This window comes from Oryctolagus cuniculus, chromosome 12 (assembly GCF_964237555.1).
Source record: "Oryctolagus cuniculus chromosome 12, mOryCun1.1, whole genome shotgun sequence".
Classification (NCBI taxonomy): domain Eukaryota; kingdom Metazoa; phylum Chordata; class Mammalia; order Lagomorpha; family Leporidae; genus Oryctolagus; species Oryctolagus cuniculus.
In genome coordinates, this window is record NC_091443.1 from 108025121 (window position 1) to 108292000 (window position 266880).

Genomic DNA, 266880 nt, shown 5'->3' on the forward strand with positions numbered 1-266880 from the left:
ATGTCCATGCTTCCTTTTCCCTGCTCTGTAGCTACCTGTCCCTATTGGTCACAGAAGAGACCTTGTGCCGTGCCCTGAAGCACAGGTCTCGCCTCCTCTGGTCCACCCCTCCCTCTCTCATCCCTTTGGGTTTTGCTGGCCAAGCTCGATGCGGCACTCCTGTCCTCAGTAGAGTTGATTATAGTCATAAAAGATAGAGTAGATTCAGTACCTAACACCTAGTGCTGCTGCGGATGATGATTTTATAGATGAACCTTTTTATTAGAATACACTAGTATGATACGAATTTCTGTAATTTCTATGATTTATGAAAAGGAATGGGTCTCTGTGCTTTTCCTGTTTGGGGATTAGACACATGTCAAACCAGACAAGAACAGAAGGTGTGGGTGGGTGGAGAGCCAGTGACAGCTTCTCAGACGTGGGTTCTCCAAGCACTTGCAGGACGGCGCTCTCCCGGCGAGGCTGCTGATCGTTGAATGTCCCTCACTGCATCAGCTTTTGTTTGTCGTTGTGTAACAGATTCTCCAAACGGGAGCGTTTCAGAACAACTGCTGTATGAAAGAACTGGTTTGAAGGTTCTTGCGCTGCTTTCGAGCGCTGTTAAAGCTGTTTGTGAAGCTGCTGCACCCGCAGTGTCTTACGTAAGACGCGCTGCTGGTGTGACAGGCGTTCAGGAAGGCAGCAGTCCCTGACAGTGGAAAGCTGCCCGTGGGCCAAGGGAAAGGAGGCGTGGGTCAGCTGCAGACAGCCGAGGGGTTGAGCAGGTTCCTGAGTGCATAAGGACGAGAGCAGCAACTGCAAAGTCCCCAGACACCATGGGTTCCAGATGCACGCTGTTGTGCTTGTCTGCGGGGGCAGAAGGGGAGACGTGGTAGTCTCCGAGCTCGCCATGGAATCCTCTCAGCGGAGGGCCTCACTTTGCCAGTGGGGGGAGTGACTTGGCTAAGACAGGAAAGAACTGACCCAGAAGCGCTCACTGAATATCATGGGAGGCAGGAGTGTGACTGAGCCCCAGGCCTCCTGGGTCTGAGTCCAGCATTCTCGACAGCACAATGCCACGCTTCCAGAATAAGCTAACCAGTGTTGAGCGCTCACATGGGCAAGACTGCTCTGAGATGTCAGCAGAATGTGCTGCCAGTTAGACAGGAATTTTTTGGTTTGTGTACAGTAAAGAAACTGGCTGTATTCCTAAATGGGTTTGGGTCCCAGAGACATTGTTAGCTTGCCAGATGCTGGAGAGAGCATCCTGGAGCCGAGCGAGTGCTGACCTGAGAGCCACTCTGCATAGCAGTGGGCACTGGGGCCTGGCACACAGCACGGCGCACTCCCCCGAGGAGAGGGCACATCACACTCTGAGAGTCTGGCCCTGAGCCTAGATCACAGCAGAGTAGGTTCGGTCCAAAAGGACCTCTGTTCTTGGACTCTGCTCAATATATAGAATGGAAAACCACAGGGAGGAGTGCTTTTGCTCCTCTCAAATCAAACCAGCCAGCCAGACCCAGGAGTTGGCTGGGTACCCTCAAAAACAGGTCTGCATCTCAGGTGAGAACTAAGAACAAGAAACAATAATTTTGTTTCTCCTTTAATTTATGAGAAATGACAAAATGACACGCAGCCTGAGCAAATTAGGCCCTTCCAGTGAGGGAGTAATCAGATCCTTCGGATTTTAGTCCCTTGAGCAGTGCTTGGAGCGACATAAGCATAGCCACGCCCCCAGGAGGACCCTCTCCATGCGAGTGATGTGCTCAGAAGTGGAGAGGGCTGATGGCTTTTCTTACCACTCCTTCTAGGAAGAATTTCTCCGCTGCCTTTCAGCAACTGGATGGTTTCATTTAATTGCTTTAATGCTTCTTACTTTGCACTCTAAGAATCTGTACCAAGGGGCAGCACGTCAGTGCGGCTGTGCACTGCTGGCCTCTGTCCTCACGTAATTAGCTCAGTTTGGACTGCTCTGGCTGGGGAGAGAACAGAATGACCAGGCGGAGCATTGGAGACCTGGAGAAAGCCCTCTGTACCTTAGCAGCAGTCCCTGCACATCCCCGCTGCCTGCTGTCAGGTGCTGAGACCCATGGCGCGGTAACTGATCTCATGTAGGTCCGTGTGGTGGATAGGAGACTGAGCAGGAAGGATGAGAAAGCCGGAGGACTGGGTCCTAAATCTCATGTGCAGTTACATTTAGATGCGTTATGTCTTGCATGTGTAGGGAGTGCATGCCCTAAATTTCCTGTTTTCCGGCAGCAACCTGGTTAAAGAATCAAAGCATATGGTTAGCTGGCAGGGTGGAAAGAAAGCCAGCGTGACGTGTGTCTGACATCCCTCCTGGAACCAGCCTTTCTTGCCCACGTAGTAGTGCTCATTGACTATACTGGGAACTGGCTTCGCACATTGAAACTTGGCGGGGAGGGGGCTTTGGTTAATATTTTGTTGTGTACATTTTTCTGGGAAACCTTGCTTTCAGAGGAAAACGAGAGGGTACAAGTTAGAGATTGTCCTTGGGCTAATACTTAGTGTTTCCGACAGTGTTTGTCATCGGCGTCTTCCTTGATCAGATTTGACAGGCAGTCCTCACAGGCCAGCCCCCGCGCCAGGCACACTCCAGTGTGCAGGCAAGAGCTCAGCTGTCAGAATCTTCTCTTAGGCTGTGAACCCCTTCACTTTGCTACTGGGCACCAAATCATTTTTTTTTTCTTCAAAGATGAAAATCAGTGGTGCTAAGAGTAGAAAAACTACATTCTAGGGCCAGTACTGTGGCATTAGGCCTCCACCTGAGGCCCCAGCATTCCATATGGGCACTGGTTCGAGTCCCGGCCACTCCTCTTCTGATCCAGCTCTCTGCTGTGGCCTGGGAAAACAGTGGAGGATGGCCCAATTACCTGGGATCCTGCACCCTCGTGGGAGACCTGGAAGAAGCTCCTGGCTCCTGGCTTCCAATTGGCCCAGCTCCGGCCATTGCAGCCATTTGGGGAGTGAACCAGTGGATAGAAGACCTCTCTCTCTCTCTCTCTCTCTGTGTGTCTCTCTCTCCATAACTCTGCTTGTGAAGTAAATAAATAATTTTTTTTTTAAGATTTATTTACTTATTTGAAAGGACAAGTTAGAGAGAGAGAGAGAGGCTTCCACCCATTGGTTCCCTCCCCAAATGGAGCAATGGCCGGGGCTGTGCCAATCCGAAGCCAGGAGCTTCCTCCGGGTCTCCCACGTAGGTGCAGGAGCCCAAGGACATGGGCCATCTTCTACTGCTTTCCCAGGCCACAGCAGAGAGCTGGATCAGAAGTGGAGCAGCCGGGACTCAAACCCATACCCCTATAGGAGGCTGGCACTCTGAAGGTAGTGGATTTATCCACTACACCACAGTGCCAACCCCATAAATAAATCTTTAGAAAAATTACATTCTATCTCTAGTTTTAAACATGTTTTTGTAGTATGATTTCTAAACGATTTGTTTACTGCACTGTTTGTGTCATAAAGGTTTGAGAATCTTCACATTTTATTATCGATTTCTTCAATATTCATTTCATACTGTTTTCTTTACCATCTTGTATAGTACAAGATTTTGAATACCATACTAAGACACTTAAATTTATATTCATAATGCTTTCAGCTTCAGATTCACCACAGAATTGACATGCAAACCATCTTGAAATATTGAGCTTTTTCTTTGTTTCTTTTTTTTTTTTTTTTTTTTTTTAAGGTTTATTTAGTTATTTGAAAGCCAGAGTTAGAGAAAGAGATGTCTTCCATCTGCTGGTTCACTCCTCAGATGGCCACAAGGACCAGGGCTGGGCCAGACCCAGGCCAGGAGCCAGAAGCTGCTGGCAGGGGCCCTAATACTTGGGCCATTTCCACTGCTTTTCCAGGGCCATTAACAGGGAGCTGGATTGGAAGTGGAGCAGCCAGGACATATGGGATGGCGGCAGCTGTACACACTACAACACGGCACTGGCCCATGACCTTATTCTAAGGATCATTGTGGAATGATATGTTTTGCATTGGTTTTATGAGACTTTTTCATTATTAATGACTTACTGATGAATTCTAGGCTTTGTTATCCTGTTCTGTCTCACACAATCTGTAGCTTTCTCGTTTCTGACTTCTTGGTTTTATATTTTTGTTTTTCCTGTGTCTGAGGAAAGTCTAAAAGAGCCCCAAAGATAGTTTGCCCCTCATACAGCAGGTGCAGCAGTGGAGTACCATTGCTGGTGTTACAGCCAGCAGGTCTCTGCTTGAAGCCCTTGTGTCTGCCCTGCGGACAAGCTGCGTAGGCCTGCCTGCCAGGGCGTCTGCGTGCGTGCCTGGGTCCCTGCCTCAGCCGCTTGGACAGCCGCGTGCTGGTGACTGACGAAAGCGCAGAGCAGACAGACAGCTTCCGGGTTCTCCGTGAGGAAAGCGCGCACAGGTTTGAGGCTTTGTAGTGGACCGCAGCTGTGCACCCGAAAGAAGGGAGGACGCGCCCTGCTTTGCTCTGTGAAAGCGGATTCCAGTGACGAGGGGAGAGCCTTGGCCAGTCTCTGGACGCCCCGGCTCACCCTGCTGAGGGGAGTTGAGCTGAGAATTCACTGTTGTCACTCTCGATTCACAGAAGGAAGCGGAGGTGAAGGAACGCTCTGTTTTTGACATCCCTATCTTCACAGAAGAGTTCCTGAACCACAGCAAAGGTGAAGGCTGACGGGTCTGTCTGCGGTCCTCAGACCTTTGACAGGGCGAATGCCCTGCTCGGGGTAGGGGTGGTAGGGAGAGCCCTCCTGAGGGCCCACCCGACCCAGCGCAGGGACCGGGGCCGTGTTGGCAGGGCTGCTCTGGGCTCTGGTCAGAGGGAATAAACGTAAAGCACGGGTTCGTGGCTCAAGGCTGGGCCTGGGACCCTCTGTCCAGGCGGGCGCCTCCGCGCGAGTCTGAAATGCAGAACAAGTGAGAGAAGGCAGATGCCACTGCACGAAGGCGGGGCATCCCCCAGCCCCCTGCGCGACTTTCACACTGGAACCGCGCCCGTGCGCAGCTGCAGGATGAGAAGGGCTCCAGGGCGCCAGGCATTTCCCTGTGCATCGCTGCCTGGAGTGCAGGCGCGAGGGGAGGGGGGGCGCCGAGCCGACCCCCGAGACGCCGCCTCACGCGGCCGCGCGCTCGGTGTGCTGTGTCCACAGCTCGGGAGGCGGAGCTGCGCCAGCTGCGCAAGTCCAACATGGAGTTCGAGGAGCGGAACGCGGCCCTGCAGAAGCACGTGGAGAGCATGCGCACGGCGGTGGAGAAGCTGGAGGTGGACGTGATCCAGGAGCGCAGCCGCAACACGGTCCTGCAGCAGCACCTGGAGACGCTGCGGCAGGTGCTGGCCAGCAGCTTTGCCAGCATGCCGCTGCCCGGTGAGGGCGCAGGCAGCCTCGGTGGCCGGAGGGGCTGGTGCCGCTGGGGCCCGCCATCTCCCCGGGGGACTCGGGGGTTGCTGGCAGGGTGTTCTGTGGGTCCCGTAATCGAACGTCGGGGTTGGCTAAAGTCTCCCAGAATGCCAGCCTTGCCGGTCATTCACGTTTTGGGCCACTTCCATTTTAATGTAGTTTGTTTTCCTCTCTAGTAAGCTTGATTTGACCGTCAGAAGCCTGGGAACTGAGTGCTGAATCCCAAGAGAAGCACTGCCCCGTTGTGTGTTTGCTTGCTTTGTGTTCGTTTTTGTTTTCATGGGGAGGAGGAGAACACGAACGCTCGTATTCTGTAGACGCTTTTACGTGGGGGTGGTCTGGCAGTCTTGCCGTCCGTCCCGTGCAGCCTCTCAGGTGCTGCACAGCACTGTACCCCCATTTGTCTCTAGGAGCGTGTGGATCAGTGTCATCTCTTCTGAGAGCAAACGTCTGTCTTCTGAAATCACGTTGTGTCTGTGGACCAGGGCATGTTGGAGGCACCGCCCCCTTGCTGTGGGTTCACTTACATGTTCTGTGGTTGAACAGAGTGGGAAGAATTTTCTTACTGTCTCTCCTGTCTTTCTACAGGAAGTGGAGAGACTCCGACAGTGGACACCATTGACTCCTATATGAACAGACTGCACAGTATTATTCTAGCCAATCCCCAAGACAACGAAAACTTCATAGCTACAGTCCGAGAAGTTGTGAACAGGCTTGATCGTTAGGGAGTGGTGAGTGCCCACTGATGGGATGCCTGTGTGCTGCGTTCATCAAAAATAAGACACCGTCAGACTTGATCAGCATTCTGGAAAAAATCCTGGAATTCCATTGAGTTCACAAATTGGAGACTTGAGATTCCTGTTGCATTGTTGCTAAGTGTGGTAAATAATGTCAGGTGACGAAATCAAGGCAGCTTTTTTCCAGTGCTTGAGTTTACTGGAGGAACCCTGACTTTTGTGGTTGGAGCTCAGTTCGAGCTTTGATGCAAATTGTCCTTGAGCATTCGTTTCTTCAGGCATTTGAAGAGTCAGTGAGAAACTTAGCAGAAATCACCCCAAAACAACACTCAGATGGGAAAAATGCTACTCATTGTTAAAATTCCTTTTCCCTGGAAACTGTTCATAATTTCTAAGTGGTCAGTAGCACATTGAAACAAACAGAAGAGAGAGAAAATAAGCTTTTTTTTTTTTTTTTTTTTTTTTTTTTTTTTTTTTTGACAGGCAGAGTGGACAGTGAGAGAGACAGAGAGAAAGGTCTTCCTTTACCCTTTGTTCACCCTCCAATGGCTGCTGCGGCCGGCGCACCGCGCTGATCCGAAGCCAGGAGCCAAGTGCTTCTCCTGGTCTCCCATGGGGTGCAGGGCCCAAGCACTTGGGCCATCCTCCACTGCACTCCCTGGCCACAGCAGAGAGCTGGCCTGGAAGAGGGGCAACCGGGACAGAACCCAGTGTGCCGGTGCCGCAGGTGGAAGATTAGCTCATTGAGCCACAGCGCCGCCCAAAAATAAGCTTTTTTAAAGTATATTCAGCAGGGGCCAGCGCCATGGCTCACTTGGTTGATCTTTCCCCTGCAGCGCCGGCATCCCATATGGGCATCAGGTTCTAGTCCCGGCTGCTCCTATTCCAGGCCAGATCTCTGCTGTGGCCCGGGAGGGCAGTGGAGGATGGCCCATGTGGGGAGCAACTCGGACTAGACTGTTACTGGAATTAAGACTTATTCTATGCATCTGCTCTCCCACAATATGGCGCTGAGAAGGGAGAAACAGCTTCTACACAGCTGCCTCCAGTTCAACCAATAAACTGTAGGACCTACTCCTGATTGGAGGAGAGCAGCGTACTCGGCGTGTGGGTAGCAGAGTTGGGATTGGTGGAAGAGGACTATAAAGGAGGAGAGAGACAACATGCACCAGGAACATCTAAGGGGAATATCTAAGAGGAACACCTGTGCAGCCCCCGAGAGAGCCGGCCGGCGGTGTGCCGCTCCCCCGCGGAAGTGGGGAAAGTGGCCAGGGGGAACCGCCCTTCCACGGAGGTGGAAGGGACGGTAGCCAACCCGGGAAGAACCAGCAGCAAACCTGGGGAGGGCCGAGCAGACGAAAGAACAGCGCAGGGTTTAGTGTCGCTCCTCCATGAAGAGGGGGAGCGACATAATGGTGCCGTGACTCGGATATGAAGCCTAGGCAGGGTTTAGTGTCGTTCCTCCACGAAGACGGGGAGTGACATAATGGTGCCGTGACTCGGATATGAAGCCTAGGCAGGGTTCAGTGTCGTTCCTCCACGAAGACGGGGAGCGACAGCCCAAGTGCTTGGGCGCCTGCACCCGCATGGGAGACCAGGAAGAAGCACCTGACTCCTGGCTTTGGATTGGCGTAGCCCTGGCCGTAGTGGCCGTTTCGGTGGTGAACCAATGGAAGGAAGACCTTTCTCTCTGTCTCTCTCTCTCACTGCCTAAATCTATCAGTCAAATTAAAAAAAAAAAAAAAAAGTATATTCAGCAAATGACTGGTAGTGTGTGTTAGAATCTCTCTGTGGAGTCTCCCAGTGCAGTCTGCGCGGCACTAACAGACGGTCGGCACATGCCCTTCCCAGAGGGAATTGGTTATCCGTTCACTTCGGATAGGGAGTTCCCACAAAATCGTTAGCTTTGGTCTTTCAATTAAGTCAGTTGTTCCATCCCTTCAGGCACATAAACTGTCTGGAAACCTCAGGGTTGGTCTGCACAGTGAGGTGGCCACGCGCAATACTAGAACAAGAGTCAGCAGCAGGTGGGCTTCTTAGGCTGTCCGGCCGTGGCCTTGGATCTTTGATTTGTCCTGCAGGTAGGCGAACAACTGTCATTCATGTTCCAGCTTAGCTTGGACTTGAGCAACGTGTGGAGCAATGAATAGAACCTGCGATTCTTTATCTGATGAGGCAGCTTCCGCAGGCAGAGGCAACGGCACGAGTGCCTGTCCTTCTCAGTCAGGCCTTCCAGTGGCAGCCATAGGAGTAGTCCTTGACCCTGTAGCCTCAGCCGTGCGCTGAGGGGAGGGAGCGCTGTCCTAGCGAGCAGCCAGATGGATGGACTGCACCTCGAAGAGATGGCTGGACTCCCCGCAGGATAAGGCAGCGACGCAGCTGCTGCTGCTTGCGTGGGAACAGCTTGTAAGCGCAGGCCTGGGGTTTCCAGGAGCTCGTCTTCCTTCTCATTTTCACATAGGGTTTTCAATTAGCACTCCTGTAGGCTTGGAAAGACAGCGCTGGGAGGAACGGCGTGGAGATTGTGCAAGCACAGTGCCTCGTCCTGTAGGTGCAGGGCCGTGAGCAAGGACGGGACCGCAGTGGTTTTCGCTTCTGAGCATTTTGTAGGAAGACTCCGCACGCTTTGTCCATCTTAAGGGTCTGCTTCCTGGGGTGTCTGACACCCTGGAATGTCACCATTATCCTTGACTTTAACCTACAAGTATTTTGCCCTTGGAAAAAAATGTCAGAAAATGTAAACTGCTGTATTATACAGATTTTTGCACTCTAGCCATGCAAATATAACTAAGAATGGTTTCCTGCACTCCCCAAAAACTGTCAGATGAAACAGTTAAAAGACTGTGATTAATACTAGCTTGGCCTCATTATACAAATACGTACAGACAGCCAGGCTGATGTCCCCAGCGCTCATGGTGCCATTAATTACTCTACCATGAGCTCGGCAGCGGTTCCATCCGCTGTCAGGAGCCAGTGAGTGCAGGAAAGCTGATGGCTCCGAGTTTCGGGGGGGCATACCCATATTAGAGCCGCGGGACCCATTGGCAGTCCAGAATTGACACGGGAAGAGACGGACTCGCAAAGAGGAGAGCTCTCTGCCTGAGCCCACCTGAGTGAGTGAGTGAGTGAGGAGTCCAGCAGGTCTGCTGTCACTCGGGGTTCCTAAAACGCTGCTGTGAGGCGACCTGGGAGGGCTGGGGGGACACACTGAGTGGTCCCAGGAGGCGGCAGTGAGACAGAGAGGAAGTCGACTTTTACTTTTTAATTTCCATCTAGGAATTAAGAAGTTATGAAATTCTGGTCAGCCCACTTAAAGATTGTGTTTCTGAATACACAGCGGAAGGGTTTCGTGAGCTCTGACTTCCTTGCAGCTAACCAGGGCCTGGAAACGAGTGCTGCCGGAGGAAGCCGTGGGGGACTCTTAACTTGAGCAGTGACCGCTTGATGCGAGCTGTCGGAATCCATGTGTTGCCTAATTTCAGTTGAACCTAATAAGTGTCTGGCTGCTTGAGGATTGAAATAAAATCTCTCTCGTGTGATTGCGTGTTTGTCTGTGTGAGCAAGGCGCCCTTGGACTCACACGTGGAGAAACTTGGCTTTGATCTGCACACATTCTGTGGGCTGGGGCAGGGTGCTCACCTCCTGTCGCCAGGAGTGTCCCTGACAGTGGCGGGACTAGAGCAGGGGTGTGCGCTGGTTGAGACGTCACACAGACACCTCCGGGAGGCTGCCCGCCGCAGCTCCCCGCTCAGCCCTCAGGAACAACTCCGCGTTGTGGGCCGCTGCCACCCAGTCCTTATCTTTTTGATGTCATCCTCTCTCGTGTTGTTCTTCAGGTCTCCACAGTCCCAGACGTTCTGTAAGTGTTCTACCTGCGAAGAGTGAGAAGCCACCCATGGAAATGTGAACTGAGTGGAGGCCGAGCAGACCTTTACCTAGGAAAGAACTGTCCGTGGACCGTCTCCTCCCCAGCAGCATCTGGGCGGGCAGCTGGAGAGCCCTGTGCATGAACCTCCTGTGGACCCCTCACATGGGGGCCACACCCCGCCTCAGAGTGTGGCCAGCTCCTCCCGTCTCCAGGCTCCTGTCGTTTGTGTTCTGTTAGTGGGTCTCCCGCAGGGGGGACCCTGAGACCCACATCTACAGCAGGAAGACAGACCTCCCACGTTGCAGTTCCCGTTGGACCCTCTGGTTGGCCAGCGCGGGTTTTCCTACCTAGCTGTCCCTTTTGTTAATGCCATGGAGGGGAGGGGTGCGCCTTCCTTTCCCCCACCCCCCAGGTTATCCAGCTCCATGCGCTGACCTCTGGGCTCTGCCGCTCCGCAGGGTTCTGGAGGAGGGTTCTCTTCTTGGCTGGGCGGGGTCATCTCCCATCGGGGCCCTGCTGTGACTCCAAAGAAAGGAACTCCTGCTGACTGTGTCGTGTGGGGCGCAGCTGAGTTCCCACCCACAGCCCGGAGGGGACGCGCCCTCTCCTCCCCATGCTGCCTACTGTTCTCAAGCACTGCTCCCACACAGGCCCCAGGCCCCGCCCCAGCAAGGCTCTTGTCCACACCTGCGGCCTGTGTCTTGTGGGGCGCTTTGCTGAGGAAAAGGCCATCAGCCAGCGGGAGAAGGGAGAGGAGTTCCTCCCTTGGTATTGCAGAAGAGCCCAGCGTCTCTCCCGGTGGACGGAGTCCCCGTCGTCTTTGGCGTGGATTTGGACGGGAGGACAGTCGGCCGCAGCAGTCTCGGGGCCTGACCCAAGGGGCACGGAGGAGCTCGGGCCCTCGTCCTCCTGCAGCCCTTCATCCACGTCGGAGTGAGAGGACAGGCCTCCTCCTTCCCCCTCCTGCCCAAGGGGGTGGAGGTCCTGCTTCCCCCAGGGCTTTGTCCTTCTCTGATGCTTGGGAGCACAAGGCCGCGGTGGCAGCTGAGATCTGGGAGTGAGGCTGAGCCGCCGGGCCAGCCGGACGCTCCCCACCGTGGGGCCGCCTTCCCTTAGGCTCCTCCCCTGGTGTGGTTATCCGTGCAGAGGAGCGCAGCAGCCCCAGCCTCGTGTGTGAGCACAGACCAGGTGTCCACGCTGACGCCCCCGTGGCATCCCTTGGCAGTTGATCCGAGTCAAGGCCCCACTGTGATCTGCCATTGACCTGGGCGGCTCTCCCAGCTCGCTGTGTTTGGTCTCATCTGTTTCTGCCACTTCTCGTAGACGCCTGGCCTGCGACGTCCGTGCTGGAATGCACTGTAACAGGACGTCCAAGCTGGTTCTGCAAGTCTGTGACTGCCTTCTGCCAGTGATTCTCCTGCTTCCTCCCTTCCTCTCGTTTCTCCCAAGTGTGCAGTTCTGCGCAGCTTTGTCAGCACTGGTTTTGTGACCAGTAGAGGCTGTAGCTCGGCCCAGAGCTCGCCATCTCCGGCTAGACAGCACACCGCAGCGACCGGGCACGTGCGCATTCAGGAACGTGTGAGACCCCACAGTGTGGAATGGCTTTCTCGAGATGGGCCGCTTGCTGTGAAAACGCTGGCTCTCGCAGCAGCTGTGCCCTCGGCACTGGTGGCCGGGCCCCTCGGGCTCTGCAGAGCGGATCTGCCGCGCCTCCATCTGCACGCTCAGGAGGTGGGCGGGAGGGCCCGGGACTCGCTGCCCCCACCCCGCGTCACAGATCTCCTTTTTCTCTATTTAAAACACAAGGAGCAGCTGAGGAAGGGAGACAGTTTTTATTTCTGACACATTTTAGGACATACAGTGGTGTCCGTGAGTTTGGGACTGCCAGGCTTTCCTGTAAAAGTGTTTTGTAACTGAACTTTTAAGTTTTCTTTGTTTTTTAAGAAGTTGATATGCTTGTCTGACATTTGTCTCATTAAAACTTTTCTATGTGAGCTCACCTGGTCCAGCGGTTGCTCGTTTTGTAATGAAAAAGCCGCACCTCTGCTCCTTCCTCTTGAAGACTTTGTCAGCTGTGCATCAGTCATCAGGTCTGTTCGGTTTTCCAGGCAGCGGCACGTTCAATTTACCAATCGCTTATTCCGAATGTGCCGTCCCCTGTTTGAGAGAAGTCAGTTATTTTCACATACGTTGAAACAGCACCTTGAGTCGTAGTTCATTATAAGGCGGCTGTGGGCTCTGCGGCCACTTGAAGGGTGTCTGTTTTTAATGTCAGTGACTCTGGGGTCCCTCTTGATGGGAGCTGTTTTGACAGAGAAGAGAAGTTGTATGCCTTAAATGCTTTTTTTTAAAAAAACAACCACCACTCGTCTTAACCAGTCTTTGTGAAGGAGGTTTGTCACCTGTTCCCACCATGTTTGAAAACACCAGAGGTGAAGCACCCTAGCGGCCAGAGCCTGCTGCTCCCCGGGCAGGCAGCCCGGGCCCCGGCCCAGCACAGCAACACACTTTGGGCGGTGGGAAGTGTTTGTCACATGAATGCCAAGAGTTACCAGGGCGTCTCACTTAGGATGGGTTTGACTATATGGACAGAAACCCAGATCAGCAGGAGCTTACGTGAGAGGGGTGTCGCGGTCACAGAACACTCCACCAAGGGTAGGCAGGCCAGACTCATGGCCACCACACAGGCGCCCTTTCTCAGGTCACCTCTGGTCCGAAACCTGACGCCCCTGACCAGCAGCAGCACTGACATTGCCGACAGCACGCCGGAAAGAGGGCAGGGGCCGAACGAGCTGGTGTGGGTTTCCCAGAGCGGTCACCCTTGGGCTTCCTCTGGCCCAAACCTCAGCATATGGCTACAGCTAGCTGTAAGGAACGGCCAGAAACGTCCTTGTGCGGACGTGGCTGCCTCCAGGAATGCACTGGTTTTAGTAAGAGGGATATGGGGTAGAAAGCTAACTTCACCCTCGAACCCGTGACTCCGTGTGGGCTCCAGACCCACGCTCCCCCAGCTTGGTGACCGGGATGTGTTAACTTGTCTCTGAGAATAAACTCCCTACACAGCCAAAAAATCTGAAAACTAGCTTCAGTCTGAGCTGTCTCCTGTTCCCGCCTTAGCTCCTCCCCTGTCCCGCAACAGCTGGTGGCCAGCCCTGTTTGGCGAAAGCCCCCAGAAACAGGTGGTAGCACTTCCCCCAGTTTGTCTCCTTTCCCTAACTGCCCTGCACCTGCTGGTTCACAACACCAGGATAATCTGTGCCTCGGGTGGGGAAGTGGAGGTATTTGGCAGAGAAGCTCATAGCTACTTCCTGCCCTCGGAGAGAATTTCCTTGTTCTATTGATTGACCTTTGACACGTAGCCTGCCCTCAGATTCAGACTCTGTCCGCGCTCATTCACCAGCTCAGGTAAGAAATCAGCACTGAAAGTCAGGCCGGGTGGAAACAACGGCGGCCATCCACTCCCCCGGAAACCCCTCGCCTGGTGTCTATGGGAGAAGCCAGAGCTGCCAGCAGGAAGGGCGTCCTGGGCGAGGGACCGCAGTAAGAGGAGGAGCAGGGCCAGGGCACATTCGGCAGACTTAGGGGCCCTGGACGTTCCTGCGGGAACACGGAGGGCCCTCGTTCCCAGCCTCTAGCACCCTGCCCGCCGCTGGACCCCAGAGTTCTGCTGACTCAGCCCCTCCCTGCTGCCCTGCAGCTCACTCTGCCTCGGGCCTACGAAGGTGTTGATCAGCCCGCTCTGCTGTGGCCAGGGAGTGCAGTGGAGGATGGCCCAAGTGCTTGGGCCCTGCACCCCATGGGAGACCAGGAGAAGCACCTGGCTCCTGGCTTAGGATCAGCGTGGTGCGCCGACCATAGCACGCCAGCCGCGGTGGCCATTAGGGGGTGAACCAACAGCAAAGGAAGACCTTTCTCTCTGACTCTTTCTCTCTCTCACTGTACACTCTGCCTGTCAAAAAAAACAAACAGAAGGCAGCTGTACTGGGAGTGGGAACATGAAAGAACTCCTTGAATCTCCTCTGGTAGGAGAGGGTCTTCCCTCCAGTGCGAGAGCGCTTGCAGAGGGAGCAGAGCTCAGCTGGGACAAGTGGGTCAGCTAATAAGGACGGGATGGAAGTGAACTACAGAAGTCCGCGTTTTCCTGGTGGTGGCCGAGGTACCTGGAACGTGATAGTTGCATTAAGTGTCATTTTTTAAAGAGCTATTATTTTTATTGAAAGCGGTGACAGGGAGAGGTCTTCCATCCACTGGTTACTCCTCAGATGACTGCAAGATAGCCAATGCTGGGCCAGGCTGAAACCAGGAGCCAGGAACTCCACTAGGTCTCCCAAGGGTGGCAAGCGCCAGAGCCATCATCTGCTGCCTCCCGGGCACGTTAGCAGTGAGCTGGATCAGAAGCAGAGTAGCTGGGGTGCAAACAGGCGCTCCCATAGGGTACCAGGCATCCCCAGCAACATCCTAACCTGCTCCAGGCCCCGAAGTATAATTTAGATGAATTCTCAAGTACATTTCTGACTTACTAATAGGTCATTAAGGCCAGCGCCGCAGCTCACTAGGCTAATCCTCCACCTTGCGGCGCCGGCACACTGGGTTCTAGTCCCGGTTGCCCCTCTTCCAGGCCAGCTCTCTGCTATGGCCCGGGAGTGCAGTGGAGGATGGCCCAAGTGCTTGGGCCCTGCACCTCATGGGAGACCAGGAGAAGTACCCAGCTCCTGCCATCGGATCAGCGCGGTGCGCCGGCCGCAGCGCGCTGGCCGCAGTGGCCATTGGAGGGTGAACCAACGTCAAAGGAAGACCTTTCTCTCCGTCTCTCTCACTGTCCACTCTGCCTGTCAAAAAAAAAATTAAAAATTTAAAAAAAGGTCATTAAATCAATAAGTTGTTTTAAAATTTTTTAATTAAAATGAAAAGCTATGAGAATTCACTACATGTAGTAAAAAGAAATTTTTTATTTATGTAGATTTATTTATTTGAAAGAGTTACAGAGAGGCAGAGGCAGAGAGAAAGATCTTCCATCCACAGGTTCACTCCTCAAATGGCCTCAATGGCCAGAGCTGGACCGATCCAGAGCCAGGAGCCAAAAGCCTCCTCCGGATCTCCCACTGGGTGTAGGGCTCAAGGACTTGGGCCATCCTCCACTGCTTTTCCAGGCCGTAGCAGAGCTGGATCAGAAGTGGAGCAGCTGGGACTTGAACCGGTGCCCATATGGGATGCCAACGCTGCAAACTAGGGCTGTAACCCACTGTGCCACACCGCCAGCCCCAAAAGAACTATTTTGTGAAATTATTTACACTTAACATACATTCATACTGAGGGACTTCAAAAGTTCATGGAAAAGAGTTAAAAGATAAGTTTATTTTGGCCGGCACCGCGGCTCACTAGGCTAATCCTCTGCCTAGCGGCGCCGGCACACCGGGTTCTAGTCCCGGTCAGGGTGCCGGATTCTGTCCCGGTTGCCCCTCTTCCAGGCCAGCTCTCTGCTGTGGCCAGGGAGTGCAGTGGAGGATGGCCCAAGTGCTTGGGCCCTGCACCCCATGGGAGACCAGGAAAAGCACCTGGCTCCTGCCATCAGATCAGCGCGGTGCGCTGGCCGCAGTGCGCCGGCCCCGGCGGCCATTGGAGGGTGAACCAACGGCAAAGGAAGACCTTTCTCTCTGTCTCTCTCTCTCACTGTCCACTCTGCCTGTCAAAAAATTTAAAAAAAAAAAATTAAAAAAAAAAAGATAAGTTTATTTTGGTGCAGAGAATTCTGAGGGGCCAGCACTGCGGCACCACTTGTGACCGTGGCATCCTGTATCACCGCCAGTTTGTGTCCCAGATGCTCTGCTTCCAATCCAGCTTCCTGCCAATGCACCTGGGACGGCCTGGCCCGAGCCTGCCTGTTGGCCTCTCCCTCTCTAACTTTGCCTTTTAAATAAATAAATAAATCTTAAAGGAAAAAAAAAGTCTTTTCCTCCCATTTTTCCACAAACGTTTTGAAGTCCTGTCATACACGGGTTCTGGGTTAGAGTGAGAAGTGTGTTCCTTCCAGAAAGTTCCAAGGAAGAGAGTCAGTGACAGCTGCACGGCCTCTGACCCTGGGAGGGACTGCTGGGCTCATTGTTAACTCAGGGATATTTCTGGTTTCTACCCTGTTGGGTTTTTGTGTAGTTAATCCATGTAAAACCCTGAGAATAGTACTGTCGCCAGAGTAGAAGTTACCCAAATATAAACATAGTCTATGACTCAAAGATACGTAAGTTAGACGCATGCTCTAGGCCAAATCCTCTGTCCTGCTTTTTATATAAGTCATGGCATTGAATTCCGCATGACTGTCCAGAGTAGGGCTGCTGTGCCCATTTTACAGGTCAGTGAGTTTAGGCTCAGAGATCAGCAGCTTGCGCTTACATGGCTGGGAACAGGCAGTGCTGACCCCACACTGCCCTGTGGCTGTACTTTCAGAGTCTCTGATGAGACTGACGAGAGCCCACAGCAGCAGCATAGAAGGGCCGTGCCGAGGCCTGCGGTGAGGCCGTTCCTTCAGCACTTGGCTGAGTGCTCTTGTATCGAGCTGATCCAGGGACTGGCGCTGTGGCATAGCAGGTTAGGCGGCTGCCTGTGACACCCGCATCCCATGTGGATGCTGGTTCGTGTCCCAGCTGCTCCATTTCCTATCCAGCACCCTGTTAATGGCCTGAGGAAAACAGAAGAAGATGGCTCAAGTGCTTGGACCCCTGCCGCCTCCGTGGAAAACCCGGATGGTTTTTGGGCCATCATCCTCTGCCTCCCAGGTGCATTAGCGGGTAGCTGGATTAGAAGCAGAGCAGCTGGGACTTGATCCCAGGCACCCTGATGTGGGCAGTGGGCATCCCAGCTTAACCTGCTGTGCTGCAGTGCCCACCCCTGCTCTGGCTGCTGTGTAGAGACTTGGGGGTGGACAGGAGAACTCAAACCAGCCAGCAGCTCAGCCCCGAGCGTGGGCAGTGGGGTGGAACAGAGCAGATGAATTCAGGATCCGTGTTGGATGATGACGGCCAGGAGTTGCTGAGGATGTGAAAGAAAAAGGATCAAGAATGGCTCCTAAGGGGGGGGGCTTTTTTTGGCCACAGCTGCTGGGTAGCAGATAGAGGTGCCGTGGCCTGGAATGGCATGAAGTTAAGGATAAAACTTAATTGGGGGTGGGGGGGAGGTTGGGAATCAAGAATTCTGTTTTGGGCAGGAACTAAATTTGAGATTCCACCTGGGCAAGTGGCTGACATGTCTGTGCTGCGAGTGCGTGGCTCGGTGAGATGCTAACCTCGTGTGGGCGTCTGCGGCCACGCCCTCGCTCATCCTGGGTGCCTGCGCCCACACACGCGTCCGCTTCCTCCAGCCGCTCTCCCAACTATGAAATCAAGGAGAGGCTGCTCTTTAATCCGCCCAGCAGCTGACTGCTCTCGGCTATAAAAATCATACCATAACCTGGTGCCTAGAAAATTCTGGGCCGGGGCAGACCATGGCTGCTTAGAGACTGGCCGGAGACAGACGTGGCTTTGAGGGCCGAAGGGAAGCGTGAGAGGCTTAGAGTCCCAGCCCATGGTTCCCACCGGGAGCACCCTATCCTCCAGGGTGAAATCCACTCCAGCCAGCTGGGGCAGGCTGCCAGACCGTAACCTTCTCTGTTTCTTGGGGCTGGTGGGTTTTTAAAGTGGGCTTATGTTATATTTATCACAAGAAGCGCTCTACCCATGGCCCAGGAGAATGAATATTTCATATCCATCCATTCATTCCAACATTCCTGGGACTTCCTATGATGTGCTCTGCGTGTAAAAGCGGAGGCTCCCAGTATAACAAAGGCCAGCTACAAACCTCACTACAATAGGGTCTGATAAGGGATCAAACGGCGGGGAGCAGAGTGTTCTGGAAATTACAAAGCGGCTGTGCTTGGGGGAGGTCAAAAGAGGGCCTTCCCGGGCCAGCATTTAGAACTGGGCCGTAGCCAAAGAGTGGCTCTCACACAGACCTGGAGGTGGGAGTGCACTGGGGGGCTCTTTAAGCAATTCAGTGTGATCAGAACACCAGCTGTATCCAGGGCATTGACGAAAAATGGAAGTGAGGGGGCCAGCGTGTGGTGCAGCAGGTTCAGGTGCTGCCTGCGTCACCAGCGTCCCCTATGAGCACCGGCTGCTCCACTTCCAATCCAGCTCCCTGCTAATGCACCTGGGAAAGCAGTGGAAGATGGCCCAGGTGCTTGGGCCTCTGCACCCATGTGGGAGACCTGGATGGAGCTCCTGGCTTGGGCCTGGCCCAGCCTGGACAACCATGACCAGTTAGAGGGTGAATCGGCAGATAGAAGATCTCTATCTGTCATGTGTCTCTCCCTCCCTCTGTAGAACTCTGCCTGTCAAATAAATAAAAAAGAAATCTTGAAAAAAAAAAAAAGGGCCTTGAATGCAATGCTTAGAGGTTGAGTTTTATTTTGCAGGCAGAGGGAAGGCACCAAGACGGTTCTTCCAAGGTCATGACACAAGTTCCCAGAAGCAGCTAGACCACAAGTTCTTAACCTCTCGGCCTTGAACTTCTTTGCCAAGCTGGTGAGGCCTGTGAACTCTAAAACAAGTCATGCTTTTAAGTGCATAAAATACAAACAAAATTATAAAGCTTATATCCACTGTACTGAATTTAGCTACCGAAATATTTAAGATGTATTATATAGGAACATTTGTGCTTCTTAATAAAACATTAGCATGATCCAGTCACAGCTCTCATAATGACCACCACCCTACAGTAGTGATGCCCATAAATGGTGTTCAATTATCCGCAGCACCTGTGAAAATAGCCTACTCTACCCGCGGTAGCGTCACAGGGCCTGCCAGTGCTGCTGGGGTTTGGACAATCACAGGAAGTGCCCATTTTCAGTTAGAGGTTTGCAAAACCAAGACTTGGTCTTCCCTTATCCGTGACTGTGGTCCTTAGGGCAATTGCTACTGAATTTCAAGCAGTGTGGAGAGAGACACGGAGGCCTTAGGGACAGGAAAAAGACAAGCTCGCTCTTCTCCACACTCTCGCTCAGCCGTCGGCACAGCCGTAGACACTGAGGGGCAGACGCTTGGCCTTGCTGTCAAGATGCTGCCTACTGGTTACCCCACATCAGGAGCACTGGGTTCAATCCCAGGCTCCCGGCTCCAGCTTTCCTCCGTGCAGGTCCTGGGAGGCAATGGTGATGACTCAAGTGTCTGCCACCCACCTGGGAGACCTGGACAGTGTTCCTGGCTCCAGCCCCAGCCTGGCCCCAGCCTGGCCCCAACCATTGTGGGCATCTGGGGAGTGAACCAGCAGATGAAAATGGTGCAGACATTGAGGTAGCCAGCGAGAAGGGACTGAGGGTTGCCGCAGCTGCACCACCCAGACTCCACCCTCTCCCATGGGACCCCAGCTGCAAGGTTTCAGTGTTTAAAAGCTGGCAGCACAGTGGGCTAAGCCACCACCTGTGACACCAGTGTCCCATACTGGAGAGCTGGTTTGAATCCTGGCTGCACTGCTTCCGATCCAGCGACCTAACTTCCTGCTAATGTGCCTGGGAAAGCAGCAGCAGATGGCCCAAGTACCTGGGCCCCTGCACCCATGTGGGTGACCTGGAGGAAGTTCCTGGCATCTAACTTTAGCCTGGCCCAGTCCCAGCTACTGCAGCTGTTTGGGGAGCGTTTCAAATGAACAAGCATTAAAAAAAAAAAATCCCTGGACCAAGGCTAGCCAGGGGCCTTTCCCACAATAGGAGTTCTCTGTCTCAAAAAAAATTTTAAAACGACAGAACCACATCACCCCCCCAGGAGCCTCTGGGCGTCCAGCTCTCCAGAAGAGCTCTGAGCCCTGTCATTCTGGGCCGTTGGAGGCTTGACCACCCATGTGGGCCTGGAGAATGACTCCCCCAGGCATGGGGCCAGCAGGCTAAGCCTTCCCTTGGGCAGTGCCACCGTGAGTCTCAGCTCTGCTTCTGATCCAGCTTCCTGCTAACGCACCTGGGAAGGCAGTGGGTAATGGCCCAAGTGCATGGGTCCCTGCCACCCACCTGGGAGACCCAGCTGGAGTTCCTGGCTCCTGGCCTCAGCCTGGCCCAGTCTCAGCTGTTGCAGGCATTTGGGGAGTGAATCAGCAGATGAAAGATTCCCTTTCTACCTCTCTCCCTCCCTCCCTTGCAAATAAATAAATCTTCAAAAACCAAATCATTGGTGACTTTGCCCTCAGCCCCTTCCTCCTTCCCTGAGGGTGCAGGGCAGGGCTGCAGGTCTAACCCTGCCTTGGTCTTTGTGCTTATGTTGGCTGCCAGCCCCAGCAACTCATTAGCATAGAAAAAGTCACCACTTGGAAGAGTGGTGTGCCGGGACACGGGGACGGAGGCCAAATCTGTGTTCCACAGTGTCACAGTCGGCTTAGCTTCTCCGGAGACAAGGTGAAGGAGGCTGGGCAGGAGGAGAGGCACAGGCCCAGAAACATTTGGGGGTGGGGCTTGGCATCTCCCAGCCTTGCTGAGGAATTCCCCAAGGGCAATTCTGGGTCACGGGGGTTCTGACCAGGCAGGTCCACTGTGGGTCCTGACCAGGCAGGTCCACTGGGGGTTCTGACCAGGCAGGTCCACCGACAAAGCAGCAGAAGCGCGTTAGGCAGGCTCCCGTATGGAGGCTACTATGACCCATTATATGACTATGTGTCATAGTGTGGCGGGTGCTGGGAATACAGCAAAGCAGGCATGGGCATTGCCGGCACGGGGCTCGCCAGGCAGTGGGGGAGACACGACCAAACAGGGCAGGAGCGGTGGTGTGGGGGGCCCTTCGGCAGGGAGGAGGGCAACAGCGTTTTAGTTTGTAGGGTCAAGGAAGACCCTCCAAGGAAGTGACACTTGAATACCGGGTAGACTTAGGCAGGGAGCCCAGACAAGGAGATGACGGCCCCCTGACCCTGACGGCCCCAAGGGACTGACGGGAGGTCAGGGGAGCCAAGAAAGGCCGCCGGGGCGGCAGGAAGCAGAGGGGCAGGGCCACGTGTCACCAGCGGTTTCTGGCAGCTCCACAGCCTTGCTCCACCCACTTCCCGTTCAAAGCCCTAACCCGTCCCACGCACCGGATGCCTTTGGACTTTTGGCAGGCAGCTGGATTGGAAGCAGGGGCAGGATTCAGCTCAGCACTGCGGCACGGGCGAGATGCTCTAAAACCGCCAGCCTGGGTCCCGAGAGCCCATGGCTGACACGGGGGTGGGGGGAGACAGGGGGTGTTTACTGCAGAGCGAGGAGCGGGCAGCTGTAGCCTCGTTCCCTGGCTCCCCAAGGGGTCGGGGCGAGGGTCAGGGGGAGAGGTGCCTGTTCAGCTGGTGCCTGTGGCCTGCCTCTGATTGTTTGGTGATACCGTATTTTTCAGGGAACTTTCATGATGGCCGAGTGGGCTTCCACTTCGTCTGGGGGCTGCATGCAGGTGGGGGTTTCTGCCTGCCCCCCAGACCGGGAAATCTGGAAGTTCTAGAAACAACCGCCCTGGAGACAGTACCACCCCTCAAGGTGTTATCTACGGGAGAAGCAGACGACCGGTGAGGCGGTTGATTTCTGGACAGGCAGGGCAAGGGAGGGAGAGGAGGAGCCGGGGCCCGATGGGAGCCGGGTCTGCACCGGGTCTCAGGATGCCGGCATCCCACACCAAGGCGACGCCTGCACAAGGAGGCTTTGGGGTTTTTTTTCCTCTCTCAGCCCTTTCCTCCCAGGCCCTGGTGCTGTTCTGTCCACCCCTACCCCACCCCTCCCCCGATCAGATTTCCCTGCTGGCTTGACTCCTCTTCCACCTTCCCCGGGCACCAGACCCACATGGGGCCCAGGCGCCACGTTTCCGGTGGCCTGGCTTGGGGCGTTCCGAGCATTCGCCGCCTGCGTGAGTTCCGGCAGGGGAGGCAGGTGCTTTGCGCCTGGGAAGAGGATGCGGGGTGCCCCGGTGGCACTCAGAGAACCAGCATCTGTTCATCTCGGCCGCTTCTACAGCAAAAGGGCTTGGGATAGTCACTGGTGCTGTCTCGGGTCTGGATGAAAAGAGCGGGACTGCACAGCTCAGCATGCTAATCACACAGCCAAGGGGCGGAGGTGCCGGAGAGTGATGAATCACGATCACTCAAACAGGGGCTTCGTGGCGGCCGGAAGACTTGACCCACAGCTGAACGGGGCCACGCTGAGCCGTGTCTTGATCTTATCCCTCAGCCAGAGGATCTCTCTGAAGCTGATGCCGATGAAGGCCGTGAAGGCTCTTCTGCAGGGTGTACCGTGATGCGCTGCGCGCACTTAATGAGAGACGAGAGCCGCTGTCGCAGGCAGCAGCCCTCAGCTCCTGAGCCGCGCGTCCAGGAGCCCTGCTCGCTCTGCAGAGGGAGGCCCAGCTCCATGCAACGGGGGTGGGGGGGCGGGGGGGCAGAATCTCACAGTGGCACGCGCTCTGTTGCAGGCAAACCCTGAATCTTCTGGGAAAAGAGGGGAAGGCTTGTGTTTGTTTTCGGTTTTGCAATTAGGCAAGGATTTCACATGCAAGGAGCAAGCAGCTGACTCCAGGCTGCAGGCCCAGTGGCTTTCAAAGCCAGGAAAGGAAAAAAGCAAGCAGCGTCCAGGAGCAACGCAGCCCAGGTGCTTGACGGTTTCCCGAAAGCCCTGGAAGAATGTATCACGGGGGCCGCCTCCGAGGACAGAGACTGCCTGGCCAAAACAAAATCACCAGCATGAAGGAACACGTGTCCTCCCACTCTGTCCCCTGCTTCGGCCCCAGAAGCCCTTCATGTGAGGTGTGCCGGCACCTATTGTGATCTGCAGCAGGAAACGCAGGCAGGCAGCCCCCGACCCTCCCCTCCTCCTTTGGCTGGCCGCCCCCGCCCCCGGGGCTGCCTGGACACACACCCAGGCCCCACCTGCCGCTGCTGGCTTCCCCCTGCCGCTGCTGGCTTCCCCCTGCAGTCCCAAGGCACAGAGCAAGGCAGGCGCAGGAAGCGAACAGGGTGGTCTCCCCGGCAGCGCCCCCTGGGATGCAGGGGCGCTGGGCTTGCTTGCCTTCCTGGGTGAGAGGAGGGGGACCCTCCCAGCTTCCCGCTGCCCGCTGCCCGCCGGTGTCCCTGTGTTAAGCCCACGCAGCACAGAACAAGCCAGGTCGTTGTGCTCTTGGATATAAATATTGATTCTAGGTGATGTTAACATTCTGTCCATAAAAGAATGCAACATACTTCTCCCACACCGCATTAGAGAGATGTGTAGTTTAGCCAAGAGCGGACAGATTGCTGGCGTCTGGGGGCGAAATGTGGACATTTAAATGCATGCAGCTCTAGAATGGGCTGGGAGCGGCAGCCAGGCCCTTGGGCTGGCCCCAGCCCTGCCCTGCTCCTCGGTCCAGCGCTGCTGCTCCTCTCCCGGCTCCATTGTTTGCACAAGGCACTGACAAAGAGGCCTTCTTGGAATTAGAGCTTGTTTCTCAAGGACCCAGGCGCGTGGGGCAGCTGTGGTCTCCCGGGGGACACAGGTCAGGGCTGCATATTTCTGGTTTCCTCCCCCCACCCTGGGAGGTCCTCGCTTGCTTGCATGCTTTTCCCCCTCCACGTGGGAGGGAAGGGCAAGGGTTCCAGCCCAGGGGTGCTGGGTGCGGGCCTTACCCCCGCGGCTGAGAGGCGCCGGCGGCGGCCTCGGCGAGGCGGATTCCCCGCATTCCACAAGCGCCCTGGAGGGGGAGCGAGAGCCAAGCAGGCAGCGGCGCTCCGGCCCGGCCTGCGCGCACGCCCCGGTGCCAAGACGGCGGCTCGCAGCCACAGCGCGGCCGGGGTTTCGTAAGCGCCGGTAGAGCCCCTTTCCAGATGTGTGGGAGGGCGCCCGGGTCCGTGCGGGCGGGAGAGCCGGCGCCCTCTGCCACGCAGGCCGGGAGCGCGCTGCACCGCGGAGGGAAAGGCGCCGGGGGTCTGGGAGGTGGGCCGGGGCCGCTCCAGCGCAACCCCGGGGCTGCCGGTGTGCGCGCGGGGGCGGCGACCGCTCCTTGCTCTCCGCGGTGAGCCGGCTGGCGTCCCTGCCACCAGCTGGCCCTCTTCGTGTTTTGTGGCCGTGAACCAGCCAGAAATGACGAGGCGGCAGAATAAAAACCCAGCCTCCCGCAGCCAGAGCTGGGCCCGTTCCCGGGAAGATGAGGGCAAGCCTGTGCCGCGTCGCGCCCGGAAACCTGGCGCACAGGCCCAGCGCCCGCCCGGAGACAATGCGGGCAGCTCGCCCAGGAGGCGGCTGGCTGCCGGGCAGCCCTCGGGCCGCACCCTGGCCTGGATGGAAGGCTTCCGAGGGCCGGCCGGTGGACGCTGCAGTGCTCTGACTCAGGCCCTGGCCTCGCCCGGGGCCGCCGGAGCTGGCACACCCGAGGCTGGCTCAGCCCGCAGGCCTAGCCAGAGCTGCTGCCAAGACGGAAGCTCAGGCTCACTGCTGCAGGAGCGCGTGTGAGAGGGCACGTGTGTGCGTGCACGCAGGTGCGCCTGCGTGTGTGTGCATGAGAGTGCGCAGTGTGTGTGTGCACGCAGGTGCGCTTGTGTGTGTATACGTGCGCGTGTGAGTGTGCGCGAGTGCGCAGTGTGCGCCTGTGTGTGTGTGTGCGTGAGAGTGTGCAGTGTGTGCGTGCACGCAGGTGCGCTTGTGTGTGTGTGCGTGAGAGTGCGCAGTGTGTGTGTGCACGCAGGTGCGCTTGTGTGTGTATACATGCGCGTGTGTGAGTGTGCGCGAGTGCGCAGTGTGTGCGCCTGTGTGTGTGCGTGTCTGCATGTGTGTGTGCACGCAGGTGCACATGTGTGAGTGTGCGTGTGAGTGCACAGTGTGTGTGCGTGCATGCAGGTGCGCCTGTGTGTGTGAGGGCACGTGTGTGCGTGCACGCAGGTGCGCCTGTGTGTGCGTGAGAGTGCGCAGTGTGTGTGTGCACGCAGGTGCGCCTGTGTGTGTGTGTGTGCGAGTGTGCAGTGTGTGTGTGCGAGTGTGCAGTGTGTGTGCGAGTGCGCAGTGTGTGTGTGCACGCAGGTGCGCTTGTGTGTGTATACATGCGCGTGTGTGAGTGTGCGCGAGTGCGCAGTGTGTGCGCCTGTGTGTGCACGTGTGTGTGCGTGTCTGCATGTGTGTGTGTGCGGGTGTGCAGTGTGTGTGCACGTGTGTGTGTCTGCATGTGTGTGTGCACGCAGGTGCACATGTGTGAGTGCACACTGTGTGTGCGTGCACGCAGGTGCGCCTGTGTGTGTGAGGGCACGTGTGTGCGTGCACGCAGGTGCGCCTGTGTGTGCGTGAGAATGCGCAGTGTGTGTGTGCACGCAGGTGCGCTTGTGTGTGTATACGTGCGCGTGTGTGAGTGTGCGCGAGTGCGCAGTGTGTATGCGCCTGTGTGTGTGCACGTGTGTGTGTGTGCACGCAGGTGCGCATGTGTGAGTGTGCGTGTGAGTTCACAGTGTGTGTGTGTGCACGCAGGTGCGCCTGTGTGTATACGTGCGCGTGTGTGAATGTACACGTGAGTGCGCATGTGTGTATGTGCGCGCGTTCACGTGTGTGTGCACGCAGGTGTGCGTGTGCATACGTGAGTGTGCGTCTGTGTGAACTGTGTGCGCACGTGTGTGCGCATGTGTGCGCGAGCATGCGTGTGTGCGTGAGTGTGCATGTGAGCGAGCATGGGCGTGCACTCCCACGCTGGCGAAGGCAGGGTGGCGGCACTGGAAGGGAGAGCGGGGGAGGCAGGTGAGCGAACTTACTTCCAGGACAACCTTTCAGTTTTGGGGAAAAAAAAAAAAAAGACACAGAGCGATCCGGTTCTGATTTGGAGATTTGGAGAAAAGGCATTTATGTATTTATTTATTTAGGTAAAACAGCCTCCTCCCTGCGGGGGGAACCCGAGGGGCCCACGAGCCCCGAGCAGCAGCGCCCCCTGCTCTCGCTGGGCCCATCCGCAGCGGCTGACAAGGTGACAGGCGGCAGAGCGCCGCCTCCGTGGGCAGCAGGGTGGTAAAAGGAAATACAATAAATAGCAGCTCCATTCCTGGCTGCGCCCCCCAGGCCCCTCCTCTGCGGGAGAGAGTGTGTGGGGCAGGAATCCATGTGCTGCTGCAGCAGGTTTAAAAATAGCAGCCGGCGTCGGCCCTTTCTTACCTTCCAGAGCGGCCTCGCTACCGGCTGCTCAGCCCCGGGCCGCAGAGCCGCTGCCGGCGCCTTCTCCCCCCTGCGCTGGAAGCAGCAGAGGCGGCGCGAGCGCGCGCGCGCGCGCTCACGAGCGAGATCCATCTTCCCCGGGGCGGGCTCCTGAGCCCAGCTAGTTTCAAGCTAGGCACGTCCGGAGCTAGCTTGCATTGAAAGTCCATTGTATTTAATGGGGTGTTAACTCTGTTTATTCTCCGAGACTCGGGCAGTAATTTTACACTCCGCAAAACCAGCAGCTTGAGCCTCGAGTGGAGCTGCTCTCTCCCCAGCCCCCACCTCTGGCCCTGCTTACTCTTGGGGTTCAGGTAGCCACAGGGGGTGTGGACCCGGGCAGGGGAGCTGCGGGGGGGGGGGCTTGAAAACCTGGCCTTCGAGTGATGCAAGGCAGGGCTCTGAAACTCGTGGGCATGCACTTTGCTCATCTGTTAAATAGGGTTTTAATCTGCCCTCTAGACCTCCAAAGATTGTGGGCCATACACAGTCTTGTAGTGTCGCGGGGATCAGGACCCCCGGCTGGGTGGGAGAGACCCCCCGGCCCAGTCCCTGCTGCCGTCTTCCTGCGTGTGGGAATACAACCGGGAGACGCAGTCGGGGGAGGGGGTGAGCAGAAACCAAAGGGCTAGCCTACAGGTAGCAACCTCGCCCAGGCTGAGCCTTTGCTTGGGGTTCGCGGTGGTGGTGCTCGGAGCAGGCCTGATTGGTTGTTCAAGGGAGGCGGGGTGGGGCGGGGCTGCAGCACCTGCAGCTTCCAGGAAGTTAGCTGCCAGGTGAGGGTGGGTGTGCCGGGTCTGTGGCCGCTGTCGACGGGCTCCAAGGTCATGGGCTTTGGGTGCTGGGTGCTGGTAGTGGGTTGCTGGGTCATGGGCTTTGGAGTGCAGGGGCTTGGGTGCTGGTAGTGGGTTGCTGGGTTCCACACAGATCCCAGGCACCACCAGGCCTGGGGAGTCCACTCCTGTCCGCGTCTTCCCGGTGCTGTGTGAGCCCCAGCTCCACCCCCCCATCCGCGGCGCGTCTCCCCACTCAGCCCAAAAACCCCGACGACCAGATGATCCCTCCCGCCGGGGACCTCCAAGCCTCAGCCCCGAGACTCACAGACATCGCTCTCTGCCTGCACCGTGACCCCCAGGTTTCCTACTTGGCCCAGGGACCCTCCAGGGCCCCTACCACTCAAGCGTCCCCTGCCCTGGGCTTCCCTCCTGCGTGCGTCCAGCTCGGGCCTCGAGCTCCGGGCCCTCCCTCTCGGCGCTGCCTGATCTCCAGCCAGCTCCCTCCTGCCTCCTCCATCTGGCTCCTGCAGAATCCTCAACTCAATTTGTGCACAATTAAATACATGTTGTCCCCGCCCCGCGTGCGCTGAGGCAGGCCCGGGCTCGGTGGAGAGTCCCGCTGCCCACTGCAGCGAGCGTTCAACACAGTCTCGCCGCGAGTGCGCTGCTCCAATGGAGCCCATAGCCGTGGTCGTGGCTTTTATTTTTTTTAAAGAAGTGTTTATTTATTTTCATCTACTTGAAAGGCAAGCGAAAGAGAGAGAGAGATCTCCCATCTGCTGTTTTACTCCTCAAATGCTCAAAACAGCTGGAGCTGGGTCAGGCCGAAGCCGAGAGAGAGAGAGAGAGAGAGAGAGAGAGAGAGAGAGGTCTTCCATCTGCTGGTTCACTCCCCAAATGGCTGCAATGGCCAGAGCTGGGCTGATCCGAAGCCAGGAGCCTCTTCTGGATCTCCCACATGGGTACAGGGGCCCAAGGACTTGGGCCATCTTCTACTGCTTTCCCAGGCCACAGCAGAGAGCTGGATTGGAAGTGGAGCAGCCAGGACTTGAACCGGCACCCCTATGGGCTTCTGGAGCTACAGACAGCTTTACCTGCTGTGCCACAGTGCCAGCCCCCCTCATCAGACCTGGGCTCGGGAAGAGGTTGGAGTCTTTCTTTTTAATTAAAAACATTTTTAATTCATTTGAGACGGAGACAGAGCTCCCACCCATGGCGTCACTCCCCGAGCGCCCACATGGCTGGGGCTGGGCGAGCAGCCAGGAGCCCAGTCCAGGTCTCCCACCACTGCCGCCCGCTGGGTCTGTGTGAGCAGGACGCTGGAGGCAGGACTGGAGCCCACGCACTCCGCTGTGGGAGGCAGGTGTCCTAACCACTGGGCTAAACACCCACCCCCACCAGATTCCTTCCGCTGGGGCTCCACACCCAGCGGGGCGTGACTGGGGCTGCCCCCCACCCCCCCAGTCCCAGCTTTCCTTCATCCTGCCCCTCCATCCGGAACAGGCTGAGCCTGGGCTGTGCGCCAACCCCGCCAACTCTGCACTCTGCACCTATGGTCTCGATGGCTGAAAACAATCTAGAGGAGGAGAGCGCTGGTGCCGCGTGCGTGCCGCGTCAGGGTCTGCACGTCAGCCATCGAGCGGGGCCGTGCGCCCCGGTCTCCGCCCGCTCTGTCTCTGCCATCTCCAGGCGCAGCCAAGAACTGGGGACCCGCGCGGCCGGGAGCGCTCACTAGCCAGCCTCCCACGGGACACGCCTGCCACGCCCTGCTCCACGCCAGCGCCGTCCCCGGCTCTGCACGCGCCCATCTCTCTTCCTCGCTAACTAGATCCTCCTGCCTTCAAGCCTTACCGGTCCAGGGCCTTCTAGAGTCTTCCAGGCCTGCGCAGCCGGCGGTCTCTCATCCTCCTCCAGCCTCTGGGGACACGCGTAGAGGCTCACGCCCCAGGTACCCGGTCACTTCTCTGGGGGGCTTTCCGACTGGGAGCGCTGTGGGCACAGGGGTGGGTTCCTGTGCACCTCCCATTTTTTTTTAAAGATTTATTTATTTATTGGAAAGGCAGAGTGATAGAGCGTAAGAGACAGAAACAGAGGTTTTCTGTCTGCTGGTTCACTCCCACATGGCTGCACCAGGAGAAAGAACTGGGCCAGGCTGGGCCAGGAGAAAGAACTTCAGCCTGCTCTCCCACGAGTGTGGCAGGGGCCCCAGGACCTGGGCCATCCTCTGCTGCCTCCCACGCAGGATCAGAGGCGGGACTCAATCCCAGGGCACCCCCACTCCTGAGCAGCTGCCTAACCTGCCACGCCACAGGCCCCCTGGGAACAGGCCGATTTTACCCACCTCCGCTGGTTTCTGTCTGTGCGGCGCTGGAGCCAGGCACCTACAGCTTCCCCAGACCGCGGGGAGCGGCACCCCCAGCCCGCTGGCCTCCTGCCCTTGCGCTGTCTCACCTGCCCCTCCCCCCTCCCGCTGCCCTGAACCCTGAGTGAGAGCTGGATCCGAGCAGGGGATCCCCTAAAATCCCTTCCAGCTGTCAAATCTACTGGCTGCGTTTTTCCCATAAGCCCTCGGGGAGGTGAAAAGTCCCAAGCTGACCTCCCAGGAGGAGCAGCCGGTCAGCCAGTCTCCCGGCTCTGCAGAGGCTGGGAGAGGCCTCTGCACCCCGCCCTCCTCATTAAGCAGCTCAGCGGCCCAAGGGGAGGTTCCATTACTGCAGGTCGGCAGACCAGGAAAATGAGATCCAAGGAGGAACAGGATCCGCCCCAGCAGAGACGCGGCTCCAGGGAAGCCATTCACACCCTAGTCTGTGTGAGCAGGGCTCCCGAGGACCACAGAGCACCCATGATTCTCAAGCTTTGTGTCTGAATCCCCTGGAGATCTTGTTAAAAGCGGTTCTGACCCATTCCCTGGCGCAGGGCCCCCGACTCTGTGTTTCTAACAGGCTCCGCCTGCACTAAGAGATGCTCCTTCCTTTTTGAATAGGAAGGCAGTGTACAACCTGTGCGACTGTACGTGACCGCCCTGCCAAGCACACAGCTCACAAAACAGCAGAGCCAAGACTTCCACTGAGGTCGAAAGTCCAGGGCCCTCCAGGCTGACCCAAGACTTGGCCAAAAAAGCACCTCTGCCCTGGGAATGTGGGCCCCTGGGGAGCTGGAAGGAGTCTGATAAGGGAAAATCTGTACTAAAGAGGAGGGAAGCTGTTCCCTGCTGGCCAGGCCTGGGGGATGCCCGCCCAGGACAGGAGTCCTGTGGAACAGAGGGACAAGGCGAGGCAGCTGCGCTGGCGGCCCTGGGTGGAGGATGAGCCGGGAGCAGGGTGTTCTAAGGCGCTGAGAAGTGGGGTGGTGCTCCTGCGGCGGGGAGGCCGGGCTGGGGCTGCAGCCTGGGAGGCCTCCAGCCCCGGATCCTCCCGCCGCAGCTGCGCTGGCTCGGCGCCGGCGTCTGTGTGCCTGGAACAGCCTGGCAGTTTGCAAGGAACTCGCTGCACCCGGCCGCGCCTCTGGCCTCCCCAGGGTGATTACCCAAGAGGCGCAGGTGCTCCCTGCCGTGGCGCTGAACCTGACATGATCTGTCTGGGGGAGCTTGTGCCCATGAGAGAGCTGCGCACACACCAGCGCCGGGGTGCGGCGTGGACCTGCAGGAGGTGCGGGGGTGGGGCAGTGGGCGCTCCAGGCGGGAACAGCGGTGCACTTGGGGGCAGAAACTGAGCCGACACTGGCTGAACCCTCACACGTGCAGGGCGCCGTGGAGGCTGGGGGTGGATTGTGGCCCGGGGGTGCCTGACACCATAGATGGGGTTTGACCCTCTGTGGCTTAGAGGTCCCACCTGGTCAATCGCTGAGCCCTGGGTGGTGACTCAAGCCCACGCCCAGCCTCTGTAGGGGCCTTGGTGTCCCCCTGTGAGTGGGGCTGGAGCTGAGCAGATGCCCACAAGGGCGGCCCTGGTCCCCACTCCAGGCCTGTGCCACAGACAGGGCAGGTTGGGGCCAGCAGGCCCAGGGTGGGCCATCCCCCAGGGACCTTTGCCCTGCTGAGCACAACCAAGGCAGGCAGAGCCCTCCAGGGCCAAAGTTAGGGGCCCTGGAGCTGCTGGCCTGGTCCCTGAGGCCAGGGGTGGCCCAGAAGCGTCTTCCCTGGGGCAGGTCCCCCAGGGCAGGGCCTCAGGGTGGCCCAGAACTGGAGCAGCAGGATGAGGTTGGTGGGCTCTGCACGGGGCTCGGCGTGTCCCAGGTAGGACAGCTAAGGGCACAGTGGCTCCACCGCCTCCCCGGCCAGCACCCCCTCCTCTGCACGTTCTGGAAACTCGGGAGCGAGAGACCTGTGATGGGCGTAGGGGCGTAAACCCGGCCAGCAAGGGCTGCAGGGTGTGGCCGTGGAGAACCCTGGCCACCCAGGAGGGCAGGGGGAGGCTCAGAGGCAGAGCGCACGCAGGGGCTCACAGGAGCAGGGGGCAGAGCCGGATCTGCAGCCCGGTGCCACGTCTTCCTTCTGCCGTGCGGCCCCCGGAGTGCTATTTCCAAACACAGCCATTCCGTCTGGCTCCTTTTAAAAATGATTTATTTGAAAGGAATGACAGAGAGAAGGGGGGGAGGGAGAGAGAGAGAGAGAGAGACTAACTTCACTGCCAATGCCCACAGTATCTGGGCCTCCCATGAGGGTGGCAGGAACCCAAGCACTTAAGTGCTTGCTGCCTCTCAGGCACATCAGCAGGAAGCTGGATGGGAAGTGGAGCAGCCGGGACTCGAACCCGCACACTCAGATGCGGGACGCCAGTGCCCCAGGCAGCAGCTGTAAACCTGCTGGGCCACAGCGCCCACCCCTTCCGGAAGGGAAGCAGCACCTTGTCCCCGCTGCCCTGCCAGGATGAGCTCTCTTTGTGTCTTTCACCATTTCTCCCACAGGGGCACTGGCCCCTCCCCTAGGGCGGGCATAATTAGCAAGACACCGCAATGACTTCCTTGGCCCGGGAGACCCAGCTGAACTTGAATCTGGCAAACAGTGACTGGCTTTTTAGCATCAGGACGTCCTTGCAACGTACGGTAGCTGCTTCTACGAAAGATGTCCTGCTTCTGTCTACAAAATGTCACTTCCCTGGGGGTCCTGTTATTTGATTCTGCGACGCTTCCCATCCCCCACCCCCATCCTAGCTAACCACTCCCCTGGGAAGAGCTAGAGAAGGTTCCGGAAGGACACAGGCTCTGCATTAGGATCCTGGGGGCTTTGTTGGGCAGCCCCTGAGGGCCCGGCCCTCTGCCTCCACCCTGGCCGGCCGCAGGCCCCTGGTGAGGCAGGCGGGTGTCAGTGACTCCCTCTGGGCCCCCCAAGTCCCGGGGAGCTGTTACGGTCCCTGTCTGTCCTGCCTTCTCGTTTTCTGTTCTCACCGCCCGTTACTGGCACTCTGCCACACGGCCTTGTGGATGAGCTCCCAGGATGCCACCAACGGTTCTCTTCTCTCCAAAGCAGGGCTTTAGGAAGGCAGGGCAGCCGTGCCTGCCACACCGCACCTGCCCGGCTCTCACACCCAGAGCCTGGGGGTGACCAGCCCCGCGCCGCTGGCGGAGGCGCCCAGACTCTGGGACAGGAGGACAATTAAAGAAGGAAATGTCCTAGGGTTTCGCCTCTGGCCGCTGTGGGTGTTGATCAGTGCCTGTTTGGTGCTGATGGGGTGCAGAGGAAGAGTACCCACCCCTGCAACAGCTCTCCACAGCCAAAGCTGGGTCAGGCTGAAGCCGTCAGGAGCCAGGAGCGCCATCTGGGTCTCCCACGTAGGTGCCCATCACCTGCCGCCCCCCAGGAAGCTGGAATCAGCAGTGGAGCCCAGGCACTCACCTGGGGTGTCCCAAGTGGCAGCGTGACCCACTGCGCCCCTGCGCCCACCCTGCCAATTCCTTGTAATAAGTATCTGCATATATGGAGGGTCTTCAAAAAGTTTGTGGACAATGCATGTCCTGGACAAACGGTGCACACGGCACACTTCTGCCGCGGGTTCCCGGTCCCTGCAGAGCCCCGGCCGACACCACCCTCTTCCTTCCTCTCCTGCCCCGCCTGGCTGTAAGAGGAGGGCTGGCCGCAGAGTACATCCCCTCCCAGCCTCCCGGGAGCCAGGCAGGTGACAGCCATCGCCTGCCCTCTGCCTGGCCTCTGGTGGCCACCGGCTTAGGCTGGGGCGGGCTGATCAATCCTTAGAGAGCTCTTGAACAGGGAGACGGAAGAGGGCTAGGACGTGGGACAAACAGCACCAGGAGGAGCACACACATGGGCGTGGAGTCGGGCACATCCCACAGCAGCTCTGGGAACCCCCGAGTCGTCCTAGAGTCAAGAGGGCTGGGGCAGGTGGACCCCCTTTCTCCCAGCCACAGGGGGCGGAGCATAAATGTGCAGGCACCTCCTACTGTCTGGTGGCCTGGCTGTTGGAAGCGGAGGCACAGGTGGGCAAAGGCAGGGGACTGCAAGGGGCCGCGTGGCGCAGGTCAGGGGAGTGGGGAGGGCAGCTGGGGGTCTGGCCTTCCGGGGGGCTGCCCCATGTTCCCTGGAGGAGGTGGTTACACTGCACCCCTAGCTCTGCAGTCTCTGGGACTAAGCCTTTGCCCTGAGAGTAAGAGGCGGGTTGTGCATGTACCCTGACCAATCCACTCGCTCGGAGGGGCAGTCCCAGGGCCTAGGGTGAAGGCTGAGTCCAGGCTGGGAGAGACCCGGGGTCCCAGGCTCAGCCGCCGCCCCTCCTTGGACTCAGTGGCTGCTGGGCTCTGCCCTGCTGGGCCAGCTGTCTGCCTGCACTGACCTCTGTGGGCAGCAGGCGCCTTCTGAGCGTGAGCCCATGATCATGCCCACGAGTGTCCAGCCCCACGACCCAGTCGCCTCCAGCCCGTTTTCCAAGAAGGCAGAGACTCAGAGAGAGCAGTGGCTGATCCCCATGTCCATGGCGGTGTGGGGCGGGGGGTGCTTTCCTGCTGGGATGGCAGCCTGCCGGGGACCTCTGTGCCCCTCTGCCACCTGGCAGCTCCCTGGGCAGGCCTTATGTGCCATCGGGGGAAGTGAGCCACCCTTAACCACCCTCGCCGAGTCGGGACCTCCTCCACAGGTGGCACCAGCTTTTTTTTTTTTTTAAATAATGAATGAACTTTTTAAAATCAAGATTTATATATTTATTTGAAAGACACAGAGAGAGAGGGAGAGACACAGAGAGAGGACTTTTCTGTCTTGTAGTTCACTCCCCAAGTGGCTGCAACAGCCAGGGCTGGGCCAGGCCAAAGCCAGGAGCCAGGAGCTTCTTCTGAGTCTCCCACGCGGGTGCAGGGGCCCAGGCACTTGGGCCATCCTCCACTGCTTTCCCAGGCCACAGCAGAGAGCTGGATGGGAAGTTGAGACGCACACCAGCACCCACATGGTGGCTTTACCTGCTGTGCGCCGGCGCCCGCCCCTGTGTGTGCTTATTAAGCTGGGTGTCTACTGCTAGAGACAGGCCGAGCCCTAGGCTGGGGAGAGGAGTCAACGGCGTGCTCTGTGGATGGACAGGGGCACCCGAGGCGGCTCCAGAGCCTTCCCGAGGGGGCGGGGCCTGCAGCGCCACGTGGGGACCAGGTGGTGGACAGGGAGAGGAGTCCAGCTCAGGCCTCAAACATCTCCCAATACCTGGCACCTAACATCGCGTTGTAATTTGGTTTTTATTTTTCTTCTAGAACCTTCCTGGCTGCAGGCCCCTCACACCTCAATGCAGCCGGCTGGGCGGCCAGCCTGCCTTTCCCAGTGACTTCTGCCAGGGTTCCCCATCACCTGCAGGGGGACAGGCTCTGTCTCTCTGGGCTCTGTTCCTCTGGGTGTCCAGGCCTTGTGCTCTCTGCTGGGTGGGGCCCTGTGTCCCCCAGGAGGGCCCTGCACACAGCAGCTGTTCTCCTGGGCTGGGCGCAGCCTGGGCACAGGGCACGGCCGAGACCGGGGCCTGGGCCTGTTTTGGACTCGAGGGTGGGTGTCCCTGGGGGTGCACAGCGGACCGGAAGCAGCAGTGGCAGGCAAGCCCTTTCCTGATGGAAGGAGAGCTACTGGGCGCGCCTGCGCTTCGCTGAGAGCCTCGGGATGGGCCTGGCCTCATTCCCTGGCCAGCTGGGGCAGGCCCCAGGCCCCAGCATCCGGCCTCAGCCTGCCAAGCCCGAAGACTGTGGGCAGAGTTCAAGAGCTGGGTGGGCTCCGGGCAGCATCGCTGCCTGCAGCAGCTGCGGCGGCTCTGGCGGGAGCCCGTGGTTGTCAGCACAGAGGCCGTGGACCGCAGTGGCTGTGGTGTGCGGGGCACCCCTGGGCCAGGGGTGGGGGCAGAGGTGCACACGGGGGTGGTGGTGGGGGACGGGCAGGCCCCTTCCCTCTTCATTTCCCAGGCCGGGTGGGCTGAAGCAGGAGATAGCCAAGAGAGAGGGCAGGGTCGGGACGTGGGCAGCACACGGCGCCGAGCAGGACTGAGGAGCCCCCCCAGGGAGAGTGGGAGAGAGCTGCACACAGGGACCGGAACAGTTAGGCTGAACCCTGGCTGACGCACGGGAAATAGGGGTGTTGACGGGAGCTTCATCCTGGAACTCCACCCCGGTCCCCGACGTGGGTGCAGGGGCCCAAGCATTGGGCCATCTCCGCTGCTTTTCCCAGGCCATTAGCAGATCAGCCACGAGCCGGATTGAAGTGGAGCAGCCGGGACTCGAACCAGGGCTCTGAAATGGGATGCCGGTGTCACAGGTGGCAGCTTAACCTGCTGTGCCTCGACACTGGTCCCCCAAATTAAAATACTTTTACAAGATTCAAAAGGACACCCGGCGTGTGATTTGCTTGTTGCATTACCCAAAAGTAGGAAAATTCAGAGATTCAGACAGTGGGAGGTCATGGGACGGGGGAGGGGAGCAGGATTTCAATTTCAGCGAAGAAGCAGTTCTGGACTGGGTGTGGGGGTGAAGGTTACACCATGGTGTGAGTATCCTCACTAACCACTAAACGGTGAAGATGGTAAAGTTTACCCTATGTACAACTTAGCACGATTAAACAGAAAAACGTTAGGGGGCCTGGTTTCAACGTTAGGGGGCCCTGGTTTCGACGTTAGCAGCCCATGTGGGAGTGCCTGGTCAAATCCTGGCTGCTCCACTTCTGATCCAGCTTCCTGCTAACGAAGGTAGTGGATGATGGTGACCCAAGTACTTGGACCCCTGCCTCCCACGTAGGCGTTCCCAGCTCCTGACTTCTGCCTGGCCAGCCCTGGCTGTTGCGGCCATTTGGGGAGTGAACCAATGGCTGGAAGCTCTCTCTGTCTCTACTTCTGTCTCTCTCCTCTCTCTCTCTCTGTAACTCTACCTTGCAAATAAATAGATACTTTTAAAATAAGTAGATAAAAATAAAAATTTGAAGTCCAGGACAAGAGGGCACGAGAGCCACCTTGAAGGCGCTCGCCCGGCCAAGTCTGGGACCCTGAGGCGGGGTCACGTCCTGTATTGCTCGTGCTAGGGTGTGGGTGTGTGCCTGCTTGCTCCTGGAAAAAGGCCACTCTTCCCAGCATTCTGAAACTCGGCACCATGGCTGGCCTCCCCGGGAGTGACTGCCAGGCTGGCCTTCCACACCCAAGCCTTGCCCGGTTCATCAGGACCCCGAGAGCGACACAAACATAGCTCGCTCCTCCCACGAGCTCCCTGTGGGGATCTGCGCGAGCCAGTGGGAAGCCAGAGCCCTCTCCCCTGGCCTGCAGCACGCGGCACCTGCTGCCATGTCCATCTGGCCATGCCACGGTCACAAGGGGAGGTTGGTCTGCCAGGACCCCCAGGTCCTCCCTCGGCACTGTGCTTGGAACTTCCGCCTCCTGGAGACCAGTGCCACCTGCCTTCCTACGGCGATGGAGCCGGCCAAGGACGAATCGGGGCCTTCCTAGGTGACACAGAAGACGAGGGTGGGCTGGCCCACTGCAGAGGCTAGGGGGAACCTGGTGTGAGCCTGGCAGCCCCTGTCGTAGTCTGGAGCTGGGCCGGCCAGCAGGGAGACAGGCCTGGGGCTCCACGACCGTCACCCACAGCGTGTGGCTGGTGCCATGGGCAGACAGGGCCACAGCTCCCACGGCACAGATGCGGAATCAGACCTGCTCCATCCGAGCGCCCACGGGGCAGCCCCAGGGGCAGTGGTGAAGGCGGGAGAGCTCTGCCCCCGTGATGGGAGCAGCCAGCTCGGGGAAGGCTGGGGAAGGCAGGCATCGTGGCCCAGGGCGTGGGGCCGCCGCTCGGGACTCCCGACCCCGTAATGGAGCGCTGCTCCGAGTCCACTTCCAGCTCCCTGCTACTGCGCCTGGGAAAGCCCGCAGAGGGCCGTTACCCACGCCTGGGGCTCCGCCCAGCCTCGATCTCTGCGGCTGGGGGCCGAGGGGTCCCGCCCAGCTGCACACTGCCACGCCCACCCTCACACCAGGGAGCCGCCCGGATGAACCTCTTCTCTTTTCATAGAGGAAGGCTGCAGAGACGCCGCCATTGCAGGGAGGAAGCCTGACTGGGTTTCGAGCACTTTCCAAAGAAGTCACAGAAATTGCTTACTATGAAAACATATTTCAACATCCATGCAGGCGCTTCGCCACGGCTCATTTATCTCCTCGGGCCGTTTCTTCCACGGACGCTGTGGAGCCCCTTCCCACGGGCAGAAGGGGCGGCAGACCCTGCCAGGCCCCCAGTGCCGGCCTCTCGGCTCAGCGGAACAAGCCCGTTCCCCGCCCCCGACCCCCGCCTCCTCCGGCCCGGGGGAGGATCCTGTGGGCTCCACGTAAAGGGATTAAGGCTTAGCCGGCTGTGACTGCGTGGCCATGGGGCTACTGGGCCCTGGCGTGGGGCACAGAGGTCTGGTCAGGAGCTGCTGGGAGGTGGGCATGGGGGCCTTGCAGCCTGTGCCCTCCGAGGGTCCCCAGCCAGCCCAGGCGGGAGTGGCAGCTGGGTCTGGGGACGCCCTGAAAGCCAAGGAGTGCCAGTTCCTGGGTCATTGCCCGCACAGGTGCCTGGGCTCAGAGACAGCACACGTCCTGAAAATGCCACACGGCAGGTCAGCAGCAGGGCAGACACGGGAACAGCCTCCGGCCTGGGCCCCCGCTGGCACGGACGGCTCCAGCCAAGGCTCGGCTAGGGACAGGGCCCCGCCCGGCCACTTCCCGGCAGTCCCCTTTCTCCTGCCTCCCAAAGCCAGCAGGTGGGGGCCTGCAGTGGGGAGCCATCTCATTTGAACCCTGGGAGTGTGGGTGTGGGGTAGGACCCACACTCAAAGTGGGTTCAGTGGTGCTGGACACGCGGCAGGGGCCATCGGGGGGTCTCTGGGCCCAGATGGAGGTCAGGCAAGCACCTTCAAGGGGCTGGGGTCTGGGTCCGTCTGGGTGTGAGACGCCCTGAGCGGTGTTGGGCCAAGCATCCAAGCCTGGTGCAGAGAAAGAGTGGGGACAGAAGAGCCAGGGTCTGGGCGTCATGGTGCAGGGGGTTGAGCCACCGCCTGCAACACCGGCAAATCTGAAAAGCACTGGGTCCAGTCCTGGCTACTCACTGCTGACTCAGCTCCCTGCTAATGCACCTGGGTATGGTAAAAGCGCTTGGGCCCTGACCCCACATGGGAGACCCAGATGAAGCTCCTGACTCCCGGCTTTGGATCCACCCAGCTCCGGCCGTTTGCAGCCCTTTGGGGAGTGAACCAGCGGATGGAAGATCTCTCTCTCTCTCTCTCTCTCTCTCTCTGCCTCTCACTCTCTGTAACTCCACCTCTCAAATAAATAAATAAAAGCTTAAAAAATAGAACCCAGTGTGGCCTTCCCCACTCTGATTTTGGGGGGGCAGTGGGAAACAAGGCGCCCCCAAGAGGAAAAGCCCGTGTGCTGCACTGCCATTCCCCTCACTGCCCGAAGACAGAGCCAAGGAGAGCTGGGGGGCAGGGAGAAGCTGGGGGGGGGGGCAAAGGATTGGCCCCTTCCCGGGCCAGCCGGCCTGCTGCAGCCTCCTCAGACCATGGAGCCACACACTCCACCCTGTCCTGTCTGCCGCCGCCCAGGGAAGGCCCGGGCTGCATTCCCAGCACGGACCCTAGAGAGCCGCTGACCGCCTGTGTCCATTGTGCAGACAGGGACAGTGAGGCCTGGGGAGGCACGGCTTGCTCCACCTGGGGAGCTAGCGGCAGGGCTAAGACCACAGCCCCGTCCTGTGCACAGCCTGCCTTCCTCCCCTTGTCTGATCTGAGCAGGGGGCAGGGAGGCAGCTGGCTTGCCCCCTCCCTGCCCCCCCAAGGGGCCCAGGCCCGTCTGAACAGGCCCAGCAGGATTGCTCTGGCCAGAGCTGCCTTCTCTGCTTCCCCAGGGCTGCCCCAGCCCGGGCCCAGGGCCCCGAGGTCCAGGGAACCGCACTCTGTTTATTTTCCACTGCCTCCTGCATGCACCCTGTGGTTTCTGCTGCAGTGGGAACGGCGGGGCTGTGCTGGGGGCGCAGCTGTGCCGTGGGAAAGCGTGGGCTCTGCATGGGGGCTGGAGCTCAGCAGACCCCGGGGTCCTGATTTCCCAGGCTGTGGCGCTGGGCCCTGATGGTGGCCAGATGTCCGGCTGCCCTCCAGAGGGGTTCTTCTAGTGCACACGTCTCAAGTTTCTATTCCATAGGTGGGGAAACTGAGGCAGAGCCCACTGCAGAGCTGGGGCTGGAAGGAGGCCCCTGGCTCCCAGCTCAGGGAGCCGCCCAACGGCCTGAAGCCCCCGCATTCCTCTGGGCTTCTCTGGGTCACCCAAAGCCCCGAGGTTCCCATGCTTTCTCTGTGGGTGGGGGCAGGGTGCATGTGCTGCAAGCACTTGGCCTTCCCCCACGGTGCCCTGGCCGCAGCCCAGGCTCTGGGCAGGAGGGAACTTGGGAAGGGGCCGCCCCCTGCTCTTGCTCTCCCTGGGGTCTCCTTGTGTCCTGGCTGCTGGGGGAGCCAGCCAGCCCGAGAGGCCCCTGAGGAAGCCACGAGGCTCCGCCCCACGCTGGCTCGGCCAGGCCCAAGGCATGGGAAGCAGCACTTGGATTGAAATTCCAACTCCTCTGCCTGCCGGCTGGGCATCCCAGCTCTCTGGGCCTCAGTTTCCTGGACTGTAAAATGGGCTCAGAACAATCCCCGCTTCGCAGAGGCGGAAGGGAGTGGGAGCGCCGTAGGAGCCGTGAGGTGCTCAGCCGTGTTGCCTGGACCAAGCTAAGCGTCTGTAGCCGTGTGGGGCACTGAGCGCTCCCTGGGGAATCCTGACCCTCTCTAGCCAGAGGTGGTGGCCTGGTGGGTGGCCCCACTTTGCAAGGGCCTCGATATTCCTGTCTCCAGCCTCCACCATCTGTCAGGCAGGTGACCTTGATCTTGATTCATCTGTGGGACAAGGGCAGGGAGTTCAGATGAGGGTGGGGGATCCCGCCTGTCTAGGAGGGAGCCCTGGGAAGCTGCTGCGGCTGGGGCGGGGGGGGGGGGGGCGGGGGCGGGGTCTCCGCAGCTCAGGTGCCAGGCTCTAATCCACTTAGCGCCTCTCCTGGCTGTTTTTCTAGAGCAGGCGCAGGGCCTCCCTGATGAGACTGAGAGAGGCGCTTCCTGGCCCTGGTCCCTGCAGCCCCTGGGTTGCCCCCCCCCCCCAGGGGGCCAGGCTGCAAGGTCAGGCTGAAGCCGGCTGACCTTGAAGGCCTCCCTGCGTGCTCCCAGCTCCGTGAGCTCCAGCACGTTAAAAAGCTGTTAAAAGCGCCCGTCTGGTTGGCTGCCCCTGCAGCTCTGCGATCGATGGGTGGGAGGGGGTGTCGGGGCGGGGGCCAGCGCCAGGAGGCAGACAGGGCTCTGTCCCGGGGCCCCGGGCCGGGGAGGCCGCCTGGCAGCCGCCACCCTTCTCTTCCCACTCAGGGCCTGACAGTGGAAGGAGGACAAAGAAGGCAGGGGAGGTTGTGCCCTGCACACTCTGTCTCTGTGAAGGGCGCCCCCCACAGTTGTGCTGTGACCCACACCCAGGCTCACCCTGAGAGCTTTAGGCAGGGAAAGCATTAAGCCTGCACAGGAACCTTACCGTAAAATATGGCTACTGTTGGTTTTCAGAAGAGAGAGGCATTTTATTTTATTTTGTTTTGTTTTTTAAGATTTATTTTATTTATTTGAAAAGTGGAGTTACAGAGAGTCAGAGCCAGAGAGAGAGAGAGGTCTTCCAACTGCTGGTTCAGTCCCCAAATGACCACAATGGCCAGAGCTGAGCCGATCTGAAGCCAGGAGCCAGGAGCTTCCTCCAGGTCTCCCACGCAGGCGCAGGGGCCCAAGCACTTGGGCCATCTTCTACTGCTTTCCCAGGTCATAGCAGAGAGCTGGATGGGAAGAGGAGCAGCCGGGATTAGAACCGGTGCCCATAAGGGATGCCGGCACTGCAGGCCGGGGCTTTAACCTGCTGCGCCACAGCACCAGCCCCTGGGAGGCATCTTAAGCATTTTTTATTCTATTTGTTTGAGAGGCAGAGAGACCAACTATTGCTGTTCCACACCCTCAAATGCCTGCAGTGGACCAAGTGGTGCCAGGCTGAAGCCAGGAGCCTGGAGCTCCATCAATGACTCCCATGTGGGTGGCAGAGACCCGACCACCGCAGCCGTCACCTGCTGCTTCTTGGGTGTGCACAATCAGGAAGCTGGAGCCGGGAGCAGGGAGCAGAACTGGGACTCGAACCCAGGCACTAGGGTGTGGCGTGTGTGCACCTGCTGTGCAAATGCCGGCCCCCAACAGGGCTATGATCAGCTCCATGTTCTGCTGACGGATGGGGCGCAGAGGTCATGGGACCTGTCCAAGGCCACCCAGCTGGTGGGACAGCATCTGGGGAATCCCGGAGCTCTGGCCTCGAGCTGCTTATGGCCTTGGACAAGCCCTTTCCCTCCCTGGGCCCACATTTCCTTAGGCCAGAGGTCTGGGGACAGGGGTGGTGGACAGCGGGGGAGCAGGGGTGGTGGTGGACGTGGGCCCTTTATACACCGCCGGGAGAACCGAGCTGCAGGATCCCACGGCGGCTTCCTGGGCTGCCCCCACCTTGTATGCACCTGCAAGCCCACAGAGACTGATAGCTGCCAGCCCCCAGGCCAGGGGACCCTGACCATCCTCCCTCCACAGCCTGGCCTCCCTGGGGGAGGGGAGATGAGAGACCCAGGTACGCCCCTCCCAGTCCGCCCTGGGAGACCACAATGACCAGCGAAGGCCACCTTCCCGGGCACTTTTCAGGCCGGGGCCACCCGCCCTGCCCCAGTTGCTGCCTCCCAGCTGTGTCCCCAGGGCTCAGCGCCCGCCATGGGGGCCTCCTGCCATCCTCACGCACACCAGGCCCGCCGCACACAGGTGTGCTCCTGCTGCCCCGTCCCCGCGGCCGGCTCCTTCGTGCTCTGCTCGGCTGCCAGGGTCTCACCCAGGCCCGGCCCCCGGCCCCTGGCCCTGCCCTGTTGCGTTCCACAGCCTCACCGCCTCCTGGCGTACTGCGATGCACCTGTTTGTGCTGGTTTTCTCTTTCTCCTCGGTACCTGGTGCTTGGTAAACACGCGTGGCATAATGGTTGCACGGGATTTCCGTGAGCAGCCATTTCTCAGAGCATCCGCTCATCTGTTTAGGGCCTGGAAAGGCAGCACTGGCAGCCACAGATGGAGTCACACGTGTGCCCCGTCCTTGCTGGGCGGCCTCAGCTTCCTAAGTGCATCCTGCCCCCCTGCCTCGCAGGCTGCAGCACGGGGACCGGGGATTTCCAGGAAGGGGGCCTGGTGGCGTGACCTCAGCCCTGGCTGGGACTCGCTCCACCTCCCCAGGGCTCACTTCCTCCATCCCTGACACGGCAGACGAAGCATGGGAACCTTCTAGAAAGTTCACCGGATCCAGCTGTTGCCTAATCTACAGCAAGGACCGGCCTTCACTCCCCGGCTGCAAACCAGGGGCCCACCCCAAAGCAGAAGCCAGCAGAGCCAGCAGGGACCTTGGCGGGCAGGGGGGCCTGTCCAAGGATGCGCCCCTCCCCCCGCGGCAGCCCTTCACGGAGCACCTGCTGTGAGGCCAGCACTGTGCAGAGCTCCCCAGGGAGCACAGTGCCCTGCTGCTGTGAATGCAGGCGCTGTCGGGGTGCGTGCACCTTGTCCTCGTCTGCTCCCACCCTGGTGAGGGGAGGTGGGCCCGGATGCAGAGCTGAGCTCCGGTCCGGAACGGTTTGAGTCCAGGAACCCCGTAAGCATCCCATGAGCGCCATGGGCCTTGAGACACAGAGAAATGACACAGCTGCCCACAGTCCCCTCCGGGGAGGGGCTTGCCACCCGGCGCTGCTGCTGCCCTGAGGTCTGGGGGGCGTCTGTCCCGCTGGCTGCATGGGCAGATCCGCTCGCTGCCATGGTCATGTTTGTTTGTTTGTTTGTTTTTTGACAGGCAGAGTGGGCAGTGAGAGAGAGAGACAGTCCACCCTCCAATGGCTGTTGCGGCCGGCGCACCGCGCTGATCCAAAGCCAGGAGCCAGGTGCTTTTCCTGGTCTCCCATGCGGGTGCAGGGCCCAAGCACCTGGGCCATCCTCCACTGCACTCCCTGGCCACAGCAGAGAGCTGGCCTGGAAGAGGACAAAATCCGGCACCCCAACCAGGACTAGAACCCGGGGTGCTGGCGCCGCAGGTGGAGGATTAGCCTATTGAGCCACGGTGCCAGCCAGTCATGGTGTTGTCTACGGGATGGTCAGCCTGATTCCAGCCTCTGGTCCTTCACAAGCAAGCGGGGCCCCCTGGGAAAGAGGCCAGCGGGCAGGGCGGGCAACTGAGAGTGGAGTCTAAGGACGTTTTCTCCAGCGCTGGCTCATGGCACAGTCCCACAGGAAAGCAGGGGGAGGAAGAGGCGCCCATTTCCCAGGTGAGGAAACTGAGGCACAGCAGAGCCCGGAGCCCACAGAGCAAGGAGGGCAGCGCAGGAGGGAGGCTGCTCTGAGCACAGCGTCCGCGTCTCCTCCCCGTGGAGGGAGAAGTCTCAGCGATGCAACTTGACTCGGAGCAGCCGCTGTCCGCAGAGCCCGCGCCAGACACGCTGGGAGCACAGATCCACGGGGCGTCCGCAGCGCACCTTCAGAAAACCTGTGTGGTGAAAATCCCTGCGTGGACTTCATTTTTTTATATTTTTTTGCATCAGGATGAACTTTTTTTTTTTTTTTAATTTTCATCGACTTGAAAGGCAGAGTGACAGACACAGAGAGATCTTCCATCCAGCAGCCCACTCCCAAATGCCTAAACAGCAGGGACTGGGCCAGGCTGAAGCCAGGAGCCAGGAGCTCCATCCGGGTCTCCCACCTGGGTGGCAGGGCCCCAGGACCCGAGCCATCTCTGCTGCCTCCCAGGGTGTGCGTTAGCAGGGAGCTGGATGGGAAGCACAATAACTCAGATCGAAACCAGGCGCCCGACAGGGGATGCGGTGGCCCAAGCAGCGGCTTGACCCGCTGTGCCGCAGCGCTGGCCGCTGAACTTATCCTCAATTTCATTTTTGCATGAACATTTTGAAGTCCCGTGGAAGCTCCTACTGCCGGCGATGTTGTCAAAGGGATCACACTGGTGATGCCGAACAGTTTTCATGGAGTATCTCATTTAAGCGTCAACCATCCCAGGGGTGTGAGCAGCAGCACCCCACGATTCCCTCTGTGGCCTGCAGCGCATCTACCCATTTCTGAGAACGGAAGCCTGAGGAAGCCAGGAGCCTCACCCTCCACACGGGCTCTGCCCTCCCCACCTGTGCCGCGTGGCCCCGGCTGAAGCTGGACAGGGGGAGGTGAATAGGTTGTCCTTGAGCAGCTTCCCAGATTGTTCTAGAACTGCACTCCCTGCATCCTGCACTCCCTGCATCCGGGCCTTGGCATCCCCACCGTCTTCTCTCTTCTGTAACACCTTGGAGCTCCTGATCTCCCGTTGCACACACTGGAGGCCCAGTGGAAGGCTGGGGTCTCCGTGGGAGCCGGGAGGGACCAGAAAGAGGAGGGGAGAGTGGCCAGGGGAGGAGGAGGCCTGGCCTGGCAGAAGGTGGGGGACCATCAGGCAGCCATGAGGCACAGGTGGGGTCTTCCTCCCGGGTGGGAGGGCTGGCTGGCTGGGCGAGGCCTGGGTGGTCCCTGCCTTGGGGGCGCTCCCTCCCCTCCCCTCCCCTCCCGCCTCCTTGGGGGGGGGCCCCCAGCGTGCGGCGCGGTTATGCGTTTAGCTTCACTGAGAATCGGCTTAGCAGCCCGCACCCTTGGCACCTGCAGGCTTACGACACGCGATGTCTGGCGAATGGAAATTCAATTGCTTTAATATAGAGACTGCTCGGCCGCCGCGGACCCCGAGCCTCTTATTAAGAATCTGATGGAATTTCTAAACAGGGAGAGAGCCCCGTGGAGGGGGCGCGCCCGTCGCTCGCCAACGTTGCTCCCGACATATTTATGGCTCCAATAAAATCTCCCATCTGGTATATTTTAAAATAAAATTGAAAATTTATCACTTTGCCGGACTGGGTTTGTCGTTTTCCCTGGAAGGAGATAGCGGGCCCCAGATTCCGGGCGGGAGAGGTTAGGCCGGGCTCTGATGTAAATTTCAAGCCCAGCCTCATTACAGCTGTCTGGGCCTGCTGCCTCTCTGTGGATGGCCGCTGGCTCCCTCCGACAGCCCGGAGCCTCCGTGCCTCTCCTCGCTCCACCAGGTCTGGATGAACCTGGACAACGGGGGGAGCCCAGGCTGCTGGGTGCTGGCAGGGGGCCTCCTGTGGACCAGAGTGCAGCCAGGAGCCAGGAACTCCATCCAGGGCTCCCGCATGGGTGACGTCTTCTGTTGCCTCCCAGGGAGCTGGATCAGAAGCGCAGAACCCTAGTAGCAACTTACACCCTGCACCCCTGCCTAGTCCCTCTTTTTCAGGGGTCTCCTATTTCTGCTTTCTCTCCCTTGGGCTGGAGGTGGAGGGAGCTCAGTAGCCAGGTCTCCCACGCGGGTGCAGGGGCCCAAGGACCTGGGCCAGCCTCCGCTGCTTTCCCAGGTGCATCAGCAGGGAGCTGGGTGGGAAGTGGAGCCGCCAGGACTCGCATGGGCGCCCCTCTCCTACCCCAAGCCCTGCCCCCCACTCACACCCAGGCCCCTCCTTTCTCTGCAGCACCTGTGGGCGGGGCTTTTGAAAACAGTGATGTCCTCCATCCCCAGGGCAGGCCCAGAGCTCAGCTTGGGTGGACACACAGGTGCAGCAGCTGTCCTCCATGGCCTGTCCACACTTCCCTCCCTGGACCCAGCGTGGCCAGGCCAGACTGCTGCCTCCTCCACCCAGCCCCAGCCTCGAGGGACGCTCCCGATCGTGAACAGCCTTCTCTGCCTTTCTCTTCAAGGCCACCTCCTCCAGGGTGCACAGGGCACACTCAGGCTCAGCAGGGCGCCCCCTGAGCCTACAGCTTTTACTGCATCGCCTGCTGCGTGTGCTGGGGGGTCCTGGGGTGGGGATTCTGTGTCCCACATTTGTTAACAGTCCCTGAACAAGCTGGTCAGTGCAAGGGGTCCCCCCCAAACTTCCCGGAAAATGCATGCTATGGACAAGTCACATGTAGATTTCAAAACTGTTTTGCACCAAAATAAATGTATCTTTTAGTGGCATTTCCCAACGGCTCTCTCCAGAGAGCAGCACCCCTGCCTCTCCTGGGCCTCGGTTTCCCCTCCTGTAGCACAAGGGGACAGGGCCACAGGCCTTCAGGATCTTCCAAGCATCAAGGGCGACCAGGTCTCAGCTGCTGGAACAAGAGGGGACAGCCTGCGTCTCGGTTCCTCCTGCAGTGGCCTCCACTCCAGGTCTCAGGAGCGAGCCCCAGGAAGGACCTGGAGTGAGGGCCCAGCATGGGCTGTGTGGCCGGGTGGGGCTGAGCCTCCCTGAGGTCTCAGTTCTCATCTGTTAAATGGGGGCAGTCAGCACTGCTGTGCCTCTCAGGTGGCGGCCAGGCCGGCTGGAGCCCCGGCTCCGACTCGGCCACCGCCCCCTTCTGGACGGCCCGGCCCTTGGGCTCAGGGGTCCCTGGGGCTCTGCTGCCCTCCAGTGGCCAGAGGCCCCTGGGCACCTAAACCCAGTGAGCTGCTGGCTAATTCCAGGGCACCTGCCCCATCCAGGGACAGACAAGAAGGTGGCAGCGCCCGCAGCAGTGGCTCAGGTCCCCAGCACTTCCAAGCCCAAGCCGGGGCCTGTCACCTTGCAGGAGACACACCTGGGAGGGAGCTGTACCTGCAACCTGCCTCACTTGGGTGCAACCCCTGGCCTCGGCCCCGCCCCGCCAGCCGCCAGCCGCCCTCCGCCCTCCGCCCCAGTGAAGTGGCGTTCCCTGTGCCTTCTCCCGGGGTCATCCCTGCTTTGTGGGTCAGTGTTGGGGGCGGGGTGGGGGAACCTTAGCCCCCTCTTCCTCCTTGATTAATCAAATATTTATAATACCGGTCTCCGTCATGATTGATGGACAGAACAGAGCTAATTACCCTGGAGATGAAAATGACTGTTTCTGTTTAAAAAGGCTGCAAATGAGTTAATTATTTCCTTCGCTCACCTCTCTAACCTCGTTACACTTCTAAATGAATAGCGATATTGATCTTGGAGCCGATTCTGGCGCTACACCGCCCGAGCGGGTTTAATTAGGGCCGGGAAACGCTGCACTGCCTCCTCCTCCTGACCGAGGAGATTAGTCTTGGGTTTTACTTACACTTCCTTGCACGGACCCACGCGGGGAAGGCCACGGGGCAGCTGCCGTGGCCGCCTCCGGTCACAGCTCGGGGCTCAGGTTCGCCAGGGGGGAGCCCAGCATCACCTGGGCCTCCACCGCGCCTTGCCTGAACGGACAGGACTCCCGCGGCCTCCTGGGCCTGACCCCGCGAAGGCTGCCTGAGCGAATCTCAGCTCCACAGGGAGCAGGGGCAGGAGACCCGCATCCCCGCATCCCCGCATCCCCGCATCCCCGCATCCCTGCCTGGGCTGCTCCTGACGTCAAGGTGACCTTGAGCGAATCTGGCCTAACTGGGACTCAGCAGTTTGTCTTATGTCAGTGCCTCCCACCTGCTCAACACCAGCCACAGAGGTGAGGAGAGCACGGGCCGGGCGGGGGATGGGGAAGGGGTCCCAGGGCTGGGGACCTCTCCTCCTTCTTATTCAAAATGAAACTTTCTCTTGACCTTGGTGCCCTGAAAGAGGGGGCTACATTCAGGGCTCCTCCCCCAGCTCCCGCCCCCTCCTCTGTGTCCAATGTCCCCTGTGGAACGCCATCACCCGGGCCCCCTCTCTTTGCCAAACACAGCCAGTGCGGCTGTCCCAAGGCTTTGCCCATGGGCGACCCCGCCCCCTTCTCTGCTCTCCTTAGCAGGTGCCTCCCCTCCCAACCCTCGGGACTCTCAGGATTGGGCCTTAAGCTCTCTCCTCTCTTCTTTTTCATTCTACAAATATTTATTGATTGTTGTTATTTAATTAATTTATTAAAACATTTTTAAAAACCATTCATTTTCATTTTATGTGGAAGTCAGGGTGACAGAGAAAAAAGGAGAGACAGAGAGAGAGAGATTTCGTCTGCTGATTCCATCTGCAAACGCCCACAACAGCCAGGGCTGGGCCAGGCTGAAGCCAGGAGCCAGGAACTCCGCCCAGGTCTCCTACACAAGCGGAGGGGCCCCAGGACTCGAGCCCTCCCCTCTGCCTCCCGGGTTGCTCATTAGCAGGAAGATGGATCAGAAGCAGAAGCGGGACTCGGGTCAGGCACTCTGATATGGGATCTGGGTGTCCCAAGCCATGGTTTAACTCCTAAGCCAATAGCCCACTGCTACTTTTGAAAGATGTGACTTGAGGGTCCTGGTGGCACCGTGGGTTACGCTGCTGCCTGCAAAGTCAGCACCCCATGTCGGAACGCTGGTTCAGTCCCAGCTGCACCCTTCCCAGCCAGCTCCCTGCTGGTGCTTGTGGGGAACAACTCGGACTAGACTAAGTTACTGGAATTAAGACTTATTCTATGCATCTGCTCTCCCACAATATGGCGCTGGGAGAGGAGGAAAAACAACTTTTACACAGCTGCCTCCAGTTCGACCAATAACCTGCAGGAGCTGATCCTGCTCCTGATTGGAGGAGAGCAGCGTACTTGGCGTGTGGGTAGCAGAGTTGGGATTGGTGGAAGAGGACTATAAAGGAGGAGAGAGACAACATGCACCAGGAACATCTAAGGGGAACACCTGAGGGAACACCTGTGCAGCCCCCGAGAGAGTCGGCCGGTGGTGTGCCGCTCCCCGGTGGAAGTGGGGAAAGTGGCAGGGGGAACCGCCCTTCCACGGAGGTGGGAGGGACGGTAGCCAACCCGGGAAGAACCAGCAGCAAACCCGGGAAGGGCCGAGCAGACGAAAGAACAGCGCAGGGTCCTGTGTCATTCCTCCACGAAGAGGGGGAGCGACAGGTGCTCCTTGGGAGGAAGATGGTGTGGGTGATTGGGCCCCTGCACCCACTTGGGAGACCCAGAGGAGGCTCCTGGCTTTGGCTGGGCCCAGTCCTGTCATCGCAGCCATTTGGGGAGTGAACCAGCAGATGGAAGACCTTTCTCTCTCTCTCTCTCTTTCTCTGTGTGTGTGTGTGTGTCTTTCCCTCTCTCTCCCAGCTCCAAACACCAGGACAACTGTGGGTGTTATGCAATACACAAAGCTGTCATGAGCGTGGGTCCAGGTGTGCACACGCCCAGGTGAGCAGTTTGTGGCAGGTGGGCATGGATCAGGTTGTGCACATGCCCAGGTGGGGCCTGTTGTCTCCCATGGGGTTCTCCCACCCCACTGGCCCCTGGTGCGCAGGGCTCTGGACAGAGCGGACTGCCCGCCGTGAGCAGGGCGGAGGCTCCAGCGCCAGGGGTGAGCAGAGCCACGGGGGCATAGGGGGTGGAGCAGCCTCTGTGGCGGCAGCAGGTGGGAATAGAAACAGCAGGGGGCACCTGCGGGGGTGGGGTGGGGTGGGGGCAGGGCTCCCACTCGGCTCTCTGCCTCCGCCTGACAACCTCGGCTGGGAGTGAGTCTGCCTGGAGCCTGCCAGGCAGGCACTGGGGGCCCAGGGCGCCGGCACCTCCTGCACCCCCCCGCCCCCCCCCTCCCGGCTCACAATTAGCGGCTCTTGTCTCTAATTGACTCCTCTGGTGCTCACAGGACAATTAGAATTTAAATTGCCTTTTAGAAAGGTCACAAAAAACGTGATCAAAGAGGAATCTATTAGGGGCTGGAGCGGCCCCTCCCACGGGCCGGAGTCCCGGTGGGGGCGGGGCCACACCCGCCCAGGACCCTCTGTCTCCAGGGCTTCTGGTCCCTGCTGTGGGGAGAGGGGGGTCAGTAAGTCCACCCCCACCCCGTCCTGGGGCCTCATGTCTGCTCCCCCACAGTGCCTCTCACACAGGGCCTCCGTCAGCCCAGACCCTGCTGGCCCCAGTACCGTGCCCCACCGCGCTCCGACAGCCAGTTCCATCCCTCTCCCAGCCCTGTGAACTTCGGTGAGCCGCTTGCTCCCCCCACAAACCTCAGTGGTTGGAGGGGACTCCGTGAACCCTGGACACAAAACCAGCGTTGGGGGCCCCCGGCAGGTGTGAGACGTGGCCAGGCTCCAGGGGCGGGGGTGGGGGGGGCAGAGGGAAGTCTGTGACGGCAGCCGGGAGGGGAGGTGGCGGCAGCCCTGAGGTCAGGAGACAGTGTCACTGCTCCTTAGACGCAGGCAGCGTGGGGCTGCGGGCACAGGAGCGCCGGTGATCCCCGCCGACCACCAGGGCCGCGCCTCTTCATCCGGATGCCCCGCAGCACCCCGGCCCCTGACCTGGTGCTGGCCTGGTCCCTGCCCCCACGGCCCGGCTCAGGCCTGCAGCCCCCAACCCCCCCAGCCCTGTGCTCCTGCCCCACCCACCATGCTCCCGTACCTTCTCCCCAGCACCAGCAATGGGGGGGCTTCCTCCTCTCCTGGCTCCTGGCCAGTGGGCAGAGCCGGGGACAGGGGCCGCACTCCTGGCCACAGTGTCCCGCACACCTGCAAATGAGGCGAGCACAGGTGTGGGCCTTTCAGGTCGTCTCAGGTGCCGCCCCCCCCCCCCCCATGCCGGGAGGGCTTCATGGGCAGAATCTGCTGGCCTGGATGCCGACACTTGTTTACCTGGAGCAAACAGGGCATCAACAACAACAATAACGAATCCGTAAGCAGGCCGGCGCCGCGGCTCACTAGGCTAATCCTCCGCCTTGCGGCGCCAGCACACCGGGTTCTAGTCCCAGTCGGGGCGCCGGATTCTGTCCCGGTTGCCCCTCTTCCAGGCCAGCTCTCTGCTGTGGCCAGGGAGTGCAGTGGAGGATGGCCCAGGTGCTTGGGCCCTGCACCCCATGGGAGACCAGGAAAAGCACCTGGCTCCTGGCTCCTGCCATCGGATCAGTGCGGTGCGCCGGCCGCGGCGGCCATTGGAGGGTGAACCAACGGCAACGGAAGACCTTTCTCTCTGTCTCTCTCTCTCACTGTCCACTCTGCCTGTCAAAAAATAAATAAATAAATAAATAAATAAATAAATAAATAAATAAATAAATAAATAAAAAAGAATCCGTAAGCAAAACACAAGACGCGTGGGGGCTGGGAGCCCCCCGCTCAAAGCATGCGTGGTCCAGCCTCTTCCTCGGAACGGTCTGGCCTGGATCCCCAGGCCCTCAGCCCTTCCACCACAGGGACCACCTAAGTCCCATTCACCAATAGGAAAAGTGAGCGGAGGGTGGCCTGGGACCACTACTCAGATCCTATAGTCAGGCCCGGCTTAGCTCAGCGGGTGCCACCTGTCAGGTGGGCTGCCTGCTGGGCCTGGCCTGCAGGGGGCTCCTGGGCCCCGGCCACTCTGCACGGGCCTTACCCAGCCCGGCCGTCTCAGGCTCCAGGCCGAGAGCTCTTGGTCGGTCCCCAGGAGCTGGCACCTGCAGCCACCAAGCCTCCGGGAGGCACTGCCACCCCCACTGCCTGAGCCGCTCCAGGCACTGAGGCCCCAGAGGCGGGCACACCTGTCCTTCCTCCCTCCCTGCAGGGCTCCGGCAGGCTGTGGGGGCCCCGGCCCTCCCCTGTGTTGATGGCTAAAGAGAAACGGCCGTGTGCCCTGCAAAATGGGGAGACAGCCCGTCCCGCGTCCTTGCTGCTGTCGGCCAGTCCTGGGCCAAAGCCGGAGGAGTCAGCGTGGGAGGCCGGGCCGAGGGGCAGCAGCACAGGCTGCGCAGGTGCCGTTCAGAGGGCCGGGGAGAGGCCCGGTCAGGGCAGCCCGGGGCCCTGGGGGGGCCTGGTGAGGGCGCGTGCTTTTGTGAGGGCGCACTGGTGTGTCTGTGTGTTTGTGGGTGCTGTGTGTGTGTCTGGGCGAGTGCAAACAGAGCAGCACCACACACTGATCAAATGTGCCCGTCCTTTATTGCCCTAAAGAACTCTCGACCGGAAGCCCAAGGCAACAGGGTTTATAAAGGCAAAAACCACAAGGAGGGAGGGGGATACACTAGGGTCACGCTGACCTGAGGCCTAACCTAATGTCAATTACAGTCTTGACAGAGAGGCTGCCTCTCTGTTTTAAGCTTGAGCAATCGTGCTAGGGAGTTTCTACTGCCAAGTGGGGTGCAGTGGGCTGCTATTGTCCGAGTTTTAGATCATAGTTTCAGACCAGAGTCTTACGGTGTGCTGTGATGGAGTCCCCATTGTCAAGGTGTTACTTCAGCATAGACATGAGGTGTGCACACCTTGCGTGGTAGCGTGCCAGGCGTGTGAAGGGGGTGCGCATGCGCCTGTGTGCGTGTCCTAGTGCTTACGAGCCAGGCGTCCTCACCCAACACCCTGACCCTGGCCCTGGTCCCTGGGCTCCCACAGGCCCTGATTCCAGGGGTCTCAGTGTCCTGCAGGCTGGAAAGCTGACACATGTGCACAGTGGGGTGACACGGCGGGGTCCTTGGGCCGGGACAGATGTGGCCTTTAGTGAGTGGGGGGGCACAAAGATGGAGCCTCCTGTCCAGGGGCTGGGTGGATGCAGCAGAGCCCGGAGCCATGCCCTGGGCAGCGTGGCGTGGCGGGAGGAGGCCAGCGGCCTGGCCAGGGCTGCTGAGCCGCACATCAAAGCCAGGAGGTATTCCCAGGACAGTGGTCTCCCTCCTGCCGAGAGACAGATGTCCCTTTGATGGTGAGAAGAAAGGAAGTCCTGTAGCTGAGACGGGGAGAAGGAGGGGGACTGAGTGTCTTCCCTGTAGCCACCAGGGACCCAGAGAGCCCATCAGAGAGGCCACTGGGGGCTGCTGCGCTGGGTCAGAGTTCCAGGTGGGGGCTGAACACTGGCCACTTCCTGGCACCGGTGCAAGCCGTGGGAGCTGCAGAAGCGTGGGCTCCCTGGCCACGAGCCCCTCATGCCCTCCTGCGGCTGCCCGGGCCAGGTGTCTCCCCGCCCACCTCTTTCCCAGGTGCCCTCTGCAAACACGCTCACCTGGGGCAACCTTCGGCTGAGCTGGGAGGTGAGGGCCTTGACCCTCCCCTACCACCCCCAGGGCCCAAATCCACTTCTGGAAGCCGGCTCTGATCACTCCCACCCTGGCCTTCCCTACACCTGCACCCAGCTGGCAGTATGAACAGCGGTGCCGTGGGCGTCCCACCCAGGACCACCGTTGTGGGGGTGGGAGTGCCTCTGGGCGAGGGGGGGGCTATGCTTCCTGTGATGGGGAGGCCAGGCTGGCCTCCTGCACTCCACTGTCACATCTCAGAGAGGCGCTCAGGGGGACCCGCCATGGCTCCACTAGTCCCCTGGGGTGCAGGCAGCTGCTGGGTCACGAGCAGGTCCAGAGGGGGAGGAGCCTCCTCTGGGCAGCCTTCCCCTGGGGCAGCGGCTAGGTTCATGGCTCCGGCTCTGGGACCGGGAGGAGTTGTCACAGAAAGCTGCCTGGTGTCGCCATGCCCCGTCTCAAACCACAACATCTCCCTGGCCTTCTCCCCTCACCGCACCCCTCTTCCCACACTCCCATGGGAAGGCGGACCCCATGCCAGGGCCTGGCCTGCTGCTGCCCCCACGCCCTCTTACTCCCCACCTACCCCGGGGGTCAAGGTGCTACCAGGCAGGTCCAGAGGACTTGCCGGCCCTCACCCCAACTCTGCCTCTGCCCTCTGCCCTCTGCCCTCTGCCTCCAGCCTCTGTGCTGTCAGCCCCCCCCCCCCCCGCCCAGGCTTCACACACCCCTCTCTCCCCGTTGCCACAGGGCCCAGCTCTTCCAAAGTCCCCTCGCTGGGGCCGGTGCTGTGGCGCAGCAGGTTAAGCTGCACCTGCGATGTCAGCATCCCATGGGGTGCCAGTTCGAGTCCCGGCTGCTCTACTTCCGATCCAGGTCCCTGCTGATGTGTATGGGAAAGCAATGGAAGTGGACCCAAGTCTTTGGGCTCCCGCCCCCACGTGGGAGACCTGGATGAGCTCCTGCCTCCTGGCTTGGGTCCGGCCCAGCCCTGGCTTTGCAGCCGTCTGGGGAGTGAACCAGCAGATGGACTTTCTCTCTCTCTCTAACTTACTTTCTTTCTTTCTTTCTTTCAAGATTTATTTATTTTATTTGAAAGGCAGAGTTACAGAGACAGAGGCAGAGAGAGAGAGAGAGATCGTCCATCCGCTGGTTCACTCCCAGATGGCCGCAACAGCCAGAGCCAGGAGCCAGGAGCCAGGAGCTTCCTCCAGGTCTCCCACGCGGGTGCAGGGGCCCAAGGACTTGGGCCATCTATGCTTTCCCAGGCCATAGCAGAGAGCTGATCGGAAGAGGAGCAGCCAGGATTAGAGCTGGTGCCCATATGGGATGTCGGTGCTTCAGGCCAGGGCTTTTTTTTTTTGACAGGCAGAGTTAGAAAGAGAGAGACAGAGAGAAAGGTCTTCCTTCCGTTGGTTCACCCCCCAAATGGCCGCCTCGGCCGGCGCACTACGCTGATCCGAAGCCAGGAGCCAGGTACTTCGTCCCGGTCTCCCATGCGGGTGTAGGACCCAAGCACTTGGGCCACAGCAGAGAGCTGGACTGGAAGAGGAGCAACCAGGACAGAATCTGGCACCCCAACGGGGACTAGAACCTGGGGTGCCGGCACCACAGGAGGAGGATTAGCCAAATAAGCCGTGGCGCTGGCCTGGCCAGGGCTTTAACCCACTAAGCCACAACACCAGCTCCTCTGCCTTTCAAATAAACAAATAAGTCTTAAGAGAGAGAGAGAGAGAGAGAGAGACCTCTCATGGCCCTTACATATACACCTGCTCACCGGCATGCCGGGCCCTTCCTTCTGTCCAGAGAGCGTCCACTCCCAGCTGAGCCAGCCTCCACGTGCATCCCCCGCCCTGCCAGCCTGCAGTGAACTTGGCTCTGACCTCTAGGGAAGGAAAGGGAAATAAAACAGGGTTGGGGGTGCAAGAGGCATTGGGGGAAAAGTGGCTTTCCCGAGCCTGGACCTGAGGCCCACACCCCAACAGCCCCTGCTGACCGGGGCTTGTCACTCTCTCTACATTCTCTGCTGATGGCGCAACAATACAAACCTTCACGTGGGCCGAGCGAGAGGCCAGGCCGGGAGCCCAGGAGAGGCGGGGGAGAGGAAGAAAGGTTATTATAGAGGCGTCAGCCTTGTTTATGGCCCGTTATCAGCCAGGGAGCAACCCGGCAGCTCAGGCTTTCAGCTGTGCTGGGAGTGTAAATAATTTTTTATTTTCAGCTGCATTTAGCTATTTTAAAATATACACCCGCCAGCCGCCGTGGGGAGCCAGTGGGGCCTGCTGGGGCGACGCCCGGGTCGGGGCAGCCCCTTTGAAGGGAGCAGGCTGACAGTTAACAGTTCCAAAGCCGAGGTGGGGGATTAAGGCTTCCCTCCTGGAGGAGCGCAGGGGGAGACCAAGCCTGGCTTGGGGGCAGGACGGCGGGAGGCGGCCCTGGCGTTCCTGGAAAGGCCACCGTGCAGCCTTCTTCCTGCTGTCACTCACTGCTCCACACTTGCTCTGCACCTGCTGTGTGCAGGGGCCACAAGGGCGCAGGGGCAGGGGAGCTTAGAGAGACGCTCAGGGACTGGTGCCCAGATCCCTCCTCTCCGAGTGCATAGAGTTCCAGGCTGGTAGTGGGGTCGCGAGGAGGACGCGCCGTGGGACTGGGCCACGCCTGCAACCCCAGGCGACGACTCCCAGGGGGACAGTGAGGGTCCTCACCTTGCCCAGGTGTGGTGACCAAGAGACGACGCCCCCTCGATCCTCGTGCACAGCGGCGCCCTCCGGGGTCCCTAAGTGCCCCAGAGGCCAGCACAGGAAGCAGCAGGAAGCCGAGCTCTGTCTCCTGGGACCTCTTGGAAGGGTTCAGCCCCCTGGGCGGCTCCAGAGAAAGATCCCCAAGGGAGTGGGGGATGGCGAGGGGCGGGGCGGGGGAGGCCCCGGGCCTGGCCGGAGGGGAGGGCGAGGCCAGTGTCCAGACGGCCTGTGATCCCTCGAGGCTGCCCCCCCGGAGGAGCAGCTCAGAGAAGGGCCGCGGTGCGCTCACCCCCTGAGAGTTGTGTGCTGGGTATGTGGCCGGCGTGCAACCCGCCCCTACCTCTGGGGGCTTCTGTGCCTGGCGCCCCCTGGATGCCCCCTCTGTCTGACCCATGCAGGGGGCAGCTTCCCATATCCCATGTGCCCTTGCAGCTTCCCAGGGCAGGGCCAGAGGGACACTGGCATAGGCAGGCTCAGAGAACAGAGAAGGAGAGAATCCAATTCTCAGGCCCACCATTTTGCTGGACAGCAGGCCCCCAGGGCCCTCCCCAGGGCCCGGTTCTTCTGGCTGGGACTGAGGTTTAGGAGAGGAGGCATCCGGTTGGGCACTCAGCCCTGAGGGTGGATTAGGACAAAAGCAGGGAGCTGCACGGGGCCGGACTCAAGACTGTACTTAGACCTCATAGAGGGCCTGTGGACCGTGAGCAAGCCAGGGAAGCAAGGAGGCAGGAGAGGGGAGAGGCAGAGGGTCCCGAGGAGAGGGAGCAGCAGGGGCTCTGCACCTGCCGCCCGCCCCTTGTCATTGCTCCAGTCAGCTGTAAACACTCTGATGTTCACAACACAGCTCCAAGAGCGAGGCCGATGTGAAGCAGACGGGGACCGAGCAGCACTGGGGTTGATGGTCTATGGAGGCCCGGGCGGGGGGCAGGGGAGGTGGGCATCCGGGAACAAGGGGCAGAGCAGGCGCGACTTCAGAGTGGACACAGGAGACTGCCAAGCACACTGGGTGGGGAGGACATTCCTTGTAGAGGGGACCCCATGACCAAAGATCCCAATGCCCGTGGACACATGGGTCCCATGGGGACATGCGAGGCCGTTGGTGGGGCCGGATGAGCGTCCCGAGGCACAGAGCTCTGGAGGATGCTAACTGTGAGTAAACCGCAGCTCCTGCAGTCAGAAATATTCAGGAAACCCTGGACTATGGGATCAACGCACACAAATCCCTGTTTTCTCCTCCCGAGCAGTGGCTAATCAAGCTCAGAAAACAATTCCAGTTCCATTAACTTCAAAAAGCATAAAATAGCTAGGAATAAGTTTAACCCAGGAGGCACAGAACTTGTACCCTGGAAACTACAGAGCTCTATGAAAGAAGAGTGAAATAAACGGGAAGGCATCCCATGTTCATGGAGTGTGGAGCGGGCATCAGTCTTCCCATCACTGTGCGGTTGGTTCGATGCAGCTCCCGTCGGAATCTCAGAGGGCCTTTCGCAGAAGCAGAGAAGATGATCCCCACATTTATACAAAAACGCAAAGGACTGCTGGTGGGAATGCAAAAACGGTACAGCCACTTCGGAAGGCAGTTTGGCAGGTCCTCACAAAACTAAACATACACTTCCCATGCGATGCAGCCGTCACGCTTCTTGGTATTCACCCAAATGAGTTGGAAACATATGTCCACACGGAAACCTGCACATGGCTGTTTATAGCAGCTTCCCTCCTGGGTGCCAGAACTTGGAAGCAACCAAGATGTCCTTCGAGAGGTGAATAATGAATAAGCTGCACAGGAGGAACGGAGTGCTTCTCAGAGCTAAAAGGGAGCGTGGACAGACAGGGAAGGAAATGCATTCCAGTAAGGGAACAAAAGCCAGTCCCACAGGCCACGTGTTGTACGTGACACTGCGGAGGGGCGGGACTACAGAGGTGGCAAAGGGAGCAGTGGTTGCCGGGGGTCGGGGAGGGCGGGTGGCATGCGAGGGGCCTTTGGGGACAGGGACGCCTCTGCAAGGTGCTGCAGTGGGGGACACACGTCTTTCTCAATCTGCATTTGTCAAGCACATAGGATGCGACAGGGGGCCCTTCCTGGGGAGTGACGTCCTGGCGTAGGACAGCCAGGGTGTGTCCGTGTGCAGGGGACGCATGGGGACTCCTGCCCTGTGTCCACTTTGCTGTGAACTCCAAACTTGTCTGAAATACAGCCTACTTGAAGACACGCGAGGGACCCAGAATAGCCACAGCTGGATGCTGACAACGGAGGGACAGTTGTGCGCCCTCCGCCTGCTTTTCCCAACACACACGTGGATGCAGGGGCCCACAGACTCGGGCCATCTTCCACCGCCTTCCCAGGTGCAATGGCAGGAAGCTGGATCAGAAGCAGAGTAGCCAGGACTCGAACCGGCGCCCATATGGCATGCCCGTGTCACAGGTGGCAGCTCCATCCGCTACCCCAAAACATCAGCCCTGAACAAACATTTGGGGGACAATCCTGTAGTTAATAACACCCTCCCTCGAGACCGTAGAGCCTTGGCACTCATAATCCCTCGCTTGGCACCTGTAGAAACCTAGGCTGGCAACAGAGGGAGGCAGGAGGCTGGGGCACCCATCACAGTGCCCGGGCCACAGCTGAACCACAACGCCACCTCCACTCTGCAGCTGCCTGCGTCTGCCTCCTCCCGGAGCCACTCAGCAGCCCTGTCTGTCAGGAGGCGGGGTCGGCTTCCCCACTCCCTGGGTCTGCACTGGACTCCTGACCGACCAGCTCGGGCCAAGGGGATGTGGTGGGAGTGACCAGGGACTGCCCTAAGGAGCTCGCATCAGTACCCCCTGCTCCCTGGACACCTGCTGCAGGCCCAGGGCCACAGGCAAAGCACCCAGTTGTCCCTGCAGAGGCCACCCTGGACCAGCAGCTCCCAGCAGGTCCCACACCCATGAGTGAGCTCACCTGGGCGGCAGCGCCCCCACCCACACGCAGACACCCAGCAGACTCGCAAGGGTAATAAACGCTTGTTTAGGGCACTCAGCTTTGGGATTGCCAAGGAACCATCGTCGGTGGAGCCCAAAACCAGAGCCCCCACCCGTACCTCCACTGCCTTGAGACCACCGAGGTACCAGTCGATGCAGGCTGGAAGCTAATGGGTGGTCCAGGGCGCAGGGCACACCATGCGGCGGCTACAAACTGAGGTCAATCCACGTGCAGTGACGGGGACACGGCCCCGACCTATCTGGTGAGGGAGAAAGGCAGTGGCTGGTTGGGGGGTGGGCCAGGACCCCAAGTTGTTCCACTGGCACAGACCCCTCCCTCGCTCTGTCTTCAATATCAGAGCAGGAAGTACTTCCAGGGAAACTGAGGCACAGTGGGGATGGGGACATCCCAGAGCCTCTGTGTGAAGTTGTGGTTGTCCCAAGGACCTGTTCACCTTGGGAGCCCAGGGCATCCCCCAGCCCCGCAGGGACCAGCAGACAAAGCCAGGGCCCAGGAGGAAGAGGAACAGAGCCAAGGGGAAGAGGGGGTGGGGCGGGCTTCGGTGCCAGACGCTGTCCAGAGCCTGCAGCAGCGGCCAGTTAATAAGCAAGAATAACAGAGAGAAGGGAGCGAAATGTCACATGCACGCTGATGCCATTAGCCACCCGAGAAGGGAAATAGCACATAATTAGGCCGGGCCTCTGTTTGCTTTTCTGCAGGGGGAGGGGCCTGGGCCTCCAGGGAGGGGGAGAGGGAGGATTCCAGGGCTGGGGCATCCGACCATGGGCCTCCCACTCCCCACTTCCGGGGCCTGACGGACAGGCGGAGGAGGACAGGTGGTGCCGGGCTGCGTCCCGTCTCCCGCGCAGGCCGCCTTGTTCAGCTGCCTGTTTGTTTATATTTCCCTCCTTATTACCCAAGTCACAGAAACACCCGAGTAATCGCTGTAAAATTACACACTCGCAGCTAATTCGGGCCCAACTCTTGGCACCGCAGCCGCGATTTAAGGAGAAATAAACCAGGCTTGAAACACAAGTCGGCAGGAATACAAATCTGCGACAAGGAGGCCACCAGCCCCTTGCCCGTGCCCGGCCAGGCGCACAGGGCGAGCCATGCACGGCGCCAGCCTGGCCCTGCAGCCTGTGGGCTGCCGCTCCCACCGCCCTGGCTGCCTCCGACCTGGAGCCACGCTGGGGGCTGTGCTAGGGTCCTCGCCTTCGCAGACCCTGGCCGCCCTCCCCGTCCCTACCCCCTTCCTCCGAGGGTGCCCAGGTTCCTCTCCCAGAGGAGGCACCTGTAGCCACCAGTCTACCACTCATTCACTCATTCATGTGTTTCTTCTTTTCTTTAAAGATTTATTTATTTATTTGGAAGTCAGAGTTACAAAGAGAAGGAGAGGCAGAGAGAGAGAGAGAAAGAGAGGTCTTCCATCCGCTGGTCCACTCCCCAGATGGCCAAAACAGCCCGAGCTGCGCCGATTTGAAGCCAGAAGCCAGGAGCTTCTTCTGGGTCTCCTACACAGGTGCAGGGGCCCAAGCACTTGGGCCATCTTCCACTGCTTTCTCAGGCCACAGCAGAGAGCTGGACTGGAAGTGGAGCAGCTGGGACTTGAACCAGTGCCCATATGGGATGCCAGCACTGCGGGCGGTGGTAGGGAGCTGGACGGGGAGCTGAGCAGCTGGGCCTCCCCCGGCACTCGGACAAGGGGTGCGGCTGTAGCTGCGCTGGGCCAAAACGCAGTCTCAGGAAAGGCTGTGAGCGTGGCCTGAAGCGGGAAGCTGCTGGGTGCAGAGCGCATCCGGAAACAGCAGGGCCACGGCCTGCGGCAGGGAGACCCGCAGGGCGGTGAGCGGCAGCTGGGCGGTGGCGGCGGGCGGCGGGCGGCGGGGGACTGACCTGGTGCTGAGGCCACCACAGGGAGCCGGACAGCAGGGAAGGGGGCCGAGTGAGGTCTGAGCTGCGGCCCCCAGAGGGGCAGGGGGAGCCACGGGCCCAGGGAGAAAGGGGGTGGAGAGGGAGCCCAGAGGCCTGGGGACTTGGATCTGGGGAGGAGCTGGGGGCAGGGCTGTGGACAGAGACATTTCCAGAGGCTGGGAGACAGCAGGAGGGCAGCTCAGGGGCGTGGGGCTGGGGGCTGAGGGGCGCAGGGAGAGGTGGCGAGGGCGCAGGCATCTGCCCAGCGGGTCTCCCAGCTCCAGCTCTGGGTCACTGAGCGCCCTTCCCCGCGGTCGCTAATAAAAGTCAAACCCGCCTGGAGCCACCATGGGGGTCTGTTTGAAGCCAGGAGGGGTCTGTGGCCTGGGGAGTGTATGTGTTGGGGAGGTGCTCCACGTGGCAGGTGGGGACCCACAGGGGCCATGGAGCTCACCACGGGGGTTCCATACCTGGAAGCAGGAGGGGCAGAGAGACGACAGTGGCTCGGGAAGCAAGCAGCGCGCACCTGTGCAGAGGCCACAGACCAGGCTCCGTGGGCTGCGTCACGGGAGGTGTGGCTGGCAAGGCCCCTCCCTTCCCCCTCCTGCCTTGGGAGAGCCGAGAGGACCCTGAGCTGAGACGCAGGAGGCCGGAGAGGACCCGAGGACGCTGTCGGGGGCTGAGCCCCTCTCCCGCCTTGTCTGCGTGAGTGTGGGGGAGCACGGGTCTGCTCAGGCGGCTGGGTTTCCCCCAAGCACATGTTAGAGCCTACGCATACATGCATGCACACGCACGCACACGCACGCGCACACGCTGTGCTCCTGCATGCCTGTGTTGCACAGACTTGCACATGCGTGTACACTTGTACATGGGGAGGGGCTGGACACGAGGCTGAAGCACCCAGAATCAGCCTCCTAAGGGTCCAGCCGGCCCCACCCCGCGGCCCCCACTGCTCAGCTCCCTCTGTCTGCTGTGAGCTCCTGCGGCTGAAACAGCAGCCTCCACCCTGGGGTGAGCCCCGGAGTGACCACCAGCGGCCCTGGGGGAGGTGGACACTCTCTCGTCCGCCCGGGGGACGCTGAGAGCAGAGGCCCCAGGAGCCTGCAGAGTCCGGCTCCAGCCTCGTTACTCCACGCGCCCAAGGATGTCTGTCTAAGGGAAGGCTTGCTGTCGCCGAGTGAGGCTCGATTTAGACCCCTCAGCTGGGTCTGGGGTCCGGCTGGCTGCCGCCTGTCTCTCAGGGGATAGCGCCCTCCAGGCTCTGCAGACCAGGCCCTGAGTGCAGGCCGAGGCCCCCAGCCTCCTTCCCCCAGGCCCCCAGGCCCCCGGCGGAGCAAGACTTCAGGCTCTCTCTGCCGCAGGCAGTGGCACTGGCCCCATGGCTCCCTGCGCGCCTGAGCCCTGGGCTCCTCCCCGCGTATCTCTGGCTCCTGGGATGAGTGCTGGGCCCCAGGGAGCCGGCCGCAGAGCTGGGCTGATGGAACACTGTGAAACCAAGCAGACGCGTCCCCAGCCCTGAGCTCAGGGTCAGGGCCGTGGTGAGGAGGAGGAGGCTGCCAGGAGCCAGGCGGGGCACCTGGCCCCAGGGTGGCCATGGTGGGGCCTCTGTGCTCCTGCTCAGCCTGTGAAATGTGTATGTGCGTTCATTCTTGTGCACATGTGCACGTGTGCACGCATGTGTGTGTGTGCGCGTGTGTGTGCTCAATTTACGGCCTGAAAAGTTGGGCCACGTATGCAAGTCAGCCAAGAATGTGTTTCCACCCAGCCACTCACTGGGAGCTCTGCCCAGCGCCCTCCAGGTCTTCACGTCGGTGCCTTTAAGGCAGCCTGGACCCGCCCACGAGGGTGCTGCGAAAAGTTCATGGAAAATGCAATTAAAAGAGAAGCTTATTCTGGGTGCAAAAACATTTGGCGATCGCAGTCGAAGAATCCTGCAGCTCTGGGAAGCGAACACGATGAATAGAAACCGTGTGGGTTTCAAAGCGTTTTCGCACAGCACTTGAGCCAGACTGCTGCCTGCCAGCTTGCTGATCAGCAGGAAGCGGGACTGGAAGCGCAGCAGCCGGGACTCGAACCTGCACTCTGATAGAGGTGCCGGCGTCGCAGGCGGCACAGTAAGCCTGGGCCACAGCGGGCTCCTAGACACATCTTTTAACCGCATTTTCCATGAGCATTTTGAAGTAGCCTTGTGTTAACACAAAACGCACAGACACGGAGCCTTCCGACCACACAGGGAAGGCCCCACCTGGTAGATCCGCTTCTGGAACCTCCCTCTCCCCTATCAGCTTGGGGCTAGTTCCATGACGAAGGTGCACGGTGTACACGGAGCTGCCTCACTTCTAACTCATCAAGTTTTTTAGGACGCTGAACAACTCCCCAGCGGATGGGCTGTTTCCACACTCTGCCCCCAGCACATCCCGGGCAATCCGGCTTGCTCGCCCAGCTCCAGCCTCTGGTCAGCCAGCAGGTGCACAGGGCCCCCCCGGACCAGGGAAAGCGGCTGAGCCACAGAGGGGCTGAGGCCCAGGGCAGCACCCGTGGGGCACTAGAGGCTGCGAGACAGCAGTGGGGAAGTGGGGAGCACCCCCTACTCCCACCATGTCCCGTTATTCACTTCTCTGGTTCTTGCCTGATGTAGCCTCAGCTAGGGCTGAAGACCCTGAAGGGTCTGTGGGTGGAGACATCGCAGCTGGCTGCCAATCAAAACAGGGACAGGGAGCTTGGGGCTGGACTGGGACTTCATGCGTACTTTCAAGGTCACAGCCAAGGGTGAGGGGCTGGGGGCTCACTGTGTGTGTTTGGATACTACGGGGCTTGAATCCTGGACAGGTGCAGATGCTGGTTAAGCAGCTCAGAGGAGGGGCAAGACGTGCCCTGGCCGCACAGGGCAAGGGCCCCCACCTTTCCCGTGAGCTTTCTCAGGCCGGGTCTGGAGCCCAGCGGGCCTGCCGCTGCCCTGGGGCTGTCGGCTGGGTGGGCAGCAGTGACAGACAAGGGGCCTCTCCTAGGAGGACAGGGCACCGCGGGGCCGACACCGGCTGCCCGAGTGCCTCCATAGTGGCGTGGCGTGGCTCAGCGAGTAGCAGTCCGGGGGTCGGGCAGGGCTCAGGGATGCTGGCACCCGTGGGGCCATTCTGCTTCGGGGGTCCCAGGGGCAGGATCTGGGGCGAGGCTCCAGCCCTGTGGCCTGAGGCCCAGTCTTCCTGGGGCAGAGAGAAGGCAGGAGCCGTGAGTCAGCGCCCACCTCCACCCTGACTCAGTGTCCCCACCTGGACTATCTGGGTTAGGCCCCTGAGACTCTCCCCTGGGGTTCCCTTCCATCTCAGGGGAGAGTAAAGCATTCTGGGAGTTCAGGTGGGGGGGGGGTTCCCAGAGGGTCCTCGGGCTCCAGGGGACAAAAGAACAGGAGAGCCGGATGCCGCTGTGGCAGAGTGGGGGTTCAGGCGCGCCTCGGCCCCCTCACTCCCAATTTTTATCTTCCCTGCAGGTCTTGGTGGGATGGAGTGGAGAACTGGGCTCTGCTGGGTGCCGGGAGAGCCGGCCTGGCTGGGGGCCCCCGGCATCCTGGGCAGCACCCCTCGGACCCCAGATCTGATGGGGGCTCCCAGGGTGCCCAGCTCTATGTCACCGTCCATCGTGAGCTCTCGCTGGGCCTGGGGGACCTGTGAGAGACGAAGCCGCAGGACCGGCCAAGAGGGAAGCCCTCAGGCAGGGCAGGCTTCCTGGAGGAGGAGGGGGATCAGACACCCGGATGGAGCCCTCACCACATCCACCTGCCAGGCTCGGCCTCTGCCCCACATTCCGCGGGGCTGTGAAGCAGGGCTGGGAATGGGTTCTTTCCCAGGGTTTACTGCCGGGGCTGGCCAGAGCCAGGGGTCAGGAACCAGAACCATTGGAGCTCCAGCTTCCATCACGGCGGAGAGGGAGGGGCAGGCAGCTGGGGGCTTTGGCCTCGGGGGCGGGGACATGGCTGGAGGCACCGCCCCCTGCACACTCGGTTATCCAGGCCCCGGCTCCAGCCCCACACCCTAGGGTCCTGGCTCTGCCAGTGTGACCGAGCCCCTTCCATAGCCCCAGGGCACAAATGGGAGGCTTCTGGATCCGGACAGACAGACGGACGGACAGGTGGGCAGGAAGGGGTGCATCAGAACGGGACAGGGTGGGCCTCCTTCCAGGTCTGGGCCTCTACTTCGACATCTGCACAATGGGCACGGCTGGCCGGACCACTCCTCCAGGCAGGCCCAGCTGCAAAGGGCAGCCGTCAGGGACAGAGGGTGGGTGGGGGGATCTGGCTTGGAGGGGATGCCCGAGGGGAAGGGTGGGCCGGCAGGAGGCTGGACAGGGTCAGGTCTGTGCCTCCCCTCGCGCTGCCCAGATGGCAGCAGCTCCTCCACTCCCCGATGGAGGCCAAGGCTGACGGGCGAGAAGGCGCCACAGCCAGGCTGTCGGCGAGTGCCCCCTGCCACCTCAGCGCGGCTGATTTGCATACTATTTGCACAAATTTGCATAATTTAGGAGGCAGCAGGGGCTCCTCTTGGGCAGTGCCATCCGCTGTGATTTCATGAGCTTTGAAGTGGCCCTTTCTTCTCCCGCCCACTCCCCCCGCCGCTGCCGCCTTCTCTCTGCGCCCGGCTGTCAGATCCTGTCCTCGCCCGGCGTTCTGGGGCTGCAGGCTGGGCCTCCCCAGCTTTCTCAGGCCCCCGAGGGAGCCCGGCGGCAGCTGCCGGGGAGAGCTGTCACAGAGCCTGACACGGGTCCCAGCCCAGCACACAGGAGCTCTGGGGAGCCTGGGAAAGCCCTGCCCAGGTCTCCACCGATGGACCGGGCAGGAGTGAGTGGGTCCTGTTTGCTGACAGGGCACGGGGGCACAGGGTGTGCCTGGGGTTTTGCAGCTGATGGTGGGGAGGCCGGATGCATGTCCCCACAGGAGGGTCACAGGGCTCCGTCCCTGCCCTTCCGACATTTTTATTTCTTGGGCTGGCCAGGACTCTTTTGGGTACAGGTGACACTAACTCAACTCCAGTCGGCTCAATTAAAGAGGAAAAGAGAGACTGGAGTTATAGTCTCGCGGAACTGAGAGAGCCAGGGGAAAGTGGACTTCAGGCACAGTTGGATCCAGAGGCGCAAGTCCTCTCCTGAGGACCTCTTCTCTCTGTCTTTCTCTGCCCTGGTTCACTCCCTGGCGCGGACTCCAGAGGCTCCCCTGGTATCTCCTCGGGGCTCTCGGTCTAGGCAGACCGGAGCTGAAGTCCAAAATGAAGCTTTATTGGTTTGGCTTGGTCACGTGCCCCAGCGTGCACCAATCTGTGTGCTGGCTGCATGGCCACACCCAGGTCACACGCCCACCCCAGCATGCAAGGACCAGGTGAGTCCCTCTGCCGGAAGGGTGGGGGGAAGGCAGGGAAGAGGAGCAGCCAGCAGGCAGCCGGTGCCTCCCCAGTGCAGGGGGCTGGGGACCGGATGGCAGGAGGTGGGGGGTGGGGTGGGGGAGACTCCTGAGGCTGTGTCTGGGGGCAGGGAGGACCTGCACGGGATTGGAACCCAGCCACGCGGGTGCTGGGCGCTTGGTGGGGGACGGGCCTGAGCCACCGACCTCCGAGCGTTCTGGCTGGAGCAGAAAGGACCACGGAGGCGGTGGGTGGGCAGCAGGGAGCAGGGAGGCCCCTGCGGTTCCTGCCAACAGGTGCGGAACAAGCCCTGGCCCCCCACAGCCCTGTTTCCCCAGCAGCCCCCGCAGCCAGCCCAGGCTGGAACTGCTGAGTCCGCCTCCCGCCACGGCCAAGCTCAGCACTTCGCTCCCTCCGGTCCCTGAGCTGTCTGGTGCGGGGTGGAGGCTGCAGCTCAGGCACGCAGCGCCCCGTCCTGCCCTCACCCTGCGCTGCCTGTGGTCGCCGAGCCGTGGGGCTGTCGGGTGGGCTGCTGCTCCTCAGGACCCTGTCCCAGGGTCCAGGCACTGCCCAGGCGCTCAGGACAAGCCAGGCCTTTACTGGCCTTCTACTCGTCCGTCTTCGACAGCTGCAACAGAAAGGTGGTTATGGCCAGCGTCCTGTTTCACACACAGGACCCCGAGGGCTTACACACCTCGCTCAGGTGCCGCAGCTTGCAAACAGGTGGCATTTGAACCTCGCAGACCCTGGAGTCTCCACATTGTCCCCAGCAGCTTCCTCTCTGTGCCTCAGTCTCACCACCTGCACAATGGGCAGCCAGAGGCATGGGCGGAGCAAACAGGGTGTGAGAAGACTTGAGCAAATGCCCCCTAAGCCGGAGCCCTGCCAAGAGCAGGGGAGGGCGGAGGCTGCAGCCCCCACAGCCCTGGGCCAATGCAATGTGTGCTGAGCTGCAGGGTGGGAGGGGCAGAGCACGGGGGCGGGCCTGTGGGGCTGGAGCCTGTGGCGAGCAGCTGCCCGGGGCGGAGGGAGCGGCTCACGCCAACCACGTGTGCAGGATCCCAGCTGCACGTGAGGAAGGAGGAGGCTGGAGGGGGGGGGCAGGAGAGGGCTTTCTGCAGCCAGAAGACACAGGGGACCCCGGGGCAGCGGGGTCTCCGCCCCTCTGCTCACACTCAGGCCCGTTCACGGTTGTCCCCTGCAGGGTTGGTGTTGTGCCCCTTTCCCAGATGAGAAGATGGGCTCTGAGGAACAGAGCCCTCGTGGTGCCCCCAGCTTGGGTTCCGGAGCCCCCGCCAGTCACTGTGTCTCCAGGACCACAGGTTGCTCCTGCAGGTAAGTCTCTCTCCATTCCTCAGGCGGGTAAGCAGAGGCCAGGTGCTCTCTGGGCCCGGGGTTCTGCCCCTCCCGATTCTCAGTGGTGGGATTTCCAGCAGGCCGGTGGCGGGAGAGTGCTGTGCACGTGTGTGTGCCTGTGTCCCTGAGGGTCCCTCCAGCTGCACCGTGCAGCCCTGGCCTCCCCCTCTGGGCATGGGCTGGGCACAAACAGCCAGCAGCCGTCCAGAGCGAGAGGGGGGAGAGGGAAGCCAGAGCCGGGGGGCAGTGAGCATCTGGCCCCACCCATGACACATGGCCCAGGTCTCAGGGGACTCTTCGTGAGGGGCTCCTGCAGCCCTTGCGTCCCCCGAGGAGAGCGCTAACCCAGCTCTCGCCTCCTTCCTCGGGTTGGGGGGTGGGGAGTGGCATTGCAGGCACAGTGAGCCCCATCTGGGGAGAGCTTTGGGGTGCCTCCCAGCTTCGCCCTGTGGGTGGCTGAGTGAACGCCTCTCCCAGTCCTTGGTCCCATAGGCGATCGCTCTGTGGGCTGGCTGGCGGTCACCTAAGCTGGGCCCTGCCCCCACCCTGATCTGGTGAAAGGTGAAGGTGGGCTGAGCGACTGAGCGCGGTGGACGCGTCCCCTGGACGTCCCTGATGTTGGCTTTCTGGACGGACAGAGCAGGCTCCTCCCAGGGGGAGGATTGAGGGACCGTGGGCACAGGGCAGGGATGGGGTGGAGAGAGCTGCTCACCTGGGCCTGGCTCTCCAACACAGCATAGGGACCCCATGTCTCAGAGTGGCAGCCACCAGGGGCATGGGGTAGGGGTGGGAGTGAGCCTCCTCCTCCCTGGAAGGCCCCCCTACTCCCAGAGGGTCCAGTTCCCTGGGAGAAGCTCCCAGAGGTGCACCTGTTACCCTACAGCCTCCCACAGGTCCTGGCTTGAGGGAGCTGAGAGCACTCCCAAAGCAGGGAGCCCCCTCTTCTTCCTTAGGTCATTTCACAGGACACACAGGGTGACTGGCAAAGGCGGCCCTGTCTGGTAAGGCAGCCACGGGCCACGCGTGGGCCCCGAGCACCTGCCACATGGCTCGCTGAGGCGAGGTGTGCTGTGAATGTAAAACGCACCCCGGGGTTCGGAGACTTAGAACAGTTAGAGGATGTAAAGCAGCTCATGAATAATTCTAAATACTGATGACATGCTGGAACGACCGTATTTTGGATGCATTGAGTTAAATACAATATATTTAAAAATACATTCACCTTTCTTTCTTTCCTTTTTTTTTTTTTTCAACACGGTTGTAGAAAGTCGAGATTCCAGACGTGCCGGCACCTGTGGCTCACGTTCAGGACTGCCGGCTGGGCTGGGGTCGGCCTGAGGACAGCTTCCCAGACCCCCTGACCGCAGAGCTGCCCCACAGGAGCACGGGGGCCCCGAGGTGCGCTCTGTGAGCCTGGGAGACTCCCTGCCCGTTCTCCGAGAGCGAGCTCTGAGGGTTGTGGGGGCCGCGATAGGCGCTGTTGTGGCCAGTGCAGGCCTTGCCTGGGGAGGGGGTCGGGGGCTCTGCCGGCTCCGGGGGGGGGGGTGTCAGGGAGTCTGTGCCCTCCCAAGTGGCTGCCCCCTGGGGAGTGAGGTCCCGACACCCTGAGCCCCGAGCGCCTACCCCTCCTGGAGCAAGCACTGCAGGGCTCCATTGGCCGGTGAGGGGAGAGGGGTTGTCACAAGGGCTAAATGGCTAACCCCTGTAAAGGGGGAACGCACACAGCCAACAGCAAGTGCTTAGCATATGGCTGGGTGCCAGTGTCCTGGAGTCACTCAGAAGAAGGGGTGGGGGTGGGGGGTTGGCACTGTGGCATAGCAGGTTAAACCACTGCCTGCAGTGCCGGCATCCCATATGGGCACTGGTTCTAGTCCCGGCTGCTCCACTTCCGATCCAGCTCTCTGCTGTGGCCTGGGAAAGCAGTGGAAGATGGCCCAAGTGCTTGGGCCCCTGCACCTGTGTGGGAGACCCAGAAGAAACTCCTGGCTCTTGGCTCCTCTATCTCTCTCTGCCTCCCCGTCTCTCTGTGTGCAACTCTTTCAAATAAATAAATAAAAATTTAAAAAAAAAGAAGATGGAGGGGGCAGGAAGTGGGTGATTGGGCAGGTGGCTTGAGACCCAGTTCTGCCAAGAGGGAGACAGTGGGGATGGGGTCCAGGGGGCCTGCGGCCCCCTCCTGGGAGGCCCTGCCACTGCCCCCAGGATGCTGCCCTGTGGAGGACTGGAGTCCATGCAGGCCTGCCCGGCCAGCTGGCTGGGGCTGGGGAAGCTGACCTTGAACCCTGGAGGACGGGGCTAACAGCTGGAGGACCCAGGAGCCCCGGCTCTGCCAGACCCCCGGAGAGCCCGGTCGTGACACGGCTAGAAATGCAAAGCCCAGATTGCAGTTTAATTATGTATTGATTAAACGGAACAAGGCACACACCCCCCTCCTCCGGGAGCAGCCCGGGGCGCCTGCTGGAATTTCAATCCTGCTCTCCCTGCCCACCCCACCCCCTCCCGCACTGCTGTGCCTGCTGAGACAGGCCCTGCCTCCCACCGAGGGACTGCAGGTGGGCCCTGGCCACCCAGAGCTGCCTCCCTGCCTCTGCCCCCAGGGCTCTGCTCCACCTACCATGCCCAAACCCCTGTCCAGCCAAGGTCGTGCCAAGGTCAGAGGCAGACCTGGGGCATGAACCTGTCTCCTGACCGGGTCTCTCCTGGGGTAGGGCATGGCTCTCTGGAGCGTGGGGACCCCAGGTGGCCCGGAGACCCTGCCCTGTGTGTGAGCGAGCTCAGGGCTCACCACCAAGTACTTCGGAGCGCCTGTTTTGCGCAGATGCTGCCCTCAGCCGGCCTGGGGCTGCTTGAGGCAGTGCTGAGGCGGCCGGGGCTTAGTGGACAAGCAGAGGTAGACAGGCAGGGGTAGGGATGGAGGACCGGAAAAGCATTCCAAGGAGAGGAATGGTATGCCTGGGGACTAGAGGGACTCAGAGGCAAAGACAGGCCCCTGTGGCCACAGGAGGCTGGAGCGGGGAGTGGGGTGGGGGTGGCAGCCTGCGGTGGGCACGATGGGGTGTCACGGCCGCTTCCCTCTTCCCCTGGGTAATGCCATTTAGAGGAGTTGCCAGTTCCTTTCCAGGACCGGGCAGCCAATCTGATTCTGGCCACTCAAAGCCGAGAGGCTGGCCGGCTGATAGCTGTGAGCGGCTGAACCTGCCAGCTCCGAGGCCCCCCACCCTGTTTCTGGAATTCATGGTTTATGAGCCAAACATTTCGCTACGGTTTAAAGGCAGTACTGTGGCTATCTTGTGACCGGCAGTCCAAAGAACCCTGACGGATGCATGCGTGTGGGGACCAGCACGCCGATGTCCGACTTCACCCTTGGGAGCCCTGGGCAGCTACTGAAAAAACCCAACGTGGAAACATGCTTGTTTTACAGACATGACTTCTGGTGCTGGCGCTGTGGCACAGTAGGCTAAGCTTCTCCCTGCGGCGCCAGCATCCCATTTGGGCGCCGGTTCAAGTCCCAGCTGCTCCTCTTCTGATCCAGCTCTCTGCTATGGCCTGGGAAAGCAGTAGAAGATGGCTCAAGTCCTTGGGCCCCTGAGCCCACGTGGGAGACCCGGAAGAAGCTCCTGGCTCCTGGCTTCGGATCTGCCCAGCTCTGACTGTTGCAGCTGTTTGGGGAGTAAACCAGCGGATGGACCTTTCTCTCTATCTCTCCTTGTCTGTAACTCTACCTTTCAAATAAATAAATAAAATCTTAAAAAGCAAATAAAATAAGACTCCATCAATACAAGTATACTTAATGCTGCTGAACTGTAGTCTTACAAATGATTACAAAGGGGCAGGTGTAGTGGCATCGTGGGTTAAGCCACCACTTGGGACTGCCAACCCTGGAGAGCAAGTGTGGGCACAGGAATTGTGGGCTCAGGGCTCCGTGGGCACAGATAGTCCTTCGTGGGCACACATGCTGGTCAGGGGTTGAGAATCTTGGCCCACAGGTGACACCAGCCATCTGGGGTGGGCGGGGCCTTTGGGCACCAATTGCCTGTGAGGACCCCCAGGCTCAGAGAGAAGAGGCTGCCCAGGCCCAGCTGCCGGGAAAGGTGGAGACTTGGCTGAGGCCATGGCAGCCGAGTGCAAGCCCCGTGGCCTCGTCCCGCCCAGTCCACGGGAGGACCCTGGCCAGAGCTCTTCTCCCCGGGGTGGGCACCAGCTGTCCCTGGCCGCCTTCCCCCCAGGGCTGTCAGAGCTGTTTGTTTTTGTGCGTGGGCCGGCGACTGTGAAACTGACGCGAGCGCCACGGAGCGTGGAGACTGTCAGCAGAGCGGCGGCCTGTGAAATTAACATGATATCGAAAGCGTCAATGCTTATTTACTGGAAGTATCTGGACAGGACGCCAAGCGGGCCTGCGGCTGCTGCCTCCAGGGTGACCGTGGGGGTCGCCCCGCCCGGCCCTCCTGGGCAGCCCCCAGCCCTGCTGGCAGGCCCGGCGGACGCCCGCTCTCCTCGTGACTTGCGGAAGAAGCTGCGCTGGAGGAAGTGGGGTTCCCCGAGCAGCCTTCCCGAAGCAGACCCTGCACCTGTTCCCCCGTCCCCAGGCCGGCAAGGCCCGGAGCTCCCAGCAGCCCTCCTCTGGCCTCAGCTGATTGGGCCAGGCTGAGGTCACCTGGCTCAAGCTTGGCCAATCAGAGAGTGGGGCTCCTGGGAATTTGAAATCCTGGGACCAGGGTCCGGTTGTGCTGCAGGGACCTGAAATACAGGTGTGTTGGTGCATGGCAGGGGCTGCCATGGCAGGGCATCGGGTTCAGCAAAGCGCGTGTGGATGGTGCGGGAGAAGGCTGGGGAGCAGGCACCAGGAGGAGAGTGGAGGATGTGCAGAGATCAGCCCCAGGTAGCGCAGGACACAGACAGTGACCGGCCTAGGAGAAGGAGGCCTAGTGGCTAATTCCCCAGCTGGCTTCCTGAAAGTCCCTCTGTTGGGGTGGGCTTATGGCGCAGTGGGTGAAGATATCGCTTGGACACCCAACAGCCTACCTCGGAGTGCCTGGTTCAGGTCTGGCTTCACTCCTGATCCCAGCTCCCTGCTATGCACACTCGGGAGGCAACAGGATGCCTCAAACCCTGGGTCCCTGCCACCACCACGGGACACCCACCTTGAGCTCCCAGCTCCAATCTGGCCCAGCCCCAAGCTGTTGTGGGCATTGGAGGAGTGAACCAGGGATGGAAGATCTTTCTCTCCCTCTCTCCCTCTCTCTTTCAGTCAGGCTGGGCAAGGCCTGGGAATCTGGATTCTGATCCCATCTTCTCTTGGTGCCAGTCAGGCCCTGGGAGGGGGCAAGCCTCACACCTGGCCCCCAGTGAAGTTTGCAAGGCAGTGGTGGTCTGTGTCAGGGCCACACCCTGGAATCACCTGGGAGCGCTGGACTCCCGTCAGCCTGGTGCACCTCCCACCGGCCTCTGTGAGCAGGAGTTGGGCTTCGGCTCCCCCTGGGGAGTCCACTGTGGAGCCGGCATCTGCCGGACCTAATCCTGGCCCCTCCTAGCTTCTCTGGGGAATCTGGAGCCGAACGTGGAGGCTGAGTGAGGGGCTGTGGGGAGCAGGGGCTGCCCTGACCCAGTGAGGCAGCACTTGTGCAGAGGGCGCCAGGTGAGCTGAGCCTCGTGGAGAGAGGGCGAGTGCATGCCTGCCCGCCCCGCCCCCAGGCTGGCCCGGGCTCCCCTGGGATCCCAGTCCTTGTTGGGGGACCTTTCTAAGCAGGTTCTGTTCCAGGCAGAACAGTCTTGGACACTGAACCAGCACGCTGGAAGCGGAGATGCGCCCCAGCCCGGAGCCCACACAGCATTCCCCCGGAGGGTCCACAAAGGGCAGCCGGCGCCGGGCGGGCACGCGGCAGAACCCAGGCACTGTGCGGCAGCGATTACCGCGGGTTTATAGAAACGCGCCCCAGGGTGCCCGCTGATGAGTGCCGAGTGCAGGCATAAACCCCGGTGTGCCAAATCACTTCCAACACATCGCACCGGAAGCCAATTATGCAAAGCAGGGCTGAGCTGAGGGGATGGGGATGGGCAGGAGCAGAGGGCGGGGCTGACCGCCTCCTCCTCTCCCAGAGAGAGGCCGTGACTGGGGCAGGGTGTGTTGGGAAGCCGAAAGCTAGGATTTCCCATGGTCACTGCCACTGTTGCTAGCCAGGCTGTGGGGGCCACACAGCCTGCTTCCCCAACCCTGTGCAATTCCTCCTAAGGCCCAGCACTCACATCTCTGATCCCAACTCCAAAATGCACACGAGCCCAGCGCCTGGCTGGCCAGAGTCCACCAGGCTCTAAGCTCCACTACGACGGGGAGTTTGCCCTCCCTCATTCTGTTCCTAGGGACTGGCCTCGTGTGGCCAGCACTGTGGCACAGCAGGTGTAGCTGCCACCTAGAACAATAGCATCCTATGTCAGAGTGTCATAGATGCTACTGCTTCCAATCCAGCTCCCTGCTAATGAGCCCGGGAAAGCAGCAGAGGATGGCCCAAGGACCCGCACCCACGTGGGAGACCTGGATGAAGCTCCTGGCTCGTGGCCTCTGCCTGGTCTATTGTGGATATTTGGAGAGTGAACCAGTGGATGAAAGATCTCTTTTTCTCCCTCTCTCTCTCTCTCTGCCTTTCAAATAGATAAAAATATTCAGTTAAAAAAGAAAGTAGGTGTACAATGAGTGAGTGAGAAGGAGGGAGAGAGGGAGCAGGATTTACTGGCCCATTTTACAGATGGGGACAGTGAACCCTGGCGACGGAACTCTGACGGCAGAGCTGAGCTGCGCCTGCCCCAGAGTCGGGAGGGAGCCCCAGGGAGACAAAGCAGCAGCAGATTCAGGTGGGATGGAGGAGGCCAAGCCCCCACTGTGCCAGCCCCTTCCTGCGGAGGAGAGCCCTGGCTCTGGCAGGGACAGCCGCCCCGTGCCGGGGAAGCAGGGGGACCGGACAGCGGCGCTTGGTGCAGATGGGCCCTGGGCGGAGCCGCACCGCAGGGCCGGCACACTGCAGCATGGCCGGAGTGCCTGGAGAGACAGGTATCCATCCGCTCGAGCTGGGCCATCGAGACTGACGCTCACCACGGTCCTTCATCTCCACGTGCCGCAGGGCCAGGACCTCCCCCCTTGCGCCCCCTCCCCCAGCCCCCACGGTTCTGAATAAAGGCCGCGTGGGGAGCCCACAGAGGGGGAACAGCAGCAGCACCGCTGATCTCATCCCCACCCCCCACCAGCGTGGGAAGGTGCCTGTCTCACAGCGGGTCCCAGGCCAGGCCTGCGAGGCGGAGCTTCTAGCTCCAGACCACGCGCTCCAAACCCCTGTCCTCAGCCTCGCCTCCACCTCATGGGGTGCTTCGCGCCCCAAAGTGTGTGCATGTGTGTGTGCATGGGTGTGTGTGCATGGGTGTGCATGTGTGTGAGTGAAACGGGGAAGAGGGTAGGAACACCCCACAACACGTCGGGAGGCCTGCAGGAGAAGCCGCCTGGGCACTGAGTCACTGGGGCTCCCCAGTCTTTCAGCCAGGTGCCCTCCCTGACCCCCTGGGCCGGCTGCACGCGGCACACCTGGCCAGGGCGCTCACCTGGCGTTGCTGGGATTCATTTTGGCCTCCGTATCTGGGCGCTTCTGAGGCACCCCTACCACTCCTGCTCTCCACCCAGTCCTGCCCCTACCGGTTAAGAAGCCCCCTCCCACCCATCCCCCATTCGGGGCACAAGGTTCTGATGGGAGGCGGGGTCCCCCGTGGCCACGCCCACTCCACTCTCCTCCCAGCCTGCAGCCGGGCAGCCCGCTCAGCCCGGTTGCCTAGGAGACAGCGCCCGGTGCGCTCTCATTGGCTGGCCCCGCACAGGGGCGGGAGTGAGCTCTGGGCGGCTGCCCTCCCCTCCATGTGCGCACGTGGGTGCAGGCTCACGTGTGTGTGCGGGTTGCGTGAGCCGTGAGCACAGGGCCGGCCTGCAGACTGCGGGATGTAGGCGGGCCGCGGGCCCCTGGGAGGCCCAGGATGGTCGGGGCCTGGGAGCCTCGTTGAGGTTATGCTTAGCCAGATACACCTGTGTGGGCGTGTGTGCCAGCCGGTCTGTTGCATGTGCCAAGAGCGGAGCTGCTCTCAGGGTCTGTGCATTGGTGTGCATGCACGGGGAGAGTGTTGCGGCTGCGTATGTCCCCAACATCTCTGGGCTGCCCTTTCCCAGTGCGTCCCTGTGGAGCTGCTTCTGTCTGGTGGGCGCTGGTGGCGTGGGCTTGCACCAGCGTCCAGGAGGTTTGTGGAGACACAGATGGCTGTGTCAGTGTGGGAGACCATGGGAGGCTGTGCACAGGTGAGCACGTGCGGAGTAAGGGGGTGTGTGTGCGGAGACGTGTGCGTACCCACCCTGAAGAAGAGGCTCCGGCCTCCACCTCCTCTGCTCCCATACCTCACACCCTTCCTCCTGAGGCCCTGAGATGTGTCTCTGCGCCCAGGCACCCTCCACAGCTCCCCAGTGCGGGACAGGTGCTCAACAGAACACCCGGCTCAGGTCCCCGCGTCAGCCACACCACCCCAGTCCTACCAGCCTGCCCGAGGAGCGCCAGAGCCAGTGGGGGCGGGGTGGGGGCGGGGGTGGGGTTCTGTCTCTGGCACAGGGGTTTCAACAGCAGTGTTGGAGTGTTGGAGGCAGATTCTCCTCCAGAGCTAGGGGACTGGGGCACAGGGATGGAGCCCCTTGCAAAGCTGGCATGGCTTTGCATCTCCTCTGCCTGCTCCCTTGCTGACCTGTAACTGTCCCTTACCCACCACTGCCTATGGGACGCTGGGTCCACAGCCACAGGGCGCTTGCCAGGTGTGTCCCCCACCTGCTCCTCTTCCTATAGGTGTGTTTGGGAAGCTTTCTGGGAGTAGGGGGAGGCTGGAGGGCCCAGCTGGGCCCTGGGAACCCCCCCTGGGCCGCACTGGCCTCCTCAGGGCTTGCCCCCCCGCCGCAAAGAGCAATCCCACCCCTCCCCCACCCACCCCACCCTGCCCCCAGTGCCCCTGCTCTGGGCGGCCACAGGAGCCCAGCGACCTCACAGAGTCTCTGTCCCCTCCAGCTGCTGCACAGAAGGGAGCAGCTGTCCTCCGGGCTCACCGCCAGCCAGGCACCTGCGGGGGGTCGGGCTTCTTCTCCATGCCCCTGGCTGCTGTGTCTTTCGCCGGTCCCGGCTCCGCACTCACCATGGGGCAGCAGATCCTGGCCAGCCCTCAGCCGCTGTCTGGGCTGCCTGGGCTCCAGGGTCTATCAGGGGCAACCCTCGCTGTGGAGAGGGAAAGAGAGGCAGAGGGGCAGGGCAGGCTGCCCGGGAAGGGCACAGAGGATGCCAGGGGCCCCCCGGCCCCTGCCCACAACCCGGCACAAGAGGTGGACATGCTTTGCTGTGTGGGCCTGCACAAGTCCCCAGGCATCTCTCGGCTGACCGTCCCAGGGGCCCAGGAGAAGCCTACTGACCCGGTCTCCCCCAACTCCCATCCAGACCTTGAGAGTGCCCCATCCTGCTTCCCTGTCCCCACCCCCTGCTAAATCGGGACAGAGTTACAGCCCCAGCTTGGCCCCACCCCTGGGCCCATTAACTGCCCGCCTTGCTCTGAGCTCACGGGAGTCACACAGCTGCCTGGCACAATGCCGTGCCCGCGGGCTATCACCTGCCCCCACCCTGACAGCCCAGGGGCCACCTGCTGCCCATCCCCCAACCAGTCTAGAGCCAGGGGCCAGAGCCGCCAGAGGCCTTGCTCCCCTACACACCCTAGAGGTCACAGAGCAAACTGTCCACTTCCCAGTGCTGGGCTGTGGACAGAGGTTGGGGGGGCAGGCACCTGGGAACACAACCCTGCCCAGTGCCAGTGCTGCCGGGGGTGCTGCACCCCCTCCCCCAGCTCTGCCCTTGGGGCGTCCCTGAGACCACGCTGGCAAGGGAGCGGCCAGACTTCCCTGTGCCTCCGTCTCTCCTCTTTACGACGCCATATTTTTTTAACGAGCTATGTAAATGCAAGTTGGAGAGCCAAGGCAGAGCCTCCAGCCGCCCGCTGCTCTGGGCCTGGGTGTCCCTGGGCCAGTCTGACCTTGGGCTTCCCGCAGGAAGGTGCTCCGGGCGGCTGCGGCAGAGCGGCGCTGTCCTGTCACCTGGGACGGGCCACTTCCCCTCCCCTGTCCCTCAGTTTTCTTGCCTACAGAATGGGTGTGCATGGGGCACTGTGCGCTTCCCTAGGAGCCATGACGCAGCTGTGCGACCTGGGGCAGGGGCTCAGCCTCTCTGAACAGGAGGACAGTCCTGCAGTCCCCTGCCAGCGGGCTGGGCTGGGGATCCTGGGAACCACTTGGGCCTGGCCCTCTCTCTGCCTTCAGCCTCCTCCTCTGCCCTCTGGAATATCCTGCTGCCCCACCCCCAGCCCTGGCCGACCTCAGGGTGCGGGGTCCCAGCGGGGTCCTCACGCAGGCACGGGGGCGGCCTCCTGGGACAGCACAGAGGAGCTGGGCGAGGAGAGGGCCTGGCGTGGTGTACTGGGGTGCCCTCAAAGCCCTCCCGGACACCAGCGCTGTCACCCGCGGAATGACAGGGCCAGGGCCGGGGACGCCGTCATAGGTTTATGGCAAGGCTGTAAATCCCTTTCCAGGCCAGCACTCCCTCTGGAATCATTGCTGGGGGCTCCCAGGCAAGGGCACTGCTGCATAGCACTGTCCTCGGACCCCAGCCAGCAGGGACCAGGGCTCAACTGCCAGGCCTTGGGCCATGTGGCCTGGGGGCCAGGAGGGGGCACTGACTGGGCTTTGTTCATGCTGACCCCTGGCCCCCAGGCAGGTGCTGATGCACCACCTCACGGCACCCGCTGCACACCACCTCTCTGCCCCATGACAAGGAGAGCTGCAGGGGGTGGCGGAGCTGTGCCCGCTGCCCAGAGGAGGAGCTGGGTCTGCAATGGGGGGGGTGGTGGCTGCTCTCCCTGCAGTGATGCACCGGAGCCCTCCGTGTGAATCCAGCGGGGCTGAGCTCCAGGTGGGCTCGTCTCCCACCTCAGCGTTCTCACCCACGGTGGGATGAGAGGAGAGGAGGGAGGCAGCCTGTGGCCTGGCCCCTGGCACAGGCCCTAGATAAACCGCGGCTACTGGGGGTCACTGCTGCGTCTCCCTCACCCGTACCCTGGCTGAGCCACCATCGAGAAGCCCAACTGGCCCAGAGCAACCACGTGGAAAGGGAGAAGCCAGCTGTCCCCCGGACCTTTCCCCAAGCCGGGAGGAGGGGACCGAAGTCTTGGAAGCCACAGTGGATGCCCCTGCCCTGCCCTGGGCAGGTCTCCTGCAGCCGGCCCCCTGCAGAACACGCGGCTCTCTGTCCGCGCCCAGCTTTGTGCACATGGCCAAGCACGGTGCACACGCCTGGTGGCTAAATCACTGGGCTTTGAGGTGCGTGTGCTGCAGCAGCAGAAACCAGCACAGGCCTGATCCCTCCTAGACCCACTGCACCCCCGTGCGGATCAGCCAGGTGCCAAGCCTTGGCCACAGCTGATTGGACAAGTGGTGGCACCTGACTTGGAGGCGGCTGACCCATTGGCCGAGATGCGACCAATCAGACCTTCTTCCTGGAGCACCTGCCTGCAGAGAGCCGAGGCCCTGGCCCGCTCGGCTGTGGAGGAGGCTGGAGCTGGGGCTTTTGCGTGGGAGCCAGGGCAGTGCTTGGCTCCATGTGGGCTGTGGGGCGTCAGAGGACCGCAGAGAGCGGGAAAAGGGACGCCGCGAGGAGCCAGACTATGGGGGTATCCATAAATCCCGACACTCAGCTGCTCTGTGTGCCCGGGCTCCGGTAGTCCAGCCTCAGGCCCCAAAAAGCTCACAGTCCCTCGGCCAGAACTCCCCACCCCCAGCCTCTGGGACTCCTGACGTCAGCCAGGGTCTACTGTCCTCCCTGACCCCTCCCGTGCTCTCCATGACCCCTGCACCATGGCCAGGTCCTCCAGGGCGCTGGGCGTGGCCGTCCTCTCTGTCCTGGGCAGGACGCAGTGACAGCCCGGAGCCTGCTGGCATCTCGCATAACCCGGAGGCCCTCGGGGACCAGGTCTGGGTGGCACCCCAGCCCCATTTGGAGGTGCAGCTCTCTGGAGCCCTGCGGGGTCCCTCTCACAGCTCCTTCCCCTCCCAGTCCTACTCCCCTGCCCGTCCATGTGGCCGTCACACCAATGACAGGGGTCGTCTGCGCCCACCGCGCTCTGGCTGGGGCTGCATTTCAGCTCAGCCTGTGGTCTCCCCGCGCCTCTCAACCCCAATCTGCACCTAGGATGCAGGGTGGGGGTGGGACTCACAGCCCACCCGACACTGCAGGGTCACCGTGAGCCAGGAGGGCAACCAGGGAGGGGCACTCACTCTCCCAGGGCCCATCCTGGCTCTCATTCTGGGTGGGTGCCCAGTCCTGCTGCGGGCCACCTAAGACAACCCTGGCCTGCGGCGGCTCCAGGCCTGGGCTCCTGGACAGCAGGCTACACTCCCAGGGTTCAGTCTCTGGCCTTCTCCCAGCCCCCTGGGCCCCAGGCCAAAGGGTGAGTGGAGCAGCCAGCTCCCAAGGGGGCTGGAGGGGACCGGGCATCTGGACCCCACCCCACTGGGTGTGACATGCGTGGGATATGGGTGGCCCTGGAAGGCCTGGGACCACCAGCCCACCTCTGGGTCCAGGGTCCAGCTGTGCCTGTGCCAGGGCAAGGGGGAAAGTGGCCCCTGCAGCCTGGCTCCCCACAATCTTCCCCCCCCCCGCCCCCATGAGGCTCCCAGCGGCAGTCACCTTTGCTGTCTTCTGCCCACAAAGCCGCACAGCTAGGACAGGGCTGTGGGGGACTGAAACCCCTCCCCTTGCCTCCCTCCACCCCCAGCACTCACATCTCCCAAGCTGACCCTCCCCCATCTGAAAACCACGGAAGAACTTCCTTTGTCCTTGGGTTTCCCCAGGGGCTGCTACCTTCCCAGGACCATTGGCCCGGGTTCCCACTGCTCATGGCAGAAGCCCGAGGTGTCCCACGAGGGCTAACAGTCCCACAGGCAGCACAACCAGGCCCCCGGGCAGGATGGCACAGGAGGGCCTGTGCCATGGCCCCTCAGGGGGCAGGCTACCGGTTCTCCACACCAGTGCCGCCGTCCAGCACTCCAGTTCCCTGGGGCACGGACAGCATGAGAGGTGGGCCCAGGGCAGGCCGGCCCATGGCCACAACCTCTCTCAGGGCTGCCTGGGAGTGAGCTCACTGCCTACCGGGCCGCGGCCGTGGGTGCGCTCAGGGAGTCCCCAAGGAGCAAGAAGCCAGGCCAGCAGACCCCAGGGCCGCGCCCCGCCTGCCAGAGCACGGTGGGCTGGGGGCCAGACCCGTGGGCAGCTTCTTGCCGGGTCTCCACGGTCATCCAGGGCACCCCTCACCAGGGCGGGGCTTCCTGCTGCGGCAGGCGGCTCACATATGGGGGGCGGGGGGGCGCTAGCCCCACACCCAGCACCTCTGGGAGCCCAGGAGGGGCTGCGTCTGCTGGGAGGGGCAACACTGGGTCTGGGAAGCAGGGAAGGCAGCCCCGGCACCCAGAACTGGCGATCTGCATGGGACGTGGCATACAGCAGGCGCTCCCTAAGTGCATGCGGAAAGAAGGCTTGGAGAAAGCGGGAGCTCCTATCCCCGCAGACCCCAGGCCGAGGTCCCCAGGGAGCGCCCAGCCCTGGCTCCCCAGCAGCGAGGTAATAACAACAGCAGAAGTCACCCACACGTGTGCACAGCGCTTTACAGGTTACAAAGTGTCTCACGTACATCAGCTGTCCGTCCTCACAACAGCCCTGTGAGGTAGGCAGGGCGGACGCAGTCTTCCTGTCCATACAGACGGGGGACCGGTGACCGCTCCCCGCCGCAGGGCAGGTGAGCGGCCGGGCGGGGCCCCGGGCTGGCCTCGGCACTGCCTCTGGCTCCTGGCTGTCTCCCCAGGAGGACCCCAGCCCGTCCAGAGTCTCAGCTCCTGACCCCCAGCCCTCGGGCCGCCTCGGCCAGCCCTGTCCCCTCCCTGCAAGTGGCCAGCCCAGAGCTGGACCCAGAGCTGGCACCCAGCGAGCTCCCCAACCAGGTCCCGGCCGGGGGCGGGCAAGCGGGGCTGGGACCTCCTCTCCTGTTTTCCTGAGTGATCCCTCCCCAGGGGGGGAAGAGAAGAGAAAGGAGGAGGAAGAGGAGGAGGGTGGGGGGGACAAACAGGAGCTGGGGCGGTCAGGCCGTGAAAAGTGTGCATTCCGACTAGCTATAGGAAAGAGTTGTTTTTTCTTTTTATTATTTCAAGTTTTCATAAAAATCCATCATTATTGAAACCCAAGTTACAGAAGAAGTTCGTAACTTTTGTTTGTTTATTGAATGAGTGAGGCTGCGGCGGTCCCCTCATAGGCTCTGACTGCGGTCTGTCCCCGCGCCCGCTGTGCGGGGGGAGGGGAGGAGGGGCGGGGGTCCCCAGGCCTGGCGTTCCGGGGTCCTGGTAGAAAAAGAGGAGAGCGGGGCTGGCTGGGGCGCGGAGGGGGTACTCTGTGTGTGTGTGTGTGTGTGTGTGTGTGTGCGCGTGCGCGCACCCAGGAGCAGGACTCCCCGCCCCGCCGCCGCCGCCGCCGCCGCCGCCGCCCTCAGATCATCTTCATGTTGAACTTGCGGGGCGCGTCGGCCGTGCCCAGGCCCGCGTCCGACTTGCGCGGCACGTACTCGATCTCGATGTTGTGCTTGGTGTTGCCCTTGCCGCGGCTCCACAGGAAGAGCAGCACCAGGCAGAACAGCACGACGCCCAGGAAGGAGATGAAGCCCATGGTGGTGGCGATGATGAGCGTCTTGATGTCGAAGGGGAAAGGCACGGTGGCGCGCGTGCTGTTGGCCTCCCCCTCGCCCGGCTGGTTGGAGATGAAGGCGAAGGTCTTGTTGGGCTGGTGCGGCCAGTCGGGCGAGTAGCTGCGCACGTGCAGGTGGGCGGGCACCGAGTCGTTGCCGCCCGCGTTGGCCGCGATGCACAGGTAGGTGCCGTTGTCCTGGACTTGGGCGTAGCGCACCTCCAGCGTGCCGTCGGGGAAGACGGTGAGCCGCCCGTTGCTCTTGGCCGACACCAGGTGCTTGCGCGGCGAGAGCCAGAGGATGGCGGGCGGCGGGTCGCCGTCAGCGCGGCACACGAACTGCACCGTGTGGCCCTCGTCCACGAACACCTGCTGCGCCTTGCGGTCCCGGATGCGGGCGCGCCGGCAGGTGAAGTAGTTGGGCAGCAGCACGTCGGGGAAGTCCTTGAACTCCTTGCCCTGCACGAACTCGGGCGTGGCGCAGGTGGGCTGCTGCCGGTTGAAGTTGAGCCGCCAGCGGCGCCGGAACACCCAGAGCAGCCGGCAGTCGCAGGCCAGCGGGTTGGCGTCCAGGATGAGCGTCTCCAGGTTGCCCACCGAGTGGAAGGCCGACTCCTCGAGCGTGGTCAGCTGGTTGCCCGAGACGTTGAGCACGCGCAGGTAGTTGAGGCCGCGGAAGGCGTAGGGCTCCACCACGGCCAGCTGCCCGCCCACCAGCTGCAGCTCCTGCAGCCGCAACAGCTCGTGCAGCATGGAGCCCTCGATGGCGGCGATGGGGTTGTAGGAGAGGTTGAGGAAGCGCAGGTAGACCAGGTGGCGCACGGCCAGGTAGGGCACGGCGGTCAGGTTGCAGTGCGTGACGGACAGCGAGGTGAGGTTGAGGCCGTAGAGGCAGTTGGGGGTCATGGTGTCCAGGTAGGGCCAGTGCGAGATCTCCAGGACCTTGAGGCGGTAGAGCCGCTTGAAGGAGTAGTCCCGGATGGCGTTGATGTTGAGGTGGCGCAAACGCAGCACGATGAGGCCGTGCAGGTGCGACAGCGCCTCCGTGGGGATGGAGGTCAGGTTGCACTTCTCCAGCGTCAGCTGCTCCAGGCTGTGCAGGCCGCTGAAGGCGCGGTGCGAGATGTAGACCAGGTCGTTGTCGCCGACCTCCAGCGACTTGAGGTTGTACAGGTCCTGGAACATGTAGTCCAGCAGGATGACGATCTTGTTCTCGCTGATGTCCAGCTTGGTCAGGTTGCTGAGGCCGGTGAAGACGCCGAGCGGGATGAGCTTCAGGCGGTTGCTACGCAGCCCCAGCGTCCGCAGGTTGTAGAGGTTGTTGAAGGCGCCCGGCTCCACGGCGCTCACCACGTTCTCGTTCAGCTCCAGCTCCTCCAGGTGCGGGAAGCTGGCGAACTCGTCCTGGTTGAGCGTCTTGATGCGGTTCTTGCCCAGGTCCAGCAGGCGCGTCTCGGTCGGGATGCCCTCGGGCACCGCCACGAAGCGCTTGCGGTGGCACAGCACGGCGCGCTCCTGCGCCGAGCACTCGCAGCGGGGCGGGCAGCCCGTGGCCGAGCCCGACAGCACCGAGCCCAGCACCAGCAGCAGGATGGGCTGCCAGCAGGCCAGGAGGGGGCTGGGCACGCTCCTCGCGCCCCCCGCCGGCATCCTCTCGCTCACCTGCAGCGGGGAGCAAGCACAGGACAAGGGGGGGTGGTGAGAGGCCAGTGTGGGTGCCCTGAGTCCACCGTCCCGATTCGGACAGCGACAGCGAGCAGGCGGCCGGGATACCTACCGGGAGGGTCTGCACCCTCTCACCCTGCTGGGAGCCCCCTCAAGACACCAAACACCTCCTCCTGCAGCCTGGGTGGCAGCACTGGGGGCGGTGATGAGCAGCAGCCCCAGGGAAGCCAGCCAGGCTGCCTGCGCCCATCCCCACCCCAGCTCCCCTCCCTGCCGCTCCACCCGGCTCCCCTGGGCTTAGCTGCTGTGTCCACCCCCTGCCGTCATGGCCCCGCGACGGGCAGCCCGGGTCGGACGCCCCCAGTCTAGGCCCCTCTCCCACCCCTGCCTCTGCTGTCAACACCACACCCTTGCCAACAGCTCAGGTGCCGGGGCTGGGGAGGCTCTGGCTGCCAGGGGACACCCAGCTAGGAAGTAGGGCAGATATGGGGCAGGAGCTCTGGCCTGCCAGACCCCACGGACGCCAGCTCCACTAGGCTTCCAGCACCCACAGTGGCTTTCGTGGTTGTCGATCGACTAAGTGATGGGTTAACCAGAGCAGCCGCGGATGCCCCGACCGTGAAGGTTTTGCTGACCCCCAGGGCGCTGTCCGCCCCAGAGCCCCTCCCATCCTCTCTGGATTCTTCTATGGCTCTGCGCCCCCCCTGCCCCCCAGGCTGCTTTCCACAGTCCCACACGCTCCAGTGACCCACCAGAAAAGCAAACATCCCGACAGGCGATCAATAAGTAATTGGGCAGGCAGCTGGGGCTGGTGCGGGTACGAGGCTGGGGACCTCGAGAGAGAGAGCACTTTTAGCACCCAGCCCAGGGCAGGGCTGGCGGCAGGCGGGGGTGCCCATCCCCCCATGCTTGTCAGCCCCTGGGACCTGGCACTCACGCCCCACGCATCCACCTCCCCTCTCACCGCCCACCCCAGCCAGCGAAGCCACGAGGGACCCGAGCCTGTCCCGCCTTTTGGAGAATGGGCCCAAGCTGTGCCTCAGTGGCCTCCCACCCCCAAGGCAGACATCACCCGAAGCCCTTTATTCTCACATTCGTGGCGCTGTGCAACTGCCAGACGGCACCTGAGCCAGTTCTAGACATCACCTGGGCCAGTTGAGAGATGATAAAGCAATCAGAGCCAAAGAAGAGAGGCCGGTCAGGAGAGAATGCACAAAGTCCTGCGTAACAGCGAAAGGGGAGAGCTTCCTAGTGACCTGGGCAAAGAGGGAAACACGCTCCAAAGCCTCTACCAGATGTCTGATCGATCCTGGGTCTCCCAGCCCTGGTGACAGGCACAGTCCTGGAGAGTGAGGAACCCACGGCCAGGCAGCGCCTGCAGCACAGAACTGACCCTGGCGCGTGTCCTTGCACGGGAAGTGTGTGTGCATCAGTGTGCACTGGTAGGGCCACAGTGTGCGCACGGAGCTGGGCGTGCAGCAGGCCCACTGAGCAAGGAGCCGGGGACAGCTGCCACCCACGGAGCAATGGCAGCTCCGAGGGGTGGCGTGGCCTCTGACTCGCCTCCTCCCCTGGCTTTCACACCAGGCTGTCCTGAAAGGCGGGGAAACTGAGGCTCCGAGGCTGCACACACTGGCCCAGGTGCTGGGCCTTGACCCCTGGCCCCATGGCCCCCCGCGGTCTCTGCCCTCTGGAGTTGCTGGCAGGGTCACGTCTCCGGGGGTCCACCAGGCTGCAGAGTGGGCGGCGTGTTGCCCCCGGTGCCCCAGGACCATCCATCCTCCTCCTGGCTCCTCCCACCACGGCCATCGAGAGGGGTTTTATGCATTTTAATCAGCGTTTTATTTTTGGATTCTTGCCCCCAAGGGCTTCCCACAAAGGCAGGAGCTTAAAAAATTGCACCAATAAACAGAGAGGAAGCGCACACACTGCACGAGAAACCCCGCATGCAGACCCCACAGCTGCCCCAGCCCTCCGGGCCCCGAGCCTTGAGGCACGCAGGCCTGCGCCCTGCTGGCTGCACCCCTACACGCCGCCCAGCCCAGCCCAGCCCAGCCCGCCGGGGGACCTGGGCCTGCCTCCTGCACTGTGCAGCCCCCGAGGCTCCAGGGGCACTGCGGGAGCCAGAGCCGGAGCCACAGCCCAAGCCACACCTTCTCCAACTGCTGAGTCAGCATCGTCAATCCCAGCTCGGGGGCCGGGAGAGGGGCCCAGACCCCAAGTCCCTGCAGGGGCCGCTCAGGCTGGTGGACGCCCCTGGCTGGGAACTCCCAGCCTGGCTGACCCCTGAGGGTGACTGGTGGAGAAGAAGGGGGCGTGGCACTGGCCACTCATGGAAGGCCTGGAGGAGGGCCAGGGTCCCCGCCCCAGCGCCCAGCCAGGCCCTCACAAGCCGGATAGGGACGGTCGGAGAGCCTCGCCATGGGCCAGGCTCGGGCTTTATCCACGTTGTCTGGGAAGCCCTCACACCTGCGTCTCGCCCACTGTACAGATGAGCAAAACTGAGGCTCCCCCAAGAGCCTCCCTTGCCCTAGGCTCAGGCCACCAAACTGGCAGGCGACAGCGCTGTTCCTCCAGGAAGCTGCCCTGTGTCGGGGCTGCCTGGGGAGACCTGGGCTGGTCCCCGAGAGCAGGCTCCAGGTGCCCTGCGACAAGAGCCCGTCCCCACGGTCAGAACAGGGGCCTCCCGGGCCCACTGCGCTCCCACGGTTCAGCCCCACTGACGTGGGGCCTGGCCACAGCACAGATGAGCGCCTGGCTATTTCAGGTTTCAGTATCAATATTTCATGGCGCTCCCACTCAGCACTCCACGGGGACAGCAGGGAGCCCCGGCACGCGCGAGCAGGAGCCGGGCACACGAGGCTGGGGACCTGGCTCCCGGGCCGCTGGCGTATCAGCCTGGCTGTGTGGCCCGGCTGCTCCCCTCGCCTGCCAAAGCAGTGGGCATGCCCGGTCTCGGCACTGTCCAGGGCCTGGGTCTGCAGGCTCCTGCCAGGAGAGGACCGAGAGAGAGAGGTGACACAGACACACGGCAGGCGAGACTGCCGGGGGACAGGGAGGAGAGGAGAGGAGGTGCCAGACAGAGGTGGGTGTTGGCAGGAGCGGACAGGAGGGAGAGGGGATTGGAGCCCTACCCAGCTGCCCCTGCCCAGCTCCTACCGGCCCCCACCCTCACCTGGCTGGATCGGGGAGGGGGAAGGGGAGGATTTAACCGGTTCCAGGTGATAAGGCTGGGACCCTGGGCCACACAAGCAAGGCAAGCTCTGACTCCTTAAGTCCCGCCCACTGCCTCGGGGTGGGGGTGGAGACCCTCTTTGCCTTCACAGAGGGATCCTGTTACAGGGCCGGTGCCAACTGGGAGGCGGGGTAGGAGGGTCAAAGGGCAGGAGGGTGGGGGTGGGGCTTGAAGGGCCAGGGTGAATGCTCCAACACCCCTTGCTAAAGCAGTCCAAGGAGGGTGAGGACGGTGCTCCCAGCCCCTGTGGGGCGGGGGGATGGGGGGGTGGGACCTTCCTCCCACAGCAAGGGGTGAGCAGCCTCAGCCGAGCCTGAGCGTGGAGCCACCAGCCCTGTGGGGTCAGCTTCCCGCGGGCCCCTCAGCTCCAGGCCACCTCCCTCCCCGTGGCCCCCGGGCCGGACCCACTTCCCAGGGGCCGAGAGAAGGCGTCCAGGACCCGCACCCTGCGCCCCAACCCGACCGCAGGGCGAGCAGGGTCTCCCCGCGCATGCCCAGGGCGCCGCCGCCCCGCACGGGACTCCATTCTGCTTTCCAGGGCGATCCCCGCTGAGGTGTGAATGGCTGATGACGGCTCAGGTGGGGGCCGCTAATGGGCCGGTCTAATCCGGACGGGCGGGCGGGGCGGCGGGGGCGGGGCCAACCCAGACTGACGGCTCCTCCTGGCTCTGCCCGCTCCCTAGCTCCCCCAGCCGCTGCCCCCTCCACGGGCAGAGAAAATTCAACGTGGAAGAAAATTGAGGTCATGTCCTTTGTCTTGTATAATTCTTTATTTTCCTCTTGCTCTGCGTTCTGGCAGAGTTGCTGGGCCCCGGGGTGAGTGTGCGTGTGTGTGTGTGTGTGTGTGTGTGTGTGTGAGAGAGAGAGAGGGAGAGGGAGAGGGAGAGAGAGAGAGAGATCCGCCCCTGTGTGTGGCCTGCGTATGGACAGGGGAGAGCCTACGGTTCTGCCCCACTTCCTAGGCACAGTGGGACGCCCAGTGTTCTCCCCAGGGTGCTGAGGGGACACAGTGTGGCACCCACCTGCCCACTATGGGGAATGAGGCCCAGGCGGCCACCAGCACCCCTGGCTGCCCTGGGCCCCTGCCCTTGGTGGAGCACAGCCCTCCACAGGAGCCGCCAGCCTTCCAGCCTGCCCGCGGCCCCCGGCCATTGAGAGATAAATTATGAATTTTAATTGTCAAAGCCTCTTAGCGTTTGGCAGCTGCTATATATAGGCTCTGCTCTCCACCAGTGGCCGGCAGGTGGGGAGCAGCAGGGGTGGGGCAGGGCACGGAAGAGGCCCAGGGCGGCCCCTCCCCTGCTGTGTGTCCTAGACCCACCTGAGTGACAGCAGCCCAGCTGGGAGGGGAGCTGTCCCAGAGCTGGAGAGAAGTGCCAGGCCCGGGGCAGAGGGAGCCCTGAGTGTACCCAAGAAAACCAAGGCCCCGCACCCCGGCATCGCCCTCCCCAGTCTCTGAGATGCCAACACAGGCCTTGGGGCTAGAGGCTGCTGGAAAGCCCTAGCCCCGCCCGGGCCCGGGGGCCCACCCAGGGGGCCTCTCTCAGGTGCCCCTACTTGGGGAGAGAGCTCGGGCAGACCTATCCCAGGCCCCCAGGCCTTAGGGGTGGTGGTGGGGCAGGGCACGGCCTGGCAGACCCAGGGCAGGCCCAGGGCTGGCAGGATTCAGGATGGCGAGGAGGAGGAAGGTAAGAAACCCAGCAGGGAGGCCCCTGGGTGCCTGGCACCACCCTGAGCAGGCCACACACAGAAATGGGTGGGGGCTGCGGTCACGTCCATCTGCGGATGGAAAAGCAGAGGCACACGGGTGCCGGTCGCTGCGGGGGACTTCAACCCTATAGTTTGGCTCCAGTCTGCTCTGCCTCCCTGCCCTACAGTGCCCCGTAAAGCTAACCACGGACCAACCGACCAACGCTGGCTCAGCCTCGGCTGTGGGCCTGGCCCAACACAGCACTCCGAGGAGGCTGGCACGATTAGCCCCATTTTACTGAGGCACCGGGAGGCGGTGTCCAAAGCCACAGAGCCAGGAGTGGTGGAGCCAGGGTCAGTCCAAGGCAGCGAGACCCCACATGGTCCCTGCCCTTCTGTGCACACTGCCCTTCTCTGAGTCAAGTTCATGGAGCTACACAAAGTCCCAGTGGAGAAATGGTGATGGTGGAGCAGACTGCACACTGCCCCCGGGGACGCCCACACCCCACTCTGCCAAGTGGGCACCCATGTTACTGGGGGAGCAAACAGCGTGGGAGCCCCGGTTCACCTGCTGAGGTCCCGGGCAGGCCAGACTCCAAGCCTGGATAACCCCGGGGCCCATCGTGCAGCTGGGGAAACCAAGGCCCGACAGCGTCAGGGGCTTGTCCGGGGGGCCCACGCATCTCAGGCCAGCGGCTCCGAGGCAGGCCACCACCAGCTGCAGCCACCTCCCCTCCCCAGCACTGTGGGCCGGCCACGCCGCCACCCAGCTCGGCGTGAGACGAGGTCAGGGCTGGCTGCAGGTTTGGGTTATTTCTGCTTCAAAAAGGGGAAAAGATTTTTTAAAAAGCCACCCCTGCATACATCCAAGACCAAGGTCCAGCGAGTTATTTATACCACAGCCAGGCAAACTATAAATACAACCCCTCGCCGTGCTCCTGGCCCTGGCTGTTCAAGCCCTCCCTGCTCAGCCGAATCCTGGCCATCCCTCTGCCAACGCCCACTGGTCACAGAGCCCAAGAGCCAAGAGGTGCTGGAGCCCTTTGGCCACACGCACGGGGCCCTGCCCAGGGACAGCTGCTGCCCTCACCTGGCTGCGTGCTGAGGGGCGGGGGCTGAGGGGTGGGAGCGGGCACGCGGGGACAATCCTACGGATGCGCAGCTGTAGAGGGTGCAGAGTGGAGCCATGGCTCAGCGTGAGAGCTCAGCTCCAGGCAGAAGCCCTGCCTCAGTAGGGAGTGAGCGGTCTGCCGCAAGAGGTCTGCAAGCACAGATGAGCAGACCCTCTCAGCTTTGAGATGCGCCGCCTTGCACCCCCCAAAAAAGGGACTTGAGAGGGCGGGGGTCCCACGTGCACCTGCAGCCCTGCTGGGGGCCAGGCTGAAGCCAAACGCTGGCCGGGGCCCTGCCCCCTCTCAGAGCCCAGAGCACGTTCTCACCGAGGGAAGAGGAGGTGGTAGATAGATGCTCATTCCCCAAAATCACACACACACACACACACACACACACAGACACACACACCCCACATGCCCTAATAACGTGTGATGAGAGGCTGGAGAGGAGGGAAGCGCCCTGCCAGCATCGCCCTGGCAGCGTCAGTTTGGGAATCACAGGACACAGGAGCAATTGTTCTGCCAGCCAGCCAGCTTCAGGAACCCAGGCTCGAGCGGGAAGGCGGCCTGGGATCCACTCATCCCTGGTGCACGGGGCTGGCAGGGGGAGCCGCTGTCCGCACCCCGCCTCTGAGCTCCCCTGCTTCCCGGACCCCGGGGGCAGGCAGACAGGGGGCTCCAGGGCCCTGTGTGTGTTGGGGGGGGCTCTCGCATGCCCAGGAGCTGTCCTCAGCCACCCCTGGCACACACACTCTGCAGGCGAGAACAGCCAGAGATGAGTGGCCATGGAGATGAGAAGGAAGGAGAGACAAGCACACCGGCCCATCCAATGTCCAGTCTCTGGGCCGCCAGATTCCGCCCAAGTCCTCCTCAAAGCCAGGGCAGAGGCGGGGTCTCCGGGGCAGGTGCTAAACTAACCGAGCAAGGCTCCCTCGACCCCGCTCTGGGGTGAACCCCAAACCACCAGGGCTCCCCCCTCATTCCCACAGCCTCGGGACATCACACTGCACTCAGGGCCTGTACAGACAGCATCCCCTCTGCTGGGGAAACTGAGGTGCGCAGGGACCGGCTACCTTGCGAGCGGCCAAAGCTGCCAGCTGGACCCCTACATCACACGCTGGCAACCTGGAACGGCCGACGCACCAAGCCAAGCCGTAATGAAATGCCACAGGACACTGGTGGGAGGTGACACTCAAGCCGAGGTTCAAAGGGACTGCCTGCCTCCTGCCGCCGAGGCGGGAACGGGGCCAACCTGTTTGGGAAACACTCTGGCACATCTCCTAGCCCTGCTCAGCGCGAACAGCAATTCCGCTCCGGCTGCGGGCCCTGCCCAGGGTTCTCAGCGGCACTATTTGTAAGAGCGAGAGAGGGAGGCTACCCAAACGCCCGGGGACAGAAAGCAAATAGCGTGGTGCTGGGCTCAGCCAGCAGAGCGCCACGCCTCAGCCAGGGCACACAGGTGCGACAACAGAGCCGGCGCTGAGGGGCCAGGTGGTGAACAGGCAAGTGCACACAGTTCGCGCCTTCCTTCCGAAGCCCAAGAAGAACTAAACTGGACAAGTAGTACCTACAGACGCAGGGCTTTAGGGAGACAAGCGAATGCACGGGTACTGTGTCCCTTACTGTCACTCCACTACTCTCATTTAAATGCTGAACGCGGTAGCTAATGTGCCAGGCCTGGGCCAGCGAGCGAGGGCTCCAGCCAGAGGCTGGGAGGAAGGCGGCTCGGGTTGAGCGCCGGGCTCGGGTTGAGCCCCAAGCTCGGATGCTGGGGCCCCGGGGCAAGCCGCTCTACTCTGGTTTCTCAGCTATCCACTCAAATCTCAGTAGCAGCTCCAGGCCGACATCCGGAACGGGAACTCGGAGGGGCCAGCAGTGACTGCGTACCAGGCACCTGAGTGTATTATTTGCACAAAGAGTCATCGCCAGCTCCCCGGAGGCACAGAGACCACGGCTCAGGAAGCCTGAGCTGCAGGGGCTGGCACTGCCGGAGCTGAGAGCCACGGCTCCAGGGTCCACGCTCTTAACAGCTCCACCGTGCAATGCTGAAGAGGCTGAACACCCAGGGGCAGGCTGCCACGGCTCCGCTCCTGCGGCCGCAGCACGCAAGGCGCGCGGGTCAGTCCACACATCAGCAAGAGGCGGCACGGAGAATGCCCGCCCCCAGTGTGCCCGGAAAGCACCTGCTGCCTCACGCTCCCCGCACAGCATGCACCCCACTTCTCAGTCTCTGCAAAGTCGACTTGAATTCGTGAGGACTCAATCTTTCTCTCTCTCTCTCTCTCTCTCTCTCTCTCTTCCTCAAGGCCCTTGACCAAGCCCGGGCCCCAGGGAGAAACTCTGTCCTTCTTGCCTTGGCTCCTGCAAGCCCCCACCTGGCACCGGCCAAGAGCGCTGTGTGCCTGCCAGTTAGTCCTCGTCACTAGCCTGCTGTCCCTCCCACCCAGGGCCGGGCATAGGAGCCCACGAGACAGGTGCTTGGACGGCTGACAGTGCTCAAGGAAGTTCTATGGGAGCCGCAGCAGGGCCTAGCCCAGAGCTCAAGAGGCGGAGTAGCCAGGATTTGCAGAGCAAATGCATGAATGAATGGGCGGGGCCTGTGTCAGCCAAACCACGTGGGCGTCGGCAGAGGCCCAGGGTGGGCGGGTGGGGGGGGCTGACTTGGAGCAATCAGGGAGGTTTCTTGGAGGAGGGGCCAGGAGGAGGCTTGGAGAGGGCCTTCTGGGTGGGGATGCCTGGCCACGCCCCCCGAGAGGATAATGGGACTGGGGAGGAGCTGGAGGGATCAGGAGACTGTCAGGGAGTGACCACCAGGGCCACTGCTCTGGGCTGAGCGGCCAGCACCCCTCCACAGAGCCCCACACGGAACAGCTGGACCAGCGACTCCAGCCAGCCTAGGCGCCATGCAACCCATGCCACAAGCCGGCCCCTCTCCCCGGCCCCACCCCCTCTGCCCAGTAAGGCCCCTCCCCGGCCCAGCCCACCCCTCCAGCCCCTCTGCTCCCTGACACTCCGCTGGGCTGGCTTCTAACAACCACTGACCTCCACAAGAGGTTGTTTGCGGGGGAGGGGGGTCCTACTCTTTAGAATTCGGTTTAGAAAACAATGGCCACTATAGGAAACCCTGGTGCTCAAACGGGCTGCTGCAGATGGGCTGGGGCTGAAGTGGACAGGTGCAAGGGGGCACAGGGTCTGCCTGCCTCTAGGCACGGCACCTGGGACCCTGAGCACACACCCATCCCCTACAGGCTGCTCCCCAAGAACTGGCCCTGGGGCGGACCCCAGCCTGAACCAAACCCAGCCAGGGCCCTCCTCACATTAGAACCAGAGGGTGGGGGAGGGGCCGAGCCAGCCAGAACAGCCCAGGGCCCCTCCCAGGGGGCGGGGGGGGGGGCTCCCTGGAGCCCTGGTCTGGAGTTCTTAGACCCCAACATCCCAGCCCCACCGCACTCAGCCTCCGGCCGCGGCTACAGAGCAGGACGGACAGGTGTGCCGTCCCAGCAGACTGCCACCTTCCTGAAGCTGCAGCCCCTCCTGGCCCACAAGGACAAAGGGCCCGAGGCAGCTGCACACCCTGGGAAGCCCCAGGCACTGGCAGCTGGGTGCCCGGCTCACTATCCCCCAGGCATGGGAAAGCCGGGCCCGGAGCCCCCGGCACAACGCCCACCAGGGCTGAGCTCTCAGCTGCCCAAACCAAGCAGAGGAGGACCGAGGACCGAGGGAGGGCTGTGCTGGCAGGAAGAGGCTCCCCCAGATGGTACCACCCCCATCTCCAGGCCACCAGCACTCCCACCCACCAGTGAAAAGCCCCTGCCACCCTCCCAGATACCCCCTTCTCCCCGTTCCCAACCCAGGGATCTCTGAGGACAAAGAGCTGGGGCCAGCACAGCAGGGCTGGATGGGGCCGGGCTGGGACCCCACATGAGCCCAGGGGGGACTGCCCGCTGGCCCGGCTCCACCCCTCCTTCTGCAAGGGGCTCCACCCGGAGGGGCAGTCTCCTGGGGGCGCCTTGGAGAGAAGTCCACAGCCCACCCTATAGAGGGCGTGTAGGTGGGGGGGGGGTCAGCGGGAGGCTTCCTCCACACCTCCCTCCTGAGCTGGTTCCCCCCAGCACTGCTCTGCCTCAGAATGGAAAGTGGGGCAGGAGGAGGTGAAATGCCCCCGCTGAAGGCAGACAAAGGCGAGGCCACCAAAGGGTGCCCGGGTGCTCCTACTCCCAACTCCCTCCCCTCCGCCCTTCCTACCCCCACCCCTTCACTGGGCAGCAGCTGGGGTCAGCAGGGAGCTGCCTCCCAGCCTTGGAGGCTGTGGGCAAACAAGGTCCCGGACCCGCGTTCCCTGGCACGGGAGTGCGGGGCGCAGCGGCCCCTTCCTGGGATCTCTGGGGTCCATCGGGATAGGCACCCACCCAGCGGGGAGCCCGCAGTTCCTCCTCCAGGGCGACCAATACTCAGAGTGGGAGGGGAGGCAGGAGGGCACAGGTGGGGACCCCTCCGCCGCTCCTGGCCCTGGGGTGCCCCGCAGTCCCAGGCGCGCACGGCTGGGCCGGCAGCGGCCCCCAGGGGAGCTGGCCTCGGCCGCAGCCGCCGGGCTCACCTGCATCTCGGGCGCAGCGTCCGTCCGCTCGGCTCGGTCACCAATCGCATGTCTCTCCCGCCGGCCCGGCCCCAGCCCCTGCCCAGCCCCCTCCTCCGTCTCCTCCTCCTCCTCCGACACCTCCGCCCGGCTATCCGCGCGCCCTGGCGGGGCTGGCCGCCCGTCTGTCCGCCCCACGCGGGCGGCAGCCCAGCCGGATGGGGCCGGGGCGCGCGAGTGGGGAGGCGGGAGGCGGGAGGCCGCGGCCCAGGTGGGCGCGCTCAGGACGCGCGACGCGGGCTCCACCAGCCTGGCTCTGCCCCCCGGGCCGGCCCGGAGCCGCCGCCGCCGCCTCTGCCGCTGGGGCCGGGGTCGAGGCCGGGCGCGCTCCGCAGCGGGGCCGGGGCAGGGGCCGGCGGACAGCGGCCGCGCATGCTGCTCAGAGCCCCGCGCCGGTAGAGAAGCCGGAGGCGCGGGTGGGGACTCCGCGCGCTCCGGGGCCCGGACCGGGACCCGCCGCCGCCTGCGTTGTCGCCCGCTGCCCGCTCCGGCTCCCGCGCCGGCTCCCGCTCGGGCTCCGCGCTCTGCCGCGGCGCGGGGAGGGAGCGCGCGAAGCGAGCCAGGGAGGGAGGAGGGAGGGAGGGAGGGAGCGAGCGAGCGAGCCGGAGAGCGGCGGGAGCCGGGCGGGGGAGGAGAAGGCGCGGCCGCAAACCGGAGGGGGCAGGGCTCCTTCCCGCGAAGGGGTCCGGAGCGACCCAGCTGCGGCCTCGCTAGGATCGGGCAGCAGGGCTGGCCTGGAGCTCGGGCCCCTCCGGGTCCCAGGCCAGCGCGGCCGCGGCGCCCGGGCGTGCACACGGCGCGCGCGGCTCTGTGCGGCCACAGGCGTGCGCGTGTGAGCGCGGGAGTGCGTTCACACGTGTTCGCTGGGTCACCGCACAGGGCCGTGCGGGCGAACACGCGCTCGCCAACGGCAGGCTCCCCGCCCTGCCGGGGTTGTTTGGAGGACGGCGAGGGAGGGCCAGCCCCAGAGCCTCCGTCCTGCACCCTGTCCCTCGCTCTCCTAAGGGTCCGCACAGCCCCGGAGGGCCCACATCCTGGCTCCACCCGGATTGGGAACTGGGGTCCCACCTCTGCGGCCCGGGTCCCGCCCAGCCTCGCCTCACGTCCAGCAGAGGGCAGCCGTACTCCGCGGCCCGGGCACTGCACCCGGCGACCAGCAGAGAGCAGTGCAGACCCTCGGGCTGGGCTTGGCGGCTCCCCTACCCGGCTCCCTAAGCATCGGGGATTCCCGAGCTGGGTCACACTTTGAGACAGGCCCGCGGAATGGCACCTATCCTGGCAACCCCGGGTCCTCCCCTGGCCATGGGTCCGGATGCGAGGCTGGCGGGATGTCCTGGCAAAACCTCACCCCTGCCCTCTCGCTTAAGTCAGGTGCCTTCCAACACCGGCGAGTTCCAAGAGTGACCACCAGTGCGGCCGCCCCGGGGCAGTCACCCTTGCCCCACTGTTGGGGGGTCCCCACGAGCGCACCTTCGCTTCCCGCTACCTTGTGTGTAGCAGGTGCAGGAGCCGCCCCAGAGGGAGGGGACCAGCCCAAGGCCTCTCAGCTTTCGACGTCCTGCTCCTAGTGCCCCACCTGGCCTGCGGAGGGGTCTCGGCCCCGGTGCCTGGCTGCAGTACCAGGGGCTGCTCCCCGGCCTCCTCCTCCCGCAGCGCTGATCTTGGTGTTAGCCTCGCGCGCACACACACAGCCCAGGGTCCGCAGACTTCCTGCTCCGGGTACTTCTCGGCCTCAGTGCCGCACCACCGCTCTGCAGAGTCCGGCAGGAGCCCCCTCCAGTCCTCTGAGCCCAGTTGGCATCTTGGCCCGCGGCTGGCGACAGTCCCTCCCAGCAGGGGTCCGGCAGCCCTGGGGCGAGGAGCTACTTGCTGCCCCCTTGGGACAGACCGAAGGAATCCTGAGAATCAGGGCCTCGTCCATGGTCAGAGCGCGAGGCAGGCATGGACAGGGAATCCGAGTCTCCTTCTAGGGGGAGCAAACCACGAGGAGGCCGGCCTGGCAGAGGGACGTGCCGCGGGGAGGCGAGGCGGGGTGGCCCGCGCGCCGGCCCCGCCTTCCCCGACCCCCAGCGCCCCCGCCCCGGCTGCCTGTGCGCTCCCCGTGCGCTCGCGCCCTCCCGCGCCGCCTCCTCCCACCAGCCCGACAGGAATAGACGCGCGGGCTGCTGCGTAAAGGCCCTGCCAGGCACCCGGCGGGCGGCGGCGCGCAGACCCGCTGCGGGGCGGGGGCGGGGGCGACTGACGCACGCGAGGCGCGGCCGGCGCCCATCTCCGCCCGCGGCTCACCTGCTCCCTGCCTCAGTGATCGCCGCCGAGAAATGGGGGCGAGCCCACGGCCCTCCTCGCCGCCCCATGTCCCGGGAAGCTGGCTCAGGAAGCCGGCGTTCTGGGGTGGGGGTGGGGGGTGTCTTGGGGCGCCTCTAACGATCTCTCTGAAGCTGTGTAAGCAGAGCCCACGTTCTGTCCCCTTCCCCGTGTCTCCAAAGACCCCCCTTCGGATGCTTCCTGTTTTACTTTGCCAGGGGAATTAATTAATGGGCACGGGAGGCTTTGCAGGAAAGAACTTGGAGAAGCCCGCGAAGGGGTCGCTCTGGGCCTGGTGCAAGTGCAGGCCCCTGACCTTGTCGCCCGGAGACCCCATACAGTGAGGGGGCTTCCCTGCATCCCCCAGCCCATCCCATCCCCTGGGGCCCCAGGTCAAGGCTTCCCCAGCACCACCAGGGGTTATGCAGCCCACCCCTTGGCACCCTCTCTTCCTGGTATCCGCTGTGCCTCAAGACCAGACCAACATGGGGGCTTCTGTTCCTGTCCCCTCCCAAAAGGAAATGGCCTTAACACCAGCCCAGGCTCAGCCTTCCCAAGAGTGGACTGTATGTCCCATGGGTGCACACAGGGGACCCTGGCTCAGGTGACAACTCAGCCAGTCCCAAGAAAGTGGGAGTTGAGGGCTTGAAGGAGCCAGGCCCGCTGCAGCCTGAAAGCCGGGAGCAGCACCCATGTGGCGACTCTGGGGCAGGACAGGGAGCCGGCAGCCCCTCCTGGAAGCCCGGTCTGGGGTCCTGCTCCCCTTCCCTGCCTCTCTTCAAGCTGGGCACTGCTGTCCACAATGTGCAGAGGGGAACAGGGAGGCTGCTGGAGGCGGCTGGCGGGCCCAGGCCACCGTGTGTGCAGAGGGGAGCAGGGTCCCACCCCCTTGTCACTCTGGGAAGCTGAGGATGCAGGAGGTGGCCTGGAAGGAGAGGGTGGCCCACCCCGGCCACCTGCCCACCGGCCTCCCAGCGGCTCAAGGGTTTACGATGATGATTATTTCTGAAGGCACTTGAAGTTAATGACGGCTCTAAAATGGCTGGGACAGCGAGTCATTGCTGAGACCTCTAATTAGCAAGAAAAACGGAGACCAGGAGCTGGGGAGGCGGCTGGGGGCAGGGCCAGTGGGCAGCCGTGGAGCGGGGGTCAGGGAGCTGGGGTGGAGCCACACCCAGCTGAAGGCCCCTGGGAAGCCCGGTGCCCTGGCAGCTCTCTTGGGGTTCTGCACGCTGCAAATTAACCCATGAACTTGCTGTGTGACCTTGAGGGGGTTACAGCCCCTCCCCAAAGTTCCCCCAGCTGTGCAGTGCCTGGGCGGTGGGACGGGACCCCAAGTGGGGGCTCCGTGGAGGACCTTGGGTCCCCGGAGGGCTGATGCCGGGAGGCTGGGGGCCAGGAGCCCCAGCGGCCCCACGCAGTTCTCTCGGCCTCGGGGCCAGGCTGCTGAGGCTGTGTGTGTAATGAAGTCTGAGAGACCCAGGCTGGAATGGAGCCCGTGCAGGAAGAGACGGAAAATCCATAGGTCACGGCCCTGAGCCTGCAGCAGTTCAGGTGGGCAAGGGATGGGGGCTCCTGGAGGAGGGGCTGCCAGGAGCTCCCCCTCCTGGAGGGGGCCTGCAGCTGAGGCCAGGCTGGCGCCCTCCTGTGACCTCCCGACCCCATCCCCTGGGCCACAAGGAAGCAGGGACACCAGGGTCCCACCTAGGTGTGTCACAGAGGGTGTCCCCTCCTCCCCAGCTCCTGACGGGCAGGTCCTTCCTGAGACGGGGGCTGGGGGCTGGGGGAGGGGCCTTCTCCCCGTGGCGGCTTGCCCCAGTGAGTATGGGGACCTGCTGAGCGACAGGAAGGGATGCCCCCGTTGCCACTTAACCGGAGCACCCTCTCTCCCGAATTGTCGTGCCCTGGTGGGTAACACACGGCTCCAGCTGCAGGACAGAGGTAGCAGTCCCCATCGGGCAGTGCGGCCAGGGCAGGGAGTCAACACAGGTGGCCGGACTGCTGCCAGTGCGGGCTGGGGCGGGCCCCGCAGTGGGTGGTTATGCAGCAAGGTTGCAGAGATGCACTCTCTATGACCCAGTGAGCCCCGGCCGGGAGAGGCCCGGAGAAACACATGCATGACAGGTGCAGACACGGCTCAGCTGCAGGGTTTTTGTCACCAGGGGAAGGAGTGAAATGAACGCAGCATAACTGTGCCATGGCGTACCACACAGCCTTGAAAACAGAGATCCTGGGTGACGCACATCAGCTCAGGGGAGCTCACCTGCACTGGGTAGAGGGAGGAGCCAGAGGTCCATGTTAGAAGGACGTGTTCACGGAAAGCAGGACAGCAAGCACGAGGGGCTGGCCTTGTGTCCCAGCGGGTAAAGCCGCTGCCTGCAGTGCCGGCATCCCATGTGGGCGCCGGTTCGACTGCTTAACTTCTGATCCAGCTCTCTGCTATGACCTGGGAAAGCAGTAGAAGATGGCCCAAGTGCTTGGGCCCCTGCACCCATGTGAGAGACCCAGAAGAAGCTCCTGGCTCCTGGCATTGGCTTGGCACAGCTCTGGCCATTGCGGCCATTTGGGGAGTGAACCAACAAATAGTAGATCTCTCTCTCCGCGTCTTTCTTTCTGTCTCTCCCTCCGCCTTTCAAATAAATAAATAAAAAATATGCCCCAAGGCCTACAAATGGAGTACGGTTCCCTGCAGACACAGGAAAGGGGTAAAGGTGGGCGAACAAGGAGCACCAACTCCAGGGAGGCAGGGGCCGGCCCGTCTTGGGCCCCCACGCCAGGATGCCCACCGTGAGCAGACAGGCATGGGCCCAGCCAAGGTCAGCTCCCCGTCCAGAGGAGGACACTGAGGCTAGTGGCCTTTAGGGGCCGTGTCCCCAGGTTTCAGGTCCAGGGCGTGGCTTGTTCACATCTCCTGTGGGCCTCAGACGAGGTTCCGCCCCCTGCCCCTGTGTGGTGAGGACTGGGCTGCTGACCCAGGGGAGGGGAGACAAAGGAGTGTGGATGAGAGTGAGCAGGACTAGGATGACTCACTTCCACACCACTCAGCCGATTTCACCGGACTCGGCACTCAGACGGACAGAGGTCGAGATCCTGGAATATCATTGGAGCTCTTGTACTGGGCGTTTTCGTAAATTATCTCACAGGAGGGACCGTTACTGTCCCCACCCAGCCACTGAGAAAACAGGACTAGGAAGGGGGGCCACTCGCCCAGGACACACAGCCCTGCCTCCATCCTGTCCTCTAATACTGGGGATGTGGCGGGGCGGGGGCAGGCCCTGCTGCCCACTGCGGTATCTCGGCCTGGGGCCAGCAGAGTCTGGAGGGGTTGGAACAAGGCGTGCAATCAGGATGGACTTCCTGGAGAAGTGGAGGTAAGGCAGGCAGAGGCAGCCATCACTCATTCACTCAACAAACACTCACCCCAGCTTTCTCTGTGACCCCACAATCTGTGAACCAGTGGGCAGGGTTCAACCCAGCGCAACTCAGCGCACACAGGCCAAGCAGGCTCTGGGGCTCAGGACAGCACCCGGGAGGCACTGATGGTTGAGCTGAAATCAAAGGGTAAGATGGAGCCGATAGGCGCACGGCAGGTGGGGGGGATACCTGGGCAGGCGCAAGGGCCCTTGAGAGCCGGCGGAGGAGCGTGAAGATGGGCAGAGGCCCCGCCCCGCTGGCCGGGACCCAGAGCGGCCGCCTGCTGGCTGATACACCTCACGTTGATGACTTCCTCTCAACCAAGCAGGTGTCACGTTGCACCCATACATGGCCACCCTGGCCGCACGCTAGGGTGCTGGGAGCTAAGAGACGGCGCCCCCTGCCCAGCCCACACCGCCCTGGCCATGATGCTGGGAAACAGAGGTGCACCTGTGATGGAGGTGTGCCTGGAGCCCACAGGGCCCACGGTGCCTCGCAGCCTCTGGGACAGCACTGGACACTGGCTCGGGCGCTCAGCGCGCCACCTGCCGCTGTCACCCAGGAAGTCTGCTGCCCTTGTTGCTGGGCACTGGCACCATCTCTCCCGGAAGGCGGGGTTGGGGGTCCCGGTGCCCGCTCAAGCTTGATGGTCCTGGGGCACTGCAGGCCCCGGGAGTGGGCACCCCACCCCCACCTCCCGGGGCACCTACTCCCTCCCGCCCCCCCCCCCCCAAGGGACTCTTTATTCTGTTAGCTACTGAGGCTGTCTGCCGGGCTGTTCACGCTCACTAAGGCCTGAGCCCAGAGTGGTGGGAGTCAGGACAGCTGAGGGGCTGTGGGGGTCTGGCCCACCCCCAGTCCCCAGGGAACAGCGAAGGAAACACAGGCAGGGCTCCGGAGCCAGGGCTGCCCATGGAGAGAGAGGCCCACGGGGCGGGGCCACTGGTGAAGGCGCCCCCCAGCCTGGGGGTCTTTGGTCTCTGAGGGCCCCCTTCAGAAGTGGGGCCAGGCAGCCTGACTAGGTGCCCAGGGCAGGGGGCTCTTGGCTCTGCCAGGGAACACACAGAGACAAAGAGGGCAGTCGGGCCCTGAGAAGGCAGCCCTGGCCTCTGCCTGGGCCTCGGGGGGCTGCCACGTGATGTGGGGGGACATGTCAGCGTTAAACACATGCCTGTCACATATGCCATCTTCATCATATGTGTCATTTATGTCATGTGTCACCTATGTTGTCATGTCACCCCTGTAATGTGTCATCTCTGTCATGACACCTTCACCAGGCATGTCATCAGTCAAGTGTGTCTTCTCTCATGTGTCATGCTGTCATCACGTGTCATTCTGTCATGTGTCACCTATGTTGTGTCATGTCGCATGCCACCTCTGAATTGTCAGTTCTGTCATGCCATCTTCACCAAGTGTGTCACATGTCATGTCGTCTGTTGTCATGTGTCACCTCTGTCGTGTGTGTCATGTCATGTGTCACCCGCCATTGTAATCGCTCATGCATGTCATCTGTCACATGTGCCATCTCTGTCACACATGTCACCTCCGGGGTGTGTGTCGGGTGGGTGTCCTTCCATTCTTGAAGGCCCATCAGGCCCCAGACAAAGCACGAGGGCCCTAACGCAGGCCTCTGGCACAGCAGGGGTACGGCGACTGGGCTGTGCCCATCCTCCCTGTCCCTCCTGGGCCCAGGCCCCACCACATGGCCAAGCAGAGCCAGGCGGCCAGGTAGGAGAGGGGGTGTCCAGTTCTGGGGTCCCCGGGGCAGCCCTGAGTACGCACCTGCTCCTCCCGGGCCCGCTGCTGTCCAGCACTGGGGGAGGCCTGGGCAATACTGGGAGGGGCTGAGGCCCCGGAACCTGGCCCCAGTGCAGGGCTGAGCCTACGGGTAGCTGAGCCCTGGCTGAGCCCTCTCTGGCCACACCTGCTGCTGAGGGGTACGGCCCCGGGCTGACTCCGTCCAACCACACACGCAGAGGGGGTCAGGGCAGCGCCAGGCCTGGCCGGGCCCAGTGAGGGCCACAGCGGGCTGGAGTTGGGTGCAGGCCCCAGGCAGGGTCTTCTCCACGGTGGGCCAGGCCGGCAGCCAGAAGTGGAGCAATCTGGGAGGCCCTGGACGACGACGACGCGCAGGCTCCCCCCACCCTGGGATCCACACACAGAAGGCGTTCACACCACCCGCTGGGGCGTGAGAAGCAGCCAGAATACTTGCAGGCTCACCATGCAGGTGGGGGAGAGGCCAGGGTGACTCCAGGATGGCCCTGGGCCCCGGGCATACACCGTGCACACTCACAACCGGGGCCGAGGGGGACCACCCCCCGCAGATGGGGAAATTGAGGGCCTGGGCTTCTAGAACAACCCGGGCCCAGAAGGGACAGGGAGGCGGCAGGGCACGGGGAGGGCACCAGGGCTCTGAGACCCCCACCCACTCACCCGGCCCCACGCCCAGGAGTCCCCGGGCAGCAGGCCGCGGGTGCCCCCTCCCCACTCGTGTGCCGGGGCCCCGCTGTCTTTCCACTCTGGAACTTGGCAGCAGCGTTTCCGCATTTCCTTAATGTGCCGCAGGGGGTGTGTGCACGTCTCGGGCTAAAGATAAATGCCAGAGCGCGTCTGCAGCGTGGGAAGCCTCGTGAACACAGGGCCCCCGTGTCCACCCGACCACGGCCCGTTCTGGCTGCCTCCCACGCACACCCGGCCACGCCCCAGCAAGGCTGGCGGCCCCCCAAGCCCCACCCCTCATGGCGGCAAGGAGCCCTGGAGCCGAAGCACGAACAGAAAAGCACAGGAGGCCTCGTCCCTGCTGGTCACTTCCCCTTGGGTGGACCTCGGCCGGCCACAGGAGTGGGCAGTCTGGGGGTGCAGGGAGGCCCCAGCACAGCCTCAGCTTGGCTGGTGTCCCTGGCGTGGTGAGTTTGTTGATCGAGCAAGCATGGGAGCAGGCCTCAATTTCCCCATCTGCAAAGTGGGCCCGGCACTGCTCAGCCTGCCTTCATCATGCGGGCAAAGGGAACAGGGGCTTCTGCGTGGGCCTGCGGGGTGTGAGAGGGAGAGACACAACCATGGCCCTGCCCCTTCCAGCCCCAGCAAAGTGGACCCCTGTCAGGAAGGCACCGCTTGTCCCAGCCGGGGCTCCAGCTAAACATTACTGAAAGGCGCATGCCCGTGCAGGTGGCCCGGAAGGGGCCCAACCCCAGGTACCGACGCCAGCTCTACCCCCCACACGGCACCATGGGCACACGACACCAGCTCTACCCCCCACATGGCACCATGGGCACACGACGCCAGCTCTACCCCCCCCACGGCACCATGGGCGCACGACACCAGCTCTACCCCCCACACGGCACCATGGGCACACGACGCCAGCTCTACCCCCCACACGGCACCATGGGCACACGACGCCAGCTCTACCCCCCCCACGGCACCATGGGCACACGACGCCAGCTCTGCCCCCCCACGGCACCATGGGCGCACGACACCAGCTCTACCCCCCACACGGCACCATGGGCGCACGACGCCAGCTCTACCCCCCACACGGCACCATGGGCACACGACGCCAGCTCTGCCCCCACACGGCACCATGGGCACACGACGCCAGCTCTACCCCCGACACGGCACCATGGGCACACGACGCCAGCTCTACCCCCACACGGCACCATGGGCACACGACGCCAGCTCTACCCCCACATGGCACCATGGGCACACGACGCCAGCTCTACCCCCACACGGCACCATGGGCACACGACGCCAGCTCTACCCCCACACGGCACCATGGGCACACGACGCCAGCTCTACCCTCACACGGCACCATGGGCACACGACGCCAGCTCTACCCCCACACGGCACCATGGGCACACGACGCCAGCTCTACCCTCACACGGCACCATGGGCACACGACGCCAGCTCTACCCCCCACACGGCACCATGGGCACACGACGCCAGCTCTACCCTCACACGGCACCATGGGCACACGACGCCAGCTCTACCCCCCACACGGCACCATGGGCACACGACGCCAGCTCTACCCTCACACGGCACCATGGGCACACGACGCCAGCTCTACCCCCACACGGCACCATGGGCACACGACGCCAGCTCTACCCTCACACGGCACCATGGGCACACGACGCCAGCTCTACCCCCCACACGGCACCATGGGCACACGACGCCAGCTCTACCCCCCACACGGCACCATGGGCACACGACGCTAGCTCTACCCCCCACACGGCACCATGGGCACACGACGCCAGCTCTACCCCCACACGGCACCATGGGCACACGACGCCAGCTCTACCCCCCCACACGGCACCACGGGCACATGCATGCACTCTGAGATGAGAGTACAGGTAGTGCCCACCTCCCAGCTCCCCGCTGTCATGGCAACCAAAAGGGCTAAGTGGGGGTGGGGATGGAGAAGGGGGAGTTGGGGCTGCAGCCCACAGAGAAGTGACACGACCGGGTTCTCCTTCTTTTTGCACCCCAAATTCAGGTCACAAGTCTGTGGGCATGTGGGTCCCCCCAGGCAGGTCCCTGGTGTTCCAGAAGGGTCAGGCCAGAGGCCAGCGGCCCTCTCTCCTGGGAGAAGATGAGGCTGGGAGAGTCAGCCCCTACCCTGCAGGTCACCCTTCAGGACCCATAGCCATGTGGCCTGAGCTCTCTCCGTGCCCAGGGCAACCCAGCAACAGTGGGAGCCTGAGGTCTGGGGCCACTGGGCTTGGGGAGGGGCTCCTCTAAACTGGACGCAGAGGGCACAGACCTGGGGAAACCACCGCGTTGACCCTCAACAGGTATCCCTTGTGCCAGCCGCAGCCAGGACCCCTGAAACCCAGGCATTGCCCATTGCATGTGCCCGACAGCCCACAGCGGGGGTCTGTGAGCCCTACTCCACGGGCACAGAGAGGTGAGGGGCAGGGCTGGGGCCAGCACCCCAGGGTACTCGGGGCAGGGGGCATTCAGCTCGCTATAGTCTAATTAACGCCACCTGCAGGGGCTTCACAGTGAGAGTCTAGAGCTGGCTGGGGTGTGGCGGGCTGGCCGAGAGTCCCAGGACCCTGAGGCTCCCAGACCAGATTCCAGCTGTGCCCCTGGGCTGAGCTGCCCCTTGCCAAAGCCAGAGCCTGAAGGCCCAGGTACCGGCCCTAGCGGCAGGGGCGTGGCTCACAAGAGGGTGTGGCACACGGTGGGGGTGATCAGAGCCGCCAGGAGGAGGGTCCTCTCTGGGGGAGACAATCTGACAGGAGAGGTAGGACCCTGACGTGCAGAGAAGGGGACAGCTAGGGAGGGAACAGCAGGTGCAAACCGTGGAGGCTGGACACGGTGGCCAGGAAACGCCCATGGGGCGGCCACAGGCTGAGCAGGTCTCCTGCCAGGGTCTCCCTCCCCAGCACTGGGGTGCACGTGGAGCTCACGGCTCGGACACCCCCTGGAGGCTGCCCGGCGCTCAGCATCACAGGCACCTCCTGGCACCAGCGCTGCCTTTGCACCCTGGCTGGCTAGGGCGGGCACGCCTGCCTGTGGCTGGAGGCAGGGAGCAGGGGCTGGGCCAAACGCTGCTCCAGGCAGTCGGGGCACAGCCCTGGCACGCCGTGCACCCCATGCCTCCTTCCCCTTCCGTGTGTCTCTCCGGCGTGGACCTGGTTTATTTTCAGCCCTCAGCACTTTTCCTGAAAGAGAACAGCTGGGCGGCAGGAGTCACAGAGGGAAGACTTTTCTGACTACTTTGCAGATTTGCCTTTCTATGAAAACTGACACCAGCACGGCCACAGCATGGACAGACAGAGATCTGGGTCCCGGCCTCCAGGTCTCTGAGCTCTGCTCTGGGGCATCCGGGGGCAGGGGTGCAAACGGGGAGGACTGCGGTACTGGGCGCGGGCCACCGGGACCCTCGGTCTCATCGCCAACGCCATCCTACAGAGGGGGAGACCGAGCGGCAGGATCCCCGAGGCCCGACGCGCACCACAGCACTAACGGGGAGCACCTGCTGCGGGCCCCGTGCCCAGCCTGTGGGGTCGCAGCTGACAACGTTCTCAGAGGGGAAGTCGCCCGGCCAAGGTCACTCAGCAGGGCCAACAGCACCCCTGCACCACGCACACAGCCCACCGCCAGGCAGAAAGCAGCGGAGCGGAGGGTTAAACCCGCACTTGTCCGTGTTCGCGCTCCAAGGCTGGGCTCGGTGCCCATGCTGACTGCAGTGGCCAAGGGCGCACGGAGCAGTTCCAACCAGGGCATGAGCCAGGCTCATCGCGCCCCACCTGGCTTCTGTGGCCGGCGGCTCCGGAGCTCCCAGCCAAGCCTGCCTGGACCTCTGGCCTGCCTTCTCTGGGGGCAGGCGCAGAAGGAACAGGCCCATCCTTGGCAGCAATGTAGAAAAGTGCGGCTGAGGCCCCCGAGACCACGCGGGCCTCCCAAGCCCCCTCCCCCACGGGCCACGCCTTGCTCACCCCACTCCCTGGGACTCAGGACGGAGGAGGGCTTTGCAAAGTGTCAAGTTCACAGCAGGGTGAGGCGGGGCTGGGCATGCTGCTGTTGACTGACCAGCACTGGGGAGGCCATGCTGATGTCCACAGCGGGCATGGTGTGTGACCCTTCAACGGCGTATGCACCCACGTGTGCGCGCGCACACACACACAAAACCCCAGAGAGCTCCAGGAAAGCAGAAGCAGCGGAAGTGAGACTTCAGATCTTAAAAGCAGGAAAAGACAATCCCGGCTCAAAAGGAGCAGGGAGGCGCCTGGGCTCCAGGAGGGACCCAGAATCGAGGAGTCCTCGCTGCTACCTTTCAGGCCGCATGCAGGGCAGAGGGTCGCCATGGCAACCCTGGGCAGGGGGAGGCCTGGACCCCCTGCAGGTTTGGCTGGGCAGTGCCCAACCCAGGCGGGACCCTGGGCAAAGGCCAGGTCGGGGATGAGGGGCTGTGTCCTGCAGGGGTCACAGGGAGGAGCGGCCGTGCTGGGCTCACACAGCCCATGGTGCAAGGGAAAAGCAGGCAGGAGGGCCTGGAGGGTGCGGGCAGGGTACCCCAGGGAGGCTCCCAGGGCACCCCAGCTCTGTTAATGCAGGCACTTCAGAGATGGGCTCTGGGGTGGATGCGGGCTTCCAAGGCCAGGAAGAGGAGGGTGGAGAAGTAATTCCGATTGGAAAGAATTCGCCGGTGTGCGCAGGCACAGAGGCCCCTCCCGACTGGATCCGGGGTGCGTGAGTGAGCTGGGGCCACGCTGCCACCTTCCCTGTTGTAGCCCAGTGCCTGAGATGCAAGGAGTTCTTTTTTTTTTTTTTTTAAGACTTTTTTTATTTGAAAGGCAGAGTTATGGGGGATGGGAGGAGAGATGTTCCATTTGCTGGTTCACTCCCCAGATGGTAGCAGCAGCCGGGACTGGGCCAGGCCAAAGCCAGGAGCTTCATGGAGGTCTCTCCCACAGGGGTGCAGGGCCCCAAGCACTGGAGCCATCCTCCGCTGCTTTTCCAGGCGCATTAGCAGGGAGCTGGATGGGAAGTGGAGCAGCCGGGATTTGGATCAGCGCTCTGATGTGGGATCTGGAGTTGCAAGCAGCAGTTCAATTCACTATACCACAGACCCGGCCCCCAGTGCATCCCATTCTTGGGAGAAATGGACTGTCACTACTTGCAAATATAGGCTTTTGTCACTTGCTGTTCTTTTTTTTAGATGTATTTATTTTATTTGAAAGGCAGAGTTACAGAGAGGCAGAGGCAGACAGAGAGAGAGATCTTCCATCCACTGGCTCACTCCCCAGAAGGCCACAACAGCTGGAGCTGCGCTGATCTGAAGCCAGGAGTCAGGAGCTTCTTCCGGGTCTCCCACCTGGGTGCAGGGGCCCAAGGATTTGGGCCATCTTCCACTGCTTTCCCAGGCCCCAGCAGAGAGTAGGATCGGAAGTGGAGCAGCTGGGACTCGAACCTGCACCCATATGGGATGCTGGCACTGCAGGCAGCAGCTTTACCCACTACAGCACAGCGCCAGCCCCATCATTTACTCTTAAGGAGAAATTGCTACCACTTTTTCCAGATGTGGGTACCTAAAGCTCTGGGGGTACCTTGGGGCCCCGGGAAGCTAAAGATCCCTTTGGGGCCTCCAAGAGGATGTCCTTCTCTCTCTCCCACCTCAAATAAACACATTATTGTTTTTAAGCCGGCACCACGCTGTGCTTCGGTGTTCCGAGTTTTCTAAGTCACACTCTAAATTCACAGGCCGCAGTCATGAGGCACGGGGCGGGGCACGGATCACACCTGCCCAGCAGCTCCGAAGGAGGAGCAACACCCTCAGACCCCAGGAGCTCTGCTGGCCAGCAGCCTGGCACGCCCGCATCACGGGGCCTGCCCAGGGGGCGGCTCACCCCTCACCTGCTGACCTGGTAACTTTTGCCCAGCCTCGTGCAGAGGGAAGGGGGCTCTAAAGGAACTAGGGGCTTGGCACGACGAGGGTTCGGGGTCCTGAGGGTTCTGGGTCCCTCGGAGGCTCTGGGCTGAGCACAAATCTCAAATTCTGGAGGAGCCCAGGGAAGCCACAAAGTAGAAAACTCGGAATCCATGTCCCGTTCATGCCCGAGCCCTGCTCCACCCGCCCATGGGGGAGAACCTCCCCCTGAAAAGGCCCAGGGGCTCCTGAACGGCTCAGGGGCAAAGGGCACGCTGTGCACCACCAGCTCGGGGAATCCTCTGCCTCTGCTGTCACTCAGGGAGCTGGGGGGATGAAGCTCACCCCACAGGGTCACAGGGGTGGAATAAGACTACAGATACCAGGGCCGGGGCAGTGGCATAGCGAGTTAAGCTGCCACCTGCAACACCGGCATCCCCTATGGACGCAGGTTTGTGTCCCAGCTGCTCCACTCCCGATCCACCTCCCTGCTAATGGCCTGGGAAACCAGCAGAAGGTGGCCCACGTGCTTGGGCCCCTGTACCCATCTGGGAGACCCGGATGAAGCTCCTGGATCCTGGCTTAGGCCTGGCCCAGCCCTGGCTGCTGTGCCCATTTGAGGAATGAACCGTTGGATGGAAGACCTCCCTCCCTTTCTCTTTCTCTGTAACTCTCTGAAATAAACAGAGCTTTAAAAAAAAAAAAAAAAAAAAAGACTGTAGAGACCAAATGCTGAGAAGGGTTACTCTAGTTTGTTGCTGCTACTGACTCCCTTTGTAGAAGGGCCCCTGTCCAGGTCCCAGGGGGACTCAGGGCCTCTCTGGGCCTCCCCAGGTCGGCCCTCAACTGCGCTGTGAAATTGTGGCTGACAGCTCTCCCGTCTTCCTCAGCGTCTCTTGCCTGGGGCTGCAGCTGGGGAAGCAGCTTACGAGCGCGAGCGTGTGAGTGTGTGTGTGCGCGTGCGCGCATGCAGGGTGTGTGTGTGTGTGTGTGTGCATTGCTAGAACACAGAAGCCATCTCTCCCGGTGTCAATGTATCCCCCAGGTGACGTCTGTCACTCACACCCACTCCAGACGCGTCTCCCTCCCAGCCGCCACCCTGCCGTTCACCTGTAACCAGCTCCCCCTCCCTGCCCAGGATCTACTCCAATCCTCCCTTCACCAGGGTGTCCTCCTGGATTTCTCCAGCCTGTTGGTGGTTAGCAGTAGTCACAGCGAGGAGAGGCAAGGAAACTGGACCCACCCTACAGCCTGGCTGGTGACCTGTGGTCCTCCATGGGCACGTGCCTGCTGCGTGTCTGTCTCCTCCCCACCCTGTGAAGTCTCCTAGCCCCAGTGGGTAGAGGGCCAGGATGGAGGATGGCTCCAGGGGCCCCATTCTGGCTGCCTCTCCTGAAAGGGGCATGCAAGTGGCCAAGAGGCTCACAGAAAGAATCCTGACGCTGGAGTGGGGACGGGGACCTGGCCAAGGTCACACAGCCTCGAGACGGAGGACTCAAGTCCCACAGAGCTGGGGTGTCTTGAGGGCCAGTCTGCTGCTTGGGTCCCAGCTGGCCTCCAGGGGCCCAAGTCCTGCCTTGCTGTCCCCTGCCTCATCCTGGAGCCCAGGGCAGAGCTCCGGGCTCTGGCCAGGGAGGACAGCAGGTCCCCAAGGAGGGAAGGAGTTGCTGGGTGACAGGTGGGGTCCCCAGCCTGCGAGGCCGCCTGCAGCACCCCAGGCCCTGCTGACGCTGAATGGAACATCTGTTGGGCACAATTGAGTTTGCCGTTCGGTCCCAGGAGCGGTAATGTGATCTGGGTCTTATGAAGCCCTTAATAAAGTCAGGCGCCACCGGCAGTGCTGCTTTTTCATTTGTTAGAAGAGGCACTGGGGTAGACCCTGCTCGGGCTGAGGGCGCCCGTCTCTTCCTCCTGACCCCGCCGCCACCCTGCCCTGGGCTCCTGGGCAAACCCTACCTGTCTCCGTCCTTGCAAAGGGCTTCCGTCTTGGCAGGGGCTGTTCATCAGCCCTGGTGACCCCTCAGGACAGGGCTGCAGTGCCTGGCTAACGTGCACCAGGCACCTCCGGCGGGCCAGGGGCCTGCTCCCTTTGGTTTTGTCCACTGGTTCCTCACGGCAGCCCTGGGAAGTGGGCAGCAGTGTCTGTGGCCATCGCCGAGGGGTGGTTGCTTCCCTCCAGGCACACGATGAGGGACCACACTGCCCCGCCCCCTTCCAAGCTAGGCGTGGCCATGGGGCTCGCCTCGGCCGGCCTGAGAGCCAGTGTGGCCTTGGCCCTGCCTCTCCCTGCTGCCACAGTAACGGCAGGTGCACAGGATGCACAATGGTGGGTGCCCCAGCAGTCCGGGATCGGGGGTGGTGGTGGTCTTGAGTGACAGTGACAGTGACTATGAGGACTGGATTTCCCAAGCATGTGATGGGGGTGGGAAATGAACTTGAAGATGTGCGATCTTTACGGTTTGTTACTACAGCAAACCCTGGCCCAGCCTGACTGATCCAGCCCATTTTCCACATGAAACAGTAGAGGCTCGGAGGGGTACAGCAACTTGCTGGGGGCAGGCGAGTACGAGGCAAAGTCAAGGGTGGGTCTCAACCCCTCCGATGCCAAGACCACGCTCTTGCCCTGGGCAGGCGGGGCATGCTCAGACCACTCCCTGTGGGGATCGAGGCTTGGGGCCAGCACCTGAGTTTCCAGGCTCTGCTGTGCATGGAGCTCTGCAACACCCCCCAGCGGCCAGGGGACACATGGGCAGGAGGCCTTCAGTCTGTGAGGTCCAGCAGAGGGGCCTAGAGGGGGTCACAGCGAGAGCTCCAGGGCCAGAGACACCCGGGCTCTCGTCCTGGTTCTGCTCCCTGGAGCTGGGACACCTCGGAGGCTGTCTGCCAGGCTCATGTCCAGGTCTGTCGGCCCCAGGCACGGCCATGGTCACTGCCAGCCTCTGCCGCCAGCTCCCCACGTCCCACAGGCCTCCCCTTCCCACTCGCCAACCTTGTACCCGCCCTTGCTCTCCAGCCACGTGGAGCCCCGCTGCCACGCCACCCGAGCCCACCACGAGCTCGCTGTGGACGGAGGGTGAGGAGCAGGGAACACACAAAACCTCAGCAGGGCGCAGCAGGGAGGGGTGAGGTTTGCAGGAAAGGCCTGCAACCAGAATCAGAGGGGCCCCCAGTGCCCACGTGGGCCCTGGCTGGGTCGGGCGGCACCGAGGCCCCTGAGCAGTCCGCGGCAGCCGGCTCTGGCGCCCAGCTCCCTCCGTCTGACTCTCTCTCTCCCTCCTCGCCTTTTCCCACCCCCTTCCCCTGCCCTTTTTCCCTTCCTAAAAAACACAGAGAAAATGGGACTCAGAAGCCTACACCGCCTGCGGAACGTGGCTCAGCCTCCCCAAAAGAGGAAATGCCAGCGTGCGGTTCTCATGGCAACTCCAGCCCTACCTCCGCGCCGCCCGCGCCCATATGGTGAGCTGCGCCTGCCCCGGCTCCGCGGGACCCGGGGCCAGCCCTGGGCTGCGGCGGGCCTGTTGCCTCCCTCAGCTCCGCGCCCTGGAGCAGGTTGTGAACCCCGTTTCTGGCTCCCAGAGGTAGGGTCCCCCACTTCCCTCGTTTACCCTTTGGGAGTCCTGAGCCAGGGGTGGGGGGGTGTGGGAACAGGAGCATAGCCAGGGCTGGCTCCTCGCCCCATCCCATGCAAGCGACTGCATGGGACCCAGAAGGAGCCCTTGCCCTGGCTGGGCCGCCCCAGGCACTGCCCATGTCCCTAAGCCGTCTGTGTGCCCACCCAGCGCAGCGCCTACCAGCCTGCCGTGTGGACTCCTGGCCTTCCGGGCCAGTGGGCATCTCCCTGACTAATGAAATGGAAGACAGTGCGAGGCAGGCCTGGGCACCGCAGGGCCGGCAGTCGCAAATCCAGGGCCTGACACGCCGCGTGCCGCTCAGGGCCCTGGGGGCTGGACTTGCACACAGGCAGCGCTGGGTGCTGGGTCTCTCCTCCCCCCAGCTGACCCCAGAGCAGCCTGCCCCCACCACGCCAGACCTCAGCCAGCCCTGGGTCACCCTCAGAGGCCCACTTTGCATGGCCGGGAGGAGAGGTGGCCGGGGTGGTGGTGCAGGCAGGGACCCCACAGTGCGGTTCAAGCATGTGGCTACCTCCACCACTCTGCCTGGAAGCGCTGAGCCCCACAGGTCCCGGACTCGCTCCCTCCTGCATTCTTCCCACTTGTAAAACCTTTCCCGAGACCTCACACGAGTGTCAGGAACTCCAAGGAGGAGGGGCTGGGCGAGGCTGGTGGGTGGGGCAGAAGCAGGTCCCCACTGCCCTGCCCAGGGTCCTCCGGGCCCCCTGGGGCTTCCTCTGCCCCTCTGCTGGAGGGAGAGAGGATGGATGGGAGGGGTGCAGGGAAGGGGAACAGATGGGCTTGGAGGCCCCGAGCGGGGGCTTGCAGGAGGGGGAGGCGCATGGAGAAGCTGGAACTGTTACAAAGTTGCAAGTTAAAACATTCTTCACACTCCCGCCTCCTTTGCTGTTCTGATGCACCAAGACGTGACAAAAATGTGTCAGATTTTTAAAAAACCACACACATACACAAATGCCAGTCCCCATCTCCGCCGCCCGCCCAGGCTGGGGCCATCTGTTCCCGGAGGGGGGGGGAGGGGCCTGGCAGTCGGCGCCGTCACTCCGGATGCCCCCAGCCCTGGGTCTCCACCGATGGCCTGACCCAGAAATGGCCCCCATGTGACGGCGGGGTGCTTTTTGGGGTGATCCTGTTCAGCCCATGCTGGATCCCAGGGTATGCTGGGCCCTCTCTCTCTCTGCCTGTTATAGCTGGGGGGCGGGGGCAGGGCTGGGAGAGCTCTCCCCGAGACCCCAGAGGGTTCTGATGGGAAACTGAGGCTGAGAGAGAAGAGGCGTGGCCGGGTCCATGTACGGCTCCAGGCACACAGTCACTCAGCAGACGCTGGCTGCACACACCCTTGGCGGCAGCACGCAGTCCCAGACAAGGCAGACAGGTGCGGGCCAGCTCCGGGGCAGGTCAGGCCAGCGGTGGGGATTGGTGTGTGTGTTGGGGGGGACACAGGCCCCTGGCACTGGGGTGAAGGGGATGGGCAGATGCGGCTGGCAGGGCTGCAGAGACATTAGGGCGGCTGTTCCTCTGGGCTGCCCTGTGCTGAGCACCCTGGGAAAAACTGGGACCCTGGGCAACCCAGGCTGGCGGCCACCCTGGCCGCTGCTTCAAGTTGGGTTTGCTGGAGCTGGGATCTGAACAGGATAGAACCTGCCACATGGGCAGAGCCCTGAGGGGGCGGGGCTGGGGGGTATAGGGGGGTTGATCCCTGGGAAAGGCAGTGGGGATGTTACCTGGCCCCAGGTCAAACTTCACTGTGGTCTCAGAGTCCAGTTAGGGAGCGGCGGGGCAAAGGTCACGGGGCAGAGGACTAAAGCAAGTTCATCATGGGGCATCTGGCAGGGCACCGGGAGCCACTGAGGGGTGTATGCCAGGACCACATGTGGTCACACTCCCGTGTCCACAGCACCCCCAGCCCTGGAAGCGTCTGGTCTGGTCACCCTTCCGGGCCCAGCCCAAAGGCCACCTCCTCTGAGACGTCCTCGCTGGCCTGCTGAGAGACAGGGGTCCCCAGAGAGCCACCACCACAGGGCCCCCTGTCAGTTACTATACCTTGTCCCACTGGATTCTCAAGGCCTTGCGACCTGACCCATGCCCCAGGCTCAGAGAGGGCAAGTAACTTCCCCTAAACCACACGGACAGCTGAGGTCAGTTCAGAATGCGTCCCCTCTGTGTTAAGAGTCCCCAGAGTCCTGCCCACTGCGGTGGGGGACGCGGCCACTTTCCGTGGCAGACTGGCGGAATTGGCAGAATTTCAGCAGGAAGTCCACTAGGGGGCCGGACCTGGCGGGTGCCAGAAGGTGGGGTGGGGTGCCGGTGGCCTGGAGGCAGCTGCCCGGCTTCCTCCAGCAGGGGGCGCCCTGGGGAAGTCAAAGACCCCCTGGAGAAGGGAAAGGGGCGTGGCCTGAGCCCTTCCTGCCCTTCCTGGGAGGGACCAACACGTCACTCCCTCCCATCCCTGAGCCTGTCGCCCATCTGCCCGTGGAGGCCCTCAATTCAGCGCCACCCACACAGTGGGGTTCACCTGAGGTTTTGGGGGTCTGGGTGGGGCTCTGGCCAGAGAGTCAGGGGAAGTTCAGGGGCCTGGGTGATGACCCTCAGTGCCAAGGGGGAGAGGGTCTCACCTGCCCCCTCCTTCTTTCCTTACTTTCCTACCAACTCCTTTTGGCCAGAGATGAATTACAGCGACTTAATACACACTCAGTGGCTGGGAAAGTGGCTGAAACCCACAATGAAAACCGAGGGTTTCTTAGGATTGAAGCTATTGCCATACTCAAAGACAAGCACATAGGCAGGAAAGTCTCCTACCTCGGTAGGACTCAGGTGACAAGCCACCTGCCTTCCTCTGAAGTCAGGCACTCTCGGACCTGGGCACTGGGTTTCGGGGTGCCCGGGCCTTCCTGGCCTGGATGAGAAGGTTGGGGGTGGGCTCGGAGTGAAGGTGGCAGGATTGAGACCTCTTCCGGAGACAGGCAGAGCAGGGAGGGAAGGGCCTGGGCTGGGCCTGGCTGCCTGCTCACCGCCGTGGCACCGGGCACTGTGCTGAGAGGCTGGGGATGGCGAAGGGCCTGGGGATATGATGGGTGGACAGGGTGGACAGGACAGGGCCTTGCGCGGCTAGTGAGCTTCCGAGAAGTGAGGCAGGCAGAGGCTGTGGCGAGAACGGCAATGCCAGGCACTTCTCAAACAGGCCTGGCACAGACCACGGGGTCCAGGGCCCAAGCCCCTGACCCCTCCAGACAAGAGGGGAGGCGGGCAGAGGCAGGGGCTGTTCCTGGGGAGGCTGGGGCCCCCGACACTCGGGCTCTGCCTCAGAGCCCCACGCTGAGGGTGCTCCACTGTGGCAGGGCCTGGGAGGCAGGCCTGTGCCCCCGGAACTGTCCCGGGTGGCCATGTGCCCAGGCAGGCTCCCTTTGAGGTCTCAGTTAATGCGTCTGTGAAGTGGGGAGAAGAGCCTTGCCCAATAGAAGGAGGCTCCTAAGGAGACCCAGTGTGGTCCCCGTCCACCAGCTTGGCCAGTGTCCCCAAGTGCCGGGGCCCAAACACTGCCCCGTGAGCAGCTGGACACAGCCTCTCGCCACTGGACACTCTTCTCCTCCCCCGTTCCTACCCTCGCTTCTTTCTCCTTCCTGCCCCTCCCTGTGAGGGTGGGGCAGGGTGGCCCTCGACTTGGCTGGGCCTCAGTTTCCCTGTCTGGACCTTGGCTGTGGAACCTTCCGGGGCCAGTGTTGGGGGTGGGGGGTGGCCCCGATCCTCATGGGTCATCCCCACCCAGGCTGCTGCACACGCCGACCTGCCCAGACTCTCACAAGGCACCGCCACAGCCGACCCCATGCAAACACACGCACTCTGGGTTGGGAGAAAGACAGCATCCCTGGGGCTGGCGCTGGGGCATAGCAGGTAAAGCCGCCACCTGCAGTGCCGGCATCCCATATGGGTGCCAGTTCGAGACCCGGCTGCTCCACTTCCAATCCAGCTCTCTGCTATGGCCTGGGAAAGCAGTAGAAGATGGCCCAAGTCCTTGGGCCCCTGCACCTGCGTGGGAGACCTGGAGGAAGCTCCTGGCTCCTGGCTCCTGGCTCCTGGCTTTGGATCAGCGCAGCTCCGGCTGTTACAGCCCCCTGGGGAGTGAACCAGCGGATGGAAGATTCTCTCTCTCTCTGCCTCTCTGTAACTCTGCCTTTCAAATAAATAAAATAAATCTTAAAAAAAAAAAGGCAAGAAACATGTCCCCCAGGGGCCTCATCCCGAGACCCTGCCCCCGCCTACAACGCAGCCAGGAGAGCTTCCTCCATGCTCAGCTGGGGGCACAGGCAGGGGTGGGGTGTGGAGAGCTTCTGGAAGCCTCCTTGGGAGAACCTGGGAGCCTCGGGGCGTGGCTGGGGGAGACGTGGCGGTTGCAGAGGGTGGTAAACTGGAGCCCAGGTGAGAGGGAGGCCCAGGAAGGGGCCAGGTGCAGACACCACGCAGGCTGGGGCAGGACTGGGCCCCAGCCTCGGCCTTCAGCCCGCAGCGCAAGTGCAGTGCCGAGCGTCTGCTGGGGATGGCGGAGAGATGCAGCGGAGCCTTCCCCCGAGAGTGACCCAGATTCCTCCCTCCCTCCCTGTTGCCACACAGGAGCATGAGTGTGCGTGTGCGTGTGCCTGTGCCTGTGCGTGCTCTCAGCCGTGGCAGCGGCAGGGCGGGGGGCGGGGAGGTGGGGTGGGGCTCTCTGAAGGCTCTGGAATGGGAGAGAATCCTCCCAAAGCCCCAGCTGCCATCCCTGCAGCTGAATTATGCAAGGTGGAAGTCCCTGAGTCCCGGGAGCTGGTGCTTGGCTGTCGGGGGCACAGCCCCAGGCCTGGGGGAGGGGGAGCAGTGTCTGGCTCAGTTCTGACCCCAGATCTGGCCTTTCTGGGGGCAGTGAGCTCCCCACCACGGGGCCACCCAAGTAGCAGGGGACATTCTCTCCCCATCAGGATCCCACAGCAGCTGATACAGGCAGGCCGATAGTCAAACCGATTACATCTGTGAGCTGGAAGACCACACCCACTGTGTGATCTCACACCCCAACCTGACCCCACCTGTACGCCCACCTGCCAATCAGATTACGTGACCACGCCCACTTTGGGAGCAAATAACAGGCCTGGACCACGGTGGGCCCTCCCCTGACTGCCCCGTGGGTGCGTGGCCTTTGGGGTGCTTCCCGCCTGCGTGCTTGCTCCACGTGGCTCGTGGCCTGTGCTCCGCCTTTGCTGCCACACTAACCCTCCGTGGCTGCTCATAACCATACTCTCGCTCCACCTGGCTCCTGGCCCGCTCTCTGCCCGGTATGGACCATCTCAGCTTCTATACCTCTCTCCCCTAATTAAAGCCCTCACTTTCCTCTGCATTCCTCTCACTGAGTAAAATCCTTAAAGACTTACCATGTTGTCTGGTCTATTTGAGCCAGAATTCAGAATTCTCCGAGTAAGTGGCGAGAACCCACATATTGAAATTATTAACAAGCAGGCCAACATCACAGCCACTGGAGATGGGTGGGGAGGGGCACGCACAGAAGGAACCAGAGGACCCCTCCCAGCTGCACTGTCCACGTGGTGCCCACCTCTGCCCACTGTGCCCACCACCAGGACTCGGGGCAGGACCCTGTGAGGGCTGGGGAGCCGGGCCCAGGTCTCAGAGCAGCAGGTCCTGCAGCTCCTGGCTTGCGTGCGAGAGGAGGGGAGTGGGTGGGCTCCTGGCCGTGCCCGGGGCCCTTGTGCACCTGCGGATACACAAGTGTGCTAAGGACGGGCTCCTTCAGACACAGGGACACACAGCTGTGTCCACCAGGACCCTGCACACACACAGGCCTGCACGGGCAGACCTTACCCACAGGTGGGCCTACCCAGGGACGCACACGTGGCCTCGGGCAGGGCGTGCCTGTTTCCCTTGTGGGCTACTCTGGAACTCACCCACGTGGGAGAGAAATCTTCCCGAGACAGAACCTTCAGGGGAGGGGACCCCAGGCATAAGCCGTCCCCATCCCCACCCCCAGCGCCTTGGGCTCCAGCTTGGGCCTCTGTCTTGGGGGTGGGGGAGGCCTGGCCCACGCATGGCGGCCACACTGACTCTGTACCCTAAGGGCTGGGGTTCTGCTCGCTGAGGACCCCCTCACTCACTGAAGAGCGAGAGAAACCATGTGCTCACCCTGGGGGGCTTCCAGAGTGGAGGGGCAGTGCAGGAGGAGGGCAGCAGCTCCATGGGAGTGCTCAGGGGCCACCCCACTTGTGAGCTCCAGAGCAAACTGGACTTCCCGGGCCCTCAGCTTTCCCCATCTGTAAAATGGGCCTGGGACACAGACTGACCCCGTACTGCTGCTAAGAGGGTCCAGAGCTTGTGAGACGCTCAGGGCAGTGCCCAAGCACTTGGGACAAAAGGGCAGGAGTGATGCACTGTTTAATCTTCAGCTCAGAGCAGCCCCAGGCCAGGCGGGAGACAGCAGCCCCTGTCGGGTGGCCATCGTCCTGTCTCCCTCTGCTCCAGGAATCGGATGTGACCTGGGCAGAGGACCTCTGAGGCCAGCAGCAGGGTTGGGGGAGAGGGCACTGACCCAGGGGTGCCCTGGACAGGAAGGAAGAGGGGTGCCCGGAATGAGTGGACAGCAGCCCCCAGGGGACGGATGCACTGACCCCACCCCTTATGCTGGTAATAGGGAGGGGAGCCGCACAGAGCCTGAGTTGGGGGTGGGGGGGCACCAGGGAGCTGCTTCCTCACTTCCAGCTACTGGGAGGCTCCCTGGGGGCAGAGCGTCTGGGGACTTTCCAAGGAGCCAGACCGTCCTGGCAGAACGGGGGCGGGGGGGTAAAGGAGGCCTGGGGGGGCGGCGAGTGGGCACTGTGCTCGCTGAGTGAGCAGGGCAGGGCTGCCCACTTCTTTCCTCCCCTCCCCGGGCACCCCTGCCAGTGTGAGCTAATGGGCTGACATTAACAAGCCCCAGCTCTCCACTTGTCTGCAGTGGGCCTCAGCCGGGAAGAACTGCTAATTACGGCACAATAAGGGACTATCAATGGCAGACGTCAATACTATTGCCTCCTGCATCCTTGCCTGTTTATCTGCAGATGGCGAGGGCCCTGGGCTGTTTGTCTAAGCTGCCTGCTCCCTCCCAGCGGGGTGGGGCTCCCTCTTCCCGCTGCGTTCATTCAGGAACCCGAAGCCTCCTTCCCAGGGCTGGGACACCAAGCGACTCTGGCTGTCTAGGGCTCAGCTTCCTCATCGGCCAAACCGATGTGGGAAACCCCAGTCCCGCCTGCCTCGCGGGACGCGCAGGAGCACGGGGGGGGGGGGGGGGGGGCAGAAGCAAGGCTCTGGAAGGGCGAGCCGTGGTGCCAATGCAGGGGCTTCATGGGCCTGGGGACACAGGAGTGAGCTGAGGAAGTGGGGGGCACCAGCAAGCGGACAGACACATCCCGGCTCACCCGCCCCTACAAGAACCAACCATGGAGAAAGCAAACAAGCACGGAGGCCAGGGAGAGAGGGGGCAGCGGCCCTGAGCCCCCAGGCCTGGGACGCCGACCGCGCACCTGTGACGGGCTCAGCACACGGCAGCCCTTCCTCCATCGTGCACCTCAAACTGGGGCCCAGGGGTGCGGGTGAGACGCGCTGGAGGTGCCAGGCACCGGAGACAGGCCCGCTCTGCACACGCACACGCAGCCACATTCAGAAACGGCCGCACGGGCCAGAAGCAGACAGGCGCACGGATGTGCACGCCCCACGGCCCTGGAGACACATGTGGGGCACACACACGTCGGCGTGGTGTTCAGCACATGCGTGCACACATGCCTGGGGGCCGAGACAGGCTTCTCCCGGCCCTGGGGCACCCCTCCCCCCACTGAGAAGGCGATGGCAAGTCCCACACACTCGGCTCAGACGGGGGCTGGCCGGGAGGCCAGGCAGCGTGGCCTGGATATTTCAGGGAGATTTTGCTCTTTCTTCTCATCTCTGCTCACCAGGCTGCAATTGCCCATTAGGGAGTGGGCAGAAACCAGGGCGGCCGTGCCTGGCGCCTGCGCTGGGCTGAGCTGGGCTGAACCCGAGCCTCTGTCTCTGCTGCTGGCCGCGGGGACCTGGCCTGGCCAGACCTGTTCTGCCCCTCACTTGCCCCACCGTGGTCCAGAGGGAGGAAACCTGGAGGCCACTTTGGGACACGCAGGGTCCTGGCCCAGGGCCACCCTGGCAGCTCCCAGCTGAGAAAGAGCCAAAGCCCCTCCCCATCTCGTCCTTTCTCCTCTCTAGCCAATCACACTATTCATAGCTCCTGAGTGACAGCCCCACAGAAAGGGACAAAGGACATCTCAGCTGGACACTGGAGCCCCTGCTTCCCTGGCCCCGGGAACACCCTGCCTTACTCCCTTTGCCATAGCAAACATCCAGTCCAGCTCAGGCCAAGTGGCCTCTCCTCCAGGAAGCCCTCCAGGACCCTCTCTGGCTCCCCCCAGGACCCTGTGTTTTCCTCCATCACTGTTCAGGATCAAAGGCTGGGAACTGAGACACTTCCAGGGGCCAGGAGGAGCCGCAGGTGCGTGCGTGAAGGGGCAGGGGCAATGCACAGTGGGGGAGCCAGACCGCAGAGCGGAGGGCGCGGGCATCTAAACCCAAGGTGTTTCACGGCCTGGCAGTTCCACGCCTAGAACAGACCCAAGGGAGCTGGAGACAGGCGCACGGCGGCAACACTAGTAACGGCCAAGGATCCAAACACCTGTGTCCATGAGTGCCCAGCTGAGCGTGGACTACCACTCAGCCATGAAAAAGGGATGCAGCAGTGGCACGTGCTGCCGGCGTCACCAGCCGAGCGGGAAGCTGGGCACGAACCCCACACTTGCTTGATTCCGCTGGCAGGAAGCACTGAGGACAGGCAAATGCAAAGGACAAACAAAGGGGTTCCGGGTGCCAGACCAGGGGCGGGGAGCGGGGCGCGACGGCAGGTGGGCAGGGTCCCCGTTGGGTGAGGAACACACGCTGGAGCTGACGGTGGCACAGTCTTGTGGACAGACAGTGCACCCCCAGAGGGGACGCTTCCCAGTGTGAATTTTCCAGTATGTGAATTATATCTCAATTTTAAAAATGAAAGAAATGAGTGGTGGGCTTGTAGCCCAGTGGCTAAGACAGCAGAAAAACCCCGGTGCCCCAGGGAGTGCCTGGGCTCCAGTCCCGGCTCAACTCCCGATTCCAGCTTCCTGCCGATGTGCACCCTGGGAGGCTGTGGAGAGGGCCCAGGACTTGGGACCCGGTCACTCATGTGGGAGCCCTGGGTTCAGCTCTCAGCCCCAGACCACTGTGGGATACGAGGAGTGGATTAGTGAATGGGAGCTCTCTCTCTCTCTCTGCCTTTCAAATAAATAAACATGCATTTTTTAAAAAGGGGAACCCACTTGCACACCCCCCCCCCCCGCTGCCTGGGGCCCTGAGTCAGCAGCCTCCACTTTGGGGTGCAGTCCCTGGTGCCAGTGCTGGCATCTCTAGGGCAGCCACCGAGCCACAGCTGTGACCACAGCAAGCTGCCAACCCCACTTCCTGTGCGGCAGACCCTCCCTGTGGGTCCAGGTCCCATGGCAGGCCAGTGGGCGGAGGCAGGTGGCCACAGGATGGGCAGGCAGCTGCGCCTCCAGCCTCAAGGCCCCGGCCTCCCCAGCCTCAGACCCGAGCTCACAAGTGCTTTGACAGACAGCACCACCTGGCACCTGCAGCCCTGCCCAGCCCTCGCCCCCAGGGCCCTCACAGCCCGTTCCTAGGCACCCGCAGGCTCGCTCAGCTCCTCCCCCAGGAAGTCTTCTCCACCGCCAAGGGCCTCCCCAGGGGCTCCCCGCCCCCAGCCTCGATGCGCCTTTGGGAAGCTGCACAGGTCAGTGTGAAGGAGCCGCTAGGGATGCAGGCGCTGCTGGCTGCCCCGCACCTGCGCCAACTCGGGCTACCAGCGGGTCTGGGGTCTCGGCAACTGCGGGCCAAGGAGCTCCTAGGATTTCAATGCAGGGTCCATGCAGTGATGGGGTGGTGGGGCCCCGGTCAGTTTGAGACACACGCTCAGTCCCCTGGGGCAGAGCACAGTCAACAGGGAAGGGAAGCCACGTCCGTCCGGTGGGAGGCCAGGTGCAGGCCAGCAGTCCCACATCCTTCCTGTCCCCCTGCCGTGCGCTCATGGGGCAGGAGTGGCAGGAGTCAGAGGACAGCATCTGCCGGCACCCGCCTGGGCCTCTGCTCTGCCTCTGTGCGGCACAGCCACCCTCCCCGCCGGGGGCTGACCTCCCGAGCCTCTCCCTGTGTCGGGCCTGCAGCCCTGACCCCGGTAGCTTTGATCCTGTTGGGGCCTGGCCTACTCACACCTCCTCCTCAGGGCTGGGTGACAGATCCGGGCTTTAAGTGGCTGCTGCGGCTGGCTCTGGGGTGGGCGGCTGACTTCCCCACCTTCCTGAGGCCAAGCCCCTGATAAACCTCCCTGGCCCCAGCAGACAGCAGGTGTCCAAGGGGACGCTGACTCTGCCTGTGAGCCCCGGCCCCAGAGCCCGACCTCCCCTTCCCCAGGGGCTCAGGGCCAAGCCGTGAAAGAAAAGCGGGCCGCAGACCCTGCGCCCCCCCACCAACCCCTGCCCTTGGCCTTTCCCAGCCCAGATACACCACCCTTGGCTGGCTGTCAGTGCTCAGCGGCCGAGGTGTGAGCTGATAATTAAGACTTTAGCTGTAAACTTAACGTGTGATCCCCTGCCAGCAGTATTTTGGTTTTAACGGGTTGCTTTTGGAAGCAGAAAAGCCGTCAGCCAAACGGCAGGCGAGGACGCCCGGTGGGGTGCGGGGCTCTCCTGCGCCTGGGGCCCTCCCCGGCTTCCCGAAGCCCCTCCCCTGCCCGCTCAGGGACTGAACGCAAGCGCAGGAGCCCCGCCTTCTGGTCTCAGCTCGGCGCCCAGGTAAGGACGACCTCCAGGGACTTCCACAGGCACGCCCTTTCCCACGCACCCCGATCTGCACAAGAACTCTCTGCTCCCGACTTCCTCATGCCTCTTCCTGCCCCAAAGAGCCCTACATCAGCCCCATGCCTCCCGATCGATCGATCGATCGATCGAATAGCTCCCCCAGTCTCTCGCCCGGCTCAGACAAATGGAACTGAACAGTGACACAGTGTGAACAGGCAGGGGACATGGGGACATTCGGCAGAGCACAGGGACAGGACACGGATGCAATACACGGCACGGAAAATAAACACGTCGGAAAGCCAGGTGATCCCTACCTCAAACCACACACAGAAACAGCCTCTGACCCTCAGGAGGTTTGCACATTTCAAAATCTCAGGAACAACTAGGAACGACAGAGGGCACTGGTTTTTAAAAAACTTGGCGCGGTATTTTCAAAACATCTAAAATTCTCAAAACTTACTCTGTGGCAAGGTCAGAAACCCTCAGGGCAGTGAGAGTCTCCCCCACAGGAGAGGGGTTCCAGAAACAACACCACCCCAAAGCTCCATCAGAAAACAAGAAAACCTCCCCAAACCAACCTGTGAAAACCCGAGCGACGCACAGCAAAAGTCAGATCACACGTGAACCGGCTTCCTCCAGCGCGGCCCCTCCACCGCCCCGTCGCCGAGGCCAAGGCCACGGGCACCCCCTCGGCGTCTGCCTCCTCCTTCCCCTCCCGGCCACACAGGGCTTATGCTGGATGCACAGCTGCCCCCCGCTTCCCGGACACGGCACCTGCCTGGTTCTCCTCCACCTCCCCGGCTGCCCCTGCTCGGCTGCCCGGCTGGCCGGAGGCTCACTGGTCCCTCTTCTCTGTACTGCACCCCTGCACGCTCTCCCCCAGTCCCAGGGCTTCAATCCACTATCTTCCTGTGGTGACCTCACGCGGCCCTGGGCTCTGGCCTCCCCCGTCTGCCTGCCCACCCCACGGCTGCCCTTGGATAGCTCCTGGCATCCCACGCTTGGAATGGCCGCAGCCAGCCCTGCACCCTGAGCCCCACCCTCAGAACGGCCTCTCACTCACCATTTCACATTGCTTCACTTTCTTTATTATTGCTATTTTTTTTTTCAACAAAGGGCTGCCTGCTTGTGTTCTGGGCCCCTGCCATAACGTAGCCAGTCCTGCCCACTCCTCCTCTCCCCTACCTCAAACCCACGCTCCCCTGTCTCTGCCAACGCCACCCCTCCCTTCCGGCTGCAGGTGGAGCAGCCCTACTCCGAAATCCAAGAGGCTCTGAAATCTGAAACTTTCTGAACGCTGATGTCACGGCACGAATGGAAACTGTCAGGCCAGGGAAGGGCTCTGCTTCGTACGCAGAATTATTAAGAACATTGCATACGGTTAAGTTCAGTTAGCCACTTGTGCATAAAGCGAATGTGAGAGATCAATGATTCTTCTGTTTAGATTTGGGTGTCATCCCCCATACAACGCGTTAAGTATCTGCAAACACAATGACTTACAAAAATACCCCGAACCCAAGACACTCCTGTCCCAGGCATTTCAGATGAGGGATTTTCAACGTGAACACCCGACTCCCTTCTCTCTCCACACACTCACCCCCGCGCCCACCTGTCGGCAAATCCTCCTGCTCTGCCCCGCCCACACATCTGGCACCGCCCCCTTCTCCTGCCTCCACCCAGGCTGTCCGGGTCCAGGCCCCACCACCGCCCCACTGGCTCATCGCCACAGGCAGCCTCCAGTCGGTCCCCCGCACAGCTGCCAAGGGATCCGACCACAAGCGAATCCAGCTCCTTCCGCACTGCTGAGACCCCGCCATGCTTCCTGCTTCCCTCTGATTGGATGCCACAGCCCTGGGGCGGCCCTGGGCCCACTCGGGATCCTGCACTCACTGTCTCTCACAGCACCGCCCACTCTGCTCCAGCTACGGAGGCCTCCCTGGAGCGTCCTGCACGAGCCAGGCCTCTCCTGGCTCAAGTCTGCAACGCACCCTGTTCCTGCTGCCTGGCACGCGCTCCCCCAGACACCCCACGGCTCACGTCTTCCAGGCCTGCGCTCCCCCCACCTCAGCACTTGGCACTCACACCCCACACTGCTTTCCCGGACGCGTGCTTCTCCTCGCTGTCTCCACCACAGCCACAGCTCCGCACAGCAAGTGTTTTGCCCATCAGTTTTGCTCACTTGTTTGGTCCCTAACCACAGCAGCACCCAACACATAGTAGGTGTTCAGTAAACGCTCACTGTGTGCATGGCCACAAGCAAAGAGGAAACACAAATGGTCGACACGAGCTGGCTCCACCCCCCTAGCAAGCAGAGACGGGTAAATTCGCTCTTAACCCGGCCGGCTGGCAGAGATCTCAGGGAACTGAAAACGCCGTGGCTGGCAAGGGACGGGGGATGGGGCCTCCTGTGCCTGGGCTGCGGTGGCATTAAGAACCGACCGAGGGGCCAGCACTATGGCGCAGCAGGTTAAGCCGCCATCTGTGAGCCCAATATCCCATTTGAGCGCCGGTTCGAGGCCCGGCTGCTGCACTTCCTATCCAACTCCCTGCTGGTGGCCTGGGAAGGCAGCAGAGATGGTCTGAGTACTTGGACCCCTGCCACCCAATGGGAGACCCGGGTGGAGCTCCTGGCTCCTGGTTTCAGCCTGGCCCAGCTCTGGCCATTGCGGCCACCTGGGGAGTGAACCAGCAAATGGAAGATCTCTCTTTCTGTCTCTCCTCTCTGTAACTCTGACTTCCAAATAAACAATTTTTAAAGAACAGGTCAAATGCAGAAATGCATGTGGCTCCGACTCTGCCGGTCCGCTTTAGACGTGTGAACCCACAGGTTCCCTGAGGGGGGCTGGTCAACAGCCAAGTGCCAGAAATGGCCACGGGCAGGGGTAGCAATGAGTAAGTGACTCACAGGCCATCCTGATAAGGATGGGGAGGACAGGCAAAAACCTGGGAGGACCATGTGTCCGAGCACACCCAGGCTTCTCCTTTCAAAAGGTGTTTATAGTGGGCAGCATCCCATACCGGTGCCAGTTTGAGTCCCAGCTGCTCCACTTCTGATCCAGCTCCCTGCTAATGCACCTGGGATAGCAGTGGAAGATGGCCCAAGTGCTTGGGCCCCTGCACCCACGTGGGAAACAGGAAGAAACTCCCGGCTCCTGGCTTCGGACTGGCTCAGTTCCAGCCGTTTCGGCCATCAGGGGAGTGAACCAGCGGATGGAAGACCTCTCTCTCTGTCCTTCCCTCTGTCTCTCTGTAAGTCTGCCTTTCGAGTAAATAAATATCTTTCTTTAAAAAGTGTATGACAAGAGTTTGGTAGGATTTGTGTATAACTCGGGAGCTGGAGCGGGAGACTTCGAGAAGAACTGAACGGCACGCCTTAAATAGCTCGAGGGAGGTGGGGAGCGAGGGAGGGTACACTCAGACACAGGGGGCATTTCAAAAAGCCTGAGGAAAATGGAATTCAGAGAGACGCTGATTTGGGTGCAGGAAGGGTTTGAAATCCGCGCATCGTTCTTTCACGATGTGTATTTTCCACGAACTTTCTGAACACCCCCCCCCCCCCCCCCGCGCGCCCAGTGTTACCTTAAATAATCAGAAACAGGATTCCACCCAGGGAGAAAACACTGCGACAGGAGAGACAGCCTCTGGCCCCGCCCAGAGCCATGCCCATCCCCGCCCGGCGCCCCAAGCACTCTGGGGTCCCAGCTCATGGGCAGTTCTCCGTGCCTGGTCCCGATCCCAAGGCCAGCCCACCCTGCCCCATGACCTCAGCCGGGACAGATGGGCACCAGGACCATGAGCCCCACGGCAGCCCTAGCCCCAGGCTCCAGTGAGAACCCCTAGTCTGTGCCCCAGGGACCCCAGAGAGCAGAAAATGCCTGCTAACCCGCGCAGCTGATGTGAGGAGGCCCAGGGGGTCCACAGGGAGGACAGGCCACAGCAGGAGAGAGGCTGGGGCTCAGCCCCCTAGTGTGGCCACACCGAGCAAATGACATCAGATGTGGCAGGCTATACTGGGACAGCACTCGCGCTAACAAGCCCTTGGCCGCCTCCCTGAAGTTCAGATACAACTGGACACTTGTGCTTTTTCTGGCAACCCTGGCCCCCACCCCATCCCAGTCCTGGGAGACTTGGCACCGGGCAGGGGACAGATGCCCTTTCTCAGGGTCTATGGAGAAGAACACTGTCCCCAGGGCTGGGAGAAGCTCCCCCCACCCCAGAGCCGGACAGCGCCATTGCACAGTGGGCAGAGTCCACAGCCGAAGGCTGGCAGGTGGGCACAAGTGAACCATAGATGGCAAGCAGGTGAGAGCCAGGCCAAGGCTGCAGGGACCACTTGGAGGCCAGCAAGGTGGCCATCCCCATGGAGGCTGGGGCCTTCAGACCCCACACTATGCCCCCCACCGCTGCCCTGCCAGGGGCTTGCACACCGAGGGCCAGCCTGGCTCAGGGGACCCGGCCCTCTCACCCCTTGCCCTTCCAGCCGGCCTCCCCTACCTGGTCAGACGGCACCGGGAGGCAGATGGGCCTCTGGAGGCGGGGGCGTGGCAGCCTGGCCGTGGCCCAGCATGCACTGTGGAGACAGCAGGAGGTCAGTGCAGGCCAGCATGGGGCTCCCAGCTACCCCGGGCACTGCGGGGCCCACTGCTGCCTCCCCCCAGTCCCCTGGAGCGGTCAGCCCAGGACTGACCCCCAACCCAGAAGCAAATGCCCCTGCCAGGGGCTTTAGGCCCTGGCCACGCCCCCTGCCCACTCACATCCTCCCCAGTTCTCTGCAAGGTTTGTTCAGGCACAAATGCACCGCGGGATGACCCAGCCCACCCTGAGGTTCCCATGCTGCCCGTCACTTCCTGTCCTTAGCTCCCAGCGCCCCCTGACCCAGAAGGTCTGGCTCTGTCCCCCTCCCCCACAACACTCTCAGCAAAGTGTGCGAGGACCCCGCCTGTGCCCCACCACTCCTCCCGCCTCAGCCTGGGGACTAGCCCCCACCCCTCCGTTGGCAGCCCTTCTCTCCCGGCTCCCTGGCCCCCCAATCCGTGCTCACCCCCTGCCATGTTCAGCGGCACCCACCACACCCAGGAAGCCCCTAAACCTGGCCCATAGGGTGCTGTGAAGCTGCTCCCCCATCCGCGGCCACACGGGGCGCCCTGCCGGCCTCTTAGCTCAGGGGCCTGGTCAGAGCGCTCCCTGCCCTGTGCCAGGGGCTCCTCCTTCCACAGCCCACACAGCCCCCACCAGCCAGGTGTACTGAGGGGCCACGCACCTGCAGTTCTCTGCTCTTTCCTGGACACAGGTCTGCGTGCACGCTGCGGGGAGCCTCAGCGGCCATGGTGGCAGAGAACAACTCTACCCCCACACCCCACGTGCTGTGCTCACCAGCCCAGCCCCCAGCCCCGCACAGCCCCTGGTTCTCCCCGTCCCAGGGTGTCTGCAAACGCAGCACCTACAGGAGCCCCGAGTCTGGCTTTGGGCACCCAGCACGGCGCAGTTAAAAGTTCTCTGTGCTATGTCCTAGACCCAAATGTCCTTCTTTTTCAGGCCTGAGTAGTATTCCACTGTTCAGCCATTCACCAGCTGAAGGGCATCAGGGTTGTCTCCAGGTGTTAGAGACTAACTAAAGCCACTGAAAAGACCCACGTGTGGGGTCAGCGCCGTGGCACAGTGGGTTACGCTGCAGCCTGTGAGGCCAGCATCCTGTATGAGTGCCGGCTCACGTCCCGCTACTCTACTTCTGACCCAGCTCCCTGCTAATGCACCTGGGAAAGCAGTGAAGACGGCCCAAGTGCGTGGGCCCTGCACCCACGTGGGAGGCATGAGTGGAGCTCGGGCTCTTGCCTTCAGCCTGGCCCAGCCAGGGCCACTGCAGCCTTTAGGGGGTAAACCAGCGGGTAGAAGATCTCTTTCTCTCACTCTCTGTAACTCTGTTTTTAAAAATAAACAAACACCCAAGTTTTTGTGTGATACAAGTTTTGATTTCTCTTGGCTAAGTACCTATCAGGAGGGCTGAGTAGAAAGCACACTTGTAACTTTCTAAGAAGCGCACGGCCGTTTCCGTTTCCCTAAGTGGACACACCATTTGTCATTCCCGCCAGCAAAATTTCCACCGGCTGCTCTGTGTCCTTGCCCAGCACTTGGTATTGTCAATATTTTTAGTCGAGTGAGGAATGGACATTAAAAAAAGATTTACTTATTTATTTATCTGAAAGGCAGAGCAATAGAGAGACAGAGAGGGAGAGACTCAGAGACATCTTCCATCCACTGGTTCACTCTCCAAATGGCCACAACAGCCAGGGCTGGGCCAGGTGGAAGCCAGGAGCCAGGAGCTCCATCCGGGTCTCCCCAGGTGGGTGGCAGGGGCCCCAGCACTTGGGCCATCTTTTTGGGGTTTTCCCAGGAGCACCTGCAGGGGGCCGGATCAGAAGCAGAGCAGTGGGGATTAGAACTGGTGCTGACGTGGGATGGCAGCATCTTTAACCTGCTGGGCCAATGGCCGCCCCAGGGACAGGCACTTAGAACAGCAGTAGGGACAGCGGGGGGTCTGGCTCCAGCTCCTGACTCCAGCCTCCTGCTAGTGCAGGCCCTGGGGGAGACCTGGATGGAGCTCCTAGCTCTGGGATGCAAACTCAGTCCCACCTTGGCTGCTGTAGGCATTTGGGGAGTGAACCAGTGGATGGGAGCGCTCCCTCTCTTCTCTCTGCACCTCTCAAAAAGACTTAACTTTAGAAAATCAATGCAGTGCTATGTCATGATGTCTCAGTGTGGTTTTCATTCGCATTTCCCGAATGACTAGTGGTGTGGCACCTCTCACGTGCCTCCGTATTTTTTTCATCCGATGACTATTAGAAATTATCACGGACAGCAATTATTTACCTGTTTGCTTTCCAGGTCCGCTTCAAATGTGAGAGCAGAAGCCTGGGCACTGACCCCATCCCAAAGCACCGCAGTGGACGCTGACAGAGGGGGAGCTGCGCCGGGAGCTGGCACTGCCCAGCCCCGTCTGAGCACTTTACAAACCCTGACTCACTGGGTCCTCACAGCTGCCCGAGAACAGACGTTACCCACGCTCCCCCTTAGGAGAAAGCCGAGGTGGAGGGAAGCCACGGGCCCCAGCTCAGGCGGCAGACCTGGGGCGAGCACGCGTAACCAGGACGCCTCGCAGCCCACCACAGCCGCTGCACACGCACCTGCCCAGGTGGTGAAGACGTGGCCTCCAGCAACCTCCCCCCAACCCCCCGCCATGCCCCAGTACACGGAGCTCGCGGGCAGCAGCTTCTGGAGGGCGGCTCTTGGTTTCCCCTCCATAAAGCCGAGCCCGTCCTCATCCTCAGTCCGAGTCTCTGCTGAGGATGGGGTGGAGACGGAGGTGAGGCGGAGGCCGACCCGGAGCCGGGGTCTCCTTCTCAGAGCTTCCCCAGCCGGCCCCCAGGTCCCCCAGGCGGAGATGAACAGGCAGCGTGTTCCGTCCTGAAAGTGTTCTCTGAGCCGGCGCCGCGGCTCACTAGGCTAATCCTCCGCCTTGAGGCACTGGCACACCGGGTTCTAGTCCTGGTCGGGGCGCCAGATTCTGTCCCAGTTGCCCCTCTTCCAGGCCAGCTCTCTGCTGTGGCCAGGGAGTGCAGTGGAGGATGGCCCAGGTGCTTGGGCCCTGCACCCCATGGGAGACCAGGAAAAGCACCTGGCTCCTGGCTCCTGGCTCCTGGCTCCTGCCATCGGATCAGCGCGGTGCACCGGCTGCAGCGCACCGGCCGCGGCAGCCATTGGAGGGTGAACCAACGGCAAAGGAAGACCTTTCTCTCTGTCTCTCTCTCTCACTGTCCACTCTGCCTGTCAAAAAAAAAAAAAAGTGTTCTCTGAACGCCAGCACGGGTCCTGTGCACCCCGGCCCTCCCACCCCCCGACAATTAACTGGGACATCCCAGAAGCCCTGGCCGATGGCCCGTGAACGAGAGTGACGCTTGGCACTGCTGGGCCGAGACACGTAGGGTCCAGTGGGCGGCCTTTTCCTCTTCTCCACCGCGTGCGCCAGATGCCTGGGTCCCCAAGTGACCGTGTGGCCCGCTGCCCACCCCCAACCCTGGGCAGGTGCTGTGAGCTCCCGCGGCAAAGAGGCAAGGAGGGGAGCGTGTTGACCGAGTGCCAAGGGCTCCCGAGGACTTGGTACAGTACAACCTGGCCCACCGGGCCCCTGGGTGGGGCACTGACCCGGCTGCACTTGGTTCGAGCACCCCTTTGGGTGCTGGCACTCAGCCCCACGTGCGGCTTCTAACTAAGACTTCGGTCCCGAGGTTGACCGGGGGGGGGGGGGGGGCCTCCAGGCCCTGCAGGGGGACCTGCCAGCAGGAGACAGCAGAGGGAGCTGGGGCCGGGCCAGCGTCTCTGTGATGCCCCAAGGTCGGAGCCTTGGCCTGCATCCGACGGCCTGAACTTGGCTCTGTGACACAGGCCGGGTGTCTTCAGGGCTTTGCTCTTGACTGGGGTCTGAGCAGCTCTCAGAAACGCAGCCACCGTGACGGACAGCTCGCGGGGGGGGGGGGGGGGAGAAGCCCCTCCAGGCCTCAGAGCAGCAAGCGACAAGGAGCTGCCAGCTCAACCGCAGCTCCTGTTCGGAACACTTGACTCCGGCAATTGTCACCTCCAACGCTGCGTGCTCCCTCGGGACTGCACAGGGGCTGGGGAGAAGAGGGAGCCCCTCACGGTGATGCAGGGAACGCCCTGGGTGCTATCAACACCCCTGCCACTTCCCCAGACAGTAAGACTGGGCTGCAGTGCACACGCGCGCACACACACACACAAGCAGACATCCTACAAGGCTTCTATTGTGCAGGCTTCCCGGGAAACTCAAGGCGTTTCCTGACCCCGTGAGCACTAGACTGATGCCAATGCTTCTCCATGTGCATCCCAGGGACTTTCTGGTTTTGAACTTCAGTCAGGCTGCATGGCACCCTGCAGGGGTACTGGGACGTGCTGGGAGAGAGGGCTTGGGTTGGAGGCAGGGGCGGGGGACCGGCGCTGTGGCATAGCGGGTTAAGCTGCTGTCTGCAAGTGCCGACATCCCATATGGGGGCCGGTTTGAGTCCTGGCTGCTCCATGTCCAATCGAGCTCTCTGCTAATGCACCTGGGAAAGCAGGGGAAGGTGGCCCAAGTGTTTGGGCCCCTGCACCCATGGGGGAGACCTGGAAGTAGCTCTTGGCTCCTGGCTTCAGTCTGGCCCAGCCCTGGCCATGCGACCATTTGGGGAGTGAACCAGCCAATGGGACACCTCTCTCTCTCTCTGCCTCTGCCTCTCTTCCTCTCTGTAACTCTGGCTTTCAAGTAAATAAATACATAAATCTTTTTAAACAAAGTGGAGAAAGGGGCAGGTGTTTGGTGTAGTGGTCAAAATACCACCTAGGACACCCGCTTCACACATCACAGTGCCTGGGTTTGAGTCGCAGCTCTACTTCTGATCCAGCTCCCTGCTGGTGCACCCTGGGAGGCAGCAGGTGATGGCTCAAGTACTTGGGTCCCTGCTGCCCATGCACAAGACCCAGACTCCTGGCTTTGGCCTGGCCCAGCCCCAACTGTTGTGAGCATTTGGGGAATGAACCAGTGGATGGAAGATCTTTGTCTCTGTCTCTTATCTTTATCACTGTCTCCCTGCCTTTCAAATAAAAATAAATAAATAAAACATAAAGTGAAGAAGCCAGCAGAGCCGTCACAAAGAGCACTCTCCGGGGTGGGCGTCTGGCGCAGTGGGTAAGATGCCACCGAGGCCGCCTGAATCCGTCTGGGACACTTAGGGTTGATTCCCGGCTCCACTTCCGATTCCAGCTTCCTGCTGATGCTCACCCTGGGAGGCAGAGGGTCCCTGCCACTCACATGAGAGACTGGACTGAGTTCCAGGCTCCTGGCTACGGCGTGACCTTGACTCAGGCATCTGGGGGAGTGAACCAGTAGATGGAAGATCTCGTCTGTCTGTTTTTACCTCCGTCTCTCTGCCTTGCAAATAATAAATAAATAAATAAAAATGTTTGTAGGGGCTGCGGCTCAATAGGCTAATCCTCTGCCTGCGGCTCCGGCACCCCGGGTTCTAGTCCTGGTTGGGGCGCCAGATTCTGTCCTGGTTGCCCCTCTTCCAGGTCACCTCTCTGCTGTGGCCCGGGAAGGCAGTGGAGGATGGCCCAAGTGCTTGGGCCCTGCACCCGCATGGGAGACCGGGAGGAAGCACCTGGCTCCTGGCTTTGGATCGGTGCAGTGTGCCTTGGCGGCAGCGGCCATTTTGGGGGTGAACCAACGGAAGGAAGACCTTTCTCTCTGTCTCTCTCTCTCTCACTGTCTAACTCTGCCTGTCAAAAAAAATGTTTTTAGAAAAGGAACCCTCTCTCACGGGCTCTGGGATGCAGAGCGTGAGGGACACAACGCAGCCCTGTGAGTGCACTTCGAAAGGCTCTCGCCTCTGTGGTGCAAACAAAAATCCACGCAGGACTTCGGGGAGTCTTTGGAAAACGCAGGTCGTGGCATGCGCTTCAAACCTGAGCTGCACCAAAATACACTTCTTCCAATTCCACTGCTTCACGAACTTTCTGAAGGCCCCAACAGCCCCTCCCTCCCCGGCCCGAGACTTCCTCTGCGTGAAGGCCCCCATGCGTGGGGAGGGTGGTGACTCCTGTGTTTTGAAGGGCTTTGGCAAAGGAATCGCTTCTCACTGGACTCCGTGCACTGCTGGCTGTGTTCCTGCCCATGCAGGCTGACAGTGGCCAGTGCCAGAGTCAGGGCTGCAGAGCGGCTGGGGGCCAGAGGGGAGGGGTCAGCTGGCCTGGGGTCAGCTCAGACCCCCGGCTCCAAAGGGCACCTGGATGCCCTCACTCAAGGAGGAAGAGGACTCAAATGTGGACGTGGCTGTCCAGTTGCCAGCTCCTGGGCTGAGTGCCCAGGCTCGGGGAGGTGCACCTGGACACAGGGGGACAGGCTCCCCTGAATGGTCTTTGCCAAGTGACCAGGCTGTAGTCAGTCCCCTGTCTGCAGGGACTGTGGGCCCGAAACAGGGCCAAGGCTCCAAGGCCCTTGTGGAAGGGGGATCTGGGAGCTGAGGATGCACTGGAGTGGGAAGGGGTGAGGCGCAGAGGGAGGGCTGAGAAGACACTGGGCAAGGGTGAGGGCGTGAGGGCCTTCATCATCCTGGCCACCACCATCGCCATCACCGTGTTGGATGGGGCCCTGGAGTCTGTTCTGGCCCCAAGAGCTGACTCGCCCATGTCCCACAGGAGGAGGGCAGGGGTGCTGTGTGTGTGTGTATGTGTGTGTGTGAGTGTTGTACGTGTGAGTATGAATGTGTGCGTCATGTATATGTGTGAATGTGCTTGTGGGTGTGCAAGAGTATTGTGAGTACATGCGTGTTGTATGTGGGTGCTGTGTCTGGGTGTGTGTGTGTTGTGTGTACGTATGCGTCTATATGAATATGTGTGCATACGTGGTGCATGTGTTTGAATGTGTGTTGTATGTGCATGTGTGTGAGTGTGCATGGATGTGTATGAGTGTGTGTGTGCGTGTGGCTCCTTGCACACCGGCCCTTGGCAGAGACGAGCGGATCCACATGGAGCCACACGATCCCCAAGCACGTGCCTCTGCACACACGTGTGCGTGCCAACGTGTGCTCACACGCACGCGTCCCCCGAGCCCAGCCCAGGCAGTGTCCTCCCCAGCTCCGCGCACCCCAGCTCCCCCAGCTCCCGCGCACCCACCACAGCGCCGCCAATCCCGGAGAGCGTCTCGAGGCTCCTCTTCTCCGCAGCTCTCCGCTGCCCCCGCCGGGGCACAAGGGTCTCAGATGCTTCTGCTCCCCTTCTCCCACCCAGTCCCAAAGCTGACCTCCTCCCGCCCCAGCAAACCCCGCAGGGGGCTGCCCGCTGGCTGGACATGCCACCCCCAACCCGAGGCTGCACGGAGGAAGCTGGCGGGTCTGACCACGTGGAGGCCACAAACTGACACAGTTACAGAGAACAAGAGCAGGGAGGGAGATGTTCCCACACCAGACAACAGCTGCAAAATCCCAAGAATACTAACAGCTCCTTTATCTCCGTAAGAGAACCGTCCAGAGGAAAGGGGAAAGTCGAGGAAGCGACGCCGGCGCCACCCCGAGCACGCGCGGCCTCCCAGCGGGAAGCCGGGTGGTTCCGGGTCTGTGTGCTTGGTGGGCAGGCTGCTGCGGGGAAATGGGCCTGCTCGGACACCGGGCAGGAGCAGAAGGAGGCCCCGCACTGTGGAAGAGCAAGGTGGCCGCTCACGTCTGAGCCGAACAGGCGGACCTGCCCCCAGCACTACACAGCCCGAAATCTGCCCCGTGGGAACGCTCACACAGTCAGCAAGACGTGGAGATCCACAAAGAGATGGTCTCCGAAGTGTTAGTGCCGAGAGAAAAGCTGGGAGCTGGCACGGTGGCACAGTGGTAAAGCCGTCGCCATGGCGGCATCCCATGTGGGTGTCTGTTCGAGTCCCGGCTGCTCCACTTCCAATCCAGCTCCCTGCTGATGCACCTGGGAAATCAGCAGAAGATGGACCAAGTGCTTGGGCCCCTGCACCCACGTGGGAAACCCAGATGAAGCTCCTGGCTCCTGGCTTCAGATCAGCCCAGCTGTGGTCACTGCAGCCGTCTGCAGAGTGAACCAGCGGATGGAAGAGCTCTCTCTGTGTCTCCCCCTCCCCCGTCTCTCCAAAAAGTAACTCTTTCTCTCCAAAAGCCAGGAGCCAGGAACTCCATCTCGGCAAGAGGCCCAAGCGCTCGCATTGTTATCTGCTGCCTCCCGGGGCCTGCATTAGCAGGAAGGCGGATGGGAAGCTGAGTCGAGACTGGAACCCCGGCATCCTAACACGGGGTGCTGGCGTCCCATGAGCCCACATGCCAGCCCCACACAGAGTGGGACAGCAGTGTTGGAGAGAAGTCAGAAATTAGCCATCGTGTGTGGCTGGTCCAAGGAACGCATGGCACCTGTGGATGGGAGCGCAGCAGCCTCGGAGCAGCCCCGTGTCCCACACTCAGAGTCCTGCCCGCACCGTGATAATCTTCCAGGGGGTCCCAGCCTCCCCCCAGGCAAAGCTCCCCAGGAGAACCCTCTCTGTCCAGTGCCAAGTGGGCTACCCTGTCTGATCACCCTGGGTGGCGAAACCTTCCCAGCCCTCCCCCAAGGAACGCACCCTGGAGGAGTCTCCTCTGCCCGTGCCGGGTGGGCTTCCCAGCCTGATAGCTCTGGGCAGTAGAACACCCTGGGAGGAACTTCATCTCACTGTTGCACCCCCAGCAAACCCTGTGCCCCAGAAAAGAGGGCAGGCAGAAGCAGAAACAGTGGGGAGACCTGGACCCTGCCCCTCTCAAACCCAATACGAATGGCGGGGTGCTCTCTCTCTCTCTCTGATTCCATCCAGAGAGACACCCAGCCGACTTGACGGCTGCCCTGCCCCACGACACCCTGCTGCCCTGCCCACCGCTCCCCTCCGTCTCCCGGCTGAATTTTCTCGCCGTAGGCGGGCGCCGCTCTTCCCGCCGGCCCCACTAACGGAAGCGCAGAGGTCTCCTGCTTTATAGGACACACTGCTGTGTCATCACAATTTTTTGGCTTGAACAAATATGAGGGTAGCTCGAAAAAGTGTGTGGGAAATGGAACTAGAAGATAAGTCTGTTTTGCTGCAAAAAAAAAAAAAAATTTGAAACCCACGCCTACCGGGTGTCTTCAGAAAGTTTGCAGGAAATGCATAGTGTGAAAAAAAACTGCGTGGAATTCAAAATTTCTCCACCGAAATCAACTTAATCTTTCCATCCCGTTTTCCCATGAGTTTTCTGAGGTTTCCTGGTTTTGTTCTGTGGCAGGAGTGTGGAAGCTTTTTGGGTATTTCAGAAATTTATAATATCGTTCACGGGCCACACAAAATTATCAACTTAAAAATCAGCTGGCTGGGCCGGCGCTGTGGTGTAGCGGGCACAGTCCCCACCTGCAGTGCCGGCATCCCGTATGGGTAGTGGTTCACCTCCCGGCTGCTCCACTTCCGATCCAGCTCCCTGCTAACGCACCTGGGAAAGCAGCAGAGGACGGCCCAAGTGCCTGGGCTGCTGCACCCACGTGGGAGACCCGGCTGAAGCTCCTGGCTGCTGGCTTCCACCTGACTCCACCCTAGCTGTTGTAGCATTTGAGGGGTGACCCAGTAGATGGAAGACCCCTCTCTGTCTTTCTGTAATTCTGCCTTTCAAATGAATAAATAAGCCTACACACAATAGTAGGCCTGCTGTGGAGTACTGGATTGCAAGTCCCACCTGCCGTTGCCTTGGCAGGGCCGGATCGCGTGACTCCGCGGGCTGGACGCTCCCCACGCCTGCTCTGCGCCTCTGTCCCTTTCCTGCCTCCTGCACCTGGCGTTTCAAGTCGCTCCTCACATGTCGCCCTCCCCAGAAACTCGCCCGAGCACCCCCCACAGTCCGGCTTCATGGGGCCACGGCTCCTCTTGGTGACAGAGGTCACTATGGCCTCACGAGGCACCCTCTCAGGGAGGCTCATCTTCACCTAACAGCTGGGGAAACTGAGGCATGGGGCGGTTACCGCAGCTGGTCATCAACAGAGCAGGCAAGAAAGTGCCCCCTACAGCCCTCCAGCCAGCTTGGCACATGCACCTGAGCCTGCTGAGACCTGCCTGTGAGCCCCAGGCCCAGGGCTGGCCTCGTTCCTGCACCCAGACCCGAGCGCAGCCAGGGGGAGCAGTGGGAAGGCTGCTGGGGCCCGAGTCTGGCCCCAGCCCCACCCAGCAGCCAGCCAGAGCTGGCATCCACGCAGCCGCAGGGACTCGGCCCAGAAGGAGGAAGGGGATGTGGGTGACGGAGGTAGGGGTGGGGAGTGCAGGGCTGCGGGGAAGGAGTCACAGACTGACAGAGCACAGCGGAGAGCGGGGCATGCTGGGAGTCTTCGGAGAGAGATGGAGGGAGAAGGAGCTGCGGCCCATCCAGCAAGGGAGGGGAGCGGATTGTGGGGGGAGGCTCGGGCCCAGGATCGGAACACAGTGGGCAGCAGGTGGGCTCTGGTACCTGCAGACCGAGACCTGGAACCCAGGCAGGGGCGCACCGGCCAGCAAACCTGTGTGGACATGTGCCCCTCCAGGCCCCGCCCCAGGGAAAGCAGTCAAGGCTGTCCTTGTGTTTAAAGTGTGAACTCAGGGGCAGGTGTTCAGCCTGGCGGTTACGACACCCGCGTGCCTGGGTCTGACCCCAGCCCCGGCCCTGGCTCCTGACTCCAGCTTCCTGCTGGGGTGGCAGTGGTGTCTCTGCGACTGCATTCCTGCCACCCGCCGGGGAGACCTGACCTGAGTCCCCGTGACACGAGCAGGGTCTCGAGTTCCCCAGGTGGGTGGGGGGCAGCTGACTGGGGGGCGGGGCTTGTCCGGGCCACTCAGGAGGGGCCAGGCCGTGGAAGAGGATGAGGGAGTGTGAGGGAATCCAGACACGTGGATGCCAGACAGGACTGGGGACCAGGAGGCCTCTGTCCTGGGCCCTCTGCCCCGCCACAGCCACCACCCTCGCCCTGCTCTGCGGACCCCCGCTGCAGCCAAAACCCTCGCCCTGACCCAGAGGGCCGGTCTGACCGGCCGGGTTCCACCAGGGCCCAGCCGGGCTCACGGTGCAGGTGGAAGAGCCGAGAAGAGAAGACCTAGACCTAGACTGGCTCAGACCTACAGCGGGTTCGCTCCCAGGACCACAGGTGCAGGCTGGAGGGTGGCCGGGCCGGGGACATGCACGCGCCGAGCGGCCTCACACACGTGCCCGCGTCCATGCTGCCTCTTCCACAAAGGCTGTCCTTGTGAGACGTCCACCTTCCCACAGGTGAGTCCCTGGGGTCTCAGCCAGTTCTCGGAAGACACAAGAGTGTCAGCTGTCAGCCCAGGCCCTGTGCCCGCCCCCTCGCCTCACGGTGCCGACTCAGCCTCCTCCCTGGTCCCGCCTCCCACCTGCTGCCGGAGAAACACTCTCAACACAGCTCCACGGCCCCTGCGGCCCCCGGGCCTCTCCCCCTCAGCGCTGATCACTGGGTGCTGTCATCACTTGTTTGCCCGTCACCTCCCCCACCGGCCCTGTGGGCAGCGACCACATCTGATTCATCCCAGCCATTCTGGAGCCCAGCGTGAGGCCTGGCACAGGAGTCCTGCCCACAGGCGGCAGAGCCAGTGTGGGGACCGATAAGCGGGGAGGTTCCTCCTCTCCCCCCACTCAACACCTGCCTTCTCTGTAGCCATAACAACAACGGGCTCAGCGTGGTGCTGGGATCAGGGCTCCATGTAGGACCGGGACCACGGTTCAGCCTGTCCAGGATCAGAGCTCAGTGTGGAGCTGGGATCAGGGATCCGTGTAGGACCGGGACCACGGTTCAGCCTGTCCAGGGTCAGGGCTCACTGTGGAGCTGGGATTAGGGCTCCATGTAGGACCGGGACCACGGTTCAGCCTGTCCAGGGTCAGAGCTCACTGTGAAGCTGGGATCAGGGCTCCATGTAGGACCGGGACCAAGGTTCAGACTGTCCAGGATCAGAGCTCACTGTGGAGTTGGGATCAGGGATCCATGTAGGACCCAGGACCACGGTTCAGCCTGTCCAGGGTCAGGGCTCAGTGTGTAGCTGGGATCAGGGATCTGTGTAGGTCCGGGACCAAGGTTCAGACTGTCCAGGATCAGAGCTTACTGTGGAGCTGGAGGGAGGGCTCAGTGTGTAGCTGGGATCAGGGATCCTTGTAGGACCAGGACCAGGCTCAGGGCTCAGCATGGGGCTGGGGTCAGGGCTCAATGAGGGGTGTTTTCTGACCCCCACTGTGAAAGGCTCAGAACCCTTCACCATTCACTCAGCCCACTGTTTCAAAAACAGCACCTTGCCTCTGGCCCACCTTCAGGGTCGCTGGTGTGCCTTCCCCGTCCCCGGCTACCCCACTTCAGACGGCTGCGCTGGGATGCCCAGGGTCCCTCTGGCCCAGCCACCATCAGAGCCCAGCACTTCCTGGCTTAGGGGCAGAGGTACTGCCTGCCGTGGACGCGTCCCCAAGCCAAGGGGACAAGGGCTTGGGATTCACCTTCCCTGCACCCTCATCCTAGTATCTGCCTCCACGAGGCCAGACAATCCGGCCCCCACGGAGGCACAGCTAGGCCCTCTAACCTGCGGTGACAGTGCCGCTGGCACGCGGCCACCCACATGCTGGCTCCCACCTTGGTGCCCACAACCTCGCTCTGCACTCCTGCAGGCAACCCCAGCCTGGCTTGGAGTTCAGCCCTCTGAGGGTGCAGGCTGCCGGCCCCCTGGCCATGGGTGCCTCGGGACTGGCCCCAGCCTGGCACACGCAGGGCCCCGCCCGAACCAGGAGCGGACTGGGGGCTCACTGAGTGCACGTGGGAGGCAGGCTCACTCCCGAGATGGCGGCACCCCTGCCCAAGGGGGTGCTCACCTCCAAGCCCCTGCGCCGCCGCCCGCCACTCCGGGCACAGGGTCAAGTCGGCTTGCTGGCAGGAAGCATGGCTCTTATTTTAATTAATTAAAGAAAAATCTAATCACTGCATTAAACTTCTCATTACTCCACTTGAATACCCGTTAAGTAAATTTAATTACCAGAGGATTGGGTTTCCCAGCCTCTTTCATTAGCTTCTGATAAGACGGGGAGGGAGGGAAGCGGCTGGAAGCAGAGCAATGCTCTTCGCGATTCCCTGGGCGCCCCGGGCGGGCTTGGCCCTGGGCCTGGGGGAGACCCGGGAGGGCGAAGGGCCCGCATCTGGCTGCTGTCACTTACAGCCGATTCCGGTGGCCTCTGCCCCCCCGGAAGGGTCCAAAGGGTCTGACGTTGTGAGGACACTCTGACAGCACAGGCGGGAATAAGGACAAGGACAGGGAAGGAGAAGCCGAAGCCAGAGACAGCTTCCAAGTGTGGGTCAGACTCGGGCCATATGAGCTTCCTAGCAGGCCAGGCATAGAGAGCAGAGCCCCTGGGCACGGTGCAGCAACCAACAGAGAATTCATGAGGAAGCACGCCAGGTCTCGGCGTCGGCAGAAAGGGTAGAGCCGGAAGGTGGACTGGTGGAGGTGACCGCTGGCTAAGGCAGTCGGGCCTGGTTTCCTGGGGCAGAGAAGACCTGAACTGGGCCTTGACAGACAGGGAGGGCAAGAGGGCAAGGGGGGCATAGCAGGGAGAGGGGCTAAGGTGCAAGGGGAGGAGAGGAGACAGGCAGGGGGCAGAGGGAGTGAGGGACCTCAAATGGAAGGGCTCCTCCAGGGAGGGGCTGAGGGTCCCCCATCACTAGACTCCCAGCAGGGCAGCCGGCGCCCCCCCCCCCCCACCGCCCCGCAGTGCTAGCAGGAACCAGCGCTGCTGGCAGGAGGAGCAAAAGCCACAGGGCCAGCGACGAGGGCACTCAGCCCTGGCTAGGCTCAGGGCCTGGGCTCCTGCCTCCCTGGACTGAATGGTGGGGCCCTGGGAATCCCCCAGCAGCCGGGAGCGTGGCTGCTGCTCACGTGGCTCCCCCTCTCCCAAGCCCTGCACAAGCACAAATCACCTGGCCCGAGCCACACCGAAGCCCGGCCCTGCCTGGGAGGTGAGCCTGGGGTGCCCACCAATGACCTCACGGGGCCGCTGCCCCAGCCCTCACCCCTTCCTTCCTCCTCTCTCCCGAGAGGCCACCCTCAATAGATCACACGCTGGATCCCTGCCCAACAGCCCCTTCCAAGCCTGAAGACAGCAGGGGTGCCCAAGCCCCCTGGAGAGGGGGTCGGGGGGACGGAAGCGGGTCTGCTGAGCCGCTGCTGGACGCCGTGCCTCCAGCGGCTCCACAGCACCCCTGCCAGTGAGGTCCCTGCCACGTGAACAGGCCAGAGCTCGGGAGGACACAGGGACTTGTCCAGGCACACACAGCGTGTCCACATCCACCTCATACTGGCCTCAGCTCCCCGGTGGAGTCTCCTTTCTCCCGTCAGCAGGGCCCCAAGCCCTGCTCTCCCAGTAGAGGAATCACAGGCCCTGGTCACCAGCCCCTCCATGTCCCCTGGGGACGCTGATTCAGTCTATCAGAAGAGCGGATTTTGTCTCTACCAGAGCCCAAGTGTAAAATCTGGACATGCGCTGCCCCATGTCCAGCACCACGTGGAGAGGAATGGTGGCCGCGTGTGAACGCTGGATCAGGCCCTGCCTGCAGCCCACCCTGCTGGGGAACATGAGTCACTTGAGCCAACGACTTCACTTTACCGAAACAGGGGGCTTCTGCTACTCACCGCTGAAGGGACCCCGACAGACACAGTGTCCAGAGAGGTGACTCAGGGACCAAGATGGCTTGGGCATCCCCAGGGCCAGGGAGAGAGTGAGACAGGGATGCCACCTACCGTGACCGCTGCTGTACCCTGCCGCAGGAGTCCCAAAGCTGCAGGAGTCCCCTGGGGCCAGGCTGGGGTGAGGAGGAGGCGGGGGGGGGGGGCTGGCTGAGGGTGGACGCAGTCAGAGCCCAGGAGGCGTGGGCGGGAGGCTGTGCAGCCAGAGTCAGGGCAGCCAGGACATGGCCACTGGGTCCCTGGAAAAGAAGACCAGCAGGAGTGAGTGGCAGGGTGGGTGGAGACTGGAGACAGAGGGGCGGGGCCACATGCCAAGTCAGCCAAGTCTGGCCTCCCTTCCTCACCCCTGCACCCCACCCCCAGGCCCCCACTCCCCCAGGTAGCCTGGGGGCAGCAAATGCAGGTCTTCCTCTTGAGAGATGGGAGGGGGAGACCGAGGCCTGGGCCCCAGGCAGCCGCAGCAGCTCAGTGTCCACAGGGGCAGCCCCCTTTCTCGGGTCTCTGGTCCAGATTTCTAGAAGATTCTAGAGAGGAAGTCACTTAACCCACGGGACACATGGTGGTGTTTCCTGCAGGGCCTCAGAGCCATGGAGGCCCTGCCTGTGCCCTCCTGTCTGAGGGTCAAGGACTCCAGGCTGCTACGGGCCCAGCCCTGGCTGGGGACTGCCCCCTGTGGGGCCCACGCTTCCTTCCCCAGGCCAGGCTGGGAGCCCTTGGAGGGACGCGGGGCATGGGCACTTGGCCTGGGGGAATCCCTGCTGGTGAGGCCTGGCCGGGGTCTGGCTGCTCGCCTTCCTTCTGGCTCCATCAAGAGGCGGGAAGAGGGGAGCCCTGAACCCCACCCTGAGGGCAGCTGTACCCCCAGAGGGGCCTGAGACTTGCTCCGGACACTGGAACCGCCCACTGCGAAGGACGTGCCTGGACCTGCGCGGTCCCCATGGCAGCCAGCACACGGAGGGTGTGAAGGGAGCGCATGGTCCAAGCATCGCTTTATCTTAATGAATCTGCATTTAAACCTAAACAGCCATAGGCAGCAGCGACGCGGCGTCCACTCTCCCTTGTCCACCTGAGAAAGCCGAGTCCAGGGAGGGAAGGGCTTTGCACATCCTCACATAGCCAGGAGGCAGCAAAGGCCAAGCTGGAGCCCTGATCTTGTGGCCCCCAGAGCCAGCCCCGCACGGCACCCATGGGACGGTGGTCTCCTGCTCCCAGTCACGCGCAGCACGGGCCCAGGGAGTGCCACCCTGGAGGGGGCTGTCGGCCCACCTTCCCCAGCCTCTGCCACCCCGTCCCTCAGCCAGAGACTCCCGGGCACAACACCCCTCAGAGGGTTGCACTCCGAGACGTGCAGTTCCCGATCACAGCAAGACGCGGGCGGGGCGCCAACGTGAGTCTCAGCCCCTCTGCCATCGCGAGCGCCAAGCAGAGCACCGCAGGTGACGCGCACTGACGTCCCCCGACACGGAGTGCAGAGCCGGAACCGGCTGAAGGGGGGTGGGCTGCAGCCGTGCACAGGGCAAATCGCTCCCCAAGGCTGCCCCCGCCCCACCGCAGCTCCAGGGGTCCGAGTACAAGCCCATTTCACAGATGCAGAAGCCGCAGCTCAGAGAAGCTGCACACATGCTCTCCTGGTCACACACACCTGCACACACACAGGCTCACACACACCTACACACACACCTACACACACACACAAGCTCACACGCACCTACACACACACAGGCTCACACACACCTACACACACAGGCTTACACACATTCACACACACCTACACACACAGGCTCACACACACACAGGCTCACACACACCTACACACACAGGCTTACACACACACAGGCTCACACACACAGGCTCACACACACGGGCTCACACACACCTACACACACACACAGGCTCACACACACCTACACACACACCTGCACACACACACCTACACACACACAGTCTCACACACACCTACACACACACAGGCTCACACACAGGCTCACACGCACCTGCACACACACAGGCTCACACACACCTACACACACACCTACACACACAGGCTTACACACACAGGCTCACACACACCTACACACACAGGCTCACACACACACAGAGGCTCACACACCTACACACACCTGCACACACACAGGCTCACACACACCTACACACACACCTACACACACAGGCTTACACACACAGGCTCACACACACCTACACACACACAGGCTCACACACACCTACACACACACCTACACACACAGGCTTACACACACAGGCTCACACACACCTACACACACAGGCTCACACACACACAGAGGCTCACACACACCTACACACACACCTGCACACACAAAGGCTCACACACACCTACACACACAGGCTCACACACACCTACACACACAGGCTCACACACACACAGGCTCACACACACACAGGCTCAGTCTTACACACACAGGCTTACACACATAGGCTCATAGTCTTACACACACATATACAGACACACTTACACACACATATGCACACACACAGTCTCTACCACACAGACTTACACAGACTGTGAGAGCCCTGGGGAGAGGAGCAGTGGGGACCAGGCAAGAGGTCCCATTTTCCCATTTGATTTCCATTTCAGAAAACAGCGCAGCAGAGGGAGGTGGGGCCCTGATGGCCAAGTTAAGGCTTCAGTGTGTGTAGGGTTTTTTTAAGATTTATTTAATTTTTTTATTTATTTGAAAGGCAGAGTTACAAGAAGATACACACACACACACACACACACAGAGGGAGAGAGGGAGCGAGGGAGAGAGGGAGAGAGAGAGAGAGAGAGAGAGAGAGAGAGAGAAATTCTATTTTCCATCCACTGGTTCACTCCCCAAACAGCAGCAACAGTCAGAGCTGGGCTGCTCCAAAGCCAGGAGCCAGGAGCCAGGAGCTGCTTCTGGGTCTCCCACGCAGGTGCAGGGGCCCACCCGCTGCCTTCCCAGGCCCATTAGCAGGGAGCTGGATCGGAAGTGGAGCAGCTGGCGCCCATATGGCATGCACGGCGCCACAATGCCGGCCCCGGGGCTCCGGATTTCACGCCAAGTGCAATAAAAAGTCCTCAGGGAGGGCTCCAGCCAGGACGGCCAGTGGTGTCCTCCTCACTGAGAAGTGCCCAGGGGCTGGCACTGCGGTGCAGCCGATCCCCCTCCCCTTGAAGTAAGTGCTGAAAAGTGACGAGCAGACGAGTTGCCCACCGGCGGCCCACCTCCCGGGGTGCATCTTTTATTCCCAGCCCCTGCTGTCTCGCCCAGTCCCGCGTGGGGCACACGGGTATCGGACCCCCCACCAGGTGGACAGGTAAGACAGACGATTTCCAAGAAGGCAGGCAGAGGGGCCCTGGACAGGGCGCACACCTGTCAGAGACCATGCAGGAAGCACAGAGCAGGTGCAGGCAGAGCCCCAGCCTGACCCCTCACTCACTGCTGTGGTCTCACAGGTCTCTAAAGCGCCACCCACAGCCCTCCCACACCGAGCTGTGTTGTGCTCCGGTGAGAGGAGCCTTGAAGGGGGCAATCCAGAAGCGGGGGTGCGGGGGCTTATTGAAAGCCTTCCTCTTGCCCTGTGAAGGGGCCGAAGAAGACACGAGAAAGTTTGAAGGCAGCAGGTGCTTGGCTTAGCAGTTAAGATGCCAACATCCCACACGAGAGTCCCCGGGTCCAGTTCCTGCCAATGCAGGCCCTGGGGGGCAGCGGGCGATGGCTCAGGTAGTCAGGTCCCTGCCACACACGTGGGAGACCCGGATTGTGTCCCCGGCTCCCCATTTCGCCCTGATCCAGAACTAGCTGTTGCAGGCACCTGGGGGAGTGAAACAGAGGATGGGAGCTCTCCAATACTTAGAAAATAATTTTAAAGTAATTAGAATCTGGGGTTGGCACTGTGGTGTAGTAGGTTAGGCCTTCATCTTGGCATTGGCATCCCACACGGGTGCCGCTTCAAGTATCAGCTGCTCCTCTTCCGATCCAGCTCTCTGCTGTGGCCTGGGAAAGCAGTGGAGGATGGCCCAAGTCCTTGGGCCCCTGCACCTACGTGGGAGACCTGGAAGAAGCTCCTGGCTCCTGGCTCCTGGTTTCGGATCAGCCCAGCTCCAGCTGTTGTGGCCATTTAGGGCGTGAACCAGCAGATGGAAGACTTGTCTCTGTCTCTCCCTCTCTGTCTCTAATTCTGCCTCTCAAATAAATAAATAAATCTTAAAAAAAAAAGTAACAAGAACCTGCTGGGCCCTGTAAGTAGCTCCAGGAGCCAGCTGCACAGACTGGCCAGGGCCCCATGGCTTTGGTGGAGCCGTGGGAATCAGTTCATGGCCAGGAGACCAAGGTGCCAGGGTGACCAGCACAGGACACAGGGTCACGTCTGTCATCCATGGGCCAAGCCAGAAGGTCTTCGTTAAGTGGGCTTTGCACAGAGGGTCCCACCGGGAAACGGCCAACTCTGTGCCCCCTGGAGAAGCCTCGGGGGTCTGCTCAGGATTTCAGGTCCCTGATGGAGCCACGAGGCCCTCACGGGGCAGCAAGAACAGGGTCTGCAGAATCAGGTCTCCGCTCAGCCCACGAGCAGCGAGCTCCCTGCCAGTCAGCAGAGGGGACTGCGCCATGGGGGGGGGGGGGGGCTTCGCACTCAGTTTAAGGAGCTGAGGGGTGGCGCTTTCTGCCCTGAGCTCCTGTGATCCCATCATGTATGGGGCAAGACTAGACTGTGCGCATCTCTGGAGTGACAGCCCGACTGCTGCACCATCGAGGACCACAGCTCTGCCCATCCCAGACTCTGGAGGGGCAGCCACGACTAACCCCATGCAGCAGACAGGCAACTGAGGCCCGGCCCAGGGTCTCACGGCACGTCAGCCCCAGAGTCCCTCTTCAGGCTCAAAACTAGGGGCTTCTCTTGCCTTGCCTGCAGTCACCCGGCCACCCCTGTCCCCGAGGGCACAAGAACCCCCAGCATTCCCCCCTACATTCCCCCGGCTGCCAGCACCCCCAGCCCCAAGCCAAGAGGCTCTCTTCACTCACTTCCCCGGATTCTGGGACAGGGACCCCGGCCTAGCTACTCCTCCCCCGCTCCCGGTCTTTCCCAGGTGGTCCTGTCCTAGCTCTTTAAGCTGGCTCCTTCAAAGACCAGAGAAGGGGCCGGTGTTGTGGCGCAGCAGGGAAAGCCACCCCCTGCGGTGCTGCCACCTTCCATGGGCACTGGTTTGAGTCCCGGCTGCTCCACTTCTGATCCAGCTCCCTGCTGATGCACCTGGGAAAGCAGTAGAAGATGGCCCAAGGGCTTGGGCCCCTGCACCCACATGGGAGACCTGGAAGAAGCTCCTGGCTCCTGGCTTCAGTCTTGGCCATTGTGGCCATCTGGGGAGTGAACCAGTGTATAGAAGACCTCTCTCTCTCTCTCTCTCTCTCTGTAACTCTGACTCAAATAAATAAATATATCTTTAAAAACAAACAAACAAGACCAGAGCCAAACCTCAGGCTTTGGCCCAGAACTGGGCTCAGTAAGCCCCCGCTCCCCCGCCCAGGGCAGTGCTACACCTCACACCTGCACCCAGCTAGCAGGGCCCCGGCCGCCTCCCGCACTGAACCCCGTTCAGCTCGGGAGCCACACAGCATTAAGGAATTCGCCCAAACTCAAAGAATCCCTTGAGCCCTTGCCACTGCCTCTGGTCTGTGTTATCAGGAGCTGGAGCCGGGACTCAAGTTCCCATAAGGAAAAACAAGTTTTTAACGTGCCTGTCATAAACATTCTTTTTCATTAAAAACACAGCAAAATTTTACATTGGACGGAAACCACTGGGTTCGTTTGCACCCAGAACCGGCAGATCCCAAACCTCCGGAGCTGTCGCCAGCTCCCTGCTGCCTCTGCGGCGGTGCCAGCCGCTCGCTCAGGCAGCCTGGCCAGCAGACGAGAGCCAGCGGGAGGCAGGAGGGACAGGGAGAGGGAGGCAGGGCACAGCGGCAGGGACAGATGAGTGACAAGCGAGCCCCGCGAGGGGCGGAAGGAGGCTCCGGAAGCCGCCCTCCTGACCACTGCCAGGCCCTGCAGAACCACCAAGCGGCCGTCGGCCCCTCGCACCTGGACATCCAGGCCCCAGGAGCCCCCTGCTGGGCAGAGGGAGGAAAGGGGCCAGTTCCGGCCCTGGGCAAGGCACCTGCCCCGCCCGACTGCCCGCTGGGTCTCACGTAGCAGGGCTGTGGCTGGCTGGCAGCGAAGCGTCGGCGGCCGTCCCCAGAGCACGCACGGCTTAAGTAACAGCCTTCCAGCACATTTCAGAAGAAAAATACTCTTCTTAGAGAGAGAGAGAGAGAGGAGAGGGAGGAAGAGAAGCAGCCAGCAAGGGGCCGGGGTGGGGGGGAGTGGGAGGGACCTACCCCAGCACTGCAGTCAAGGTCATGGGCGCGGGCGCAGGGCAGGCGCGGGCGCGGAGCCTTTAATCTGGGAGTTCAGGCCGTGGAAACTAAACGCTTGAAGCCGGAGTGCATTACTGCCCTGAACGATCTGTCGGCTCCTATTAGGCTAAATATCTCTGTATAATGGGGACTCATCCCCTGACAAGCAAACCGGGGCCTCTGGGGAGGGGCGGCGGGAACCCGGCGTCGTGCGGGCTCTCCCACGGCGGGGGTGGGGGGAGAGGATCAACTCAGAGAGCCGTCCCCCCCAAACACCCCCTCCCTGGGAAGTCACAGTCAGCAGCTGCCTGGTGCCGGTTGTGGCAGGCGCCAGCCTCCCTCCCCTCCCCAGGCTCTCCCTGAAATGACGCCAGCCCCGGGCTAGGGGGTCGAGGGCCAGCAACAGCACTGGTCAGCTGGGGAGCCCCGGGCGTGGCCCCGAGCCTCTTGGACCATCTGCTTCTTCCCAGCCTGTTAGACGGAGCTAATGACACCCATCCCTTCCCACACCCAGCAAGGGCTGGCCGTGCCGGGGAGGGTGCAGGGCCCAGCACACAGTGGCCACCAAGGGCACCAACACCTCCTCCAGGAAGCCCTCCCTCCTTGACCTCCAAGCTTGGGTCTCTCCCACCTTGGGCTCCTAGGGCTAGATCGTGTCCTCTAGGCTATCCCAGCTTCCAGTGTTTGTGGGGGTGAGAGGCTGGGTCTCTTGGGAGCTCCTTGTGAACTAGGCAGCACTTCCTCCTCCTCCTGAGGCCCCACCCCATGACTGGCCACCAGGGACTCTGGATGGACCTGCAGGCCTGCAGCAGAGGTGCCAGCCTCATGGGTCTGGCTGGGCCTGTGGCAGGGTGACAGCAGCGCCAGGGAACCAGCAATCCCGGGACGAGGGACCCCCTCGGCAGGACTGGCCAGGCACATGGAAGGGCTCAGGGTAGCGTGGAGTTGTGGGCCAGCACAGGGCAGTGCGGGGGCTGCAGCTGTGTGGTGGGAATGGGGTACCAGACGGGCACCAGAGCCTGGTCTCTGCCCCTTGGGACACCTCTGTCGCCCTCAGCCTGCAGCGAGCCCCTGGCACAACTGAGGGCCCAGGACCCCTCCCCGCAGGGCTCGTGGCTGGGCCGGGAGGGCCACGCTGGGGCAGTTCCAGGGCAAGAGGCCACCCCCAGGGCAGGGCAGGTGCACTGTGCTGCCTGCTGCAGGCCCGAGGTCCAGCAGAGCCAGGACAGCCCAGGAGGGCTGCCTGCTCACACACTCATTCATTCATTCACTCACGCATTCATTCTATCCTGGGCGTGAAGCAGGGCAGTGGAGCCCACAGCGGGAGGGGGCCCAATCCAGGCTTGGGGGCAGGGAAGGCCTCCAGGAGAGGGATCTTTTAAGGGGACTTGAAGGAAAAGGAGCTGATTCGGGAAGTGGGGAAGTGGCCTATGCCAAGGTCCAGCGGCATCAGAGCGGCCTGTAACCAGAGATGGCCCTGCCCCGCACCCCCTGAGGGTTAGCTCTCACCCTGGAGCCATCAGGAGCCTGAAGGGTTTGAGTGGGAGCAGAGGGGCCCCGTGTGTGCTGTGGAGAGATCATTCCAGATGCTGCCGCACACGCAGGATGGCGACCTGGGAGGGGCTGGGAGGCAGTGGTTGGGTGGGTGGGTGAGCGGGAGGACATGATAGGGCTGCCAGGGCCGGGGCTAGAGAGGAGGGGCGGGCAGGAGGGATATGGGAGGCAGGATCTGCAGTGGTTACGACACTGACCGTGACAACGCCATGCTGAGCCTCAGACCCAAGCCCCACTGTCAAACTCTGGGAGGCGTGACAGAAAGGCCAGGCACTCCTTACTCGCTCAGTTCATGAATTCAGTAAACACCTGCCTGGTTCTAGCCACCAGTGTCCAGGGCACCTGCCACCTTCCAGGTACCATTCTGGTCCACTTGGCAGATGGGGAGACTGAGACCCAGAGAGGCTGCCCCAGAGTCGTAGGGGGGTGACCAGCAACAATCCCTGGCTTGGGGACCCAGATGTCGCCCAGAGTTTTGTGGGGGTGGAGGTCAATGGCAGCTGTGGAGAGGGGTGTCCAGTGGGAGCTGGGTCATGGGCACTCAGGGCAAGCTTTGGTCTGGTGCCCTTCCTCTTGGGGAGCACCATGAGGTGGACAGAGGCAGGGTCTGCCGGGTGCTGACCCCCATGGACTGTAGGCTGGAGGGTGCAGGCCACTAGGCCCAAGAGAGGGCATGCAGGCATGGCCAGATGGTAAGTGGGGCCACACAGGCCCATCAGGGGATTAGGCACTGGGCTGGGTCCCCTAAGGTGGCTGCAACGAGAGGGAGGGGCTGGGAACAGGGAGCCCCCAGCAGACAGCAGAGGACTGTGGACAGCAGAGACCACCTGTGGACTGCCCTGGGCATGCCCTGTGCAGGGTCCCAGGCTGCTCTGTGCTCAAGGGGGCTACCGAGCAGGGAGAAGCTTGTTGGAGGCAGCTTCCTGGGGCCGCAGAGGTGCTGGTAAAAGCCAAGAACAGCCTGGCTGCCTCCTAAGCTCACCCGCACTGCTGCGGCGGGAGCCCCTGGTCAGCCCCTCCCCTGTCTCCCTCACCTCCAGACCCTGCTCCCAGTGGCTGCCCCGGCTCTGAGGACCTGGGCGTTCTCTCTCTTACTGGGGCCCTGCTCTCCTCATCAGCAAACCCAGGCAGTCCTGGCAGCACGAGTGGCCTGGGGGCAAACGCATCAGCCTATTGCCTGCGCATAGTAGGCACACACAAACCTTTGCCCCTGCATGCAGTAGGCACACATGAACCCTCACCCTGCACACAGTAGGTGCACATGAACCATCACCCCTGCACACAGTAGGTACACATGAACCCTAACCCCTGTGTGCAGTAGGTGCACATGAACCCTCTGCACACAGTAGGCACACAGATCATCATCCCTGCACACAGTAGGTGCACACAGACCATCATCCCTGCATGCAGTAGGTACATGCACAGGTTCTCCCTTGCTGCTGCCTGGTGATGGGACCCTGGACTCTGGGCCAAAGGAGGGTCTCGTCTGCTCCTCACAGCAGCCCTGGGCCCTGGAGCACACTCATTTGGTGCTCAGTTAACTTACTGACCTGAGTGTAACTGCTCACCGGCCGGCAGCATGGTAACCAGATTTCTGCCTGCCAGCCCCGATAGGGAAAGGAAGAGGGTGGAAGGGAACTTTGTAGGTGCCCCCAGGAGCAGGGGCCAGCACAGCAGAGGCCAAGGGCAGAGGGCAGAGGGCAGAGGTCCCACTCCCACCCACACGCTAGCATCCTCAGGACTCAGCCGGCCGGCGGGGCAGCCCACGGAGGGGGCACTGAGGGCAAGGTGCACCCCAGCTCAGTCCCAGGACAGGTGAGGCCTCCTGGGCCAGCAACCCTGCTCCTGCAGCTGCTGCCTCCAACCCACCCATCCCAGCTGGGGATCCGCCTTCCTGTGTGCCAGGCCCTGCCCTGGAGAGAAACGGAATTAAGTCAGAGGAAGGAGACCGTCCTGGAAGAAGGGGCAGAGCCTGGAAGCCTTTCCGGAGGGCAGGTGGTGGCTTTCCAGCTGCGTGGCTCTCACCTCCCTCTCCTGTGAACTCGGCTGCTCTGCTACATCGTGAGCTCTCACCAGCCCCACCACCGCGGCCGAGGCACACTGGGCACTTCTGCTGTGCCAGGGGCCATGTGAGCTGATGCCCGGACTAGTTGAGCTGGAGCTGAGGATGAGCCTGCCTCCCCACTAAACGATGTGTGGCTGCACTGGGGTGTGGCAGCTGCAGGCAGGGGCCACCGTGGTCAGGGTCTCTGGGCTGCGTTACTCGGAGTCTCTCAGCATCACCCTGGTACCACCGCGGCTGAGCTGAGTGGGATGAAGTGGGGGCGGGAATCTCCCAGAGCCAGGCCAGAGGCGGCGAGCTCAGTCTGCATGTGGCCACAGCAGAGGCCCTGCTGGAAACCGGTGCTGAGTACCGGCTGCAGACCCCACTCCTATCTCCCGTAGCCCATCCCCACCCACGTGCCAGGCTCCGGGCTGGGGCTCTTGGCAGGCAGAGGTGGGAGAAGAAGGAGGAGGGGACGCCACGGTGCCGTCTGTCTGCCACCCTCCCTGAGGGTGAGCAACAGGGCCGTGGGCGGGGCTCCTGTTTCCCAAGGCCAGTGAGGAAATCAAGGTTGGGGGCGAGGAGGTTACAGCCCGGGCCCCAGGTCAGGGGTTCACACTTGGGCCCGAATGGATCCAGAACACAGTTTGTGCCCAAGGCTGGAGTGGCTGGAGGGTTTTAGGTGCAAGTCACGGGATTCGGGGCTCCCCTCTCAGGGGCTGCACGTTGCCCAGGCCCAGGGCCAGGGTGGCTGGACAGGAGGAGGGGTGAGGAAGGGAGAGGCAGGGAGGGTGAGGGGGTCTCCCTGCAGCCTCCTCCCATTCCCCAAAGTGGAAGGGTACCCAGGAGCCCCCACAGGGCTTGCAGGGCCAGGGGCCTGGAGCGAGGCCACAGGCCACCCACAGGCTGAGGCCAGATGGGGTCAGGAGGCCCAAGAGGGCAGGTGTGAGTCACAGAGCCAGGAATCCTACACGTTTGGTTTGCACGAGGCTTCGGGGCTGGGAGGGGCAGAATCTGGAACGTGGCAGAGCGGGAGGAGGCTGGCGCTCTGGGGCCCTCCTCCATGGACACACAATGCTTCTCAGCTCCACGGTCTACCCTCTGTGGTGTCCAGCTGCAGGAGGCGGAGACCACGCCCACCTCCCCCCACCCCCCTGCCCCCAGGGGCTCGGGAGGAAGGCGACTTTGCCCTTTGGGCAGTCTTGACGGTACACGGGTTGCATGCCAGCACCCAGCGCCCTAGCTTTCCGGTCTCCTCTCAGTGAGGCCATGAGCAGGTGCAACCTGATGTCCCAGGAGAGGAGCTGAGCTCAGACGCACAGGAGGGACACACGGAGGTGTGTCCAGGCAGAACTGTGACGAGTGCCAGGAGTGTGGCTTGGCTCAGCACCCTGGACAGCGCCATGAGCCTGCCGCCTTCCCGACCAAGCCCCCCCCCCCCCCCCCCCCCCCCCGCTTACCCCGGTTGCTCCAGGCCGGAGGGGTCTTTCCCGGGCCCCTGGCATGGCCGGGATTTACGCCACACAGCATCCCTGCTAAAGCTCCAGCCACTTCAAAGCTGCCAAGACCACAGACCTTGGAGTGGGGCCCCGCCCACCCAGGAGGGGTGGGGCTCACAGAGCCAGTGCAGGTGCAAGGGGAAGGCGCCCTGGGCAGGAAGGGAGCCTTGCCTGAGGCAGTGTGAGCTCCCAGGAAGGGCGCTGAGGGCTCTGGGAGAGGGAGGCGGGGACACGGAGGCTCCTGGCTCAGCCACTTCACTAAGCGGCTGCCCTCAGGAAGCCCAGGTTTCCTCCTGTGGGAAATGGCGGTCACAACACTCTCCCCCCAGGGGCCTGCCCAGCGCCCCGGCTGTGCTCAATGTCAGAGGACCTGCAGGGTGACAGCCAGGCCCCTCCCCTCCAGGGAGTTGGGTGTGTCCCAACCAAGCCTCGGAGAAGGTGACCTCAGCCCTGGGCACTAACAGGCCCCTGAGGGAAGAGCAGAGAGCTCAGGCAGTGTGGCTGAGGCCACCTCAAGTCAGCCCCAGAGAACTATACTTGGAGAAGGACACTGAGCCCAGGGACAGGTCACACCCTGAGCCCAGACCCTGGCCACACACTGAGCCCTGACCCTGGTCCCACACTGAGCCCTGACCCTGGTCCCACATTGAACCCTGACCCTGGTCCCACACTAAGCCCTGATCCCAGTCCCACACTGAGCCCTGACCCTGGTCCCACACTGAGCCCTGACCCTGGTCCCACACTGAACCCTGACCCTGGTCCCACACTAAGCCCTGATCCCGGTCCCACACTGAGCCATGATCCTGGTCCCACACTGGGTCCTGATCCTGGTCACATGCTGAGCCCTGATCCTGGTCCCACACTGAGCCCTGACCCTGGTCCCACACTGAACCCTGACCCTGGTCCCACACTAAGCCCTGATCCCAGTCCCACACTGAGCCATGATCCTGGTCCCACACTGGGTCCTGATCCTGGTCACATGCTGAGCCCTGACCCTGGTCCCACACTAAGCCCTGATCCTGGTCCCACACTGAGCCATGATCCTAGTCACATGCTGAGCCCTGACCCTGGTCACACCTTCTGAGCCCTGACCCTGGTCCCACACTGAACCCTGACCCTGGTCCCACACTGAGCCCTGACCCTGGCCACACACTGAGCCCTGACCCTGGTCCCACAGTAAGCCTTGATCCTGGTCCCACACTAAGCCCTGATCCCGGTCCCACACTGAGCCATGATCCTAGTCACATGCTGAGCCCTGACCCTGGTCACACCCTCTGAGCCCTGACCCTGGTCCCACACTAAGCCCTGATCCCGGTCCCATACTGAGCATGATCCTGGTCACATGCTGAGCCCTGACCCTGGCCACACACTGAGCCCTGACCCTGGTCCCACACTGAGCCCTGATCCCGGTCCCAGACTGAGCCATGATCCTAGTCACATGCTGAGCCCTGACCCTGGTCCCACACTGAGCCCTGACCCTGGCCACACACTGAGCCCTGACCCTGGTCCCACACTGAGCCCTGACCCTGGTCCCACACTAAGCCTTGATCCTGGTCCCACACTAAGCCCTGATCCCGGTCCCACACTGAGCCATGATCCTAGTCACATGCTGAGCCCTGACCCTGGTCCCACACTAAGCCTTGATCCTGGTCCCACACTAAGCCTTGATCCTGGTCCCACACTGAGCCCTGACCCTGGTCCCACACTGAGCCCTCACCATCTCCCCCACCTCCACATCCTCAACCACTCCCATGGACCCCCATCACAATCTGCAATTACACATGGGCTTGTTTGTTTCTGATCTGTCCCCACCCCCACCACAGGAAGGGAAAGAGCAGGGCCTGGGGCGCAGCGGTGCTCAATAAGGACTCCCCATCGAGGTCAGGGCTAGTCCAGCCTCCCGCCTTCCCCACCCAGCCCAGAAGCTGCACCCAGGATCCAAGAAGCGGCCTTGGCAGACACGGACACCCAGATGGCGCAGCTCCGCCTCCCTGGCCAAGGCCCGCAGCTGCTGCTATGCCGGGATGCTGTTCAGGCCCCCCGCAGGGGACAGCGCAGCCAGGGCTGGGCATCCTCGAAGCAACTCGCCTCTGCAGGTGGCAGGCAGCGGGAAGGGAGAAACAGGATGTTCCCAAAGCCAGTGGAGGAGGGGTGGGAGGCGGAGGAGAAAGAAAAGGAAACAGCCCACGCTCACCCTCCTGGTCCTGCCATCTCCGCTCCGGGCGCCGGCAGCCTTGGCCAGGTCAGTCCTTGATGAGCACGCCCCGCAGCAGGCCTCACAGGAGGACTGGCAGGGCTGGGTCCCCACACAGGGCTGTGGACTGGAGCCACGGACTCGGACCACTGTGCCCCCTCCTATGCACGCTGGCACAGCACAGAGCCGAACGGCACCTGGCTGGCGTCTGGAACCTCACCCCTCCACTGGTCCTCCCAGAACCCAGATCCACATCTTCCCAGCACAGGTCCCAGGGCCCCCGCACCTGCGCCCCCACTGTGCCCTCTGCCTGCCACATCCTGCTCTTCACCCTCTGTCGGTCCACACCCGCCCTGACCGAGCCCCACCTCTTCCAGGAAATGCACCTGGCCTCCTGCGAGCACCTGTGGGAGCAGGACTGTCCCCAGCTGGCGGTCAGCACGCAGAGGAGCTGGGACAGAGGCCAGGTGACTAAGTGTGGAGCGGTGGCAGCCACATGCGGTCATTCATGCTGATTGCCTGCACACCTCTCTTTAGCCAGCCCCTGGCACAAGCTTCCCAATGGGAGGGGGGAGGAGGCAGAGACACCCTCCACCCTTAGACAGGCTTCGGTCGTGGGGCGAAGCAGGCTCGCTGGCCTGAAGATGCAGCTCCAGCCAGGAGGCCAAACCTCCCTCAGACTCGCTGAGCACACCAGCACCAGGCACAGGCATGGCCGGGGAGCTGGGGCCACCCGGGCAAACAGCCTTAGCTCCCGCCTGCCTCCTGGGCGGGGCAACACAGCAAAACACCTCCACAGCAGCCCACGGCTCAGGTCCCTGGATCCCTGCCACCCACGGGGGAGACCTGCATTGAGTTTCCAGCTCCTGGCTTCAGCCTGGTCCAGCCCCAGCTGTTGCGGGCATTTAGGAGGTGAACCAAGCAGAGGGAGCTTTCTCTTTCTATCTGTCCGTCTCTCTCTGCCTCTAGAGATACATAACAATAAGCAAAAAAAAAAAAAAAAAAAAAAAAATCCCAAAAACCAATACGGCCCCTTCAAGGGCGCCCAGGTCCCGGTGGGCACAAGGGGCGTGAACAGAGACAGCTCTGTGATGGCAATCCAGGGGCCTGAGCGAGCACACAGCAGGGCTCCCGGTCCAGGCTGGGCAGCGCTGGAGCCCCGAGGCAGCGTGCAGGAGTCCAGGGCAGCCAGTGCCCACCACAGGGCTCCTGGTCCCCCAGGCCCATGCAGGGACAGAACTGGGTCTCTCCCACTGCCAGCACAGCACTGCCACCCACCCCAGTCCAGGACGTGCTGCCCTCTGCTGACCAGTCAGCGGGGTCCCAGGAAGTCCTAGGAGCTAAAAGCTGGGAGAATCAGAGCAGCCACAAGGCCCTGTGGCACAGGGGAGGGGCAGAGTTTGGGGGGCACCTTGATGGTCTCTCCCCTCCCCCACCATGGCTGCCCCACACACAGGCTGTGCCCACACCTCTGACCAGGGGGAGAACCAAGGAGGAAGCACAATGGTCCCCATCCCCGCTCTCCCCCAGTACACACAGCGCGCCCTGGGCACAGGAGGACAGGGCTCGGGGAGGAACTGACCACCAAAGCTTCCCAGCCCTGTTCAAGCAGGGGCCGGGCACACAGGACAAAGTGGCCTGCACGGTCACCTTCCTCCAGGGAAGGGAGAGCCACGTGAAGCCTTCCGCCCAGTGCCAGTGTCCACCGGGGCCCACTCAGCAGAAGAGGAGCCCACTCAGGAAGGGTCAGCGCTGGGGCCAGACACCAGGGGCAGGGCAGCCTCTCCCACCCCACCCCAGCCCCAGGCAGGCTCTAATGGCCAGGGCCACCAGGAGGCCAGGCAGGAACCGGCAGCCATCTGCAGGAGGATCTGCCCTCCTGGGGCCCCCAGTCCCTGGAGAAAAGGGTCCAGAGGGCTGAGAGGCACTCCCCGCAGTGGTCAAACCAGGCGGCAGGAGCCCCGTCCCTCGAGTTGCAGGGCAGCGGCACCAGCTCGTCTTGCACAGGTAATTACAGTTCTTTCTGCGTAATGAGATGGTTTTTAAAGGCCATTCGAAAGAAATTTCCTATAATGAGGTGAAGGGGTTTATAGCGAGAGACATCCAGGCGGCTGGTAATTGGTGGGACCTGGGCCGAGGCCGGGAGTGAAGCGATGGGACTCTGAGAAGGGGCTGCGAGCCCTGGCAGAGGGGACAAACACTCGGCCAGGGAAGTGTGTGCAACCCCAAGGATCAGCAAGGACTCGAGGAGTCGGGCACCATGGGGGCGCAGGAGGCAGGTAGAGAAGCCACAGGTGCAGGACACGTGGCACCAGGCACCACACCTGACCCCAGCTGGGCTGCCTAGGCCCTCCCCTGGGGCCGCTCAGGCACCTAAGAAGTGCACCTGGGAGTGGAGCCGTCAGGAGGAGTGGGGCGAAGTCTAGGGGGAGGGGCAGGCAGGTGCTGCCTGGGGAGCCTCCACCCTGCCCGCCCACACCCACACCTGATGCTCCTGCACCCAGCATCTGAGAACTTGTCAGTAGCCCCTGAGCAATGGAGCGAGAGCAAGAGCCTGGCTCTCCCGGCTCTAACCACCGGCTAATTGGTGCTGAGCGGCTGAGGAACTGGAGGCCCTGGGCTATGAGATCGCCTGGTGTGACTTGTCCATCAGGGACCACCACGGGCCCTGCACACGGAGCCACCAGATTAATGAGGCTGGTGGCTCGGGCTGGATCGCGATTCACTGCCCCAACCACGTTCTGGAAACCACAGGTCCCCCGTGACCACTGTCCCGTGCACCAAGGGGCTCTGCTGGGCGGACTCAGCCGCCTTGTGTTGGCTCAAGGGGACTTCCCAGGCGGGGACACCTCAGGCATCCACCTGGGGAGGTGACAGGGCAGCTGGGGTCTCCAAGGGTCTCTGCAGCCTCGGGCATAGTGGAGGAGCCCCCTGCCAATGTGCCCCACTGGTCCAGGGACCCTGGGAGATTAGCAGGTACCAGCCTGTGCCTCACTGTCCCCCTCCTCAGCTCAGTGGGACCCCACCCCTTCACCCCCCAGCCCTTTCCTGCCCCAGGCAGCCCCCCTTGCCTCTCCACTGCGCTGACCTCCCCACCAGGCCCTTCCAAACCCCACCTGGCTCCCCCTCCATCACGGTTGCTGGCTCTTTCTTTCTCCAAGAGCTTCAGTCCCCAGTTCCTTAAACACCAGCTTCTTGCCCTGCCTTCCATGGTTCCTTGTTCATTGTTCTGTCCCTCATGTCCCCCCATCCCAGGACAGGAGATGGCACCCTGGCACCCTGTAAGCCACCTGCCCGTGAGGTTGAGGTCCCCACTCTACACAGTGACAGTGGACAAAAGCACAGTGGGGCTGGGAGGAGACTGTAGCCCTGAGGCAGGGGGCTGGGGACTGACCACTGTGGCTTGGACAAGTTCATTCCTCTCCCAGAGCCTCAGCTTGCCACGCAATGGCAGGGCTGCCTCCCAGATGCACAGATACCAGGCTTCTGCAGGGCCAGCCTGGCTGGTGCACTCCCTGCCCCTTCCAGCCCCTCCAGCCAAGACCATTCCTGCCCCTCTGAGCCCACCCTGCGAGGCTGCTTTACAACATCCGGGCCACAGGGGATCCTGTCTGTCCCTTCCTCACCCCAACCCTGGCCGCCCCGCAGGGTGAGGTCACCATGGCCCTCTGGCCGCCCACATCCTGTGACCTCTGTTGCCCTTCTCTGTAGCCTCTCTCCCCGGCCCCAACCATCCCCGCTCCTCCCGCGCTGAGACCTCTGCCTGGCACTCGGCTGCCCGCTGCCCGGCATGGGGCCCACGGTCTCCCAGGGCCAGCTAAAGCCCCACCCTCGCACACTCTCATAGAACCGACCCCTGTGGGTTCCCACGGCCGGGAGCCGGGCACTGATGGAGAAGACGGCCCACCCGAAGCCCAGGCCCACCCACCCACAGCCTCCACCGCACTGCCCTGGGGACAACGGCTCTCTTCTCACTTCATCCACGGCCACTCCCCAAGGCCGCCTGGCTTGGTTTTCACTGAGGACGCCCTCACCTGCCCCCAAGCATTCTAGAATAATCTGCTTCTGCCTGCACCCCATCCCCCTCCCTCCCCGGGGTGCCACACCCACCCTTGCTTCCCACCCCTGCCATCCCTCACCCTGCCCTCAGCTAACAAGCCGGTTCTGGAGTGCTCTACAGTGTTCTGTAGTGACATCTTTTTTTATTTTTTATTTTTTGACAGGCAGAGTGGACAGTGAGAGAGAGAGACAGAGAGAAAGGTCTTCCTTTGCCGTTGGTTCACCCTCCAATGGCCGCCGTGGCCAGCACGCCGCGCTGATCCGATGGCAGGAGCCAGGTACTTATCCTGGTCTCCCATGGGGTGCAGGGCCCAAGTACTTGGGCCATCCTCCACTGCACTCCCGGGCCACAGCAGAGAGCTGGCCTGGAAGAGGGGCAACCGGGACAGATTCCGGCGCCCCAACCGGGACTAGAACCCGGTGTGCCGGCGCCGCAAGGCAGAGGATTTAGCCTAGTGAGCCGCGGCGCTGGCCTGTAGTGACATCTTTTAAAATTCCTCCCTTCATGACGTTGACTCTAGACAATCACTCTTTTAAGATTTATTTAATTTATTTTAAAGGCAGATTGAGAGGGATGGAGGGAGGGAGGGAGATACAGAGAGGTCATCCATCCACCGGTTCACTCTCCAAATGGTTGCAACGGCCAGCGCAGGGCCAGGCTAAAGCAGGATCCAGGAACTTCACCTGGGTCTCCCATGCGGGTGCAGGAGCCCAAGCACTTGGGACATCTTCTGCTGCTTTCCCAGGCACATTGGCATGGAGCTAGATTGGAAGCGGAGCAGCCAAGATTCAAACCAGAGCTCTGATATAGGATAATGGTGTCACAGGAGGTGGCTTAACTCGTGTGTACATCACCTGCCCCTGGAAAATCAGTCTTGGGAGTAGGCATTTGGACCAAGGAATTAAGCCGCTGCTTGGGCTACCTGCATCCCACATCAGAGTGCCTGGGTTCAAATCCCGTCTCTGCTTCCAGTTCCAGCTTCCTGTTAACGTGCACCCTGGGAGGCAGTAGAGGGTGGCCCAAGTCTGGGCCCCTGCCACCCATGTGGGAGACCTGGATGGAGATCTGGCTCCTGGCTTCAGACTGGCCCAGCCCTAGCTGGGGAATGAACCACAGGATAGGTAAACTCCACCTCTCTGTCACTGTCCCTTTGTCTTTCAAACAAATACAAGTTCTAACAACACAGTCCTAGTTGGTTAGGTGCTGCGAGAGCCCATGCACGTGACACTCGGGAGATGACAAATCAGCGGCACAGGGGCTAGGGGAGGCTGTGGTGGCACAGGAGGCCTCGCGGGGAGTTCAGCTCTGTGTCCTGATCGTGGCGGCAGTGACACGAAGCTGTGATAAAATTATACAGAACATGCGTCGTGCGGACACGCACACGCACACACGAGGGCACATGCAGCTGGCCAGACCTGAACCAGACTGTGGGGGGCACACACGCGGTAGCCTGGCTTGGGCACTGCTGAGCCCCACAGGAGGGAGCTCCAGGGGGCCGCGGTGGGGGGGACGTGCATGGCTGACATTGCCCTTCCCTCGGACCCTCTCTAGGTCCCTAAGGCCTCACCCTGCTCTGCCTGGCACTGAGCCAGGGTCCAGGCCTTGCTCCTCTCTCCACACAGCTTCCTTGGGACCTCAGCCATGGCCACTCTCTGAGTACCACCTGTGGCTCCCACGTCCCCGTCCTGAGCTCCAGACTTGGACCCCCCCTGCCCCCCACAGCACACTTCTTCTCCAGAGGTCACCAACAGCAGACCCCATCTGCTTCCTGCCCCAAGCCTGTGCCAGGAACTGAGGGGCCTCCCTGTCCCTGCTCCACCTGCATGAGGGTCTGCAGCTCTCTGCCTCCCCCCACCCCCACGGCCACTCCCTGCCTCCCCCCACCCCCACGGCCACTCCTGCCTCCCCCCACCCCCACAGCCACTCCCTGCCTCCCCCCACTCCCACAGCCACTCCCTGCCTCCCCCCACCCCCACGGCCATCCCCAGGGCCCAGGCCTCCAACACTTCTGCCTGGCCCCATCTCCGCTCCTGCCCCCTCCTACTACAGCCTCAGGGATTTTTTCAATTATTTGATAGAGCTCCCATCTGCTGCATCACTCCCCAAATGCCTTCAACAGCCAGGGCTAGGCTAGGTCTCCCTCATGGGTGACAGGGACCCAAGTACTTGAGCCACCACTGATGTGTCTTCAGGAAGCCGAAGTCAGGAGCCGGAGCAAGGAGCCGGAGCCAGGCCCTCCGATGTGGGACAAGATGTCTTCACCAGCATCTTAGCCACCGGGCCACACACCCGCCCCCTGACAAGTCACCACCACCCCTCATCCCCTGGCCGCCCCTCATCTTAGCTCTCTGGCATGGCCCCACCATGCCAGGCAAATGCCCTCATTCGTCTCTCCCCCACACCCCACCCCTGCACCAGCTGCCTCTTCTCTTTCAGAGCCCTCCCCCAGGTACCCGTTCACCTGGGCAGCCTCCTGTCCCCAGGTGTCCCACCATGGCCCCATTAGCATTTTCAAACTCCCAGTCCACCCCAGTAGCTTGAGGAAGCGCCCGCCCGCACAGGTGCACAGCAGGGCCAGGCCCTCCCTGCTTCTCCCAGCCCAGGTGAGCCTGTGGGAATACACCTTTCCAGGCCCACAGGCACCGGCGACTCCAGGACAGGATCATCTCCCTGCCTTCTGCTGCCCAGAGCTGCCAGCCGCATTTTTTAAAGTTGCTGTTTTATGGCCCCCAAAAGCTGTAAGGTGCGAAAAGGACCACTTGGTGTAGTCTTGGTTTAAATCCTGAGTGCCAGGGGCCAGTGGGTGTGGCTGAAGCTCAGGTGGTCACACACAGGACATTAATGTGTCATGCTGTGTCTGGCACACCTGTGACAACTGAATGTCACTGTGAAAACAAGTGGAACCATAGCAAATTGTCCCGAGAGGTGGTGAGGTCTCCATACCAGGGGCATCCCGAGAGAGCAGGACACCATCGGGGAGAGGTCGCCCTTCTGCAACCCGCGGTGCTGGTACTCAAGTCCCCAGTGCAGCGAGCTCCAGGGTCGGAGACACGAGTTCAAATCCCACCTCCACCACCAGCCCTGGGGCGAGCCACAAAACCACGCTCTGACAAAGAGAGGACAGAAGCCGGCAATGGGGTACAGCAGCAGGTTAGGCTGCCACTTGCAGCGCCAGTATCCCATTTCAGAACTCCGGGTCTAGCCCCAGCTGCTCTGTTTGCAATCCAGCTTCCTGCTAACGCACCTGGGAAGGCAGGGGGAGACCTGATGGAGTTCTGGGCGTCTGTCTTCAACCTGGCTCCGCCCCGGCTGCTGCAGGCATCTGGCGAATGAACCAGCAGAAAGCTCTCTGTCTGTCTGTCTCTGTGTGTTACTCTGCTTTCAAAGAAATAAATAATCTAAGAAAGAAAGAAAAGAGAGGGAGAGGAAGACAGACACAGTTGTGTGTGTCAGCAGCTGCCGGCTGAGTGCTGGCCCTCCATTCCCCGCTTCCGTCCGTCACTGGGGCCTGCAGGGGCTTCCTCTGAACCAATGCCAACACTTCCCGCTGGGCCCCGCAGCTCTCAAGGTCTCCTCCCTGCCCGTCTGGGCCCACTGTCCTGCCCGTCCACCCCAGGCCAAGTGCTAGCGCCACCGCCTCCAGGAAGCCACCGCTGGCTGCTGCTCATTTGCAGGCTGAGCGCCCGGTTTCTGAGGTTGGGGCTGGTGCAGGCCCCTGCTGTCTTGTGGTGAGCTGGGGGAGGGGAACCTGCTGTGTAGAAGGGTGTGTCCCACAGAAAGCCTGGCCGATCCTTGACACCACATGTGCCACACAGGGGTGACTCGCTCGCGCATGGGCCCTGCACTGGGGAGGCCTGTTCTTCACCTCTACTTTGTAGAAGGGGGAACTGGGGCCCAGAAAGGGTAAGTGAGTTACCCGAGGTCACACAGCAGCGTGGCCCCTGGGTGTGCGCTTCTAGCCCTGACTCTGCAGCACGGAGCCTCTCACTCCAGACGCTGCCCCACCCCCACACCGGGCCCTCTCCTGGGTCCTGTGCAAGGGCAGGAGGCCGGGTGGGATGGGGGGAGGGTGCCCCGTGGCCTGGAGGCTAAGGCACCTGCAGAAACACAGATGCACACACGCACAACCTGAGTGAAGAGCCGCCTGCCACCAGCTGTGCATCCTGAGACCCCCACCTCTCCCCTCTCCCCCTCCCCAAGCCACCGTGGGGGCAGGCAGCGCAGGGCGAGGGCGAGACCGCCTCTGGTGACAAATCTTCCAATCCTGCTCTCCCTGTGGCGCCCTGGAGGCTCAGAAGGGCCAGGACACTCCTCAGGGGCCACCCGGCAAGTCAGGAGCCTAAACCTTCCTGCCAGGGTCCCTCCTGGAACCCCACTTCCCAACAGTTGCTCTGTTCCCACTTGCTTGGAGCAGGAGTGGACTCACAAGATAAAGACGAGGCGAAAGCAAGAAGCTGAGAGAGGAAATCAAAGCGAGGAGAGATGCAAGCTGGGTGGGGGGAGGGGGAGGAGGGGAGCGGGCACGGCCCCCACCCCCACCCCCGGCAGCCTGAGCCCCGGCCCCTGAGCAGCAGCCGCACAGCCAGTCGGGGGTTAACTCCGCCGTGGAGCATAAAGCGAGGTTCCAGTTATTAGTTGATTTATTGCTCTGTCCTCAATCTGTGCTCAGGTCCTGGAAGGAAATGTTCCACTCGAAAGCATTAAGCGTCTTCAAAGAGCAGAGGCATTAAAAATTGAAATCATAAAATAGACACGTAAATACAGCGGAGGGGGCCGGGCCAGGTCCCCGCCGGCCTACGAGGCCGCCGCACGCACGCACACACGCGTGCACACACACATGCAGGAGCCCGCAGGGCCCATGGAGGCTGCAGCCCCCACCGTGCCCTGAGCAGGGGATCCAGGGGCCGGGCCGGGGCGGGGGGGCTGTCTAGAAAATCTTGACTCCTTCTTCCCGAGGCCTTCACACCATGGGGGCAGAGGGTGGGGCTCAGCTGGTGGGAGGCAGGGACAGCCCTGGGGGCTCGGTATGCTCGGACCCTCACAGCCCAGCCGGGCTCATCAGAGAGGCCAGCCCCAGCCGAGCTGGGTCCCAGAGGCGAGCAGGGAGGAGGGGCCCTGCTTCAGACCCAACTCGTCACGAGGCAGGCAGAGCAGCTGCAACCACCCCTCCCAAAGCATAACACAGAACTTGGCCAGGCACCCAGGGACCCCTCACTATCAACCCACGGGCTGGAGCTCTGACCTGTCACCACCCACCAGGGCCCACACTGCACACAGAGACCTCCAGAGACCGCCACAGGAAGTCCAGCTCCCCAGACACACATGTGGCAGCACTCACACGTGTGGACAGCCACGCCCGCACACACAGGCCTGTGCGCCTGTGCACACATTTGCAAAGTGCATTCCCCACACATGTGCAAACAAAACAAGCAAAACCAGGCCCCCAAAATGCAGGCCAGGTGAGTCAGCTGCCTGGGCAAGACAGGGCTGGGGCCCGGGACCCACCAGCGTCACCTGTTCAGGCCTTCACCCCTCAGCCCCCGTCTTGGCCACCTCCAGAGTCCCCTGTGGCTGGGCTCCATGCCCTGCCCCTCGCGGCCCACGTGCTCCATGGGCTACAGGGGCCTCCCTGGTGGCGCCAGCCTCTTCCTCAGCCAGGCGGAGAAGCGGCAGAAACACCCTGACCTCATTTCCCCGTTTGTAGCCGCAAGTGAGCCCGGGCGGGGGCAGGGCGGGAGCCAGAGTCCTGGGGAACCGCCCAGGGCCAGCAGTGGCTGGCCAGGGTGTCTAGTGGGGAGCCGCCAGGTGCGGGGAGGACAGGAACACCGGCCTGTCTGTGGCCCTGTGTCCTACATGCAGACCAGCATGGGGAGACACGGCCACAGGCCAGCACCAGGGACAGTGCACCCAGGGCATCTGGGACCTCGTCCCCTGTTGGAAAGGCTGGTGCCCGGCTGAACGCCCTCCTCCCCACTATGGGGCCAGGGCCCTGTACCGCTCAGCCCTCAGGACACATAGAATCACCAGGGGCTGCACTCACAATGGCCCCCAGGGAAGACTGGTCAGGGAGATGGGCAAGGGACCACCAGGGGTAACCGGGAGCCCACCCAAGCCCCAAGGGCAGCTCCTGGGATGAGGGGCAGCCTGGATGGTGGACCTCCCAGGCCTTAGCAGCTGGCCAGCAGTCTGTGGCTGCCACAGTCCCCGTCCTCATGTGCACACACACTCCCACACACACCCATGCTCACACACACGCACACATACATGCTCACACTCACACAATGCACACATTCATGCTCACATACATACACACACGCACACACAGGCACACACAGCTGTCACACATGCACCTGACCCCACCCTCACACATGCACACACGTGTTCACACACCCTGACCCACATGCACACACTGCTGTCACACATGCATACTCATGCCCACCTCACCCCTCACCCACACACGCACACACACATGCTCATATGCTTCCAGACATGTACACACGTGTTCACACACCCTCACCCACATGCACACACTACTGTCACACATGCACCTGACCCAACCCCCACACATGCACATACTCACACATGCTCACCCCTCCCATACATGCACACACGTGTTCACACACCCTCACCCACATGCACACACTGCTGTCACATGTGCTCACACTCACACGACAGGGGACAGTTCCCTGAGCCCCCTTGGTGGTCTCTGGCCAGGGAGAGCTGGGATGCAGGGGAAGGCTGGGAGAGTAGCAGAGGGAGCCAGCGAGGAACTGGGCCCAGAACCCCCACCTGCCGCCAAGGTTGGGTGCCTCCCCCTGCCAGCGCACAGCACCCCCATGAGCACCACCCTCTTCGTTAGGGACTCTGTGGTCACCTCCAGCCACCACCACCCTTCACCTGCCCCACCCAGGCTGCGCCCACCTCACTCCAGCCCCACCCCTGGCCCAGGCACCTTGCTCCCCAACTTGTAATTTTTCTTAATTGGGAGCTCGTTAATTATGGCCCTGCTTTCCAGAGCAAACAAACAGCAATTAGGAAAGTCAAGGCAGATGCAGCAGCCCGCCCACAGCCAGCCCAGCGCCTGCCCCGGCCCACCCACAGCCAGCCCAGCGCCTGCCCTGGCCCGCCCACGGCCAGCCCAGCACCTGCCCCAGCCCGCCTCCTGCCCCACGTGCGTGAGCCTAGCACCACCCCCAGGCCCCCCGGGCAGCAGGTCGCCCCGGGACTCTGTGTGGGGACCCGTGAATTGCTGAGCAAGGGCCTCTTTCCCCATGTGGCAGAAGGTTCGAGTGCTTAAAGAGAGCAGTGGAACGGTTTTTATTAATCAGAACCGCTATAAAGAAAGCATTTTAATTAACATAATTATCCCGATTGAGAAAAGCAGGCCTTACCCGGTACATACTTTGCAGACTTGAGATACCAGCTGTCACCATCAGTCATAATTAAGTAAAGCGAGCTCTTTTCATTTTTCCCTCGCTCCCTTCCCCCTGGGGACATCGGCTCCTCCCGGGGCGACACCTCCAAGGGGAGACCAGATTACTACGGGACCCCCTCCAGGTGCCCGTGCCTCCTCAGCTGCAGCCCAAACGGGGACCCCTGCTCCCATCCGCACCCCGCCACCCCCTCCCCAGCCAGGACACCTGCAGGGTCAGCAGGCCCAGCGGGATAGCCGGGAAGACAGAAAGCCATGGGCACCTGGCACCACCATGCTGCGGCCCAAGCCCCTCCCCACTCCCCCCTGCCTCACAGGGCTCACTAAGCTCAGGGTCACCTGCCCAGGAGGACCCCCAAAGCTCCGGACCCTCCCCTCTCCTTGGAAGCGGGGACACCGCAGCCACCCGACATCACTATCGCGTCTGCTGTTCGTCACCTCCAGCCCAGCAGAAGCCCCGGGAAGCAGAGGTTTTGCCTGTTGGGTGCTCAGCACTGTGCTATGCTCCTCCACGGCTGTGCCCCAGCCCCTCCTCCAGTGCCCAGCTCCTGCCAAGTCCAGCCCCACCCAGGTCCCGAGAACCTCAGCTTCTCCATCTGTGCAATGGGCAGCCTGTCCCCCACCCGTCCTCCCCAACTTCTGATGCCCCTCAATGATTCTGACCTCCCTCCCCCTGCAGAGTGCCCCGCCCGGCAAGCACCTGCCACCCTCTGCGGCCACCCAGGGAGCAGGAGGCTGGCGCTCATGCCGGGTGACACGCAGGGAGGTGACACCGCAGACGTGTTCCACCCCAGCACTCCGCAGCTTCCTCACTGCCAAGGTGCTTACTTTTTAGTACATCTTAAACAGGAGCCCGCAAAGCGTGCCGTCAGCGCTTTTTAAATGGCCTGTTAATGCCCCGTAAAACTCAGCACCACGGCCGCAGGAGACAGCTCACTCCTGGCCCCAGCGCGGCCGCGATGAGGCCTCGGGCTGACGCTGTGGTCATCAGGGCGCCTGCGAACAAGCTCCCCGGGGGCCCCCCAGGCTCGCCACCACTTCGGGGGCAGTGGCAGGGGGCACAGAGGCAAAGCAGCTGTGTACTCTGGGGGACGGTGACCGCCCCGCCCTCCCTGGACCTCCGGGTTCCTCAGCCACACGGTGGCAGCGCCGACTGCCACATCCAGGCTCGGGCAGGAGCCAGGCAGGTGACCGACACCAGACGCCAGGTGGCCTCGGAACTCCGAGCCTGGTCAGGGCGTGGCGATCCTATTTTCCACAGGGTCCTCATCATTCAGAGACAGACGCTGAAACGCTTACGGATAGACTCACGCGGCACCAAGACAACGGGGCGAGGGTGCCAAATGAGTGGGTGCAGAGCGAGTCGGGCTGACCGAGAGCTGTGTGTGCCGCCGGCACTCGGCACACTGGGGCTCCCTGCTCTCGGGCTGATGCGGGGACACCCTGCCCAGTCTCCCAGGCGCACGCTGTGGTCCCCACAGTGCACAGGGCCATGCCAGCTATGGGACCAGGGGCCAGCGCTCTCTCTCCCTGGGCTCCAGTTCCCAGGGCAAACCCCCACGTGCTCCCACTTGATCTGGCCACACCCATCACAGCATCATTGAGGGGTTGAGTGTGAGCCCCCCTGGAGCCACAGAGCAGGGACCCAGCCTGAGGCAGGTGCTCAGGTAACCTGGGACCCCCCACCCCCGCCTTCCCCAGCAAACTCCCCTACAACCACGTCATCACTGACTGTCATGGGGCTTCCCGCTGGGCTCCAGGCACAGAGGGGGGGAAGGAATGCCAGTAGCTCCACCCAGTGCCACTGAGACCTGCACCTGAGGGGAACTGAGCCTGAGAGAGAAAATGCTGCCCGCGTGATGCTGAGCCAGGCCACTGGACTCCACGCAGCCAGTGCCCACGCAGGGCCCCCGCGGCGCCGCATAAGCAACCCCTGTCCAGGCCTCACCTCATCACCTGTGAAATGGGGGCAGGAAGACGCTGGCGCCCCGGGGAGGGGGGGCACCAGGGCCGTGGGCGGCTGGGAGGTAAGTCAGGGCGTGGGGGCGGGAGGCGCCGGAGCTGGCTGCTGGAGTTATCCCCCTGGGGATATTTTTAGGTGGACTACTTTCTGTCCCCTCCCCCTGCTCAGGAGGAGGAGGAGCACAGAAATAGCCAGGTGTGCGTGTCTGGGCCGGCTATAAATAGTGAGCACAGCACCCAGGCCCCCAGGCTACTCCCACTTGCAGGAGCGGGGAGGGGGAGAGAGGGAGGGCCCATTCCTGTCCAGCTGCCCAGGGCTGCTCCGCTCCATGGGCTCCCTCCACATGGATGCACACACGCACCTGCACGCACCTGCGCACACTGGGGCAGTGGCACCCCCAGGGACCTAGTCTCGGGGCACTTGTGAGAGCAGGGAGGCAGGTGAGAAGTGGACAAGGAGGTGACCTCCAACACCCAGCCCTGGGCCTCCTCCAGTCTGGGGACAGCTGACCCGATGAAATCTCACGGAAGATACAACTGAAGTGGAGCCCATTCCCCCAGGGGCGTCTCTCGGAGACCCCATTGTTCAGGTGGGGAAACTGGAGGCCAGGACCAGGTTCTTCTTGGTGAAGGGGAGGAGATAAGGGCAGCACCCACTTCCAGGGTGACTGTGAGAGCCCCTGAGACACAGGAAGTGCTGGAGGGTGGGCGGCCAGCCATCACTGACAGGTGAGCCACACCTGCTCCGGGCAGGAGGTACCCAGAGTCCCTTCTGCCTCCCTGGGCCACAAGTCCCCACTGGGCCGGGCTCAGCCTCACAGCCAGGGGTCGGTCCATTCCCCCAACACCCACAGGGGCTGCCCTGCCACTCCCCGATTGGAGCGCCTGTGCCCGCCTCCAGCCTCCTGCTAATGTGGTCTCTGGGGGTCAGTGGTGATGGCTCGGGAACTTGGCGGGCCTATGAAGAGTCTTCCAAAGTTTGCAGACAGAATTAAAAGGGAGCGGGCATGGGATGCAGGGGTTAGGAAGTCCACACCCCACACTGGAGAGCCGGAGTTCAAATCCCAGTTCTGCTCCCAATCCCAGCATCCTGCTGGTGCGCACCCTGGGAGGCAGCAGTGACGGCTCAAGTACTTGGGTCCCTGCCACCCACGTGGGAGCCCTGGACTGAGTTCCTGGCTCCCAGCTTTGGTCCTAGCTCAGTTCCAAGTGTTGCAGGCATTTGGGGAGTGAGCCAGCTGTTTTTTCTCTCTCTCCCTCTGCCTTTAAAATAATTTTAAAAAGCTGAATTTATTTGGCAAAAGCCATACCAGTTGAGAAATCCACGGAGAGCTTTTTTCACAATCGGTCTTTCCCGAGAACTTTCTGAAGACCTCTTGCAAACAGGCTGTGCTGAACCTCTGTCCAGGGCCAGAGAGGGATGGAGTCCAGGGCGGGGAATTCGGCCATGAGCTTGGCAGGGAGGGGCGGAGCCTGTTTCCCTGGCTGCCCTGACTCCCCACATAGGGGCTCCTTATGAGAAGGGCCAGTGGCCTCCGGAGACAGAGACACGGAGGCCAGGGCAGGGGAAGGCCTGTCTGGGGAACACGGAAACCCACAGGCAGAACCCATTACCACTCCCACTCCACCTCTACCACCAGCCCCTCTCGTGGGTGGAGCCTCTGTCTGCCGGGAGGATGGGGTGAGCGTGGGAGGCCCCAGCCCTGGGAACAGCCCCCTGCGGAGCCCCTGCCACGTGCCAGGTGGGGTCGGAAGACTCGCGCGGCATCATCTCAGCCAGTCTTCCTACAGTCCCATGAGGAAGCAGCTGCACACCCATTCAACAGATGAAGCTGGGGATCTGCCCCAGGCTGCATAGTTCACAGTGGAGCCCACAGCATGAGCCCAGGCAGAGGGGCTCCGCTGGGGTGAGTGCTAAGTGCCCCCCAGCACCTCAGAAGTGCTCGGGGCCAGAGGTCGGGTGGGCGAGGGGCACGGGCACTGGAGCTAAGTGAAGCGGAAACTGAGCAATGTCTGCAGCAGACACACTGTGGTCTTTGGAAGGCGAACTTCAGGCCTTCAACCCCCATCAGTCATTCCCAGACTTAGAAAGCAGGGGGGCTCCGGCGTGGGTCAGCGACACAGGCCACGTGCAGTGCTGGGCCAGGAAAGTGCGGCAGCGAGGATGGGGTGGCAGCGGCTGCCCAGCAGGCCCCTTCCCCAGGCCTCCTGAGCTGGGCTGGGTGGACCCAGGCCCCTTGGACTATCCATGGATTTCACAAATCTTACGGTTTTACCAATTTTAAAGATTTTAAAGGCAGAGAGAGAGGGAGAGAGATGGGACTGGTCCCCTCAGCTGGGTGTCCAGTCCCTGTGCCCATGTGTGGCTTCACGGAGGCAGAGCATCCGGCCAAGGAGGGGCTACACCAGCGTCAGCACTGACTATAGGCAGGCCAGGCTCCCAGACCTGCATGTACCTCCCTCCCGCTCAGACTCCCAGATTTACATAGCACCTCCCTCCCAGGTTCTCAGATTTGCATAATACCTCCTTCTCATGTTCCCAGATTTGCATAGAACTTTCATCCCAGGCTCCCAGATTTGCATAGTACCCCCCTCCTGGGCTCCAATTTGCATAGCACCTCCTTCCCCCACTCCTAGATTTGCATAGCATCTTCCTCCTAGGCTCCCAGATTTGCATAGCACCTCCCTCCTAGGGGGAATCTCTGATTTGCATAGCACCTCCTTCCCACACTCCCAGATTTGCATAGCACTTCCCTCCCGGGCTCCCCAATTTGCATAGCACCTCCTTCCCACACTCCCAGATTTGCATAGCACTTCCGTTGACTCCCAGATTTGCACAGCACTCCTTTCCCACGCTCCTAGATTTGCATAGCACTTCCTTTGACTCCTATTTGCATAGCACCTCCCGCTCATGCTCCTTTATTTGCATAGACCCACCCCCTAGGCTCCCAGATTTGCATAGCACCTCCCTCCCATACTCCCTGATTTGTATAGCACTCCCTTTGACTCTGATTTGCAAACTATCCCTCCTCCCGCCCCCAGGTTCACAAATTTGTATAGTGCCTTTTTCCGGGTATTCCAGGCCCCAATACTGTGCTCAGCTCACATCCAGAGCACAGGATTTCTCTATTCCAATATCGCAGGGGGCCACTGCACAAGTCAAATCACCGACCAGACTGGAGGTGTGTCCGGCTGTGCCGAATGACTTCCCCTCCCACCAGCCACAGTCAGCTGCGGGGATCTGAACCTGCCCCTTCTCTTCTCTGCCCAGACCAGCATCCCTGCCTCTGAATCCGGTACCTCTGGGCTCCCTGGAGTCGCTTGCCGGCCTCTACCTGCTCCCAGCCTCCCAGCGTGCAGGGGCCGCCCCACTCCCCCCTCCCCATCCCAGGCTGGGACAAGGGCCTGGAGCAAGTTCTAGGCCACCCCAGGGATGGTATGATTCAACTGTCACTGCCCAAGGGCAGAGGAGAGGAAGTGGGTGACAGACACGCCCCAGGGAGGGACCCCAAGAGACTGGGCCTGACCAGCCCTCCTGGACCACACAGGCGTCCCAGCTCTCACCCCTCACGCTGGCAGACGGCCTGGTGGCCTAGGGCGTGGCTTCCAGCCATGTCCCTCCCCTCGGAGTCCCGCACTGGGGTGGGGGCGGGGTCAGTGAGCAGGTGGTGGGGAGTGATGGGTAGACCCTGGGACGTGGCATCCATCTGCCAGCCTGGCTTCCCACCTGAGAAGGGAACAAACTGCTCCCTCTCACGGGCTGTTACTGCTAAGATTAATGAGCTAATTACAGTGTGAAAAAGTATTTAAAAAGAGGTGGCCAACCACAGCAAAGTAATAACAAGCAACACCCTCCTCTAGACAGTCTGCCTGGACTGCACCCCCACAGGCAGCATGACCACACCAGCCCCTGCGGGACGTCCAGGCAGACGGGGCTGTGCTCTCCGCCAAGGCTGCGCTACAAAACACGGGATGTGCATTCTCACAGCTACTGAGCCCCAGCTGTGGACCAGGCTCTCCGCACCTGGCTTCCACCAAGCACAACGCCCAGGGGAGGCACTGTGAGGACGAATCGGGGAGAGGTTCACAGACAGGGGAGAAAGCACAAGTCCAACCCCAGGGTCTCACTACCCCTGCTGGGCCAGCTTCGGTGGAGGGCGGGGACCTCGCCCCTCAAGTCCTCCTGCCCCCCTCCGCCGCTGCTGTGCAGGGCCAAGCTGACTCAGCAGGTGTGGCGGGGGGGGGGGCATGCTGACTCAGCAGGCGTGCCAACTTAAAACAGAACCCTCCCAGGAATTGGCCACAGAGCAAAGCCTCCTGGGATGAAGTCAGTGGGGGACTCCAGGGCCGTGGGGAGGGGCTGATAGACAGCAGTTCTGCTTTGCCTCCCCAGGCACAGGGATGGCGTCCCACACAAGGCCAGGCCCCCACCAGCCCCAGCACCCCAGCTTGGACTGCTGCCCTGGCCTGAGCCACAGGCGGGCCTGCCTCACGGAGAGGCCCACGGCTCTGCTGCCTCCTTGATGGGGGCCTCTGGGACCCCAGCACACCAGGGAGCCACCCTCCTCCCCACACCTCACCTGGTTCCACTCCCAGCGACTCAACAGCGCCCCCTGCAGACACAAGGCTGGCACAAGGTGGGCTGGCGCACGGTGTGGGCTCCGGCTCGGGGACAGAAAGGGTGGCAGTCAGAGGCCGTGCAGAGGAAGCCTGGGCGCTGCCGGCACAGCCCCTCAGCCCCGCCGCAGCCACCGGTACAGGTCAGCACTGCTCACCTCTCACAGGCAGGGCTTGGGGCTCCTCACGGGGCACCTGCAGAGAGACGGCAGGGAGGGCTCGTGAGAAGATGGACAGCCCTAGGCCCACCCTCCCCGCCTGGCATCAACCACCCCTAGGGGTCGCCCGGCCTGCGCTCCCCAGGGGCGTGGGGCAGATGGAGCAGGAGGGGATCTAGACCCAGAACTGTGCTGGGGCTGCAGCTGCCTGGGGAGGGGCTGTGCAAACCACGCCTGCCCCTTCTCTGATCCTGGACATGCAGGGTAGAACCCTAAATCTCCCCTTGTAGGGCCCGAGGAGGAGCTGGCGGGATGGCTCCCTGGCCCTCTGTTCCACCTCTGCCTGGCACCTTCCCCTGCGCCTGGCTCACCAGGAACCCGGGCCCAGCCTCACTGACCTGCCCAGCAGGAGGTGGGCGGGCCGGGGCTTGCATGAACAGCCTGTGGGCCCCTCCCCCAGGTTGCTGACCAGTGGGGCCAGGGTGGGGCCTGGGAATCTGCATTTCCAACAAGCTCCCGGGGTGAGGATGCTGTCGCCGTGGGCATCACGTTTTGAGGATGTGTCCAGCCTGCAGAGCTCCGAGCTCACACCCTAAGGAGCACACAGGCTGGCTGGGAGGCCCACACTGCATGTGCACGCATGCCTACACACACACACGTGCACATGAGTATCCCCACACAGCCAACACACAGCAACCTTAGCAGGAAACATGAGCTCCACACGCTAAGGAGATCTGACAGGGCGGGGCCATGGGCTGGTGCCGTCAGGGAAGGCTTCATGGTGGAGGTGGAGACCTAATGACCGTTTTTACATGTTACAGTCTCATCACAAAAGCCACACATGACTGCATTCTAAGAGTCCCAGAAAAGGCAGCCTGCAGAGACATCACAACCCCATTCCAGAGCGACTGGCCGCCGGCGCTTTGGGGGGGACTGACAGTGAAAGCGCACACGGTGCCGCCGTGCAGGAGGTACACACACACACACACACACACACAGGCTCAGCGCTGGGGCGTGGCTGCACTCCCAGCCGAGCAGGAGCATCCGAGACCTCCCAGGCGCGCCGGCAGCCGGATCACTGGCCCTTGGTGAGTACCTGCTCTGTGCCAGTCGCCAGGCTGAGCGCCCCAGCCACTTCCCCACCCTCCTGCACAGCCGCCCGAGCACGACGCTGCCCTGAGCCTCGCTGTGTGGCGAGTGGAATCGGAGCAAGCTGCCCAGGAGGGCTCTGCGCAAGGCTGAGCCCTGAGCAGAGACCCTGTGCCTCCACAAGGCTACACCAGGCGCTTCCCTTGGGGGTGAACCTCTCCTCTCTCGCGGACCCCGAGGACGAGCGCTGTGGAGTTCCACGTTTTTATTTCAAACGTTGCCGGAAAAAAGCACCCTGCCTTGGTGAGCGCGTGTGCAAGTATTTCTCTACCCAAAGGTTAGGTCGAACCATGTGTTTCAAAAATGTCACTCATTTATTATTTTATTTATTTGGAAGGTGGAAAGACAGAGAGAGTCCAAGCACCCCCCAGTGGCTGCAGCGGCTGGGGCTGGGCCAGGCCAAAGCCAGGAGCCCAGACCTCCGCGCAGGTCTCCCGCGTGGGTGGCGGCCATCGCTGCTGCCTCCCAGGATCCACACGGGCCGGAAGCTGGAGTCAGGAGCGGAGCCAGGACCTGACCCAGGCCCTGGGCTATGGGCTGTGGGAGTCCCAAGCAGTCTTAAGTGCTGTGCCAAACGCCTGCCCCTGTACATCTTCAATTTTGATACCTGCTGCCAATCTGTCCCGTGGACTTCCCCACGTGAGCTCCGCCCAGTGCATCTACTGAGCATCTATTATGCACCACTTGGGTCCTCATCTCTGTTTTGCAAAACAAGAAACTCGGGCACTAAAAGGTTCACCTGCTCACCCAGTGCCAGAGCACCAGAGCTCCCTGCACCTGCTCGGGAGGAGAGGGCGGGAACTCCGTGCACCTGCGCAGGAGGAGGCAGGGGAGGGAGATCCTTTGACTGTGCCTGCTCCTCCATTTTTCTGTACCAACTGCCCTTCAGTTGAAAGAGGGAGAGAGAGGGAGAGAGAGAGGGAGAGGGAGAGAGAGAGAAAGAGAGAGAGAGATTGCCAGAAAGAATGAGAAAGAGCGCTCCACTATGCGGGTTCACTCCTCAAACGCCGTAGGCTGGGCCCGGCTGAAGCCGGGAGCTGTGAGCTCCATCCAGGTCTCGCACGTGGAAGGCAGGACCAGGACCCACCTACTTGAGCCATCATCGCTGCTTCCCGCGGGTCTGCACTGGCAGGCAGCTGGAATCAGGAGCTAGGTACGGAACCCAGGTGCTCCCACAAGGGACGCGAGTGTCTTAACTGGCATCCTAGTCCCTCCACCAAATGCCCACCCCTCCGCTCCCCTTCAAGAGCCACCTGTGCTGGGGCCGGCGCTGTGGAGTAGCAGGTTAAGCCTCCGCCTGCAATGCTGGTATCCCACATGGGTGCCGGTTCCGATCCAGCTCCCTGCTACTGCACCTGGGAAAGCAGCAGAAGGTGGCCCAAGTGCTTGGGCCCCCGCACTCACATGGGGGACCAGGAGGAAGTTCCTGGCTTCGGTCTGGCCCCACCATTGTGGCCATCTGGGGACTGAACCAGCCAGCAGATGAAGAACCTCCCCCTCCTGCTGGAGGATTCTGGCTTTCAAATAAATAAATAAATAATAATAAAGCCGCCTGTGTGTGGGAGTCCCCACACCCTCAGCTCCCTCACTCCCTCTTCAGGGGGCTTCTGCCTTCACCCCCCCAACACTGTTGCCACCAACCTGCCCGGGTTGTGCCACCCACTGTGGTCATCCCTGGCCCCATCTGGGCAGCAGCAGCCACTGCTGACTGCTTCCTCCGTGGGGGGGAGGGTAGGGGCTGTTTCTCAGGGCTCCCAGGACCCAGCCCTCTTAGCCGAGGCTCCCCTCCTGTCCACACACTCCTGGCCACTGCGTCCCAGCCTGGATCCCTCTCGCCAGCCCCAGCCCCTGTGGGACGCCAGCTCCCGCATCCACCCCGAGGCCTGCGTGCCACCCGCTAAAGCCACCCCAAACCAAATGCTCACTCTGGTCCCCCACACATGCCTCCTTCAGCCTCGCCACCCTGGTCCCTCATGCCACAGGCAAGCCGTCGGCAAGCCAACCCGCCCAGGCCAACCGCCTGCCCCACTGCTCTGCCTCTGCCTCCGGCCTCACTCGGGCCCCAGCTGTCACGGCTGTGAGAGGGTGGGACCCGCGGGTCCTGTCACTCCCCTGCCATCAGCAAGGGGCTTCCAGGCATAGAATCAACGCCACGCTCTCCTCAAAGCCTGCAGGGCCTGCTCACCTCCCACTCTCACCTCCTGCCACGGTCGCCTCCCCCATAGGTGTCCCGGGGTCTCCTGTTTGCTCTGGACTTTCTTACCCTCATCCAGATGGAACCCCCTCACCTGCCCTGACCCCTCCATGTGCCCCAAGCCCCTCCCATCCCTCACAATGTCCCTCCCCCCAATCCTTGCTTCCTGCCTGTCTCATCACCAGGTCAACCCCAGAGGAGGCAGGGGCTGGGCAGGGGGAGGGCGCGCATCTGTCCCCCCTGCCCCGTTCACCCCTACACTCCCTCCATGCTTGGCACACAGTAGGTGCTAAGTGACTCTTTGCTGACTGATCCAATGAGCAGTGCACAAGCTGCCTGGGTGTGAAGTGGGAAGGGGCCAAGGGCACCCACAGAGGGCAGGGTGCTCTGAGCAGGGGTGGGGCCCCCAGAAACCAAGGGGACCTGGGGCTGCCTCACCAGCACCAGCACCAGCAGCCCGGCCCGGGGCCACAGGAGCTGGGGGCAGGCGGCGGCGGCAGAGCGAGGCTGGCAGGAGGCCTGCATGGCTGCCAGCAGCTGGCACAGCTGCCGGCCGGCCGGTAACCACGTTAGGCAGCGGAAACGGGTCCAGGGAGCTTTGCCCCTCCGCCTCCCGGCTGCTTTCTCTTCCCTCCCCGCTCAGAAGATTGATCTTCGCCTGCAACGGAGGAGATAACTCGATATAATGAACTCCGCCGTCCCTCTTGCTGCCTGGAGCCTCTAAAAAATTTAAAAGGGCTGGGGACAAAAAAAAAAAAAAAAAAAAAAAAAGCCAACCTCAGGGCTCTCGGGCTCTCGCCCTCCCAGGGAAGCCCCCCTGCCCTGCCCTCACACCCCTCCCCCAGCGCGGCACCTGCCTCCCCTAGCCCCTGCCTTCCCCCTTGGGATGTCTTGATGGAAGAAAGGTTAAAAATAGCCACTTTCCCTGGCAGATTTTAAAAATAATTTCGATGAGGTCAGGGCTGGGCCTCCCGACCTCCCTGCCCCAACAGCCCCCTCTTCTGTGGCTGCCCCCACCCCCCAGAGTCACCAGCCAGCCTGGGGGTAACAAGTCGGCTCGGTCCGCCTGTCCTCAAAGCATTTCCGAAAGGAAGCAGTGAGGCCGGCTGCCCCCTGGGGCGTGCCAGCCACGGCTTTTGTTCCCACAAACAGCTCTTTTAAGAGAGGCCTAGCACACACAGAGGCCACGGCGGTGCACATGAGCCGAGCAGAGGGCCACGGCAGTGGACAGGAGCTGAGCAGAGGGCCACAGCAGTGGACAGGAGCTGGGCACACACAGGGCCACAGCAGTGGACAGGGGCTTAGCACACACAGGGCCACGGCAGTGGACAGGAGCTGGGCACACACAGGGCCATGGCAGTGGACAGGAGCTGGGCACACACAGGGCCACAGCAGTGGACAGGAGCTGAGCACACACACAGGGCCACGGCAGTGGACAGGAGCTGGGCACACACACAGGGCCACGGCAGTGGACAGGAGCTGGGCACACACAGGGCCACAGCAGTGGACAGGAGCTGAGCACACACAGAGGCCACGGCGGTGCACATGAGCCGAGCAGAGGGCCACGGCAGTGGACAGGAGCTGGGCACACACAGGGCCACGGTAGCGAACAGGAGCTGAGCAGAGGGCCACACAACAGCGTGGGGAGCCAGGGCAGCAGGGAGGGGGCCCAGGAGAGGCCCAAGACAGTGGGCACCAAAGACCACCCAAGAAGTTGGAGAGGGAGACTGAGCCCCAGAGGCAGCAGCAGCTGCTGGGGCTGGCATGGGGGTGCAGCGGGGGAAGACACACCTGAGACACTGGCATCCCATATGAGCATCGGGTCAAGTCCTGGCTGCTCCACTTCCCATCCAACTCCCTGCTAATGTGCCTGGGAAAGCAGCGGAAGATGGCCCAAGCGCTTGGGCCCCTGCACCCACATGGAGTCCCGGCCATTGTGGCCTTTTAGGGATGAACCAGCAGATGGACGATCTCTCTGTCTCTCGGTCTCTGCTCTGTCTTTCAAATAAATAAATAAATGTTTAAGAAAACAAACGAGAGAAGGCGGCTGCTTCCACAAGGCTGAGGGGCCAGGGACAGTGGCAGGCATGGGCTGTCCAAGGGGGGCAGCGCCCCCTCCTGCCCTCACAGTCACCGTCCACTCGTACACCAGGGCCAGCCTGGCGGCTCCCACACAACAGGCCGAGGGAGGGAGCCAAAGCCTGCAAGAGGAGCCCAAACCCAGGCAGGGAGGCCGGCGCCGCGGGGGGAGCTTTCCAGGGGGATGCTCACTGGGCTACAGGGGGCACCAGTGGGGACGCCCTGGGCAAAGCCCGCCGGGGGCCTCCCTCGAGGCTTCCGTCTCTGCCGCGCTGAGCTCCTGGGACCACAGGGCAGCCCCCGGGTCTGCGCAGTTAGGGATCTGACCCCCACCCCGCCCCAGCCCGACACTGCATCGTCCTGAGAGGCGGCGGGGAGCCCCAGAACGCGACCCGGGCTCTGCCTGGGGGCCTCAGAGGCCAGGTCACAGAGGGGCTAAGGGCCCACCTCTGGCAGCCCCCCACTGCTCTCTGGGAACTTCAGCCACAAACACAGCCTTGGAAGGGCCGCTCCCCGCCAGATGCGGGCGGCCAGCCGCTCTGCCGAGGCCCACTACTGGCCTGACCTCGTGGTTCCCAGGCAAGCAGCTTCCGGCCTCAGTTTCCCATGTAGCCCTGGGGGGCCGCGGGCTCTGCAGGGCTCAGGTGCAGCCGGCGCGGGGTGGGGAGCTCCTAGGGCAGCCTGGCCTGGATCATGGAGATGGGCACACAGGAAGTCGGGGTTCAGTGGAGGGGAGACAGCCTGGGAGGGGGAGGGGCGGAGAGGGTTTGGGCCATCCGGGGGGCTGGGTCTCCCCGTGCCAGGGGCTCCATGGTGGGCCCAAGCTGAGAAATGGAATCCTCAGTGCTACTAGTGAGAGAGGAGGCGGCCAGGGGAGGTGATGCTGACCCACGAGGCAGAGACCCCATGCCTGCAGTGTGTGTGTAGCCAAACGAGAGGCCCCGGCTGGCTGTACCTCTGGCCAGAGCTGCCCCGCCTGTCCCCATCCCTCTGCCCACATTCTCCCATCTGGGCCCCGTGCAGTGGCCCCGGCGCAGAGCGCCCTGGGTACCTGGGTTATCGGAGGTGGGCATCAACACCCTCCTGTTCAGCCACTAGGGCCTGCGTGGGGGCGACTTGCCAAGGACACCATGCAGCTAGCACCTGGTGTAGGCGGGATTCGAACCTGAATCTGGGCAAACCCAGAGACCCAAGGAGGGGCCCCGATGCGGCAACGAGAAGGCAAGAGCCAGAAGGGGAAAGTTTCGTGGCTGAGCTTGGCGTCCCACAGCTGGGGGCATCTGCCCTCACCCTCAGCTCCATTCCAGGGCCCCCATGATGCTTGTAAGAAAGCTTGGAGCAGTGGGAGGACAGGTCCCCAGCCTCCACGGTGCCTGGGCAGGATGCCCACCCTGGACCCACCTCTCCTGCAGGAGACTAACCTGGGTGCCAGGGGGAGGGTGGGGGTGGCAGAGCGAGCAGGGAGGGAGCTTACTGGAGAGACGTGGGAAGCCCCTCCCTCTGCTGCCCCCCATTCACCGCCCCCTCTAGCACACCTTCCCCTGACCCCCCCATAGGCTCCCAGTGTTCATTCCACAGGGGCCAGCCAAGGGGGACCAAGGTCTGCAGGGCCAGCAGGAGCTCCTTAAAAGAGGAACACCCGGCGCCGCGGCTCACTAGGCTAATCCTCTGCCTGCAGTGCTGGCACACAGGGTTCTAGTCCCGGTCAGGGCACCCGATTCTGTCCCGGTTGCCCCTCTTCCAGGCCAGCTCTCTGCTGTGGCCAGGGAGTGCAGTGGAGTACTTGGGCCCTGCACCCCATGGGAGACCAGGATAAGTACCTGGCTCCTGCCAGCGCGGTGCACCGGCTGCGGCGGCCATTGGAGGGTGAACCAACAGCAAAGGAAGACCTTTCTCTCTGTCTCTCTCTCTCACTGTCCACTCTGCCTGTCAAAAAAAAAAAAAAAAAAAAAAAGGAGGAACACGAGCCCCATCCCCCATCCTGGCAGAAGCGAGAGCCGGGAGGGGCAGGGACCCGGGAGGGCACGTGGCCTGCACCCTGCCCCCTCCCCAGCTCTTCTGCGGCAGGAGCTACCCCCGTCTGTGCTTCCCTGTCGCCGGCAGAGCCGTGGACGGTGGAGTCACTGCTCCACACAGAAGCAGAGCAGCGCGTGGAGGCCCGAGGCTGGGGAGTTACTCTCATCTTAATGAGCACGTGGGGGACGGAGGGCGGCAGCCAGGAGGCTGAAACTGTGCTGGAACCGGGGTGAGCGACAGAGTGGAACAAAACGTCCCCAACCGCCCACTGCGGAGAGGAACCCGGGGCAGGCAGCTGGGCGGGCATCGCCAGGGCCAGAGTGGGACAGGGCGGCATCCTCCCAGCACACACGGAGGCCGGGGGTCTGAGGGGCCCACGCAGCCAGCACTGGGAACACCTGGGCAGCCTCCCACCCTCGCCGATCCAGCCAGCCAGCAGGGATTCCTTGAGCACCTGCTCCGCACCAGGCCCTCGGCAGGTGCTCGGCAGATACAGAGGGGAGTGGGGCTGGCAAGGTCCTGTCCTCACCGTGGGTGGAGCCTGGGCCAGGGGAAGTCCCCTCCACACTGGCTGGACATGAGGTGCCTGGCAGAAACCGGGTCCCCCTGGAGAAGAAGAAAGGGAGCATTCGCTTTGGAATTAAAGCAGCACCCGCTACACCCCGGACCTCAGCCCAAGCTGCTGTGTGTCTCCAGGCAAGACCCTCAGCCTCTCACAGCCACAGCGCAGTCACCAGGCAGACAGCATATCCCAAGTTCATGTGTAAACCCTGCGTCCAGCACCACAGCGCTGTGAGGGAACGGAGACACAGAGTGGTTTCCTGCCTTGCCCAAAGTCACGTGCACAGGGCAGACAGGTGCAGCATGGCCCGCTCCAGGGCTTCCCCCCTTAGCCGCGGCCCCACGCGGAAGAAGCCATCCCCAGCAGAGAGCCTGGTCACCCTTCCCTGTGCCCCCCCCCATCCGTCTCTGCCCCCGGCTGACCAGAGACCCTGTTGGGTCTGCTCCCTACAGAGGCACTTGTGGGCCCGCGGTCCAGGGGGTGGGTGTGTGTTGGGGGAAGGGGTCGACGGCAGACCCACATACATGGCGACCCTGCTGGCAGCACTGCCCTGGGCCCAGCACCTCCAACACAATCGCTCAGCTGTGCCTCACGACCCCCGGAGCCAGGATGGACCACCGCTGCTTCACCAAAGGGGAAACCGAGGCTCAAAAAGGCCGCAGGGCTTGTCTGAGGCCCCTGAGCTGGAGGAAGCCGAATCTGCCAAAGGCCGCAGCCGCCAGCAGGGGTGGATGTGGGGGAGCGGTGGGAATGGAGGCAGGTCTAGGGGTGCCTGGTGGCTCCAGACCCTGCAAGCGTGCAGAGCACCCGAGCCTGAAAGAACCTGAGACTAGGACTAGGGACCGGATCAGTCGTTCAACAAACACTGTCTGGGCTCTGCCAGGAAGTAGTAGCCCAGGCGGAAGTGAAAGGTGCCTCCAGTGGGCACCTGGTCCCTACAACCCCAACATGCAAAGTGCCTACTCCTGGTGCAACTTGTCCGGTTCCTGCCCGGCTCTCCTTTGAGATCCAAAGCCAGTACTGCCACCTCCCCTGGGAAGCCAGCCCCGATTGCCCCAGCATCCCTGAGAACACTCTGGAGCTGTGGTCTGGCTGGGGGCCTAGTGCAGGCCTGCAGGGCAGTCAGAGGCGGGGAGCAGGGATTGCAGGATAACGAGGCTCGGGCAGGAGCCCGCGGCGCCCGCTGGCAGCAACGCAGCATGATGGATGGCACCTTCAGCGAGAAATAAATCCCGAGGCTCAGGAGCCGGGTGAACTGGGGGGTGTATCCATCTTGGAGATGCTTAACGAGCCAGCCAGCCACAGCACACACAGCTCACGAACCTGCCCCGTCCCCCTCCACCTCCGAGGGCCACCGGGACCGCCCCGCCCCCACCCCGGGCTCAGCCCCTCCCCTGAGCCTCCTTAGAATCGGGCCAGAGGATGCTGGAGGGCTCCGTAGAGGAGCTGGGTCAGCCCCAAACCTCCATGGTACAGACAGGGAAACTGAGGCACAGAGACAGCAGGGACGTACCGTCAACATAGAAGCTGGGCTAGATCCCAGGTCACTGGCCCCAGGACCACCCCAAACCCTCCCTGCCTTTTGTTCTGTCCGCTGAGGCTACCCCCTCCCACGCACCGACCGAGAACCCTCCGTGCCTCTGACCCTGCCCAGCCTAGCATGGGGCCACCTCTCTTCCCTGGTACCCTGACCACATGGCCAAGCCACAGAGGACAGCAGGCTTGGGAGCACCGCTGTGGGGCTGAGGACGAGACACCACCCGGAGCGCAGGTGCAGGCAGGTGCTCGGGAGATAAGAACAACGGACCTCCAGGGCCCCCCAAAGCTGTCACTTCCCCGCACACCCTCGCTGCCCAAGGGGGCAGAGGTCACACTGGCCCCACCTGTGTCCCAACACCCGCTTTTCCCAGCCGGCATCTGGGAAGCTGATGAGCCACATGCTGGGTGCAAACCCCCGATCACGTGACCGGGATGCTGAGCCACCCATGAAGGCGGCCACCGTGTAAGCCTTGTTGGGGTGGAGGCAGGGGCCAGCAAACGGGGCCACACAGGCCCAGGAGCGACGAGGGGCCAGGCAGGACCCCCACCAACCCCAGCTCCTCCACACGCTGTCGCCGTGCCAGAAATGAAAGGGAAACATGACCCAGCGGGGTTCTGAGACATTAAAGTCTCTCACTAAAACAAAGCCATCACGGAGAGATGCGTCCCTCGGTCATGCCTCACCTCCACGCGGCAGCAGGGAGAGGCGGCTGATACCAACACAGCGGCAGCAAGAGGCCAGTCAAGGCCACGTGACCCACACGGAGCGGCAGCGCCAGGATTTGACCCCAGGGGTGGCTGAGCCCAGAGCCAAGCTCTCTCCTTCCAGATGCGGGCTTCCTAGGGCAGGATAGAACCCTCGGCCGCCAGAACTTAACCAGCGAGCAAAGGTGACCCTAACCCTCAGGCTTGTCCCTGAACCTTTCTGGGCCTCAGCTTCCCCACCTGTAAAATGGGGAGAGGAGCAGCTAGGTTGTGCAGGCCACCCGGAGGAAGCCCAGCCTGCAGCCGGCGGGGCTCCTGGTCCAGGCTCCAGGAGCCACTCCACTTCCTGCAGAGCCGGCCCAGTGGGAGGCCACGGGGGCCATGGGACCAGCAGGGAGGGGTCCAGCACAGAGGCAGCAGAGGAGCATGGGTGCCCTATCCTCCCAGAGCCCTGCTCCAGGGCCGGGTGCCCGCCCCTGCCCAGTTTCTCCCATGGCCCCTAGGGAGAGATCTGGGCCCACCGTCGCCTGCCTGTCCCAGGGCTACTCTGAGGCCCCTGCCTTCAGCCTGGCCACAGGCAGAACAGCCACAAAGCAAGCCCAGCGCCGGCCCTGGGCAGCACCCAGCACCCCCACATCCACACACACACACACACACAACCCGTTCCCTGCCTTTGCCCAGCTGGGGCTCTTCCTGGAGGCCCCCACAGCCTGGCCTCCGGGCCCAGACCGGAGAACACAGGGAGACTCAGCCAGGGCCGCCAGACTCCGGTCACCGTGGCAGAGCAGGGCCTGTGGCAGAGGGCAACCCCACCTGCTGCTCCAGACTAGCATGCGGGGCACAGCATGGGCCAGGCCTGTGGTCCCTGCCGAGCAGCGTGGCCCCCTGACCCTCTCATCCCTATGCCTGCTTCAAGGACCTGCCGGCTGCTGCAGGCCAGCACCTCTGGGGTCCTCCCACCACTCACCCCTCACCTCCAGCCCTCACCAAGGGGGCCTCAAAAAAAGGGGGCAGACCCATGGCCACTTCCTGGCTGTCAGGTTAGTTAATCACCTCTCCACCAATCAGAGGGCTGGCTGGGGGCGCCCAGTGCAATGAAGCCCAGACAGGTGGCCAGCGTGGAGGTTGGTGCAGAAACAAGCACCGTGTGAGGCCTGGGGAGGGTTCTATCGCACCCACTTTACAGACAGGGAAAGCGAGTCCAAGGTCCAGGCTCACCACTGAACTTGGACTTGGATCTGCCTGCCTGGAGTCCCCTTCCCCCTCTCCAGGCACTGACGCACACAAACAGATGAAGTGCCCCGGAGACAGACCCGGGCCCAGGGTCCCAGGCGCCCTTGGGACAGCCTCACCAGCAGCCCCTTCCTCACTGCCCTCAGGGCCAGCAGCTGGCTAGGGGCCGAACCCCAGGGCAGGGGGACGCCAGCTGCCTTCCCATGAGGCCGCCTGCCTCTCCCCTCTCTCTCCCACTCTCACTAGCAAATGAGTACAAAGAATAGAATTACAGTTTGGCTACATGAGACACGGAATTAGCAGGATTAAATATAAATAGCTATTAAAAGTGCCTTATAATTAAATTCATTTTCCAGTTATTTGTTTTACACACACACACACACACCCGCCTACACGCGTGCACACACGCACGAGCTCCCGTCCCCGGCTCCGCGCGGAGTGGGTGTCAGGGCTGCTTTGAGACGCCTCCCCCAGCTGCCGCATCCTGCCTGGAGTTGCATCCCTGCCCCTCTCTCTCCCCCCCCTCCCTGGCCCTGCTTCTGGTCCCTCTACCCAGTGCTGCCAGAATGGAGCCACAGACAACTGCTGCTGCTGCTCCCACGGGCGCAGCCCAGCCCTGACACCCAACCCTAACCCTTTCTTCCACCCAAAGATGTTTTATCACTCAATAAGCATTTGGTTGAGTGCCAAGTACTTAACATACATGGTGTAATTTCATCCAGACGACAGCATTCATTCCTGTTAAACAAGTGTTCGCCGGGCATCCACCCTGTGCCAGGGCTTGGTAAATTAGAAAGATCTCAACCAGCAAGACCCAGCTTAACGCGCTAAGCTGCTGCCTGAGATGCGATTCAAGTCCCGGCTGCTCCACTTCCCATCCAGCTCCCTGCTAATGCACCTGGGGAAGCCGCAGAAGATGGCCCAAGGCTTGGGTTCTGCTGTACGTGTGCGAGATCCGGATGGAGCTCTTGGCCCCCAGCTTCAGCCTAGTGTAGCCCTGAGCTGGGGTGCAGGGGGCGGGCAGGATGGGGACATGGAGGGGTCGCAGGGATACAGCTCCGTGAGGGCTCGAGCACGTCCCATGTCTCCATGTTTCCAGGACGTGGTGCTGAGTGAATGAATGCACCACTTTGTCAGCCAAAACTGCCCTGTGCCAGGCACGCGCCCAGGGGTGAGCTCTGCCTTCACCACACTAAGCCCTCCGGAGGCTGCTTCTCCCTGTCGGGCCTCGGTTTGCCTGTCTGTAAAGTGGGAGGAATCTAAGCCTGTCTCCCTTAGTTGCACAGTAAGGCGAACTGCTCTCACTGCTGGGACCATGATCACCTGCAGAGGCCAGGGGAGCCAGGGGAGCCCCAGACACAAGGGGACGTGAAATCCAGAGGACCTCCGAGGGAGCCTGTGAGACCTGTAACAGTGAGGGGAGCCCCCCGACGGAAGCTCAGAGAAGTCCATGGGTCAAGCAGGAAATGAGGACCTCCAGCCAGGTCATGCTCCAGGCCCCCCTCCCCTCTGACCCTCTGATCACCTGACCCGACCTTATGCCTGGCAGAACCAGGGCCCTTCTAATGCGTCAGCCTTGAATCAGGCCAGCGCCCGCCCCAAGTCCTGGGGAGATGGGGAAACAAAGCCCACCCCTCTAAGTGGTCAGACAGCAGCAGGCAGGGCACACGTGCCCAAGGGGCACAAGGCCAAGACAGGGCCGAGCTAAGGGTGGGATTCCGGGCGGCGAACGTGAAGCCTCCAGCATGCGCCAGGCACCCTGCCCAGTCCTCTCACCACCACCCTCTCATGCAGCGGCCACAACCACACCACACTCGGTGGGGGCCACCTGCAGCCTGTAGAGGCCAGCTGTGTCCTGAAAGTAGCAGGGCTGGCGACAGAACCCCGATCTCTGCCTCCCTGAGCCAGGAAGACAGCACCGCCCCACCTTCCCCAGCCCCTCTGCTCTCACTGTCATCCCCCCAAGTTGGACTGTCCACCTTCCCAGTGCCCTATCAAGCCCTACAACTCAGCCGGCACGGGCAGCCCAACAGTCTGCGGCTTGTCCTACAGCAGGCAGCCGGGCTCACTAGCCGAGGCTGCCCCTCCTCCTTGCCGAGGGCAGCAATTCATTAGCCAAGGCCACACACAGCCCCGGGTGGCCGGCAAAGCCAGCACGGCTGCTCCGGTGGCTGCAAATCAGCACGGATCGATGGCAGCAAGGGGCCTGCTCTGGCCTGGCCTCCCATGGGCCAAGAGGCTTGGGCCCAACTTCCTGAGGATGCTAAGGAAGAGAGAGGAGCCCATGCTGCACAGGGACAATCGCAGGCTGGCAGCCAGGCACAGACTGTGACCACAGCCCATTGTCACATCCAGACCTCAGCCAACCCCAGGTGAGGGAGGAAGGGAGAGGTGGGCAGTGGAACTTGGGTGCCAGGCCGGGCAGTGGCACTAAAGGGCAATCCCACCACAACCACGCCGTGGTTGCAGGGACACTGCCACCTTTGCAGACCAGATGGGCCTCTCGCCTTCCCCCGCTCCCAAGGGCCAGCCTCGTTCCAGCTTCCTTCTTGGTGAGTTTACTGCTTCCCCTCCCTTTTGCCTTCCCAGGCCGGGTGCCACCTTCACAGGGACCTGCAGGTGCCGCGGCTGTTGTGCTGTGGGTCTCTCGTGCTCCAGAGAACAAGGGCCTGCCGCCTCCAACTCCCCTCCATCTGAGCTAGGTCTAGGGACAGGCACACAGTAGGCGCTTGCTAAGTGCTGCTGCACACTAGGAATTCCCCCTGCAGCCCCCTCGGGCTAGAAAGGGGCGTTCAGAGGGCAGGGTGCAGTTCCGCTCTACATCTGGGCTTCCACGTGCCCCTGGAGAAGTCCCTGGTGTCTCTGGGCCTCAGGGGCCCCTGGAGAAGTCCCTGGTGTCTCTGGGCCTCAGGGGCCCCTGGAGAAGTCCCTGGTGTCTCTGGGCCTCAGGGGCCCCTGGAGAAGTCCCTGGTGTCTCTGGGCCTCAGGGGCCCCTCTGGAAACAGGACCCGTGTGCAGGCAGAGCCGGGAGCTGTCCGTGGTGCTGAATCAAGGGTGGCTCTGCCCGGGGGCGGCGGGAGGGAAGCAGCGGGATGTAGCTGGGAGGGATGGCTGACTTGGATGGCGGGGTCTGGCACAGCCAGGGACTGTTGGCATGGGGCTGCTGTTCAGTCTGGCGGAGGAGGTGCAGACGCAGCCACGGGGGAGCCAGAGCCACACTGAGAACACGGTCTGATGGAGGAGGGGGCCAGAGGCACACACATTCACAATCCTGACGCGAGCAGTGCACAGCCAGCCTCACACTCGCCGGTCCGGGGAGGGACACAGGGCACCCCTCACGGGCTCAAAGTGAGACTCGGTTCTTGGCTTCTCGTCATCTCCAGAGCATGCCGGCCTTCCTGAGCTGCGCTGAGGGCCTGTCTCTGGGAGATGAGACAAAGCAGACCTCGCTGGGGAGAAGCCGGCAGCAGGCGGAGCCGGGAGGAAGTGGGGGGAGGGCTGCAGAGCAGCAGGTCCTGGCAGGACCCTGTGCCCGTGTCCAGCCCGGTTCGACCATTCGCTAGTGAATGATGTCCTGGCAGAAACTCCGGCAGGATGGGAACCACTGTCCCTGTGATTTGCACGCAAGGGGGCCATGTGCTCTGCCACCGTTCATTAACCCCTTGGGACCAGCGGATGCCCCACCCAGCTGTCAGTGGTGTGTGTGTGTGTGTGTGGGAGCGGTATCCCAGCACTGGCCTGAGTTGGGTGTCCTGGGGGAGGGGCCGTGAGGAGGAGGAGCCTGGGGACCCTGTCTCCAGCACACAGGACAGCCACAGGGGTGGAGGCCGGCCTGGCTTGGCACCGTCCACGGCCGCTGCAGACATTGGGAAACACCAGCTCCCGAGAAACTCAGCTGCTTCACCTGTCAAGTGGAGCCCTGGGGTCTCCAGTGTGGGAGGGGGTGGCAGGAAGAATGGTGGGAGCACTCTCGCCTGCCCAGGGCCCAGCACCGGGAAGTGGGGCTCCCTCAGCCAGCAGGGCCCTGGTAAGGGGACCAGGTCACAGAGCTCCACCCAGGTCTTCAGGAGACACTGAACATCTGCTCCACGCCAGCATCCTGCGGCCGCCTCTCTGGACGCGTGTCCACATGCAGCCCGCACACACACCCACACCCAGGGACAGGCACACGGGCACGCACTCTGCTCCCAGGACAGCAAACGCACACACCAACGGGGACGGCCACGCCGGGGGGCTGGCAGCCCAGGTCAGCAGCCCTGGCAGTGCTGGCGTGAACACGTGACCGTCGCCCTCCCTCCGGACTTCAGCGTGTGGCCATGAACGGTGCCTTTCACACATGGTCAAGCTGACTGGAAAGACAACCACACGGGAGCCACGTAAGGAGCGCATGTGGAAGGAGCCTCCACGCGTGTGCACAGCCCCTGTCTCCGTTGCTCAACACTGCTCACGTGTGTGACGGGCCCCGGGGAAGACACGTTCTGTCCCAGGCAGGCCTCCCCCTCTGTACCTGCAGTACAGAAGGAAATGACAGGCGAGCCCCCAGAAGAAGCCCCTGGCCCCCGGCAAGCAGAGACACTCAGGGGCCTGCTGCCCGCCTTCTCCCTCCCCACCAGAGTCTCTGATTCAGGGCCACCTCCTCCAGGAGGCCCCCTGTGACCCAGGTGCCGTCTTGGTTTGTGCGCAAGTCTCTGTGCCTGAGCAGGATCTTTGAGAGCAGCCGGCAGGACACGTGCAAGCCTCAGACAGGATCCGAGCCTCCCAAACAACAGTGGGTTCGGGTTTGACCCCAGAGACGAAGCTCCACAGGTCCAGGGGGGCCAGTCGGCCAGAGCAGGACCTCAGCCTGGTGCCTGTTCCCTCGTTGGTCAGTGGGGAGACTGACCCAGCACTGTGCAGGCAGGGAGGCCTGTCCCCACAGAGACACAGAGGAGAGGGCAGAGGGAGCCCCAAGAGGCAGATACAGCATGAAGGCGAGACAGGGCAGCCCCAGAGCTCGGCTCAGCTCCACCTGGCCCAGGCCCCAGCCCCTGGCACGGAGCCCCGCCTCCTCCTCCTCGTTCATCACGGCAGCCGCCGCTCCCTGCCTTGGCGGTGTCAGGCCATAATAATATATGAAGAACATTCATTTATGCACCCACTTCCCACTCCGGAAAAGATCTACGACGCGGTCGGGACGGATTTATCCCGACACCCAGCTTCCAGCAGGGGGAGGCTAATTTAAACATTTAAGTCAACGGCTTGCCCCGCCCCTTGCTGCCAGGGTTTTGCTTTGTTTCTTTAATGGTGGGAAGTGCAGGAGGGAGAAGGTGGGGAGGTGCACAGGGCTGAGTGGCTGGGGAGGGGGAGAGGCTGAGACCCCTGCCCAACTCTCCTACCCTCCCTCCCGCCACGTGGGGTACAGAAGAAAGAGCGCCGGCCAGGGGCTCAGACCCTGCTTCACCTCTGGCTGTGCGCCCTGGACCTACCCGGGTCTCCCTAGCTTCCATGTCCTCTCCTGGGTGTCTCCCCCCACCCAGAGGCTGACTCTGAGAGGAGGACGGGGAGCTGGGAGCAGGCAGGGGCAGTCAGGGTGTGCTGCATGGAGGAGGTGAGGCTTGAGTTTGGGTCCAGGGGGCAGCTGAGCCTGCTGTTCTCTGAGATCCAAGCCTGGACTGCACCCTTGCACACAGGGACGCAAGTCCCCGCCTCCCCACTGACTCGGGGACCCTGGAAAGCTGCTCGCCCTCTCTGGGCCTCAGTATCCCCGTCTGAAAATGAGGTGACAACACCAACTCCATGGGGGTCCCAGGAGGATCGGACGGGGTCACGGTTCATGAAAAGCCCCCGGCACTGCACTTGGTGGACAGGACTCAGGGAGGGGCTCAGAGCAGAGGCGGGAAGTGACTGGGGGGTAGGGTACATCTGACCCCCGTCTCCCCAGTGCACCCCCTCTGCAGCTGGGCCCGTCTGAGGTCTCCAGGGAAGGGCCCACTCCACTCCCCCACAGGGAGCCCACAAGGCCCCCTCCCTGAGATTTCTTGACGCTCCAGGCTGACCCCAAATATCCCCGCCCTCCACAAGTAAGGAGCAAAGTCAAGGCCTCCTCCAAGCCCAGGAAAGCACCAGCAGGGCAGGTGCACAAGCAGCAGGTGCCAGGCGGCTCAGGGCCTTAGTGAGGGACGCACACACTCACACCACCTCTCACATGGCTCGTAGCCCTTCTCTGGCCTCTGACCTCAGCTTAGAAGCCGCTCCAGCACCCCAGAGTCCAAGAGCAGCCCAGAGAAGAGGTACCAACCAGGGGGACCCTGCCCTGACAAAGGCTGGGGGCAGCTGGGAGGGGGACAGGGGCCCGGCCAGGCCTCCAGGTTCGCCTGCTGCAGGGGGCCCTGGGGAAGCTGTGCCCAGAGCCCCAGTTTCACCATCTGAGAAAACAGAGACGCTAACACCCCTGGGAGGTCCCATAATGAGGAAGGCAGCCAGGGTCCCCCCCACCCCGAGGTCCCATCTCAGAGGCGCAGAGACAGCAGCAGGGTCTGTAGCTCACTCCAGGATGGGAGGCCCCCAATCCCGAGCCATGCAGACTGGAGCGGGGGGGGGGGCGGGGAGGAAGGGGCGCCAGTCACTGTCGCTCCAATCCCTGTCCTGGTGGTGGCGGTACAGTTCCTGTGTTCTTTAAAAAACAGCAGAGGGGTTGGTGCTGTGGCAGAGTGGGTAAGGCCACCACCTGCAGTGCCGGCATCCCATATGGGCATTGATTCAAGTCCCGGCTGCTCCTCTTACGATCCAGCTCTCTGCTGTGGCCTGGGAAAGCAGCAGAAGACGGCCCAAGTCCTTGGACCCCTGCACCCGTGTGGGAGACCTGGAAGAAGCTCCTGGCTCCTGCCTTCGGATTGACTCAGCTCCGGCCATTGTGGCCATTTAGGGAATAAATCAGCAGATGGAAGACCTCTCTCTCTCTCTCTCTCTCTCTCTCTCTCTCTCTCTGCCTCTGCTCCTCTGTAACTCTGCCTTTCAAATAAATAAATAAATCTTTAAAAAAAAAAAAAAAAAGCAGAGCCCACCCCAGGCCCAGCAGGTGCCTGTCCCAGTCCCCCTCCCCGGAAACCAGTGAGAGGCAGCTCCTCTGTCGTCCTCAGAAGGGAGCACGATGGTGACTCACGCCTGTTCCTGGTTGTCGCTCACTGCACACCTGACAGCCACCGCCTCCTCTTCCTTCTCCTCCTCCTCCTCCTTGTATGGGGGGGGGGGGACGGAATCCTGCCAGGCCTGGGAGGGGCGCACTCGGCAGCCCAGGCAGAGTGCGAGGAGCGTGCAGGAGGCAGGGAGAGCAGAGGGCCTCTGGAGGGACAGGTCCCAGCCCCCAGCCAGCAACCCTGGGGCCGGCCCAGCCCGGGGCTCCATGCCCTGCACGGACGCAGGGCTGTCAGCTGAGCCACAGCACAGCTTGGCAGGCCTTTGGTGGTTTTCACCTTCGAATCAGCTGCCAACTTGCACAAACGACACAGAAATCTGTATTTCTGGTTCCTCTTGGGACAAAACGTCTGGCCTTGCCACACGGGGCCTGCGTTTCCACAGGGGACAAGCAGCTGTGCCCTGGCTCCCTCCTATCACCCCCTGCCTGGCCCTGGGGCACTGGAGCTGGAGACCCCCGGGGCCAGAGGCGCACTGAGGGCCCACGTCCACTTCCAAATCTGTCCTGAGCCCCTGTGTCCTGCTGGGGCAGGGGCACCGGGGTCACAGGATGAAGAAGGAGGAGGCACATCCTGGGGGAAAGACACGGGTGGGAGGAGGGGCAGGGACAGGACTCACTGCCAGGCCCACCGTGGGAACACAACCAGAAGCACCATGGAAAGGCGGGCAAGGGTTTCCCTGTGGTCCTTAGCAAGTCCCCATTCTTTAATTCACACCACTCTGTTAAAAACTGGAACTGCGCCCCACATACTGCACAGGACGGGGTAAGGGAGGGTGGGCGGTCAAGGCCACGGAGCCCACTCCCCAGGCTCAGCACGGTCAGAGGCATGGGGCCGGGATAGGAGTGAGGCAGAATAAGCGTCGTGGGGAAGACACTGGTAACGGCCCGGAAGCCTTCTCAGGCCAGGACTCTGCTGGGGAGGCCAGGATGTCCCAGAGCCACCATGCCGGCCACTGCTCCGGTCAGCTTCAGGGCGTCCCCTCTGCCATCCATGCTCAAAGGAAGGGGGGCCTGAGGGGGTGTCGAGGGGTGGGGTCAGGCAGTCCCTGGCTTCAGGAGCCTGAAGCCCCTTACCCAAGTCCCCCATCCCCCACCCCAGGGCAGGGGTGGCAGAGGAGCCCAGCCCTTCTCGACTCCACCCCCACACACGGCCTCTGAGCCTGGGTTTTCCCACCTGTAACGCAAACATGAGGGATGGTAGTGAGGCCTGGCTTGCGGCCATGTTCAGGGGAAGGGGAGGGTCTGCGTCCACTGTCCTCGGGCCCCTAAGGAAAAGCCCATGGCCCCCGGACAGCCAGGTCTCGGCTGTGCTGCGCCCCTACCCCCTGCTGTGTGAGTCCAGGCCAGGCTCTGACCTCTCCAGCCTCGTGGAGCCTGATGACCCCGCCCGGAATGCTCCCTGGGGTGGGCGGAGGAGGACAGGAGAGGCTGAGGAAGCTCCAGGCAGCCCGGCAGTGAAGGAGGAGTGGGCGGGGGTGGAGGGTGGGCAGTGGCATCCCTCAGGGCCTTGGCCTTGGTGGTCTGGCCACGGCACCCAGCAACGCACCCTCTGGTCAAACACCCAAGGGCAGGGACAAGATATGGGATTTCAGAGCTCCACAGGAGCAGGCTTTGAGCAAGCCTCCTCCAGGAAGCCCATCCTGACCACTTCCTTCCCTGGGCCAGGCCTCCATTTCCCACAGGTCTGCTCCAGTCCCTGCCACCAGCGTCCACACTAAGGCCCCCCAGCAGCCCAGGGCAGAGTCAGTGCTCTGAGGAGCTTCCAGACTCCTGCGCCTCAAGGCCAAGAGACCTGGACAGGACGCAGGGGAAAGCAAGACCAGAGAGGGACGGTGGACCAGCGCCAGCCACCAGGCCTCTGTCCAAGCCGGACCCCCCCACCCCCACCCAAACATCCAGTCTCTTATCTACCTGGGGACCGCTGCTGACAGCCCACAGGTTCCCTCTTCCAGGAAGCCTTCCCTGATCTGCCACCCCACACTGGGAGCTCCAGGGAGGGCCCAGCTGTTCCACCACGTGCCTGGCGCACAGTAGGTGCTCCACAGCTTCAGGAATCCCGGGAGGACTGGAGAGGCCGCGGAGAACCACCCAGAGAGGAGGAGCCTGCCCCACACTTGCCCTGCCGAGCCCAAGTTATAATTAAGACGGGATGTTTGCGGAGAAACACAATCCGGCTTCCGTGGGAGCCGCGGGCACAACAGTAATTAACGTCTCATTAACATTCGCCTAATTAAGCAGTTTATGAAACTGTATGGATTTGCATACGCCATACTCGCTCAGCTGCGTCAGGATTAACCCTCAGGCCCCGAGAGGGCCCGGGAGGAGGGAGACGGGAGGCAGGGTCAGCAGAGCGGGCTGGGGCCGGCCCTGGCCCTCATCCTCCCCACGTTCACTGCACTGGGATCGGCTCCTCCACCAGGACCTGCGACAAGGACAGCAAGGACACCATCCCACCAGCCCAGGCCACGCCCGTCCCAACCGGCCGACCCTGCATCTCCCCCTGTGCAGCCCAGGCCTGTGCCCTGCACCTGAGTTCCCCCCAGGGAACAGACCTGCCGCCGACAGCACCTGGTCAGCTTCAGGCGTGCTGCCCCGCCTCGGCCCCACTGCCCGACCCCAGGAGCAGGGCAGCTCAGAGAGGCCCCCCCCCCCAAGAGCACAGAGTGGGTCACGGGCAGATCCCAGGGCTCCACGACCCCCAAGGCCCCGCCCCGTCCCTTAACCAGGACCACGGTGCCACGGCCAGCCGCAATGGCACAAGCACGGCTCCACCTTGCTTCTCCTCGCCTTGCCCTGGAAGCTGATACACCACCCTCCCAGGGAGCGGCTCGACTCCCAGCCCAGCCCCCGCTGCTGGAGTCACCTGGGCCGCCCCACAGCCACAAAGGACAGCAAAGACAAGGCCCTCCGGGAGGGGTGTCCAGAACCACTGCTTATCCCTGGCCAAGCCCCTGCCCTGCACGCACGCCCACCATGCACCCCGCAGCGGATCAGGACGCCTCATCTCAGTGACACTTAGCCATGAACATCAAGAGCCTCAAAAAACGCTCGCCCCTGACGAGCTATAAAAAGCCTCAGCCACACAGGTGAGGAATCCGACTTTGTTACCATTTAAGTCACCCGTGCGACAAAAGGCGTCAGAACGAGAACAGGCAAGACACAGACAGACCAGAGAGGCACCCCAGCGGCACACACAGATGACAAAAAAAAAAAAAAAAAAAAAAAAAGACTTGTTTCCAGTCTCCAGGGAGAACTCCGCCAGTCAACAAGGCAAAGACAAGCCACCCACTTCCCAGGCAAAGAACAGGAAGAGGCAATTGTCAGAGGCGGAGCTGAGGGGCCAGCCACCACGTGACAAGGCTGGCGAGGCCGGCTTTGGAGCCAGTGGGGGTGGAGGGTTGCAGCAGCAGCCCCTGGCCCGTCGCAGTGGGAGGGGGGCTGCCACAGCATTTGGGCAGCAATCGGACCTTGCTTCAGCTCCAGTTGAAGAGCGTACCGCTTTCCGGAGCCTCCCCCACATGCCCAGCACAGGGGCGCCACAGGCCCTCGCTCCTGAGAGTGAACGAGGAACCTATAACGCACCCCCACACCAAGGGAGGAGAAGGACCCACCTGAGGACGCCCAGATCAACCCCGGCCTGGGGTTCACCCCATGCCCCGTGAAGCCCCCTAAATCCACAAGGACCGGGAACGGAGGAAGGGGGAGGCAGCAGTACCGTCTTGGAAGCTGGGGAGCACACAGGTGCGTAGGAACTGAGGGCCAGAGTCCTAGGTCCCTGTCCTGTGACCTGGCAGACCCCAGGCTCCCACGCTGGCAGCACAGGGCTGGCTGGAGGACTAGGTGGGAGGCACATCAGGCCCACATGCTCCTGCCCAGCTCTGCCCACAGAAGGTGGCAGATCAGGCTGGGGCCCTTGGGGCTGGTGGAGGGGGAGGCTTCAGGTGGGGACCCCAGCCCCAGGCAACTCAGGGTGCTTTCCAGAGAGGCAGCCATCAGAGCACCCTTGTGAGCCAGCGCTGCCACCGGAAAGCGACGGCAGAGTGCACCTGTGCACTGGGGCCGCTGGCCTTTGGGGTGGCCCCTGGGAGTACCCACCAAGGACCCCCAGATGGCTCAACGACAGCTCCACCAGCTCAGGGACACTCCCCCGGCACGCCGAGAGCCCCAATAAAGAGGAAGTTAGGCCATGGCAAGAGGCAAGGGAGAGACAAGACCCCCGAGGAGGGCATACGTCCTCATCCCTGTTACCAGGGGTCCAGCTCCCATAGCTGCTGGCACGTCTGGCCAGTCATTCAAATCTCAGGAGCTGACATGTGGGCAGGGGTCCCGATCTTGGTTCTCTGTCCCCATCGGTGTGGTCTCAAGTTCCTCATGGGTGGTCCTGAGTCCCGCAGGCTGCCCTGAGCCCACCATGGCCGTACCTGTGAATGCACGATGCCACGAACCTATAGATATTCTAAGAACCCTGGATGGAATGCCCGGTCCTGGGAAGCAATTCCTCTGTCGACCTTAATAAGCTGCCTCTGCTGATCCCCCGCCCGGCCTCTGGCGCCCGTCTGCACTAAGGGAATTTCTCTATCCGCTTTCTGTAACATTGTTGCTGCACTGGCTGGGAAACACCCACTGTGCCGGTTATCAAATGCTGGGAGATTCCACAGTGCTCTAACGGGCACAGCTGACCTGTGGGACCCCGCTGGGGCCCGGCGACAGCAAGGGGACAGCCCGTGGATGACCGGAAAGTGCCTCCGACTCCTTCTCTGGATCCACCCCCCCGGGGCTGACTCCCCACGGCCGACCATCCGAGATGCATGCACCCCGGGCGCCCAGTTATCAGACCCGCCTTGGTGCAGCTCGCCTCCCAGCAATCCTTGCACTTGCTTCTGCTGGGTCCTCACAGGGAGGCACCCGTCCGGTGTCTGTAACGAAACAGACTGTGTGCGTGGTGTGAGCGTGGTGGCTCCCCAGCCCTGCGGCTACGCAGTCTGATTAGACCCCAACCCCGGGTTCCGTCTTTTACACGAGGAGAGTGGCCAGGCGGGTGAAGCGATCTCTGGATTGGTGCCTGCTCCGTCCTTACTGCAAGGAGGTTGGACATTGGGAAAACAAATGTCCCAACGAACCCAGAGGAAAGACGACCCGAAACCAGGAGACAACCCAGAACCATGCTCCACGCCAGGCAGAGCTCTGCACTGCCAACCCCATCAGGTTTGCTGGGGTCAACTCACACGGAGACAGACCCAGCTCCACCAGCCCATGGTCAAAACAAGTGGGAGGCCTAACAATGGGCTTTGTGGCAGACACAGCATTGGTCCCCTGTCTGGAGAAAGGGCCACAATTATAGAGGCCACCAGGGCTTCCTCAGAGCGCCCCTTCTGTGCCCCCAGACCTGCTAGTGGGGGGACAGCAGTGAGACACGTGCCTGAGCGCCTGGTCCCTCTTCGGGAACAGGACCTGCCATCCAACCTAGGGGCCCAAGTCACTTTGTCTGTTAAGGACAGAAGATGCCCTGCTGATCTTGTGTGTCACGATTCCCTGTGAACAGGAGTGGAGATCCCACCCCCAGTCCGTCACACACAGGGACCCTGCCCGGGAGACACAGAACTCCTGCTTCCCAGGGGTCTGGGCTGGAAGAAACCCATGCAGACTGGCTGCCGACCACCTGCCCTGTGAGGGCCCCACCATATCCCTTGACCTGGGAAGCCAAGATGGGCATTCAGGAGCACCACCCGAGGCTGCTAGAGTTGGGACTGCTTAGAAAGTTCCAGAATTCACGAGACACCCCTCTGCCAGCTGTAAGGAAGCCAGGCAGCGGGCACTACAGCCCTGTCCAGGACCTGCAAGCCAGCAACCATTCACCCGGCGGTCCCCAACACTCAGAGCTTCTTGGGCCTCAGACCCACCGAGGCCCCGTGGTTACCTATCTGGATCCAAACGGTGCCTTTTTTCGCATTCGCCTGGCTCCTGGAAGCCAGCCCCTATTCTCCTTCGAATGGCAGACCCCACCAGCAGCCGGAAGGAACAGTTCACCTGGACTCAGGGATTCAAAACTTCCCCCACGATACTCGGAGGACCCTGGCAGATGACCGACACGTGGCCCTAGAGCAGAGGTAAAGTGAACACTCCGACGGTACGGGGACAGTCTGGAAGCACAACCCTGAAGGCCTCTAATCCAGGAGCGGCCGCAGCGCCGGGTCAGCTCCAAGGGACTGGGTATCCAGTACCCCACAAGAAGGCCCAGATTTGTCAAAAAAAAAAAAAAAAAAAAAAAAAGTCAGGTGGTTGGGGTTCCCAACTCCAAAAGCCCGGAGCCAGGTCCGAGAGTTCCTAGGAGCAGCTGGCTTCTATCACACCTGGATCCCAAACTACTCATGAACAGTTAAACCCCTCCACGAAGCCACAGAGGGGGAGAAAAGGAACCATTTGGATGGGGACAACAAAAGAGGCTTTTCTCACTCTTACAAAGACCCTATTACAGACACCTGCTTTGGGACTCCCTGATGTGACCATGAATTCAACTTGTTTGTGAAAAAAAAAAAGAGAATGGCTTTGGGGGTCCTAGCTCAGAACCCAGGACCCCGGCAGTGACCAGTGGCCTATCTGTCCAACAATTGGAGACAGTGGCGGCCGGCTGCTCACCCAGCCTACGAGCCCTACTGCTACTGCTCTCCTGGCGGAAGGGACAGGCCAAGTGACTGTGGGCAGACTCTGTTAAAGCCCCACATACAGTAGCAGCCTTGATGGATCTCCGAGGACACAGGCAGCTCACCAACCACGTTTGAGCCGCTACTGGGGCCTCCTCTGTGGAAACCCCTGAGGACTTCTGGAAACTGTCAAAATGCTGGACCTCCAGACCATGGCTGCATTGAAACCACCAATGTGGTTTACTCAAGCTGCCCGGATCTCTCAGACCAGCCTCTGCCTTCCCCGGCTTGTACCCTCTGTACCGAGGGAAGCAGCTTCCTGCTGGATGGCTAGCCTGGCAGGGGATGTGGTAGAAACAGAGACAGAAACCACAGAGCGGCCAGCACTGTGGTGCAGCGGGTAAAGCCACCGCCTGCAGTGCCAGCATCCCATGGGTGCCAGTTCAAGTCCCAGCTGTTCCTCTTCCCACCCAGCTCTCTGCTGTGGCCCGAGAAAGCAGTGGAAGATGGCCAAGTCCTTGGGCCCCTGCACCCATGTGGGAGACCCAGAACAGGCTCCTGGCTCCTGGCTTTGGGCCCGTGCAGCTCCAGCCATTGTGGCCATCTGGGGAGTGAGCCAGCAGATGGAAGACCTCTCTCTCTCTCTCTCTCTCTCTCTCTCTCTACCTCTCTGTAATTCTACCTTTCAAATAAATAAATAAATCTTAAAAAAAAAAAAAAGAAAGAAACCACAGAGTCGGGGCCCTCCTGAGGGGCTGGTCAGCACAATGGGCAGGGTTGTTAGCCTTGGTCAGAGCTCTGGGGCTGAGCAAGGGACACACGGTAAACACCCCCATGGACACAAAATCCACCTTCACTATCGCCCACATGCACTGAGCTCTGTTCAGGGAGAGAGGACGCCTCACTGCAGGGGAAAGGCCACTCAAAACCAAACTGAAACCTCACGGCTCCCGGAAGCGGCCTGCGAGCCCACAGCCGTTGCTGTCAACACTGCCGAGAACAGTGGGAAGGAGGGGACCCCATAACCACGGGAAACCACAAGGCTGACGCAGGGGCGGAACAGGCAGCCACGGCGATGGCTCCCCAGGCCCCTCCTGGAAAGACATCGGGGGTCTCGGCTCTGCCTGGCCACCCAAGGTGTGCCCCAGAGGAGGAAGACCAGATAAAGAGAGAGAAGGGTGCCAAGAGTTTCAGCGGGTGCTGGCTTCTTCCTGGCAAGCGCCCTTTCGTCCCAGACCCCCTGGCCTGTCCCCTGGGACACCAGCTTTGTGAAAACACCCACATGGGAAAGACAGGCGAGAGGCTCTGGTCAGCTGGTACTGTGTGGCCAAGCTCCCCACGCTCTGCAGAAATGCGACCCAGAATACCAAACCTGTGCCCACAGCAATGCCAAGCAGGGGCCCTCCCAGCCACCTGGAATACGAAGAACCGGACAAAGCCCATTTGAAGAGTGAGACACAGACTTTGCTGAATTCCCCGCCAAGCAGAGGCCACAGATACCTGTCGGTGACTGCATATACTCAGGCTGGGTGGAGGCATTCCCCACCCGAACCGAAGAACAGCCAGGGAAGCTACGGGGGTATTACTGGCTGAGATTTTACGTGTATATGGGATGCCTACCTCCACTGGTCAGACAACGGGCCGGCCTTTGTGGCTGAGGTCACACAAGCACTGGCGAAAGCGCTGCAAATTAAATGGAACGTACATGCAGCTACTGGCCTCAGAGTTCAGGGAAAGTCAAGTGCATGAACTGGACCCCAAAACAGGCCCTGAGTAAGTATTGGCAAGAAACCCAATTGCTCTCGAATTTGGCGCTGCCTACAGCTGAGTGAGATGCTGGCCCCGGGCAGGAATCACCCTCCGATCAGCCTCCGAGCCCACGGCCCTGCTCTGACCACACTGGAAGCTTGAACCCGCTTCAGCTGAAAACCTGGGAGCTGACTGGTCAGTGGTGGCAGAAGCCAGGAATCCCTGGGGATGAAGGTCGGGCGTGGTCAGAGACACGGCCCAACTACAAACAGGAGAGAGGAGACAGCAGGCGCTGGACTTCTGGAGTAACAGCTGGAGCCGGGCATTCCGGTCCTCCCGCTGTCCAGGCCTCTCTCCCATCTTTCCAATGCTCCTGTTTGGTCCCTGCCTCCTTCACTCGCTAGCCTGAACTGTCCCCACTCACCTGCAGGCTGTAAAGTTCCAAAAACTCCCCGAGAGCTACCAGCCAGTCAAGTGACGGGAAATAACGCAAGACGGTGCCCCTTAGAGTGGTTAAGAGAGCCCCAAAGAGGAAAGTGAGCAGGGGGTTAGGCCGCGACCAGAGACAAGGGAGAGACAAGACCCCCAACAGGGGCACACATCCTCATCTCTGTTCACTGTAACCAAGGGTCCCCGCAGCTCCCTGTAGGTATCGGCACGTCTGGCCAGTCATTCAAATCTCTGTCCCCACAGGTGATGACATGTGTGGGCAGGGGTCCCGATCTTGGTTCTCTGTCCCCATCGGTGTGGTCTCAAGTTCCTCATGGGTGGTCCTGAGTCCCGCAGGCTGCCCTGAGCCCACCAGGGCCGTACCTCTGAATGCACGATGCCACGAACCTATAGATATTCTAAGAACCCTGGATGGAATGCCGGATCCTGGGAAGCGATTCCACTGTCGACCTTAATAAGCTGCCTCTGCTGATCCCCGGCCCGGCCTCTGGCGCCCGTCTGCACTATGGGAATTTCTCAATCCGGCTTTCTGTAGCACCAGGAGGGGCCGGCTCACGGGATGCACGCGGGGAACCTCTGCGAAGACAGAGTATCAAGGTCAAGGACACAGAGTCCCACAGATGGGGAAATGCACACTAGAAGGCAGAGGTGGTACAGGTGGAGAGAAACCGTAGGGGAAAAATGACTCTCATTTTCCTCAGAAACAGAACACAGCATCCGTGAAGTATGAACTGCACGCAGTGTGTACTGGTGGCAGGCATTTGGCACGGTGGCTTGGGACACCCGCACCCCACACTGGAGTGCCTGGTTCAAGGCCTGGCTATCCCCTTCCAATCCAGCTTCCTGCTCATGCACACCCCGGGGGGCACTGGGTGACAGCTCAAATACTCAGTCCCCGCCCCCTACGTGGGAGACCCGGATGAGTTCCAGCTCCTGTTCAGCCTGGCCCAGTCCTGGCTGTTTGGGGGTATTTGGGGAGTAAACCAGCAGATGGAAGATCAATCTGTGTGTATGTGCATGTGTGTGTGTGTGTATGTGTGTGTGTGTGTGTCTGTCTGTCTCTGTCTCTGTGCTTGCCAAATAAAATGAAAATAAATTTTTTGGGGGGACAGGCAGAGTTAGACAGTGAGAGAGAGAGAGAAACAGAGAGAAAGGTCTTCCTTCCGTTGGTTCACCCCCCAAATGGTCGCTACGGCCGGCACACTGCGCCGATCCGAAGCCAGGAGCCAGGTGCTTCCTCCTGGTCTCCCATGTGGGTGCAGGGTCCAAGCACTTGGGCCATCCTCCACTGCACTCCTGGGCCACAGCAGAGAGCTGGACTGGAAGAGGAGCAACTGGGACAGAATCAGGCGCCCTAACCGGGACTAGAACCTGGGGTGCCAGCGCTACAGGCGGAGGATTAGCTAAGTGAGCCACGTCGCCAGCCTGGCATACATATATATATATATATATATATATATATATATATGTATCTTTTAAATTGAACGAGAAAGGTCGATGATGTAAACGCAGATCTCCTAGGAGGAGACGTGGAAGGTTAAAGAGATGTGATGGGGGCGGGGGTGCTCGGCACAGTGGTTAAGACACCACACCCCATGTCGGAGTGTCTGGCTTCAATCCCCAGCTGCAGCTCCCAACCCCAGCTTCCTGCTAACGCAGACCTGGGAGGAAGCAGCTGACAGCCTAAGTAACTGGATTCCTGTCAACCACATGGGAGACCTGGGTTACATTCCTGGCCCCAGGCTTTGGTCTCAGCCAGGGGCTGTAGTGAGAATCTGGGGAGGGAACCAGAGGATGGGGTATTTGTCTTTGTCTCTCTCTGTCTCTCCCCCGACCCCGACCTCCCTCCCTCCCTCCTCTCTCCCTCCAATAAATAAAAAAATTAGTTTAAAACAGGATGGAGAAGGTGGGTCAGGGCTCCCTCAGGGAGGTCTATGTGGTTGGCTGGGGTTTCAGAAACAGAGCAGAAGAAATGGAGCTCAGACACTCATAAAAGGGGAAATTCAAAAACGGCTCTAGAGCAAAGATCACGAATTTCCAATTTGAAAAGGCAGCTCCTCACCAGGGCACAGCACATGGTGAGCTGTCAGAACACGGGGGGCAAGAGGAAGCTCTACAGACTTCCAGAAAGAAAAATCCCAGGGAGCGCAAGGAAAACCAAACGTCGGGACGGCCGAGACTTCCCAACACCAGCTCTGAGAGCAGGGACTTTGAGGGGAGTCCTAAAGTGCCCAGAGAAGGGGCCGACACTACGGCATAGCAGGCTAAGCCTCTGCCTGTGGTGCCAGCATCCCCTACGGGTGCCGGTTCATGTCCTGGCTGCTCCTCTTCCAATCCAGCTCTCTGCTGACAGCCTAGGAAGGCAGTGGAAGATGGTCCAAGTGCTTAGGCTCCTGCACCCATGTGGGAGACCCGGAAGAAGCTCCTGGCTTCAGCCTGACCCAGCCCCACCCATCACAACCATTTGGGGAGTGAACCAGTGGATGGAAGATTTCCCCCCTACCCCATAGATTTATATATAACTCTGCCTTTCAGATACATAAAATAAATCTTTTTTAAAAAAGGAAGATATCTCTAACTCTCCTCTCTCTAACTCTTTCAATTTCTAACTCTTTCAAATGAATAAAATAAATCTTTAAAAAACAAAGGAAAGAAGACCCAGGACAGAATGAAGAGCGCCCGGGCCGGCAGAGTCTCAGAAACGTGCCAGCTGTGCAGGCCCTGTCTGGAGCAGAGGATGCGCTCCCACAGAATGGGAGTGGGAACTGAGCGGAGGCAGGGCTGCAGGGTACTGAGGGCCCGCGGGCAGCAGAGACGGGCAGGTCCTGCACATCTGCTGCACGCCAGGGTCTGCTTAGAGCCAGGCCACAGCAGGTGAGAAGGCCCAGGAACAGGTGCTACAGGAAGACACGTGGTGGTTACGCCAGAGGCGGAAGCCAGCCGGGGACAGCGAGCAATGCTTCCTTAAATTTGATCCTTAAAATGCTTTTAAAGATTTACTTTTCACTTATTTGAAAGTCAGAGTTACAGAGCGAAGAGGGGAGATAAAGAGAGGTGGGGGGAGGGGAGAAGCTTCCATCCACTGGTTCACTCCCCAAATGGCTGCAACGGCCAGAGCGGGGCCAAGCTGGAGCCAGGAGTCAGGAGCTTCTTCCAGGTCTCCCACGTGGGTGCAGGGGCCCAAGCACTTGGGCATCTTCCATCGCCTTCCCCAAGCACATCAGCAGGGAGCTGGATTGGAAGTGGAGCAGCTGGGACTCGAAACAGCAGCCATATGGGATGGCAACGTCACAAGCAGAGGCCTAACCTGCTATGCCACAATGCTGGCCCCAACAGAAACTGTGATAGTCATTCCAACAACAACAACAACAACAACAAAAAGACACCTCCCCCCAAAATGACAATTAGTAACTCCAGGGAAAACAGAATGGTCAAGAAAAGTAGGGCTGGGAGTTTGGCACTCTTGGGACACTTACATCTCATATCAGAGTGCCTGGGTTGTGCCCTGGCTCCACTTCTAATCCGGCTTCCTCCTACTGCACACCCTGGGAGGCAGCAAGTGACGGCTCAAGTGCTTGGGCCCCTGCCGCCCACGTGAGAGACTCACATTGCGTTCTGGGCACCTGGCCCAGCCCTGGCTGTTGCAGGAATTTGGGAAATGAACCAGCAGATGGAAGACCTCTCTCTCTCTCAAAGGATCACCCTCTTAATATCTCTCCCCCCTCCACTCACCTTTCAAATAAAATGGAAATAATTATTTAAGGTGGTTTTTGTTTTGTTTTGTTTTTTGGACAGGCAGAGTGGATAGTGAGAGAGAGAGACAGAGAGAAGGGTCTTCCTTTTTGCTGTTGGTTCACCCTCCAATGGCCGCTGCGGCTGGCACACCGCGCTGATCCGATGGCAGGAGCCAGGTGCTTCTCCTGGTCTCCCACGGGGTGCAGGGCCCAAGCACTTGGGCCATCCTCCACTGCACTCCCGGGCCACAGCAGAGAGCTGGCCTGGAAGAGGGGCAACCGGGACAGAATCCGGCGCCCCGACCGGGACTAGAACCCGGTGTGCTGGCGCCACGAGGTGGAGGATTAGCCAATTGAGCCGCGGTGCCGGCCTATTTAAGGTTTTTAAAAGGAGAAATCATCAGAGCGTCAGGCACAGCTCGGCTGGCAGGCACAGGTGGCCAAAGCTGCAGGCGAGTGGGGTGGCGGTGAGTTCGGGGGCCGAAGACAGCAAACCCGTGGCTCGTGCAGAGCAGGCCGGGATCAGCGCGTGCACAGGGCCACCCGAGGAGCGGCAGGAGGCGGGGACTCAGGGAAGTTCATGGAAATGGGATTAAAGGATAAAACTGTTGGTGCAAAAGACCTTGAAATCTATCCTAGCGTTTCCACCACACACATTTCCAGGCTTTCAGAGACCTCGTGTGGAGCCGGGAGAGAACGCACAATCCACGGACAAGCTGGAAGAGGTGGCTCCGAATGGCCCCGGAAGGACACAGGACGGCAGGGTCGTGACAAAGCAGCCAGGTGACCTCTCCATGGCTCAGCGGCTCCCAGAGAGCTCCTCCCCACCCTGGCTTGTGAGTGCCCCGTCCTCTGCACCTGGGCTCCGCCCTTCCTACAAAGCACAGAAGAGCAAGGGCGGGGCTCAGCCTAGGGTCGAGATGCGGACGCCAGCATCCTACATGGGAGGGCCTGGGCCCCAGTCCCGGCTCTGGCTCCTGACCCCAGCTTCCTGCTGCTGTAGATCCCGGGAGACAGCGGGTGATGATGGCTCAGAGACTCAGGTCCCTGCCATCCCTGTGGGAGACCCGGACTGAGTTTCCGGCTCCAGGCATCCCAGCATTTGGAGTGAACCAGCGATGGGAGCCCTGTGTCTCGTCTGTCTGTCCACCTCTCTCTTTCTCTGCCTCAAAAATGAATTTTTTAAAAAAGAGAGCCAAAGTAGGGTCCCCCGGGGGCAGACAGGGTTCCCTGGCCCTCAGCTTCCCCTCTTCCAGCCCCACTCCCTGGCTCAGTAGGAAGAGGGGTCTCTGAGGGTGGGCTCTACCCCGCCCAAGCCAGTGGCCTGCTGAGTTTTTCTGTCTTCCAGGGAACAAACTCTCCGTGAGCCCTCCTCTGTCCCAGGCTGGGGACCCGGCTGTGGACGGGGCAGCTTCAGCCCCAGGCCTCACACTAAGCAGTGCTGTGCCGGAAGAGCACCGGGCCTGGGCAGGAGAGCCCTGATTTTTCGGTGGGGACCGGGGCGGGCGCAGGCTGGGAGGGGGACGAGTGTCTGGGTCTGGAGGAGAGAGGGAAGGAACGGGTGGGAGGGTGGGAGGTCGGGGAGATTCTACCCCCGCCCCCACCCCCCAGGAGCCGAGCCCAGGCCAGGCCTGTCAGAGGGCAGGAGCCAGAGAAACTCACGACCCAGCTTTCTAATGGAAATAGATGCGCACGCGCCAGGTGACCTACATCCATGATTCACTGGTCATCCTCCTCGTCGCAGACCAGGCGCTGTGGGCGGGGGCAGGGCGGCGGGGCTGCGGGGCCCTCCTCTGCCAGGCACTGCCCAGGGCCTGCTGCAGCCCCGTCTGTGGGCGTCTTCCCACCACGCCCTGCTCACCCACTTGACGTCCCTGATAGCTCCCACTGCTGGGGGACAATTTATGGGCCCCAGTGTGCAGTGTCTGCCTCGGTTTCTGGCCTCACTGGACCCGACCCCGGCTGCCGCCATGGCCAGGCCAGCCCAGGGCCCTGGAGCTGGACCTGGGCTGCTGACCTGGAACAGAAGGGGCTGTCGGGGCAGGGCCAAGAGCGGGGAGCTCCCATTGGCTGCCACAGGCCAGCGGGGGCCTCCACGGGGAGGAAGACAACCCCACCTGGGCCCTCCCGACCTCCGGGCCTTCACCTCCTCCTACTCACACTGACCCCTTCCAGGCCCGAGGCCCCTCCCTCAAGCTACCCTCGGGGACCTCCCCACCACAGCTTAGGTCTCTCTCTTGCCTCGCTTCATACCCGGGGGGACCCTGGGAGCCCTGTTGGCCAACAGTGGCCAAGGGCCCCGCCTCACAAGCAAGATGGTCCCTGGGAATAGGCCAGGGAGGGACCAAAGAGCCATCAGCCAGCACCTCCCGGGACCTGGCCCCTTACCTTACAGTACACCTGCACCCCACACATGCCCACTCTGTCCTGTGTGTGCGACACAGGGTCACTCTGAGACCCTGATCTCCCCATGTGCAGGTGACAAACAGACCAGAGAGGGTCAGTGACTTGCCCACAGCCACATGGCAGTGAGTTGTAGGGGTGAGGCTCCCAAGCCAAATGTGCCAGCCTGGTTGGCGTGGTTCTTCCCAGGGCCCACGTGGGAGGACCCACAGCCTGGGGCCCGAGTCCCACGAAGCAAACAGTGTGGGTGATCTCCGTCGGTCTCCCCATGCTCAGCCCCAGAGAAGCAGGCCCTAAAAGCAATGCCTTGTCTCCCAGGAGAGAGCCCGCTGGGTGCTAGGTGCCAGGTGCTGGGTGCCGGGTGCTGGGTGCTGGGACGACCTGGCTGAATCCTCACTGCTGGCAGAGGGGCGCCCACCACTGCCCCTGGAAGGTGGGGAGGCCACTGCGGCTCCACGAGGCCAGGCCACACACCAGGAAGCGTGGACTCAAATCCCAGCCTAGCTCCAGACCCCCAGAACACGACTCCTCCCCCTCTGCCAGCCCCTTCAGAGCCTCCGGACTGCCCAGGGCCAGGAGCAAGGAGCTCCAAACTAGGCCAGCAGCTGCCTCCTGGGCACCCAGACTCCAGCCACCACCCACCTCCACCCGGGCAAGTTGGGCAAGGGCCCAGGCCATCAATGATGCCTGCGACCCCTTGTGGGGCTCAAATCACCCACAGAGCTGAACCCCACCTCCCGCGGCTGACCCAGCACCTCAGGGCGAGATGGGTGACAACAAGGACGGGGTCAGGTGGCGGAGTGATGGCATCGCAGAGCGGGAGGGGCTGGGCCAGAGCCTGGACAGTGCCTTCCAACCACCTCGCCCGAGGACCCCGGTCCTTCGAAGGCTGGTGCTCTAAAACGCCGTGACTCTGGGGGTCTCCCATCCGCAGCTACCTCCGAGCTCCTACCACAACACAGGTGACACCATGGGCAGGTGTCACAGTCATGCCCCGCCCGCCCCAGCAGTGGAGAGCCAAGCTACTTCTCAGATGCAGCTTGCCCCGGGCCCCAGTGATGAGGGCAGGGCTGGGCACTGACACGGGGGCAGTGTCCTACAGCCCCTGGGAACTGGCCTCCCATCTGAGGAGCCCCATGCTACACCCTGTAGGTGGGGGTGAGGGTCTGCAATGGATTCCTCTGACCTAGAAATCTCAGGGCCTGGGGGCTTATGCAGCCCTAGCCCTGGGGCTCTCCCCAGCCAGTTCTCAGATCATGGCAAGGAAGCACTCACCCTGACCCCGGCCCCCAGGACAGTACAGGTGCAGACAGGAGCTCCACCCAGCATTCAGAGATGTGTGGGAGCAGCAGGCCTTGGCAGCTGGGCCAGGAGACCGAGGTGGGGTCTGAGAGGGGTTAGGAACCCCGGAAACCACAGCCGGCCCTGTGCCTGTGGACAGGGTGTGATGGGCCCATTTCACAGATGCAATAACCCAGGAAGAGGCCCAGCTCTGCATCCCTGGGACCCAGGCAGCTGTTCCGAGCCCCCAAGGCCACCTGCCCTCTCTTGTCCTTGAGTCTCCCTCTGATCACTGCCCTCGCCCCAAGTCTGGGAGAATCCCAGCCACCACTCCCCAGCTCAAAGGCCACAGGAGAGACGGGACCCCCACCTGCGCTGCACATCCCACCGTGAGGCCTGCGGCCCATGCCACCCAAGCAGGCCTCCCGTGCAAACAGGGACCCTGGGCCCCTCCTGGGCCTGGGCCAGTCGGTGCTGGGAGCCCCCAAGGCCTGGCCCTGAGAGTGACCTGGGGGTCAGCGCCAGGCGGAGAGTTCAAGCGAGACTGGAGTGTGGGGTCAGACAGCCCAAGCCCCACCCCCTGCCCTGCCCCCTAACAAGCAGGCCTTTCATTCCCTATAGCCTCTGCTTCCTTTTCTACAAATGCAGGTCACACGCACATGGGCCCCCAGAACCTTCCACTGAGCAGGAGCAGCAGAAAGACCCCCGGCTGGGAATTCTGATGGGCCGGAGCAGCCGGCCTGCGCCCCACCCTGGGGCCCGGCCACCCGCACACCTCGGCTGCCTCTGTGCAAGCCCAGACGCCAGGCGCAGCGGGGGCAGGGGTGTCTGTATTTAAAATAAAGCGGAATTTGCCTCTCATTAACATGCAGTTTGTCACCTCTCTCAAACACCTTCAAGGCCCATTCACACTTTTTTTTTTTCCTGCTCCAAATGAGGCAGAGTGGGCAGGTTTGAAAATCCCTGTGGACAGTGAGAAAAGCCCTCTCCCCACTTCCAACAGTGCCTGGCAGCCAAAACGCAGAGCAATCATCTGTCTGGGCGCAGGCTCCTGGGCACGCCACGCTCGGCTCATTACGGCGCTAATTAGAAGGAACCTGCGCCGGCCACGGGGACTGGGGGGACCCAGGGGAGTGGGCTTCAGTCTCTCCCTGCCCCCAATCCACCCAGCCTCCTCCTGGGCAGGAGCTGAGGAGGGCAGGGTCAGGAAGAATGGGGTGGGGTAGGCACACAGGCAGAGAGGCCAGGGAAGGGGTCCCAGATCCCCGCAGGAGCCCCGTCCCTCAACCTCAGTCTCCACATCTGAGCAATGGGAGGCGGAGCCCTTGACTGCTGCAGACTCTTGCGAGCCTGGGACTGTGTTCCTGGAGGCTTCGGCACACACAACAGAAAAGCTGGCGGAGGAAAGGGGGCACTTTAAAAAAAATGTTTATTTACTTGGAAGACAGAGAGACAGAGAGGCAGCCAGACAGGATCTTCCATCCACTGGTTCACTCCCCAAAGGCCCACAACAGGCAGGGCTGGGCCAGGCCAAAGCCAGGAGCCTAGAACTCCATCTGGGTCTCCCACATGGGGGGCAGGGGCCCAACTACTTGAGCCATCACCCACTGCCTCCCAGGGCGTGCATTACCAAGAAGCTGGAATTAGGAGTGGTGCTGGGACTCGAACCCAGGGACTCCTGTACGGGATGTGGGCATCCCAAGTGCAGCTTATCCACCGTGCCGGATGCCCGCCCTGCTCTGAGCACTTCCAAGTCTGACTTCATCACCGGGACCAACACTTAGGAACACCTGCTGCCCGCCGGGCTTGCCTGAACTCACTCCCTTGAGCGGCACGGCAGCCTCTCGCCATGGCCACAGCCCTCCCTCTGCAGGTGAGACACTGGCTACAGAAGCCAAGGGACAGCTCACGGCGGGAGGCCCAGACCCACAAGGGCCAAGAGCACGTCCTCCTTCGCCATACCACCCTGGGAGCACCCGTCAGCCCGGCCACAGACCCAGCTCTGCACGGGGCCTGGCACACCAGCCACCCCTCGCTCATCATCCGACTCACAGCACCGGGCCCACGGGGTCTCCCCTGAGCCCTGGATGGCAGCAGGCTCCCCACGGCCACCCAGACGCCCAGTTCCAGGCCTGTGCCCCTCCACCAGCTTCCCTGCCACATCCTCATTAGCACAGCCGGCTGTCTCCGGGCCCCAGGCCCATCCATCCCCGCCGACATCCTCCCAGCCGCCTCCCCGGGCCCATACCGCAGAACACACATCTGTCAGCCTGTGGCCGCCGCTGCCCCTGCGGTTTCCAGGGAGACAGCCACCGTTTATGACATTATCAAAAAGTCCGGCCCCTCCTCCCCCTGCCGGCCGCAGCCCCCGTCTCTCTTTATGGGGTGGAGATGTGTGCTACAAACAGCGCCCCGAGTCTTGCTTCCCGCAGGACCCGGAAGCATCGCCGCCCCGAGGTCACCGCAGCCACAGCTGTTTGGGCTCTCGATGGCCTCGCTCTGACTGTCCCCACTGGCCCTCGCTGCCACACCCAGGGCCACCAGCAAGCCCTGGGCCCAGTGTCCACCCCTGCAAATGTCCTTCCTGCCCTGCCAGTGTTAAGACAGAATCTGGGGCCAGCGCCGCGGCTCACTTGGCTAATCCTCCACCTTGCAGCGCCAGCACCCCAGGTTCTAGTCCTGGTTGCTCCTCTTCCAGTCCAGCTCTTTGCTGTGGCCCAGGAGGGCAGTGGAGGATGGCCTAAGTGCTTGGACCCTGCACCCACAAGGGAGACCAGGAGGAAGCACCTGGCTCCTGGCTTTGGATCGGTGCAGTGCCCCATAGTGGCCATTGGGGGAGTGAACCAACGGAAGGAAGACTTTTCTCTCTGTCTCTCTCTCATTGTCTATAACTCTCTCTCTCTGTCTCTCTCTCACACTAATGCTGCCTAGCCAAAAAAAAAAAAAAAAAAAAAAAAAAAAAATCTGCTCACAGCAGAGGCGCTGTATGTGGGACCAAGCCCCTGCCCTGAGGGCCCCAACATGGCTGGGAGCTGATCTATGGGGGAGATAAACAGAGCCTGCCCTCCTGGGAGCCCTGGGAGCTGGGTGTGAACTCAGATCCGGGGAGGACAAGGCTGCTTCCAGCACAGCCTGGTCCCCCGCGTGAGGTCCCAAGCATGCACACATTTCCACGATCTGCAGCCTCAAGTGAAGCCTCCCCTCGCCGCTGGCCTCAGCCCAGTCCCACCCTTCCTGCCAACCCTGGGTGTCCTCTCAGGGCCCTCAGCACCCCCACCTAGGAGCCTGGCCCTGGATGGAGGCAGCTTCACTCTTCCGGAAAACCAGGCTCCCAACTGACCCCTCTGCCTCCTTCCTCGGTCACTCGGCCCCGCCAGAGCCAGCCAGGGGCCCTCACACACACGGGTGGGGGCCTGGGCTGGACTCTGGTGACAGAAACCATGAGGACGTGCAGAGAGCAGGCTACAAATAAATCACTTTTAAGACACGCTTTGTAAAGTGCAGCAGAATCACTTCACTTTAGGAGACTCAGGTGAGCCCTAGACGACGGGCATAGCAGTGGGGCGGGGGCTTCGCAGGGAGGCCTGGGGTGGGGCTCACACATCTGCTCAGCCGGCACCGTGGACACCCCCAGGCAGGTGGGGAAGGCAGGTGCGCTCAGCCCCACGTTGCCAGGCGCGCTCAGCCCCACGTTGCCAGGCAAAAGCCAGAGCCCAGAGTGGGTGGAGACCGGCCCAGGGTCACACAGCACCTCCGCGGTGGGTGCTGTGGGAGCTGCTGCCCTTCCAGCTCCCAGCCCCCCTCCCCCGGGCGCTTCATTCACACTCAGCACACTCCAGCCCCTCCCCCTCCACGCCTCCCGCCTGAGCGGCAGCCCCCCCAGGTCCCGCCCAGCCCATCGTGTTGTGACAATCTGGCTGCTCTGAGGCCTGGCGCTGGGAAGAAGGAGGGGAGCAGCCTGGGGGCTGGGGACAGGAGCCAGAAAGAGAAAGGACCTGCAACCCCTCCCCAGGACCACAGCCGTTCCTGGAGGGGAACCAGGTTGAGCCGGAGCGATTTGCTCCAGGGGAGAATTCCGTTCCCGTGCTGCATAACCAGAGCAGAAGGAGCGTTTGGTGGGCTGAACACGTGTTCATTTACTTCTCTGTTTGTTAGTGGGCCCGACACACGTGCGTGCTCAAGCATAGGAGGCACCCGCGTGTGCGCACACACAGGCACACACGTGAGCACACACAGGCACACACGTGAGCACACACAGGCACACACGTGAGCACACACAGGTACACACAGGCACACGTGAGCACACACAGGCACACACATGAGCACACACAGGCACACACGTGAGCACACAGGCACACACGTGAGCACACACAGGCACACACGTGAGCACACAGGCACACACGTGAGCACACGCGTGAGCACACACAGGCACACACGTGAGCACACACGTGAGCACACAGGCACACACGTGAGCACACACAGGCACACACGAGCACACAGGCACACACGTGAGCACACACAGGCACACACGTGAGCACACATAGGCACACACGTGAGCACACAGGCACACACGTGAGCACACACAGGCACACACATGAGCACACACAGGCACACACGTGAGCACACAGACACACACGTGAGCACACACGTGAGCACACACAGGCACACACGTGAGCACATAAGCACATACATGTGTGGACACACATGGGCACGAGGGCACGCATGTCTACATGAGCCCGAGCACACACGTGCACAGACATGAACACACACAGGCACACACATGAGCACACAGGCACACATATGTGTGGACACACATGGGCACGAGGGCACACATGTCTACATGAACCCGAGCACACACGTGCACAGACATGAGTACATGCAAGCACACACAAGCAGACACACGTGCACGCAGACACCCATGAAAAGGCACATGCATGAACATCACCAGGAGGCAGTGCCTGGTCCTCGCACTTTCCCATGATGCACCACTCAGCTTCTTGCTCATGACCCCTCAGCTTCCCCAGTGTGTTAGGGTGAAGCCTAACTCTGGGAAGTGGGACCGGTTGGGGGTCGTGGGAGCAGACACGCAGCGGGCCCCTGACTCTCACAAAGGACGGGCATGCGGCCTGGCCAGCTCCACCGCGGCCTCAGCCCAGTGACTGCGCACCAGACTCGAGCGGGCCTGCCTGGAGCACCCTCTCAGGAACGTCCCCCCAACCGGCATCACTCTGGACCTCAGCCGCCCTGCCGTGGCCGCCGCCCAACAGCCACTCCATGCCTTTCTCCAAGGCCAGGCCCTGGCCGGACCCCACCCCTCCCTCGCTGGGGACCTGTGCCTGCCTCCCGCGGCCGCCCTGCACCCCCTGCCACCGCCTCCACCGCGCTCTCTGTCCACAGGGGCCAGGATGGAGTCAACACACACCAGAGCCTGCCACACCCCTGCCTGCACCTGGGGGGCACCCCCGACCCAAGCTGAGTGGCTCCCTGGCAGGGCAGCCACAGCCCCTTCCCCACGCCAGCCACGACCCCTTCCCCACACCAGCCAGGCCCCTTCCCCACACCAGCCAGGCCCCTTCCCACCCAGCCAGGCCCCTTCCCCACGCCAGCCAGGCCCCTTCCCCACACCAGCCAGGCCCCTTCCCCACCCAGCCAGGCCCCTTCCCCACACCAGCCATGGCTCCTTCCCCACCCAGCCATGGCCCCTTCCACATGCCAGCCAGGTCCCTTCCCATGCCAGTCACACCATGGCTCCTACTGGCTCCCCATCACACCCAGCCCTGGTCTCCTTCCCACCCCAGGCCTCTGCCATGACATCTGTCCCCCTCAGCTCTGATGTCCCCTCCTTAGAAAGGCCTGCTGGACAATCACAGCCGCTCCCTCCCTCAGGGCCCTTCCTGTCCCTCCCAAGCATGTCACAGGCTGATGTGATCCTGCTGCCAGTCAAGGGCAGGACAGTGGGGAACGCTCCAGGCACTGCCCACCCTGGACAGCACCCGGCACTCAGCAGGTGCACCATCAACACCTGTGAGTGAGTGAATGAATGAATGAATGATGAAAGGACACGGCAGCGCCAAGCCAGAGGGGAGTGGTCAGGGCTCCCTGTCCCCAGAGGCACCTGCCCCAGCCCCTGAGGGGCTCCTCCTGCTCAGGAAAGGGAGGAGCTGAGGACGAGGCTCCCGGAGCAGCGTCCATCATCAGGGCTTCTGCACGCTCAGGGAGTGGCTACAGGGAAGCCGAGAGAGACCTGGGTCTGAGTCCTGGCCCAGGACCCCACAACATGACCCCTGTGAGCCACCTCTTGGTGATGAAGGCATGGAGGTGACCAGAGAGAGCCACAGCTGACTCCTGCAGTGGCACAGCCCACGCAGTGACAGCCCCACCCTGCCCGTGCAGAAGCTCTGGCCGGCTGGCACAGCCGCTGTGGCCAGCCCCTACATGACAGCCCAGCTTGCGCCCTCAGTCTCCCTTTCCACGCTCTGCCCAAACCCGCCTTCCAGGCACTGCCAAGCACCCACCTTCACATAGTGGAAATCACACGTTCTATAATGCTGCACACAGAACCAGCGCCAGCCAGACATATCCAGCATGGCTGCAGGCTGTGTCCCTGCAGTGCCATTATAACACAATTTCCTTATTTTTAAAGATTTATTTGAAAGGCAGAGTTACAAAGAGGCAGAAGTAGAGAGAGAGAGAGAGAGAGAGAGAGAGAGAGAGAGGTCTTCCCTCCGCTGGTTCACTCCCCAGATGGCCACAATGGCCAGAGCTGCACTGATCTGAAACCAGGAGCCAGGAACTTCTTCCAGGTCTCCCACGCAGGTACAGGGGTCCAAGGACTTGGGCCATCTTCTGCTGCTTTCCCAGGCCATAGCAGGGAGCTGGATCAGAAGTGGGGCACCCAGGACTCGAGCCAGTGCCCATATATGGGATGCTGGCACAGCAGGCGGTGACTTTACCCACTATGCCACAACGCTGGCCCCTATAATACAATATCCACAGCTGACACTCCACTCCCATCATGCACCTGACGCCATGACATTTCTGATATCTCTGAAAAATGGGCAGTACTCAAGCCCCACCCCACCCCAACCCCGCCCTCTTTGAACATTCAGTTAAGCACCACCCTCTAAGCCTCTGGATAGTATAAAATGACAACCTGAACCTTCCTTGTTGCGGGCTTTTTTGTTCAGTCTCTCTAGCAAACCTTGCTGGGAGGGGCCGGCGCTGGGGTACAGTAGGCTAAGCCTCCACCTGCAGTGTCGGTGTACCATATGGGCACCGGTTCACGTCCCAGCTGCTCCTCTTCCGATCCAGCTCTCTGCTATGGCCTGGGAAAGCAGTGGAAGATGGCCCAAGTCCTTGGGCCCCTGTACTTGTGTGGGAGACCCAGAAAGAAGCTCCTGGCTCCTGGTTTCAGATCGGCCGGGTTCCAGCCATTGCGGCCATTTGGGGAGTGAACCAGTGGATGGAAAACCTTTCTCTCCGTCTCTCCCTCTCGCTGTCTGTAACTATCTCTTTCTTTCCCCCCACCCTCACTCATTTCTTGAGTGTGTGGCCCTCGGGGAGCTGGCCCACAGCACCAGAGGAGGACTGACACACAGCAGGTGGGAGGGAGCAGGACTCCGAGGCCCTGGGGCCTCCAAGGACGGATGCAGGGCCACCCAAGCCCCCGAGACCAGCTGGTGGGGTTGGGAGGCTGTCCCTGCAGGTGCAGAGGCCTGGAGGCAGGGCCACCCCAGCAGGGCCCTGGCCAGGGCCCGGCTGATGAGGGATGACGGTGCCAGGAGACAAGGTGCCTTCCCCTCGCCGCCGATGCACATTAAGAATTATTCCCCTCGCGAGCAAACAATCTGTTACAATATCCAGCGCCACTTTTCCCGGCTGGGCGCCCTCCCCATACATCCTGGATTAATCCCGGAAGTCACTCCATTCATTTAGGACACGCCTGAGTGTGCCTCCTCTTTTATTAGGGAAATCTGTCACAGTTCTGAGGAGCGCAGAGGTTCTCATGGGAGAGGAGGCCAAGACCTCAGCGGCTGGGGAGGCCACCTGGGGCCCCAGGGCCTGGCAGGGGCTCGGGAGGGGGGGCAGCAGACCCCAGGGAACCAGGGAATGCCTCCCTGAGACACAAGACCCATGATGACCATGAGCCTGCCCCGGGGGCCTGGGGCCATCCCTCCAAAACCCCCAGCCCTGGGTGGTAGGGGCGGCAGGCATGACCCATATTGTCATTCGGGGTTCAGACGTGAGGCGGCCCTCCCAGCCCAGCCCCCACCTCCTGGGACTGCCGTGTGTATCAAACAAGCCAAGTTCAGTCCCACCCAGGGCCCTGCACCAGTGGGTGCTCCAAGGGGCAAATCGCCACAGACCCCTCCCATATCTCCCTCCAGCAGCCAGACCCTGCCCCTTCATTCTGGCCAAAGGCTGCCCAACAGGCAGGTGTAGTCTGTCCGGACAGTCCCGCCAGCCTCCTCCCAGGCCCTGCACCAGGTCTTCACACCCACCCCAGGGCCCTGGGGTCTGGGAGTCCCGTCCGCCCACCCCACAGGGCCCTAGGCTGTGTGTTCCCCGTCCCCCCTCCCCCCCCAATCCCCGTTCCCAAACGGTTCCAGCACCAGGACCTCTCTGGACTCCCCTCCCACCCCTCCACCTCCCCACAATAAATGATGCCCATCTCCCACCATGCCCCCACCCTGGCCCAGCTCTCTCTGCCCCTCCCCCTGTCCCCAGGACCCCCCAGTCCTCCCTAACCCCAGGACCAGACCCCTCCAGGAAGCCCTCCTGCCTTCTCCAGCCCCCACCTCCTTCCGTCTCCCTGGTCCTTCTCTGCTGTGGTTGCTACCCCAAGGCAGGGACCCTGGTACTCAGGGAGGTGGGGCCGCTGCATGATTGACAGGGAGGGGGGGAGAGGGCTCCCATGATGCACTGCATGACCTGGGTGAGAGAGGCGTCATTGTGCCCATGTGCATTTGGGGAAACCGAGGTAGGGGAAGTGAATCACTTGCCCAGCAGCCATGCTAGGAGGAGACCCAGCCCCACCAAAAACCCGTCCACAAACCCACGTCCTGTGTACAAAGCCCACAAGCATGTCCACACCTGCTGCCCCTTCTGACCTGTGCCACCCCTTTGGAACGGTCCCTGTCCCATGGAGGATGAAGCCGGGGTCCAGAGAGGCCAGCTCATTTGCTCAAGGCCACACAGGAAGTGGATTCTGAGCGGCCAGCCTGGTCGACGCAGCTGACCTCCACTCTTGGGGTCTGCCCTGATGGACAGCCCCTGTCTGTCCCCAGCCAGTTCACCACGGGTCCCTCCCAATTGCCACCCCAACTCACAGACCCCAGGGAGCGCCTGGCTGGCTGGCTAAGCTCTGAGAGGGAGGGCGGGCGCTCGCCGGTCTGCGTGTTTACAGAAGCTCCAGAAAGTAGGACATGCGGGAGAGGCGGGGACAGCAGGTGAGGGCTGCAGGGGAGGGGAGGAGCCACCCTGGCACCATTTCCTCCAATGACCTTGGCAACTGACCCGGGGGCGCCCAGGTCGGGCCAGCTTGTCCTTGTCACACAGAGGCTAGGAGCCAAGGCCACCCTGCTCCTGGGACAGCTGGCAGCACTAGGCTCCAAGCAGGGTGCACCCTGGGGTTCCCCCAGACACCACTGGGCAGCGTCAGGTGGGAGACCAGGCTGCAAAGCAGCAGACACGCCCATCCACCAAGGAGCACAAAACCACACCCGTGTGCAGGGGTCTCAGAAGCCGAGGAGCCCCCAGAACCAGACACGCCCACCACACAGCGTCTTCAGTACTCCCCGGCCGCCTCCCAACTCCACCCAGCCTGTGTGCCCCTTGCCCCAGCTCAGCCAGGGTAGCAGGAAGTGGCCAGACTCAGGCCCCCATGCATGCACAAAGCCAGCTGCAGGGAGAGGCCAGGGAGCCACTGGCCGGCTCCTAAGGAGGGTTGGTTGTGGCGACCACGGGGGTCCAGGCCGAGAGCACCGGCGTCTGACACAGGGCACAGGTGGGGCTGTCCCCTCCTCTCCACCCCAATGGCCGGGCACCCCCCAGGTATGTGCTCCATGTCCAGGCCGGGGCGCCCCCTCTCATGCCCCACCCACCCCTTCTATCTGCAGCTCAGGCCCACGCCACCCCACCAGCCCTTTCATTATTCAGAAGAGACTCTGGATTGAAAAGGCTGAGGCAACTCACAAAGAAGGAGCCTCTAATTGGGGCGTTGTTAACTTCTCCAAGGGGACTGCATCTCGCTCCCCTGGCATCGCCAAGATGCAAGCCTCGAAACAACACCAGGCACCAGGCACCACCCACGCCCTGGCCCCAAAAGCACCCCCAGGCTCCACCCTCCTGCTTCTCCCTGTGGGGGTGCCTGGCCCAGACCCCTCCCCGCCACCTGCCACCCACAGCATCCCCAACCCACAGCAGAGGGTGGCTGAGGGGCAGAAAGGACAGCCGGGCCCTGCCCTGCAAGGCAGGATGCCCTACCACCCCCTAAACAGCCCCACGACCTGCTCCCCAGCCCTCCAGCCTGCGCGCCTGTGACTGGTGGCTCAGAATCCTGTTTCCTGAGCATGGGCTGTGTGCCAGACACTGCCCTCGCCCTGCCTGTGCCCCAAGCGAGTACACAGGCAGGTGCACTGTCACGCTTGGTTTACTGATGGAGAGATGGAGAACCACGGAGCTCAGGCATGATCTAAACCCACACGGTCAGCACACGGCAGACCTGGGGCTAAAGCATGCACAGTCGGTAAAGCCGGCACACCTGTAACTGCCGCCTGCACCTGCAGGCTCACCTCCAACCTGGGCACTCCTTAGGGGCCAGGCCATGACCTCGCACCTCTGCTCCTTGGGGCTGGCACAGGGCCCAGCATAAAGCCACACCCAACACATGTTTGCAGTGTGAATGAAAACGAGGCAACTTCCTGTTCACTCTCGAACCACAGACTCGTGACAAAGACAGAAGATGGCCTGGTCCCCGATTCACATCACGCAGAGACCCAGAGGTGACAGAGCCCGGGGAGATCCTCGGGCTCTCCTCGATGGGCGTTTCCCTTTCACCCAGAGCATACAGGGACTGGATCAGCAGCAGGCCTGAGTGTACAGGGACTGGATCAGCAGTAACACCTGAGCATACAGGGACTGGATCAGCAGCAGTCCTGAGTGTACAGGGACTGGGTCAGCAGCAGCCCTGAGCGTATAGGACTGGGTCAGCAGCCAGCACCCCAAGCATACAGGGACTGGGTCAGCAGCAGCACCACCAACTGTGCTCCTGGGCCTGGCTCACATCCCAGCTTAAACACAGTGCTGGGCCAGGTCCCAGCCCTGCTGCGGGAACCTCCTCTCTGTGTCCCTGACAGCATGGGCTGGCTCCTGTCTGCACCTACACACCTCAAGGCATGGGATGCTCACCACTGACTGGCAAGGCCACCTGGCTCCTCCACCTGGGGACAGCTCATGGCTGTGGCAATTGCAGCTGTGGTCGCCTCCAGTCAGGGGTTGAACTGTGCCCCCCCCCCAAGAGTCCTACGTGGAAGTTCTAACCCCCAGTGCCTCGGAGTGGACAGTGGGTCACTGCAGGTACAATCAGCTTATCAGGATGGGGTCACACGGGGGCAGGTGGGTCCTGCGTCCAGCCACTGGTGTCCTTGTGAGAAGGGGAGACTGGGAGACAGTCTCAGCTGCTGAGCGTTACACAGATACCTGGTGCAGGGACACGGGGGAGGACAGCACTGCCAGCCAAGGAGAGGGGCCTGTGCCCGACCCCTGCATCACAGCCCCAGACAGAGCCAGCCGGGCCGGCACCCTGACCCCAGACCCAGCCTCCAGAACGCAGAGACCACAGCTTTCTGCTCAAGGCCCCCAGTCTCCGGCGCTCTGTCCCAGCAGCCGAGCAAACGAACACGGCCACAGACCCGGCTCTCAGTGCAGCCCTGGCCCTCCACCAGCTGTAGGCGCGGGACGAGCCCCTCTGGGTTTGCTCACAAGATGCCCAGAACGCTGCTGGGCACCCAGGACGTGTCCAATCAGTGCTCATTGAAAGAGTGGCTGTGCCTGCCACGAGCTGAGACGGAGCGGGCCGTGCTCTGGAAGCCTTGGACACACGGAGGGGACAGAAGGCGCGTCCTCGGAGGCCTGCACCGCCCGTAGGTCTCCTCTCTAATGCGCCCTGGACAGAAGGGGCAACAGCACGCAGTGAGGAGGCCTTGGACAGGCGGAGGAGGGGCAGCTGAGTCCCTGACACCCCCTGAGCCCTGCACTCACTGGGGTGTCGGCAAGTGGGGCTGGGAAAGGAAGGCTCCCAGGCGCCAGGCGAGACCCCACCCCACAGGCAGCCTGGTCCACGGAGCAGCTTTTGGGAAGCAGATCAGCTCGGAGCGCAAGCCCTGCAGAGCTGGGGCTGCCCTGGAGAGGGTGAGAATCCCGTGGCCACAGGTGTGCAAGGCAAGGTCGGGGGCCTCGCTCTCAGGGTCCCCGCGTGCCCTGGCGGGGGTCTCGCTTGGTCCAATCCTCAGGAGGTGGCTGAGGGCTTGTCCCTCTCCCAGACTGAGTCTGCCCAGTGCCATGGATCAGGGGGTCTGAGTGGACCCCTGTCTCTAACCACAACCAGAGTGTCCTGATGCATGGCCAGGCTTGGGCCCCGCCCGCCCCAAGTGCCATGGCTTGAATGGAACTGCACTTGGGCTGAGTTTTGGCTTTGGGGCCTGGGGGTGCAGGGCCGCATGTGGCCGGGGCACCACCCTAGGGACAAGCGGATGAGGGCGGAGGTGGAGGACGAGCCGAGGAGGACGACCCCAGGTGAGCTGGGGTAACTCGACCATGAGCCACAGGTCTTGGGGGCAGGGAGAGAGAAGCGGGGAGGCAGGGAATTTGTTCTGGAGATGGTGGGACTTGGACGGTGTGAGAAAAGCATCATGGGACTGGTGACAAGGCAGGACACTGAGCCTGGAGGGCAGAGCTTGAACCAGACCACAAAAGGCCCAAATCGTGGGACAAGGGGCCCGAACTGAAGCCCTGAGCAACAAGGAGCCCCTGGACGCCGTGGAGAAGGAGCAGGCCCCGAAGGAAGCCCACGGTAGTGGCCATGGCCAGGGCTCAGAGGGCGGGGCCCGGCCTCAGCAGCACAGGGGTCAGGGCCAGCCACCGAGCCGTGAGGGAGGGCATCCCGGGGCCGGTGAACCCCGACGGCTCCTCGGCAAGGCAGGGCGGCCCGTCCACCCTCCACAAGCAGGCCCTCACCCTGCGCCGCGTGGTCTGCTGGCGACTCCCACAGCCGCACCTGCAGCCCCTGTGCCCCCAGCGGCCGGCGCATGCGGCCCACGGTCCGCGTGCCTTCCCCATGCGGGCAAACTCGTCCAGGCAGGGCTCGGCTTTCCCTGCACACCCGCTCCCGGCCCCTGTGCCTCGGCTCAGCCTGGGTCTCCCCTGTCCACCTGCTCTTTCCCAGCCCAGGGCCCACCCTTCCAGCTGCCCTCGGCAGTCTCTCCCACGCTGCCCAGCTCTGCCACTGCTCCTTGGGACGGGGCAGGGGTCTCCTTGCTGACCCGCCCACTCCTGCCCTTGCCTGCCTGTCTTTCCTCCACCAGGAGAGGGGCCTGTGGGCCCGGAGTCACTGCTACCACAGGGCCTGCTCCCTCTTCTTGGGCCCTGGCTCAAAGGGCACCTCCTCTGAGGAGCCTTCCCTGACCACCCCTCCCCGGCTCCCCTCCCCAGCCCTCTCTCCACGGCACTGGTGACCCCCGAACTTTCTTTATGAATTTACTGATGTGGTTTTTCTGTCTAGCAAGGCTCTGTTGGGGGTGGGAGGGCTGGTCCAACCTGCTCACTGTGGATGCCAGGGTCAGAGGAACAAGAGGACGTAACAGTCAGAGGAATGACGAATGAGCCACCAACTGGGTGACGACTTTGCACAGCACCGAGCGTCTACCACAAGCGCCCAGCGGCAACTCAGGGAAAACCAGACCCACAGCCACCAGCAAGCCCACCCTGGTGCGAAAGCAACTCTGGGGCCAGCAGGGGCACACAAGGGAGGGGATGCTGGGGAGGAGGCACCCGGCCTGGGAACAAGGGGAGCCCATGGGAGCAGCGGCCGCTCAGAGCAGGTACAGCCTCCACCCTCCTGCAGGCGGGAGCCCAGGTGGACTCACCAGCGGCACAGCAAACCACGCTGGGCCTGCGAGTGACCAGGGCCCTGCAGCTGTGGTGTGGGGTCTCCCAGCCTTGCCTCCCCTCCCACAGCTGCTCAACACAGGAGCGGGGCGCCGGAGCGGGGTCGGGGGAGTAGGCAGGCAGAGGACGGCACAGAAAGACACCGGCTTCTCCGGACACAGTTCCAGCCCCCGACCCCAAAGCTTTGCTGCCCGTCTCAGCCCTCCACTCCTCGCTCTGTTCATCCAGGCCCTCAGGTGCTGACAAAATCCCTGGGAACCGTCACAATAGGTGGCGCAGAGCTGGTCCAACAGGCCAGGCACACGTGGCTGGGGCATCACGCTGCCACTAACAGCCCCACGGCGGCCACACGTGGGAGGCGGGGCCGCAAGCAATCTTGGCGCAGTATCAAGCGCAAGGGCAGCTGAGTCCAGCTGGGTCCCGTCTGTGTCACAATACAGTTTGTGCAAGACGGTGGGCACAACGCCCCAGCACCCCCTCTTCTCCAGGGCGAGCAGGCACCGCCTTCCATCACAGTCTTCAAAGGACCCCACAGGCTTCAAGACTCGGCCTGGCGTCCCCTCCCCTAGCTGACTCCCAGCCCCGCCCTGGGGTGGTGCCCCTCGGGCAGTCCAAGAGGCCATCTGCTCCGTCCCCACAGAGCCACAGTGCCTGGAACGCACGCACACCACCCCAGGGCCTGGGCCTCAGCCTGCCCTGATGGCCGCTGGACCCGCATGCGGACTCCGGCCTGCAGCCCGTTCACACCAGGCCTTGGGGACACTTCCGGCCCCCCGAAGGCTTCTTGGACCCTAACTGTCTCTGTCCCCGTGGGCCCACTCCCTCCCGGCCTGCAGTCAGCCGCACACGTGGTGGGACACAGGACCCCAGCCTGCAAGCAGAGGCGCCTGTCGCAACCGCGGGGCTGGCACTGGCGAACATGCGCCAGCCTCTGAGCACTGCAGGGGCCCTCACTGCAAGTGGGGAGGGAGGCAGAGGGCAGCCCCCGGAAGCTCCCCCCAGGGCCCACGCCACCCCCGCCCACCCCTTACCTCACGTCGGGTGGGCGCTTGGGGAGCGCAGCTGGGCCTGACTCAGTCGCCCTCTCTGCCGTGGGCACTGGCGGCTGTGGGAGGAAAGCGGAGCCGTTGTCAGCCAGAGCAGGGCGGCACAGGGGGTCTGGGGGCCACCAGGGGGTCCCACACACAAAAGGGGTCCAATCTCACCCGGCTGGACAATCCACACAGTCGCTTAACAAGGGGGTGACCTCAGTGCTGGGCGAACGTCCGGTGCACCCATGCAGGCAAAAACCACCGTAGAGCAAGCCACAGCATACATCACACACACCCCCACACCCGTGCACATGCCCACACGTGTACACGCATCAGCCATGCGCTCAGACACACGGGCCGCCAGCAGGGCAGGCAGGCTCTGGGAACACGCGCAGGGGTCTGGCCTGCCCTGGCCTACACTTCTCTACCCCAGCTCCGGGACATGGGAAACCCAAGTCTCTGAGCCTCTCCCTTTCATCTGTAAAATGGGCGCAGCACCCTCCCGCCAGGAGGACAGAGAGGGCACCATGGCTGCGGCCTCCCCACAGGGCCCCCGAGAGAGGGGGCGGACAGGCCGTGGGGGTGCCTGTCCCCGGCCTGGGCACCATCCTTCCAGTCCCCACGGACCTCAACCCCACCTCCCCCAGCCTCTCTGCAGAGCTGGCCCCGCCCTCTGTGAGTGGGGGACGCCAGCCCCAGTGGTGCAGAGCACGGTCGGTCCTTGGCTGGAAGTACAAGGAGGCGTCCCCCCCGCCCCTCCCCCGCTCCCACTTCCTCCCCCCACCCCTCCCCCGCTCCCACTTCCCCGGCCCTGGGCACAGCAGCCCCCCTGCACCTCCATTTCCCGAGAACCTCTCGGAAGTCCAAATTCACTTTATTTTTTGTTGCTTTTTTAAATTATCTATTTTATTTGAAAGGAAGAGAGAGATCGCCCATCTTCTGGTTCACTCTCCAAATGCCTGCAACAGCCAGGGCTGGGCCAGGCCGAAGCTGGAAGCCAGGACCTCCCTCCAGGTCTGCCCACATGGGTGGCAGGCACCCTAGTACTTGAGCTGTCGCCTGCTGCCTCCCAGGGCGCAGTCAGCAGGAAGCCAGAGTCGGGAGCGATCTGGGACTGGAACGCCGGCACTCTGACGTGGGTTCCCAAACAACAGCTTAACCAAATACAAGCCCCTGGATTTCCTCCTGAGCTGTCACCAAGAGGTTCAAGCAGCTCCGTGTCTCTCCAAGTGTGGGGCCCAGGGGATTCGGTGGCTTGCCAATAAACACTTCCACTCTCCTAGGTGTGTGTGCCTCTCTGGGAATCAGTACCTCACAGGCGCGACTTCATGAACACGTGGTTGGGGAGTCCTGCGCTAATCCACCTGCAAACGTGAGCCGGCCAAAGACAGGGACTGAGAGGGGACTGAGAGAGGACAGGCGCAGGCGGCGCCAGAGGTGGCTCCAAAAGTGAGAGTGAAAGAAAGCACGCCGGCGTCTGCCCCAGCTCCAGGTCCCAGCGGTCCCATGAGGGTGACTGGCCCAGTCAGCACCGGCCCAGGGGACAGAAGGATGGGCGGAGGGGGCCGGGAGACGGCTGCCATCATGTGGCCTCATCATGTGGCCTCGGGGTCCCTTCCAGAGGCAGCCCTTACCGAGTGCTAACGACGGAAACTCTGGCCACATGGGAGGTGTAGGTGGAGCGTCTCGCGGCCTGCACACTTCTCCAAGACAGAGGCAGAGAAATGGACACAGAGCAGGTCTCAGGCAGCCCCCGCTCTCCAGACAACACAACCACAAAGCGGTGGGAGCCAGACACGGAGGCCTGCCTGGCCCTACCGTGCAGCATCCCCAAACCCCACCCCTGTTGCCAGCCAGGCACGGGATGCCGATCCTAAAACAGGATGGGATGGGATGGAGCAGAGCCGGCTCAGCAAAGAGGGGCAGCCAGGGCCTGGCCAGCTCCTCAGGCCTGGGGCCCCCAAGCCAGGTCCAGCCAGCAGGAATGCCCTCAGCGACTGCCCGAGTGGGCTCCCGCTGGACTGGCACAGGCCGACCAGGCCCCGGCCAACATGACAGCCATCCCTGGCCCGCCTCCAGGCCACCTGGCTGGCGGCCCCGAGCCCAGTTCCACCTGAGCTGGCAGGGCCGGCCATCCCCGCCAAGCCCCAGCTGCCGCGCTCCAGACAATGAATGGGCCTCCTGCGCCCTTCCCCCCAAACCTTTGGGAGGCTCCCAGTCTCCTGGTGGCATCCTAAGGAGTTGCCATGGAAATGGGACCACAGGCAGAGCATGACAAGGATTTGGGGCAGGGGACGCAGCGGGAGAGGCAGAGCGTGCCAGTGCCGTCACGGACACGAGGCCCGCCCGTCGCCGAGTCCCTGGTAGGACCTGAGACCTCAGCCGTAGGCCGTGCGGAGGGGGGGGTGCCCACGGCTCCTGGCTCCTCGCCCCTCAGTGCAGCCCTGGGAGCTCGGCGAATGTGACGTCTGTGCACTCGGCAGAATTAACACCCGTGCCAGGGAATGTGCGACTCGCACAGGAACGGCGGCTCAGCGACACTGCCAGAGCGGGTTTAGGACGGGGGGGGGGGGGGGGGGGAGGGTGCTGGGAGCCAGGAGGTGTGCACTGAGCCAAGCACCACGCACGTGACACACAGGCGTGCACCTGCTCCAGGTCACACGCACATGACCACAGAGCTCGAGAGGCCCACGCCCATCGTACAGATGGGGAGACTACAGCCCAGCGAGGGTCAGGGTCACCCAGCAAGGCACCCAAAAAGCCAAGCCCAGAGCCCGGGCTCCTCTCCCCAAGACCTGAACCCTCTGGTCAACACCCCCCGGCTTTGCATGCATTCACTAATGCGACTTTGGCTGAGTGCCCACGACACGTGCATGGTGTGGAGACCAGAACAGGGCTCCTGTCCACCAGGAGCTTGCAAAGGGGAGTGCTGCCGAGGAGGGGCCAGGAGCAGGGCAGAAGGCAGGAGCCTGGGGAGCGACCTGGAGTTGAGGACGTGCACCCCCGAGCCAGGCTTCAGGGACCTCCCGGTTCCCCCTCACTTCCCAATTGCTCCTGGAGCCAGAGGACCCCTGCACCCACCCGGGGCCCTCACCTGCAGGAGGTCATGGGGGGCATCCTCCCCACCGGCATCTCCAGGCCCCACAAATGAGGGATCATGGGAAAAGTGCACTGCTACACAGGAGCTCAACAAAGGCTGAGCCCAGCCACCCTCCATGCCACGGGCTCAGCACTTTGCCCACCACCCATTAGGTCCGAGCTCCCTCTTTCTCTCCGGGCGCCTGCTGTGAGCCAGGCACCGGGCAGAGGACAAGGGTGCCCCTTTGGTAGCTGCCCCGATGGAACTCAAGTCCCTGTCTCTTGGGCAGCAGCATGCATTGTCATGCATACACATGTGTGCACATATATGTGCATGTGTGTTGTGGTGCACTTGTGTGCACATGGTGTGTTTGCGCATGTGTATGTGTGCGCATATGTTGTATGCACATGTGTGCATATGGTACACATATGTGTGCGCATGGTATATGTTGTGTGTATGGCACATGTGTGCATGTGTATGCGTATGTGTGTGTGAGTCTTGTGTGTGTTTAGAGGCAGGGGCAACTGGGCCGACAGCAAGAGGGGGGCCTCCCCGGGCCGGCCACACCCTCCCATGGGACGTGTTCACACAGGTGCAAACCAGGTCCCTGGGCAGCGGCCAGGTGGATCCCAGGGAGCTCAGTGCTAAGAGGCCGGAGGATGAAAGACCAGCAAGAACTGGCGGAGGGCCGTGGTGAAACAGAAAGGAGGGCAGTCTCGGAAGGCTTCCCGGTAGAGGAAGACCTAGGATAGACTCAGAGCCTGCTCTCTGCTACCACAGGAAGTCTGTTTCCCTGAGACATGGAGCTGGACCACCACCCACCCTGCCAGCCCATAGGACCTGGGGCTAGGCTGGCAGGGGGAGAGCAGGGGGGCACATGTCCCCTGACAGCTGCCACCCTGTCTCCAAGCCACCTCATGTCCCTATCGACCGTCTGCTGCCTGACGGGAAACCAGCTGGGGGCCCAGGAAGCAGCAGAGATGGGAATGGGGGGGCAAAGAATGTGGGAGACAGAGACAGGAAGAGAGACAGCAGCAGGGACCCCAGAGCCAGGCAGATGGAGGGAGACGCACGAGATGAAGACGGATGGACAGAGCCAGTCCCGCACCTGCCAAGAGCCGCAGGCGCCCAGCTGGGAAGGAGCCTGCAAGCCGGCTTTGCAAAGATTTCTCAGCCATAAAACTCTTATTTGAAATGAAACCTCAGACAGGGGGTGGTGGGGGGAGCCTTCCAACACCAGACGTTAAATCCAGCAGCCATAAAGTGAAAATTTGACAAATCCAACCACATAAACACGTAAAACACCCGTGCGGCAAGCAGCACCAGAAGCAACACCCGAACGCCAGCAAGACACTGAAAGGAAATATCAGTAATATGCAAAGAGCCCCTACAAATCAATAAGAAGAAGACAAAAGAGAAAAATCGGCAGTGAGTTAAGTAAATCCGCAGAACAAGAACTAAATTGGCCAATAAACGCGGCGAAGGATGTTCTATGTCACTCGCGATCGGAAAAAGGCAAATGAAAATGACATGATTCCATTTTTTGCCCATCAGATGGGGGGGAATTTAAATGATTGATAACAAGCAGTGCTGGCAAGGACGCGGGAAACGAGCGCTCGCGCCATCGGCGGGGGAGGGGGCTGGCTCAGCCTTTCAGGGGTGATTGGGCAATATTGATTAACATTTGAAACCACACACCCCGCTTCTAGAAGCCTCTCCCGCGGCAAAAATAGCACGCGCGCTCGCCTGTAAATCCCCGAGGCTGCTCCCGGCAGGGCTGCTGGGGAGGAGGAAAAAAGAAACCAGAAGTGGCCTAACCGTTGATCAATACGGGACCATTCGAAGAGAACACAGCAGCTGTCAGCTGTGGCGGCCGGCGCCAGCACGAGGCGCGGCGACGGAGAGCAGGAGCCCAGGCTGCAGGACGTGGCTGCACGAGGAGCCCGCCACAAACAGCAGGTGCTCGGCGCGGCTGGAGCCCGGCCCGCGGGGTGGGGGCCCACTCGCAAGCCTCCCTCGTCCACAAATGGACGGCTGGATTTTCCTTCATAATCAGAAAAACAGAATCAATAAGGAGTTAATTGGTTTTTTTTTCTTTGATCCTAGCCAGACCCCAACATAAAGTGCAGATCTGAGCAGGTGGCTCTGGGCGAGGTAGGGGGACCCCACTCCCCTCTCCCAGCCCCACCCCAGGCCCCTGCCAGGAACACCAGGGCACCAGGGCCAGTCTGAAACCTTCAGGAGAACACGCAGACCTGGGCCACTGGGGACAGGAGGTGGCGTCCAACCCAGCTGGCTGTGGTCACGGGCACAGCAGGGCGCTTGGCAGAAAACCCAAGGACAGTGGGCTCCAAGGCTCCTGTTCTGAGAGGAGGAGGCAGGGTGTGTGGCCCAAAGAGGCCGTGGGTGAGCACGGAGGCAGAGCGTGGGGCTCCCAGCAGAGAGAGCACCCGCGGCTCTGTGGAGGTGAGCCTGGAAGGGTGTGTGGGCTCCAACCAGCACAGACATGTGTCGTCCCTGGAGTCAGTGTGCGTGTGTGGTGTGTGTGTGTGTGTGTGTGTCAGGGATGGGGGATAGGTCCCCCACAGACCTGCGTGTGTGTGGTGTCCTGTGTCCCTGGGGGTCCCACCAGGAAGGGAGCTGTCCAACACAGACAGGGCAGGCTTGTAGGGGACAGGGTGAGGGCACAGCATGGGGGGGCCTGGGGGGACAGGGTGAGGGCACAGGCTGGGGGGGCCTGGGGGGACAGGGTGAGGGCACAGGATGGGGGTCCTGGGGGGACAGGGTGAGGGCACAGACTGGGGGGCTGGATGGGTGGGGTGAGGGCACAGGATGGGGGTCCTGGGGGGACAGGGTGAGGGCACAGGATGGGGAGCTGGAGGGGCGGGGTAAGGGCACAGGATGGGGGCCTGGGGGGACAGGGTGAGGGCACAGGCTGGGGGCCTGGGGGGACAGGGTGAGGGCACAGGCTGGGGGGCTGGAGGGGCGGGGTGAGGGCACAGGCTGGGGGGCTGGAGGGGCGGGGTGAGGGCACAGGCTGGGGGGCTGGAGGGGCGGGGTGAGGGCACAGGCTGGGGGGCTGGAGGGGCGGGGTGAGGGCACAGGCTGGTGGGGGCACAGAGGTCAGAGTGGGGTAGGGGCTGCCCTGCGTCTCACTGGATTCTCTGGGCCTCACTTTCCCCTATGGCTGGGGTCCCTCCTGCATATATGAAAGCCGTGAGGGGTGGGGCTGAGTGTGCAGCCCCAGGGCTGTGCCGTCCAGCACGTGGCAGTGGCCCGGGACCCTCCTCCCTCAGCTGCCCACTCCCCGGCTGGGGTGGGCCCTGGCTGCCCTGCACTGCTGTCCAGGCATGTGGAGGTCACGGCCACCTCCTCCCATGACATCCAGAGATGACAAAGGAGCATCATGAGCCTGGAGGCTGGGCAGGAGCGCTGGACAGGGCTGGCAGCCAGGCCATGGCCACGTGGCTCAAGGGCCCTGTGGCCATCCTGACCCCTCCAGGGACCTCTCTTGGTCTGGCCTGGGCCACAAATAGGCCTCGTCCCCCTGGAGTGACTCAGTACACCTCAGCACCCCTCACCTTCCAAGAGGAGTGGCTGGCACTGGGCTCCGACAGATGTATTTAGGCCTGCCGTGTCCTGAGCCTGTCCCCTCCTCTGCTCTGTGATGACGGACGTGCAGTCTGCCCACAGCAGAGTGGGGGACTTTGCCACCCCCAGTTCTGGCCTTAGTTTCCCCATCTCTGAGCAACAGCATTGCCCCATATGATTTCCCAGGTCCCCTTGGGGCGTGCAGCCCTGGGGAGCCAGCAGGAGCGGAGACCAGGGCCCACCCTCAGGCCACTCCATGCTGGTCAGCGGAGACCAGTGGCACAGTCCACTTAGCCGAGCAAGCTGGGGGGAGGGGGAGCAGGTCCACAGCAGAGCTCCCCAACTGGTGGCCCCTATTCCTTCCGTCACCACGTTTGCACCTGCTCTACACGGTACCTGCCTGTCCCCTTGAGGCTCCAAGAACCACAAGACTCCTGCAGACGGAAACCCAGGGCTAGCGAGGCAGTGATCAAGGGAGGCTTCCTGGAGGCGGCACGGGGTCTAGAATACAAAGATCCCAAGGAGACACTGCTAAGTCCATGGGTGCCCCTCCCGCCCTGCAGCTCTGACCTCAGCAGAGGGCATTTGCTGGGGGGGCAGGGGGGGCGGGGGGGGTCATGTTGCACTGTACTTGGAGCTCTTTCCACCTCTGTAGCCCTGGACGCCAGCTCCATCCCAGGGACATCGGTCCTGGCTGCTGATGCCCAGTGGCCACGGAGGCCTCACTGTAAACAGCTGGGCCGCTGGCGAGCACCGTCTGGCCAGGGAGGGCTCCCGGGCAGACTAAGAGCAAGGCCGGCCCCAGACTCATTCGTATTCCAGTCTGGCTGCTGGCTCCAATATGGCTGAGAGGCACGAGGGCAGAGGCGGCCCTCCGAGAACGCCCGGCGATGATTCCTCTCCGATTCCAATTTATTTTCTATCGTTAATGCTTCTGAAAGCCCCACACGCTCCACAAACAGGGAATGAGCACCAGGCTGGGGAGGGAGGACTGCAGAGAGCTGGCCGTGGGGAGGGGCCCAGCAGAGGTGCCCCAAGTCCTGAGTGCAAGTCCCACCCAGGATCACCTGCTGGCAGGACCTGGGGCAAGCGTGACTTCTGTGTCAGTGGGGCACCGGCCCCAGCTGTGCCCACCCCGTAGGACAGTCTCCTGGTGGACCAAGGGTCAAGGGTGAGTGGACTTTATAAATCATGCAATGATTGACACACTTAAGAACTGACAGTGAAGCCACCCTGGCTGGCCATGGAGCACAGACCCAGGAGCCAGATGCCCACCCCCCCGCCACAGGCACAGGAGGTCCCCTGTCTGGTCCCATGCTCCCTCTGCCACGCTTCCAGACAGCACTCCCCTCCACCCCCGCCATCATCCCCACGGCACAGCAGGAGGGGCCTCTGACCTGGGTCCCCTGCTCAGAACCCGGCCAGGGTTCCTGCTACCCTCTGATCAAGTTCTAACTCTCCCACTGGGTGCAAAGCTCTCCCCAGCCTCTCCGCCCACCTGCCAGTTCTGCCCAGCCCCCCTGCCCTCAAATCACAGGCCCCTATTGCCTGAGCCACCTCCCCCTCAGCCCTTCCCCAACGGCAGCAGCTCCGCCCACTCCCCCGGCACACCCTGCACCCACTGCCCACTCACGCTGGGACTCTGTCTCCAATGAGTGAGCTCTGTGTCAGAGCTGGCTGGCCTGGCCCCCACGTGCTCGTCACACCGTAGCTGAGCACCTACTGTGTGCAGGGGACATAGCAGCCGCCAATCGGAGCTGGACCGTGTCTCCAGCGATGCGCTCGGGGCAAGTGTGCTGAATGAACGAATGAACGAACAGACATCTGACTTTGTTGCAAATGGGGAAACCGGGCCCAGAGAGGCCAAAAGCCCTGTGCACAAAGATCCCCTGCCTCTGTGTCCCCGGACCTTAGCAGTGGGCAGAGGAACCCAAATGGAAGGCTAAAGTCAAGAGCAAAAAAAAAAGAAGAAAATAGAGTGGATTTTCCTCTCTCAGTAATGTGAAGGAAATTGCTGTCGCCAACTATCACAGCTTAAAAGCAATTAGAGCCTAGGAGGGGACTGGAGCAGCACGCGCCCAAGTGACAGGGCCAGTGCCGGCAGAATCCTGCCAGCACCATCCGAATCGGGCAAAGGGGGGGAGGGGGGGATGGCATTATAAAAGCACCAATTTCCCTCTGCAGAGATGGTGGAGATACAATATTTACAGCCTCCAGGGGAGGGGTCTGGGAGAGGCCAGGGACCCCCGGGGGGCTCCCACGCCCACCCTGGGACGCAGAGAAGACGAGGCACCTCTCGGCCTGCAACCATGGGGGCTGCGGACCGAGCAGGAGAGAAGCTGCCAGCAGCACCTGCTCTCTCGCCCCGTCCCCACCACCCACTGCGGCCCCCTGCCCCCGCCGGGCTGCAGCACCGCGGCCCCCATGCACTGGCTGTGAGAGCTTCGCAAGTCCCTCCGTCTCCCGGCGCCTCAGTGTCGCCATCTGTCCAGAAGCCGTGCAGGTCTCACGGGTTTGTACAGCCTGAGCGAGGCAACCCACGCAAAGCTCTCGGCACCGCGCCTAACACTTAGTGAGTGTCCAACAGACCCCACTCGGCCCGGCCTCAAGCTCACCCTCAGGAGTGCTCACTCTCAGGGTGCACACAGGCTGCCAGACCCCCACCAGTCACCCCAGAAACGCTCGCTTGGAGGGCACACGGCAGCTGGGGGCAAAGGGTGGGGAGCCCCTGAGTGCAGGGCTGGGAATCTTGTATTTGTGTGGCTAAGGAAGGCTTCCTCCAAAGACTGAATGGAGGAGGGGCCGGCGCAGTGGCATAGTGGGCTAAGCCTCTGCCTGTGGCGCGGGCGTGCCAGTTCACATCACAGCTGCTCCACTTCCGATACAGCTCCCTGCTGACGGCCTGGGGAAGCAGAGGAGGATAAAGGATGACCCAAGTGCTTGGGCCCCTGCACCCACATGGGAGACCTGGAGGAAGCTCCTAGCTCTGGCTTCAGAGCCAGCCGTCTGCGGGTGAACCAGTGGATGGACAAGTTCTCTCTGTAACCCTGCCTCGGGCAGAGGAGGCAAACAGAGGAGGCTCGTCCTCCCTGAGGGACCAGGAGCAGGCCTGCCCTCCAGCCCGCGGCCTGTGCCTCAGCCCCGAGTTGTCCTCCTCCCAGGCGGATGGCATCTCTGAGTCCTCCTCTGTGACATGGGGCTGGAGGAGTCACCTTGCAGGGCTGGGGAGTGCACTGGCGGTCCATGTGGGGACGTACGGCGGCCATGGCCACATGGGCTTGCTGCCCCCCGACTCCTGCAGCACATGGGTGGACCTGCCATCTCCCCTGGGGCCCTTCCGGGGCCACTTCTCATGGGCAAAGCAGTGAGGTCCACTCCGGCTCCCAGGACTGATGTCCCAGGGTGGGAGAAGTGGCTGCACCCCTCTCCCAGGCCCAGGCCCCGCTGCGCCCTCCCCTTCCCAGCTGCTGAGAACACACAGGCCAGACGTAGGGGCTGGCAGCGCCTGGGGCCAGGACCGGGCATCAAAGGGGTTTTGATGTCTGCGTCACTGGCTCTCCCTCTGGTCGCCGTCCCCACAGGGGCCTCCCCCGGCCGTCCCAGCACCCAATCGTGAGCCAGGCGCTCATCAGATCTGCCACTGTGGGGCTGGGGAAGGGGCACGAGGCCACTCTCAGGTCACCCCATGGAGGCCTCCTTCCCTTACTGGCTGGTAACAAGGACCACACACATACATGCACACACACACACACACACACACACACACGTGCAGACGTGTGCTACGAGAGAGAAGAGGTGGGCCCCAAGGCAGAGGGAGCACTGGGCTGACCCCAGGGAAGCTGGACAGCCTGCCCACAGCAGGGCCAGCCGTCTTCCCTCTGCACCAGGGGCGCCAAAGCCACAGGCTGATGTAAGCCTGGGAGCGGGAGACACAGGGACACCAGAGGTCTGATCTGCTCCAAGGCTCTGAAGATCTCTCCCTAGAGACACCGTGCCCTGTGCCTCAGTTTCCCTATCTGTAAGGAAATCTCTAGTACTATACAGAGACCCCATGACTTCCTCAGGGAGTCCCAAGTACACGTGGGGTGCTTGGAGGCAGGGGAGCCATAGAGACCTGCAGCTGCCTAGGGCCAACGGCTCCTCCCAGGGAGATGGCCAGGCCTGGGCAGGAGGTAGGGCCCAGGGCACACACCCCAGCCCTCAGCCTCACTTCCCGGCACTCACACCCAGGGCCCCAGAGCCCCTGGCTGTCCGGACCCCGCCCCTCAGTGCCCCTGCTGGCCCAGTCCTCCTGCTGCCTGCCCCATGTCCCCTGTTGGGGGCGGCTGATGTGGGGCGAGCCCATCTCGGGTGCCATCGGACACTCCCAGACCAGCGTGGCCAGCGTCTGAATTCAACAATAAACAAGAAATTGTTTGAGATTTTCCTGATGCTGCAGTTCCTGTCGAAGCCCCACAGCAAACAGAAGGAAGAGACAATTAACCTCAAAGAGAGCCACTTCCTGCTGCCAGCCTGAGTGGGAGCAACAGCTGGGGGTCCCCCCTCCACCTCCCTTTCCCCCCTTTCCCGGCCAGGTCAGCCCGAGGCCTGTCAACACCCTTATCCGCAAGGACTCCGAGAAGCAGCACCTGACCCCTCGGGCTTGGGCAGCCGTGTTTTCTCTTCGGCTTTGGAGATGGCTGCAGAAATGTCACAGTCCCTACTGTCTATCTGACAACTGCGGCTAAACCCAGGTTAGGGGCAGCCGGGGGCTCCCTGTGCCATTCTCTGCCTGTCCACCGGTCTGAAAATGGCCCTAACAAAAAAATTCTATTAAAAAAAAAGAGCCCTGGTCACGTGATCTGGGAGGCCCCACAAGCCATACGGACGCCCCCCAGCTTCTCTGAAAGGCGGCTGGGGCTCGTAAGTAGGTTAAGCGTCCCCCCTGCCATCTCCTTTATGCTGTTTCCTGAGAAATCGCTTGTTGGAAAACCCCACCGAGCCCCGAGCCTCAGCACCTGCCATCTCTAGCCACAGCCCTGTCCTGCCGGCATCAGCTCAGCTGGCGGCCACCACCCTGGGCCCGGCCTCTGTGGCCACTGCCATCCCTAATTCTCTGTTCCTTCAACGGGAAAGATGGCAAGTTGGCGGCTGCTTCCAAGGCACGGTGTCAGCCCAGGGGGAGGGCAGAACTCACAGGTGGGAAAGCGGAGACTGAAGACCAAGGGAATCCAGATGCACACCAAGGCAGGTGGCAAAGAGAAGAAGGTAGCCAGGGTGCGGGGACCACGGAGGAGGTGGCCTGCACCCCTTTCCAGTGACTCCCGGTCACAGGACTTCCTGGTCAGGAATACACAGCCACGAAGGCGGTCTCCCGGCCAGGCCCTGCGGCCCCACACCACTGCGGCCAGGTGGCCTCCACCAATCGATAAGGACGAGTTATCGGGGCCCCAGATAATCAATAGCCGACTGCAGAGTGAGGTCCGTAGCAATCACGGGGAGAGTGATGTGCGGGCGGCCAGGACCGGGTGCCCCGGCTCCAGCTTGGCAGGGGCCCCGGAGCAGGGAGGGCCCTGTCTGTGGTGAGCCCTCGGCTGAACGGCCGCCCACACCTCCCGGGGCTCCTCCTCGGACTGATGTCACAGGCCCCCAGGGCCGCTGGGGAGGAAGTGGCAGAAGCCACGGAAGAGGCCTTGCGGGATACGCACAGCAAAGCCCGGTTCAGCCAAGGGCACCCCTGGGAATGCCCCGGACCCAAGACAGAGTCACGTTCAGTCTCTGCGTGCAACCCGTTCCCGAGCCCCAAGGAAACACAGACGCACACGGCAGGTGCGGGGCCCTTCCAGAAACCCTCGCCACGTGTACAGCAGACGTGCGGGGGCGGCCGGGAGGGGAGCATTCATGCTGAGTCTTGCAAAGCCAGCGGCGTCCCAGAGATGGAGACAGGAAGGCTGCTCAGGGGCAGGGGCCTGCACACCCCTCCAACTATGGGGGCTGGGGAGGCAGCCAAGGGGAGAGGTAGCCAGGTGCACCGTGGATGGAGGCGTGGCCTGTGGGAGGCGCTGAGGCAGCTCACTGAGCAGCTGGGCCTTACTCAGCGCCATCCCCAGAGTGCCCAAGAAGTGACTCGGCGAAACATCGGACGGGGACTCCCGGACTCACAGCCCCAGAATGTGGCGCTGTGACACCCTCCCCCGTCTACAAGCACCTGTTTATGCTACAGCCTCAAAAGTCACCCAGGACAAACAGGCAGGTGGAGGCTCCCAGGGGCCTGTCCAAGGCCACACAGTGAGAGGCAGAGTCCAGCACCCTACTCGTCCTACCTCATGGGTTGCCTGAGAGACCAGGGTGCACCCCTCGCTCCACGCCCCCCACAAAGAGACCGCCAGTCTCAGACCCTTCTCATGCTGGGGCGGACAGGAAACACAGTCCAGGCTGCCTGGCTGACCAGGCAGGAGGGGCTGCTGGTCCCAGGACAGCCGGTACCGCTCCTGTACTGGAGATGAGCCAGGAGCCGTCTCTGGAATCCCCAAGCTTGGTCTAGACAGATGAAGCCCCTCCTCCCCCAACAGCCACCCCACACCGTTCAGGAAGCCTAACCCTGTAGGTTGGAGGCACGGTCAAGTCCACCTTACTGTGTGATTTCTGGAGAATCACTGCCCTTCCCATGGCCTCAGTTGTCTCATCTGTGAGATGGGCCAATGCTCTCCAATACTCTACAGAACTGCATGGGGATGGAGCGGGTGGAAAGGAATATGAAAACACGGGATATCAAAGGATTCTGTCCTGGGGAATGACAATCGGGCCCCCTTTCCTTCAGCCCGGGCGCTGAGACCCCTGCTGGACTTCCTTCACTTCCCTGCAGCTGCGAGTGGCCGAGACGCTAAACTCTATCACGCTAGCGCCTGCTTTGCCTGTGTGACTTCTAAGTAAGATGCTAAGGCCAGCCCTGCACCCTCCCCAGGACACAGAGGAAGAAGGGGAGGCCCAGACGTGGTGACATGACTCTCACCAAGCTCACCCAGCCTGGAAAGCGGAAGGACCAGGATCCAAACCCAGCCCCGGGACCGGCACTGGCACCATGGTGTAGCAGGTAAAGCACCCCATATGGGTGCCAAGTCCCGGCTGCTCCACTTCCAATCCAACTCCTTGCTAATGGCCTGGGAAAACAGCGGAGGATGGCCCAAATGCTTGGGCCCGCACACCCACGGGGGAGACCTGGAAGAAGCTCCTGGCTCCCGGCTTCAGATCAGTCCAGCCCTGGCAGTTGCGGCCATTTGAAGAGTGAATCAGCGGATGGAACACCTCGCACTCGTCTCTTATTCTCTCTCTCTGTGTGTGTATAACTGTGCCTTTCAAATAAATAAATAAATAAATCTTAAAAAGAAAAAGAAAAGAAAAGAAAAAACAGTCCCACCCCGCCCCCAAGCCCAGGCCCCCTCGGGTCTCCACACCCTAAGACCTCAGAGTCAGCACTTGGGGTGCAGGTGCCTGTCACACACACACACACCCCCTCTGAGCCCTGAGGCTGACATCACAGTGCCACGGACCCCGCAGGGCACTCAGAGCAGGGTGGGGCACGGAGCAAGGCTGACTGGCACAGCTGGCCTGCAGCTAATTGGATCAGTCCCGGGCACAGAGCCGCCTGTCCGGCTGCCCTGGCAGATGGGTGCTGGAACTGGGCCCCTGCCAAGGCCCAACCTCCATGTCCAAACCAAGCTGGACACGGAGGTCCCGTTCTGGCCTCCTCCTGCCGTGACCCTGGGGGCAGGCAGGGCCCAGACAGACCCAGAAGTCCACAGTGGCAGCCGCTGCCCCTCCTCCAGCGCCCGGCGCCTCCCCTGACATGGCCATATGGCCCCATATGCTCCCTGACAGCTGGACGGTGGAGCAACTGGCCAGCGCCGTGCTCCGCAGGGCCCCAAAGCCCCGCCACCCCAGCCACTCCCAGTCAGCAGGCCACAGGCCCGGCCGGAACCAACCCACAGGGGCTGCTTTATGACCTTGGGGGAGTCACTGCTCCTCCCTGACCCCCAGGCTCCTTCCCCCTCACACAGCAGTGCTGTCCACCCTCTGCCCTGCCCTTTGCAGTCCACTTGTGAGGTTAAAAATCCACACCTAGATTCACCCTAGGTATCCAGCGAGACGAAGAGACATGTCCATTTTACAGACACAGAAACTGAGGCCTGAGCGCCCCCAGGACTTCCTCAAGCGTGCACAGTAGTAGGGCCAGTACCGGAGTGGCACCAATGACTCCAGGACACTGCCCAGGAGCTGGGACTGCTGATGGCGAAACCTCCACCTGACCCAGACTGCCCCAGCCGGGTCCCCACCCAGGCCAAACCTTCTCCGGGGGCTGGGGCCCCACACACACCCTTGGCCTTCCTGGGGAAGGCAGACAGGTGTCTGAGTGGCACTGCCAGCCTGGGTCCCCACAGCAGCCTCAGCGCTGCCTCCCGCCTCTCCAGACGGAGCAATTGAAAGAGCAGATCCAGCCAGGGTCTCCGAAACCTCAACCCTGCAGCCCTGAGCCCCGTCTGGACGACTCCACCGCTGCTGGCTCCCCGGGAGCCCAGGGCCGCTCACCTCCGCACCACTGCCGGCCCACATTCTCTCACTCATTCCACAAATATTTACCAAGTGTCTACCAGGGCGCCACAAACATCCCAGCAGGCCAAAACCCCACTGCCCGTCCCGTCCCCCCGGAGCACTGCTCACCCTTCCCTCTGCAGCCTCCGGCCACCTCTGCCCCTGCCCAGGGCTGGGGGTGGGGGTGTCCAGGTCTGAATGCCCCCACATCGGAGCCCCCGCCTCAAACCAGGAACTGCCCTCAAACGCGCATTGAGTCCAGCAGTGGAGAGCAAGGGCAAAGACACAGAGCCCGGGACCAGGTGTCCAGGCCCCAGAAGCCAGTGGAAGGGACCCCGAAACTGGCCAAGGCGGTGCCCAGCCTCCCCGAAGGAGGCCTGAGTGGCTGGGGGCACCTTTCAAGTCACCCCAAGGCCCACCGCACCCAACAGCTTCCCGCCCCTGAACCTGTTGTAGTGGAACCCTCCGCGACTTCAAACACAGATGTGACAGGATCAGGGCCCGGCTGGGGAGGGAAACCATGGGGACGACACTGGCACTGGTCCCCCCTCCCCCAGCCAGAAGGTTGGGGCGGGGGCAGAGGCCGTCCGAGGCAGTCAGAGGAGGGCCTGGCACCACCGGGCTGGCATTCTCACCCCTGGCCGCTCAGACTTAGGAGCCGGGGTGGCTCTGTTCTTCCTCCCCATGGCTTGGGCCCCCCAGTGAGGGGTTCCCCCTGCTGCTGATGCAGGAGCAGGAAACAGAGCACAGTGTCCCCTGGGCAACAGAACCAGGGCAGGACTCCAGCAGGCCTTGCCCACGGAGGTGGGGCCAGGCCCTGGGCCGAGCTCCTGCCACCAGGTGTTGCCCAGAGCTCCTGAGGCTCGGGGAGGGGCCGGGGGCAGGGGGCGCTTAGAGAGAAGCGGCTAAGAAAGGCAGGACAAGGAGTCAGCCAGGGCCAGCAGGGGAGAGGCTGCCCGAGCTGGCTGAGGAAGCCCCCAGGATGCTGCAAGCCCACCCCCCCCACTCACTAGAGGCACAGTTACCCCACCTCCCCAGGCAACAGTTCTTGTCCCCACAGGCCTCCAAGGGCCTGAGTAGCCCTGGGGTGATCCAGCTGCCAGCAGCACGAGGCTGGGGGCCACCAAGGCCAGCATGGGGCTGACGGCTCCAGTGTCCTGTGCCTTGGAGAGACCACCGGCGGAGGAAGCAGCCCTGGGAGCCGTGGAGCCCCCCCCAACCCCCACCAGCCAGGCACGCCTGGATCTCCACAGGTCACCCAGGCATGAGCTGTTTGGCCCACGGCAGGCTCCAGGCCAGAGGTCTCGAGAGAACAGGTAGGGTTCCTCACAGTCCAGACAGAAGGACATGCCAGGCTGGTGGGGGCGGGGGGAATCCCTGAGCTCCCTGATGTGCAAACCTGCCCAGCAGAGCCAGCCAGACCCCGGCCCCAGGAGGTAACCGAGCTGGGCTCCCGAGGTCCCTCAGCTCAGACAAGGACCTCCGCTCAACGGCCTCCAGCAGTCCCATCAGGGAAGGTGTTTGGGACACGCAGTAGGAGGGAAGCCCCGGGGAGCCCTGTGGCCAAGTCAGCGGTGCCGCCTGCCCCACACAGGACCCCTTCACAATGGAAGGGACTGGCCTGACACAGGAGACCCCTCGGTGCCTCCAAACCCTCCTGGGTGAAATGGACAGGTGTGCCCTGGCTCCTGCCCACTCCCCAGCAGGCGGGGATGCAGCAGGAGATGCTGGGGTGGGAGCAGGGCTTAAGCCGGCACGCAGATCCAACCGGCACTGCCAGACCCCAGGGACGCAGGCAGACCGGCCTGCCCAGCACCGCTGCCTCCAGACTCACACCCTGGGTGCCAGGAAAGAGAGGGCTGCCAGGGGCCGCTGGGGACCCCAGGGGCTCTACCCCCCGCAACCTCAAGCTGGAGGGAGTCAACGCAATCGGCCATCCGCAGCTTCCGGGGCCCCACGCGGACATCTCCCCAGCCAGTCTTCCTCCGCACCGGCTGGGCGGCCTCCGGGTGTGGGCAGGTTCCGAGGCCCCGCAGCAGAGTACGGGGAGCCGAAAGACCACGGCCTCGGTGCCCAGGGCACCGCGCCAGCAGGTGCCCCCTCTCGAGCCAACTGTCCCGCAGAGAAGCAGCGCGGGAGACACACAAAGGCAGGCACACAAGGGCCACATCTCCTCCACTCTGGCCCCGCAACCCCCGTGTCTCTGGCCTGGTTGCAAAGACTCGGCTTCCCGGCCTGGGGAACGTGGCCACGCGGTACCAGCTGACCCTGGCGGGGTCACAGGAGCCCGGCGCCCGGAGCGGCTCCAGCCAGACGCCGCAGGGCCGGCTGGGCATCCCGGGGAGCCGGCGGCCGCGCTGGCTGGGGCAGAGGCTTAGCGCACTCGCGTGCCCGCCAGGGAAGAGGCCAGAGTTCCACCCCACACCCTTAAAGAGCCTCCCCGCCCCCTCCCGGCCTGCCGCGCCCCGGGGGCTCCGCAAAGTTGCTCCAAGTCGCAAGGCTTCTGGTGGCAGGTGCGGGTTGAGGCGGGGCCGCGCGCAGGCGGGAGCGCGGTCACGGCCTGAGGTACAGAGCGCGCACCCCCCAGCTCCGCGCGCGAGCGCCCCCCACGGACGCGCACTCGACACCCGCACCGCTGCCCCCAAGGCTCCCGCCCAATCAGAGGCCGCGCACGCGGCGCTGCCGGCGCCCGGACCCCCTGCTCCCTGGCCTGCGTCCCCGCGGCCCCAGCCTCGCCGCAGCGGCCCGGCCCGGCCTCACTCACCATCCGGGGCGCGCCGTCCGCGCGCGGCTCTGCTCCGGGCCCGCATCCCCCGGCTCGGCTGCGCTCCAGTCCCGGCTCCGGCTCGGGTGCCCGCTCCACAGGGCTCGGCTCCGAGATGGTGGCAGCGGCGCGAGCGAGGCAGGGAGGGCGTGTGCGCGCGTGAGAGCGCGGCGTGTGCGTGTGCGTGTGCGCGGGAGGACCCTGCGCTCCCCGGCGCGGCCGGCTCCTGCCTCCAGCTCTCCGCGCTGCGATGCCGGCAGAATCCCTAACGCGCGCTCCCGGCCGCCCGGGCGCTCCCACCCGCGCACACCGAGCGCGCTAGGGCCCGCCGCCGCCTCACCGGGGCTCCGCACTCCCGGGCTCGCCCTGATGGGGCGCTCACAAAGGCCCCCGGCCCCGGCCGCCCGGAATCCCCAGAGCGCGGCCCTGCGCCCTCTGCCGGGCCGGCCGCTCACGTGCCCCGCCGCTCCCCGTGGGGACCGCGCGGGCGCTCGGCTCCTCCACCACGCCCGGCCGAACCCCAGCCCTGGAGCCCGGCTCCGCTTCCGCGCCCCCACCCGCAGGCTTCGGCCCCCCGCCCCTGCGCCGCCGCCCGCGCTGCGTGCTCTCGCGCCCCCTTCTCCTCTCGGCCGCCGCCGCCTCTCCGCTTCCTCCCCGCCCGGCTCCCCCTGCCCGGACTCTGTCCCGCGTCTGTCGCCGCCGCCCTCTCCCGCGCCCCCCGCCCCGACACCGCCCGCGCCGCCTCTCACATCCTCCGCAAGACACCGGGGCCGCTCGCGGGGCCCGGGGTGGCGCGCGCACTGGGCAGCGAAGGGACCCGCAGTGCCCCGGCTCTGCTGTCCCCTGCGCCCCCCGCTCACTCCGCGGTTCCCGGCCCCTGGCTCCGGCCCGGCGGGTGGCGACGTCCCGCGCTAGCCTCGGCGACCGCCGACACCTCGCCTTTCGCCCGGGCTTAAAGGGATAGCGCACCCGCTGCACCTGCCCCACCCCAGGGCGCCGGAGGGCGGCCCAGCCGCGCGGGAACAGCACGGGGCGGCGGCGCGGGCGGCGCCCGGCCCGCCACAGCCGAGCACGGTCCTCCGGGCCTGGAGGTGAGTGGAGGAGGAGGACGGTGGGGAGCTGCCCGGACCACGCCATCCAGAGGGCGCTCGGCGCTCCTTGGCGGCCGAGCCTGGTGTGGGACCGCATGGGCTGGGCGCCCTGGACTGCAGGGTCGGGGACGAGGTACTGGGGAGCAGCTGCCCCGGATCTGAAGACACCTGCTGCGCTGGGAGGACCCAGGTCGCCTCCCGCTCCTGCTGTGTGACCTTGGGTACTCGCTGACCCCTCTCTGCCCCTCCCTTTACCCTTTTGTGGAAGGAAGGACGTTGGCTTCCATCGTCACTGGGGGGCGACTCCCACAGGGTGTTCGCCTTTCTGGGGGCTAAGGGCTTGCCTTGAACCCCATCTCCTCCTTGCTCGTGAGATTTGGGGTGCTGCTAGGTGCTCAGGGAACCAGGGGACAGGGGCAAAGCTGTGCGGTACCAGGACCTGCTGGGTAGGACACTCTACAGTTTGCAAAGTTCCTGTGTATTCCGGCTCTCTCTCTCTCTCGACCCTCGTGACACCCCCTGGGAAGTAAAGTGCACCCCTGGGCTCTGGGCAGCAGCATTTTCTCACTCCCACCACAGACACCTGCAGGGGGAAACCTTTCATTAAACGCCCATCGTGGGCCCATCCTATGGGGGCCTGGGACGCAGGTGATATAGGAAAGCAGGGAGCGGGAGTTGTGATGGAGCTGTAGGGAGTAGAGAAAATTCGGGCAGGCTTCCTGGAGGAGGTGATGTTGACGCCAGGTATTGGAGCATGTGTAGGAGTTGGCCAGGCAGGAAGGAACAGAATGGGCGTCCCCGCCGGAGGAGAGCCTGTGCAAAACCTGGAAGCGGGAAATCGGGAGTGACGGGCAGACTGGGGCGCAGACAGACTGGGGAAGCCTCGGACTGAGGCGTTTCAACTTCTCTTTGGGGCAGCAGTGAGACTCCACTTGGCAGATCCGGGTGGAAACCTCCCGCCCCGTGCCGGGGGCGCGGCTAAAGGCTCCCCAAACCCAGCAGCTGCGGAAGGAGGCCTCGCCTCTCCTGCCGCCCGATCCTAACCCCTGCTCCAGTCTGCGACCAGATGCAGCACAGCCTCCCCCTGCTGCCCGGAGCTGGAAGTGTAGGAAACCCGGAGTGTGCGCAGTGGCGGGCGGGAGCCCAGGACGCTGCACACCCTGCACCCCTGCGTCTGAAGTGGCCCTGCAGAGACCCCCGGCTTTGGGTGAGGCAGACCCAGTGCTAGCCTCCCTGTCACGTGGGAGCAAACAGCAGGTGACCGTGGGGGATTCCTGCCCGGGAAAGGCTTGGCCACGGCGGGCGTCCCGTGAAGTTGCTTTTCCCTCCCCACAGCCACGCTCAGCTCTGTGTGGCCTCTCCAAAGTCCCTTTTGTCCCCTTTCTCCTGGCCGGGTACCTCCCACCTTCCTAGCAGACTCCTGGGGGTGGAGGGGAGGGGCTCCAGGGAGATGAGCTCACAGCATTGCCTGTGTTGGTTCAACAAACCACCTGACGAGTCCTCCCAGGACATCCCGGCGGCCCAAGGGAAGGCAAACAGAGACAAACAGCCTGTCCCCGGAGACCCCGACATCCATGCAGAGCAGCAATTCCAGGCTGCAACCCCCTCCGCCCCTCCCACTTGTCCTGTCCTGGGAGCTGCACAGCCTTGCTCTCTCTGCTTGGGGGTTCCACGCCCAGCACCCTTGCTCTGAACCTCAGCTTTCTCCCCAAGTGTGTGCCCTGCCCCACGGGGGTGAGGATCTGGGTCAGCAGTCCTGCACGAAGGCAGGCAGGGGCGGCGGTGTCTCAGGGGGTCCCCCTGTGTCCTGCCATTGTGTCGGTGGCCAAGAGCTGCTGCCTCCTGTGCCTCCCAGCAGGCTTTCTAGAAAGGCACGTGGAGGACAATGGCCGCGCCCTCTGCGCTCTGCCAGGGTTCCCGCAGCTAGGGGTGGAGTTCTGGGGGCCGGAGGCCCGACTGGTGCTTCCCTGCCAGGAGCCAGCGTGGGGACTGGCGTGGGCTGCTGCAGATGCCTGCCCAGGGTCAGCCGTCCCCACAGGCCAGAGGTGGAGAGCTTGGTCTTGAAGCCAGGACCACCTGGGGCTGTGAGAGTGGCCCACCGGGAACCCCAGGAGACAGTGGGCACTTCCTGGCCACCTTCTGCAAACTCTCTGCTCCCCTGTGCTGGGCTGGGAGACAGATCACTAAGAGCAAGGTTTGAACCCTTGCTCTTAGGTCATTGGGAGGCCGCAGCAGGGACCGAGGGACCCCAGTCCCTCTTCCTCTCTCTCGCTCCATTCCTGGCTTCAGATGTGGCTGCTCGTGCCCCCACCACTGCCTGCTGCCACCTACCTGGAGGTCAGGTGAATGGGGCCACCTGGTCTTGGATTTGAACCTCCAGAGCTGTGAGCTAAATAAACCTCTCCTCTTCATAAAAGTAGTTTTCTCGGGTATTTCATGGTAGTAACGTAAAGCTGACACCCCACGGGTTCAGAGAGAGGCTGCACCAGCCAGCTGTGTCTGCACACATCCATCTGCCCTCCTCTGAGTTCTCCCCACCTGTCCGCACCACCTCCCGGATCCCACACAGGCCAGCCTCCTCGCCAGCCCTTCATGCCCAAGCAGCCTCTCTCAACCACCTGTCTCCCAGCTGCTAAGCCTAAGACCCCAGCATGCCCTGCCTGTGTCAGACAGATCACAGGGGGCAGAGGGGTAGTCCAAAAGCTCCCACATGGGGCCGGCACTGTGGCATAAAGGGGTAAAGCCACTGCCTTCAGTGCCGGCATCCCATATGGGCACCAGAGCGAGTCCCGGCTGCTCCACTTCCAATCTAGCTCCCTGCTAATGCCCCCTGGGAAAGCAGCAGAGAACAGCCCAAGTCCTTGGGCCCCTGCCCTTACATGGGAGACCTGGATGAAGCTCCTGAGTCCTGGCTTCCGCCTGGCTCAGCTCTGGCCATTGCAGCCATTTGGGGAGTGAAGCAGCAGATGGAAGACCTCTCTCCCTCTCTGTGTGTAACTCTGCCTTTCAAATAAATGAAATAAATCTTAAAAAAAATAAAACTCCCACACCATTCAGGGTAGAAGGATGATGTGGGTGTGCCAGGCTGGGGGTGGCAGAGCAGGGGATGGGGCCGGGCCCCCAGGGTGGTGGGAGGAAGCCTGGACTTGGGAGGATTTTAAACAAAGAGGCATGTGAGCAGCTCTGAGTATGTGGACACACTCCCTGTGCTCCTGGGGAGGAAGCCGATAGGGTGGGCTGGGGTGAGATGAGGGAGCCAGGGGCTAAGCAGAGACAGCAGAGAGTTGAGAGGCGGAACGTGCCAGAATCCGTGTGGATGGTGCAGCCAGAGGCTGTGCCCCAAGGCCTGGGCACACAGGTGCCGCAAGCTGACCCCTGCCAAACGTCACCACCTCATCCCAGGAATCCTGCCAAGCACGTGGGTGATGCCCGGTGCACAGCCAAGAGGTCCCTGGCCACCGGGGGAGGGAAGGCTGACCGGCCACCTTCCCCACTCCGAGGCCAGAGTCCCCTTCCCAAGGCCGTGCCTCACCAGGGGCCAGCTGCAGCCCAAGCCTGATCAAAACAGTGCTCAGAGACATTAAGTGATTTGCCCAAGGATGCACAGCAAAAAATGTGGCAAGGAAGGACCTGGCTGAGGGCGGAGCGGACCAGGAGGGCCGCAGCTGGTTGGGACGGGGCTGGGGGGCTGTGGGAGGGGCACCAGTCCCTAAAGAAGTCCTGCCCAGCACTGCAGCCAAGGGAGATTTCTTCCCCTCCATCGCCGTCCCAAAGCAGTGACACTGAAGTCGGAGCAGGGGCATGACGTCAGTGCTGGACAGCTCCACGAGGGCTCCAGTGTCACCGTTGGGCCAGAGTGCCGCTCTCTTCCTGCCTGACCCCTTTCCAAGCTCACACCAGGGCTCAGTGTCCAGGGACCTGGCTGGGTGGACACTCACCCAGTGTCCCCAGGCCAGAGTGTGATGCCCGCACTCGCCCAGGCCCAGCCCTGGTGTGAGCCTGGCCTGGATCGAGCCGGCCGGACAAGCTGGCGTCTGACTGGCACAGCAGAGCAAACAGACGGGAAGGAAATCAATTTGAGTGTTTGATTAATTTTAATTTTTAATTTGCACAGGGAGTAATGCTCCCCCATTTGCCACTGCAGACTCGCGGCTCACGCTGGCACTCGCCCTTGTCCTGCTGCCGGGGCAGCCGCGGGGGCTCCCTGCCCTGCTCTCTGGCCACACAGGGCCCCAGTGGCAGACTCCGCCCCTTCCGCTCGCTCTGTGCGAAGTGGGCGTGGTCGAGCGGTGCTCCCTCCCCAGAGGGGCCCACTGTTCCCAGCCAGGGTGCTCGAATGGACTCAGACTCAGTTGGTCCCCTTCCCGGGCCTGCCTTGGGGTAAGGGAGACTCTGAGTGGGCGTGGCTGCCCCAGCCAGAGAGACAGACAACATCTGAGACCCCTCCCTCTCCTCCTTCCCCGCTTCCCATCCCGTCCCGGTGCTCGGCCCCCCTGCCCTCCTTGAGTTGAAAGCAGAGGGAGGACGGGGGTTCTCTGGGCTCCAAGACATGGCAGAGCCGGCAGAACACAGACACAGCCGGTTCTCCCTCCCGGTCTACAGATGGGAGCGTTGAGGCTCAAGGGAAACAAAGATCTGCCCCTGGCCCCTTGCTGACTTGTCTGCAGCGGAGCTGGACCAAGCAGCCAGGTCTCCCCTGCAGCCCAGCTGGGCGTCCTGGGGACGTCTCAGTCAAGGCCAGGCTTGTGACAGTGGCGGGAGCTTCCTGAAGCTCTGGTCTGCCTCCCTGAACACCCCAGGCCCAGAGAGGTGGCAGCGGAGGAATGAGGGGCTTGGGCTGTGCCCAGCTCCCAGGCGGGACAGAGAGTCCATGGAAACCGTGTCACTCCAGGAGGACCCCACAGCCCAGCTCCCGGGAGTGCCACTTGGCCATGGAGCCAGCAAGAAAGGGCCTCAACTGTGACTGGAGGCAGTGGCCAAGTCTGTGTCCCCCACCCAAGTCTTACAACGGCGGAGATGCTGGCACACTGACCTTAAGGCAAAGGACACATTTGATGCCAACTAACACGTTCCCTGACCGCTGGGAGAGCTGTACCCAAGTGGGACACAGGGCACAAAGAGACAGTGTGCAGGGGTGGCCAGGGTGACAAGGCTTAGTTGCCTTAAAAAAAAATAAAGGCCAGTGCCGTGGCTCACTAGGCTAATCCTCTGCCTTGTGGCGCCGGCACACCAGGTTCTAGTCCCAGTCGGGGCGCCGGATTCTGTCCCGGTTGCCCCTCTTCCAGGCCAGCTCTCTGCTGTGGCCCGGGAGTGCAGTGGAGGATGGCCCAAGTCCTTGGGCCCTGCACCCCATGGGAGACCAGGAGAAGCACCTGGCTCCTGCCATTGGATCAGCGCGGTGCGCCGGCCGTAGCGCGCCAGCTGCGGCGGCCATTGGAGGGTGAACCAGTGGCAAAGGAAGACCTTTCTCTCTGTCTCTCTCTCTCACTGTCCACTCTGCCTGTCAAATAAATAAATAAATAAAAATAAAAGATCTGTTTATTTATTTGAGAGAGAGAAAGAGAGAGAGAGAGAGATCTTTCATCCACTGGTTCACTCCCCAAGTGGCTCCAACATCCAGGGCTGATCCAGGCCGATGCCAGGAGCTTCTTCCAGGTCTCCCACGTGGGTGCAGGGGCCCAAGGACTTGGGCCATCTTCTACTGCTTTCCCAGGCCACAGCAGAGAGCTGGCTGGAGATGGAGCAGCCAGGACCTGAACCGGTGCCCTTGTGCAATGCTGGAGTCACAGGCGGGGGCTTCACCGGCTACACCACAGCGCCTTTTACCGGGTACCTCCCGCAGGCTGGCTGCTGCATGAGCTTTAGCTTCCTTCCTGGGGTCCCAGGGTCCCCTCTGTGGCCTCGCCCTGGCCTCCGCCGTGTCTCAGCCTCTGTGCTCCGCAGCTCCGTTGTGCCTTGGCCCTGGCTGGGTGCCCCTCTCCGGCCCGAGCTGTTCCCAGCTCCAGGAACAAGAGGTGGAGCACTCACCTTGTTAACAGCTTGGAGCTGACGAGCAAGAACTGAGTGGGTTGCAAGCCTGATCACATTGATCATTAGCATTTAATTAGCATCTACTTTGTGTTTGGCACGGAGGAAGCCCTTCCACACCTTGTCTTACTCAGTCACCAACAGCCTCGGGAGGTGGTTATTAACTGTATTTTACACTGGCAAAGCAGACGCCCAGAGGTGCTGGGTGAAGCTTGGGCCACACGGAGGGAACGCTGGAGCTCCAGGGAGGAGTAACTGAGCTAAAGCTCAGGCTCTTTTCAAAGCCCCTCTCCCTGGGCTGGGTGTGGGAGGGCCGGCTCCAAAGTCCCCAAGTCTTTGGGATTGGGCAGAAGAGGAGCAAGAGCCTCCGGGACCAGGAGGGAGAGGGGTGTAGCGAGACCCACAGTGAGCCCTTAGGCACACAGCCACGGCTGCCCACGGCTGCCCACAGCTGCCCACGGCTGCCCACGGCTGCTCGCGGTGACCCGGGACAGCCATGCCCATTACATTACACTGTCATGTCATTACCCTGTGTACACATGAGGCACCATGAGGCTCAAATGGCTTGTGCAAGGTCTGCCATCCTCAGAGCCAGGATTTGAAACTGGGTCTTTCTGGTGCCCTGAAACGCACACCTGGACACGCCCATGGACAAGATGGAAGAAGGAGAAAGCTGCTGGCGCCAGGGCAGCTCGCAAACATCAGCTATCCTCATGGTCACTCCAGCGGCTTACAGCCCAGCGGCCACCTGGTCTGCCCAGGCTTTGACCTTGGAGGACCCAGCGGGGGGCGGGCGGGAGGGAGGGAGCCTGGCCAAGTCCCAGAGCAGGGTGGGAAAGCGTGGGTTGAACAAGAGTAAACTCTCACAATAACTGTGTGTCAAGTGCCGTTCTAAGTCCCCACCAATATTGCTCTTACTTCTCATAATAACTAGGGAGTCAGGGCTTTCCCAGCCCATTTTGCAGATGGGAATACAGACGTGCAGTGCTGAAGGCATGCACCCCGAGACCACACAGCCTGGGAGCGCCGGAGTCCAGATTCAAACCAGGCAGGGGGGCTGCCGCGGCCAGGGCTGGAGCCCTTCCCCACGCTGCCTATCACAACGGCCAAGTGCCACCCCCAAGCCCAGGGCCATGCGGGATGGGATGGGCCCTGCTCACAGCTCTCCTCCACGCACACTCTCAGTGCAGGAGATGAGGCCTTTGCCGACAGCACTGAGAAGCTGCCCTGGTTTTGCCTCCGTTCCAGGAGACACAGCCCCAAGTACTCGGGCCATAGACGTCCCTCCAGCACCCCAGGCCCCAGCTCCAGGGTGCTGACCAGTCCCTCGTTCCCCCCACACCCCCTGTCTTCCCTAGTCTGGGCACTCTCCACGGTCCTGAAACACCTCCACTCGGGGAGCCCAAGGCTGCCCTGGTTCCCCAGACACATTCTTTAGGACCAGGCAAGAGGGGTGGGCATTTGGCACTGAGGATAAGACGCTGCCTTGGATGTCCACATCCCATATGAGAGCACCTGAGTTCGAGTCCCGACTCTGCTTTTGGTTCCAGCTGCCTGTCTATGTGCACCCTGGGAGGCAGCAGGTGTTGGCTCAAGTCCTTGGGTCTCTGCCACCCACACAGGAGACCCGGATGGAGCTCCTCATTCCTGGCTCCAGCCTTGGCTGTTGCAGGCATTTGGGGAGTGAATCTGAATCTGTGGATGAGGCATCTGTCTGTCCATGATGCTTTATCTCTCTGCCTTTCAAATAAATAAACAAAAAGTTAAAGCCAGGCAGGCAAATCAACACTTTGAACGTTGCTCCAAGCACACATAAGGGAGCTATCTCTTAGATCCCTCACTCTGCCTACAAATGAGAGCCCCTCCCCTCCTCCCTGGGGGAGGCTCCAGTCCCTCTGAGTCCCCCGTGAAGGGAGTGCCTCAATGAGCAGGGCTGGTCGGTCACTCCAGGACCAAGGGAGGGAGAGAGAGCAGCAGGGGACATTCACCCCAGTGCTCCGTGAACAGCTGTCACCAGCCGCCATCATCCCCGACACGGCCATCCTGCACCCTAGGCCAGCAACCACACCCAGCTGTGCGCCCCAGCCTGTGACTCCAGAAGGCACTAGGAGCCCGGGAGCCCGCGGTGGTCTTCAGTGCTGTGTTGGAGCAACAGCTGACGGCACATGGGGGGCAGGGGGTGTCCACTTTTCAGAGGAGGCTCGCACCCCCACTGTCCCACGCCACCCCCAACGGGACCCAGAATATCCGCTCCCTGCTGTGCTTTCAAACTAAATCTGATGAAGGGCTGGGTGGTGTCCACTCACAAGTCCCGAGTGCTGGGCCCCATGGCGGGGCTCCAGGACAAGTGACCAAAGGCCATTTGTTTGCTCCTCTCCCGACCTGTCTGGGCCCCAGACTCCCCATCCCCAAGGGTACCCAGGAAGGCAGGTGCCCTCCTCCATCCAGAAAGGGGCCCAGCTCGTAGGGAGGGGTTTGTGCCCCATGGGGGGGCGGGGAGTGAGGCAGCAACGCTCTTCCTTTCACTTCCCCCCTCTCCCAGTCACCCCACCTGGACACCCCCACGGCCCAGGGCTTCCAGGCCTGCTGGCTCCCCAGTAGAAGTCAAAATCCACACTTGGCTCAGAAGCTGCCATTTTTAAAGTGCTGGTCCCCTGGGGCTGGCACTGAGGCATTGTGGGTAAGGCCACCGCCTGTGGAGCCAGCATCCTATATGGGTGCTGGTTTGAGTTCCGGCTGCTCCACTTCCAATCCAGCTCCCTGCTATGTCCTGGGAAAGCAGTAGAAGATGGTCTAAGTCCTTGGGCCCCTGCAACTGCATGGGAGACCCGGAGGAGGCTCCTGGTTCCTGGCTTTGGATTGGCGCAGCTCCAGCCATTTCAGCCATTTGGAGCGTGAACCAGTGGATGGAGGGACCACTCTTTCTCTGCCTCTGTAACTACACCTTTCAAATAAATAAATAAATGTTTTTTTAAAAATAAATAAAAATAAAGTGCTAGCCCTTGATTCTATGTCTTAAAGGTGGTGTGAGGGCCCCACATTCACTGTCACCAGTTTATGCCCTCTGATGCTCCCGCTGACCAAGGAAGGCTGGGGGTGGTGGTCACCAGCACGTCACAGTTCACAGAGCCCCTCGCCCGTGCCCGCTCACTGCAGCCTTGATGCCCCCTTGCACAGATGTGGAAACTGAGGCTCACAGGGGGCGGAGTCCTTGGGGGATGGGCCTGACCATGAGGAGATGTGGAAACGCAAGGTAGAGAAGCCATGGGGTCTTCTCTCTGCATTTTACACACACTCACACGTGTGCCTGAGACCAGCCCACGCCTACACACGTGTGCCTGAGACCAGCCCATGCCTACACACGTGTGCACAGGCAGATGCACATGCACACCTGCTCACCTGCGGGTCCCACCTGGGCACCCGCCCCTTCTCTCCAAGGCTCCCCGGGTCATTTCATGGGTCCTTCTGTCCCCAGCCACAGAGGTGTGTGGGGCAGGACACAGCCCTGGAGGTACCACCCATCCCAGAGCCTGTGCCCGACTTCTGGGCGTGGGCGGGGAGGGTCCCGGGCCAGGGTGCAGTCCAGGGACAGGACAGCACCAGGCCCTCTGAGAAAGAAGAGGGGCGACCCACACCGGGCCAGCTGGGGCCTGAAGACGCCCCCTCCAACGCCCTCTCCTGGGAGCCTTCCAGCATCACCTGTGGCTCTCACAGCAGAACCCACTGGCTCCCGCGCTCAGAGCTCTGTACCTCCATCTTCCGGGAGCCCCCAGCCTCCAAGCGGCTTTTAAAACCCAAGCCCCTAAGGCTGGCAGCAGCAGCCTCCAGCACCCGGCAACGATGAAACAGGAGCAAGCGTGATTGGTCACTCCCAGCTCGGGGGCGGGAAGGCGTGAGCTGATTGGCTTGCGATACTTATAAAAGGATGAAGCCTGGGGCCGCCAAGGAGCTGCCTGGCCTGGGCTGTGCCTGGTGGGGGCTGGGAGGAGGGTGGACAGAGCTGGCGTCCAGTCTCAGCCGCAGGCCCACCGGCTCCCGGGAAGGCCCTGGCACTCAGAGCGTTAAGCGTGGATTACCCAGACAGAACCTGAGAGCCTTGCCCAGCTCCTGTGTTCCCAGGTGAGTTCCCGGAAGGTCGGGAAGGGTCTGGCCACAGAGAAGCCCAGAGCGTCGGAGCTGAAGGGGCTCTCGGGGTGGTGTCGGACTGCACTCACCGAGGCCCAGAGGAAAGGGGGGAAGGGGTTGGCCCTAGGAGCCTCCCTGGGCCTGGGACAAGCACGCAGCCTCAGCTGCACACCTCCAGGGGGCGCTCCTCCTGTTTGCTATGTCAGAGCCCTACCCCGCAGCCTGCCTGCCTGCCTGGAGCTGTGGAAGCAGGGCTGATGCAGCCCCTCAGTCTCACCTGTGCAGTGACCGCAAGGTGGTCAGAGATACCCCACCCCTGCGCCTCTCCCCCGCCCCCACCCTCCTGCTCCCAGGCTCCCCACTCGGCCTTCCCGCCCGCTGTGCTGGTCAGGCGCCCGTTCTCGGTGGTTAGCCACAAGATGTTCATTTCCTGCAGGGTGAGCAGTACCTTCTCCAGTGCCAGCAAAGAGGTGGCCAAGATAGCAAGAAAGGGCTGTCCCAGTTAGTGGCCCCCCATTTCCAATTCTCACCAAAATCCTGCCAGACAAGTACAGTTTAGTTAGTCCCATTTTGCATATGAGAAAATCAAGGCTCAGGGGGGCTCAGGGGGCTTGATCAAGTCAGGGTCAGGGTCAGAGCCGGGTCAGGAGCTCACCACCTGTCCCTCCAGCGGCCCCTCGGCCACCCGCTGTCCGCAGGGTCTGTCCAGGCTGCAGGGAATGATGCCTGCAGGAGCTGCGGCCAGTCCAGTGCACGGAGAGGAGCGGGCTGTCCTCGGGGCTGTGGGCTGTCTCCCCTCCTGCCGCAGACCGGGGCTGCCCTCCATGGACTGCACTGTCCCTGTGCCACCTGGAACGGTCCTGAGCCCCGGTCCTAGGCTGGCGTCAAATTCCATTCATTCCCCCAGGAGCTAAGAGCCCGGCCCCTGGGGCTGAGATAGCCTGGGGCCGTGTCCCAGCTCCTGGGCTTCTGAGTCGCTGGATCTTCTGTGCCTCTGAGTCTGTCTGCACCAAGGGGGTGGCAAGAGCCCCTCCCCTATAGACTTAGAGTCTGCACACAGGACCCGGCGCGGCAGCTGAGCACCTGCTGCGTGCCAGGGAGACTGGTGGAGGCTGGGGCCACCGTGTTAACCAGGAGGCACCTGCCCTCGGGGGGATCACAGTCCTGGGGGCCCTGCCAGCGGGGCTGCACCGACAGAGGAGACACATAGTGACTGAGACCAACACATGTTGGGGTCCGAGGAGAGGGGGCCGGCAGGACCCCACCCGCTCTGGTTCCCCCGCCTTGCTGCTGCACCCTCCCAAGCTGTCCTAGGGGCCCCCAGCTCTCTGAGCTTGACCTCTCTGTCCCTCCTGTCCACCCACACCAGCCCCCCACCCCCTCCTATCTCTGCTGCAGCCCAGCACACCCAGCTGCCCGCCCCCCACCCCCACCAAGTCTAAATCACAAATCCTCTCGCCCCCGAGTCTACCCTCCTTCTGGACGCCCATTTTATAGTCCAGCAAGCCAGCAGCCCGGGAGTCCCTGTCACCTCCCCTGCCCTCACCCCTCACCCCTCACCCCTCACCCCTCACCCCTCACCCCTCGCCCAGTCCTCAGCTCCGGGAGAACCAGGTCATCCCAGCCCCGCACAGGTGCTGCTCCCTTCCCCCTGCAGAGGGCGCTGGTGGTGCCTCACCCAGTCTGGGGCATTTGTGACCACGTGTATCAGGAGGGCCTGGGGGTTGCACACTCCCGGCAACAGCCCCCAGCCACAGCTGGCAGAAGTGGGAACAGGAGTCCCAGCTGCTGCTGTCTGAGGTCCCGTTCAGAGGTCAAGACCAGGACCAAGCCAGGGTCAGACTTCAACCGAGCCCCTGCCCTGGCCCGGCTGCTTCTCCCTTCCCCCAGCTCCCTGCACCCTTCGTGGGTGTCCCTGGAGAGTGCAGGCCAGGCTAAGACGCCATCTTCGTGCTGGGCCAGGGAGACCTGGACAGCAGGTGGGACTGGGACAGAGGGCCGGGGCGCACAGAGGGTGCCGGGAGCTGAGGGCAGTGCAGGCCTGCGGGAGCCGGGCCTCCCAGGCGCTGTGGTCAAGTTGGTGCCGCAGGAGAGCTGGAGCCGGAGCCTTGCTTGCTTCCTCTTTTCTTTCCTTTTCTCTTCTTTTCTCAGGCGGTGCCCAGGCTCATCAGATAAACTCACGGGCAGTTGCGCCAACAGTTTTGCTACCGTTCGGCCTCCCCAGAGCTCCTCATAATTACTCCAGTCTGAGACATTAAAGCAAAGGGGAATGATGAGGGGGGAAAGATGTTTTAATTAAAAAATGAATTTTCCAGTAGACTCACTGACGGCTGCCCGGCTGAGCGCTCCACCCTCCTCATGGAGCCTCGGGTGGGGGTGGCCGGGGCCAGCAGCCCCTCCCCCAGCAAAGCCTGGCTCTGCCTCGGCAAAGCCTCCTCCTCTTCCTCACCGTCGGCACGTGGCTGCCCTGTAGCATTCTGTGTGGTATGCACAGACGGGCACAGGTGGCTTCCAGCTCTGTCACCGAGGACAGATGCCACGCCCTCTCGCACCTGCCTCACTCACGGGGGTCCTGGGCAGCAGCACCAGCGTCCCCTGGGAGCCTGGGGGGACTGCAGCTGGATGGCGGGATCCCAGGAATGGGGTCTGCGTCTTAATGAGCTCCCTGGTGAGCCCGAAGCACATCAACTTTTTTTCTCAATATTTTTTAACATTTATTTATTTTGTTTCAAAGAATTAGGGAGAGGGAGAGGGAGAAAAGGACCTTCCACCCGCTGGCTCACCCCCCAAGTGGCCACAATGGCTGGGCCAGGCGGAAGCCCGGAGCCTGAAACCCCACCGGGGTCTCCCACTTGGGGAAGCTCTGCCCGCCTGAGCCTCAGCCGCTCCCCTGCAAAGTGGGGACAACGACCACACCTGTCTTGCAGCTCAGTTAACAAAGATTGTGAGGAGCAAGTTTGGCAAGAAGGATCCCTGATCTGCTGCGTTCTGGGTGCCAAACCTCAGGCCCAGGGGCTGCATGGTAGCGCAGCAGGCTAAGCCGCCACTTGAGATGCTGGCATCCCATATGAGTGCTGGTTCAAGTCCTGGCTGCTCCACTTCCGATCCAGCTCTCTGCTGTGGCCTGGGAAAGCAGTGGAGGAGGCCCAAATGCTTGGGCCCCTGCACCCAAATGGGAGACCTGGAGGAAGCTCCTGGCTCCCGGCTTCAGCCTGGGTCAGCCCCAGCTGTGGTGACCACTTCAGGAGTGAACATACAGATACAATAGTTTGTTTCTCCCTCTCCTTTCTGTCACTCTGCTTGTCAAATAAACAAATGTTTAAAAAAAAAAAGTCCAGGTCGAGTGTGCTTCGGGAACATGACCTGGAGAGCCGGCGGCCCCCACATCCCTGCAGCACGCTGCTGTCCGTATGTGGGGCCCAGGAATCGGGACTGGAGGAGGCAAGGCCAGTGTTGTCCTGCCCCGCTCAGGGTGAGGGGAGCTCACCTCCCAGCACCGTGCAGGCAGAGGCGTCTGCTCCTGCTGCTCTCGCACCCCCTGCTCCCTGCTGGGGTCTGGGAAACCTGCTCTAATACGTGGAGAAATCTCACGCCCACAGAGACCCATCCGGGACCTGCACAACACTGAGTAGCCGTCAGCGAGCGCCTTTGACCTGACACTGGAGACCTTGCGATGACCAGACAGCAGTGAGCTCACCTTCATTGGAGAGTTATGTCCACAGGGGCGGGCGTTGTGGTGACGAGGGTGAAGCCACTTCCTGGGACACCCACACCCCATACCAGAGTGGTGGTTTCAGTATAGGCTGCTCTCCATCTGATCCAGCTCCCTGCCTCCGCTTCCAGTCCAGCTTCCTGCTAATACACACCCTGAGAGGCAGCAGGTGAGGGCTCAACTGCTTGGGGCCCTGCCGTCCCCCTGGGAGACCTGAATGGAGTTCCGGGCTCTGGGCTCTGGCCTGGCCCAGCCCGGCTGTTGCAAGGCAACTGGGGAGTGAACCGGCAGATGGAAGATCTTTCTGTGTCTCTGTCTCTGTCTCTGTCTCTCTCTCCTCTCTGGGTCACTCTGCCTTTCAGACAAACAAATAGATAAAAATATAAGTGACTTCCACTTCCCGTTCTCAGTAACGGACAGAAGAGAAGTAAGGACCCGGAGGACTCCGCAGAGCTAACGGACTACGCCTAACAGACGTGTGGAACAGAGCACTGCCCGGCAACGCAGGCACGCTTCTAAAATGCACAGGCACAGACCATATGTTAGACTACAAATAAAACCTCAACAGAACTCTAAAGACGGAGAGCAGGGAACCGGCATTTAGCAGTTGGGCCGCCGGCATCCCACATCACAGGGCCTGGGCTGCTCCCGGCTCTGGCTCCCAGCTGCCCCTTCCCGCCCGTGCAGGCCCTGGGGGTAGAGGTGACGACCCCAGGCATGGGGTTCCTGTTGCCCACAGGAGACCTGGACTGCGTTCCCGGCTCATGGCTCCCACCTAGCCCAGCCCCAGCCTTGCAGGCATTTGGGAAGTGGCCCAGAGGTTAGGACCCCAATCTCTCTCTCCTTCACCCACCCTCCAAAATAAATACATATTTTTAAAAACCTGTTAGAACAGGGGTCGGCACTGTGGCATAGTGGGTAAAGCCACTGCCTGCAATGACAGCATCCCATACGGGCACTGGTTCATGTCCTGGCTGCTCCTCTTCCCTCCCATCCAGCTCTCTGCTGTGGCCTGGGAAAGCAGTAGAAAATGGCCCAAGTCCTTGGGCCCCTGCACCTGCGTGGGAGACCTAGAAGAAACTCCTGGCTCCTGGCTTTGGATTGGACCAGCTCTGGCCATCTAGGGAGTGAACCAGCAGATGGAAAATCTGTGTGTGTGTGTGTGTGTGTGTGTTTCCCTCTCTCTGTAACTCTGCCTTTCAAATAAATAAAATAAATCTTAAAAAAAAAAAAAACAGCATCAAGAAAGCAGAGTACTTAGGAATTTACTTTGCAGGAGAAATAAGACTGTACAGTGAAAACCACAAAATGTTGCTGAAAGAAATTAGAGATGACATTAATAAAACAAACGCATCCCACACCCACAGACGGTGAGGTTAGTGTGAGTGGTAGCACGTCAATACTATCCAAAGTAGACCTACAAATTCGATGAGCTCCTTATCAAAATCCCTTAATGTATTTCAGAGAAATGGAAAAATCTGTCCTAAAATCCAAACAGAACCTCAAGGGACCTCAAATCGCCCAAACACTCTTCAAAAAGAACTAGGCTGGAAGACACGTATTTCTCCATTTCCAAGCTTACTACAGAGGAAGGCGTTGTGGTGCCGTGGCTTCAACTGTTGCTTGTGACACCACAGCCCATATCAGAGCGCCAGTTCAGGTCCCCGCTGCTCCACTTCCAATCCAGCTGCCTCCTATTACACCTGGAAAGCAGCAGAAGACGGTACAAGGCCTACCACCCACATGGGAGCCCCGGATAGAGCTCCAGGCTCCTGGCTTCAGCCTGGCCCAGCCCTGGCTGTTGCAGCCTTTTGGGGAGTGAACCAGCAGATGGTTCACTCTGTCACTCCACGTTTCAAAAGAATAAATAAGTCGGGCCGGCGCCGCGGCTCACTAGGCTAATCCTCCGCCTAACGGCGCCCGCACACCGGGTTCTAGTCCCGGTTGGGGCGCCGGATTCTGTCCCGGTTGCCCCTCTTCCAGGCCAGCTCTCTGCTATGGCCAGGGAATGCAGTGGAGGATGGCCCAGGTGCTTGGGCCCTGCACCCCATGGGAGACCAGGAAAAGCACCTGGCTCCTGGCTCCTGCCATCGGATCAGCGCGGCGCGCCGGCCGCAGCACGCCGGCCGCGGCGGCCATTGGAGGGTGAACCAACGGCAAAGGAAGACCTTTCTCTCTGTCTCTCTCTCTCACTGTCCACTCTGCCTGTCAAAAAAAAAAGAATAAATAAGTCAAAAACAAAGAAACCAAAAACTATAAAGCGGCAGCAACCAAAACCGTGAGTGACTGGCATCAAGACAAACAGACAGCTCAGAAGAGAGGAACAGAGAGCCCAGAGTCAGCCTTGCACTTACACTCAGGTAACTCCTGCCGTGGGTGCCACGAACGTTCAGCGAAGCAAGGACAGGCTTGTCAGCAGCGGGTGCCGGGGAAATGGGATCCCCACAAGCAGGACGAACTGGGACGCTGACCTCGCGCCACGCGCAGATTTAACTCAGGTAAACCAAGGCCCATAGCCACAAAACCCTCAGAGGAAGGCCCAGGCGATCGCGCCCCCCCCCCCGGCTTTGGAGCTGATCTCTCGGGTGACACCAAAGGCACAGGCGATGGAGGACATCGGTCTTCATCAAGATTTTTACATTTTGTGCATACAGACCCGATGAACACAGAGAAAAGGTGGTCCACAGAGTGGGAAATATTTACGAGTCGTACACCTGACAAGGGCACCACAGCGGGATATGATATGTGCGAGAAGAGAACTAAAACTACACAACTGTAAAACAACCTGGTTCAAAAATGGGCAAATGATGGACATCTGTGAAACAAAGACTATAATTAGCCAAAAAGCAGGGGCCGGCACTGTGGTGCAGCAGGTAAAACCCCCGCCTACAATGCTGACATCCCATATGGGTACCAGTTCGTGTCCTGGCTGCTCCATTTCTGATCCAGCTCCCTGCTAATGGCCTGGGAAAAGCAGTGGAAGATGACCCAAGTGCCCCTGCCACCCATGTGGGAGGCCTGGATGAAGCTCCTGGCTCCTGGCTTCTGCCTGGCCCAGCCCTGGCCCGTGCAGCCATCTGGGGAGTGACCCAGCAGATGGAAGCTCTCTGTCTCTCCCTCCCTCTCTCTCTGTCACTCTTTCAAATAAATAAGTACATAAATATTTTTAAAAGATTTTAAAAATAGGGGCTTGGGGCCGGCACTGTGGCACCCTGGCCTGAAGCACCAGCATCCCATATGGGCACCGGTTCTAGTGCTGGCTGCTCCTCTTCCCTCCCATCCATCTCTCTGCTGTGGCCTGGGAAAGCAGTGGAAGATGGCCCAAGTCCTTGGGCCCCTGCACCCACACGGGAAACCCAGAAGAAGCTTCTGGCTTTGGATCAGCACAGCTCCGGCCATGGCGACCATTTGGGGAGTGAACCATGGGACAGAAGACCTCTCTCTGCCTCTCCTCTCTCTGTGTAACTCTTTTTTTTTTTTTTTTTTTTTTTTTTGACAGGCAGAGTGGACAGTGAGAGAGAGAGACAGAGAGAAAGGTCTTCCTTTTTGCCGTTGGTTCACCCTCCAATGGCCGCCGCGGCCGGCGCGCTGCGGCCGGCACACCGCGCTGATCCAATGGCAGGAGCCAGGAGCCAGGTGCTTCTCCTGGTCTCCCATGGGGTGCAGGGCCCAAGCACCTGAGCCATCCTCCACTGCACTCCCGGGCCACAGCAGAGAGCTGGCCTGGAAGAGGGGCAACTGGGACAGAATCCGGCGCCCCGACCGGGACTAGAACCCGGTGTGCCGGCGCCGCTAGGCCGAGGATTAGCCTAGTGAGCCGCGGCGCCGGCCTCTCTGTGTAACTCTTTCAAGTAAAATAAATAAATCTTTAAAAACAATTTTTAAAAATCATAAAAATAAGGGCTGGTGCCATGGTGCAGTAGGTTAATCCTCCACCTGTGGCACTGGCACCCCATATGGGCACCGGTTCTAGTCCTGGCTGCTCCTCTTCCCATCCAGCTCTCTGCTATGGCCTGGGAAAGCAGCAGAAGATGGCTCAAGTGCTTGGGCCCCTGCACCCACGAGGGAGACTAGGAGGAAGCTCCTGGCTCCTGGCTTCAGATCAGCGCAGCTCCAGCCATTGCAGCCATCTGGGGAGTGAACCAACAGAAAGAAGACCTTTCTCTCTATCTCTCCCTCTCACTGTCCATAACTCTACCTCTCAAATAAATAAATAAAATCTTTATAAAAAAAATTTTTTTTAAATAGCCAATCGGCTGGCGCCACATCTCACTAGGCTAATCCTCCGCCTGCGGCGCCAGTACTCCAGGTTCTAGTCCCAGTCGGGGTGCCGGTTCTGTCCCGGTTGCCCCTCTTCCAGGCCAGCTCTCTGCTGTGGCCCGGGAGTGCAGTGGAGGATGGCCCAGGTGCTTGGGCCCTGCACCCCATGGGAGACCAGGAAAAGCACCTGGCTCCTGCCATCGGATCAGCGAGGTGCGCCGGCTGCAGCGGCCATTAGGGGGTGAACCAACAGAAGGAAGACCTTTCTCTGTCTCTCTCTCTCACTGTCTACTCTGCCTGTCAAAAAAATTAGCCAATAAGCACAGGACAGTGTTCAGCATCACTGATTTCTAGGGAAATGCAAAGCACCCGGATGTCATCTCTCACCCAATAAGCTGGCCACCACAGGAAACAAAACAGCAAGTGTGGACAAGGGCGAGGAGCAGTCGGGACGCGTGTGCAGCACTGAAGGGAGTGTACAGTGGTGCAGCCACCGTGGAAAACAGTAAAACAGTGCCTCAAAGAATTACAAGCAGGAGTGCCCGTGATGCAGTAATTCCACTTCTGGGAGGCCACGTGACGAGGAGCTGGTTCACGCAACTTCGTCCACAACAGCTAACACACGGGCGCTGCCCAAGTATCCGGCAACAGATGGAAGAGTAAGCCAAACGTGGCACCCACACCCACAGGCACTGGCCAGCCTTAGGAAGGAAGGACCTTCCGACCCAGGCTGCCGCACGGACGGCCCTGGGGGTCACCATGCCGAGTGAGATGCACCAGCCGGCAAACACAAGCAAGGCAGGATTCCGCTTCCGTGTGGATCGTGGAGACAGGAACCGGAATGGCCGTCGCTAGGGAAGAGGGAGCAGGAGTGGGAGCTGATGTTTCTGTTTTAAAGATGAACAGCCCGCTGAGCAGTGGCTGGGGTGACAACGCACGACACCTGCGTGCGTTTGGTACCACTGAGCTGCAAGTTTAAAATGGTCAAGATGGTACAATTATTTTTAGATTTTTTAAACATTTATCTATTGGGGTTCTGCGCTGTGATGTAGCAGGTTAAGCCTCCGCCTGGGGCATCGTCATCCCATATGGGCGCTGGTTCGAGTCCCAGCTGCTCTGCGTCTGATCCAGCTCCCTGCTGATGGCCTGGGAAAGCAGTAGAAGATGGCCCAAGTCCTTGGGTCCCTGTACCCACGCGGGAGACCTGGAAGAAGCTCCTGGCTCCTGGCTTTGGATCAGCACAGCTCTAGCCGTCGTGGCCATTTGGGGAGTGAACCAGTAGATGGAAGACCTCTCTCTATCTCTCCCTCTCTCTTGTCTGTAGCTCTGGCTCTCAAATAAATAAATAGCTGGAAACAAAGGGAGAGTAACCACTAAAGATTACGCATACCACATACAGCTAAGGCAGTATTTGGAAGTAAATGTGTAGCCCTAAAAGAATTTATCAAACTATAATAAATATAAAATTAACCCAGGAAGTTATTTTACTCAAAAAGGAAGGAAAAGAATAAGTCTGAATAAAGAAGAAGGAAGAAAAAAGTGAAGAAAGGGGCAAAATTATTTTGTGACAGAAAACAAAAAGCAACAGAGGGGCTGAAGTGAATTCCCTGACTCCCAACCGCCCTACAGATACACATGTTTAAATACTGTAAAAACTTGTGATTCTAACGCCGTCTCTCTTTAAGAAGTTTGACTCGTCTGGGGAGATCCGTGAAATCTCACTGTTTCTTCGAAGGTTTGGTGACACAGGCAGCAGTGTCAGGACTGAGCCTGACTTTGGTGACCCCCACCTCATGGTGAGGCTCTGAACCCTTGGGCGTGTGTCACTGAGGCTCAGAGAAGCACAGGTCCTCTTGGCCGTGGCCGTGACAGACGTGGAACACAGGTTCCCGTGTCTCCCCAGACAACCCACAAGCTGCAGGAGGGTTGGGGGCAGCCCCACCCATCTGTGGTGTCCCAACTCCCTCGTCCTCCTGTGGGCAGTGGGGTGGATCTTAGAACCCGCCAAGGCTGTAAGGTAAGACTGTGCACCTGCCGGGGCCGTGCACCTGCTGGGCCTGTACACCTTCTGGGGCCGTGCACCTGCCGGGGCGCTGAGCCTTACCTTTACAGACAGGCAGTGGGGAGGGTGTCTCACAGGGCCAGAGGCCTGGCACATTCAGGGGAGAAAGCTCTAGTTAGGAAAATCACCGTTCTCTGTGGCTGTCTGAAGGGAGACCCAGCCGTTTTTAGCTAATTCCCCCTCCTGCCTGGGGAGAAAGTGAATCACTGCCAAGTTCTCCTGAGGGTCACCGTCCCCGATATTGTGCTTAGAAAGCCCAAGGCTGAGAAGTTCCCTGCTCTGGGAAGTGTGCTTCCCCCCGGAGCACGCCAGGGCACACAGAAACTGCCACCGGCCACAGGCACAGCAGAGACGGGCTGCGGCTGGCCCAGGTCCTGTGCCTCCCCCCGTCTACTGAGTCAGGAAGGGACCTGGACCCTCCCCAAGCTTGGACCTCACAGGCTGGACCCTTCAGCAGCCTGGAGCTGGTAACCTGTGTCCTCAGGAGGGCTCGGTGCAAGGCCCTCCTCCACGATGCCCAGAACAGACAAACTCGGAGGCAGGAAGGAGCACAGAACGGTGCAGAGCTGTTTAAAGGACACAGAGTTTCTGGCTGGCACCGCGGCACCTAGCGGCACCGGCACACAGGGTTCTAGTCCCGGTCAGGGCACCAGATTCTGTCCCGGTTGCTCCTCTTCCAGGCCAGCTCTCTGCTGTGGCCAGGGAGTGCAGTGGAGGATGGCCCAAGTGCTTGGGCCCTGCACCCCATGGGAGACCAGGAGAAGCACCTGGCTCCTGCCATCGGACCAGCACGATGCGCCGGCCACAGCGCGCCAGCCACAGCGCGCCGGTCGCACCGGCCATTGGAGGGTGAACCAATGGCAAAGGAAGACCTTTCTCTCTGTCTCTCTCTCTCACTGTCCACTCTGCCTGTCAAATAAAATAAAATAAAATAAAGGACACAGAGTTTCTGCCTGGGGTCTTGAGAACACTGCAAGTGTGGGCATTGGGCCTGCTGCTGGTGAAGATGCCCACTCCCCACATCGGAGGACCTGGCCGGCCCCAGCTCCAGCTGCCGGCTGCAGCTCCCTGCTAACGTCCACCCAGGGAGCCACAGTGATGACCTGCGTGGAGCTCCCAGCTCCCAGCTTCAGCCCTGGCCCGGCCCGGCCTGGGACCCTTGCCACATTCGGGGGGTAAGCCGGCTTCCTCGCTCGCTCGCTCGCTCCGCCTCTCAAGGAGATAAAGAAAAATGAAAGTTCCGGAGATGGACAGTTGCCCAATTTTAAAATGGTTAAAATGGTAGACTTCCGGTGACACAGCCCCCTGCCAAGGCCCCTGGTCTCACGAGGGCAGGTGTGCAGGACGGCAGCGGAACCGGAAGTCTTGCTGAGCAGTGTGGCACCACAGTCACATATCTCATCTCTGGCCATGGCCCCCATCCCAGCCACTGGAAACGACTCGCTGTCTCTCCGTGGCGCCATGCCCTGCCACGCCTCTGTACCTCCACACATGCTGCTCCCCTGGCCTGGAACCCAGCTCCCTTCTCTTCCTGGCTGACGCCAGCGGTTCTTCAAGACCCTGCTCCGCGCCACTCTGTCTGTGGCTTTTCCCTGCCAGGTGGAGGCAGAGCCACCCTCCCCTGGGCACCCACATTTCTTGGGCTGCCTGCACCAAGGTACCCTTTTTGGTTTTTCATCTTATTTGAAAGGCAGAAAGGAATATTCCGTCCTCTGGTTCACTCCCCAAATGCCTGTAACAGCCAGGGTGGGGCCGGGCCAAAACCTGGAGCCAGAAATCCAATCTGGGTGTCCCACGTGGGTGGGAGGGACACAGTACTTGAGCCATTGCTGTCTTCGGCCACTTCTTAGGGTGTGCATTGGCAGGAAGCTGGATTGGAAGCAGAGGAGCTGGGATGTGAATGGCACCCAGGCATCCCTAGCGGTGGCTTAACCATTGCACCCAGCATCTGTCCCCAAGGTGCCCGTTTGTGGGTGCATAGTGGGGCTGGACGGGGCGGCCCAGGGCAGCTCAGCACCGATTCCAGCATTGCCCCCTGTCGATGTTCTTAATGAAAGCAACAGGAAGAAGGTGCCAGAGGTAGAACCTGGGTTCTTTCTCGGGCACGTTAGACTCAAACGTGAGAGTGGCTCAGAGGAGTGGGGGCTGGCTGGCGCAGCGGGTCAGGCTCAATAGAACTTCCCAAGAGAGCGCCATGATATTTTGGTGCACCAGCAACTGAGGGGGAAAAGGATGATAAGGACTTAGAGAAAATCAAAAGAGCAGCTGAAAGCTGGAGCTGCCTCAGCTCCCCGGGGGGGATTTAAAGTGGCCCAACTGGAGGAATCCGAGCCATGCGTGTTAGCATAGGAACTTTATGATCTATGAAAATGACAAGCCACCAGCTGAGAGCCGGTCTCCAGTCCTACTCTATGGAGGATGCTGGATTTGCACAAGGGAACCATATCCCCCCAACAGCATAGCTAGAGATATGGATAAATGATAGATCATTAGATGATAGGTGATTGATAGGGGCCGGCGTGGTGGCATAACTGGCTAAGCTGCTACCTGCGATGCCAGCATCCCACATGGGCACCAGTTCGAATCCCAGCTGCTCCACTTCTGATCCAGCTCTCTGCTGATGCACCTGGGATAGCAGTAGAAGATGGCCCAAGTCTTGGGCACCTGCACCCACGTGGGAGACCTGGAAGAAGCTCCTGGCTCCTGGCTTCGGCATGGCTCAGCCCTGGCTGTTAGAACCATCTGGGAGTGAACAGTGGATGGCAG

At 61.8% G+C, this 266880-nt stretch overlaps 2 protein-coding genes across 11 annotated transcripts in view; one reads left to right on the forward strand and one right to left on the reverse strand.

The window, feature by feature from the left end:
* The window catches only part of HMG20A (high mobility group 20A), a 70542-nt gene extending 58548 nt beyond the window's left edge, over window positions 1-11994 (forward strand). For both annotated transcript variants that reach the window (XM_017337992.3, XM_051834636.2), the window contains exons 7-10: window positions 4580-4655; window positions 5142-5357; window positions 5979-6121; window positions 9964-11994. In XM_017337992.3, the coding sequence (XP_017193481.1) occupies window positions 4580-4655; window positions 5142-5357; window positions 5979-6115 (429 nt within the window). In that variant the 3' untranslated portion in view covers window positions 6116-6121; window positions 9964-11994. The remainder of the gene's footprint in view (window positions 1-4579; window positions 4656-5141; window positions 5358-5978; window positions 6122-9963) is intronic.
* Window positions 11995-81461: 69467 nt separating this feature from the next.
* On the reverse strand, window positions 81462-243348 carry LINGO1 (leucine rich repeat and Ig domain containing 1). Of its 9 annotated transcripts, XM_070054639.1 has the most exons (5): window positions 242838-243348; window positions 224836-224909; window positions 174730-174766; window positions 142869-143053; window positions 81462-84214 (listed from the first exon to the last, which is right to left on the reverse strand). In XM_070054639.1, the coding sequence occupies exon 5, from the start codon at window positions 84200-84202 to the stop codon at window positions 82358-82360; it is 1845 nt and encodes a 614-aa protein (XP_069910740.1). In that variant the 5' UTR covers window positions 84203-84214; window positions 142869-143053; window positions 174730-174766; window positions 224836-224909; window positions 242838-243348; the 3' UTR covers window positions 81462-82357. The 9 variants fall into 9 exon arrangements, with proteins under 9 accessions (XP_069910740.1, XP_069910741.1, XP_069910743.1 ...); XM_070054640.1 differs by lacking the exon at window positions 174730-174766; XM_070054642.1 differs by lacking the exons at window positions 174730-174766; window positions 224836-224909; window positions 242838-243348 and adding exons at window positions 128012-128087; window positions 174535-174619.
* Between the last annotated feature and the right edge of the window lie 23532 nt (window positions 243349-266880).